Source organism: Bombina bombina, chromosome 2, assembly GCF_027579735.1.
Source record: "Bombina bombina isolate aBomBom1 chromosome 2, aBomBom1.pri, whole genome shotgun sequence".
NCBI classification, from domain to species: Eukaryota; Metazoa; Chordata; class Amphibia; order Anura; family Bombinatoridae; genus Bombina; species Bombina bombina.
The window spans coordinates 414,833,459-415,105,958 of NC_069500.1; the positions used below are offsets into that span (position 1 = coordinate 414,833,459).

At 39.3% G+C, this 272,500-nt stretch overlaps 6 protein-coding genes across 6 annotated transcripts in view; 4 read left to right on the plus strand and 2 right to left on the minus strand.

Moving 5' to 3' along the window:
• CDC45 (cell division cycle 45) overlaps positions 1-8,079 on the minus strand; it is a 170,498-nt gene extending 162,419 nt beyond the window's left edge. Inside the window, exons 1-3 of the mRNA XM_053701933.1 lie at positions 8,015-8,079; positions 4,808-4,867; positions 4,257-4,349 (exon numbers count right to left, since the gene is read on the minus strand). Of these exons, the coding sequence (XP_053557908.1) occupies positions 4,257-4,349; positions 4,808-4,867; positions 8,015-8,065 (204 nt within the window). The 5' untranslated portion in view covers positions 8,066-8,079. The remainder of the gene's footprint in view (positions 1-4,256; positions 4,350-4,807; positions 4,868-8,014) is intronic.
• A 184-nt stretch (positions 8,080-8,263) lies between these two features.
• Positions 8,264-29,416, plus strand: UFD1 (ubiquitin recognition factor in ER associated degradation 1). The gene is made up of 12 exons (XM_053700517.1): positions 8,264-8,459; positions 9,401-9,530; positions 9,708-9,740; positions 11,102-11,223; positions 19,793-19,923; positions 20,540-20,612; positions 21,124-21,192; positions 22,096-22,161; positions 25,914-25,961; positions 28,428-28,516; positions 29,075-29,156; positions 29,304-29,416. Exons 1-12 carry the CDS (start codon positions 8,457-8,459, stop codon positions 29,376-29,378), a joined length of 921 nt encoding a protein of 306 aa, XP_053556492.1. The 5' UTR covers positions 8,264-8,456; the 3' UTR covers positions 29,379-29,416.
• Positions 29,417-48,679: 19,263 nt separating this feature from the next.
• C2H22orf39 (chromosome 2 C22orf39 homolog) lies at positions 48,680-85,902 on the plus strand. Its single transcript, XM_053700518.1, has 3 exons — positions 48,680-48,743; positions 51,026-51,193; positions 85,063-85,902. Exons 1-3 carry the CDS (start codon positions 48,720-48,722, stop codon positions 85,189-85,191), a joined length of 321 nt encoding a protein of 106 aa, XP_053556493.1. The 5' UTR covers positions 48,680-48,719; the 3' UTR covers positions 85,192-85,902.
• Positions 85,903-102,934: 17,032 nt separating this feature from the next.
• Positions 102,935-133,783, minus strand: MRPL40 (mitochondrial ribosomal protein L40). Its single transcript, XM_053700519.1, has 4 exons — positions 133,627-133,783; positions 127,386-127,460; positions 126,937-127,092; positions 102,935-103,568 (listed from the first exon to the last, which is right to left on the minus strand). Exons 1-4 carry the CDS (start codon positions 133,683-133,685, stop codon positions 103,259-103,261), a joined length of 600 nt encoding a protein of 199 aa, XP_053556494.1. The 5' UTR covers positions 133,686-133,783; the 3' UTR covers positions 102,935-103,258.
• A 696-nt stretch (positions 133,784-134,479) lies between these two features.
• LOC128648947 (protein HIRA) lies at positions 134,480-223,559 on the plus strand. Its single transcript, XM_053701934.1, has 25 exons — positions 134,480-134,653; positions 135,215-135,277; positions 135,696-135,806; positions 135,986-136,076; positions 136,687-136,781; positions 136,884-136,979; positions 137,380-137,540; positions 139,570-139,737; positions 144,178-144,291; positions 144,803-144,873; positions 145,972-146,077; positions 146,285-146,503; positions 150,275-150,360; positions 150,477-150,671; positions 153,341-153,499; positions 154,467-154,665; positions 156,337-156,441; positions 157,364-157,512; positions 183,882-184,043; positions 184,762-184,820; positions 184,998-185,100; positions 200,485-200,607; positions 201,308-201,471; positions 208,465-208,553; positions 222,717-223,559. The coding sequence occupies exons 1-25, from the start codon at positions 134,617-134,619 to the stop codon at positions 222,831-222,833; spliced, it is 3,042 nt and encodes a 1,013-aa protein (XP_053557909.1). The 5' UTR covers positions 134,480-134,616; the 3' UTR covers positions 222,834-223,559.
• A 14,474-nt stretch (positions 223,560-238,033) lies between these two features.
• Positions 238,034-272,500, plus strand: part of PPIL2 (peptidylprolyl isomerase like 2) — a 294,121-nt gene continuing 259,654 nt past the window's right edge. Inside the window, exons 1-4 of the mRNA XM_053701935.1 lie at positions 238,034-238,180; positions 246,867-246,916; positions 247,414-247,459; positions 247,985-248,047. Of these exons, the coding sequence (XP_053557910.1) occupies positions 238,149-238,180; positions 246,867-246,916; positions 247,414-247,459; positions 247,985-248,047 (191 nt within the window). The 5' untranslated portion in view covers positions 238,034-238,148. The remainder of the gene's footprint in view (positions 238,181-246,866; positions 246,917-247,413; positions 247,460-247,984; positions 248,048-272,500) is intronic.

Sequence of the window (272,500 nt, forward strand, 5' to 3'; positions counted from 1 at the left end):
GTTATGGGTAAATGTGAGTTTTGGGTCTGAAGACATAATTGGCCAGTGTTGTCGAAGAATTTGGCCAATATTTTTTGTCACTGGAGTAAAAGTGGTGGACATAATGAGCTTGTCACTAGCGTCCCTTTTTGGTTTGGGTATAATTAATTCTGTCTGTGTTAGCCTTGAAACAGATTCCATAGCATCATAGATTATCGGGATCTTGTAGCCCCTGTTCTGGAACTTCTCACCCACTCCTTTCAATTGGGAGACCCCCGTTACAGGATTCGAATTGTTACGCATTGTTCTTATGCATTGTGATTTTACAATGCCCTTTAATAGGGCTGGGGGATGGCAACTATCTGCCCTTAATATAGAGTTGCGGTCGGTGGGTTTATGATACAATGTGGTTCCTAATTTGTTAGAATCCTTGAAAACTGTCAAGTCCAAGAAATGAATGGATGCAGTGTCAGCTGTCATCTTAAACTTGACATTGTCAGTTGTGTTATTAAACACATCAAACCATTTGTGGAGTTCCTCCAGGCCCCCTCGCCACACCAAGAAAATGTCATCTATGTATCTGTAATAACAGATGATAGATACGTTCGGCGTATTCCATAGGTACATGTTTTCAAATTGTGACATATAAATATTGGCGTACGAGGGGGCCATGGAGGAACCCATGGCTGTGCCGGCAGTTTGCAAATAAAAACTGTTTTCGAACCGAAAATAGTTTTTAAACAGACAGAATTCAATGAGTGACAGTAAGAATCCTACTGGGGGACCCTCATAAAGGGGGTTACCCGTGAGGTGCTCTTGTATAGCCTTAAGTCCGTCAAGATGTGGTATAATGGTATACAGACTGTTGACATCCAGAGTGACGAGTAAATCATCTGGCTGGATGTCAACAGTCCGTATTTTACGAATGAAATCATTCGTATCCATAACGTAAGACCGTGTTTCTTTCACCACTGGCTGTAGGAGTACGTCCACATATTGTGCTATAGGTTGGGTAAGTGATTCCCTGGCTGACACAATAGGACGGCCCGGTGGGTAGTCTAATGTTTTATGAATTTTGGGGATTGAATATAAGATGGGTATCTTAGGGTATATGGTAATGCAAAAGTCACGAATGTGCTCGGTTATGTACCCTTGTTCAAATCCCAATTCAATCAATTTGTCAAGTTGTATTTTGAATAGTGTAGTAGGGTCAGAAGTTAACAATTTGTATGTCTGGGTGTCTGATAATTGCTTCAGGATGTCCTCTCTATAATCACTGTAATCTAAAAGAACAATGGCCCCGCCCTTATCGGCGGGCCTTATGACTATAGAGGAGTCATTCTGGAGAGTTTTAATAGCCTTCAATTCATCTCCTGAGAGATTATGTTTCCATAATGTATCTTTTCTTTCTGTGTCCAAGTCCTGTCACACACACTGATAACAAAATGATCACGTGCTCCCCAAGTATGCAAAATTCTTGGAATATTTATTTGGGTGAAAGATTTTAGTTACATTCAAAACCTTTACAGTAGCTATAAAAAAAAAGTTTAAAGTCTCAGCTACAATACAAGAAATGCAATTTATATTTGAAAGCAGATGGTACTCAACGCATGCTAGAATGCACTGAAATTACTCTTAGTAACAACTGTTGGAGGGGATGTTGACATGAAGGTACTATGTTACACATATGGTGGTCTGCACTAACTTGAGTTGTTTCGGGACAGATGTGCTGAAAGCCATGTCCGACATATTGGGAGTAAAAATCCTGAAATCCTGTTGTCCCCTTTCCTCCCAAAATTTAAGGATACAACAAAACTCACACCTTTTACTAATTATGTTTAAAACGTATCCCAAAATACTGGAAACCGAGAATGACCCCACTAAAACTGATTGGGCTGCCCAAGTCTCAGAGCTGATCCAACTGGAGCACCACCACTACATACGGGTACACAAAATAGAGCCGTTTGAGACAATGGTGGAAACCTGGAGTGAACATGATGTATAAGATAGCGGCTGTTCCATGCAACGTACAGATAGTACAACACTGCTTGGCAAAAATAATGTCCGATTGGAATCCAAAACCAGAGGCATATCCTAACTTCTCTCTTGTGCACTCTCCGCTTTTAAAATTTATGACAAATAAATGGATAGAACAGTTTGAGATATATATATTGAAGCATGGAAATCAAATTTAGAAAGGAATTGGCCATACGGAATACCCCTTTTAAGATGCTCCGAATGGCCACTTCCCGCATGCAGCACACTGTTAGTCGCATTCTATTTCCTAAAGTTTTCAGTGACAATATCCTGTCCCTTTATTTTGATAGTTAAATCCAGAAATGCAAGGGATATCTCACTGGTTTCAAAAGTCAAAAATATATTTATTTTGTTTCTATTTAAGACAGAAACAAAATCTTCAAACTCATCCGATGTGTCATCCCATAGGATGAACACATTATCCACATATTGATATGTTCATCAGCTATATCACTGTAGTTCTCAAAGACCTCATCCATCTCCCAAGATCCCAAATGGAGAAAGGCATAGGTTGGGGAACACACGGCCCCCATCGCTGTACCTCTAAGCTGACGGTATATCTTACCATCAAACATGAACACGTTATTCTCTAAAATAAATCTCAACAAGGATACTAAAAACTCAGTATGTTCTTTGAACTCTGGACCTCTAGATTTTCAAGAAATTTTCAGCAACCTTCAAACCTACCATATGAGGGATAGACTAGTATAAACTCTCTACATCCAGTGATGCCAGAATAGTAGTTCTATTTACGCTAATGCCTTCCAATCACCTCAGGAGATCCGGTGTCTTTTACATAGGAGGGGAGCGTCACCAAAAATGGACGTAGATATTGATCCATGTATTCACCAATTTTTTCGGTGACACTCCCAATCCCAGACACTATCAGTCTCCCGGGGGGGGGGCATTTAATATTTTTATGCAATTTTGGCAAAACATAAAATAATGACATCACTGGATGCTCAGGGTACAGAAAGAGACATTCTTTAGATGTAATTAAACCGCTACTCTTTGCATTGTTCAGTAATTTGAACAGAGAGTTCTGTATTTTTACCAGTGGGTTTGAGTCTAGTTTTTCATATTGGAGCTTATCATTTAGTTGGTGTTTCACCTCATTCATATAAAGGCATTCATCCATTAGGACCAAGCTACTGCCTTTAGCCGCTGGGGGGGTGTGGGTGTGTGTGTATATATTTTTTTTTTTTTTGAAGCCCCCTCTCTGTTTTCAAATCTTCCGCTCCGCTGGGCACAGACACCTGTGGCCTGTTTCATGTTTTCCTACACGATTGTATATCAGCCTCTACTTTATTGTACACCTTTTGACCTATTAATAAAGCTTGTTTTTGGGGAAAAAAAACAACTTATTTTCTGGTTTTAAAAACTAAATGAAAAAGTATATATTGTATATAAAAAGGAATATGAAACCCATTTTTTTCATTTCATCATTCAGATAGAGCAGCAATTTTAAGCAACTTTTTTATTTACTCCTATTATCAATGTTTCTTTGTTCTCTTGGTATCTTTATTTGAAAAAGCAGGAATGTAAGGTCCAAAACTAGGCATGAAGCTTTTAACATGGCCATATATAAATATAGTAATTAATATTAAATGGGTTAGGTAGAAATACAGTTGTTCAATCCAGAAGGACTCAACAATTGTCTGGTGAATATAAAATACCCTTTATAGGGAATATATGTGTGCAGACCCTTAAAAAATCATAGTTCAAAAATAAGAGAAAAAGTAGACACCTAATAAGTAAATACTTACAAGACAGGGATTTCAGCACACCAAAAATCATGGCTATAATAATCATGATGACCAGCTGGGAAACGTTTGCCCTGAGGAAGCCCCAATGACGCCATAGTCATGTGGGGGATGAAACACGCGTCGGCAGTGACGTATCCTGTGCGAGTGGCACCGCACTTTACCTGAAATGTTTGGTTTACAGTGGACACAGCAACAAAGAGAAATATGAAGCGCTTAGTTGTTTGTGGGGTTTTATAAGCGCTCCCTCTTGAACTTGCAAAACCAAAAAAAAGCTTATCTGCAGAGGATTGTTTCTCCAAGCAGTGGCAAACTCTCATGGGAGATATTTTTGTGGTTTTTTTTTTTTTAAACTCTGAAAGATACGTACACATTAGATTTATTGCCTCTACATCAGAGCTATTTTATGGACAACAGTTTCATACTTGCAAACAAAGAACATATTTAAACTACAGAAATTATACACTCGTTTCTTACTTGATCTTTATGTTCAAGGAATAGCGTTTCAAGCTCCTGCCAGCCAGAGACTGGGACCAAAGTATACTGTACATGATCACACTGAAACAATGCCTAAGACGACAGATGAAAAGTGACAGTTTAATTCAAATTCTGCAAATATAAATAATAGTGCACCTATTTAGTAATGCAAAACAGTAAGGCATGAAGACATTTTACTGAAATCTATTAAAATATGGATTGCATGAAGGACTTCCTTAATGAAAGAACCCCAGAAATAAAAATGTAGGTGGTTGCACTTTCATATTATTGAATGTGTTTACAGTTATATAATTTACATTTAGCAAAGAAACATTTAGTTCTATTTACATAGCAGATGTTGCCTATCAACACACTGTGCAAAATAAATATATTTACACTAGTACTTTCTGCAAGAAAACATAAGAAATAAATGTATTTGTTTTTATTCTCTGGTATCAAACAGTATATTAATAAAAGTGTAAAATGTTTAGGCAGAACGGAAAAAAAAAAAAAAAAAAAAAAAGTATATTAATGTGATCAAATGTACTTACTTGAAGTATTTTACACGCACAAAGAGAATCCACATCAGCTGCAACAAGGAGAAGCACACGCTATAAAATAAAGTGTCATTTATTACCTTAAGATTCTGTGTTTTGCAAAAACATAAAATTAAAAAAAGGGACAGTTCGCTGTAAAATGGTTTTTCCCTGACTCTGTTCCCCATGACTTGTTGGTGCAGCGTATAAAATGTATGAGAAATTGCTCATTTAAGCTTATTTTTTGCAAAATAAATAGCTGGATCTGCTCTTGGAGACCACAACCTATTGAAATAGGCTAAGCTTGCAGACAGATCAGATGTCATTACCTTATCACTGAAATGCTTCCCTTTATTTTCTCTGTATGATACTTAGAAAGAACATTTGAAAATGAATATTTTAGAGCTTTATCTCTTCCACCGCCCCCTGTGAGTGCAATTTCTTCTGCTGTCTGTGTTTACATATTTTCTCAATAGCCTATACCCAGGTATAGAAGCTTTCAGTATATGTAGGGGATACTACAGGCTAAATCAGCTATTTCAAATGCAAATATAAAGGCTAAGGAACGAATTGTAAACAATTGAATGCACTCAAACAGGTAAAAAGGATAATTGGGAACAAATTAAAAGGAGAAAAGGTCTTTAGGATAAACTGTCCCTTTAAAAAGTCATGGTATTTTTGTTGTATACAATAAAAAAAAAACATTTTAAAATTATTTTTAGCTGGGTGTTCATGTACTGAAATTATTTTGTTTCATACTTTCAAAGAGAGTCACTGCCCACCCAGAAAAGTTAGAGTTTTGCTAATCAGGGAGTGATCCGGCCTTAAAGGGACAGTGTACTGTAAACTGTTTTCCCTTTACAACTGGTATAACAAATAATTGGAAACACAGAGTATAAAAATGTATGAGGTTGATTTTTGTATATGAAATCACAGCCGATTAAAAATGTGTTGAGCTTGCAGGGAAAACAGATCTCATTATTTTATCTCTTTCTGTACCCACACATAGTGTTTTTTAATATCTCTGTCTGTAAACCAAAGCCCAATTCTTAAAGAGAACAATTGAAAATTAACATTTTATTACTTAACTCCCCTAAACCCCACTGGGCGTGTAATTTCTACTGCTGGCTATACTTACAGTTTTCTATAGTCCGTACTTAAAGTGAAAGTAAAAGTAAAACTGCTTCGCTATCCTCAGTTACCTAGTTTTAGTTAACATTAATAGGACTTTCATTCATCTTTTTTAACAAAGTTATATGTAAATACATTTTTAGACGCAATTAAAATGTATTTTTTTCAACTTACAATTCAACCCGTTTTTGTGATGTAATTTTACTTCCTGATCACGTTTTTTTGATCCTACCATTTGACTTTCTGGCCAATCGGCGGCCGTGAAGAATGCAGCAAATATTTTTTTGGCATTATTATGTTGGACGCGTGTTCCCGATTCGCGCATACCTTTTTTTATTAACTGAGCCGAGATCGTCATCTGTTGAGACTGCGGCTCTGCAACACAGAAGCACATCGCATTACTAGCTCTGATTCGCAAATAGCATAGTACTGAATGAATACATTATTGTCATTCATTCAGTACTATGTTTCCAACTCTAATGAAGCATGCGCGTTAAAGGCTAGGTGATCAGATAATCGCATGCGCATTGAATGAACGATCAATGATTCGCGCATGCGCAATACGCTTGGTGCTTGTAAACGCGCATTTGTGCTACGTATAGAGCGTATGGGACCGCTCTATATGTAAAACACACACAAAGAGTTGAGGATGGGCGGAGCATGCATGATCACAGTATGAAATTTAGATGTTAAAAAAAAAAAAAAAAGTCAAATTAAAAAAAATTGAAATATAGCGATCAATATGTTAATAGCCACTGGCTCCTAGAATTTTACCCCTGGCTCCTAAGTTTTTGGGTTATTTTCCATATATCTATATACAAATACATCTGACTGGCTCCTAAAAATATGCCTGGCTCCTAAATATTCTTACTGGCTACTAATGTTTAAACAGATTTGTCAAGCACTGCAATACATTGATGTGTTGTAAAGCTGCAAAATTTACTTTCACTTTAAAGGGACATTGTACACTAGATTTTTCTTTGCATAAATGTTTTGTATAGATGATCAATTTTTATATAGCCCATCTGGTAGTGTTTTTTGTAAAAATGTATAGGTTTTGTTTATTTTTTAAAAACATTATGATGTTCAGACCAAGCCCCACTGTGACATGCACTTCCTGTCAGCTTCAAAATCAAAACAAACTGGTAAACCTATCTTTTTTGTGCAAACATTTTAAAAATGTGCTTTACTTGCACTAAAATGACCCTTTAATAAAAATGCTAAATAAACAGCTTTATACTTATTTCTGCACAATACATTTTTGCCAGGTATATCTGACATGACAATTGGAGCCACAAATAGGTCAGCCTCAACAAGATTGACTGTGGGAGACTGCTGCATCTCACAGTATGTAACAAATTGGTCAGGTCTGCAACCAGGCAGTAGAACTCCTTAATGGGGGGCAGGAGAGAAAATGGACACAATCTTAATCACTGGTTGCTAAATAGAGGAATACCTCTAATTCATGGGTTGGTAAAGAGAGGGTACAGTTATCCCATTGCATACCAAAGGGGAATAGAGAGCGCAAAGCTACCAGATGGTAGAGAGTTACAGCCTTCCGATGAAGAGTCCCGAGAATGGAGGGAATAAAACAAATGAAAGGACAGCCAGAAAGGAAAGGACACACAGCCTAATAATTATGCTCGGGTGCTTCCATAGGGAAACGTTGTTAGAGATGGTAAGCTAGCTCCGTAGGGACAATGGAATGGCAGAGAGACCAGCGGTCTCGATGAGGATGCGGTGCAACAGACATAAAGGGGGAAAGGTTGCCTCCACGACGTAAAAGAGAGATAATGGAGCAACGCTGCTTCAATTGCGTGCCAGAAAGATAAGGGGCACCCCTGCCTCTATTGGGTGTTAGAGATTATGGAGACCAGTTCCCTCATAGGAAGCCTCATTTAGGGAGCATAAACTTCCTGATGCGCTAGAGGGGAAACTACAACTTCTCCATGGGTTGCAAGAGGGAGAACCCACTATTGTGGGAGTACAAGAGAAGCGAGACACAACTTAATCTGGGGAAGCAAAAAGAACAGACACCACACTGAGTGTGTGACTGACACATAATATGATCTCATCAGAAAATCACCTCACCTGAGTTACGATAACATCGTAAAACTCTTTACGGAGGTCGCTCACGAACATTTCTCTGGCTGGCGGGTTACCTCAAAACTAAAACTGGCGCTAAGAACTCTGTCTGTGTGTACACCAATCACATAGAACGTTTTCCGTAACGTAAAAGACGTCCCCCTTACAATGACAGCTCTGATTAGCTGCAGTCATAGGTTAAAACTAAGAATCTAATAGCCAATGGGAAAACCGTGTCTTCCCCTTTTCCAGCCATATACGTAACCAGTCCTTCCCTACTCTCTCGCACTGTTTCTGGGAATTGTAGTTAAATGGTTCTCCATTCTGGGTTTGCGTGTATTATTGACTTCATAGTTTAAAACACTGACGCTTCCGGTAAGCTGCAGTGACTCAGGCTGTATGATAGCAACAAGAACCGTGATACTATAAACCTGAAACCGGTAACAACATGGTAAGCGGTCTTTTAAGGCCTGAAAAACGACTACTTTCCCACATTGCACCAGAAAAAGGGCAGTATCGTGTTAGCCAGTGTATTTAAAGAAAGTAAAAAACATTTTGTTATAAAATATCAAAAACGATGCACAGATGAAACCTTTAATAGTCTTTTCTTATAAAATGATCTTACTTTCCATAGAACTCCATAACTAATTTCAGACGATTTAAGGACAGTTAACCCTAGATCACGTTATATTTATGACATAGCATTTACTGTTGCCCCCTACACATTGTCACACTGTTCCATTGTGGGAAGGAACACTTGCGTTTTAGTTTTGCATGTTATTTTTAGCGTTATATTCTGAGAAATGTAGTTGTAGTAGATTTAATATGCCTTGGAAAACACCCTTTCATTTCATCAGTGTAATACTGTACTTGTATGGCTCTGCTACAAGAAGCTCTGGCAGACCAGTTAAAGGTACATTGAACAATTTTAGACTATCATTTACAGACTAAATATTCATAGGCAATCGTTATTAACTTTTTGCCTGTTTAATTTATCTCTGAAAATTAATATGTGTCTAATTACTGGAAGTGTACATGGCAGGCTTACCTCTGTCACATATGTGTGCATAATTGGCCTCAGCAGAGGAAATCAGATAAGAAATGTCAAAACAAAATACAGTTTGCTAACAAAATAACAGTGGCTAGTTGTCTATACTACAATAAAACTTTCCAATTTACTCCTCCAAGTAAGGCAAGTGCTGGGTGGAGTTTGGCTATTGAAAAACAACTGCAGCAAACAAGGTGTTATTTCATTAAATCTTTTCATACTTACCTAGTGTTTATTTATTTAAAGACTACAGAAAAAACATTGTAATTATAAGGTGTTTACTGTCTCTTTAATCTGTTGTGTTGAAGTAAGTCATTTCTCACACCATTTTCTTTCTCTTCCAGTTTTCCTTCAACATGTTTGACCACCCGATGCCTCGGGTCTTTCACAGATTTAATACACAATATCGCTGTTTCTCGGTGTCCATGTTGGCCGGACCAAACGACCGATCTGATGTTGAGAAAGGGGGGAAGAGTATGTAGAGATCTCAGAATACCAATGCATGCATAAGTTAGGGTCTGATATCATATATGTTCTTTTATAAGAAGGGTACCCATATCAATGCTAGTACAAATAATGTAAGTGCAATGGCACTATACAAAATGTTTAATTGAAACTGAATGTATAACAGTCATTTTGTTTTGTTTTCAGTCATCATGCCTCCATCTGCTCTGGATCAGCTGAGTAAGTATTTTCTTTCACAAACAAAATGGACATATTTAGGGCAAGATTTATCATGAAGGGAATGCCCCAGTTGTTTGCAGGCTTGCTCATTGTGCCTACATCTGATATTTATGAAGCAGTGGTTCAAACTTCTGCTTTATAAACCCACTTACCAACTTGGGGTAGGCGGATGAAAATCACCCTGTATTAATTAGACCTGGGTGATTAACAAGCCCTACTCTCATGCAATTGGTTGTGCAAGAGTAGGGGGACGGCATTACACGGGTAGTAAATATGGGGAACAAATGTGCCCGACAATCTGTGATCGAACGCGGGATAGGTTCATAACATTTGAATCCTGTCCATTCACAGATTGATAAATCTTGCCCTTAGAATGAGATTACACAAAAAAAGGCTCTTTCGTTTGCAATAAAATCACAGTAGCTAGTTGTTTAATAACTTACTAAAACAAAACTACTTATGCTCCAGGAATCTAAAGATATTTTCAATAAACTACATTGATTTGCTTTTTATGGAAGGATACGCTAAGTTAAAGGGCCATTTATAGTGAAAAAAATAACATGCTCTATTTAGTTACATCTTGTCATTTTAGTACTAGCGACCCTGCAACTCTGTGTTTAACCCCAGTAAAGGGGTTAAACACATAATTAAAGGAGGGGCAGTCTACTTGAAAATTGTTATTGTTGAAAAAGATAGATAATCCCTTTATTGTTGTTATATTAATACACTTTTTACCTCTGATTAATTTGTATCTAAGTCTCTGCAGACTGTCCACTTATTTTAGTTCTTTTGACAGACTTGCATTTTAGCAAATCTGTGCTGACTCATAAAAGCACAATTTATCTATATAACACACATGAACTAGCCCTGTCTAGCTGTGAAAAACTGTCAAATGCATTCAGATAAGGGGCAGCCTTCAACGACCTAGAAATTAGTCAATGAGTCAACTTAGGTTTAGCAAATTTGATGATAAAAGTACATTTTAAAAAGTTGTTTACATTTGCATGCCCCATCTGAATTGTGAAAGTCTAATTTGGACTTGACTGTCCCTTTAAAGTATGGCACGGTAAACACAGAAATCTGTTGGTCCTGAGGGCATACTGCTGGTAAGCCAATCAGTAGTAGTTGCATGACCCAACTGCCTCTTTAAAAATAGAAAAATCACACACACGCATTACTTTTTTTATTGATGTTGAAAGGTATTTGTTTAAAAAAAAAATGTAAACTATCGCTATATTTGTATAATCCATACTAAAAACCTCATCAATACCCAACTATTAAAATATTAAAATGTTGAAGAAAAGTTTTGATATGCTATGTGAAGTTTGTTCCCAACTCATGGCTTTCTTTTTTTTCTGTAGGTAGACTTAACATTACATACCCCATGCTCTTCAAGCTAACAAACAAAAATTCAGACAGGATGACACACTGTGGAGTTCTAGAGTTTGTAGCAGATGAAGGGATATGTTACCTGCCTCATTGGGTACGTGATAAGTTCCAATTCCTACTTTGTATTTTCTTGTGCTGAGGCAACAACTGCACACTTTTATCTTGCATATGGAAGAGCACTTCTGCCTTTTGCTGCAGTCCCGACTGTCAGCATTGACATCTGAGACTGCAGCCAGAGGCAGAAGGAATCTGCCTTCATATGGTAGGGAAGAACTAATTGTTCTTCGTTTGCCATATGAAGGCAAATCTCCGATGCAGACAGGGAAACTCTGTGTCCTACACTACAGCAAAGGTATTTTGAGAGGGGGCCCTACTGTGCGATCAGCTTGGACGGGGGAGGTGGAGAGGGTGACGGTGGAGAGGGTGACGGGGGAGGTGGAGAGGATAACGGGGGAGGTGGAGAGGGTGGGGGGGGCCCGCTACACTATAGTGTAAATGTTGTTTATTAATAAAATAAAAATGACAATTAGGAGGGGACAATTAGGAGACCATTAGAAGGGGGTGAATTAGAGACCTGGGAGGTTAAGAGGGGATCCTGCAGTGCAGAAAAAAAGCTCTAAAACTTAATACTGGCAGACTGTCTGCCAGTACCTAAGATGGGGGGACTGTTTGGGAGGGATCAGGGAGGTAGCAGACTGTCTGCCAGTACCTAAGATGGTGGTGAGGAATGTGAGGGGAGAGCTGCATGAGAGGGATCAGGTAGGGAGGTGTCAGATGGGAGGGTAATAATTTTAAGGTAAACGTACCATCAATAGATGTTATTAAACAGGGGGAATTAGAGGCCCCATATATCCCAAACTTAGAAAACTGTCTAATTCGGCTCTGAGAGGAATGTGTGTAGCAGGATTTTAAGACAATCTTCCCTATCAAAATACCAGCTTGGGGACATTTAAAACAAGCGACATTCAAGCTGAGACATATATATTGAGATCGAAAGAGATACACCTTAAGAACGTAATATATACGCTATTTTACACCTAGAGGATACTTTTGTTTCCACTGTGATCAACAGAGATACATTTTAAGACTGCAGAGATCCCTGGAGATTGCTGTTTTACTTTTTTGGACAGAGTCCATTTATATATATATATATATATATATATATATATATTAGTACATTTATTCCACCAGTGGTCCATATTTTTTATCTTTTTTCCATATGAATGGTTGAGTGTGATTGTATATGCCATGACTAGATTTGACTGCATGGAGATATTACTACCTAATCCTAATAAATTATTATTTTAGATTTCCATCTGGCTGATGTTGTTGCTTTCTAGCGCATTTTTTTTTCATTTGTCTTGTATTTTTTTTCTTTGGAGAGTTGTAGAGGCTTTCCTTTTTAAAGTTGCTTACACATCAGGGGGTTGACGGGTTATATACTGTGTTTTCCTTTGAGATTTCTATGAATGCTTAGTTCATAGTGAATTTGAAACGTTGTTGTTTTTTTTTTTGTTGTTTTTTATGATCTTCTCCATATTCTGTATCCTTTATATTGTGTATGCTATAGCAGATACCTTCCTGGAGAGTGAGTCTAGGATGTACTTGTTTCTTTATTTATCTGTTGATTTAAAGTGACAGTTTTGTCTTTATTAATAATAATAATAATAATATTTTGAATTTTTAAAATATTATATGGTGAATTCTACATGTCCTCTCAGTCTTTGATTTTAGTGACAGCTTGTTTTTTTTAATATTAAATGGGGAATTCATCATGTCCTCTCAGATTTTTCTTTTCCAATGAATTGTGTTTCTTTCTCACTAAATATTTTTAAATATGCAATTATATGTGTTGTTCCTCGCTGGCTCTCTTAAATTAGAGAGAGCGTTGCCTCTGAGCCATTGTCTCCTAGGATGATGCTGTTTAGGCAATGCCCAAGCCTCTATGGCATCACATGCAGTGCCTACAGATATTGCAGCTCAGGTATCCTCGGCGATATCTGTGGCTTTATCTGTTTTTCCTTACCTATAGGGAAAATGCAAGAGGACATTTAAAGTTCAGATAATATGGTTTCTGCTATGCAGTTGTTTCTCCTAAGTCTGGTGAGGAAGATTCGCAGGTAGTTTTTGAGAGTGAACTCAGATTTGGACAGTATAATTCCTTCATCTGATGCTGAAGTCATCTCCTTCAGATGTATGCTTGCACACCTTGTGTACTGTTTGAGGAGGTTTTAGCTATTTGGACGACATCGATATCCCTGTCGTTGTCAACCCTTGGAAGTTTTGTAAACTTGATCATTTCTATGATGCTCCTTCCTTTGCGGAAATGTTTCGAAATGTGCTATGGAAATTTTCACAGGTGTAGGAGAAGCTAGGAATCCCTTCCTTTTAATGGATTTTTCTGTTGTTAACCCCATTAATATGCACAGTGCCCTAAGTAGAAGGGAGCTTTTTTACTACGGCTCAGAAAATTATTATCCCTATGGAGGGTAGCTGATCCTTTACGGATCCATGGATAAGAAGCTGGAGGTTTGGTTGTTCATTTAGAGCAATGTCTTATATTATTAGATTTGCTGTACTAGGTGCCGGCATTGTGGCTGAATTCTCATCAGCTGAGAAGTGTACCTATGGTTTAGTGGTACAACCTAGGCTTTATAGTTCTGCAGTTGCAGGTTTAATACTTTGTTTCCTCCAAATCCACGCTTCAGACTTCTCATTTTTTTTTTTTTTTTTTTTTTAAATATGTTTTATTGAAAAACTCAAGCTTTGTGTACAACATGTAAAATTTTTACAAATATGTTTTCCAGTCTTTACTTTTTTTTTTTTTTCTCCCCCTTTCCCCCCTCCAACTTCTCAGTGTTGTCCTTGGCAGCTTGTGCCATTGTTGTAGATACTGCTAAGTTTCGCAGTTCCATTATAGAGTCTGAGTCCGTATAGGCCTTATAGCCTGGCAAACATAATCGATAATACTTGGTAAAGATACTAGCTTGTATTTAAACAAATATAAAGTTTCATATAAAAAGTAAAACAGTGTGTGACCTCTGCGTGGCACCATGAAAAGGAAAAGGGTCATAGGTTCACCTGTGGAAGGATTTTTACATGCAATTGCTTCTGCACAGTTTGTGGTCCCTTGTTTCTCGGGTCTGTCATTGTGTTTTACGCGTTTTTGTGTCTTATCCCTACTTAGCCAGTAGGGAGATGTGTTATGTAAGTAGTCACGTCTTTTGTCCTGAGGTGTTGTGTGTCTGCGTTGTCTAATATCAGTGGTCGGTGTCGCGCTGCTCCCATTGTTGCAACATTAGGTCATGTATGTCTGCTGTGCCATGCTGTATGTGGTGGTACCTCTCTAACTGCAGTAGTGTGTTTACTTGATTTTCCCATTCCTCTATGGATGGTATCGTCTTTGTTTTCCAATACTTTGGGATGAGCATTTTGGCACTATTCAACATGATTAGGAGTAAAGCCTTGCTCTGCTTAGTCTCTAGCCCAGAGGCAGAACTTTTTTTCACTTTCTGCGATGAGATTTTTTTAGTAAAAATTTTTCTGCAGGTCATTTTTACATAAAATTCAATTAAAGACAGTAAAGCACCAGTTCAATTGCAATGTGTTTTGTTAACTGGAGAATAAAGCATTTTTTTTACATTTTATAATATAGTGCAGTAGTTGAAAATTGCATTGCAAATAAACTGCAGACAAAAAAATATATTGTAAATAAACTTGTTTCCTTTTCTCTTGGTCGAGCATAGAAATGTAGTAATAAAAAAGGTGCATTGCTGATACGAATGTCTTACAGACTGGGGAAGGCTAAGGGGCAGGTTTGAAAAAATCTGAGAGCCAGACAACAATCAATAGACTGCTTACTTCAAACAACACTTTGCTCTGGATGCACTTACACAGTGCAGCCAGATTACAGCTCTGTTTGAAGAGTACAGTCTAATGTAGAGCAGCGCTGCAAAGTTAATGTGCATACAGTTCCTGCATGTGCCCTGTTGTTTCTGCAGACATGATGCATTTTCTGCAATGACATCTCAGATCACTGCATGTTCTGCCTTGGGGGTCTCTAGCTTAGGTAGTGATAGAAATAGGATCGTCTTTGGACTGTTTTGTAACGGTTTCCCTATTATGTGTGCAATCTGTAGGAAGACACCTACCCAGTACATGTCGAGTTTGGGGCAGGACCACCAGATGTGTGTTGGTGTGCCCTCTTCACCGCAGTCTCTCCAGCACCTCCCCGAAGCTGTCTTATATATGCAATGCAACCTACTAGGTGTAAGGTACCATCTTGATATAAATTTATAGCTTGCCTCTTGTACTCGTACAGAAACTGAGGCTTTCTTGGTAATTTGGAACGCGGTGTACCACTCTGTATTCTCTATCTCCATTTGTAATTCTTTTTCCCATGCCTTCGCATATGTGGGGAGTGTATTGGCATCCTCCAATATTAATAATTTATATGTCAATGAGATGGCATGAGACATGGGGGTAACTCGGGTGCACAGGGTTTCAAAGACCGTTTTCTGTCTTGTAAATGAGCCCCTAGAATGGTGTGTTGCAAGGAAGTGATTGATCTGTGAGTGTGCTAACCAATTCAGATGTGCCCCCAGTGCTGTCTCTTGAATGTCTGCTAGTGGTGCGAGTTTGCCTCCTTCCAAGAGGGAGGAGATCGTCATGTCACCAAAGGAAGACCCTGGTTCTATGTCCCTTGGTTTGTAGTTCCAAGGTATTTCAGGGTTCTGGTACAATGGGGTTAATGGTGCATGGATGGAAGAAATATTTGTGGAGGTGCGTTGGAGTTTATCCCAATGTGAGTAAAAATCTATTAGTAATGGGTATGTGGATGTGGCTTTGGATCTGTGTTTCTCTGGGGCCCACGCCTGAAGACCTGCATTTCTTGTGTTAAGGATGTCACAGTCCAGTTGAACCCACTTCTTGTTGGGGTCGTTATGGCACCAGTCTAATAGTCTCTGTAATATGGTGGCTTGTTTGTAAGTGGGAATGTTTGGAACTCCCAGACCTCCTCTGTCTCTTGGGAGGTATAGGGTTCTCTTTGCTATCCTTGGCCTAATGTTTCCCCAGATGTAATGTTCCAGTATACTTTGTAGTTTATGTAGGTAATTTGTTGGCAGTGGAATTGGGGTAGTCTGGAGTAGATATAATATCCTTGGGATTACGTTCATTTTGACAACGTTAATTCTCCATACCCACGAAATTGTCTTCTTTTTCCAATTAGAAAGATCTGACACCAGGTTGTGTTCTAGTGCCTTGTAGTTGGCTTGAAATAGTACCTGTGGGTCTGGTGATAAGTGTATGCCTAAGTATCTCATTGTTGTCTGTTGTGTGCAAAGTGGGCAGTCTTGAAGTATCTCAGATAAAGAGTCGGGGTCATATGTAATATTTAATAGTTCAGACTTAGTTGTGTTAAGATGAAAATTTGATACCCGTCCATAGTCAGACTTCTCATTTTAAGGATGAGACCTTGTTTGGACTTGGTTTAGCAGAATTATCCTCTGACTTTAAGGGTACAAAAGGATTTTCCTACCTCACGTCAAGAGAGTAAGACTAAAGGAAAGTTTCTTTTTCCTCTTTCTGCAGGGTCAGTCATGCCTTTTGGAGTCTAATCTAAGATTTCCTCCCAGGGGCAAATTTCTCTTCTAGTTTATCTGCAATCCAGGTATGATGAGAGGCATTCCTTAAACGGGGTTCAGGATCTTCGTCTCTGGGAGTGATTGTTCCAGTCCCTGTTTTGGGAATGGGATCTAGGTAATTACCTCATCTTCAAAGTAGTATCCTTTCTCCTCTGTTTTAAAAGGGCTTGTTCGTATCGAACATAGATCTGCAGGTTTTATTGTTCTCTTGATTTAGGATCTTCTCAAGTTTCTGAGTTTTCGTCATCCTAGACAGATTTTTAGGTCTTGGGGTATTACAAGGGTGTTTTTCTGGACAATATATGGTGCAGGTGTCATCCTTTGAGCAAACTCTCTTTCTAGAGATGTTGCCCAATCTACTTTCCCATGGATAAGAAATTAATCTGGAGAGAGTTCCCTTGTTCCATCTACAAGGGTGATTATTTGGGGAGCTTAATAGATTCTCTGTTTAGAAGATTTTTAACAGAGGTCAGATAATCAAGGATTTATTCCTTTTCCTTTCTCTGCAGTCTTCTGTCCGGTGAACAGCAAGGCTCTTGTGGTCCGGTATATAGCCATTTTGCAACCGGAAGGTTGGGAGTTTGGACCTAGCTGTAGTTGTTTTTACCTTTTCACTTTTCAGTGATTCTATGTATGGAGAGAATTGGTCTGAGGGTTAACCATGGACATCCTTCCCTTTACTGTGTTCTATAAAAGTTTCAGGAGTATCTGTCTCGGGGCACGTGCTTCTAGAGACATTCCTGGGTGATGTAACGAAGGACGCCTACCTGCTGAGCTGAAAAGCAGTCTTGGTTGTGTTTAAGGTGCAGGGATTATGGACTCTGAAGTGTCTGCTCTCCTCTTAAACATTTTGAAGTTGAGATCGATTTTCAATGCTCTGATGACTTGGCCTTGGTCGTCCTTAGCTTGGTTCCAATTTGACTATTCACCTCAATGGTTTATATCAACCACTAGGGAGGATCGTGGAGTTCCTTAGCCATGGAGGAGGTAACTTGGATTGTTCAGTGGGCGGAAGCTCACGATTGTTGTCTGTCTGTCATCCACATTCCAGTTAACAACTGGGAAGCGGATTTCCTGAGCAGACAGATTTTTCATTCTGAGGAGTGGGAACTCCATCCGACTTAATCCTTAAATGAGTGCCGATGTTGGATCTGATGGCGCCTCAACAAAATGCCAAGCTTCCAATGTACGATTCGAAGTCAAGAGATCCTCATGCCTCTCTGATAGATGCTCTGGCGGTTCCTTGGGATTTCAGGCTGGTATACCTGTTTTCTTCTGTTTGCTCTCCTTCCACGAGTCATTGCTCGTATCAAACAGGAGAAGAGCGTTGTGGCCTCGCAGGATCTGGTATGCAGACCAAGTGGAGATTCAGGGTCCCTTCTTTCATCCAAATTTCGTTTCTCTGAAGCTGACTGCTTGGAGATTGAACGCTTAGTTCTGTCTAAGCGTGGTTTTTCTGAGTCCGTCATTGAGACCATGATTCAGGCTTGCAAGCCTGTTACGAGGAAGATTTACCATAAGATATGGCGTAAATATCTTTGTTGGTGTGAATCCAAGGGCTACTCTTGGGGTAGGGTAAGGATTCTTAGAACTTTTTTCTTTTCTACAGGAAGGTCTGGAGAAATGTTTTGTCAGTTAGCTCTCTGAAGGGTCAGATTTCTGCATTATCCTTTTTGCTGCATAAGCGTCTGGCGGGTGTACCAGATATGCAATCTTTTTGTCAGGCCTTGGTCAGTATTGTGTTTAAATCTGTTGTTCCTCCTGGGAGCCTTATTTTTATTCTTAAAGTTTTGCAGCATGCTCCGTTTGAGTCATTGCATTCCATAGATATTAAGTTGTTATCTTGGAAGGTTTTGTATCTTATTGCTATCTCTTCTGCTCAGAGAGTATCGGAACTCTCAGCTTTGCAGTATGATTCGCCTTCTCTTATCTTTCATGCCAATGAGGCAGTTCTTCGTACTAAGTTTGGTTCCTTCCTAAAGTGGTTTTGGACAGAAATTTTAATCAGGAAATTGTTGTTCCTTCTCTTTGTCATAGTTCTTCTGTTCTGAAGAACGTTTGTTGCACAACTTAGAGGTTGTGCGTGCTTTAAAATTTTATTTTCAGGCGAATAAGGATTTTCGCCAGTCTTCTGCCCTGTTTGTTTGTTTCTCTGGGAAACATAAAGGTCAGAAAGCTTCTGCTACTTCTCTTTCTCTCTGGCTGAGAAGTATAATTGGTTTTGCTTACAAGACTGCTGGGCAGAAGTCTCCTGAGGGAATTACAGCTCATTCAACTAGGGCTGTCTCTTTTTCTTGGGTTTTCAAAATTGAAGCTTCTCTGGAATGGGTTTGCAAGGCTGCAACTTGGTCTTCTCTATATACCCTGTCAAAAAATTTCAAATTTGATACTTTTGCCTCGGCTGAGGTTCTTTTAGGAGAAAGATTCTTCAAGCGGTGGTGCCTTCTGTTTAGGTTACCTGTCTTGTCCTTCCCTAATCATTGTTGACCTCTAGCTTGGGTATTGGTTTCCAACCGTAATTGATGATTCCATAGACTCACTGTATCTTAGGAAAGAAAACAAAATTTATGCTTACCTGATGAATCTATTTATTTCCACGACCTGCCCTTTATTTTAAGACCGTTATTTTTAACTTTAACCTCAGGCACCTCTACCCTTGTGTTGTTGCCTTTTTCTCAATTTTCGGTCGAATGACTGGGGATTGTTGGAAGGGAAGTGACATTTAGCAGTAATTGATTCTGTGGACTCGCCATATCTGGAAATAAATACATTTATCAGGTAAGCATACATTTTGTTTTTAGACAGAACAGAGAAATATTTTCAGTATATTAACCCTGTAATGATTTAATCAACATCACTTTTGTATTTTTATTTTTAGAAAATGTCCTGTTTAAAACAAATCAGCACATTTTTTTTGGACAATAAATATGTTATCACTATAAATTAGTTGATAGGCAATTGAGAGTCTAAGCGTAGCCACTTCTACATGTTAATAACTTGTTACTACCACACCCACAGATGATGCAGAATTTGTTGCTGGAAGAGGGGGGTCTTGTGCAAGTGGAGAGCGTCAACCTACAAGTAGCTACATACTCCAAGTTCCAGCCACAGAGCCCTGACTTTCTTGATATCACTAACCCCAAAGCAGTGTATCCTTTCATATTATTTCACTGTGTGTTGGGTGGGAACTTAAACTCGTACTCCATATATGATGTCTGAGCAGTTAAAGGACCAGTCAACACAGTAGATTATGCATAATCAACTAATACAAGATAACGAGACAATGAAATAGCACTTAGTCTGAGCTTCAAATGAGTAGTAGATCTTTTTTTTCTGACAATTTTAAAAGTTGTCTTTTTCCACTCTCCCTGTACCATGTGACAGCCATCAGCCAATAACAAATGCATACACGTACCATGTGACAGCCATCAGCCATTCACAAATGCATACACACTTATTCTTGCACATGCTCAGTAGGAGCTGGTGACTCTCAAAAAGTTTAAATATAAAAAGTCTGTGCACATTTAGTTAATGGAAGTAGATTGGAAAGTTGTTTAAAATGGCATGCTCTATCTGAATAATGAAAGTTTAATTTTGATTGAGTGTCCCTTTAAGCAAAATGCTGCTCTCCTAGCTTTTGAAATACCCAATGAAACCAACCAGCTCGGCATCTGTTTTGTTTCAAGCCTAAGCTGAGAAATTAATGTAAACCATGCATACACTGATTTATCATTGCAGTTGTAAACACCTTAACATTGTTTTAAGATTAGAAAATGCCTTGAGGAACTTTGCATGTCTCACTACTGGAGATGTCATCGCTATAAACTACAATGATAAGGTATGTTCCATTTATTCAGTTTATTTGAGGAGTCTATATGCTGATTGTTAGTATAATACAAGATTTAAGAAAACAAAAACAAAGAAAATAAACATTTAATATTCTAATGTTTCTACTGTTGTGTAGAGAAAATATACTGTATAATGCATTGGAATCTGTACCTTTTAAATGTATTGCACTCTATATATGCAATGGCGAATGTTTGTTTAAATATAACAAATTGCTGCTCAAACTACCCTGGTTTACTATAGCACCAGGTTTGCTAAGCAGCTTTGTAATAGATTCTATGTTTAGGGGAGGGAAGAGCTGCCTAACATATTTTTTTCTTTTTTTAAATTGCACTGAACAGTTCAATATAAAATGTATATATGTGCCATATGCATGTTTTTAACTCTGGGTTTAAAAATGCTATTTTGCTCTGGAATATCCTTTTAAGTAACTACAACAATTGTGTGCTCACGTGATGAGCAATATTCTGCCTGCCTCTTAATTTAGACCTTCTTGCACACAGATCTACGAGTTGAGAGTGATGGAGACCAAGCCTGACAAAGCTGTATCAATCATAGAGTGTGACATGAATGTAAGTAATCAAAACAACTCATATCCATAAAGTCATTCTGTTATTAAAAGGGACTGAGTTTACACCAAAATTGTTATTGTTTAAAAAGATAGATAACGCCTTTACTACCCATTCCCCAGCTTTGCACAACCAACATTGTTATATTAATATACTTTATAGCATTTAAACCTCTAAATTTCTGCATGTTTCTAATCCACTACAGACAACCTCTTATCACATGCTTTTTATTAGCTTTTCAAAATAGGAGACTGCTAGTTCATATGGGCCATATACTGTAGATAATATTGTGCTCACGCCGGGGAGTTATTTAAGAGTTAGCACAACACAGCACTAATTGGCTAAAATGCAAGTCAATAGATAATGGTGTTCTGTGGATCTTTTTGCAGGGGCTAAAAAATAGCATCAAAGGGTTGTTTGTCTTAATGTTACATGCTAATTTCGAATTGGAGAATTAAATTTTTCGACTATAATGGCCATTTAATTCCATGGCAGTCTTCCTTTGTGCTAATTGTTTCAAGTATTGAATTTGTATTGTGGCAAAAATTGTTAGAAATAAATTACATAATACACCAGATGTTCCCATAAGCCTATCAACATTTTTATAATATTCAAAGAAGAGATTAGATGAGGAGAATAGGGTGGAAAAGGGAGCAAAACTGCACTGGAAAGGTAAATTAATTAGGAGTAAATTTAAAAATTGTGAATCCAGTGCTGGGTTAGAGAACTAGGTATTCACTAATATTACTGTGGTTCAGGGTTGTATTTATCTGCAGGCCAACTAGGCCCAAACCTTTTTTAACATCTAAAGTTGTATATGTATCTTCTGTTTTTATTATTAAATTCATTTCCCATTATCTAATTAATAGATATAATCTGTTTAATTTTATTATTTTTTTTCAACAGGTGGATTTTGATGCCCCTTTGGGATACAAAGAGCCAGAGAGACACTCACAACAGGAAGAGCCAACAGTAAGATTAAAGCATCAGTTACTTTTTACTGGAGCAAGAAGTGGTTAAAACTGCATGTACAGGACACAAATCCTATTAATTTTATTTATTAAAGAGACATAAAAACATATCTGAATATTTGAAAGCAACAGTTGCTCCTATGAGTAAACTATTTACCACCGCGCCCTTACCGTGCTAAAAGAAAATATATCAAATATGTAAAAGTGCAAGAAACTTGGTACATTTAATTCAACAACTATTTCATCCAGACAAAAATTACAAATTCATAATAGACACAATTAAATGATACATAAAGGATACATAAAACCGTCCGTTCTTAAATGAGCTATTCGTGAGGATCTGTAGGATGTAAAAGGCACGTTCCTGGTGAAGTAAGTCTAAACACTAATGTGCACACACATAAGGAACTACTCACTGGAGGCAATAATCAGTTCTTTTGTTGGGTTACCTGCTGTCTGAAGCTCCTCCTAGACAGTCTGTGTTTCAGTAAAGTTCACATATAATGGATGACGGTCTTGGTATTAAATCATACACACCGGTTACACCTAGCATAATACAGATTATCTCGGCCCCTTAGCACTTCTCTTACACTGAACAATAAAGTACATAAAATATAGTAAGCGATGAAAGTTCACAAGTAATGGTTACCGGTCTCTGTTAATGTACAATCATATACACCAATTCAACTAAGCATAATATAACACATACCCTAAGACATTTATTTTCACCATAAAATTAGAGATGAATATAGAGCAGAGCAACGCGTTTCAGTCCACATGTTGCCTTTTCTAAGATTACTTGTTGGAGTAACTGTTGCTTGCATGTTTGGTCTAGCTTAATAGCACTATAAAAGGGATTAGTGTATCTATACCACTGCTATAGAAATTTGTTGTTAGCGCCTTTTTTTTTTTTTTTTTTTTTTTTTTGAAGAGAGTTCAAGCATACAACAGGTAAAAAGTTACACACATATGATCTATCATTTGCTGGAGTTACAATAGGAATTTTGTTTGAAAGGTGTATACAGCAGATGAAAACTAACAAAATTAATTCCAAGATTTTTAACATCCTGGGCAGTGCTAAGTTAGATTATAAAACAGGTGTGTACAAGTAAGTACTCAGTATAGGTACAGCATATTATCATAGTACATTTTCACCAAGACTTCTTCAATATCTGTTACCTGAACTCTAATTTTTACTAATTTTACTAAACTAACCATTAAACTAAACTAAACACAACAATACCCAAGTAGACCTAAGAGTGAGTGTGCTAGCGCTATAGTGGGAAATGATCTTAGTTAGATGGCTCTTAAATAGGTAAAGACAATATGATTAAATGGGTATGTTGCTCGGCACGGTAAGAATGCAATATAATTTACAATTTAATCTAAAGCCGTCCTGAGCAAAAGTATTTGAGCTTATTGCACATGGTAACACACCAATAAAGAAGATTAATGTAGTAGTCCTAGTACTTTCCATGTGAGTGTGCGATATAGCAGGGAGTTGTTAGTTACAGTAGGGTCAATTGGCCTTTTGCCTCAAGTTGTAATAAAGTTTAACTAAGCACATATAAGGTTATTCCCCATAAATTGTCAGAAGCATACTACTGGAGAGGTAAAATAAAATTAATCTGGGTAGTCTCAGTCCTAAACGCTAACACACCAACAAAACATTAATTCAACCATATAGCAGGTTATAGTAATCCCTCCAGAAATATGGTTGATGTATCCAGAGATATATGTCAAGACAAATATATGAACTAACTCTTGGAAATAGAGGGATACCAAGCAACTGTCTTTGCTGAGACATACTTTCCAGGAGTATGGCTGATTAGGTCTCAATTTTATAACCCCAATGCAATAGGTAAACAAAATGAAACCACACACATAGAACTGCAGTAACAAGGTCTGACATGTTAATATTGTGTGTTAAAGTTATTTAGCCAACGTCTCAACTAGGAAGAGCAGATATCGTAGGGTTACACAATAAAATACCCAAACTTTTGCCAGAGTAGTTAAAGCAAACCCCCTACGGCATAGCAAACAGGGTTCCAATTTATTCAGCTCCCATAGCCAGACAGGTGGTACAATGCTTCCGCCATGCAGCCGCATAGCCAGCTTCCGAAGGTGTCATTAGCCAGCAAAAGTTGTGGGCGAGCTGTGACCCGGCCCTAGGTGTTCAGGTTAAAGTAAATAAATTACCCGATTCCCACACAAATCGCGATGAGGTAGCCACATCTCAGAAGAATGCAGCTTGTTTGCATGGGATGACAGCCGCAGGATCCCGCACACTTATACCATATAGTTTCCTGTTCGGGTATGCCTTATTCAGATCAGGAAGCTCATCCGTTTCAAATTTGGCGATTCCACGTGTAGGCAAGTCGCGGGCTCCGTAGATAGGGCAATTGCGTTGACTCGGTCTAAAGTCCAGGTCCTGAACGGAAGCAATAGCCGGGTGGATTATCTGCGATATCGGCATGCCCTCTTCTGATGGCGTAATCGATTCCATGACAAAATTCAGAGCCTCTGCATTAGAGGTACCTGCCCCAGTCTCCATCATAACTGTCACCTCTCTCCCCTGCAAAAGCTCTGAGGCCCCAGGATTGCCTTCCACTTGGCGATGCAATGTGGGGGTGTTTGTCAAATTTTGTGAGGCAGGCCTGGAAGCGGGTCTCCTTTGCTGGTAGTGTTGTTCTTTTGCCTGTATTATTGTGCATATATTAGAACAGGAACGCAGCAGTTGGTCCAGTTTAGGCAGGAACATAGCTTTCAGTTCAGCCAGAATGTGGGAGTCAATGGAGCAGCCTTTAGTGATAGGTGATGCCATTGTGCGCGATCAGGAGTGTACATTAGTATTTGCTAAGTTGCAGTAAGTTTTTACGTGTCAGCGGTATTCCCTCCACAGAGCCAAACGGCTTAATTTCTTGCTTCTCGGCGGCCAAGGGATGGTGTACCTTGATCCAAAAGAGTTCCCGGGCACAGATATTGCCAAGGGAGGAAAGGATGGCGAGATATATAGCCACTTTAACTCCAAGCTGAACGGAGCTTCAAGAATCAGTGGCCATCTTGGGTCACCACCCACCAGAAGTCTCGTCTTTAGCGCTTTTGCTACATCTTTACTATGTTATATTTGTATTTGTCAGTGTTACTATAATAACTCCTAATATGCATGTGGCTCACTTCCAATATGGTTGTAGGTTGCATGCGTTTGAGTGCTGGCGACACACCAGGATATATCGCAGAGAGAGGCTTAGATATTTATGGCTTGCAGTGTACCTTCTTATTACCGCTGAGAGGTGCCTGTGTAAAGGGACATAAACATCTAACCGCAGTGCATTTAAAATGTGACTAGAAGCATTCACTTTTATTTGTAAATATGGTTGTGAGTAAAGTTCTAACATAACTATTTCCTGTGCAACGTCTCCCATATGCAGCTAAGTCATGTGTACAAGCATCCACCACATGGGAATGTTCCATGTGGCATCATCAGCTATCCATCATGCTGAAGTATTGTAGCATTATATTGTTTTCCTTATATTACCATATATACATAACAAATCTAATAATATTATATTCTCAAACAGTATTTTGTGTAAAATAAACTACAGCAAACAGGTGTACTATAGATGTGAAATTAGGTGTTTTTAAGCAACTGTATGAACTAAAAAAAAATGGAACAAAATTACTAAAACTGTATACACATAAATCTATAAGGGCAGAACTTTATCATGAAATCTTCTTCACTTTTATTTGCAGGACATTGAACCAGATCACAGCGATTATGTACCAGATCTGGGATTCAGGGTGAGTCTGTAGACTAATATTTAATGCACATAGGAGGTTAGATCTAAGGAACCAAAAAGTGTTGCTCTAGGCTGGTGACAGACAACACATTTATGGTTATTTTACAATATAATATTTTTATTTTTTTTATTATTTCTAAATGGCAAAATCCTGCTTTCTGGTATATGACTATATCAGATATAATCAGTGCAATACAAAAAATTATAGAGGCAAAGTTATTTGGTCCTGGGTGTGTACTGCCTAGGTGGTGGTTACAGATGAAAGAGGCATACAATGAGTGATTTGCCTGTTGGATGGTGAGCAGATCATAGGACAGGATAGGCTTTAGTAGATTACTATATGTAGACATAACAGCTGATCTTAGTGCTAGAGTAGGTAGCAGATTTAAAGGTACAGTAAAAATAATATTTTGTGATTCAGATACAGCATACACTTTTTAAACAACTTTGCATTTTACTTGTGTTATCAAATATGCTTTGTTTTTTTTGGCATCCCTTGTTGAAAAGCATACCTATGTAGGGTCAGGAGCCGACATGCACTAGTAGGAGTTAGCTGCTGATTGGTGGCTGTACATTTGTATCTCTTGTCAGTGGATCACCTGATGTGTTTAGCTAGCACTCAGTAGTGCATGGTTGCTCCTTCAACACAAAATACCAAGAGAATGAAGCACATTTTGTTATATAAATACATTGGAAAGTTGTCTAAAATGGCATGCTCTGTCTGAATCATGAAAGAACAATTTTGGGTTTAATGTCCCTTTAAGGAATACTTACTTTATTTTCAATTTATTTTATTGAGGCAATTCAGACACCAGGAGATATCACATGAAAGGTAAATAGCAAAATCCATGAAATATTCAAAGAAAAAACATACCCCTACAATTACATCTTTTGTCCAGACTCCCAACACCGATATTTGCCTCTTAAATTAGCTTCTTAAATAAATTTAGCGTTCTTCAATGGTTTAATAATTTGTCTTTTTTAAATGTATCTCAAGAGATTGTATCAACAGTACTCACTTGTGGAAAAATTTCTTAATTTTATGATCTGAGTCAGACTGAAGCCCAACTGCTTCCAATAATAAATTAATTCAAAATTTTGATTTTAAAAGCCGAGCATTTTGGTTCTTTATTTAATCGCCAATTCTGTAAGATAAACTTCCCACGCCCCCCCCCCCCCCCCCCCCCAAAAAAAAAATTTTTTTGAATTACTGGGCAAAACCAAAAACAATGTAACAAGTCTGCTTTCAAAAGTTTACATTTAAAACATGAAGACTTATAAAGATTGTTGTCAATATAAGAAATAAATAAAGGGGTACAATATAACTGATATAAAAAAAAAACTGTTGTATTGTATGTTCTCCAAGCGGAATTCAATAATTCCTCCACTTTAAAACCATTAAAGTCAAAGTGCTTCCACTTAGGATAAATATATCTCAAGTTACTATCTCCTTGAGGTTTTATAAATACTTGAGATTAAGAAAGTACCTTGTCTAAATGAGTTGAGTATTAAACTATAATTCCTACCTTAACAATCACAATTCTTCAATTTAACAAATTGTTCCACATAATATCTGATTTGATGGTATGAAAAGAATACGTTTTAGGAATGTTATATTCACTTTTACATGTGTAAATTTTTTTTAAGAAAGAGCAATTTTCGCAATCTATTAATTGAAAATTGTTAGTAACACCCAGTGGTTTCCATATACTAAATCTTTTTGATTCATAACATTCAATGAGATCTGGGTTTCCTCTAATTGTCAAAAAAGGTGATACTAAAAAAAATAATGTTTAATAGGGAACAATATCTGTGCTATTTTTTGTAATGATTTTTCGGTCATATTGGGAATAGCTTTCAGAGAATATGGCGCAACCATTGGTTTTTTTGTGCTCTAATAAAGAGTAAGGAATACTCTCTAATAGACATGTGCATTCAGAGGTTTCAGATACCTCCATAATGTGGAAGAAGACGGCACTTAATGCTAATTAATATTTGTAGATTTACACAGATTTTAGTGTGTTGCTGTCTCATAAGTATAAATCCGGCCCATCTTTGGTTCAGCACCTTGGTAGCGCTTGCTGATTGTTGGCTAAATGTAGCCACCAATCAGCAAGTGATACCCAGGGATCTGAACCAAAAATGGGCCGGTTTGTAAGTTAACATTCATGCTTTTTCAAATAAAGATACCAAGAGAACAAAGAAAAAATTAGAATAGGATTAAATTAGAAAGTTGCTTAAAATTGCATGTTCTGTCTGAATCCTGAAAGAAAAAAAATTGGGTTCAGTAACCCTTGAACATATTTGTTTTTCAAACAACTTACTTGCAAAATGAGCTCTTAGATACATTCTGCCTCTTCTATAGGCAATTCTGACTCCCTGTTTATCTAGTGTTCAATGAATAGTAAACCAGCTCATGTTAGTCTATTACCAGCTCATGTTACGCTATTGTTTGTTTTTGTTTCAGGCGTTCACTGGTCAGGGTAATAGACTGGATGGGAAAAAGAAAGGGATTGACCCCAGTCCCTCCCCTATAAAACCAGAAGATATAAAGAGGTTTGTTGCTACACACATTTGAATGTATTACAGATCACTTGTTCTGTTGTTACGCAAGTACATCCTGTTATAAATGGTTCTTCCAGAATGTATAGGTCAGTATGGCTGGGGAAAAGCTTGATTAAAAAGTCAGCAAATATTCTGATTTTCTTCTGATCACTGGCAGAAAACTGACACGCAGAACACCTGGCACTCTCTAGCAAGCACACAGTAATATTTAAAAGCATAAATGATTGGTTTTTATTACTATGTGCTTGCTAGAGAGTGTTTTCTGTTTGTTGTGTTGCTAATTTTGTTTTGTAAATTTCCCCATGGGCTTTTCACCCAGGCTGATCGAGTGTTTACTGTCTGAGTTGCTAAAAACTGTACAGCTGTCTGTAAGTATACAGGGCTGTTGGTTTAACATTGCGTTAGGATGTATACCCAGTCCACTCTGAGACGGCAGTCCATTTGTGTGTATTGTACTGACAGATACTTGTATCTTCCATAATATAATTTTACCCACTAGCTAATTGTTTTTTGGGCCATTTAAAACTGTTTTATTGATTTGTCTTATAGAGGAATCCCTAACTATGAATTCAAGATTGGAACTATCACTTTCATCAGAAACTCTCGGCCCCAAGCAAAGAAAGTGGAAGAAGTGAGTGTTTTTTCCATATACCTTAAAACCTTTGTACCATACTTTATAGCAACACCTCATTCACAGTTAACAGTGATGACCATTCTATCTTTCCCTATTATGTCTCAACTGAGTCTCAATATTTAATTTGTCTCTCTTTCCCTGCAGGATGATGCTGTGAGCCGCTTTATTGCTTTCTCAGGAGAAGGACAGTCCTTACGTAAGAAAGGCAGGAAGCCTTAAAGGACTGTACAGTGTGGGGAATAAATTATGTTACAGCACTCTGTGTGTGTCTTCATCTGAGCTCTAGAGAACATCTCAACCTCCCTGGCATAATCAGGGTGTATTGTGTAGCTTAAAAGTGGTGTTCTTTATATGAAACCCAAACATTTTCTTTTGGGATTCAGACAGAGCATGTCATTTTGTAACAAGTTTCCAATTTACGTCTATTATCAAATTTGCTTTTGTTCCCATGGTATTCTTTGCTAAAGAGATACCTAGGTAGGTCTCTGGAGCACTAGCAGGAAATAGTGCTGCCATCTAGTGTTCTTGCAAATGGATAACATTCTTGCAAAACTGCTGCCATATAGTGCTCCTGACACATGCACACTGCTGAGCTTACGTCCTTGCTTTTCAACAAAAGATACCAAGAGAATGAAGAAAATTTGATAATAGAAATAAGTTCAAAAATTTATTTTTTTTTTTTTTTTTTTTTTTTTTTGAAAAATGTTTTTATTGAGGCAATAAAATACATCAAAGTACAAACATAGTAGATAGGGCAATATCTCAAACAAAATTGCATGACATCAGTTCCATCATTCAAGCATAAATACAGTAGACAAAAGTAGGAGTACGGTACTGACCCTAATGGAGCCTCATTTTATAACTTAATATTAGGACAAACATGTGTCAACAAAGAAAAATAGATCCACTTATGGGACCTGGAAATTAGTACTTGTCTGAAGACAGATCTTACAGGGGTAAAGATTCTCAATATTTAAACACTCTAGCGTCTTCAATATATTAAAGATCCGCTCATGGGATCTGGCGGCAAGGATCAATCTGAAGACATCTATAGCAGTTCAAAGAGTCCTCGTCATATGTTAGCTTGTTATTGCATATAGATTATAGGCAAACTTAATTGAAACAGATAAACATACTAATAAGGTACAGAACAACGTTATCTAAATTACTCTGCTAAATGATATCAGTGATGTACCAGAACTGATCACAGTTGTCACAATAAGGATATAATGACACTCTTACTGAGCATTAATAGAAACTTGAACGGTGATAAAACTGTAGTTCCAAAACTCTTTGATTAACCAACATACAATAAACAAAGGAGAATTTCTTATATTAGGGCCCGAAGATCCTTTTTCCATGTATGCAGGGGGAAACATAGGCTTAGGACTTCGGACTGGGTAGAGACTACTTCACTCTACCAAAAGAGAGTGCGGAGGAGAAAGTATTCGTCCCTACCGCACAAAAATGGTGGGGGGGGGGGCGGGAGATAGTCCAGCAACAGGTTACTCTAACTTTGGTGGATAGGATAGATAACTAGGTAATAACATCTTGCAAAGTAATATGTACTGGAGTAAACTTAGCGCATATATTACTCAAATCATTAACTCAGTTGGTACACTGATAATGTAAAATTTTCTTACACAAGATAGATAGGTTAGACATATAATGCAGCCACGTCCCATAATAATAAATATGCTGTGCGAGGGTTGTGAAGGGATAAAAGTGTAATAGTATCTAGAATGAGACACACAAATGATCCAAGCAAGGTTACATACAACTACTTTGAAGGTGTAGTACAACAGTCAATCTAACATGCCTCATCAACCCTTTAGTAGATATGGGATATTATCTGCCTAAGCCCAGTACATGCAGCTAACTAGGATACTATGCAAATATATACCTCTGGTGTCGTTAATCTCACTAGCAAGGTGTATAAACAGTGAAGAGTGTTAGTATACAGTTATGAGAAATACCCCAATGTGTTAATGATATAAATATGTGGCAAAAATACTGAAAAAAAACTTAACATTCATAACTATTAATATTAAGGGCCAATTTGACTGCTCTTAAATAGAATAGGGCTGTGCTGCACAGTAGTCAATCTATATGAGAACTGTTGTACCTCGTTGCATACAAGATATTAAAACTAAGGAGTGGTACTGAACCAGCTATATTACAGCAATTTACCAACACAGTCAATAATCTCAAAACAGCAGGTTCTAGTTGTGAAGGTATAGGCATGCAAACAGACCAACAATAATATGTAAAACAGAACAGTATTAGTCACAGCAATGCATAGCACATTAATAAATATCTGAAATTTACAGCATTAAACCGCTCTGAATATATAATTCCCAAGTTAGACAACCTGGAATATGATTGATGAACCAAACACTTAATTTAGGGATTAGTACTGGCAAGTTCTCATTTATACTGTTTATAGGAAAAACATCAAGAAAGTTTAGTCCCGAAATCCACATGGTCTCAGACAATGATCTTCATAAATGTGGATTCTTCGGCTACAGCTAAAATAAAATTATTCAGTAAGTCCAAAAGCTGGGCTTTAAGTGGCAGCACATTGAAAAGTCAAGGTGGTATTGTGAGTACTTAGTAACCTCTGCAGTAATAAGAATGTCACCCCACTCCAGCTTTTACGGTCATCCTATAGAGCCTAAATCCTTCACGCTGCAGGATCATCAAAAGAAGGTTGGTATCCACAGGCAGACCCCATGCGTTGTACCAATCTAGGTCCCAGGCTATGGAAGTTTCCAAGGCAGTGCCGCAATAGAAGGCCGACAGTGATCCACACATCTCAGCAGTACCGCATTCACGGAGACCGGTCACTCTCACATACACACTTGTCCCTACGGGAACAAACAGGGAACATCTCCATGTGCCTCCGTCTGCCTGACTCACCATCTTGCCTGCACCGGAGGGGAGCCCCCCAGTCTCACAGGTGTCTCTCACAGGGGTCAGCTCATTGCGATCCAGGAGGGGCAGTACTTCGCAACCCCCGGTAAGACCTCCTGCACTTCCATCTTGCCGTTGCACACTCACAGGGAGATCCGGCCCCACGCAAAAGTCGGCACTCATCTGCATAGCTCTAGACCCCTCTCTAACAGCCATCTCTCCCTCCTCACCTAAACTGTTGCTTGTTATACGCGCTGTTTCAATCTTTGTGAGCAGCGCGTCAAATCTTTTGAGGATCTGCTGCTCGTATTCAGCCAGTAGGGTCTGTAATATGGCGCCAATACCCTTTTCCATAGTGAAAGAGAAGTGTGCGGCCCACTATGTCTTCAAAAATAGCGATACTCCAAAAGGTTCACCTTATATATTCAGGCCAGGAGCGCTGTATGGGTCCCTTCAGATTCCTAGCAATAGTTCAGTATCCAAAAACTATTTCACAGAGGAAAAGTTTAATAAATTTGAGATAAATGCAGGAGCCTCCTAGATGCACGTCTTAATCCTTTGAATGCTGGCTCCGCCCCCCGATTTATTTATTTATTTATTTATTTTATTTTTAATTGCATGCTCTATCTGAATTATGAAAGGAAAAATTTGGGATTTTATGTCCGTTTAAAAAAGGACTGATGGTGTAGCCACCCAAAACTGGGAGACGGCTGTTCTGCTAGTATCATACCTGTCAGGCTCAATTTACCAAACATATTAAATGATGGTCATGTGATGATACAAACATTAACAGATGTGAACACATTAGGCAGACACACCGTTTTTCTTTGTGTTATTTGTTACAGTTTACTTACTGGCGCTAAAGCAAAACATGGGTGTTTTAGAAAAAAAAGACTCCTTTATGAAGTTAAAATAGATCCGTAAAAAGTAGTTCATACGTGATACTTTGCTTCTTTCTGATGCATTAATCAGTATCACTTATTTTCCCTTGTACTGTGTGTGTTTTTCTGAATAGAAAATTTTTGATAGAATCTATTGGAACATATATTAACCCCTTCAGTGCTTAGCCATTTCACATCCCTATTCTAGAGCTATTTTTCATTGCTTGGCACTTATTGCATTAACACGTACATTTCACTTTATTTTCTGTGAATTATACCTCCTTATTGCTCAGCAGACCAAACATTTTTACAAAAATAACTTTAGCGTGCAGAAATACCATGATATGGGAAATACCACCATATGACACACAAACAAATACATTGTTTGTGTCATTTTCTGTGGTGTGCATCAAGGATGGCCAACTTCCCAACACACGGCCCGCTGTTCAATATTTTAAAAGCCTTAAGGGCTGCATGTAAATTTATAAATATTAAACACGCAAATTAAATTTATACTTCTTAAAAATGTTTAGTGACACAGGAATTTTGGGTAAAGTTCCAGGGTACCTTTATCATCTGTTTTTCCCTTTAGAGGGCTCTTTTAAACGGCCATTGTAGTCGAAAAATTACTTATTGGATCAGTGGATCCCAGCTAATTCTGCTCGGTACCAGCAGTGCACTGGGGGGTCCAGAGCAGCAATTCTACTGTGTGCTTAACACCTTTGTGGGGGGTTAAACACACCGTAGCGCAAGGTTGATAGTCGGATAACGGATTAGATCATGTTATTTTTCAAATAATATGACACTTTTTAGTTTTGGCCACCCAAAGCACACATTTTTATTTCGGCCTTTTCCTGGGGCTGCGAAGACTACTGCAGAGGGCTGCATGATACCCTTAGGGCATCCCTGGCATACATGATAAATATCAGCACTGAAGTTTTTTTATTTATTTCCCAATATACTTCCAGCACACATTTTATAGTCCTATCAGCTTACCTTCCGAAAACTAGAAAATGTAGGATGTTTTATCTATATTGTTCCTAAAATGTTTTATTATATCTGCGAAACATTGGTCTATGAACATGAACAGCACAATGTTATGCTGCCAGGTAATCATTTATTACAATGACAATCACTTGCCTTTTATACTGACATAATAAGAGGGTAATTAAGACTTCTTAAAAAATCACCAGAACCCCCAAAATGAAGCCAAAGCTGTGAGGTATTTGTCATTGTTGTGTCCATCCAGCTGTCAAATGATTGTCAAAAGACCCCTCATTTGATATATCAGGATTGCTGCTTTCAAATAAGGGATCTCTAGTTTATGTATTGTGGGAGGCAACACAGGGGGTACCACAAACCCCCTAATGGGTTTCCAAATGACCTTTGGTTCTGTCAGGTGATCACTATTGCCATGGCAATGTGACCCCAACTTTGAGAGTGCAGCCTATACTTTTTTTTTTTAAAAGATGAGTCACTTTCCCGGTTTTGGTGCATATTTTATGATTCTAGGGTTCCTGTCAACATCCGGAGCACTGTAAGAATCACCTAATAGACAGGTGGTTGCTATTTCTACGAGACCCTTCATTTAAAAATAGGTAATCCTCTTTCATGTGAGGGGTATTTTGTGTGAGTGTGTTCTATGCTGTCATTTGAAGCCTCTGCCCCCCCCCCCCATAAAGTAAATACATTTAGTAGATGGGTTTGTTTGTTTTTTTGCAATAACCTTCTATTGACGGGGGTATGTGACCCAACATAGAAAGACAAATAGGGGATCAATAATAATTAGCACCCCCACCATTGGAAATAAACCTAAGTGGTGAAATCGCTGATTTAGTCTATGGTAGCCCTAACTATACTGAAAGTGTATATACTTAAAGAGACAGTCTACACCCTAGTACAAATTTTGCATACCTGTTGTGACATGAAATATAGTCTCCTGCAGCGTGTTCCTCCTACAGCTACTAGAATGGAGTCTCCAAATATTTTTAAAAAAATCATCCTTCTTGACCAACCGAAAATGTCCGAAAGACTCTTTCTACCGATTGCGTATCCAGGGGGTATGTGAAGTTTTATCCAATTTAAGACTGACTCGTGGATAACTTTTTTTTTTTTTTTTTTACTTGTGCACAATAACTAGCGCATGTGCGGTTATAACATTGTGGTGTTGCTTCCTTATCAATCCCCAATGTTCTGTTATTTGTTACGCTAGCAGTGATTTTGTATTCCTTTGTTGCTACCCAATACTTCCACAATCATATATGTTTAAATATTAGTTCCTTAAAGAGAAACTGAACCCAATTTTTTTCTTTCATGGTTCAGATAGAGCATGCAGTTTTAAGCAACTTTCTAATTTACTCCTATTATCAATTTTTATTCATTCTCTTGCTATATTTGAAAAGCAAGAATGTAAGTTTAGAAGCAGGCCCATTTTTGGTTCACAACCTGGGTTGTCCTTGCTGATTCGACAGCACCAATAAACAAGTGCTGTCCAGTGGTCTAAACCAAAAATTGGCTGGCTCCTTAGCTTAGATGCCTTCTTTTTCAAATAAAGATAGGAAGAGAACGAAGAAAAATTGATAATAGGAGTAAATTAGAAAGTTGCTTAAAATTGCATGCTCTATCTTAATCATGAAAGAAAAAAATTTGGGTTTAGTGTCCCTATAAGTGGTAAGTTTTTTTTGGTCATCCACTGCATATACTATTTTGTGCATCCATTTTTATTAAAATACTTCATAATGAATAACTTTTATTTCATATTTATTCTGTGTAATCTACCGAGTTGGACTCCCTTTTGCCTTCAGAACTGCCTTAAAGTGAAGTTAAAGTAATCCGGTATTGAAGAGAACCAAGCATTTCTCAATATTACCTTAATATAGTTGCTAAGTTATTTTTTAGTTTACTGCTATAGTTTTCTAAACAAATATATTTCAAATTCCCTACCGTTTTGCTGCCGACTCCTCCTACGCCCTACTTCCGCGTTCTGCATTGTCTGACGGTCCCACATCCTCTCTGTGCCTCTCAAAAGCGCGTTCCCAATTCAGAATAAACCGCGCATGCGCTACTCGCTGATGCGGCTTTCCACTGCGCATGCACCATGTCCGTATCGTTAATAAGAAGCTGATGACGTAGTGATGGATTCCTAACTAATGAAGAGGCATACATGACACGGGAGCGCGCACGGTTTTCAATACAAAGAGAATATCAATAGCGCATGCGCAAATTATTAAAGATGCAGATGACGTGGAGACAAACAGGAGCGAGCTGCACTTAGTCTTATGGCGCGGTCGGGCCGGGCTGTGACTATACAGCTGGCCCGATGCGCTGAGTAAATATAACAGACCCGCTCAGCAGAGAGCGGGTCTGTGAAACAGCGTTTTTTTAAAAAATGAATAGGGGAAATTATGTTTTATAAATGTTTGGCTAATATAATGTTATATAATTCTGCACTATGTGCAGAATTATATAACATTATTTTTAAGGTTTACTGTCCCTTTAAGTGCAGCTCGCTCCTGCTCTGTCTGGCGCGGTCGGGCTGGGCTGTGACTATACAGCTGGCCCGATGCGCTGTGTAAAAAAAACAGACCCGCTCAGCAGAGAGCTGGTCTAAAATTGGCATATTTTTAAAAAATTAAAATGGAAAAAAAGCTTTTATAACGATAGCACTAAAATAATGTTATATAATTCTGCACTATGTGCATTATTATATAACATTATTTTTTAGGTTTACTGACACTTTAATTTTACACCATTAATGTTATTCTTCATTGAGATTAAGGTAACTTTACCATCACTTTAATTCTTTGTGGCATAAATTCAACAAGGTGTTTGAAATATTTCTCAGAGCTTTTGGTCCATATTGACAAGGTAGCATCACGCAGTTGCTGCAGATTTGTCGGCTGCACATCCATGATGTGAATCTTCCGTTCCACCACATCTCAAAGGTGCTCTATTGGATTGAGATCTGGTGACTGTGGAGGCCATTGGAGTAAAGTGAACTCATTGTCATGTTCAAGAAACCAGTTTGAGATGAAGTGAGCTTCGTGACATGGTGCCTTATCCTGCTGGAAGTAGCCATCAGAAGATGGGTACACTGTAGTCATAAAGGGATGGACATGGTCAGCGACAATACTCAGGTAGGCTGTGGCATTTAAACAATGCTAAGGGGCCCAAAGTGTGCCAAGAAAATATCCCCCACACCATTACACCACCACCACCACCCTGAACCGTTGATACAAGGCAGGATGGATCCAGGCTTTCATGTTGTTTATGCAAAATTCTGAACCTAGAATGTCACAGCGGAAATAGACTCATCAGACCAGGCAATGTTTTTCTACTCTTCTATTGTCCAATTTTTGTGAGCCTGTGCAAATTGTATCCTCAGTTTCCTGTTCTTGGCTGACAGGAGTGGCACCCGGTGTAGTCTTCTGCTGCTGTAGCCCATCTGCTTCAAGGTTCGACGTGTTGTGCGTTCAGAAATGGTATTCTGTGCACCTTGGTTGTAACGAGTGGTTATTTGAGTTACTGTTGCCTTTCTATCATCTTCAATCAGTATGCCCATTCTCCTCTCTCTCTATATATATATAACTTCCTATTGATCATATGAATCATGGCATTTAAAAAGAATCATTTTGTGTACCCATAAAGTGTATCATTATAAGTTTCAATCTATATTGGTGGTTATATTTAATATATAAAATGTCCTTCTACCAAATTAAAAAGAATGTATAATAATAAAAGGCTGGGGCGTGTCTGAACAGCGACTGGGAACGGTCGCATCTTTTTTGAGTTCCATCGGAATCTCTCATAATCCGCCGATTTTGGGAGTTATCCTACAGCCAACGTCTCAATATAGAAGGCAATATAGACCCATATTGATGTGGTGTTCTTTATAAAACATATTATGCTGTATTTGTGAAGCTGTGGCGAGAACTCAGACATTACAGGCCTAGTGCGGCGGCACTTAATAGGCAACGCTACCCCCCTCGGAACTCCGGGGTACTCAGCTGCAGCTGGACACGTCTGTACACTTAGCTGAATCTTACGGTACCACACTACAAGTTAAAGAGACATAAACGGAAGGAAAGAACTTATAATTTATTTGCGGACACAGGGTACAACAACTCTGCGATATACAGCACCTAAAATGGCCACCATGGGAGAAATTAACTCTCAAGATATTTTTAATAATGAGCATTGGCGAAGATTTGAAGATCTGTGTCTGCGCCTCATTGAAAAAGCCCCACATGAAACGATCATGATACGGTACACCCACACGAGTGCACCCGGAGCATCGGTAATAACCACCCAAGAAAGATCACTTCGGCAGGACTTACGTAAAGACACAACTACTACCCCATCAGACAAACTGTTGCACAACATGGTGTCTGCAAAGGCTTCAAATGGCCCTCAAACAACAAGCTCCAGGGAAAGAGGCCCTACAGTTCCAGCAACACTTGAAGTGGATGGATTGCCGAGTGTGCATCAGCAGATGGAAGGGTGCGGTCTGCCGGAGGCGGCATGGCGGGTTGTCGGGGGGGGGGGGGGGCCGTGTGGCGCCATGGCTGATCGCTATACTCCAGACAAATTTGTAGTTCAACTTGATAATCCAACACCTCACGGACACTCACCGGAGATATCCAACTTCGCACACCGGCCTAAGAGTGATAAAATGCTACATGACTCGGTGAATGGGAGGTCATCAGATATCTCGCAAGTAACAGGCTCCGGGGAAAATGGCCCTACCATACCAGTGACATCGGCTATGCGGGGCATTCTGAGTGAGCCTCAGCGAATGGGAAAATATTTTCTGATAACCGTGGCCCAGTGGGCTTTTGAGGGGGATCCTTGGACTGCCAAAGTGAGACAATATGCTCCAGATGAGCCCACAGCCCAATTTGATAGTCGCGCTCCTTATAGCCACTCACCGGAGATATCTAGCTTCTCATACAGGTACCCTCAATTGTTAGTTTATACTAAAAGACTGAAATATGTAAGCACAATGGGACTCCTTTTCTTTGGAACTCTTCCATAAAAGATATGCTACGAGACTACCGGGTCTCCTATATGACTTTCCCTCTGCCGCAAAGCCGTGGGGATAATAAGACTCTGGTATCTCTTCTGTTTTTCATGAACGGAGGCTAAAAATAAAAGTAATAATTGTGTTATATAAGAGTGTTACACATAGACACAGTTGTCTTTACTTTTACCTTGCATTCATGGTCTTGTTGGTGAATGTTATTGTTCCAGTTTTAAACTGCATTAGACGGTGGCCTTTGCTTAATTGATGTTTAAAAGTTATATACCAAGAATCACACAATTCACTTAGGATTACCTGTACTCACCCGCAGGTCGGGTGGCATTAGACTCATCCTTACAACAATGTTAGGTGCTATACATATAATGTGTCCTGCCTCTCGCACACTATCCTATTAAATATGTACTATTATGCTTCAATGGGTATATTCCTTAACCCACACACATAGTGTTGATGCAGACCCCAGTTTACCTCTCCCTGACTTTGCAGCTTGCGGCTGGAGTTGCGTTAGGGAAGACATGCTTGATATTAAAAATGAGACAATGCCCCATGAAAAGATGATGTTATCTACATATACTTGCTGGGCCTAGCATTAACACAAAGATTAAGCTCCATAGTGGTCACAAACCCGGTAGCGTGTGATATATGAAACATCCCATCCATAGAGTGAGGGACAGACACATATTAACTTAGTCGCTTGTTTCACTTTATATATTTTAGCTAGCCTTGAACCCCATAACTCCACGCATCTGGGAGGTAGCGCCTACCAATTAGTTATATATAATGATCGCAATGAATAAATATCACAGTATATGTGTTTGCTTCTTGAATGTGTGGTAATATTTGGCTCACTGCAGACGTGTCCAGTTGTAGTTCATGCATCCTTACTTATCACCGTATTACATTATTAATTTTTATAAAGATGCAATTTGTTTTTGTTTTCATGTTATATACCTTCAACTTTACCCTTAACTACTTGTTGTTTTTATCTATGAGGTCCAAGAGTGGCCCACAATGTTAGATCCAGGGGAGAAAATATGAGGACATTGATCTCAGCGGTACATTTCAGAACCACAATATTACAGTAATATGAAGTCTGTACCTAAACTATATGCTTATAAACTTTTATTTTTGTTCTCAATAAAAACGTTTAAAAAAAATAATAATAATAATAAAAGGCTATAATTAGTGTATTATGTTATGTATTTCAATAAGAGTATTATAGTGGTTAGCAGCAATAATAAAACAGCTCTATTTTTCATGCTTTCAAGTTAACACTATTATTAAAGGACCAGTAAACACAGTAGATTTGCATAATCAACAAATGCAATATAACAAGACAATACAATAGCATTTACTCTGAATTTCATATGAGTAGTCGATTTTTTTTCTAACAAATTTTAAAGTTATGTATATTTCCACTCCCCCTGTACCATGTGATAGCAATCAGCCAATCACAAATGCATATACGTATAGTCTGTGAATTCTTGCACATGCTCAGTAGGAGCTGGTGACTCAAAAAGTATAAATACAAAAGAATGTGCACATTTTTTTTAATGGAAGTAAATTGGAAAGTTGTTTAAAATTACATGCTGTACCTGAATCATGAAAATCTAATTTTATCTGAGTGTCCCTTTAAACAATAAAATAATTAGAATTGTGAAAAGTAACTTGATTACCGCCTTCTGAGGTATCTAAAGCCTCCTAATGAACGTCTATTTTCCATTGTTCTCTCTAAGTATTGGTCTTTGGTTTACCGACATATATAAGAAAGCATGTCTGTGTACACAAAGTGATAAAATTACCTGCCAGCTCCACCCATTTTAATGGGTTGTGCTTTTAAAGCACAAATTCTGCTATATCATTATACACAAACCTGAAAATGCAATTTCTCATACATATTATACGCTGCAGCTGGCATAATAAGTCATTGGAAATACATTAAAAGGATACTAAACTCAATAATTTTTCTGGTACTCACAAAACCCTCATCTAAGGGTTTTAAATGTTTAATAGAGCATGCAATTTTAAGCAACTTTCTAATTTACTCCTATTAGCAATTTTTCTTTGTTCTCTTGCTATTTTTATTTAAATAGCAGGAATGTAAAGCTTAGACACCATCAATAAGCAAGAGCTTTTCAGGGTGCTGAACCTTAAATGGACAGTCTACAATAGAATTGTTATTGTTTTAAAAGATAGATAATCCCTTTATTACCCATTCCCCAGTTTTGCACAACCAACACAGTTATATTAATATACCTTTTTCCTCTGTGATTACCTTGTATCTAACAACCTTCTTCCAGCCCCCTGATCACATGACTGTGACTGTTTATTATCCACTAGTCCTAAAGCCTGTGTACACGGGCCAATTTTTTGAGTACCGCGGTTCCAACCCTTGCTCCCTCTCTCTTCCCCCTCTCTTTTGCGCTCTCTCCCCCTCTCTTTTGAGCTCTCTCCCCCCCTCTTTTGCTCGCTTTCTCTCTTCCCCCCTCTTCTGCTCTCTCCCTCCTCATTTGCTCTCTCTCTCGCCCTCTTTTGCTCTCTCTCTCGGCCTCTTTTGCTCTCTCGCTCCCCTTTTTTACTCTCTCCCCCCTCTTTTGCTCTCTCTCTCCCCCCTCTTTTGCTTGCTTTCTCTCTCTCTCCCCCCTTTTCTGCTCTCTCCCCCCTCATTTGCTCTCTCCCCCCTCATTTGCTCTCTCTCTCGCTCCCCTATTTTGCTCTCTCGCTCCCCTATTTCGCTCTCTCTCCCCCTCTTTTACTCTCTCCCCCTCTTTTGCTCTCTCTCTCCCCCTCTTTTGCTCTCTCTCCCCCACTCTCTTTTGCGCTCTCCCCCCTCTCTTTTGCGCTCTCTCCCCTCTCTTTTGAGCTCTCTCTTTCTCCCCTCTCTTTTGAGCTCTCTCCCCCCTCTATTTTGAGCTCTCTCTCTCCCCCTCTCTTTTGAGCTCTCTCCCTCTATTGTGCTCTCTCTCCCCCCTCTTTTGCTCTCTCTCTTCCCCCTCTTTTGCTCGCTTTCTATATTTCCCACCTCTCTTTTGGTCTCTCCCACCTCTCTCCCGTTGACCACGCCCCTTCGTGCACACTCCCGCAAGGTCACGCCCGAGAGACCACACACCCGCGAGGTCACGCCCCCACCAGGCAGATTCTGCAGTGCGCACTCCTCTGCTGATCAAGGCCAGGTATGTTTGTCCTCTGCAGTCTCTACTGCGCATGACTGCATCAGACAAACATACCTGGCCTTTTATTATATAGGATTGTCTTGCAGTTAGCATTGTGTTGGGCTAAATCTTAAATAACTCCCTGTGCCTGAACACAGTGGTAGTGTACTTTCTGTCTATGTGTTGAAAAGAGATTTAAAAAGCATGTGATTAGAGGCAGCCTTCAAAGGCTTAGAAATTAGCATATGAGTCTACCTATGTTTAGTTTAAACTAAGAATACCAAGAGAAAAAAGATAATTTATGTAAGAACTTACCTGATAAATTAATTTCTTTCATATTAGCAAGAGTCCATGAGCAAGTGACGTATGGGATATACATTCCTACCAGGAGGGGCAAAGTTTCCCAAACCTCAAAATGCCTATAAATACACCCCTCACCACACCCACAATTCAGTTTAACGAATAGCCAAGAAGTGGGGTGATAAGAAAGGTAGCGAAAGCATCAAAAATAAGGAATTGGAATAATTGTGCTTTATACAAAAAAAATCATAACCACCACAAAAAAAGGGTGGGCCTCATGGACTCTTGCTAATATGAAAAAAATGAATTTATCAGGTAAGTTCTTACATAAATTATGTTTTCTTTCATGTAATTAGCAAGAGTCCATGAGCTAGTGACGTATGGGATAGCAGATGCCCAAGATGTGGAACTTCCACGCAAGAGTCACTAGAGAGGGAGGGATAAAATAAAGACAGCCAATTCCGCTGAAAAAGATCCACAACCCAAATCAAAAAAATGAAATAATAAGCAGAAGAATCAAACTGAAACAGCTGTCTGAAGTACTTTTCTACCAAAAACTGCTTCAGAAGAGAAAACATCAAAATGGTAGAATTTAGTAAAAGTATGCAAAGAAGAACAAGTTGCTGCTTTGCAAATCTGATCAACAGAAGCTTCATTCCTAAAAGCCCAGGAAGTAGAAACTGACCTAGTAGAATGAGCCGTAATCCTTTGAGGCGGGGACTTACCCGACTCTACATAAGCATGATGAATCAAAGACTTTAACCAAGATGCCAAAGAAATGGCAGAAGCCTTCTGACCTTTCCTGGAACCAGAAAAGATAACAAATAGACTAGAAGTCTTTCTGAAACCTTTAGTAGCTTCAACATAATATTTCAAAGCTCTAACCACATCCAAAGAATGTAAAGATCTCTCCAGAGAATTCTTAGGATTAGGACACAATGAAGGGACAACAATTTCTCTACTAATTTTGTTAGAATTCACAACTTTAGGTAAAAATTTAAATGAAGTCCGCAACACCGCCTTATCCTGATGAAAAATCAGAAAAGGAGATTCACAAGAAAGAGCAGATAACTCAGAAACTCTTCTAGCAGAAGAGATTGCCAAAAGGAACAAAACTTTCCAAGAAAGTAATTTAATATCCAGAGAATGCATAGGATCAAACGGAGGAGCCTGTAAAGCCCTCAGAACCAAATTAAGACTCCAAGGAGGAGAGATTGACTTAATGACAGGCTTGATACGAACCAATCTTTCTGTGAAAAAGACCAGAAAGAGCAGAGATTTGTCCTTTCAAGGAACTTGCAGACAAACCCTTATCCAAACCATCCTGAAGAAACTGTAAAATTCTAGGAATTCTAAAAGAATGCCAAGAGAATTTATGAGAAGAACACCAAGAAATGTAAGTCTTCCAGACTCGGTAATAAATCTTCCTAGACACAGATTTACGAGCCTGTAACATAGTATTAATCACTGAGTCAGAGAAACATCTATGACTAAGAATCAAGCGTTCAATCTCCATACCTTCAAATTTAATGATTTGAGATCCTGATGGAAAAAGGGGCCTTGAGATAGAAGGTCTGGCCTTAACGGAAGTGTCCAAGGTTGGCAACTGGCCATCCGAACGAGATCCGCATACCAAAACCTGTGAGGCCATGCTGGAGCCACCAGCAGTACAAACGAACGCTCCATTAGGATTTTTGAAATCACTTTTGGAAGAACTAGAGGCGGAAAGATATAAGCAGGTTGATAATTCCAAGGAAGCGACAACGCGTCCACTGCTTCCGCCTGAGGATCCCTGGATCTGGACAGATACCTGGGAAGTTTCTTGTTTAGATGAGAGGCCATCAGATCTATTTCTGGAAGTCCCCAGATTTGAACAATCTGAAGAAATACCTCTGAGTGAAGAGACCATTCGCCCGGATGTAGCGTCTGGCGACTGAGATAATCTGCTTCCCAATTGTCTATACCTGGGATGTGAACCGCAGAGATTAGACAAGAGCTGGATTCCGTCCATGCAAGTATCCGAGATACTTCTTTCATAGCCTGAGGACTGTGAGTCCCTCCTTGATGATTGACATACGCCACGGTTGTGACATTGTCTGTCTGAAAACAAATAAACGATTCTCTCTTCAGAAGAGGCCAGAACTGAAGAGCTCTGAAAATTGCACGGAGTTCCAAAATGTTGATTGGTAATCTCGCCTCCTGAGATTCCCAAACCCCCTGCGTTGTCAGAGATCCCCATACAGCTCCCCAACCTGAAAGACTCGCATCTGTTGAGATCACAGTCCAGGTTGGACGAACAAAAGAAGCCACTTGAATTAAACAATGGTGATCCAACCACCAAGTCAGAGAAGATCGAACATTGGGATTTAAGGATATTAATTGTGATATCTTTGTATAATCCCTGCACCATAATAGAAAGCTGAAGAGGTCTCATGTGAAAACGAGCAAAAGGGATTGCGTCCGATGCAGCAGTCATGAGACCTAGAATTTCCATGCACAAAGCTACCGAAGGGAACGATTGAGACTGAAGGTTTCGACAAGCTGAAACCAATTTCAGACGTCTCTTTTCTGTTAGAGACAAAGTCATGGACACTGAATCTATTTGGAAACCCAAAAAGGTTACCTTTGTCTGAGGAATCAAGGAACTCTTTGGAAAATCGATCCTCCAACCATGTCTTTGAAGAAACAACACAAGTTGATTTGTATGAGATTCTGCAGAATGTAAAGTACCAAGATATCGTCCAAATAAGGAAATACCGCAATACCCTGTTCTCTGATTACAGAGAGAAGGGCACCGAGAACCTTTGAAAAGATCCTTGGAGCTGTTGCTAGGCCAAACGGAAGAGCAACAAACTGGTAATGCTTGTCTAGAAAAGAGAATCTCAGGAACTGATAGTGATCTGGATGAATTGGAATATGAAGATATGCATCCTGTAAGTCTATTGTAGACATATAATGCCCTTGCTGAACAAAAGGCAGAATAGTCCTTATAGTCACCATTTTGAATGTTGGTATCCTTACATAACGATTCAATATTTTTAGATCCAGAACTGGTCTGAAGGAATTCTCCTTCTTTGGTACAATGAATAGATTTGAGTAAAACCCCAGACCCTGTTCCAGAACTGGAACTGGCATAATTACCCCAGCTGACTCTAGGTCTGAAACACATTTCAGAAACGCCTGAGCCTTTACTGGGTTTACTGGGATGCGTGAGAGAAAAATCTTCTCACAGGCAGCCTTACCTTGAAACCTATTCTGTACCCTTGTGAAACAATGTTCTGAATCCAAAGACTGTGAATCAAATTGATCCAAACATCTTTGAAAAATCTTAACCTGCCCCCTACCAGCTGTGCTGGAATGAGGGCCGCACCTTCATGCGGATTTAGGAGCTGGTTTTGACTTTCGAAAAGGCTTTTATTTATTCCAGACTGGAGAAAGTTTCCAAACGGAAATTTTTCCTTTAGAGGAAGGGTCAGGCTTTTGTTCCTTATTCTGACGAAAGGAACGAAAACGATTAACAGCCCTATATTTACCTTTAGATTTTTTGTCCTGAGGCAAAAAGGCTCCCTTCCCCCCCGTAACAGTTGAAATTATTGAATCCAACTGTGAAACAAATAATTTATTACCTTGGAAAGAAAGAGAAAGCAATGTTGACTTAGAAGTCATATCTGCATTCCAAGATTTAAGCTATAAAGCTCTTCTAGCTAAAATAGCTAAAGACATATACCTGACATCAAAAATGGCATCACAAACAAAGTTATTAGCATGTTGAAGAAGTTTAACAATGCTATAAGCATTATGGTCTGACACTTGTTGCGCTAAAGCCTCCAACCAAAAAGTGGAAGCTGCAGCAACATCAGCCAAAGAAATAGCAGGCCTAAGAAGATTACCTGAACATAAATAAGCCTTCCTTAGAAAGGATTCAAGCTTCCTATCTAAAGGATCCTTAAACGAAGTACTATCTGCCGTAGGAATAGTAGTACGTTTAGCAAGAGTAGAGATAGCCCCATCAACTTTGGGGATTTTTTCCCAAAACTCTAATCTGTCAGATGGCAAAGGGTACAATTTCTTAAACCTTGGTGAAGGAGTAAATGAAGTACCCAGACTATTCCATTCCCTAGAAATTACTTCTGAAATAGCATCAGGAACTGGAAAAACTTCTGGAATAACTACACTGAATTTAAACGCTTATTAGTTTTAATATCAAGAGGACTAGACTCCTCCATATCTAATGCAATCAACACTTCTTTAAGTAAATATGAAGATTTATCAGTGTCAATATCTGAGGCAGAATCTTCTGAACCAGAGAGATCCTCATCAGAAATAGATAAGTCAGAATGATGGCGATCATTTAAAAATTCATCTGAAATATGAGAAGTTTTAAAAGACCTTTTATGTTTACTGGAAGGAGGAATAACAGAGAGAGACTTCCTAATAGAATTAGAAACAAATTCTCTTACATTAACAGGAACATCCTGAACATTAGATGTTGAAGGAAAAACAACAGGTAATGGATTATTACTAATGGAGACATTATCTGCGTTAGAAAGTTTATCATGACAACTAACACAAACTACAGCCGGAACAGTTACCAAAAGTTTACAACAAATGCACTTAGCTTTGGTAGAACCAACATCAGGCAGCGTCTTTCCAGAAGTAGATTCTGATCCAGGGTCAGGTTGTGACATCTTGCAATATGTAATAGAAAAAACAACATATAAAGCAAAATTATCAAATTCCTTAAATGACAGTTTCAGGAATGGGAAAAAATGCAAAACAAACAAGCCTCTAGCAACCAGAAGCAAAAAAAATGAGACTGAAATAATGTGAAAAAACTGGCGCCAAGTATGACGCCCACTTTTTTTGGCGCCAAGTATGACGCCCACATTTTTTGGCGCAAAAAAACGTCTGTAACACACACGTCAAAAATGACGCAACCATGTGAAAACTTCCGGCGTCAACTATGGCGCTGGAAATGACAAAATTTTGCGCCAAAAAAGGTTGTGCCAAAAATGACGCAATAAATTGAAGCATTTTCTGCCCCCGCAAGCCTAACAGCCCGCAAGGAAAAAAGTCAATTTGAAATTTTTAAGGTAAGAAAAAATATTTATTCATATGCATTTTCCCAAAAAATGAAACTGACAGTCTGAAAGAAGGAATACTGATTATCCTGAATCAAGGCAAATATAAGTTTAAAACATATATTTAGAACTTTACATATAAAGTGCCCAACCATAGCTTTGAGTGTCATAAATAGAAATAAGATTTACTTACCCCAAGACACTCATCTACATATAGTAGATAGCCAAACCAGTACTGAAACGAGAATCAGTAGAGGTAATGGTATATAAGAGTATATCGTCGATATGAAAAGGGAGGTAAGAGAAGAAATCTCTACGACCGATAACAGAGAACCTATGAAATAGATCCCCTAGAGGAAGACCATTGTATTCAAATAGGCAATACTCTCTTCACATCCCTCTGACATTCACTGCACACTGAGAGGAAAACCGGGCTTCAGCCTGCTGCGAAGCGCATATCAACGTAGAATCTAGCACAAACTTACTTCACCACCTCCATGGGAGGCAAAGTTTGTAAAACTGAATTGTGGGTGTGGTGAGGGGTGTATTTGTAGGCATTTTGAGGTTTGGGAAACTTTGCCCCTCCTGGTAGGAATGTATATCTCATACGTTACTAGCTCATGGACTCTTGCTAATTACATGAAAGAAAAGCAAATTTGATGATAAAAGTAAATTGGAAAGTTGATTAAAATTACAAGTCCTATCTGAATAATGAAAGTTTAATTTTGACTAGACTGTCCCTTTAAATGGGCAGGCTCCTAATCTTTAGATTCCTGCTTTTTAAATAAAGATAGCAAGAGAAAGAAGGAAAATGTAAATTTGCAGCTCTATCTGAATTATAAATAAAAAAAAATGTTTAGTATCCCTAAGGGGAAAACTATTATATTTTACAGTATATTGTCCTTTTAACGACACAAGCTAATGTACTGCAAATAAGTGAACCAGAATAAAAATCAGTTACACCATGAACCTTCGGTCTATGACAAGTCAAGGGAGAACCGCTAGAGGTCAGCACGGCACTAGAGAATCCGTTAGCGACTGAATATCGAGCAAGTTTGTAAACCTGATGGGCGGGTCTTTCTATAGAGAGCGGACCAATTAAATTACAACCCCAGAGTTGTTGTTAGTAGTGCGCTGTTTTGTGATAGGCTGTCTTAATTGGTGGGCGGGCTAATGCGGGTACCGGAAGCAGCATGGCTGACGAGGACACATGGAGGGTAAGTCAGAAAAATATTGTGTTTCTAAAGCAGCAACTCTGGTAACTGGACCTCAGTTTCTCCGTTGATACTTACGTTTGACTTGTCAAATCACAATTGTGACAATTATTTGGAGCGTGTTCAGTTGTTGGCTCTGAATGCTGATCAATATGCCTTGAAATACATTTAAAGTGTAGTAATCTGCAAGTCAACCTTTTACACATGAATTTATTATGCAAGGTTATGGATCAGTAAAATACCTATATATAATAAACCCCGATTTTAATTGTTGAAAAATGAAAATGCAGTTTAAAAATACAAACGTGATCTTCTACTGGGATATTTGTAAATAGAAATAGATTTACACAATGTCGCTTTGTGTAATGCAATTGAATATTTGAATGTGTACACAATTTAAATATTATTTAGTTCTTTGCATGTCTAGTTAGCGGGCAAATAAAGACTTTAATGTAGCTAGAGTTTTACAGATTAAAGTATCTTTTAGTAACAAAATGCTATAAGATTTGTAAAAAGTTACAATAGTTATATGATAGGGGACTGCTAGTACACCAAGGCTTTGTTTTGTTTAATGCTGGTCTTGGCAAATTCTCTGGGTCATGTTGCCATAGAAACATAAAATTGGACCTGCTGCTTAGATTTGCGGGCCCTAGTATTACTTTAGTAATTTGGCTTGGCACCTAGATTTTGACAAAGTTGGTCCATTTTAATACCAGAAAACCCTTTGGGAGTCTTCTGTTTGTACTCTTACAACCATCAGAACAAACAGGATAACACAGTAGATTTGGTTTGCATAGATATATTTTCGCTAATTTTACAATCTGTATGTAAGTTATTTGCACTAAGCACTAGGAGCAAGTCACATTTAACAAGCAAAGATCTTCAGCTTTTGGTGAAGCATCCACAATTCTCTGATGATGACATAGGAGGGTGACAGTTCCAATAAGAATACAGCTTTTGCCTGCACACCCGCTGCACAAGGCAAAAGACTCCACATACATTGTATAAAATATCTTTAAAATCTTATTGTGTAAGGTTTTTGATCAGTCCATCAGCCTGTACCACAGAGTGTTACCTGCGGCTACAATGAATATGATTAATATTCAAATACTTGGATCACTGATAGACAAATTAAAGGTACATGAAACAGTGTTTGTATGCTATATGAGATGTCTAAAGGATCATAATTCCAATGATAAAATGTCCTAATGCAATGACTCTGCAAAACTTTAGAGTGATTAGTAAACCTATAAGTATGAAAGTAATTAGCAATTATTTTAACTAAAAACAGTGTGTGCTGAATAGAAAAATTGCAACTGACTATTCAATGTCCAAATAATCATCTTTGTGGGGTAAAAAGAACATTATAGTATACATATTTTTTACCCTGTGCTATGATGTTTTAAATATGGAAAATAAAGATTGGATTTTTTTTATTCACACAAGAACTGACTGCCGCTTCATCTTTTGAACATTATAGTATATCTGAAATAAAATATATGCCGAAAATAGTAGATCAAACATTCTCTTGTTATTTAGACCATAATAAATGCCTAGGTTAAAATGCCTCTTCTCAAGTGGTCAATCTTTGTCGTAAAATATATAAGTAACAGAGAGGGATAACAAAAAAGATTAAAGGGATACTAAACCCAATTTTTTTCTTTCATGATTCAGATAGAGCATGCAACTTTCTAATTTACTCCTATTATCATTTTTTTCCTTGTTAACTTGCTATCTTTATTTGAAAAAGCAGGAATGTAAAGCTTATGAGCCAGCCCATTTTTGGTTCAGCAACTGGGTGGCGCTTGCTGATTGGTGGCTAAATGTAGCCACTAATCGGCAAGCACTATCCAGGGTGCTGAACAAAAATCGGGCCAGCTCCTTAGCTTAGATTCCTGCCTTGTGAAATTAAGATAAGAGAACAAAGAAATAATTGCTAATAGGAGTAAATTATAAAGTTGCTTTAAATTGCATGCTCTATTAAACATTTAAAACCCTTAGATGAGGGCTTTGTGAGTACAAGGGTTTTAGCAGCACTCATTGATAATAATCAGATTCTAATGTCAGGAGTTACCTAGTTTTATGGAAGCTTAGAAGGGAAATATCTTCACCTTTTGAAGTTTCGCCAGTGCACATTTTACAAAAATTGTATAGAGCTTGTTTAACCCCAAGAAATCACCATCATCATTGGCTTGATAAAATGCATTTTAGTTATGTGAATTTGATATTCTATACAGCACTTACAAACTGCTCTGTACTTTCAATATGAATGTATATTTCTATAGCCGCCACGGGTCTGTGATGATTACTGGTATGAATGGAAACACTGCAAGAGTCTGCAGAACCTTTTCCATAATTACTACACCCACGGCACAGCACCAGCATGTCAGCAGTGGAAAGCAGATTACACCGCCTGCCGGGAGTGGGAGAAAACCAGGAGCACTGAGGCCAAGGTATGAACAAAAATTGGTTGATTTGCTTCTTGTCTTATACATAAAAATTAATTCAAAACAGTTGGCATGGATTGTAAGTGACTAAAAACATTCTAAGGTTTGAAAAGTCACTAATTTACATTATTTAATTGTGCCCAATAGTGCAATGCATTATATACTTCTCTAAATTTCAGAAATTAGGAGAACCCATATATATTGTTGCAGGAGAAAAAAAATATACAAGAATGATCATTTATTTTTAAATTAAATAAATGTACTTTATTTTATTATTTTTTAAATGAAAGCTGTTACATATATATATATATATATATATATATATATATATATGTATGTGCGCGCGTGTGTGTGTATATGTATGTGTGTATATATATATATATATATATACACACACAGGGAGTGCAGAATTATTAGGCAAGTTGTATTTTTGAGGATTAATTTTATTATTGAACAACAACCATGTTCTCAATGAACCCAAAAAACTCATTAATATCAAAGCTGAATAGTTTTGGAAGTAGTTTTTAGTTTGTTTTTAGTTTTAGCTATTTTAGGGGGATATCTGTGTGTGCAGGTGACTATTACTGTGCATAATTATTAGGCAACTTAACAAAAAACAAATATATACCCATTTCAATTATTTATTTTTACCAGTGAAACCAATATAACATCTCAAAATTCACAAATATACATTTCTGACATTCAAAAACAAAACAAATCAGTGACCAATATAGCCACCTTTCTTTGCAAGGACACTCAAAAGCCTGACATCCATGGATTCTGTCAGTGTTTTGATCTGTTCACCATCAACATTGCGTGCAGCAGCAACCACAGCCTCCCAGACACTGTTCAGAGAGGTGTACTGTTTTCCCTCCTTGTAAATCTCACATTTGATGATGGACCACAGGTTCTCAATGGGGTTCAGATCAGGTGAACAAGGAGGCCATGTCATTAGATTTTCTTCTTTTATACCCTTTCTTGCCAGCCACGCTGTGGAGTACTTGGACGCGTGTGATGGAGCATTGTCCTGCATGAAAATCATGTTTTTCTTGAAGGATGCAGACTTCTTCCTGTACCACTGCTTGAAGAAGGTGTCTTCCAGAAACTGGCAGTAGGACTGGGAGTTGAGCTTGACTCCATTCTCAACCCGAAAAGGCCCCACAAGCTCATCTTTGATGATACCAGCCCAAACCAATACTCCACCTTGCTGGCGTCTGAGTCGAACTGGAGCTCTCTGCCCTTTACCAATCCAGCCACGGGCCCACCCATCTGGCCCATCAAGACTCACTCTCATTTCATCAGTCCATAAAACCTTGGAAAAATCAGTCTTGAGATATTTCTTGGCCCAGCCTTGACGTTTCAGCTTGTGTGTCTTGTTCAGTGGTGGTCGTCTTTCAGCCTTTCTTACCTTGGCCATGTCTCTGAGTATTGCACACCTTGTGCTTTTAGGCACTCCAGTGATGTTGCAGCTCTGAAATATGGCCAAACTGGTGGCATCTTGGCAGCTGCACGCTTGACTTTTCTCAGTTCATGGGCAGTTATTTTGCGCCTTGGTTTTTCCACACGCTTCTTGCGACCCTGTTGACTATTTTGAATGAAACGCTTGATTGTTCGATGATCACGCTTCAGAAGCTTTGCAAGTCCTTCTTTTGACCCATTTTGCCAAAGGAAAGGACGTTGCCTAATAATTATGCACACCTGATATAGGGTGTTGATGTCATTAGACCACACCCCTTCTCATTACAGAGATGCACATCACCTAATATGCTTAATTGGTAGTAGGCTTTCAAACCTATACAGCTTGGAGTAAGACAACATGCATAAAGAGGATGATGTGGTCAAAATACTCATTTGCCTAATAATTCTGCACTCCCTGTATGTGTGTGTGTGTATATATATATTTAAATGCTGCTCTTTGGTGTGTGATCAGTTATGTACATGCTGCTGCTGGTAGAAACACACAGTTATCTCTATTGGGGACTGGGACATGCTCCTTCAAGATTGTGTGAAAACATTAATTTACTCAATAACTGCAAAATATTTTGAAATATTTGAAGCAAGAAAGAAAAAACAAATTTGGTGCAAACTTACCACATAAGTTATAATGCCATTTATGAGTCAAAATAATGAATAATACACTGCTAAATAATTTGGCATCCACATAATTTGTTTGTGACCAGCCAACCGGACAAGGGTGTTTTTAAACTCAAATTTCCACAACATTCTTGATGTCTTTGATTAATTCCATGTTTACTCTTACAACCACTCTTGATGCTGCTGTAACCCTCTTAGTTGCATGATGCACAGTTTGTCGGCATATTTACTGAATGCTTGGGAATTCTTGATATAATACATTTTCTGAACTATTATACTTAAAGGGACACTGAACCCAAAAAATTTATTTTGGGATTTAGATAGAGCATGCAACTTTCTAATTTACTCCTATTATCAAATTTTCTTAATTCTCTTGGTATCTTTATTTGAAAAGCAAGAATGTAAGTTTAGATGCCGGCCCTGGGTTGTTCTTGCTGATTGGTGAATAAATTTACCCACCAATAAACAAGTGATGCCCAGGGTCTTGGCTTAGTTTCTGACCACTATCCCCGCCTCCTTGGTTTCGTCATTAGTTTCCGAGTCACATGGTAGGCGGATACCCAATTAGATGAGGGCTATGACGATTGTTTGATTCTTTGGGGGGGGGTGAGAATTAACACCCCTGATTGGCTCTTTAATTCCTTTTAAACAGTGAGGCTTTACCTAGTCGGGTTAGCCTTTGAGAAAGCCAGCATATGGCGAAATGCGCATCAGGCGCTTGTACTATAAGCTCTGCAGCCTCGTTTGATGTTTCCTGTACTTGATTTTTGAATAATGTTATATATCCTTGAGATAGGCTTATTATAATACACTTTTGCCCAGAGACTCTGCTACAGTATACATCGCTCCAGAATTGCACTAGCTTAGTTAATTTGTGTGAGGTTTGTCCTCTTTATACAGATAGGTTTTTTTGGGTGTATACGTAGCAGATATCTCTTTTGTTATTTGTATCTACCTGTGGTTTATTCTGTGCACAAACATCGACAAGGTTATTTCTCCTGTTAAGTGTAGTCAGTCCACGGGTCATCATTACTTCTGGGATATTAACTCCTCCCCAACAGGAAGTGCAAGAGGATCACCCAAGCAGAGCTGCTATATAGCTCCTCCCCTCTACGTCACACCCAGTCATTCTCTTGCACCCAACTAATAGATAGGATGTGTGAGAGGACTGTGGTGATTATACTTAGTTTTTATATCTTCAATCAAAAGTTTGTTATTTTAAAACAGCACCGGAGTGTGTTGTTCCTTCTCAGGTAGAATTTGAAGAAGAATCTACCTGAGTTTTTGGATGATTTTAGCCGGCGTAGCTAAGATTCATTTTGCTGTTCTCGGCCATTCTGAGGAGTGAGGTAAACTTCAGATCAGGGGACAGCGGGCAGGTTCACCTGCAAAGAGGTATGTTGCAGTATATTATTTTCTGAGGAATGGAATTGACTGAGAAAATACTGCCAATACCGATATAATGTAAGTTCAGCCTTAAATGCAGTAGTAGCAACTGGTATCAGGCTGTTATGTATATATGTTCACACTTCAGTATTCTGGGGAATGGCACTTCACTGGGATAATACTATATGCATATAACTTTTAGCCTAACTTGCAGTGGGAACGTCTAGCAACAGGCTGTTTAATGACATTTCATGTTATTTGATTTTAAACGTTTTTGCTGGCATGCTAAATCGTTTAATTATCTGAGGTACTGGGTGAAAAATTGTTTTGGGCACTGTTTTTCCACTTGGCTGTCGTTTATTTTAATTTAAGACAGTTTACTGAACTTCCCTCACTGCTGTGTGTGAGGGGGAGGGGCCTATTTTGGCGCTTTTGCTACGCATCAGAAATTCAGTCAAAAGTCTGTTTCTCTCCCTGCATGATCCGGATCGTCTCTACAGAGCTCAAGGGTCTTCAAAAATTGTTTTGAGGGAGGTAATCACTCACAGCAGACCTGTGAGATTGTGCTTTGACTGTGATAAAAAACCGTTTATATTTTGTACATTTTTTTCTGCTATTAAGGGTTAGTTATCCATTGCTAATGGGGGCAATCCTTTGCTAAATTTATGCCTTTACCGGGAAAAATTTGGTTTTTATAATTTCTCCGGTTCATTGTTATTCAACTGTCATAGTTTTTTTTCTGTGCTTCTTAAAGGCACAGTGCGTTTTTCATATTACTTGTAAATTGAGTGAAAAGTATTTCCAAGCTTGCTAGTTTAATTGCTAGTTTGTTAAACATGTCTGACTCAGAGGAATATCTCTGTGCTATATGTGCAAAAGCCAAGGTGGAGCCCAATAGAAATTTATGTACTAATTGCATTGATGCTACTTTAAATAAAAGTCATTCTGTACAAATTGAACATCATTCACCAAACAACGAGGGGGAAGTTATGCCGACTAACTTGCCTCACGTGTCAGTACCTGCATCTCCCGCTCGGGAGGTGCGTGATATTGTAACGCCGAGTACTTCAGGGCGGCCATTACATATCACACTACAGGACATGGCTAATGTTATGACTGAAGTTTTGTCTAAATTACCAGAACTTAGAGGTAAGCGAGATCACTCTGGGGTGAGAACAGAGTGCGCTGATAATATTAGGGCCATGTCAGATACTGCGTCACAATTTGCAGAACATGAGGACGGAGAGCTTCATTCTGCGGGTGACGGATCTGATCCAAATAAACTGGATTCAGACATTTCAAATTTTAAGTTTAAGCTGGAAAACCTCCGTGTATTACTAGGGGAGGTGTTAGCGGCTCTGAATGATTGTAACACAGTTGCAATCCCAGAGAAAATGTGTAGGTTGGATAAATATTTTGCGGTACCGACTAGTACTGACGTTTTTCCTATACCTAAGAGACTTACTGAAATTGTTACTAAGGAGTGGGATAGACCCGGTGTGCCTTTCTCACCCCCTCCTATATTCAGAAAAATGTTTCCAATAGACGCCACCACACGGGACTTATGGCAAACGGTCCCTAAGGTGGAGGGAGCAGTTTCTACTTTAGCTAAGCGTACCACTATCCCGGTGGAGGATAGCTGTGCCTTTTCAGATCCAATGGATAAAAAGTTAGAGGGTTACCTTAAGAAAATGTTTGTTCAACAAGGTTTTATATTGCAACCCCTTGCATGCATTGCGCCTGTCACGGCTGCGGCAGCATTTTGGTTTGAGTCTCTGGAAGAGACCCTTGACTCAGCTCCATTAGATGAGATTACACACAAGCTTAAAACCCTTAAGCTAGCTAATTCATTTATTTCTGATGCCGTAGTACATTTAACTAAACTTACGGCTAAGAATTCCGGATTCGCCATTCAGGCGCGCAGAGCGCTGTGGCTAAAATCCTGGTCAGCTGATGTAACTTCTAAATCTAAATTGCTTAACATACCTTTCAAGGGGCAGACATTATTCGGGCCCGGTTTGAAAGAAATTATCGCTGATATTACGGGAGGTAAAGGCCATGCCCTGCCTCAAGACAGAGCCAAACCAAGGGCTAGACAGTCTAATTTTCGTGCCTTTCGTAACTTCAAGGCAGGAGCAGCATCAACTTCCTCTGCTCCAAAACAGGAAGGAGCTGTTGCTCGCTACAGACAAGGCTGGAAACCTAACCAGTCCTGGAACAAGGGCAAGCAGGCCAGAAAACCTGCTGCTGCCCCTAAGACAGCATGAAGTGAGGGCCCCCGATCCGGAAACGGATCTAGTGGGGGGCAGACTCTCTCTCTTCGCCCAGGCTTGGGCAAGAGATGTCCAGGATCCCTGGGCGTTGGAGATCATATCTCAGGGATATCTTCTGGACTTCAAAGCTTCTCCTCCACAAGGGAGATTTCACCTTTCAAGGTTGTCAACAAACCAGATAGAGAAAGAGGCGTTTCTACGCTGTGTACAAGACCTTTTACTAATGGGAATGATCCACCCAGTTCCGCGGTCGGAACACGGACAAGGGTTTTACTCAAATCTGTTTGTGGTTCCCAAAAAAGAGGGAACCTTCAGACCAATATTGGATTTAAAGATCCTAAACAAATTCCTAAGAGTTCCATCGTTCAAAATGGAAACTATCCGGACAATCTTACCCATGATCCAAAAGGGTCAATACATGACCACAGTGGATTTAAAGGACGCTTACCTTCACATACCGATTCACAAAGATCATTACCGGTATCTAAGGTTTGCCTTCCTAGACAGGCATTACCAGTTTGTAGCTCTTCCATTCGGATTGGCTACGGCTCCAAGAATCTTCACAAAGGTTCTGGGCGCTCTTCTGGCGGTACTAAGACCGCGAGGAATTTCGGTGGCTCCGTACCTAGACGACATTCTGATACAAGCGTCAAGCTTTCAAACTGCCAAGTCTCATACAGAGTTAGTACTGGCTTTTCTAAGGTCGCATGGGTGGAAGGTGAACGAAGAGAAGAGTTCTCTCTTTCCACTCACAAGAGTTCCCTTCTTGGGGACTCTTATAGATTCTGTAGAAATGAAGATCTACCTGACAGAAGGCAGGTTAATAAAGCTTCAAGATGCTTGCCGTGTCCTTCATTCCATTCAACACCCGTCAGTGGCTCAATGCATGGAGGTGATCGGCTTAATGGTAGCGGCAATGGACATAGTTCCCTTTGCACGCCTACATCTCAGACCGCTGCAATTGTGCATGCCAAGTCAGTGGAATGGGGATTACTCAGATTTGTCCCCTACTCTGAATCTGGATCAAGAGACCAGAAATTCTCTTCTATGGTGGTTTTCTCGGCCACATCTGTCCAGGGGGATGCCATTCAGCAGACCAGATTGGACAATTGTAACAAGACGCCAGCCTACTAGGTTGGGGCGCTGTCTGGAATTCCCTGAAGGCTCAGGGATCATGGACTCAGGAGGAGAGTCTCCTTCCAATAAACATTCTGGAATTGAGAGCAGTTCTCAATGCCCTTCTGGCTTGGCCTCAGTTAACAACTCGGGGGTTCATCAGGTTTCAGTCGGACAACATCACGACTGTAGCTTACATCAACCATCAAGGAGGGACAAGAAGCTCCCTAGCGATGATGGAAGTATCAAAGATAATTCGCTGGGCAGAGTCTCACTCTTGCCACCTGTCAGCGATCCACATCCCTGGAGTGGAGAATTGGGAGGCGGATTTCCTAAGTCGTCAGACTTTTCATCCGGGGGAGTGGGAACTTCATCCGGAGGTCTTTGCCCAAATTCTTCGACTTTGGGGCAAACCAGAGATAGATCTCATGGCGTCTCGCCAGAACGCCAAGCTCCCTTGTTACGGGTCCAGGTCCAGGGACCCGGGAGCGGTCCTGGTAGATGCTTTGACAGCACCTTGGACCTTCGGGATGGCCTATGTGTTTCCACCCTTCCCGATGCTTCCTCGATTGATTGCCAGGATCAAACAGGAGAGAGCATCGGTGATTCTAATAGCGCCTGCGTGGCCACGCAGGACCTGGTATGCAGATCTAGTGGACATGTCATCCTGTCCACCTTGGTCTCTGCCTCTGAGACAGGACCTTCTAATTCAGGGTCCTTTCAAACATCAAAATCTAATTTCTCTGAAGCTGACTGCTTGGAAATTGAACGCTTGATTTTATCAAAGCGTGGATTTTCGGAATCAGTAATTGATACCCTAATACAGGCTAGGAAACCTGTTACCAGAAAGATTTACCATAAAATATGGCGTAAATACTTACATTGGTGCGAATCCAAGAGTTACTCATGGAGTAAGGTTAGGATTCCTAGGATATTGTCTTTTCTACAAGAGGGTTTAGAAAAGGGTTTATCTGCTAGTTCCTTAAAGGGACAGATCTCAGCTCTGTCCATTCTTTTACACAAACGTCTGTCAGAAGTTCCAGACGTTCAGGCTTTTTGCCAGGCTTTGGCCAAGATTAAGCCTGTGTTTAAAACTGTTGCTCCACCATGGAGCTTAAATTTAGTTCTTAACGTTTTACAGGGTGTTCCGTTTGAACCCCTTCATTCCATTGATATTAAATTGTTATCTTGGAAAGTTCTGTTTTTAATGGCTATTTCCTCGGCTCGTAGAGTCTCTGAGTTATCAGCCTTACATTGTGATTCTCCGTATCTGATTTTTCATTCAGATAAGGTAGTTCTGCGTACTAAACCTGGGTTCTTACCTAAGGTTGTCACTAACAAGAATATCAATCAAGAGATTGTTGTTCCATCATTGTGTCCTAACCCTTCTTCAAAGAAGGAACGACTTCTGCACAATCTAGATGTAGTCCGTGCCCTGAAATTTTATTTACAGGCAACTAAAGATTTTCGCCAAACTTCTTCCCTGTTTGTCGTTTATTCTGGACAGAGGAGAGGTCAAAAAGCTTCTGCTACCTCTCTCTCTTTTTGGCTTCGTAGCATAATACGTTTAGCCTATGAGACTGCTGGACAGCAGCCTCCTGAAAGAATTACAGCTCATTCTACTAGAGCTGTGGCTTCCACTTGGGCCTTTAAGAATGAGGCATCTGTTGAACAGATTTGCAAGACTGCAACTTGGTCTTCTCTTCATACTTTTTCCAAATTTTACAAATTTGACACTTTTGCTTCTTCGGAGGCTGTTTTTGGGAGAAAGGTTCTTCAGGCAGTGGTCCCTTCCGTATAAAGATCCTGCCTGTCCCTCCCGTCATCCGTGTACTTTAGCTTTGGTATTGGTATCCCAGAAGTAATGATGACCCGTGGACTGACTACACTTAACAGGAGAAAACATAATTTATGCTTACCTGATAAATTCCTTTCTCCTGTAGTGTAGTCAGTCCACGGCCCGCCCTGTTTTTTATGGCAGGTCTAAATTTTTAAATTATACTCCAGTCACCACTGCACCCTATAGTTTCTCCTTTCTCGTTTGGTTCTCGGTCGAATGACTGGGTGTGACGTAGAGGGGAGGAGCTATATAGCAGCTCTGCTTGGGTGATCCTCTTGCACTTCCTGTTGGGGAGGAGTTAATATCCCAGAAGTAATGATGACACGTGGACTGACTACACTACAGGAGAAAGGAATTTATCAGGTAAGCATAAATTATGTTTTTCCGGGGCTTGCCAGCTCTCCTGTATTTTATTACAGTTTTTTAATACACTACACTAGTAGTATTTCACTACTTTTTAATCCTTATTATTAAATGTTAAGTTTTATTTTCCTTCTGTGTGTGTATAAACCTCACTGTGATTATACTATCTAAATTGTATTTGTTTGAGTGCTCTGGTTTATCCATTTTTCTCTTGTCCTTTTCTAAGTTTATCTATACGGATAATGAGCACCCCCCATTTCTTAATGTGAAGGGTTACAATACCCATAAGGTATATAGTCAAGTATATTGAACTATATACTATAATTGTTACTTATTTGGGGTTTCTAATAGTGGAATAATTTATTCCCTTTCTCTGTCTTTCATACTCTTAGCTTAGATGCCTTCTTTTTCAAATAAAGATAGCAAGAGAACGAAGAAAAATTGATAATAGGAGTAAATTAGAAAGTTGCTTTAAATTGCATGCTGTATCTGAATCACGAAAGAAAAAATTTGGGTTCAGTGTCCCTTTAATTGAAATAATTTTTATTGAGCCCGTGTCTGGACCAGTTCACAAATACATTAACAAAAAGAAGAAAATGCATGCATCATACTTGAATGTACCATACATGACATGGCCAGTACCAGACCTAACTCTTAGTTTTCTTATACACAACATAAACATTTGAAATATAGATTAAAGGGATACTAACCCCACATTTTTCCTTTCATGATTCAGATAGAGCATGCAATTTTAAGCAACTTTCTAATTTACTCCTATTATCAATTTTTCTTTGTTCTCATGTAATCTTGATTTGAAAAAGCAGTAATAAAAGGTTAGGAGCCAGCCCATTTTTAGTTCAGCACCTTGGTAGAGCTTGCTGATTGGTTTGCTACATTTAGCCACAAATCAGCAAGTGCTACCCAGGCGCTGAACAAAAAATGGTCCGGCTCTAAAGCTTACAGTACTGCTTTTTCAAATCAAGATAGCATGAGTACAAAGAAAAATTGACAATAGGAGTAAATTAGAAAGTTGCTTAAAATCTCATGCTCTATCTGAATCATGAAAGAAAAAAAATATGTTTAGTATCCCTTTAAATAAAACATAATATAAAATAAATAATGTCACTGTGTTCTGAATCTCCTTAATAACAGATATTCCCTTGTCTACATTCTGCCCACAGTTGTAATCTAAATCACTTTTCATTTCCCCTCAAAACAAACCAACTCCAAACCAATCGCTATATAGGTCCACGAGAAGTCTGCCCCCTGAGCATCCAATAGAACCAAACTTTTTGAAATGTATTAGTTGTATTCTGCAAATATGCCGCTATTTATACATATTATAAGCCAACTCTATTCTATTTAGAATCTCAGACCACTCCGGCCCCATCCTTCCAATGTTTTGCAATACTAGTCCTCACTATAGTATAGAAAATTTTAAGGAAGGTATTTACCTGGAGATTGAATCTCTCATTTTCCTCATTTAAAAATGCCTAAGAGGGTGAGATCTCAATTTTGTTCTAATAATTCTCCCAAAAATATAGATACTCTAGACCAGACCTCTCTTACTTTCGGACAATCCGACCACATGTGGATGTATGTGCCTCTTTCTAGGCAACCTCTGTAACAGTTTTGAGAGCTACCCTTTATTGTGTTCACGGATTGAACAGGAGTTAAATACCATCGGAAAATCGATTTATTTGCATTTTTCCTAAGGTCCCGTGCTAAGCAGGCCTTTGTTGGAGTTAAAAAAAAAAATGGAGTGCCATTCTTCTATGGGTTTAGTTTCCCCCAGGTCCTGCTCCCATCTCAGCACAATAGCAGATTTGGATTTGATATTGTTCGCCTGGATTTACAAATCCAAATTCAATTCCAAATTTCCAATTCAAGAGTGATATGGCACGTTTAGGTCTATCATTGGACCTTCACAACCGTTCCAGCATAGATGCTGGCTTTGAGACATAAGACACAACCTGTTTACGAATAGCAGTTTATATTTGTAGGCAGAGAAACCAATGCAATGGAAGTGGATCTATTTTTTTTTTTTTTTGAATTTTTTATTGAGGGTTTTCCATGACAACAAAAAACTATGGCATATACATATTTCAAAACATAGCAATGATTGTCGCAATAACAATATAACAGGCAAAAAAAGAAAAAGAAAATATATATATAATGAATGCCAAAATATATCTGAAAACCTCATTTTGTGTTTTTATATGATAATGTGGGTAGCTATTATTCCAGGCCATAATGTTAAAAAGGCACTCTTAAAGAGCACAGTAGCTACCATATAGACCCATTTTATTCAGAACTAATTTGTCATATACTTGAATGCTTCTTATTGTTAAAGTCAGGGTCATAATATCTAAAGCTTTATAAAAAACAGGGGGGGAATTAGGGAATTGTCAGCGGGTAAGCACCGCTTATACAAATAATTTTTCTATATAACAATATTGTAGCATACTCAAATTATTTGATGGAAATAATAATAGCAACATAAATAGCTATGGTCAACTACAGTGGGGGGGCGGAAGACCATAGGTATGTTAATGAACAGGGTCACTTATTTATCGTTACATAACGTGTGGCGTGTAATACTGCGCTATACGGGAGTTAAATGTAATTTGTAATGGGTACCAAGAGAGGGTAGGTATAGCTCCAGTCTGGTTAGGATGAGACCCATGTTTCATTATTAGAGCATTTATGTGGTATCTCCCCTCAGGGATATTGTCACCACTGGACAGAGACGGTTAGGGGATAGTGGATATGACCCGCTCACAGATAAAGAGCGGGAAAGGATGAGGGGAGATACAGTCTGTAAAGAAATGACATGGGAGCTAGCGGCTCCATAAAGAAGAAGCCCGGGAATATTTAGAATAGATAAAAAGTAAAAATATTTTGGGAATAATAAACAGCATGTAGATATGAGCTATACTAAACGGTATTAAAGATAAAAGTTGGGTATAATTGTATATTAATCCTTTAACATCTGGGGTATATGATATATCTAATAAAAATGAGTATAATGAAATCAGACTAAACATTAGGTATATATATGGCTAACCCCTTTCTATCAAAGTAGTATAGGGTCTAGCAGGTATAGGTAAAATAAGGTTATGCCATAGGGGGGAAATTAGGAAGTATGGGGTATAAAAGACTTCTGGGTGAGCTCCTCTCCTGGGGAAATGCTAGCTATACGCGATGTGGGAAAAAGGAGTAGGGATATGACCCGCAGACAACATGTACCGGCGGGAAAGGGAAGAGAGGAGCTCAGCATGGGCAGACAATTTGTGCTACCAAAAAATTCTACATAGGGGGTATGCTATTATCCCACAGGGAACATGGGTGGATTATGTAGAGAGAGCTCCCCTTTTCATGGAGAGATGAAAACATCACTTAAAATACCTAGAACATAGAAAACAAACATAGGGCAAGCAAAAATAACAATACTCAGCCTCACAATTATAAGACAACTATGTGAACTTAAAATACTGTTAATTACATACTCCCGTTGCAGACATTGCCATTTAGTAGATATGGTATATAGTAGAATCATTTATCAGAAGAGGAATTAAAATATATGTAGTTCAGGGAGAATTGCAAACACAGGTGTACGTTCCAGTTTAATGGGTCAGTTGCCCAATGAAATGACTTCCAATTAACAGATTGCTATATGCAATATTTCCCATCTTGAATAAAATGTGTAATAGTGGGCTATTTTATATTCTCAAATACTAAGCTGAAACTATAAAGGTTGAGCATTTAAATTCACATCCTCCAACTAATATCGAGTACATATAGTATAAAAAAAAAAGAACACATATCCTCAATATACATTCTTTAACCATAGCATTTGTTCAGACCGTGAATACCTTAGAAATCAATAAACAATAAGAGGGCCTCAGTCACTAACGTAACATATAGAGCAATAGAAATACTATAAGGCCATAGGGTCTCTCTGTACAAATAAAAATACATTCTAATTATGGCATGCAATTGGCATAGATAAGAGTACAGTATTTTACAGTGACAAAGTGAGCTTAAGATATAATGATCATAGAACTTTGGTAAACCTAAACTTTAGTAGTAAGTCTTTCAGAGAGTAAAAAGACAAGTAAAGTTTCAGATCATAGACCAGCATTAATGATGAGACCTAGAATAGGAGAAGTTTGCTATTATCTAGGCAAGCTAACTAAACAGGCTATACTGCAGCAGGTATGCAGCACATAGTAGACATATTTATTGGCTGTACTACTGCACTCATTCGCTAATAGGTACATGAGCTTACTGGCAAGCTAGTGCCTTTTCTAAAGCATATAGCAATCTTTAAGACTATAACAGGCACATAGTCATCATCAAGAGGATAGGATAGTTTTCGGAGCTGACAATAGATGTCATTAGAAATAGTAGCTATTAGCATTCCCGGCCACTACTATGTCCAGTGTGAGAGTACATTAAGGATTTAACATAAGTCCCGGGCAAATCTCTGGACAAGAACACAGCTAATGACTGCGTGTCCTTTGTACATAAGTTTAGGTGCGATTAGCTTAAGGAGTCTGACCGTTGTATTTGGCAGGTCTGTATCCGGTCTCCCATAAGGAGCAATTGTTTAACCACGGGTCAGCTCACCTAAACTGTCCAGGACAGCTTACCCAATTCCAACTCTGACATCATTCTTTCCTTGTCCGGTAACGTATGGATGGCTTCCAGTGTGTACCGATAGAGACTGCTGCTTAGGCAGCGACTGCAAGCGGATCTCGGCTTTTAGTACCGTTGGTGAGTGAACCGAATCTCCTACCTCCCAGTCCAGCGCGTGTGTCAGGCATGCAGCCCCTCTAGTTTCAGTGGCAAACTCCGCAGCAGCCGAGGCCATCTCAGGTTTGTATGGACAGGTGATGACGCTCCAAACCGGAACAGCTTCGGTAGGTCCCAGCTCCACGAGACCGGACCCGATGTTCCAATAGGTGGCAAAGAGAGACTGTCCTCCATGTTTCAGATTGCGGGAAATCATATTCTCTCCTGCCTGGGTGTCCATCTCTATTGAAGGTACATTTTCCTCTGCCGTGCAGCAGGGCTGTGATCGGGTTGTAGCTTCCGGCTCTTCTAACTGCCCCTTCTCCTGATGTCCTAAGTTTTCTGTTAGTTTATTCCCATTAATCGTAGGGGGCTGACTTTGAGGATTAGCAGGGTTCTTTAAGGCCTCCAGGCCGTCAACATTAATTCCAGGCCCCATAACGCCATCTTGGTTATCATACGCAGTATCAACATCTTTACATAGTTGTGTTAGCAACAAGCTCAGCTCTGAATAGTGGCTCTCCAAAAGCCCACAGACATGGCTCTCAAACTCATGCAGCGCAGTTTCCATACTTCTGTAGTGAATATTATAGGGAAGAAGCCCCGAAGCGGACTTGTCAGCCATTGTAAGTCTACACTATTAGGGTTACTGCAGAAACATCGAAGTCAGCAGAAAGTACATTTTTCATTCCTTAAAGGATTATATATTATAGTGATCTCCAGTCTCTAGAGTCATTTTAGCAGATGAACTTTCTAAAATAATAGCATATTCCCCTCTGTTATATAGTTTAAGCCGAGGAGCTCCTAGTACACACGTCTGTTCTCTTTGCTGGCAAGCTCCGCCCCCGGAAGTGGATCTATTTTAATTTGCAATTGGTTGTAAGTTAAGGGTGTTGTATTTATCAATAAATCTGCTACTTGTTCTCCCACTTATCAATAAGTCTTTTAGGGTCTTTAGGAATCAGATATTTTACCGGAACAGACAAGGAACCTGGTGATAACAAACCACTGTTTTTAGCCACTTTGCTCCACAAATTCATGGACTCCATTGTAATTGGCAAACAACCAGATTTCCCTGTCTCACTGCGCCTTATCTCCCATATTATATCCTCTGGAGAATCAAATTCACTCAGTGCCGCTTCCAATTTAGGCCATACCACATCTCCCATCTCAGAGATTAAAAGGTTTTGAAAGTGTCAATAGGACATCATCTGCAAACAGTTATTTTATGTGAAATGTCACCTATTTCTTGACCAGTTATGTCTGGGGAGTTACGGATGGTTGCAGCTAGTGGTTCTATACATATTGCGAACAAAAGTGGGGACAATGGACAGCCCTGTCTGGTACCATTTTATATTGGAAATGTATTCGATTGGTGACCAATCGCTCTCACAATTGCTGTTGGGTTAGAATAAATATTTCTAATGGCTTTAACGAATGAGCCCTCAAACCCCATTTTCCCTAGTACTGAGTACATGTATATCTAGTCCACTCCATCAAAGGCCTTCTCCGCGTCTAATGATAGAAGCAGAGAAGGTATTCCTCGATCCCTCAAATGGTCTATCACAATCGCCATTTTCCTGACATCTGGGGACTCCCTATCTATAATAAACCCCACCTGGTCTGGGTGTATTATATAAGGTAAGATTGTTTTAAGTCTATTTGCTAGGAATTTTGTTACTATTTTTATGTCCTGGTTAATCAGGGATATTGGTCTGTAATTTGAGCAAAATTTGGGTTGTTTACCTGGTTTTGGTATAACTATTATCTTGGCTTGAAAGAAGGTCTTTGGGTATTGCCTTCCCTTCTAATATATGGTTTGCAAACTGTACCAAATGAGAGACCAAGGTTGATGTAAACTATTTATAGTATTCCCCAGACAGGCCGTCCGGACCCGGTGCTTTTCCAGGTTTAAGATCTTTAATAGCCTGTAGTACTTCTGTATGGGTAATTCTAGCGTTTAGCTTTTCTTTATCTTCTTTAGTAACCTGTCTTAACCTAGCTTCATCCAAAAAGGTATGTAAAAGTTTTGTAGTTTCTATGGAATGTGCTACTTTTTTCTCCATAATATCGGGCAAACGTGTCAACTATTTCTTGGGGGTGGGAAGTTAATTCCCCATCCACACGTTGAAGTAGCGGAATAGAGGCCAACTGGTAGCTCTCTCGAATTTTTTTGGCTAAATATTTGTCGGGCTTGTTTGCGTATAGCATATAATTAGTTTTCAATCTCTGAGCTAATTTGATCGATAGTTCATTTAAGATATTGTTTAAGTGTTGCCTTTTTTGTTGTAGTGTATGGAATGTAGAATTTGCCTGTATTTTCTTATGTTCTCTTTCCAGGGCAATGAACTCCGCTTGTAATTGGCTAGCTAGTGAATTTTGGCTTTTTTTATATTTACTTTTTTCCTTGATCAGTAGACCTCTCACTACGGTTTTGTGTGCCGTCCATACTGAAATTGGGTTCACCGTCTTACCTAAATTTATACTCCGGTATTCCCCAAGTGCTCTCAACACCCCCTGTCTCGCTAGTGGATCCCTAAGGTAGGATAGGTCAAAAGACCATGCTTGAGCTTTCTTAGAATCACTAATACCCTCCAGGCCAATTTGTGTAATGGAATGATCTGACCATGAGCAAGTCTCTATATTAGTCGAAATTAAAACTGGTCTCAAAATTTGACTAACAAAAACATAGTCTATTTTGGAGTAAGTATGATGTGCCACTGAAAAGAAAGTAGTATCTGTTGTGATACCATGTAGAGCTCGCCAAGCATCGAGTAAAGTATGAGGTGCAAGCTGCTCAAGTATATTATGTGCAACTTTCTTTGATCTCATTTGTTTCTTGGATAACTTATGTGTGGTTGTATAGCATAATGATTGAATATCTACATTAAAATCCACTGCTAATATCCGTGTTTGAGACCAATTGGTCAGTAAATGTGAAATATGCCGAAAAAATATATCTTGCTTTTAAATCGGAGCATATATGTTACGTAACAACACCTCCACACCTTATATTTGTCCATGTACTAACAAGTAACGTCCTTCCCTGTCTGCAATAGTTTTACTATGTGTAAAATGTAGAGACGAATGAATCTGTATAGATACCCCTCTTTTTTTGGTGTCTGTTGTTGCGTGATAGTGTTGCTGGTAATCTTTCGACCAATATTTCGGTATATGGGGTTTAATAAAATGTGTCTCTTGTAGATATATAATATTAACCTGAAGCTTTTTGTAGTGCGTCGTTTAATGTCTGAGTTTAAACCTCTCACATATGAGATTAATTTGATATTCGGAAAGACATAAATTAATTATGTTGGTAGTAAATATATTGTTTCCTAGCCCTCCCTGGCTCATCGCAACAATGGGGAACCAATGAGAACCGAACATGTTAATTTCAACACTTTTCATTTGCAAGCTGCTAACAACCTGAATACTGGTTAATAACCAGGAGCTGGCAATGTGGAACAAATCATTTACATCACAGTGACAAACTAAAAAAATAACAGAACGGTAAAAACTTGAACATTAATGACTGCATGTGTACAGTCAGATTTTTTTAACTTTACAATTAACCACTGATACATTACCATATTAACTCTATGGATGCAGTGCTTATCTATTATTCATCTTTATTCTAGGTGTAGGACTAACTAATCCCGAGGAGAGCTATTGTAATAATCCTCTACTTATCTCTCAACAGTATAGCGAACAGAATCGTATCTATGCAGTTACAAACAACATACACAAGGTATGGAACAGTCTATAATCAGATCTTTACTTTCTTTCGTGCTACCTTAGACCAGTCGAACTTTCGTGAAGTTATTTGAAGATCTCTGTAATCAGTCGACATGGTGGGAGATTCTTCCGGTGGAAGGTCAGGGACATCCAGATGCAGTATCTTACAGACCTCAGGAATGTCCTGTCTAGATTTGATAGTTATCGTCTTATTATCTTCATTTATATGCAGGGCAAATGGGAAGTCTCACCTGTAAGAGATGCCATTTTTCTGCAGAAGAGATGTGCAGGGTCTCAGAGCTTGTCTACACTGTAGTGTTTTAAAGCAAAGGTCCTGATAAAACTGTATTACAGTTCCTTGATACTTGAAGGTAGGGTTGTGTCTTGCTGCCGCTAATATATGCTCTCTATCAGGGTAGCAAAGCAACTTTATAATAACATCCGTAGGCGGGCGGTCGTCTCGAGGTTTTGCCCTCAAGGCTCTATGAGCCCTTTCAATATGAAAGCTTCTATCGCCATTTTCTCCTGTCTTCTATTTTGTCTTCAAGTTCCTGCATTTGTTGTTCATGAGACGAGATAGCTTGTGCAGAGTTTGATATATCTTCCACCAATACGTCCTGATTATTTTCAAGTGACTCCACTCTACTTCCTAAGTCTGATATGTCTTGCTTTTATCTCCGACAGGCTTGCAGTAACTGTGGCATGAAGACTGTCTATCCCATAGCTTTTCAAAATTTACTGCAATATCTTGCTTTGATACTAGGAGTTGCAAATCAGATTTTGTTGCTGGAGTTAAATCCTTTGTTGAGTTTTGTGACTCTGGAAGTACCTCAGATTCTCTCTCTCTGTGTCTGTTTCTGCATTTACTAAATGCTTGACACCTTTAGTAGATCCTAGATAAGATTCCATAGCGTTAGACTTATTGGACTTGTCTGGTCTAGTAAGCTTCTGAGATGACATGGTTGTACAATAAGCAGAGCAACTCTCAATATCCCTTATCCTTTCCGTCAGATAATACCGTCCTGGCAATTATGAAGTATATAAGAATTAAAGTATTTTGTATGTTGATAGGCAGAACAACAGTCCTGTGTGGAAACCCCTCCTGCAGCCACTTGGCAGATCTCACTATGCCAATGTCCTCTTTAACAGAGCTGATCCTGAATTATATAAATTTGGGGGAAAGCTGCCCCTGGTGGTGTCTTCACTTTGAAAAGCAGGGTAACCCATAGTATAGTCCTAAGTTTGCAGTGGGTCTTAAAGAAAAGGGCTGTTGTGAGGTGTTTTACTGTACATGTAGTTATAGTCAATAATCAAATCTCAGAACTTGCCTCTGACTCTTTATCCCAAAAAGAACATGTATATGGATAACACAAAAAGAATGGCCACATTTTGGTTGCTTTGAGCTAGTTGCGTGTGTAAAAATAGCTGCAGCCCACTTGCAGTGTATTATTATGATGTCTGCGCTATATTTTGCAGCCTATCTTCTCCTCTTACATATATGCAGAAGTACCGCCACACAGCCCTCTCTCTTATCTATTTATCGAATAATATTGAGCATAGTGCACCTCTGTCCTGCATTTGCATCTCCTTTATAGCAGCATCCACTATCCGTCTGTTATTTGGGATCTACTTACTCCCCTTCCATCTCCTCCAATTATCGTCACCGGAGCCCCCAGAACCACATGGCCGTGCGCCCACAAAAGACCGCTTCCCAGCTATTCCGTGGCTCTCTGGCAGTATTCTAAGCAGTAATCTTTAGGTCTGTGTTAGGGTAAGCTATTTGGTAGCGCCATGTGCAACTTCCAGCTGCTTTGTCCTGCCAGTCTTAGAATATAGTGTGTCCGTGAAGAACCTTCGCCAGTCACTCCAATCTTCCTTCAGCAGTCATTTGCGCTTGTAGTGGCTTATGGATGACCGGCATTGTAGTCCTGAACCACCTTAAAGCTTGTATACTGAACGGAGCTCCAAGATTACACGTCAATAGTGCGGAATTCGACTGGCTCCTAAGCATGCATCCCTGCTTTTCAACAAAAGATAACAAGGGAATGAACAAACATTCATAATATAATTATATTCGAAAGTTGTTTACAATTGCATGCTCTACCTGAAACATGAAAGAAAAACAAAATTTATGCTTACCTGATAAATTAATTTCTCTTGTGGTGTATCCATTCCACGGATTCATCCATTACTTGTGGGATATTCTCCTTCCCAACAGGAAGCTGCAAGAGGATAACCCACAGCAGAGCTGTCTATATAGCTCCTCCCCTAACTGCCACCTCCAGTCATTCGACCGAAGACAAGCAAGAGAAAGGAGAAACTATAGGGTGCAGTGGTGACTGTAGTTTAAAAATAAAAAACACCTGCCTTAAAATGACAGGGCGGGCCGTGGACTGGATACACCACAAGAGAAATAAATTTATCAGGTAAGCATAAATTTTTTCTCTTGTAAGGTGTATCCAGTCCACAGATTCATCCATTACTTGTGGGATACCAATACCAAAGCTATAGGACACGGATGAAGGGAGGGACAAGGCAGGCGCTTAAACGGAAGGCACCACTGCCTGTAAGACCTTTCTCCCAAAAATAGCCTCCGAAGAAGCAAAAGTATCAAATTTGTAGAATTTAGAAAAAGTATGAAGCGAAGACCAAGTCGCCGCTTTACAAATCTGTTCAACAGAAGCCTCATTTTTAAAAGTCCATGTGGAAGCCACCGCTCTAGTGGAATGAGCTGTAATTCTTTCAGGAGGCTGCTGGCCAGCAGTCTCATAAGCTAAGCGGATTATACTTCTTAACCAAAAGGAAAGAGCAGTTGCTGAAGCCTTTTGGCCTTTCCTCTGTCCAGAGTAGACAACAAACAATGCAGATGTTTGACGAAAATCTTTAGTAGCTTGTAAATAAAACTTTAAAGCACGAACCACGTCAACTTTGTGTAAAAGACGTTCCTTCTTTGAAGAAGGATTAGGACACAGTGACGGAACAACAATCTCCTGATTGATATTCTTATTAGATACCACCTTAGGAAGAAACCCAGGTTTGGTACGCAAAAGTACCTTATCTGCATGGAAGATCAGATAAGGGGAATCACACTGCAAGGCAGATAACTCTGAAACTCTTCGAGCCGAAGAGATAGCTACCAGAAACAGAACTTTCCAAGATAAAAGCTTGATATCTATGGAATGCAGAGGTTCAAACGGAACCCCTTGAAGAACTTTAAGAACTAAATTTAAACTCCATGGCGGAGCAACAGGTTTAAACACAGGCTTGATTCTAACTAAAGCATGACAAAACGCCTGAACGTCTGGAACATCCACCAGACGCTTGTGCAAAAGAATAGACAGAGCAGAAATCTGTCCCTTTAAGGAACTAGCTGATAATCCCTTCTCCAATCCTTCTTGGAGAAAAGATAATATTCTGGGAATCCTGACTTTACTCATGAGTAACCCTTGGATTCACACAATGAAGATATTTACACCATATCTTATGATAAATTTTCCTGGTGACAGGTTTTCGAGCCTGAATTAAGGTATCAATGACCGACTCGGAGAAACCACGTTTTGATAAAATAAAGCGTTCAAACTCCAAGCAGTCAGACGCAGAGAAATTAGATTTGGATAGTTGAAAGGACCCTGAAGTAGAAGGTCCTGCCTCAGCGGTAGAGTGCATGGTGGAAGGGATGACATGTCCACCAGATCTGCATACCAAGTCCTGCGTGGCCACGCAGGTGCTATCAAAATCACCGAAGCTCTCTCCTGCTTGATCTTGGCAATCAGACGAGGGAGCAGAGGAAAAGGGGGAAAAACATAAGCCAGGTTGAAAGACCAAGGCGCTGCTAGAGCATCTATCAGCGCTGCCTTGGGATCCCTGGACCTGGATCCGTAACAAGGAAGCTTGGCGTTCTGACGAGACGCCATGAAATCCAGTTCTGGTTTGCCCCAAAGTTGAATTAACTGTGCAAACACCTCCGGATGGAGTTCCCACTCCCCCCCGGATGAAAATCCGCCTCCCAGTTCTCTATTCCTGGGATATGGATAGCTGATAGATGGCAAGAGTGAACCTCTGCCCATAGAATTATTTTTGAAACCTCCAACATTGCTAGGGAACTCCTTGTTCCCCCTTGATGGTTGATGTAGGCTACAGTCGTGATATTGTCCGACTGAAATCTGATGAACCTGACCGCAGCTAGCTGAGGCCAAGCCTGAAGAGCATTGAATATCGCTCTTAGTTCCAGAATGTTTATCAGAAGGAGTGTCTCCTCCTGAGTCCACAAGCCCTGAGCTTTCAGGGAGTTCCAGACTGCACCCCAGCCCAGAAGGCTGGCATCTGTTGTTACTATTGTCCAATCTGGCCTGCGGAAGGTCATACCCTTGGACAGATGGACCCGAGATAGCCACCAGAGAAGAGAATACCTGGTCTCTTGATCCAGATTTAGTAGAGGGGACAAATCTGTGTAATCCCCATTCCACTGACTGAGCATGCAGAGTTGCAGCGGTCTGAGATGTAGGCGGGCATACGGCACTATGTCCATTGGCGCTACCATTAAGCAGATTACTTCTATACACTGAGCCACTGATGGGCGAGAAGTAGAATAAAGAACACTGCAGGAATTTAGAAGTTTTGACAACCTGGCCTCTGTCAGGTAAATCTTCATTTCTACAGAATCTATCATAGTTCCTAGGAAGGAAACTCTTGTTAGAGGGGATAGAGAACTCTTTTCTTCGTTCACTTTCCACCCATGCAACCTCAGGAATGCCAGAACAATGTCTGTATGGGACCTGGCGATTTGAAAATTTGACGCCTGTATTAGAATGTCGTCTAGGTAAGGGGCTACTGCTATACCCCGCGGCCTTAGGACCGCTAGGAGTGACCCCAGAACCTTCGTAAAGATTCTTGGTGCCGTAGCTAGCCCAAAGGGAAGAGCCACAAACTGGTAATGCCTGTCTAGGAAGGCGAACCTGAGAAACCGATGATGATCTCTGTGTATCGGAATGTGCAGATAAGCATCCTTTAAGTCCACAGTAGTCATATATTGACCCTCCTGGATCATAGGTAGGATGGTTCGAATAGTCTCCATTTTGAAGGATGGGACCCTGAGAAATTTGTTTAGGATCTTGAGATCTAAGATTGGTCTGAAGGTTCCCTCTTTCTTGGGAACCACAAACAGATTTGAATAGAAGCCTTGCCCCTGTTCCTCCTTTGGAACTGGGTGGATCACTCCCATAACTATGAGGTCTTGAACACAATGTAAGAATGCTTCTCTCTTTATCTGGTTTGCAGATAATTGTGAGAGGTGAAATCTTCCTTTTGGGGAAGAAGCTTTGAAGTCCAGAAGATATCCCTGGGACACGATTTCCAACGCCCAGGGATCCTGGACATCTCTTGGCCAAGCCTGGGCGAAGAGAGAAAGTCTGCCCCCTACTAGATCCGTTACCGGATCGGGGGCTGATCTTTCATGCTGTCTTAGAGGCAGCAGCAGGTTTTGTGGCCTGCTTTCCTTTGTTCCAAGCCTGGTTAGGTCTCCAGACCGGCTTGGACTGGGCAAAATTTCCCTCTTGTTTTGTATTAGAGGAAGTTGAAGCTGCGCCACTCTTGAAGTTTCGAAAGGCACGAAAATTAGGCTGTTTGGTCCTTAATTTGTTGGACCTATCCTGAGGAAGGGCGTGACCTTTTCCTCCAGTAATATCAGAAATGATCTCCTTCAGTCCAGGCCCGAATAGGGTCTGCCCCTTGAAGGGAATGTTGAGAAGCTTAGACTTTGAAGTAACGTCAGCTGACCAGGATTTAAGCCATAGCGCTCTACGCTCCTGAATAGCAAAACCTGAGTTCTTAGCCGTTAGTTTGGTTAAATGAACAACGGCGTCAGAAACAAATGAATTGGCTAGCTTAAGAGCTTTAAGGTTGTCAAGGATATCATCCAATGGGGTTTCTACCTGTAGAGCCTCTTCTAGAGACTCAAACCAGAAGGCCGCAGCAGCAGTGACAGGGGTAATGCATGCAAGGGGCTGGAGAATAAAACCTTGTTGAATAAAAATTTTCTTAAGGTAACCCGCTAATTTTTTGTCCATTGGATCTAGAAAAGCACAACTGTCCTCGACAGGGATAGTTGTACGCTTCGCTAGAGTAGAGACTGCTCCCTCCACCTTAGGGACCGTTTGCCACAAGTCCCGTGTAGCGGCATCTATAGGAAACATCTTTTTAAAAACAGGAGGGGGAGAGAACGGTACACCTGGTCTATCCCATTCCTTAGTAATAATTTCTGAAAACCTCTTAGGTATTGGAAAAAAACATCAGTGTAAACAGGCACTGCGTAGTATTTATCCAATTTACACAATTTCTCTGGGACTACAATGGCGTCAGTCATCCAGAGTTGCTAAAACCTCCCTGAGCAACATGCGGAGGTGTTCAAGCTTAAATTTAAATATAGACATATCAGAATCAGGTTGAAGTGTCTTCCCTGAGTCAGAAAAATCACCCACAGATAGAAGCTCTCATTCTTCGGCTTCTTCACATTGTGAGGGTATATCGGACATAGCTACTAAAGCGTCAGAGAGCTCTGTATTTGTTCTAGCCCCAGAGCTGTCTCGCTTTCCTTGTAACCCTGGCAGTTTGGACAATACTTCTGTAAGAGTATGATTCATAACTGCCGCCATGTCTTGTAAAGTATACGCAATGGGCGCGCTAGATGTACTTGGCGCCCCTTGAGCGGGAGTTATAGGCTCTGACACGTGGGGAGAGTTAGTCGGCATAACTTCCCCCTTGTCAATTTTCTCTGGTGATAAATCTTTTAAAGCCAGAATATGGTCTTTAGAACTTATAGTAAGATCAGTGCATTTGGTACACATTCTAAGAGGGGGTTCCACAATGGCTTTTAAACATAATGAACAAGGAGTTTCCTCTATGTCAGACATATTTAACAGACTAGTAATGAGACCAGCAAGCTTGGAAAACACTTTAATTAATGTGAAAAAGCAGATTATAAAAAACGGTACTGTGCCTTTAAGGGAAAAAAACAAACACAAAAACTGCAAAACAGTGAAACTCTATGAAATTTTTACAGTGTATATAATAGACTAAAATAGCATTGCACCCACTTGCAAATGGATGATTAACCCCTCAGGTTCAAAAACGAAGCAAAAAAATTTGAAAAAAACGTTAAAACAGTCACAAGCAAACTGCCACAGCTCTACTGTGGCTCCTACCTTCCCATAAAACGACTTTTGTAGGCACAAAAACCCTTTACAGAGGCCCAATATGTCAGGGGACTCCTTCAGGGAAGCTGGATGTCTCAGAATGTAAAAACAACTGCGCAATTAGAGCACGAAAATAGGCCCCTCCCACCATGCAGTCAAAGTCAGAGGGCCTTAAAAAAACTATTCCTAGGAGTAAAATAACAGCCGTGTGGAAAACTAGGCCCCAAACAAAGATTTATCACCTCGGTAAAAAACGTTCTTTATATAAATGCAAACGTTTTACATACTAAGCCATAATAGAAAGTAATATGAAAAATACTTTTTACTGCAAGCATGATGCCAGTCGTTTATTAAATCACTGCAATCAGGCTTACCTTAACTATATCAGGCACTGTCAGCATTTTCTAGTTCTTATCATCCTCTAGAAAATAATATACTGAACATACCTCAGGGCAGTTAATTCTGCAGGCTGTTCTCCCAGCTGAAGTTTCCTCATACTCTTCAGTTATGTGTGAGAACAGCAGTGGACCTTAGTTACAACCTGCTAAGATCATCAAAAAACAGTACAACGCCGGCACCGTTTAAAAATAACAAACTTTTGATTGAAGATAAACTACACTAATTCACCACATCTCTCTAGCTACTTCCCTTGTCGAGAGCTGCAAGAGAATGACTGAAGGTGGCAGTTAGGGGAGGAGCTATATAGACAGCTCTGTGGTGGGTGATCCTCTTGCAGCTTCCTGTTGGGAAGGAGAATATCCCACAAGTAATGGATGAATCCGTGGACTGGATACACCTTACAAGAGAAATGTTGGGTTTCATATGCCTTTTAAATCTAATAAAACCTGTTAAATGTAATCTGCATTTCTACTCCATCCTAACTGGAACCTTACAGGCAGATGAAAGTCAAAAGTTAAACTTGCATGAATCAAAGCAATTAGTTTAAGAGAATTGTATTTACTTCTATTATCTGATTTACTTTGTTCTCTTGGTGTCCTTTGATAAAACATAGGTAGGCTGAGTAGCAGGAATGCACTACTGGGAGGCTAACTGGTGATTGGTAGCTACACACATATGTTGCTTGTCATTGGCTCACCATATTCATTGTGCTAGCTCCCAGTACGGCATTGATGCTCTGGTGTGGACTTTATATGTATCCCCTTTTCAGGGGTTTAACTCATAGTTATATGCAAACAATGGTGCAATAATAAAATTCTTCTACACATTACTAAATTTCCTTTTTGCACTTTTAGGTCCCTGTTACAAATGTATTTTTCCGATACTGATGTCACAGCTTTTAACACCCTCACTAAAGCAATACATAGGTGCTTAGTGTAGGTAGCTGGTGAACATTATACTTTAATAGGTATATGATCATTTAAATATGTATTTTAAAGGGACATTAAACATCATCTAAATGCTACATATAATTATGCATTCATAGCAAATATTAGCCTGAGAATAATATGCAGGAAAAATAAATACGTTTTACTGTCCGAAAAGTAAAGTGCCACCCAGTGGATTCGACAAAACTATCTAATTTCTCTATTATGCTATGGAGCTCATTTACTTAAGTGTGAATAAACTCTCCAAATTTTAACAAATCTGCATAACAGATCAGTTGGGGAGGTTTATTTTACTGATAATCCCTTGGAATCTTTAACAAACCTAGGTATTTAAAATTATATATATATATATCGCAGTATATGAGATTTACAAATCAGTTGTGCACTGTATTATATTTTTTTATAGGATAGATTTTTAATTTACCAATGACCTATGCTGTGCAAATGTGTATGACTTGGAATATTTGATGTGAAACAACTATCACTGTACATGCTGCTGCTTAAAGTGATAGTAAACCCAAAAATGTTTTAAAACCTAACCTCCAGTTGTTCAACTGATCAAATAACACGTATTAGCCATTTTGTATCCTCTAAATGAAAATTGCAATAGAAAATATAAATTCTGCCAAACCCTTCTTTTGGTTAATTATGCAGTCAAATCACCGAGTTCTACCTAGGTACACTCACTTGTGGCAACGCATGCGCATATCAGTCTTCTCACTTCCAGTGTGAGCTGCCGCATCATCATCACCTCACCGGATGCCAACGAAGAGGGGAGTGACATGGGAGTGGCACTGAAGATGGAGCACGACTAACGAGCAATGTATAAATGTTCTTATAGCCCCCTAGACTGACATACATGTGTGTGTATATGTATGTATATATATATATATATATATATATATATGTGTGTGTTATTTTACCAGTAACTGCTGTAACAAGAGAGTTGCACACACGAAAACGCAGATTAATTGTAAGCAATAGCAGGGATGTTAATTGCTTACATATTGGCAGTGCTTATATGGCTTTTTAACCCCATAAAATAAGTTAAAGAATGACAGCCGATTTAAAACAAAGGATGTGTGAAACGGCAGCTATCTCATTACGTCAGTTAATAGATGCACATGTAAAGATGGAGTACGGCAATCAACTCTTCATTACTCATGCGATTGCCTTAAGTTTATACTGCACATGCAAATTTGGAAGAGACACTTATTAATGAATATTTAAATAACTGCCTTAGTGTTGCAGCACGATTAGCCGAAATAATTGAATGTGTAATCTGAACCCTGCCTTCAAATAGGGGCAGTCAATTATGCTATTTATTGCTGAAATTAAAACACAATTTTTTATTTATATTCAAGTTTTGTTTCAAGGAAACAATACGTGCATTTTAATGGGAATTACTTAAACTTTTTAATGGTGTAATTTTTATTTTTGCAAAATACAAAAGATTTCTAACCCTTTAAAGTGAAGGTCAATTTGGATGAATTAGTGCCTATTAAAAATAAGGGCACTTTAATTAATCAAAATTGACATTTCACTCCTTTTCTTCAAAAACTTACTGAAACCAGCTCCAGTGATTTCCAAGGCCGTGGGAAGCCTCTTCTTACGTCAGAAATGACGAATCCGGCTTCCTCCAATCACGGCTTTCCTCCCAGGGGGGTCATGGCCTGATGCAACGCTGTGATTGGAGGAAGCCGTATTCGTCATTTTGGACCCGCAAAGAGGACTTGCGGAGGAAGCGCTGGAGCGACTTTCATGATTAAAAGATACATTTTTGAAGAAAAGGAGTGAAATGTTAAGTGCCCTTGTTTTTAATTATTAAATTAATAAAAACCGGGCACTTATTCATCAAAATTCATTTTTGAAGAAAAGGAGTGAAATGTCACTTTTAATGAATTTAAGTGCCCTTGTTTTTAATTATTAAATTAATAAAAACCGGGCACTTATTCATCAAAATTCACCTTCACTTTAATTACATAGGATTGTGTTTTTCTCGTATATTTGCTTTGTAATTTTTTTATCCTCTTAAAATCCAAAGGGGTACTGTGTTAAATCTTGATATTTGTTGCAGTCTTGCCTCAAAAGCAGAGAAGAAATTAAAAGCCATTTATAGCTGATTCAGCAACTTGCTGCACTCAATGTTAAAAATTAGCTTAAAGTTCAGTTGCTGAATCAGCTATAAATGGCTTTCATTTATTCTCTGCTTTTGAGGCAGGACTGTCTGTCTGCAACAGATATCAAGACTTAACACAGTGTTCCTTGGATTTTAAGAGGATAAAAAAATGTACAAAGCAAATATATAATAGGAAAAGCACAACCCTATGTTCAATGCAAGTAAACTAATGTAAGCAGCTAGGTTATATTGGTTTAACCCAGATCAATTACCACACTTTACCAGTAGAAATTTAATTTCAAAGTCTGGATAGCTTGCATTTTTTTATATTTTAAAGGGACAGTAAATTCAAAATTAAACTTCAATGATTCAAATAGAGCACTGATTTTCAAACCTGTCCTCAGGTCTCCCAAACAGGTCAGATTTTAAGGATTACTTTGGATGAAAGCAGGTAAAATAACTATCGGCTAGATTACGAGTTGTGCGTTAGGATAAAAAAGCAGTGTTAAGAGGTCCTAACGCTGCTTTTTTTATGCCCGCTGGTATTATGAGTCTTGCAGGTTTAGGGTGACCGCACACTTCTTTGGCCTTACCGCAAAACGACTTACTTAAACTTTGTAAAATCTTTTTTCTATGGGACTTCCATAGCACTGATATTATGAGTCTGTCCTGGGAGGCCAAAAAGTGAGCGGTGCAGCCTAGCCTGTCAAGATCCCTAACGCATTTAAAAGTCAGTAGTTATGAGTTTTACACTACAATGCTGTAGCATAAAACTCATAACTAAAGTGCTAAAAAGTACACTAACAACCATAAACTACCTATTAACCCCTAAACCGAGGCCCTCCCGCATCGCAAATACTAAAATAAAAATTTTAACCCCTAATCTGCCGCTCCGGACACTGCTGCCACCTACATTATATTTAGGAACCCCTAATCTGCTGCCCCCAACATCGCCACCACCTACATTCTATTTATTAACCCCTAATCTGCCGCCCCCAATGTCGCTGCCACCTATCTACACTTATTAACCCCTAATCTGCCGCCCCCAACGTCGCTGCCACTATAATAAACATATTAACCCCTAAACTGCCGCACTCCGGCCTCGCAAACAGTTAAATATTAACCCCTAATCTGCTGTCCCTAACATCGCCGCCACCTACATTTATTAACCCCTAATCTGCCACCCCAACGTCGCCACCACTATATTAGTTATTAACCCCTAAACCTAAGTCTAAACCTAACACCCACTAACTTAAATATAATTTAAATGAATCTAAATAAATATTCCTATCATTAACTAAATTATTCCTATTTAAAACTAAATACTTACCTATAATATAAACCCTAAACTAGCTACAATATAAATAATAGTTACATTGTAGCTAGCTTAGGGTTTATTTTTATTTTACAGGCAAGTTTGTATTTATTTTAACTAGGTAGAATAGTTACTAAATAGTTATTAACTATTTAATAACTACCTAGCTAAAATAAAGACAAATTTACCTGTAAAATAAAACCTAACCTTACACTATAATTAAATACATTAACTAAATTAAATACAATTACCTAAATTAAATTAGCTAAAGTACAAAAAAAGCAAACACTAAATTACAGAAAATAATAAACAAATTACAAAATAAATAATAATAAACAAATTACCCCTAGCCTAAACTACCAATAGCCCTTAAAAGGGCCTTTTGCTGGGCATTGCCCCAAAGTAATCAGCTCTTTTACCTATAAAACAAAATACAAACAACCCCCCCCCAACAGTAAAACCCACCACCCACACAACCAACCCCCCAAATAAAATACTATCTAAAAAAACCTAAGCTCCTCATTGCCCTGAAAAGGGCATTTGGATGGGCATTGCCCTTAAAAGGGCAGTTAGCTCTTTTGCTGCCCAAACCCTAATCTAAAAAATAAAACCCACCCAATATACCCTTAAAAAAACCTAACACTAACCCCCTGAAGATAGACTTACCGGGAGACGTCTTCATCCAAGCCGGGCGAAGTGGTCCTCCAGACGGGCAGAAGTCTTCATCCAGACGGCATCTTCTATCTTCATCCATCCGGCGCGGAGCGGGTCCATCTTCAAGACATCCAACGCGGAGCATCCTCTTCATCCGACGACTAAAACAGAATGAAGGTACCTTTAAGTGACATCATCCAAGATGGCGTCCCTTAGATTCCGATTGGCTGATAGAATTCAGCCAATCGGAATTAAGGTAGAAAAGTTCCTTTTGGCTGATGCAATCAGCCAATAGGATTGAGCTTCCATTTGATTGGCTGTTCCAATCAGCCAATAGAATGCAAGCTCAATCCTATTGGCTGATTGGATCAGCCAATAGGATTGAACTTCAATCCTAATGGCTGATTGCATCAGCCAATAGGATTTTTTCTACCTTAATTCCGATTGGCTGATGGAATTCTAATCTAAGGGACGCCATCTTGGATGATGTCACTTAAAGGTACCTTCATTCTGTTTTAGTCGTCGGATGAAGAGTATGCTCCGCGTCAGATGTCTTGAAGATGGACCCACTCCGCGCCGTCTGGATGAAGACTTCTGCCTGGCTTGGATGAAGACTTCTGCCCGTCTGGAGGACCACTTCGCCTGGCTTGGATGAAGACGTCTCCTGGTAAGTCGATCTTCAGGGGGTTAGTGTTAGGGTTTTTTTAAGGGTGTATTGGGTGGGTTTTATTTTTTAGATTAGAGTTTGGGTGGCAAAAGAGCTAACTGCCCTTTTAAGGGCAATGCCCATCCAAATGCCCTTTTCAGGGCAATGGGGAGCTTACTTTTTTTTTAGATAGTATTTTATTTGGGGGGTTGTTTGTATTTTGTTTTACAGGTAAAAGAGCTGATTACTTTGGGGCAATGCAAAAGGCCCTTTTAAGGGCTATTGGTAGTTTAGTTTAGGCTAGGGTTTTTTTATTTTGGGGGGGCTTTTTTATTTTAATAGGGCTATTAGATTAGGTGTAATTAGTTTAAATTTCTGTAATTCGTTTATTTTCTGTAATTTAGTGGGGGGGTTGTACTATAGCTAATTTAATTTAGTTATTTATTTAATTATAGTGTAGTGTTAGGTGTTATTGTAACTTAGGTTAGGTTTTATTTTACAGGTACTTTTGTATTTATTTTAGCTAGGTAGTTATTAAATAGTTAATAACTATTTAATAACTATTCTACCTAGTTAAAATAAATACAAACTTGCCTGTAAAATAAAAATAAATCCTAAAATAGCTACAATGTAACTATTTATATTGTAGCTAGTTTAGGGTTTATTTTATAGGTAAGTATTTAGTTTTAAATAGGAATAATTTAGTTAATGATAGGAATATTTATTTAGATTTATTTAAATTTTATTTGTTAGTGGGTGTTAGGTTTATGGTTAGACTTAGGTTTAGGGGTTAATAACTTTAATATAGTGGCGGAGACGTTGGGGGTAGCATCTTAGGAGTTAATAAAGGTGGCGGCGATGTTAGGGGCTGCAGATTAGGGGTTAATAATATACTAATGTTTGCGAGGCGGGAGTGCGGCGGTTTAGGGGTTAATATGTTTATTATAGTGGGGGCGGCAGATTAGGGGTTAATACGTGTAGGTGGCGGCAGATTAGGGGTTAATAAATATAATGTAGGTGGCGGCGATGTTAGGGGCAGCAGATTAGGGGTTCATAAGTATAATGTAGGTGGAGGCGGTGTCCGGAGCAGCAGACTAGGGGTTAATAATATAATGCAGGTGTCTGCAATGTCGGGGGCGGCATATTAGGGGTTAATAAGTGTAAGATTAGAGGTGTTTAGACTCGGGGTTCATGTTAGGGTGTTAGATGTAAACATAAATTTTATTTCCTCATAGGAATCAATGGGGCTGCGTTAGGGAGTTTTATGCTGCTTTTTTTCAGCCGGCTCTCCCCGTTGATTCCTATGGGGAAATTGTGCACGAGCACGTTACATCAGCTCACCACTGACTTAAGCAGCACTAGTATTGGAGTGCGATAAGGAGCAAAATTTTGCTCAACGCTCACTTCTTGTCTTTTAACGACGGGTTTCTGAAAACTTGTAATACCAGCGCTGCAGGTAAGTGAGCGGTGAGGGAAAACTGCTCGTTGGCACCGCACAGCCTCTAACGCAAAACTCGTAATCTAGGTGAAAGTTTACTAATAAACTGATTATTTAACCTGTGCTCTAGTTCAATTATCCTCAAAATGTGGCCTGTTAGGGAGGCCTGAGGACAAGTTTGAAAACCAGTGAGCATGGAATTCAAACAACTTTCTAATTTGCTTGGTTCTATTGGTATCCTTTGTTGAAGAGAATACTTAGGTGGGCTCAGGAGCAGTAATGCACTGCTGGTAGTGAGCTGCTAATTGGAGGCTGCTATGTTTCTTGTTACAGCGCTCACCTGATGTGTTCAGTTGAGCTAGCTCCCAGTTGTGCATTTCCGCTACTTCAACAAAGGATATCAAGAGAATGAAGTACACTTGATAACAGAAGTAATTAGAAAGGCTTAATATTTTTTGGCTAAAATATAAGTATTGGCGCTGCGGGGGGGGGGGGGGGCGGGGGAGGCTAGGCTGCGGGCCCCAAAATTTCTAGTGGCAGCCCTGGTGCCACCATATATCAAATTTTCCCTTACCTAGTCTGCTGAGGACAATTGTGGACATCTTTAAATGATTCAACAGTATGTACAAACATTGACTGTACAAAATATAGAAGGGTTTAAGAGAGTATATTGCAACTTTGTTTTAATACACATAATTTAAACATTTTTTGGTTGTAGTATAAATTTGAATGTGGCTTTAACACAGCACATTTTGTGATTCTGTTTCCATTTGGTCAAGTAAGTAAATCTAATAACATTTCATGTGAGTGGTTCTCTAGCAACTTTGACTAATATTCTTGTTTACACTATTTCTGTTCTGGTCCCACTATTATTATTAGTGGATTACTAAGTGTAAGGGTAGGTTTCACATGTTTGTCATGCTCAACAGAAGTTTCCAATCCAAATGCTTTTATTCCATCATCATGGGGCTGGTGAGAGCAGTGGGGTGCTGCTTGACACTAAGGGGCTTCTTAAAGTGAAGGTAAACTGGTGAATGAAAGCACGTTTTTTAAAAATACTTTCATTCATCAAAGTTTACAAAGCAGCCGTTTTGATTAAAAACTTACCATTTTTTCACAGCCAGAGCAGCTTCCCCCTCCTGGAACGCCTCTCTTCACACATCAGCAATGACTAAACCGGCTTCCTCCAGCCACAGCATGGCCTCAGGCAATGACTACCCTGGGGGGAAGCTGTTATTGGAGGAAACCGGATTAGTCATTGCTGACGTGTGAAGAGAGGAGTTCCAGGAGGGGGAAGCTGCTCGTGCTGTGAAAAGAAAAAAAGGTAAAGTGCCCCTGTTTTTAATAGTATTTTTAAAAAAACGGCTTTCATTCACCAGTTTACCTTTTTTACATTTTTACCATTTATTTTAGTATATCTCACACTGTCATATAGTGTCACTAATTTACTATTACAGTTGCGATTTGGATCACACAGGTTTGTACATCATTTCATTTTTCATGCAAACTAGACACACTTCTTTCTTAACTACACCAAACTCATGATGAATCTCTCCTTTGCAGGACGCAATGCGACAGAGTGAAAAATCAAGACAAGTCGAAAAACAGAAATATTCTCCTGTATGGACTTTAAGGAAGAACCCTCCCCCAGATTGGTACCTGCCACTGGATTCTGGCAAACCTCGGCAATAGGGAAACATTGTATCTCTGAAAGTGAATGTTATATACTGGTTTCTCTTCAGAACGCACAAATCTTTTGCATTTTATCTAAAATGAATTCAGTTTACAACATACACAGACTTTTCATGTAGTGCTTAGAGTCAGATTAGAAAAAAAAGCCATCTAGCTTTATCATTTGTTTTGTATATCAAGATTACATTGTTATGGTGGTTTTAGTTCTGTGCAATAAATATGATGTGGAATTGACTTGGCAGATTAAGAGCATAGATGTACCATTTACTTGGGACATAAGTAATGCAGATAAATGAAATTTGATGCCATAACATCACATTTGTTTTCATGAGAAAACTAGAAAGTTTTGCTGAACAATCTAATTTGCAATAATCTGCTTGTGGTTTAGCTTAGATTGTCATAAAAAATAAATAGCCTATTCTGCTAGTGAGAAAACTGATGCATTTGTGGGTTGAATCCTCCCAAATATTATTTGTAATAGATACATACGTTTCAACTGACCTCTCAATACCTCTTCTGTTTAATGCAGACCATCAGTATTCAAGTCAGTTTGGTTCATGCATGCTCAAGAGTCAAGGGCCTTTAAATTGTATCTACTGGGGTATCCTAGGTACTGGAGTTGACACTTACTGGTTAGAATTTATGCAGATTCACTAGTTTACATGTTCTGGGTAGAAATTCAATAAAGCTGTGAGAGCTGTGTTAACTTTATTATCCGGTGTCTAACCTTGATTTGAGTTTCAACAGGTTTTCTACTCCATTTTATTAGATATTTTATAAATCGAAAGGAACATGACATCCCAAAACTTTCATTATACAGATAGAGCATACATTTTTTTATTTATTTACTTAAAAAAGGTTTCAATTTACTTCTATTATCTGAGTTATTTCTCATGATGCTCCTTATTGGAGAGCATACCTGAGTAGGTAGCATGCATGTGGCTAGTGCACTGTATGGCGGCAGTTTTGCAAGAATGCTTTTAACAATGTTACTTCTGCACACTACATGGTAGTCTTGTTAAAAGTTTTCCAAAAGAAAACACTAATAATAAAATTAAAGGTATAGTAAAGTCCAAATTAAACTTTCATGATTTAGATTTAAGAGTTAGCACTAATTGCCTGAAATGCAAGTCTGTCAAAAGATCTGAGATAAGGAGGCAGTCAGCAGAAGCTTAGATACAAGGGAATTACAGAGCTAAAAAGTATATTTCTATACCAGTGTTGTTTATGCAAAACTGGGGAATGGTAAATTAAAGTGATTATCTATCTTTTTAAACAATAACATTTTGGTGTTTACTATCCCTTTAAAAACGTTAAATGAACAATACAGAAATGTTATAAATGGAACCATATCCCTAGATAAGGCCAGTGAGATAGACCTCCTCCTGAGCGACACTGGTATCCTTACTGGCAGTCTCTACATCAATCATTAGTAATCCTATGGAAGGATTGGTAGTGGGTAATAGGCTAATTAATGGTCAGGCCCCTTGTACATCATTACAAACAAATGAGCTGATTAGCTCCTCCCCCCTTGCACCTTTTTTTTGGTACCAAATGGCACAAAAAAAAGAACATATTGATTTGGTCAAACACAATTATTTTTTCTTCATCCAGTCATGTAATCAGTTGTTTGTGTATAGGACGACTTGCCCAATTGGCATACGTTTGGACTAATTTGTATTCATCCGAAGCCAAATGACATCTCTACCCAACATTACCTGAACATATAAAGAAACTCACTGAAAATATATATTTCTCCAACATAGGTGTGTCCGGTCCACGGCGTCATCCTTACTTGTGGGATATTCTCTTCCCCAACAGGAAATGGCAAAGAGCCCAGCAAAGCTGGTCACATGATCCCTCCTAGGCTCCGCCTACCCCAGTCATTCTCTTTGCCGTTGTACAGGCAACATCTCCACGGAGATGGCTTAGAGTTTTTTAGTGTTTAACTGTAGTTTTTATTATTCAATCAAGAGTTTGTTATTTTAAAATAGTGCTGGTATGTACTATTTACTCAGAAACAGAAAAGAGATGAAGATTTCTGTTTGTATGAGGAAAATGATTTTAGCAACCGTTACTAAAATCCATGGCTGTTCCACACAGGACTGTTGAGAGGAATTAACTTCAGTTGGGGGAACAGTGAGCAGTCTCTTGCTGCTGGAGGTATGACACATTCTAACAAGACGATGTAATGCTGGAAGCTGTCATTTTCCCTATGGGATCCGGTAGGCCATGTTTATTAAGATAGCAAATAAGGGCTTCACAAGGGCTTATTAAGACTGTAGACTTTTTCTGGGCTAAATCGATTCATTATTAACACATATTTAGCCTTGAGGAATCATTTAATCTGGGTATTTTGATAAGATTATATCGGCAGGCACTATTTTAGACACCTTATTCTTTAGGGGCTTTCCCAAATCATAGGCAGAGCCTCATTTTCGCGCCGGTGTTGCGCACTTGTTTTTGAGAGGCATGACATGCAGTCGCATGTGTGAGGAGCTCTGATACATAGAAAAGACTTCCTGAAGGCGTCATTTGGTATCGTATTCCCCTTTGGGCTTGGTTGGGTCTCAGCAAAGCAGATACCAGGGACTGTAAAGGGGTTAAAGTTAAAAACGGCTCCGGTTCCGTTATTTTAAGGGTTAAAGCTTCCAAATTTGGTGTGCAATACTTTTAAGGCTTTAAGACACTGTGGTGAAATTTTGGTGAATTTTGAACAATTCCTTCATATTTTTTCGCAATTGCAGTAATAAAGTGTGTTCAGTTTAAAATTTAAAGTGACAGTAACGGTTTTATTTTAAAACGTTTTTTGTACTTTGTTATCAAGTTTATGCCTGTTTAACATGTCTGAACTACCAGATAGACTGTGTTCTGAATGTGGGGAAGCCAGAGTTCCTTCTCATTTAAATAAATGTGATTTATGTGACAATGACAATGATGCCCAAGATGATTCCTCAAGTGAGGGAAGTAAGCATGGTACTGCATCATTCCCTCCTTCGTCTACACGAGTCTTGCCCACTCAGGAGGCCCCTAGTACATCTAGCGCGCCAATACTCCTTACTATGCAACAATTAACGGCTGTAATGGATAATTCTGTCAAAAACATTTTAGCCAAAATGCACACTTATCAGCGTAAACGCGACTGCTCTGTTTTAGATACTGAAGAGCATGACGACGCTGATAATAATGGTTCTGAAGGGCCCCTAAACCAGTCTGAGGGGGCCAGGGAGGTTTTGTCTGAGGGAGAAATTACAGATTCAGGGAACATTTCTCAACAAGCTGAACCTGATGTGATTACGTTTAAATTTAAGTTGGAACATCTCCGCGCTCTGCTTAAGGAGGTATTATCCACTCTGGATGATTGTGACAATTTGGTCATCCCAGAGAAGCTATGTAAAATGGACAAGTTCCTAGAGGTCCCGGGGCTCCCAGAAGCTTTTCCTATACCCAAGCGGGTGGCGGACATTGTAAATAAAGAATGGGAAAGGCCCGGTATTCCTTTCGTCCCTCCCCCCATATTTAAAAAATTGTTTCCTATGGTCGACCCCAGAAAGGACTTATGGCAGACAGTCCCCAAGGTCGAGGGAGCGGTTTCCACTTTAAACAAACGCACCACTATTCCCATAGAAGATAGTTGTGCTTTCAAAGATCCTATGGATAAAAAATTAGAAGGTTTACTTAAAAAGATGTTTGTTCAGCAGGGTTACCTTCTACAACCAATTTCATGCATTGTCACTGTCGCTACAGCCGCATGTTTCTGGTTCGATGAGCTGGTAAAGGCGGTCGATAGTGATTCTCCTCCTTATGAGGAGATTATGGACAGAATCAATGCTCTCAAATTGGCTAATTCTTTCACCCTAGACGCCACTTTGCAATTGGCTAGGTTAGCGGCTAAGAATTCTGGGTTTGCTATTGTGGCGCGCAGAGCGCTTTGGTTGAAATCTTGGTCAGCTGATGCGTCTTCCAAGAACAAGCTACTTAACATTCCTTTCAAGGGGAAAACGCTGTTTGGCCCTGACTTGAAAGAGATTATCTCTGATATCACTGGGGGTAAGGGCCATGCCCTTCCTCAGGATCGGCCTTTCAAGGCCAAAAATAAACCTAATTTTCGTCCCTTTCGTAGAAACGGACCAGCCCAAAGTGCTACGTCCTCTAAGCAAGAGGGTAATACTTCTCAAGCCAAGCAAGCTTGGAGACCAATGCAAGGCTGGAACAAGGGAAAGCAGGCCAAGAAACCTGCCACTGCTACCAAGACAGCATGAAATGTTGGCCCCCGATCCGGGACCGGATCTGGTGGGGGGCAGACTCTCTCTCTTCGCTCAGGCTTGGGCAAGAGATGTTCTGGATCCTTGGACACTAGAAATAGTCTCCCAAGGTTATCTTCTGGAATTCAAGGGGCTTCCCCCAAGGGGGAGGTTCCACAGGTCTCAGTTGTCTTCAGACCACATAAAAAGACAGGCATTCTTACATTGTGTAGAAGACCTGTTAACAATGGGAGTGATTCATCCTGTTCCATTAGGAGAACAAGGGATGGGGTTCTACTCCAATCTGTTCATAGTTCCCAAAAAAGAGGGAACGTTCAGACCAATCTTAGATCTCAAGATCTTAAACAAGTTTCTCAAGGTTCCATCGTTCAAGATGGAAACCATTCGAACAATTCTTCCTTCCATACAGGAAGGTCAATTCATGACCACGGTGGATTTAAAGGATGCGTATCTACATATTCCTATCCACAAGGAACATCATCGGTTCCTAAGGTTCGCATTCCTGGACAAGCATTACCAGTTTGTGGCGCTTCCTTTCGGATTAGCCACTGCTCCAAGGATTTTCACAAAGGTACTAGGGTCCCTTCTAGCTGTGCTAAGACCAAGGGGCATTGCTGTAGTACCTTACTTGGACGACATTCTGATTCAAGCGTCGTCCCTTCCTCAAGCAAAGGCTCACACGGACATCGTCCTGGCCTTTCTCAGATCTCACGGATGGAAAGTGAACGTGGAAAAGGGTTCCCTTCTTGGGAACAATAATAGACTCCTTAGAAATGAGGATTTTTCTGACAGAGGCCAGAAAAACAAGACTTCTAGACTCTTGTCGGATACTTCATTCCGTTCCTCTTCCTTCCATAGCGCAGTGCATGGAAGTGATAGGTTTGATGGTAGCGGCAATGGACATAGTTCCTTTTGCGCGCATTCATCTAAGACCATTACAACTGTGCATGCTCAGTCAGTGGAATGGGGACTATACAGACTTGTCTCCGAGGATACAAGTAAATCAGAGGACCAGAGACTCACTCCGTTGGTGGCTGTCCCTGGACAACCTGTCACAAGGGATGACCTTCCGCAGACCAGAGTGGGTCATTGTCACGACCGACGCCAGTCTGATGGGCTGGGGCGCGGTCTGGGGATCCCTGAAAGCTCAGGGTCTTTGGTCTCGGGAAGAATCTCTTCTACCGATAAATATTCTGGAACTGAGAGCGATATTCAATGCTCTCAAGGCTTGGCCTCAGCTAGCGAGGGCCAAGTTCATACGGTTTCAATCAGACAACATGACAACTGTTGCGTACATCAACCATCAGGGGGGAACAAGGAGTTCCCTGGCGATGGAAGAAGTGACCAAAATCATTCAATGGGCGGAGTCTCACTCCTGCCACCTGTCTGCAATCCACATCCCAGGAGTGGAAAATTGGGAAGCGGATTTTCTGAGTCGTCAGACATTGCATCCGGGGGAGTGGGAACTCCATCCGGAAATCTTTGCCCAAATCACTCAACTGTGGGGCATTCCAGACATGGATCTGATGGCCTCTCGTCAGAACTTCAAAGTTCCTTGCTACGGGTCCAGATCCAGGGATCCCAAGGCGGCTCTAGTGGATGCACTAGTAGCACCTTGGACCTTCAAACTAGCTTATGTATTCCCGCCGTTTCCTCTCATCCCCAGGCTGGTAGCCAGGATCAATCAGGAGAGGGCGTCGGTGATCTTGATAGCTCCTGCGTGGCCACGCAGGACTTGGTATGCAGATCTGGTGAATATGTCATCGGCTCCACCATGGAAGCTACCTTTGAGACGAGACCTTCTTGTTCAAGGTCCGTTCGAACATCCGAATCTGGTCTCACTCCAGCTGACTGCTTGGAGATTGAACGCTTGATCTTATCGAAGCGAGGGTTCTCAGATTCTGTTATCGATACTCTTGTTCAGGCCAGAAAGCCTGTAACTAGAAAGATTTACCACAAAATTTGGAAAAAATATATCTGTTGGTGTGAATCTAAAGGATTCCCTTGGGACAAGGTTAAGATTCCTAAGATTCTATCCTTCCTTCAAGAAGGATTGGAAAAAGGATTATCTGCAAGTTCCCTGAAGGGACAGATTTCTGCCTTGTCTGTGTTACTTCACAAAAAGCTGGCAGCTGTGCCAGATGTTCAAGCCTTTGTTCAGGCTCTGGTTAGAATCAAGCCTGTTTACAAACCTTTGACTCCTCCTTGGAGTCTCAACTTAGTTCTTTCAGTTCTTCAGGGGGTTCCGTTTGAACCCTTACATTCCGTTGATATTAAGTTATTATCTTGGAAAGTTTTGTTTTTGGTTGCAATTTCTTCTGCTAGAAGAGTTTCAGAGTTATCTGCTCTGCAGTGTTCTCCTCCTTATCTGGTGTTCCATGCAGATAAGGTGGTTTTACGTACTAAACCTGGTTTTCTTCCAAAAGTTGTTTCTAACAAAAACATTAACCAGGAGATTATCGTACCTTCTCTGTGTCCGAAACCAGTTTCAAAGAAGGAACGTTTGTTGCACAATTTGGATGTTGTTCGCGCTCTAAAATTCTATTTAGACGCTACAAAGGATTTTAGACAAACATCTTCCTTGTTTGTCGTTTATTCCGGTAAAAGGGGAGGTCAAAAAGCAACTTCTACCTCTCTCTCTTTTTGGATTAAAAGCATCATCAGATTGGCTTACGAGACTGCCGGACGGCAGCCTCCCGAAAGAATCACAGCTCATTCCACTAGGGCTGTGGCTTCCACATGGGCCTTCAAGAACGAGGCTTCTGTTGATCAGATATGTAGGGCAGCGACTTGGTCTTCACTGCACACTTTTACCAAATTTTACAAGTTTGATACTTTTGCTTCTTCTGAGGCTATTTTTGGGAGAAAGGTTTTGCAAGCCGTGGTGCCTTCCATCTAGGTGACCTGATTTGCTCCCTCCCATCATCCGTGTCCTAAAGCTTTGGTATTGGTTCCCACAAGTAAGGATGACGCCGTGGACCGGACACACCTATGTTGGAGAAAACAGAATTTATGTTTACCTGATAAATTACTTTCTCCAACGGTGAGTCCGGTCCACGGCCCGCCCTGGTTTTTTAATCAGGTCTGATAATTTATTTTCTTTAACTACAGTCACCACGGTATCATATGGTTTCTCCTATGCAAATATTCCTCCTTAACGTCGGTCGAATGACTGGGGTAGGCGGAGCCTAGGAGGGATCATGTGACCAGCTTTGCTGGGCTCTTTGCCATTTCCTGTTGGGGAAGAGAATATCCCACAAGTAAGGATGACGCCGTGGACCGGACACACCGTTGGAGAAAGTAATTTATCAGGTAAACATAAATTCTGTTTTTTCTTCCTTCTTTTCAATGGACTAAGCACACGGCTCTAACTTATTTAGGTATCTAACTTCAAACCCGTGTTTAAAGAGACAGGAAACCTAATAGTTGAAACACTTGAAAGTGAGGCAGCATACCTATAAACTGTTGACTAGAAAATATCACATGAACATCTCTATGTAAAAAAGAAAGATGTATTTCCACAAAATTTCCTCAGCAACCACATCCCACATGTAAAGGGACTTTAACCCCTGGTCTTTCTTTGGCGGTTACTTCTTCAATAGCGTGCTATTTTAGCAAGCCTGCAGGAGCCGAGGGAGGGTCTAACCCGACAATCCCTTTATGACCAGCGACATAGAGGGTACTTTGTAGTGGTTAAGGGGTTAAATATCCAATAAGGAGGCTAGTAATGGGAGTGTTTTTGTAAAAATGTATTGTTTTGCTTATTTTAAAGAACATTGAGCTGATTTTCAAACTCCTAACCAAGTTCCCAAGTTTTAGATGTATACGGATGTCTACAGATTTCTGCTACCTCCTGTTTGTCTAATGAATCTTTTCATATGAAGGGGAGGTGAATAGTATTTTTGTAATAGATATGTATTAAAAAAATTGCAGCTAAAGTTGTTTAAATTGAGAGTGAATTTGCCTGTGTTATTTCCTTTTATGAGCTGTGTGATACTACTGTATTATTCATTCCACACCGTTCACTATTTTCCTATGCTCCGGAGCCAGATGTGGCAGCTAAAACGTACATTACCTGACAAGTTAATGTAAGCAGCTAAGGCAACTTGTCAGGGAGCAAATGAGAGTAACTTTAAAGGGACAGTGTACTCCAATTTTCATTTAACTGCATGTAATAGACACTACTATAAAGAAGAACATGCACAAATATGGATATAAAAATCCAGTATAAAACCTTTTAAAAACTTACTTTGCAACTCCCAGTTTAGCACTGTTGATGAGGTTAGGCTGGGACACTCACTGAAAGGAACTGGGAAAGCAGTAACAGGCAAACACTCCCCTGCATATGAAATGGGTCTGTAGACATTAGTATACATATAACAATTTGGGGCTTGGTTAGAAGTCTGAAAATCAGCACAATGTTATAAATAAAAAAAATAAGCAAAACGATACATTGTTACAAAAACACCCCAGATGGGCTATATAAACGGATCATCTACAAAACATTTATGCAAAGAAAAATCTAGTGTGCAATGTCCCTTTAAGCTGCCAGATAACTGTAGAGACTACTTTGTTACAGAGAAAACCATGTGCAGGAATAATAATCTACAACACAGCACGTCTATCAAGGGCATGGAGGCAGTTTCTTCTTCATATTTTGTGTCCCTATACATTATTTCCTTTGTTGTGTACAGTTTATTCTGCAGAGATAGTATTACAGCAGCTAGTGGAGTCTGGTGTAGGACAATATACTGTGCAGATCTAGCACTGCTACAGCGAGAGGTGTCTGGTCTAAGACAATATACTCTGCAGATCTAGTACTTTCACTGCAAGTGGTGTTTGGTCTAAGACAATATACTGTGCACAGCTAGCACTGCTACAGCGAGAGGTGTCTTGTATACTCAATATACTGTGCTAGTACTGTACCAACCAGTGATGTCTGGCTTTTGCCTTGAGGGCTCTATACATGTATTACTGTGGCTAGGGAGTGTAGGAAAACAGGGAAGGGTGTGAGGAAGAAAAAAAAATACAGTAGTATTGCATAGCTCATAATAGGAAATGAAAACAGGCAAACATTTTTAACTGCAAAATATGTGTGTGTGTGTGTGTGTATATATATATATATATATATATATAGCAAAACTACAATTTAAATAATTATTTTTTCAAATATTGTACTTTATTGTCTGACTGCAGTGTCCCTTCTGCTGGAAGAATAACTCTTTGCTGTCCTTTTCTCTGAATATTGATTTATCTCCTAGGAAATACTGAACGTCACAATGCTAAAGCTATTGCTCTTACTTCCAAGAAGTTTGAAAGTAAAATGGATTCCTCTGAGTCCATCTACCCTGTACTTATTACTTCTGGTAATTTGCTGCCCAGCTGAATTGTTGGAATGGAATCTGTCATTATCTAAATCCAAAAGGAGTCTGCAAAGGGAAAGCCTCTGCTAATTGTAACCCTGAAGCTATCAATCTAGATGTTGCTTAAAGGGATATAAAACCATAATTGTTTCTTTCAGGATTCAGATAGAGCATGCAATATTAATACAATTACATTGGAAAGTTGTTTATCGAACTCTTGCTATCCTTTGTTGAAAAGAATACCTAGGTAGGCTCAGGAGCAGCAAAGCACTACTGGTAGCTAGCTTCTGATTGGTGGCAGCACATATATGCCTTTTCTTATTGGCTTACCTGTGTTCATCTATCTCCCAGTAGTGCATTGTTGCTCATTCAACAAAAGATATCAAGAGCATGAAGGAAATTTGATAATAGAAGTAAATTGGAAAGTTGTTCAAAATTGTATGTTCTATCAGAATCGTGAAAGTTAATTTTTGGGTTTCATGTCCCTTTAAAGAGAAATTAAACACTAAATACATTTTATAACAGTATTGACATTATTCCCCACCTCCCTCTAGTCATGGGTGCTGTCATATTAAAATTCAGCTTCTACTGCATTCCTATGCTGATGTCTTTATGTGCATCCATAAGAGGGTGGAACAAGTGCGAATGCAGAGCTTTGTGTGTTGCACTTTCACAAGAAGAAATCTGGCTCTGAAAAGATACAAATGCCACTGGCAATATTCAGCATTCATTTTAAAACAAAAAACAGATGAATGCACATGTCTAATTTGACAACATTTTAAATGGATTCTATTATGAAGTTTTTTTTTTTAAAAAACCTCTTAACAACCAAGGACGTGCCTGACATGTCCTCTGGGGATTTCAAGCGGTGGATGCGATCGTGATCGCTTCCAGCCACTTTCAAGGTATTGCAGTGAGGCCTCGATATTGAGGCATCACTGCAATACCTTTTTTAACCATCCAATGGAGAGAGCGCCACTCTGACCCTCTCTGCATCGGCCAGCGATGGTGCCGATAGTTGGTTTAGGTGGGTGGCCGGCCCATCGCTGGTGCAGTTCCTTTTCAGGTCGATCCGGTTCCAGTATTGCCGGAATGGCGTCGGGAGCGCTGCTTAGTCTACAAAGTATAGTCAATCCTTCAATGCAATGGGAAGGATGCAGAGGGGGAGAAGACTTCTGGAAAAGGGATCGGAGGGGGGGGGATATTGAGGGGGGCCAGCTACACTACAGTAAAATGAAAATAAAAAAAACCTAATTTTATTTTAGCAAACTGGGTAATGGCAGACAGCTGCCAGTACCCAAGATGGCGGCAAATAGGTAGAGGGGGGAGGATCCTACACTGAAGAATATATATATATATATATATATATATATATATATATATATATATATATATATTTATATTAAAAAAAAAGAGGTGTCAGGTGGGAGACTGATCTCTACACTAAGCTAAAATTAATTTTAAACAAACAAAAAAGTAGACAAATATTGGGGCATCTGTAAATGTCCCAAAAAAGCAAGGGATAAAAAAAAAAACACACGAAAAGTTATTTTGAAAAAATCCAATTTCTTTATTTAACTGTCCCACTTCACATTCAGTGTTTAATCTGTTCCTCCGGGCCGCAGTAGTTAGAAGAACCTCATACAATTTAAAATACAAATTCAAAACAAAAGCAGTACATAAAGCTATCAAAAAAATCTCAATCCCTATGCATACGTATGCAGACTAAAGAAATACAAGACTATAGGATAACATATGTGAAAATCATACAATGTCTAAATACAAGACACTACTAAATTATCCTAAAATGTCAGACTTACAGCATACCATATTGAAAATGAACAAGAACAACTTAACAGTCCATTTTACCACTGTTTAGTGTATATATGAAAGCCATATACTGAAAATACACAGCATGTGTCGGTAGATAATAGACCGCAACAGGATCTGCTGCACACTAGGTCAAAAAAAACGATACACAACTTGTATAATTTTAAGACAGTACTTATCTTCCAAAGTATAGTTGCGATGGTGCTTTTCCTTGCTGATCCGTGATTCCTCGGCGTGTGACGTAATCCCCAATGGGGGTGGTCAACTCGTCACTGCAACTCCAATTGGTTCCTAGTACCTGAATCTGTATCCATTGGTCCAGGAGAAACCAAGTGAGAATAGACCAACCGCAACTCTGTATCTCCTTGTCAGGACACCCACGATGGGTATCAAGCTTTCTTGTTGACAAGTGAAAGTACTTGGGAAATAAAGCACCGCTTCTTGTAAGCTGTCCTCAGGCTCCAAAAGTCGATTCCAAAATCAGTTCACAGATACGACATCCATGCGCTATTGTTTCAGCGCAGATGCACAACTCCCAGGCTTGTTCTGTTTATTAGGATACTTCCAAAGACAGCAGTACAGGCTTGATTAAATGCTGGATTGAGACTTCAGCTTTAATGTATCACCACAGATACCTCAGACAGTGTTTAGCTTATCCAAGGTGTAATACACATAGTGCCAACGCACGTTTCACCCCCCTCCAGAGCATGTGTCCCAGGGGTTCATCAGGGCATACTGAATCCATACCGGACATCCTCTTTATAGGGCATACCTGATTACTCACAGGTGATTCTCATACACAGTCTCGCCCACATTTCGTTTAGAGAACTGTATCCTGTGAATAGCCAGGGGCCCTTAAAGGGATATTTTCATACAAATAAATTGCAACATTTATTTTAAATTCTACTTTCAAATTGTGCAAGGAATGAAAAATCTTCATTATTGAGCAAACATTTTAAACTTTCACCCTCATTCCTAGGTAACGTCTTGGCTCTATTTGCACACAGAAATTACTCCAAAAATAAATGGCAAACATCCTGTCAGAATTGTGTTGCTTTCTTATAGAAAGCTTATATATTCCAATTTATCATTTAGACCTACTGGTAATCTTGTCCCCAGCCTATATATCCATTTAGTCTCTTTCTGTAAAAGGACTTTATCGTTGTTACCACCTCGTCCATTCGTAATCCCTTTGTCAATGATTATGAATTTTAAAGAATCTATGTTGCTGTTGTGCATATCACAGAAATGTCTAGCAACATTTGTGTCTCTAGAGTCATGTTTGCCATTTATTTTTGGAGTAATTTCTGTGTGCAAATAGAGCTAAGACGTTACCTAGGAATGAGGGTGAAAGTTTAAAATGTTTGCTCAATAATGAAGATTTTTCATTCCTTGCACAATTTGAAAGTAGAATTTAAAATAAATGTTGCAATTTATTTGTATGAAAATATCCCTTTAAGGGCCCCTGGCTATTCACAGGATACAGTTCTCTAAACGAAATGTGGGCGAGACTGTGTATGAGAATCACCTGTGAGTAATCAGGTATGCCCTATAAAGAGGATGTCCGGTATGGATTCAGTATGCCCTGATGAACCCCTGGGACACATGCTCTGGAGGGGGGTGAAACGTGCGTTGGCACTATGTGTATTACACCTTGGATAAGCTAAACACTGTCTGAGGTATCTGTGGTGATACATTAAAGCTGAAGTCTCAATCCAGCATTTAATCAAGCCTATACTGCTGTCTTTGGAAGTATCCTAATAAACAGAACAAGCCTGGGAGTTGTGCATCTGCGCTGAAACAATAGCGCATGGATGTCGTATCTGTGAACTGATTTTGGAATCGACTTTTGGAGCCTGAGGACAGCTTACAAGAAGCGGTGCTTTATTTCCCAAGTACTTTCACTTGTCAACAAGAAAGCTTGATACCCATCGTGGGTGTCCTGACAAGGAGATACAGAGTTGCGGTTGGTCTATTCTCACTTGGTTTCTCCTGGACCAATGGATACAGATTCAGGTACTAGGAACCAATTGGAGTTGCAGTGACGAGTTGACCACCCCCATTGGGGATTACGTCACACGCCGAGGAATCACGGATCAGCAAGGAAAAGCACCATCGCAACTATACTTAGGAAGATAAGTACTGTCTTAAAATTATACAAGTTGTGTATCGGTTTTTTTGACCTAGTGTGCAGCAGATCCTGTTGCGGTCTATTATCTACCGACACATGCTGTGTATTTTCAGTATATGGCTTTCATATATACACTAAACAGTGGTAAAATGGACTGTTAAGTTGTTCTTGTTCATTTTCAATATGGTATGCTGTAAGTCTGACATTTTAGGATAATTTAGTAGTGTCTTGTATTTAGACATTGTATGATTTTCACATATGTTATCCTATAGTCTTGTATTTCTTTAGTCTGCATACGTATGCATAGGGATTGAGATTTTTTTGATAGCTTTATGTACGGCTTTTGTTTTGAATTTGTATTTTAAATTGTATGAGGTTCTTCTAACTACTGCGGCCCGGAGGAACAGATTAAACACTGAATGTGAAGTGGGACAGTTAAATAAAGAAATTGGATTTTTTCAAAATAACTTTTCGTGTGTTTTTTTTTTTATCCCTTGCTTTTTTGGGACATTTACAGATGCCCCAATATTTGTCTACCTTTTTGTTTGTTTAAATTTACTATTCAAGGGTAGCACCGAATATTAAATATACAGCAATATTTTCTACTCTCTCTACTTTTAATTTCTTTGTAAGCTAAAATTAACCCTACAATCTACCTAATTAACCCCTTCACTGCTGGGCATAATACAAGTTTGGTGCGCAGCGGCATTTAGCGGCCTTCTAATTACAAAAAAAAGTAATGCCAATGCCATATATGTCTGCCATTTCTTAACAAAGGAGATCCCAGAGAAGCATTTACAACCATTTGTGCCATAATTGCAAAAGCTGTTGGTAAATAATTTCAGTGAGAGACCTAAAGTTAGTGAAAAAGTTAATGATTTTTTTTATTTGATCGCATTTGGTGGTATGAAATATACCAAAATGGGCTTAGATCAATACTTTGGGTTGTCTACTAAAAAAATATATATACATGTGAAGGGTTATTCAGGGATTCCTGACAGATATCAACGTTACAATGTAACTATCACTAATTTGGAGAGAAAAAATGGTTTGGAAATAGCAAAGTGCTACTTGTACTTATTAGCCTATAACTTTCAAAAAAGCAAAGAATATTGGGTATTTCTAAACTCAGGACAACATTTTTAAACTAATTAGCATGGGTGTTTTTTGGTGGTTGTAAATGTGTAACAGATTTTGGTGGTCAAAGTTAGAAAAAGTGTGTTTTTTTCCATTTTGTTCATTATATTTTCTAAAAAAAAATTATAGTAAATTACATGACATGATGAAAATATTGGTATCTTTAGAAAGTCTATTTAAAGGCGGTATATAATATGTGTGGTTACAGTAAATGAGTAAGAAGAAAATTACAGCTAAACACAAACACAGCAGAAATGCAACAATAACCCTGGTTCTTATGGGTAAGAAAATTGAAAAATGGTCTGGTCACTAAGGAGTTAACCAAATAGGAAAAATAGTAAAGAAGTATAATCCCTGTCTGTGAAGAGATATAGAGAAATGTCTTTACTTGTGACTTCAGCAGCTGGTCTGTGTATTGAATGTTTATACCTCTACTGGGAGTTGTGAAAGCACAAAAAGTGTAAAAATGTATATGTTCTTAAAATCTAGTTCTCATTGATCTAAAATGAACTGTATCCAAATCCTTCTGACGTGGTGTACACAAACTCCTATTGTGTTCAATAGCATTTACCATATCCTCTGCCTCTGGACCGTATATCAATTTTCCAGCCTTTGGAACAAAATGCCATTGCAACTAAAGATCTGCTGGTATGAAGCTGTATAATTTGTCTAACAGGGAGAGTGGAACATAAATTCCACCAGGCTTTTCAGGGAGTGTGTCCCTCAACTGCTCTTGATTTACAAATACTTGTAAATTGTGTTAACCCTTTCCTGACGAGGATAAAGTGTCTACATCGGAACAACTGTTCTGATGTAGACAAATTGAAAACGCGAGATTTCAATTATTCGATCGGGTCTGGGGGGCGTCCCTATAACGCGAGCAACGCCCTCCAGACCGCGATCAAATCCAGGAAGCTCAGAAGGCTTCAGGATAGCCGTTAGCTATGACGTTGTATTCCATCATAACGGCGCTAAAGCCCAGCGCCGTTTGGACGAAATACGTCATAACGGCAGCAAAAGGTTAAACTAGATGTCAAATTAATTAAAAACATCTCTTTTGTATAGTGTTTTGAAGAGCAGTGCTAAATTGATTAGATATGATTAAATACACGTAAAGGAATCAATTCTCACTGAAATTTTTTTTATTTTTTTTTTTCCCTGTAGCCGTGTAGCAATGTTTAAAGCCCATTTTAACTCGACTACGGCAGAACAAAGGTATGTACAGAAATAAGCACGTGGATATGCACAGACCCCGACGGATTATAGGAAAGGCTGAAAACATTTGTGTATACAACGATTAGGCTAGAGACAGCAGCCATATATCTGAAGTTTATCAGAACATAGATAGATCCAATTAATATGTGGAAGTCTTTAGTGTTTGAAAATGGGGCATATCAATTCAAGGGCTGCGGCTCACACCTATTATAAAATAAACCCCACTTAGGAGTATAAGCATTCCTTACTGTCTCCTTGTAGCAATTCAGCTGAGCTTGACCGCAGTTCTGTAGGAGCGGCATGGTTAATCAGTTGCGGTCAGCTCGGTGATAAGAGAGTCTCTGTATGTCCCTCAGATGTCAGTTCTGTTTGAAGACATCTCACATCGGCCTTCCAACAGGGCAAACTACCGCCCGGCAGTACAACATATGTGGCGACATAGGCTTCACTCGTCCCCTCCGCCCACTCAGCTAAAAAGACAGTTTGTTGGCAGACCGGGTCTAGTTCAAGTATGGCCCATGACCCCCTTAGCAATGACTGCACCGGAGGCACTCAAAAGAGGTAAGCAGCGGCCCAGAAAGGAGCAGCTGGCACACACCGCCAGGATCCCAGCAAGAGAGCGGTGGGGACCTCAGTAGATCAGGCCACCATGCGACTTGGGAGGGAAGTCGATCCAGCACGGTCAGGTTTGGGAGCATGGCACTCTGCATCCACGTTGGCGATGGGGTCACGTCTTGCCGAGTATTCTTTAGGGTGTGGGACCCTGATGCCTTCGCCTCAGGGCTCGACCCCGCCGGCAATTGCGCCAGGTCTGCTGTCCCCCACTCCGGATCACACGGGCCTGCAGTGAGACCCTGTGGCGCAGCAGCAGTATGGGCCCTGTAAATTTGAGTGTGCGGATGCTCCGACCCCACTTGCAGTTGTAAAAGAGGAATGTCCATGTCCCTTGGCTGGCAACAGTCAGCAGGCTCCGTGGGTAAAGTAATATGGTGATTTGCTTCAGTGAAAAGCAGCATGCTGAGATCCTTTAGCAGCTGCTCATAGGATTGCGTGATTGCGGTCTCCATTGTGCGCTCCCATACAACCACCGCTTCCAAGGCATCCATGGTTGGAAGTAATTTGCTGTAGTAGTAAATAGTACTACTCGTAACCCCAGTCTCCTAGGGGGGGGAATATGCGGCAGCCCCGGCTCCACAAACTGGCAAACACTGTGTGAGCGCAGCAGCCGTGAGGCCTAACTGTAGAGCGTAGGCAAAGATTAATCCCGAAAGATCCTCCCAGGGTTGACAGATTCTTGAATCTAGTAGTAGTTAGCTAGGTTTTAGCTGTGAAGTAAACTCAGTTTTAGAGAAAAGCAATATAATTATCAAGTGAAACTCCAAAATAGAGCCAGGAGCTCCCTCAAGACACGTCTTGCCGCTACAGCTGTAGGCTCCGCCCCCCTCACTGAAAACATTTTAAGAATAGGTTTTTAAAAATGTATATTTTGTGTGATTTTCCTGTATTTGTGTTTTTCACTTATCCCAAGGCAATTATATACACTGTAGTTCACCTGAATATATACATGTTACACACGGATTGCTTAGATCACAGCACAAGTTCATTTATATCTGGCTATTGATTGTTTTAAACAAAGTAAACCAGTTGAACATAATTTTACAAGAGTTGTATCCATGAACTGTTCTGGATTTGCAAAACAAAATTGCTTTTAAAACACTTATTTTGCATGCAGATGTTTGTCCAAAGCATTGCTTTATTGACAATATATACTAAGTAAATAAATGTCTCTTCATCAGAATAAGTAAAAGTTTGAAATCAGATACCATTTATTTCAAATAAAAATCTGTGAGTGTGTAATAATGCGGTCTGTGTATTACTTTACTACCAGCAAAAAATAAAATACAAAACACATATTTGCTGTCTTTTGCACAGCACTGGTTCTCAGTTATGTTGCAATTAAAGGCATTAAACATAACTATTTTAAATAAAACATTACACATTAAATTGTTTACGTTTCTGAAGACATTATTGAAAACCTTATATAGCAGGATACTGCCCTTAATTCAGTGTAGCTTAATAAGGGAACTGCTGCCAGCAGTCATGAAATAACAGTCCATAGCACACTTTCATTGTGTGTACACTTTTGTAATGTCATTATACTTCCCCTCTGGAGCGTTATACTGGGTTATGGGGGGAGTATGACAAGGTCCTTGATTTTCCAGCGGGAGCAGTGCTGGATCACAGCGCACAGCAGCATTATAAAGCTCCTCAGACTCCAACCGTAACTCTTGAAGAGCCTTTTGTTGGGCATCAAGAAGAGATTCCAGTGCTTTCTGCTCGGCTTCATATTCATGCTGCTTGTTCAGAGCCCAGGCCTTCATCAGCAGAGCCCTCCTTTCCTGTTCTTCCTCAGAAAGCTGTGGGGGGATCCTAATTCTGGTAAATTACAATTTAAAAAATATATTAGCTGGCACACCGCTAAAGATACAATTTCTCCCTTCAACACCACTCATTTTTCTACATATGCATAGTACAGTATATATATATATATATATATCCACATTTAAAGGGATAGAAAGTTAAAACATTAAAACGTATATAGATTATTTTAAATCAAAGCATTTTTGCAATATGCATCCATTAGCAAAAATGCTTCTAGTAAAAGTTATTGTTTAAAAACGCACCAGTATTAAAACACCACACACCTCAGTAGCTTGTATGATACAAATTAAGTCTAGAAGCAATATACACCACTGCCCGCTCTGCGCAAGTAAGATGTTTGAATACTGATGCACTGACCCTCACAGGAAATGTGCGTATTCTGCATGAAAGCATTACTACTAATATACTAATGGAAGTATATTGCAAAAATAAAATTTATGCTTACCTGATAAATTATTTTCTTTCCTGGCAAGGAGAGTCCACGAATCTATTCTAATTACAAGTGGGAATTCAACTCCTGGCCACCAGGAGGAGGCAAAGAACACCCAGCAGAGCTGTTAAGTATCACTTCCCATAAACCCCCAGTCATTCAACAAAAGGAATATGGAAAGAGAAGAGGACAAATAGGGTATAGAGGTGCCTGAGGTTTAGAAAATGACAAAAGCCGTCTTAAAATTAAAATAAGGGCGGGTCGTGGACTCTCCATGCAAGGAAAGAAAATAATTTATCAGGTAAGCATACATTTTGTTTTCTTTCCAATGGCATGGAGAGTCCACAAATCCATTCTAATTACTAGTGGGAACCAATACCCAAGCTAGAGGACACAGAATGGAAGGGAGGGAGAACAAGACAGGCCACCTAAACAGAAGGCACCACCGCTTGAAGAACTTTCCTCCCAAAAGAAACCTCAGCTGAGGCAAAAACATTGAATTTGTAGAATTTGGAAAAAGTATGCAAAGAGGACCAAGTGGCCGCCTTACAGATTTGTTCCACAGAAGCCTCATTTTTAAAGGCCCAGGAAGAAGAGACAGTCCTAGTCTAATGAGCCGTAAACCTCTCAGGAGGCTGTTGTCCAGCTGTCTCATAAGCTAACCGAATAACACTTCTCAACCAAAAGGAAAGAGTAGAGGTAGAGGCCTTCTGACCCTTACGTTTCCCAGAGAACACAACAAAAAGGGAAGTAATTGTCAAAAACATAATTTATGTAAGAACTTAACCTGATAAATTCATTTCTTTCATATTAGCAAGAGTCCATGAGCTAGTGACGTATGGGATATACATTCCTACCAGGAGGGGCAAAGTTTCCCAAACCTCAAAATGCCTATAAATACACCCCTCACCACACCCACAAATCAGTTTAACGAATAGCCAAGAAGTGGGGTGATAAGAAAAAAGTGTGAAGCATAAATATAAGGAATTGGAATAATTGTGCTTTATACAAAAAAATCATAACCACCACAAAAAAGGGTGGGCCTCATGGACTCTTGCTAATATGAAAGAAATGAATTTATCAGGTAAGTTCTTACATAAATTATGTTTTCTTTCATGTAATTAGCAAGAGTCCATGAGCTAGTGACGTTTGGGATAATGACTACCTAAGATGTGGATCTTCCACGCAAGAGTCACTAGAGAGGGAGGGATAAAATAAAGACAGCCAATTCCACTGAAAAAAATCCACACCCAAAATAAAGTTTAAATCTTATAAAGAAAAAAACTGAAAATATAAGCAGAAGATTCAAACTGAAACAGCTGCCTGAAGTACTTTTCTACCAAAGACAGCTTCAGAAGAAGAAAACACATCAAAATGGTAGAATTTAGTAAAAGTATGCAAAGAAGACCAAGTTGCTGCTTTGCAAATCTGATCAACCGAAGCTTCATTCCTAAACGCCCAGGAAGTAGAAACTGACCTAGTAGAATGAGCTGTAATCCTTTGAGGCGGAGTTCTACCCGACTCGACATAAGCATGATGAATTAAAGATTTCAACCAAGATGCCAAAGAAATGGCAGAGGCCTTCTGACCTTTCCTAGAACCGGAAAAGATAACAAATAGACTAGAAGTCTTTCGGAAATTCTTAGTAGCTTCAACATAATATTTCAAAGCTCTAACTACATCCAAAGAATGCAATGATTTCTCCTTAGAATTCTTAGGATTAGGACATAATGAAGGAACCACAATTTCTCTACTAATGTTGTTGGAATTCACAACCTTAGGTAAAAATTGAGAAGAAGTTCGCAACACCGCCTTATCCTAGTGAAAAATCAGAAAAGGAGACTCAAAAGAAAGAGCAGATAATTCAGAAACTCTTCTGGCAGAAGAGATGGCCAAAAGGAACAAAACTTTCCAAGAAAGTAATTTAATGTCCAATGCATGCATAGGTTCAAACGGAGGAGCTTGAAGAGCCCCCAGAAACAAATTCAAACTCCAAGGAGGAGAAATTGACTTAATGACAGGTTTTATACGAACCAAAGCTTGTACAAAACAATGAATATCAGAAAAGATTAGCAATCTTTCTGTGAAAAAGAACAGAAAGAGCAGAGATTTGTCCTTTCAAGGAACTTGCAGACAAACCTTTATCCAAACCATCCTGAAGAAACTGTAATATTCTCGGTATTCTAAAAGAATGCCAGGAAAAATGATGAGAAAGACACCAAGAAATATAAGTCTTCCAGACTCTATAATATATCTCCCTAGATACAGATTTACGAGCCTGTAACATAGTATTAATCACAGAGTCAGAGAAACCTCTTTGACTAAGAATCAAGCGTTCAATCTCCATAGCTTTAAATTTAAGGATTTGAGATCCTGATGGAAAAAAGGACCTTGCGACAGAAGGTCTGGCCTTAACGGAAGAGTCCATGGTTGGCAAGAGGCCCTCCGGACAAGATCCGCATACCAAAACCTGTGAGGCCATGCTGGAGCTACCAGCAGAACAAAAGAGCATTCCTTCAGAATCTTGGAGATTACTCTTGGAAGAAGAACTAGAGGCGGAAAGATATAGGCAGGATGATACTTCCAAGGAAGTGACAATGCATCCACTGCTTCCGCTTGAGGATCCCTGGATCTGGACAGATACCTGGGAAGTTTCTTGTTTAGATGAGAGGCCATCAGATCTATTTCTGGAAGTCCCCACATTTGAACAATCTGAAGAAATACCTCTGGGTGAAGAGACCATTCGCCCGGATGTAACGTTTGGCGACTGAGATAATCCGCTTCCCAATTGTCTATACCTGGGATATGAACCGCAGAAACTAGACAGGAGCTGGATTCCGCCCATACCAGAATTCGAGATACTTCTTTCATAGCCAGAGGACTGTGAGTCCCTCCTTGATGATTGATGTATGCCACAGTTGTGACATTGTCTGTCTGAAAACAAATGAACGATTCTCTCTTTAGAAGAGGCCAAAACTGAAGAGCTCTGAAAATTGCACGGAGTTCCAAAATATTGATCGGTAATCTCACCTCCTGAGATTCCCAAACCCCTTGTGCTGTCAGAGACCCCCACACAGCTCCCCAACCTGTAAGACTTGCATCTGTTGAAATTACAGTCCAGGTCGGAAGAACAAAAGAAGCCCCCTGAACTAAACAATGGTGATCTGTCCACCACGTCAGAGAGTGTCGTACAATCGGTTTTAAAGATATTAATTGAGATATCTTTGTGTAATCCCTGCACCACTGGTTCAGCATACAGAGCTGAAGAGGTTGCATGTGAAAACGAGCAAAGGGGATCGCGTCCGATGCAGCAGTCATAAGACCTAGAATTTCCATGCATAAGGCTACCGAAGGGAATGATTGTGACTGAAGGTTTCGACAAGCTGATATCAATTTTAGACGTCTCTTGTCTGTCAGAGACAGAGTCATGGACACTGAATCTATCTGGAAACCTAAAAAGGTTACCTGTGTCTGAGGAATCAATTAACTTTTTGGTAAATTGATCCTCCAACCATGATATTGAAGAAACAACACAAGTCGTTTCGTATGAGATTCTGCTAAATGTGAAGACTGAGCAAGTACCAAGATATCGTCCAAATAAGGAAATACCACAATACCCTGTTCTCTGATTACAGACAGAAGGGCACCGAGAACCTTTGTAAAAATTCTTGGAGCTGTAGCTAGGCCAAACGGCAGAGCCACAAACTGGTAATGCTTGTCTAGGAAAGAGAATCTCAGAAACTGATAGTGATCTGGATGAATCGGAATATGCAGATATGCATCCTGTAAATTGTAGACATATAATGCCCTTGCTGAACAAAAGGCAGGATAGTCCTTATAGTTACCATTTTGAATGTTGGTATCCTTACATAACGATTCAATATTTTTAGATCCAGAACTGGTCTGAAGGAATTCTCCTTCTTTGGTACAATGAAGAGATTTGAATAAAACCCCAGTCCCTGTTCCAGAACTGGAACTGGCATAATTACTCCAGCCAACTCTAGATCTGAAACACATTTCAGAAATGCTTGAGCCTTCGCTGGGTTTACTGGGACACGGGAAAGAAAAAATCTCTTTGCAGGAGGCCCTATCTTGAAGCCGATTCTGTACCCTTCTGAAACAATGTTCTGAATCCAAAGATTGTGAACGGAATTGATCCAAATTTCTTTGAAAAAACGTAATCTGCCCCCTACCAGCTGAGCTGGAATGAGGGCCGCACCTTCATGTGGACTTAGGAGCTGGCTTTGATTTTCTAAAAGGCTTGGATTTATTCCAGACTGGAGATGGTTTCCAAACTGATACCGCTCCTGAGGATGAAGGATCAGGCTTTTGTTCCTTGTTGTGACGAAAGGAACGAAAACGATTATTAGACCTAAATTTTACCTTTAGATTTTTTATCCTGTGGTAAAAAAGTTCCTTTCCCTCCAGTAACAGTTGAGATAATAGAATCCAACTGAGAACCAAACAATTTATTACCCTGGAAAGAAAGGGAAAGCAGAGTAGACTTAGAAGACATATCAGCATTCCAAGTTTTAAGCCATAAAGCTCTTCTAGCTAAAATAGCTAGAGACATATACCTGACATCAACTCTAATGATATCAAAGATGGCATCACAAATAAAATTATTAGCATGTTGAAGAATAATAATGCTATGAGAATTATGATCTGTTACTTGTTGCGCTAAAGCTTCTAACCAAAGAGTTGAAGCTGCAGCAACATCCGCTAAAGATATAGCAGGTCTAAGAAGATTACCTGAACACAAGTAAGCTTTTCTTAGAAAGGATTCAATTTTCCTATCTAAAGGATCCTTAGCAAGAGTAGAGACAGCCCCATCAACCTTAGGGATTTTGTCCCAAAACTCTAATCTGTCAGATGGCACAGGATATAATTGCTTAAAACGTTTAGAAGGAGTAAATGAATTACCCAAATTATCCCATTCCCTGGAAATTACTTCAGAAATAGCACCAGGGACAGCAAAAACTTCTGGAATAACTACAGGAGATTTAAAAACCTTATCTAAACGTTTAGATTTAGTATCAAGAGGACCAGAATCCTCAATTTCTAATGCAATTAGGACTTCTTTAAGTAAAGAACGAATAAATTCCATTTTAAATAAATATGAAGATTTATCAGCATCAACCTCTGAGACAGAATCCTCTGAACCAGAAGAACCATTATCAGAATCAGAATGATGATGTTCATTTAAAAATTCATCTGAAAAATGAGAAGTTTTAAAAGACTTTTTACGTTTACTAGAAGGAGGAATAACAGACATAGCCTTCTTAATGGATTTAAAAACAAAATCTCTTATGTTATCAGGAACACTGAGTATTAGATGTTGACGGAACAGCAACAGGTAATGTAACAGTACTAAAGGAAATATTATCTGCATTTACAAGTTTGTCATGACAAACAGTACAAACAACAGCTGGAGGAACAGATACCATACACTTAGCTTTGGTAGCTCAAGCACCAGGCAGCGATTTTCCAGAAGTATCTTCTGACTCAGTTTCAACGTGGGACATCTTGCAATATGTAATAGAAAAAACAACATATAAAGCAAAATTGATCAAATTCCTTAAATGACAGTTTCAGGAATGGGAAAAAATGCCAGTGAACAAGCTTCTAGCAACCAGAAGCAATAAATAATGAGACTTAAATAATGTGGAGACAATAGTGACGCCCATATTTTTTTAGCGCCAAAAATGACGCCCACATTATTTGGCGCCTAAATGCTTTTGGCGCCAAAAATGACGCCACATCCGGAACGCCGACACTTTTGGCGCAAAAGAACGTCAAAAATGACTCAACTTCCGGCGACACGTATGACGCCGGAAACAGAAAAAAAAATTTGCGCCAAAAAAGTCCGCGACAAGAATGACGCAATAAAATGAAGCATTTTCAGCCCCCGCGAGCCTACCAGCCCACAGGGAAAAAAGTCAAATTTTAAGGTAAGAAAAAAAATAAAATAAATTGATTTAATCATATGCATTATCCCAAATATGAAACTGACTGTCTGAAATAAGGAATGTTGAACATCCTGAGTCAAGGCAAATAAATGTTTGAATACATATATTTAGAACTTTATAAAAAAGTGCCCAACCATAGCTTAGAGTGTCACAAAAATAAGACTTACTTATCCCAGGACACTCATCTACATGTTGTAGAAAGCCAAACCAGTACTGAAACGAGAATCAGTAGAGGTAATGGTATATATAAGAGTATATCGTCGATCTGAAAAGGGAGGTAAGAGATGAATCTCTACGACCGATAACAGAGAACCTATGAAATAGACCCCGTAGAAGGAGATCATGGAATTCAAATAGGCAATACTCTCCTCACATCCCTCTGACATTCACTGCACGCTGAGAGGAAAACCGGGCTCCAACCTGCTGCAGAGCGCATATCAACGTAGAATCTAGCACAAACTTACTTCACCAGTAAAACTGATTTGTGGGTGTGGTGAGGGGTGTATTTATAGGCATTTTGAGGTTTGGGAAACTTTGCCCCTCCTGGTAGGAATGTATATCCCATACGTCACTAGCTCATGGACTCTTGCTAATTACATGAAAGAAATCTCTAATAGCCTGCAGATAGAATTTCAGATCATGCACAACATACAGGTTATGAACACTAGATAAGACGTCTTGGTTCTTTAAATATGCAGCTCTGATGCTGCTAAAGTCTGCTGTGTAAACTGAGAAGAAACAGACTCTCCAGAAGCCAACAGACTGCCTTTCCAACTCGCTCTCACACAAATACAGGCTATGCTGCAACTAACCGCTCAGCAGGAAGGAAGCTGAGCAGTCACGTGATCGCATTTTAAATTGTAAGTGCTACACTGGAGTGGACCAAAAGCGTGGGAAACGAAGCGATAAGATAAAGGGAACCTAATTCCTCTAAATTAGTACCCCAAAACTTCAACTAAGGGAAACCTTAAAAAATCCTACTGTGCACAACATGCCAAAAAAATATTATATAGCCCCTTTACAAGTATAAAGGTAATAATCCAGCCATAAAAATAATGTATTTCTCTCTCAAATGACAGAACAGTTCCTTGTCTTTGCTGCCCATAATTTTATCCCCTAATTAAAGGGATATCCAGTCCCATGAATATCCACCTGAAGGGATAACCTCTTAAGTGCTGCATCCTTCTCACCTAGAATGCAAAAGCACTTACCTGTGGATCCGCTGCAGGGCAGGTATAGTAACACAGGTATTACAGACTCCGCCGACCTCTGACAGGGACCTGCAGAAAAAGAAAAGCAGAGTAACCAACCCTGGTTTTCTATATAGGGGTAGCATAGATGTTGGAAGGTAAGCAAGGACTACCTCACCGTCTTCCAACTGCTTAAAGCCACCATGACTCTTACTAAAGAGGATTACATGGACACAGCATAGCCCCAATCCTTGCTTGCAGGGAAAAGTACCCATTAAAGGGACACTCAATCAAAATTAAACTTTAATTATTCAGATAGAGCATGCCATTTTAAACAACTTTCCAATTTACTTCCATTAACAAAATGTGCACAGAATTTTTATATTTAAACTTTTTGAGTCACCAGCTCCTACTGAGCATGTGCAAGAATAAGTGTGTATGCATTTGTGAATGGCTGATAGCTGTCACATGGTACGTGTATGCATTTGTGATTGGCTGATGGCTGTCACATGGTACAGGGGGAGTGGAAAAAGACATAACTTTTAAAATTGTAGGAAGCAAAATCTATTACTCATTTGAAGTTCAGACTAAGTGCTATTGCACTGTCTTGTTATCTTGCATTTGTTGATTATGCAAATCTACTGTGTTGACTGGTCCTTCTTCAGACACCTCCTGATGTACAAGGCTGGGGTGTTCTTTGCCTCCTCCTGGTAGCCAGAAGTTGAATTCCCACTAGTAATTAGAATGGATTTGTGGACTCTCCATGCCATTGGAATGAAAATGCTTTTATTTCAAATTGAAATACACCCATGCACATTTCAGTTTTGACCTTTCTATCCATTTAAACAGTGTTACAGAAGATTTGCACACAAAATCATAATAATTTAAACTGTAATTTTGTAAATGCAACATTTGTATCGGTTTGCTGTCTCAGAAAAGTCCTGGGACAAAACACTTTTTCAGTGTAGTTGATCTTATGGGCAGTGGCAAATTAGGAACTGAAATCAATTAGATGGTGTATTGATCAAGTAAGCACTGTATAGCAAGCTGCATGGTTTGCATTCTAAATTCTGCAGGATGAACTCTAGCATCTTAGGGTGTGTGGAAAAACTACAATTACTTGTGCATAAAAAGGGACATAACAGGGGATGTAAGCTGCATGATAATGTACCTTCATACGTCAGAAGAATTTGCAGTGAATAATGCAGCTTTAACTTGGCAAATCAGTATACTGTTTTAGGTTATTTTCACTGATTTCCCTGTCTCCTTCCCTCAAATAAAAGGAACCTTGCTAACCAATCACAAACTATTACACAGGAACAGACCTATACATGAATGGTTGTTTGCATATGCACAGTTAAAAGGGATACTAAAACAAATTCATTCTTTCATAGATAGAGCATGCAATTTCAAGCAACTTTCTAATTTACTCCTATTATCAATTATTCTTCATTTTCTTGGTATCTAAATGTAAAAAAGCAGGAGTCAAAGCTTAGACTCCAGCCATTTTTGGTTCAACACCCTGGATAGCACTTGCTGATTGGTGGCTACATTTAGCCACCAATCAGCAAGAGCTACCCAGGTGCTGAACCTAAAATGGGCCGGCTCCTAAGCTTTCATTCCTGCTTTTCAAATAAAGATACCATGAGAACTGAGAAAAAATTGATAATAGGAGTAAATTAGAAAGTTGTTTAAAATTGCCTGCTCTATCTGAATCATGAAAGAAAAAAATATGGGTTTAGTGTCCCTTTAAAGAAAGGCTGGGGTAGCCCTGTCCTTGTCTCTTTACTTGAGGGTTTTGCATAGATTCTGCTTAGTTAATAATAATTTATATAAAAAAAAATATTTACATTTCTAATCACCATTTAATATATGAATATAAAATACATATGTACATATACACAATATTATACACACACCTAAGCTACCTAGTATGCCTAATGCAAAGAATGCTTTTCCAATCATGATTGTTGAGGTAAAACTGATAAACAACCTTACAAGTGCAAATGACTAGAGAGACAAGGTGAGGGTGAAGAACACACTGGTTCACAGAAAAGAAGATAATATTAACCCAAGCCTCCTTGAGAGAAAGTGGAGCAAGCACTATTTTTAAATGTATTTTACAGCAACAAAATAAATTATGATTGTATATTATGTTATATTTCCAATAAAGAAATGTTGCATTGTATGCTTTGAAACAGGAACTGTTTGTGTGTGCAAACTGACACATCCAAAAACGAAAATTGTATTTATTTTTTTTGACAAAAAAAAAAAAAAGACTTTAATATCCTTTAAATAAACCTACCTCCTACAGCTTTGTTTTTATGCTTGTTGACACTTGATTCTGTGCACCAACAGTTGTAGGAAATGTTACTATCATCCAATGAGCATGTATACTGCAATATAATTTGTGTACAAACATGTACATCCCTAAGTGTTTTACCCAGGATGTTCTTAAAGTGAAGGTCAATTTAGATGAATCAGTGCCCGGTTTTTAATAATCCTATTAAAAACAAGGGCACTTTAATTCATCAAAATTGACATTTCTCTTGTTTTCTTCAAATACTTAACTTTTAATCTTCACAGCCGCTTCAGCGATTCCCCCGGCAGTCAGAAGCCTCTTCATATGCCAGAAATTACAAATCCGGCTTCCTCCAATCACGGCTTCCCCCCGGGGAAATCATGGCCATGATTCATCGAAATTGACCTTCACTTTAATGGATACACCATTCTAGCTGATTTTACTGACTACCTGGCTAAAATGTAAGCCAATACTAAGCAAAAATGAGCAAATATTTAATTTTCAATGTTGTTTGCACAAATTGATATTAAAATTAATGTATGTACAATTATGAAATTATTTGTGCTTTTAATAGCTTAAGTAACATTCTAAATAACAGAAAATGCCCACACCTGGCTACTTCATGATGCCGCTCAATTTTCTTTATTTTATTCTTCTTCAATAGTACTTTTCACGTTTGATTTTCGGTCTTTCCATGAATAGTGTAGAAAACTGATTAACTTCCCATTAATATTTTTGACAAGTTAGGAACCCATTAAATTGATTATAAAAATAAAATTATGTTTTTTTCAGATGTATGAATAAATGGCATTACATTGTTTTATCTACACTATAATCTTTCAAAATCGAATAAAGTGCTTTGTATTTTGAAAAACTGATGTTCCGGTTCTAAATAAACTAACCTTTTTTTCCGGCGGGAGTTGTCCCTATCAGACAATAAGCAACAGCGAAGACTCTGTTCTTCCTGTAATTTTCACTTTAACTGTAAACAGCTTTTACTTAAGCTTTCTCATGCAATAAATATTTTAACATATTTAACACTTTATTTTATACTAGGTATCTTTTTTTTTTTTTTATAAATCAAAGTTTTTTATTTAAGGTATTTAGCAATACAAGCTATATGTCAGTACAACAGGCGCATCAACTCTATGACATAAAAAAGAAAAACCAATAAAAAAAAAAACAAAAAAAAAACAAAAACAAAGAAAAACAACACTCCTCTGTATACAATACACCTCAGAGAATTCTCCTAAATGTCAAGGCAACCTTTCAGAAAATAGATAAACATATATAATATATCATAACATATATGAGTGCTACAATAGTCATTACTAATACAAGAGTGATGGGCCAGTTTGATACCTTAAAGTTTTTGTATATTTTCAGAATTACTGATGTACCTCTTTATAAGAATGTACTGCCTATTAGAAAGATAATTTAAACTGGAATATTTAGAATACTGGCAAATAATATGGTAGGTACAATACTTTATAATCATGCAACAAACTGCCTAGATGGAAGGTAGCGGATTAATACCGCAAAAATAAATTCACCATATTGGGTGAATGAATAATATCCCATGCCATTAACATAATAAAATTGAACTAGAAGGTAGGTACTAGCATAATACATTTTAAGTGATTTAAAGAGATAGCCCCCTTCAGTAGCTCCCACTCTGTGCAAGGTAGGGTTCATGAAACTTGTAGCAACAGGGGATAAGATTAAATATAATACCATATAGCAGATTTTATCGTGGCTAAAGAATGACTGGCATCAAAATAAACGTAAATATTTGTAGGGAGGGGGAACACTCACTTATTTAAGTAAAAATTAATTACACAATTAGTGTGGGCTGTAAGAGCTCTTACATGGATCCCCTGAATATGTGGACTCATTATATAGAGAACTTTGAAGACATACCTTATTTGTATAGCATTTGTCAATCTCATCTGAATGGGTACATAAATACAAAACCCATGTTGGTCAGAATAATTGAAAATAATTGTTAGGGCCCTCAACTACACCTCAGACTAGAGAGTCGTCATTAACAAATTGAGAGCTATACAGCCAAGCAGCCAGCATGACCAAGATTATATAAAACACAATACTAAATAATGCAATCTCCTGTAACACTTTTCTAAGTAAAAGATATCTCCAACTGAGCCAGTTGCGGGGGGCTTAGTCACCCAGTCTCATAATTAGGAAGTTATCAATATCTTGTGGGGGTCTGTCAAGCATAATGAATCTATCTGTACCAGGACAAAGTTATCCGATCCCCCTTCTGATGTTGCTGATCTTATTACCCATGCAGTTTGAGCTCCAAATGGAGGACAAGATGAGCGAGTGTAAGCAGATGGGCTCTTCAGATTGCGACTGAGGCACCGGGGTTGAAAAGTGCAGGTAAGTATGAAGGTTCAGGATCACATCGATCCCTGATAGTAGATGGCCCACATGAAAATGCAAGTCTCCGGTCATCACCGGAACATCGGGTAACATTGCACAGTATATCGGATGGTCGGCCGCACCCATCCGCACTAGTTCCTGCTTTCCCTTGATTCCGCTCCCGATCCCGGAGATAATATAGGTAGGTAGTCCAATCTGTTGTGGTGCCATAAGCCAGCTTCCTGCAACTTTATGTTTGGAGCCCTCTGTAGGACTGGGTTAATGAAAGTATTCTCCACTATACTGAGAGAAGGTTGCGGTTGGCTATGCTGCAAGTCAAGCTCTATTGCAGTCGCCATTAACAAATTAGTGTCCTGCTTCTTTTGAGGGCGGGCTTTTACAAGATGTATTAGGTGGGCAAAATTAGCGTCTATTTTCTGATCTAGAGCAACCAAAAGGGCTTGTAGCTCATTAGGCGATGTCACATCCATATCTGCAAAGAGCTGTACTCCCTAGTATTGGTAACGGGATATGTCTGCTTTACCCATATAAAGCAGACATATATTCTGATGAAAAATAAAGGCTGCTGCTGTGCCCATCCAGACGCCCTAGGCGATGATTCTACATAAACGATCTCCATATATTGGATATCAAACAGTCCAGCTGTGCTTCAGGCTCCCAATTCTGCAAGAAGAAATTCCGGTCCTCTAGTTGGTGAACAAATAAACAGCATATTCTTTTTAAGAGGCCAGGAGCTCCTGCATTTTGCATCTGGATATGGCGGCTGCTAAGTGACGCCCCCTATACTAGGTATCTTTTAAGTTCTATCCCTAAAGCACAATTTCCATTATGCCTGCAATAAAAAAAAACCAACTAAATATTTGCTTACCTGATGAATTAATTTCTTTCATGGTGGTGAGAGTCCACAAGCCCTTACTCCTGGGATTCAACTGCTGGCCACTAGGAGGAGCCCAAAGCTCGTACTCCCTCCTACCTGTCCAGTATTCTAGTCTGATGTATAGCCAAGAAAGAAGTAGAAATGTAGGAAAGGACAAAGTAGGGGAAATGAGGTGCAAACTAGAACTGCTGCCAGAAAAAAATAATTAAATGGACATGAAAACCCCTAAAATGCTTTCAGGATTCAGATAGAGCACACACTTAACTCTTTCCTGACAGTACTTATTTGTCTACATCGGAACAAAAAAAAATGGAGATGGTCTAGGAATAGGAAGGCATCCTTACTGTGCTAATTATTAGGGAGAATGAATTAAGAGATGGGTGCTTTCCTCTCATTTTAAAAAGTAAAGCCCTCACTACAGCATATGATGTACCATTAGCAATATACTTCAGCACTTTAAATATTGCTTATGGTTTAGGAACAGTTTAAATGTTGCCATTTACGTGCAGTCAAGCATAATCCCTGTGAGCATTGATGTGACAGCTTATAGGGTGAGCTATACTTACTAAGATGTGGAACTCGAGCAGCACATTGCTGTGTTTCTCCTCATTACTGGGTCCCCATGCATTCTGTCAAAGCGACCCAACAACTATATACGCAAATGTTTTTGAAAATACAGGAGGTATTGTAACCCTGGCCCTGAAGTACGCTCTGCAAAAAAGCCAGCATTTAAATGGTGTATATATAACAACTGCAGTGCCGGGATTCCATGCAGCTAAAGATACCAAGAGGAGGGACAATTAGGGAAACCCATAAATCCTGCACAGTGCTGCACACAGAAACGGAGAATGCAGGCGTACCTGATGCTGCAGAGGAGCAAAATGCACCCTTTAATTACGGGGTTCCTACAGTGACAATAGTTGTGTGCGGCGCTACAGAGGTGTAATAGTTACACTCTTATTAGCCTGGTCCCTACGCTGCCTATAGTTGCATGCAGCGCTACAGAGGAGCAATATGTGCCCTTTGGTTGCCTGGTCCCCACAACGTCTATAGCTGCATAAAAACCTGGTACTGCATAGAAGCATCCTATACTATTTAAATTGCGGGTTTATACTTCCTGTCTGCTTACTCTGGTCTGAAGGCTGGGAAATATAGATTGCGCTTGTGGCAGAGAACTGGTGGCTAGGTTTCCTAATGTGTCCAAGCAAAACCGATCAGGTCAGGACTGAACATGGCAGTAGAGTGATGATCCAGAGCTGGCCAGATGTTCTGCTCTTTCTGCGATGAAATCACAGATCGCAGTGTGTTCTGCCTTGGGGCAGAACACCGGCCCCACTTGTACAGTTTGGGGGAGTCTTTTTTGGCCGATTTGCCCCTCTTTTGGCCGAAATGTGATTGGCCCATTTTTGGCCGAAATTTCAGTGCATTACTAATTGAAGGGAAAACCTCCTTGTGTAATAATAGTAAATAATAATAATGCACTGCATAAAAGTCTAGCCAAGCATAATAAATAAAAATATCTTACACTTTAGTAATAAGACATTTCAAAAATGGCTGTTGCATTTAGAAATAAAGGAGCAGTTGAGGAGTTTCAAAAAAAGAGGGGAAATAGCCCAGTTAAAAGGGACATTAAACACTTAGGCCTAGATTTAGAGTTGGGCGGTAGCCGTCAAAACCAGCGTTAGAGGCTCCTAACGCTGGTTTTTACCGCCCTCTGGTATTTGGAGCCAGTCATTAAAGGGTCTAACGCTCACTTTGGAGCCGCAACTTTTCCATACCGCAGATCCCCCTACGCCATTTGCGTATCCTATCTTTTCAATGGGATCTTTTTAACGCCGGTATTTAGAGTCGTGGCTGAAGTGAGCGTTAGAAATCTAACGACAAAACTCCAGCCGCAGAAAAAAGTCAGTAGTTAAGAGCTTTCTGGGCTAACGCCGGTTTATAAAGCTCTTAACTACTGTGCTCTAAAGTACACTAACACCCATAAACTACCTATGTACCCCTAAACCGAGGTCCCCCCACATCGCCGCCACTCGATTAAAATTTTTTAACCCCTAATCTGCCGACCACACGCCGCTGCCACCTACGTTATCCCTATGAACCCCTAATCTGCTGCCCCTAACACCGCCGACCCCTATATTATATTTATTAACCCCTAATCTGCCCCCCTCACCGTCGCCTCCACCTGCCTACACTTATTAACCCCTAATCTGCCGAGCGGACCGCACCGCTACTATAATAAAGTTATTAACCCCTAATCCGCCTCACTCCCGCCTCAATAACCCTATAATAAATAGTATTAACCCCTAATCTGCCCTCCCTAACATCGCCGACACCTAGCTTCAAGTATTAACCCCTAATCTGCCGACCGGAGCTCACCGCTATTCTAATAAATTTTTTAACCCCTAAAGCTAAGTCTAACCCTAACCCTAACACCCCCCTAAGTTAAATATAATTTAAATCTAACGAAATAAATTAACTATTATTAAATAAATTATTCCTATTTAAAGCTAAATACTTACCTGTAAAATAAACCCTAATATAGCTACAATATAAATTATAATTATATTGTAGCTATTTTAGGATTTATATTTATTTTACAGGTAACTTTGTAATTATTTTAACCAGGTACAATAGCTATTAAATAGTTAAGAACTATTTAATAGCTACCTAGTTAAAATAATTACAAAATTACCTGTAAAATAAATCCTAACCTAAGTTACAATTAAACACTACACTATCAATAAATAAATTAAATAAACTACCTACAATTATCTACAATTAAACCTAACACTACACTATCAATAAATAAATTAAATAAAATTCCTACAAATAAATACAATTAAATAAACTAACTAAAGTACAAAAAATAAAAAAGAACTAAGTTACAAAAAATAAAAAAAATATTTACAAACATTAGAAAAAAATTACAATTTTAAACTAATTACACCTACTCTAAGCCCCCTTATAAAATAACAAAGACCCCCAAAATAAAAAAATGCCCTACCCTATTCTAAATTACAAAAGTTCAAAGCTCTTTTACCTTACCAGCCCTTAAAAGAGCCCTTTGCGGGGCATGCCCCAAAGAATTCAGCTCTTTTGCCCCCTAATAAAATAACAAAGACCCCCAAAATAAAAAAATGCCCTACCCTATTCTAAATTACAAAAGTTCAAAGCTCTTTTACCTTACCAGCCCTTAAAAGGGCCCTTTGCGGGGCATGCCCCAAAGAATTCAGCTCTTTTGCCTGTAAAAAAAAAAACATACAATACCCCCCCCCACATTACAACCCACCACCCACATACCCCTAATCTAACCCAAACCCCCCTTAAATAAACCTAACACTAAGCCCCTGAAGATCTTCCTACCTTGTCTTCACCATTCCAGGTATCACCGATCGTTCCAGGCTCCGAAATCTTCATCCAAGCCCAAGCGGGGGCTGGCGATCCATAATCCGGCGGATGAAGAGGTCCAGAAGAGGCTCCAAAGTCTTCATCCTATCCGGGAAGAAGAGGCAATCCGGACTGGCAACCATCTTGATCCAAGCGGCATCTTCTATCTTCATCCGATGACGACCGGCTCCATCTTGAAGACCTCCACCGCGGACCCATCTTCTTCTTCCGACGACTTCCCGACGAATGACGGTTCCTTTAAGGGACATCATCCAAGATGGCGTCCCTCGAATTCTGATTGGCTGATAGGATTCTATCAGCCAATCGGAATTAAGGTAGGAAAATTCTGATTGGCTGATGGAATCAGCCAATCAGAATCAAGTTCAATCCGATTGGCTGATCCAATCAGATTGAGCTCGCATTCTATTGGCTGATCGGAACAGCCAATAGAATGCAAGCTCAATCTGATTGGCTGATTGGATCAGCCAATCGGATTGAACTTGATTCTGATTGGCTGATTCCATCAACCAATCAGAATTTTCCTACCTGAATTCGAGGGACGCCATCTTGGATGACGTCATTTAAAGGAACCGTCATTCGGCTAGTAGGCGTCGCTTGAAGAGGTTGGATCCGCGTCGGCTGGGAAGAAGATGGCTCCGCTCCGGAAGAAAGAAGATTGAAGATGCGGCTTGATAGAAGACTTCATCCCGATGATGGACTTCCGACTTCAGCCCGATAATGGATTTCTTCAGCCGCGGCTTGGATCCAGACTTCAGCCCGAGGATGGACGTCACTCTTCAGCCCCCCGCTTGGGCTTGGATCAAGACTTCGGACCCTCTTCTGGACAGATTGGGACCCGGTGAGGTGAAGACAAGGTAGGGAGATCTTCAGGGGCTTAGTGTTAGGTTTATTTAAGGGGGGTTTGGGTTAGATTAGGGGTATGTGGGTGGTGGGTTGTAATGTTGGGGGGGGGTATTGTACGTGTTTTTTTTACAGGCAAAAGAGCTGAATTCTTTGGGGCATGCCCCGCAAAGGGCCCTTTTCAGGGCTGGTAAGGTAAAAGAGCTTTGAACTTTTTTAATTTAGAATAGGGTAGGGCATTTTTTTATTTTGGGGGGCTTTGTTATTTTATTAGGGGGCTTAGAGTAGGTGTAATTAGTTTAAAATTGTTGTAATATTTTTCTAATGTTTGTAAATATTTTTTTATTTTTTGTAACTTAGTTCTTTTTTATTTTTTGTACTTTAATTAGTTTATTTCATTGTATTTATTTGTAGGTATTGTATTTAATTAATTTATTGATAGTGTAGTGTTAGGTTTAATTGTAACTTAGGTTAGGATTTATTTTACAGGTAATTTTGTAATTATTTTAACTATTTTAGCTATTAAATAGTTCTTAACTATTTAATAGCTATTGTACCTGGTTAAAATAAATACAAAGTTGGCTGTAAAATAAATATTAATCCTAAAATAGCTACAATATAATTATAATTTATATTGTAGCTATATTAGGGTTTATTTTACAGGTAAGTATTTAGCTTTAAATAGGAATAATTTATTTAATAAGAGTTAATTTATTTCGTTAGATAAAAATTATATTTAACTTAGGGGGGTGTTAGTGTTAGACTTAGCTTTAGGGGTTAATCCATTTATTACAGTAGCGGCGAGATTCGGTCGGCAGATTAGGGGTTAATAATTGAAGTTAGGTGTCGGCGATGTTAGGGAGGGCAGATTAGGGGTTAATACTATTTATTATAGGGTTATTGAGGCGGGAGTGAGGCGGATTAGGGGTTAATAAGTGTAGGCAGGTGGAGGCGACGTTGTGGGGGGCAGATTAGGGGTTAATAAATATAATATAGGGGTCAGCGGTGTTAGGGGCAGCAGATTAGGGGTACATAGGGATAATGTAGGTAGCGGCGGTTTATGGAGCGGCAGAATAGGGGTTAATAAGTGTAAGGTTAGGGGTGTTTAGACTCGGGGTACATTGTAGAGCGTTAGGTGCAGACGTAGGAAAACAATGGGGCTGCGTTAGGAGCTGAACGCTGCTTTTTTGCAGGTGTTAGGTTTTTTTTCAGCTCAAACTGCCCCATTGTTTTCTATGGGGATATCGTGCACAAAAAAACAAGAAAGGGTAGCGGAGCACCAATCCAATATGGTAAAATAAAAGTAATCTTTATTTAACTTCAGGATAAAACAGAAAAACGACAGGGTGCCATTATCTAAAAGGAGTCAGCTCCTACAGCTGCTGACATGTTTCGGCTGTTGCCGTTATCAAAGCTGCTTGTCTGTGCAGGTGTAATCCTGCCCTTTAAAAGAAATGAACACTGACTCCTATTGGATAATGGTTAATTACACATTTGAAAATTAACCTGTTCCTTACTTCAGGATATAATGACAATAATAGTGCCCTGTGACTAAGACAAATCTAATAAAAAAATATATACTACCTATGAGTGCATATATCTCTAAGTAAACGTAATAGAAAAAAATCTTAAATATTTGATTGTGTAAATGTCTAAAATGTACAATCAGCTCTATGAAAATTATCAAAATGTACTAACAACAAGCTGGGAGAGTGCAGGGAAACCGAAAGTTGAACATGTAGGTATGTGTAAAAATAATAATAAGCATCAATAGCTAGAAGAGATCCCACATACTCATGAGTTGAATGTGTCCCTGAAGATAAAATATGGAAACACTGTGTGTACATCTATTTGGCAGAGATAAAAACAAGAATGTGCAGCAGAGAACCAATTATTTCTCGTTCTTATCCCTTACTTATATTACAGAGCAGAACGTGGCTATACTTTCAAACAACTTAATGACAATGCAAAATTAACTGCAGTTTCAAACAGGAAAAAATTAATTAAATTTTCGAGTAAAGAGTTAATTTGAAATAGGAATACTAGAATACAGAGTCCCTCTGTGGTGGTCAAAATTTATGTGCTTAATTTATTTATATTTTTATAATTGTAAATGAGAAAATGTAAGGGGGGGGGGTTTACAGGTCCAATTTACTCCCAATGGTTGATTAAATCATACATGGAATTAAGGCCTGAGGGGTGTCTAGTTTGCAATTTAAATATCCAAAAGATCTCACGTTTGGACAAGATTTTGTCCCTGTCCCCCCCTCTTGGTGATTTAGTAATTTTTTCAATGCAAGTCCAGCGAAAAGTGTCAGAACTTTTACCATGTAAATTGGTAAAATGTTGGATCAAGGGGGTAGTGGCTGTGCCTGTCCTGATATTAGAGAGATGCTCTCTAATTCTTGACCTGACCTCTCTGGTCGTGAGGCCTACGTATTGTTTTGCACATGAAGTGCAAGTGGCCAGGTAGATAGTATAGGTGGACCTACAATTGAGACACATGTTTTTCGTAAATACCTGTCCTGTTACCGTGGAGCAAAAAGTGCTCCCTAACTCCACCTTTTCACAAGCCACACTCTAGATCCTTGTTAGTGGAAATTCTGGTGGGGGCCACCATATTCCCTATGGTTTTACTGCGCCGGTATGTGAAATGGCATGATTTCACGGATAGATTGGCTAAATCCTCATCCGCCTTCAGCATGTCAAAGTGTTTTTTAATAATTTCACAAACCTGCGGGTATTGTTCCGAATGATCGGTAACAAAGAAAAGATCATCCTTGGTGGCTCCCTTGTTGTTACATTTATTTTTACCTTTAGGTTTCAAAAGATTTTTCCTGTCTAGAGTTTTTACCTCTTCAAATGCTGAGGCTATCAGATCTTTCTTATACCCTCTGCATAGGAGTCTCTGAGAAAGTTGAGTGGCTTCCTTCTCAAAGAGTGCCGGTTCTGAACAGTTTCATTTTAAACGAATGAATTGACCCTTGATAATGCCTCTAAACACGGCTTTAGGGTGGCAACTGTTGGCATGTAACAGGGTGTTGCCTGAAATTGGCTTTCTGTACACCGTAGTGCACACCCTCTCCCCTGCAACATCTGAAAGAGTGACATCCAGGTAGTTAGTGGTTGTCCGATTGGATTCTGAGGTGAAACTCAGTCCCAAATCATTGATGTTCAGAAACTCCACAAAATCCAACAGTTCGCTGTCAGTGTCCCTCCAAATAAACAGGAGGTCATCAATGAACCTCCTGTAAAAGACTATATTCGAGCAGAGGGGGTTCCCACCTCCAAATATGTGGTCCTGCTCCCACCAACCCATGAAAAGGTTGGCGTAGGAGGGGGCAAACTTGGCCCCCATTGCAGTCCCACAAATCTGGAGGTAGAACACCCCCTCAAACTCGAAATAGTTATGTGAAAGCAAGAACTCAGTCACTTGTGTCACATACTCGCAGTAATCTGGATCCTCACCAAAGTACTTATTTAAATAGTACCTTACTGCTTGTAACCCTTTGTTGTGTGGTATAGATGAGTATAATGATTTCACGTCTACCGTGAGCCAAATATATTCCTCCTTCCACTCTAGGTCTTCCAGCAATTTTAGGACATGCATAGTGTCCCTTAGATAGCTCCAAAGTTCTAATACCATCGGTTGTAGAATTTTATCTAACCACTCCGAGGTATGTTCAAGGAGCGAACCTATACCGCTGACAATTGGTCTGCCAGTCACATTGTCCAAGGATTTGTGAACCTTGGGCAATAGATTAAAGACTGGAATGGTGGGGTTAGTTACTAGAAGATAAGTCTGAGGAGGGTTTGTTTGGGTACTGTAGCCTCATGCCAGGACCGGAAAAGTAAAAATTGTGAATTGCACCTAGTTGGCTTCCACTTACCCGGAGAATAAGAGGGCAGGCTTTAAGTTCCCACACCCCAGGACCGGACGACTACGGCAGTGAGTGAGGGGAGGCAGCAGACTCCACTCGGTGGAGCTCAGCATCGAGGAGCGGGTGAGTCCGGCAGCAATAAGTTGTTGCTTATGTTGAACTTTCAACTGTTTACCGACCAAGCACACTGTGGGTGTTATTAGAGAGAATACCTCCTGCTTTCGATATCGTGCACAAGCATGTTTTTGAAGCTGGCCGCGTCCGTAAGCACCGCTGGTATCTAGAGTTGCAGTGGCGTTAAATTATGCTCTACGCTCCCTTTTTGGAGCCTAACGCACTGAAAACCCAGCCATTCTGTGAACTCTAAATACCAGCGGTATTTAAAAGGTGCGGGAGAAAAAAAAGCATGCGTAGCTAACGCACACCTTTGGCCGCCAAACTCTAAATCTAGCCGTTAATAAATGCTAGATAAAATGATGTATTCAAAGAAAATATTAGTCTGAGAAAAACCATGTAGATATATATCTTTAAAGTTTCATTAGCTGTTTAAATATTGACAAAATAAGTGTAAAGTTTTAGTGTCTATAAAACACAGAATGGAATTACAGGAAAAGGGGGCAAAATCAATAATGAAAGCATATTGCAGATTTTATAATATATATATATATATATATACACACACACACACACACACAAACACACAATTTAACATTTAAAATTACCATCTCAAAGCGTTTAATGTCCCTTTAATAACGTGAACAGCCATGCTAAGTCAGTGCACAAGAAACATAATACACACAAAGAGACTCTCAAACAGTTACATCCCTTTTACTGTGTATATAACAAATGATATAAGGTTGCATTGAGATGTAACTCCCAGGTGAATTAGCCGATTAGTAACTAGCAGCTATCACTTCATAATAAAGTTTTCAGAATTACTAAACTAAGAATGAAAAGTCTAAGTAATAAAAGTGGAATTAGTCTGTTACAATCGTATGTGAGTGCAAGAAATATCCTCACTTACCTCAGATGCACCCACTCTACCATGCATACTGGCTGCAGAAAAGACTGCTTCCGCTAGAGAGCCCATCCAGTTCTGTGTACGTCACAGCAGTGGATCTATGTGCGGAGTATATCAATGACCCAACAGGAGGAGACTAAGGGGACCGGTCCCCGTGACACCTGCGGCAGGCTTGTGACCAACTCCTTCACTGGGAGTAATTGTGTCACTATCACCGCAATCTCCCCTCTGTCTCTCAGTAGCAGCTTTCTGAGGTGAAAATGGGCCTCAAATCGGTCTAACGACCTCTCTCAACAAAGAATCTGGAGCACCTCAATTTTTCAACTTCCTCCTGTGGAGGCAAAGAAAAGACAAGAATGCCAGAGAAGTGGGAGGAAGTAAATGCTCTTAGAGCTTTGGGAATCTTTGCCTCTTCCTAGTGGCCAGGAGTTGAATCCCAAAAGTAATGGCTCGTGGACTCTCAACACCTTATGACAGTAACTATTATCTACCCTTGCTCTCAAAGTAGCGCCTAGAAACACATAGGAAGCAAAAGGCAAATTATGTTGCCCAGCAGTGAAATACATTTTACAGAATATGTGTTTTCATAATGTTCTTGTTAGTGTCTGTATTACCAACATTCATGCTTCACTGCCAAAAAGTAGCAATACACAGTATTGTAATATTTATTCCTAGTATGGCAGCCAAGGGGTTAATATATTTCCATACAGAACTAAATTTGTGAGATTGGTCAGTCAGCAAAACTATGGGAAGCTCTCTCCTGTGTAAGACTTCTATTGCATTTTAATGAATAGAAATGAAAAATACAGTGAAGCACACTCATTTACCATAGATGCTTACAGAACTTACAAATGTGCGATGGTTACAAAACAAGGCAGCTTTGGAAAGTAAAAAAGAAAAAAAGTAAAATAAAGAAAGGAACCTTCTCATGGTTTCTTTTTATTTAGGGCAACTACATATATTTGTTCTTCTTTATTCAGACACATTTCTAGAATATATTAGGTTATATTCTGTAGTAAACGGCAATTTTTCTTATACCTGTTTTCATCAAGAAACTTGGCTGGGCTCACAAAATCCTCAATAGGGATGAGTTGAGGGGGAATTCTTTCCAATTTCTTCAGCTTCTTCTTCAGACGCTCCCTCACTGCTTGCTCCCTTTTTGGATCCACCTTCTTCTTTTTTCTAGGCTCTGCTCTGAAAAGGTAAGAAAAAAATAGTTCATCCATGTACAATACAAAATACCCAGAAGAATGCACAAAGTCACGTGTGCTAAACAAAGCATTGAGATAGAGACATGTCAACAACTTTGAATTTTATCAGAAAAAAAAATGCTTTGTGGTCTTATTTATATAAAACCAAACTGGACGTGTTTGTGTCACTTTTAGAACATAAAAAAATGGATAAAAACAAATGGAAAATATACTTATCTAGAATGCTACCAATCTAACTGCCGGTGTGTAACCAGGAAGAGGGTAAAAATATCTCACCTCATTGGTAGAGCCCCACGCAGGCCCAACATAGATGTTTGCCAGTGACTCTCTCGCCTCCATATCCATGGTGGGCTGGAAAAAACAAGCACATGCATGGTCTTAGAATCAAATATCTCATTATCACAATGGCAAACTTCACACATGATAAGATCTAAAGGGCCACAAAAGTTGAAAAATGACATGCTGTAATTCATAAGGGCATTTCATTTTAAGACTATTGACCCGCAAAGGGGTTAAACACACAGTAGAAGTACATCCAACGCCACTGATCTAATCAGCAGCCTTAGTCACACAACTCAGATGTGGAACTATCACTGCTGATTGGATCAGTGGTGGTTTCCATTTGCGGGGGTTTAAAATTAGAGCATGTAAATTTTGGACTATTTTGGCCCTTTAATGGTACATAAAAGTTGAAATAGAAAATGATCTCTGTTAGAGCATCTTATTATTGCACTATTGCTTGCAACTGTGTTTAACCTCTATAAAAATGGATCAAAAGATAGTTAGTTAAAAGACGAATACATTTCACTCATGTACCTCTAATTATGGGTGCTGACATTTTGGAACCAATGTTACATTGCATGTATCTGAAGTAGAGTTGTTTCACATGTGCAAACTGGTCAGCATTGTAATACAGTGAAAGCTAGATCTCAACATGGCGGCACCCAAGACTAGACGGAGAAGGAAAATAACCTAAAAACTATGTTTATAACATGTACTTGGTGTTTACTGTCTGTTTAAAGACAACTTCACTGCAATGCACTACTGGGAACACATCTGATGAGCCAATGACAAGATGCATATATGTGTAGCCACCAATCAAGATGAAGGTGGCAGCATTCCCATAGGCTATACTGCAAGCTGCTAATTTTGAGGAAGTCGCAGTGCTCTCTGAGTCTTTTAACCCCTTCACCCAAACAGACGTATATATACGCTGTGCAGTACTTTGGCTATCCTACCGCACAATAGTGATAATATATATATATATATATATATACACACACACAGGTGGCCCTCGTTTTACAATAGTTCAATTTGCACCATTTCAGAATAACCTTTTTTTTTTTTAAATTATGTGACTGCTATTGAAAAGCATTGAGAAGCAGTGCATTGATTAAAATAGCCAGTAGGTGGAGCTGTCCGCTTGTGTTGCAGCAAAGATATGCAACACAAGCAAGCTGAAATTAATCAGTGTAACCAGACCTGAGCTATCGAGCAGCTTTCAAAGGAACAAGATCTTCCTGCCTATAAATCCGTCCATACTGGAATGCATAGAATAGCTGCAGACCCGATATTATCTAAGATCCTAACAATGGAGAGCACTAAAGTAAAGTCTGTGTTGTGTGATTATTTTATTAGGTTTATAATGCTGTTTAGCATTTAAAGTCTTCATTTCAGAGCTTTAATAGTAATGTATTAGGTGTTACTTATGACAATTTTAAGAGGGGCCTGGAACCTAACTCCCTCACTTCCCATTGACTTACATTATAAACTGGGTTTCAATTTACAACGGTTTCTATTTACAACCATTCCTTCTGGAACCTAACCCCGGCGTAAACGGAGGGCTAGCTTATATATAATACACATATACATACACACGTCTGAGCTTCAGAAAGCTCCAGCAGAATGGCTGTTAAAGTGAAAGTAAATCCTAGCGTTCTACAAACACTAGGATTGACTATTGATTCAAATAAAGGGGACTTTCATTCATGAAGCATAAGATACTTCATGTAGAAAGCTCCTTTGTTTCAACCGATCAGCGTTCTTAGCTCCTACAGCAGCCCACGGCTAAAAAGATTTTTTGCTAAAAGGTGACGTTTTTCACCTCTTAGCCAGCCCGTGCGGTTAATCCGGCTTGGTGCCCTTGGGAGCCTGATTTACCGCACGGCTATTGGCTAAGAGGTGAAAATGTCACCTCTTAGCAAAATATTTTTTTAGCCGTGGGCTGCTGTAGCAGCTAAGAACGGCGATCGGTTGAAACAAATAAAGGAGCTTTCTGCATGAAGTATATGCCAGTACCTATATAACTCTTTTTCTTTATATATATATATTTTTTATTATTATTTTATTTTTTGTGTAGTGTAGTGTTCATCCCACCACCCTCTTCATATGATCGCCGGTTAGGGACCCCCTTTTTTCTGTAGTGTAGCGCCTCTTTCCTCCCTCTCTCTTTATTTTTTATTTCCTGAGCTCTAGGCATCTGTCCTCATATGGAACCACAGTAGGGTCTGTGCTCCTGTTCCATGTGAGGACAGATGCCAGAACGTTACACACAGTGACACTGTCTGTGTCACTTTGTGTAACAATCATCTGCTGGTGCCGGCGGGAGGGAATCTGGGAGGTGGGAGGGCCCTACACTGCAGAAAATAAAAAATAAAGGGAGAGGGAGGAAAGAGGCGCTACGCTACAGAAAAAAGGGGGTCCCTAACCGGCTATCATATGAAGAGGGTGGTGGGATGTACACTACCCTACACAAAAAAAAAAAAAAAAAAAAATAATATATATATATATATATATAAAGAAAAAGGGTTATATAGGTACTGGCAGCTGTGCAGCTGTCTGCCAGTACCTATATAACCCTTTTTTTTTTTTTATAATAATATTTTTATAAGATGCTGGCCAATAGTTAGAGGGGGAGGGATTAGGTAGATTGGAGGGTACCCTGCAAGAAAAAAAAAAAGCCTTACTTTTTTATATTGTGTTTTGTAACATTGTATAACAAAGCTACAAATAATGTTGCAAAACTGCTGCTATAAAGTACTAAAGACAGGTGCACACTCTTGAGCTCTTATGAGCCTACCTAGTTTTATTCTTCAATAAAAGATACCAAAAGAAGCAAATTTGATAAAAGTAAAATTGGAAAGTTGTTTTAAGTTGCATGCTCTATCTGAATCATGAAAGTTTAAAGTATGACTTAACTGTCCCTTTAAAGGACCATTAAATACAATATAATTATTGAGTGTTTTACCGCTGTAAATGGTAGAAGTACTGCAGGTCCTAGAGCAGCATAATAAAAAGACACTGCAATAGCACTCTAAATTTTAAATAAGCAGTACATTTTTTTTTCTCACCCCCATTTGCCGGGCCTCCTGTATCATGTGACAGTTATTAGTCAATCACAGACTAGTTTAATCATATAAAAAGACTGTACAAAATGTGATAATGTGGTAGTGATAGTGTAGCCAAAGCGCCTACCTAACGGCGGCTGGGTCTGATAGAGAAACCAAGTGAACAACTTAAGTGTATTTATTCCAGATAAAAAAAAAAAAAAAAAAAGATAAATAAAAAAAGTCTTGATAAAGGCCTTTGAGAAGCCGAAACACATCGACCACTGGTAAGCACATTTCCAATATTTTTTATTTAAAACGTTCCACACCATTGTTTGTTTCTTTCTTTTACAGAAGGATCAAGATATATATTCATTCAGGGAGTTTTTGATATCTAATCATCCTTCAGTGGAGCACACTACTTCACTTTAAATTTGATACACCTATTGGGAGCCGACTAGCAACTGACATCCCTTTTTAAAACTAAAATTTCTTTTTATCACTGACCTATTGGTCAACTTTCCACGTAGTCTGTTTTGGATCACATTGGAGTTTGCATCCAATTTTGGACACCGTTACATTTTTTCACATTGGATTCTTTTTTCCACATTGTTTCACTGGACTTTGCTACATATATTTATTTTTATTTTTCATTGTTCCGGATTTTACCACTTTGATTCAGCATTGTGATAATTATCACGGCCACTTCATCCACTTGGCGACAAGGTCTCTGTGAAAGCCGCAATCAAGCACATAGGTGCAAGACATTAAACACATAGTTGCAAGACATACATAGGAGATCTATTTTCCCTATTAAGTTTGATATTAACCTGTCTTTATATCATCCTATTGGAGAGTTTTTCACCTCTGATTAGAAACATTTTTAAAGCAATTAAGAGAGCTCATATTTATATTGTATATTCTACACTTATGTATCTTTGTTAAGTGCATGGATCCATGTATTTATGTTTTTATTTAACCGCTTATCAACTGTGTATAGTTTTGTTAAACCCACTGCATATGGGTATCACAAGAAATGTATGATACACTTTTTATCTATAAAAAATACTGTATATCAGCTTATATAGTTTTGTTAAACCAATTGTATATATTGTGACTCATAAGAATACATGAGACTATTTTTATCTGGAATAAATACACTTACGTTTTACTACTAAGTTGTTCACTTGGTTACTCTAGAATCAAAGTAGTGGAAACAGCACACCAGATTTTCTTTCAGTGGGGCACGGAGCAACAGACTTGCCAAGTCTCACCAAAGTCCATAAATTTCAAAGAACTCCAGCCACCAATTTCTTTATAAGACCTTTATTCTTTTGTCTTGGGTCCCATTGATAATACGTTTCAAGCCAGCATTAGGCTCTTAGTCATGTACTTGGTTACTCTATCAGACCCAGCCGCTGTTAGGTAGGCGCTTGGCTACACTATCACTACCACATTATTACCATTTGACAGCTAGGTGTCATGTCATGTCATTCATGCGCTAGGTGTATACTTTTCCAAAATTTGATAATGGAAGTAAATTGGAAAGTCTCATAAAACTGCAGGCTCTGTAAACAAAAAGCAAGTATGGGAATTACTGAATCAGCTTTATTTTTAACTCTTAAATATAATTTATCTGCCTAAGTTAAAAGGGACAGTATACTGTAAACTTGGTTTCCCCTTAATGTGATTGCAATTACTTGTTATACCAGCTGCAGAGTGTAAAATATATGGGAAATTGGTTGTCTGGATATATTTGTATATATGAAATAGCTGTTTCTGCTAATTGAAAACACAACCTAATCAAATAGGCTGTGCTTCCAGGGAGTGCAGACCTCATTAAAGTATATCTTTATATTTACACAAAATCCTCTTTATTGTATCTCTCTATACACAGTGAGACCAAAACATAGGTCACAATGATATAAAGTTATCTGTTCTTCTGTTGAGATAATCTAATATTGCCAGTACAGCAGGGTCCCTCAATTAATATTAGAATGGCAAATGTTTGCTGGGGAACTGTTAATCTAGCTATACAGAGCTCTGTATGTGGAGAGACACATACAATTGTAATAGAATGCTAAAAAAGCCTCAAGTGTGTGTGTGTGTGTGTGTGTGTGTTTCCAATTATCAGGCCCCTTACAAAGAGAAGTGGAAAAATAATGAATTATCCTTTGGGATAATGAATTGAATTTTCCTTTGGGATGTATGCTAAGCAGTCAGCCCATTTCTGGATCACTATATGGCAGCAGTTTTGCAATCCATTTGCAAGTGCACTAGATGGCAGCACTATTTCCTGCCATAAAGTGCTCCAAATGCCTACCTACTGGTATCAGAATATCATGTGAATTAAGCAAATTTGATAATAGAAGTATAATTGGAAACTTTTTTTTTTTAAATGGTATGCTCTGTCTGAATCACAAAATATTTTTGGGGGTTTCATATCCCTTTAATACACAGGTAAAATAATTGGGAACACTTTAAAGGTTAGAAACAAATCACAGTACACTATCTCTTTAATGTGTGCATATTTTGCACCTCCTTGTTTAACAATGACAATTACATTATGCAAAGTGTCTGCTTTCATCTGCTGAATCCAAAGTGATAACCCTTAAAGGGACATGGAACCCAACATTTTTCTTTCATGGTTCAGAAAGTGCATGGGATTGTAAACAACTTTCCAATTTACTTCTATTATCAAATTTGCTTCATTCTCTTGCTATCCATTGCTGAAGGAGCAGCAACACACTACTGGGAACTAGCTGAACACATCTAGTGGACCAATGACAAGAGGCATTTATGTGCAGCCAACGATCATCAGCTAGCTCCCAGTCCTGAGCCTACCTATGTATACTTTTAAACTAAGAATACCATGAGAATGACGCAAATTAGATGATAGAAGTTCATTGAAAAGTTGTTAAAAAATCACATGCTCTGTTTGAATCATGAAAGAAAATGTTTGTGTTTCATGTCCCTTTAATCATTTGTAACCTGCCATACAACATCAACATGTCACGACTAGATTAAACTATAACGTCCGCTTGGATTTGGTAAGGGAAATGCCTTCACTGATAGCCCAATACGATATTTACAACTCGTGGGACCATTGATTTGAGAGAGTTGAAACAGTAACACACTAAATAGCAAAATGTTTCACTCATTTCTCACCACTTGCCAAATAGACCACTCACCAACTCCTGCTCCCTTGTCTGCACAGCTGCAATACAGTGCCACACGCAGAAGGATACATGCCCGCACTCTGTGGTCCTGTAACCTCAGTTCACACTTCACACTGCTGATGTACCTGTGCAACCACACCAGCGACTCGTGCGGAAACCAATCCCACAAACAAAAAGTTCCTTTTTCAAATGATCTAATCTATCTGGACAAGTAATGACGTGCATATACTGTACATATAGTGGTTGTTTCATTAGACTGGAAACGTTTATTTGTTGTGTGCAGATTTTAACCGAAAAAAACATGTAAATAAGAGTATTGTGATCAATAAAAATGTATCAATAATTACCGCAATACTCTTTTTTTCTATCATCACTGGGCTAACAGGTCTACTTCAATAAACATGATTTGTGTTGCGTGGGAAAAGGAAGTCATGTGTGTGTACTGCATATAATAAGAAACAAATCTAAGGTAAAGGAACGAATTTACCAAGTTTGGAGAGTTTCTACACGTGGTAATCAGCCCTATGGTTTCATAGAGATTGGAAGGATTTGCACCCTCTGGGCAGCTCTTTGCATGGCACTTACTGTAACCTGATGCACATACTGTGATTTGGGAAGATTTATCCCTTTTAGAGTTCTCTCAGTCCTTAGTGTAATTAGGCCAGTAATATCCTGCACATACATATTACTTTCTGTGGCCATTTCAGTGACCTATCAGAATGACTGGGCTTATGGGTGTTTTACTGCCTTATTCTTTCAGACCATTGTTCTATGATCAGGCTTGAACTGTGTATGCAGAGCGCGCCTAGAGTACCTGTTTCCGGCCGTGCAGTTTTAGCCGTGTACCCCATAGTTTTCCGGTTGTGCTACGGGTGCCGGAGCGGGATGGAGCGGCGCTGAAAGGCGGCTCCGAGGCGGGGAGAAGCCGGCACACTGAGGGGGAAGGCCCCGGGGCTCCATGGGCGGCTGGAGCTGACACCTTCCCCTGGGCACAGCGGGACAATGAAGCTCCTGAAACCCACCTGGGTTAACCATAATGGTGAGAAAGATGCTTGCAATAGAGGGACCCCTAGGGGCCACAGGTCATGTAATCAGTCACCCGGGGGTTTGGTGGTGGACAATACATGGCTATCTCTAAAAATATTATTGGTCCCCAATACAGATGTTCTTCTGCAGCTGGGTCACTTGATTGACATGGAGAGAAGCAAAAGTGCCATTGCTTGCGCCGTATGGATGGCCCAAATGATGGCGATATTAGATCAATATGTGGTGTCATATATTGAGCTCTTATGCTGCACCCGCAGTGGCTGTCTGTGTCATAACTCATGAGCATAATAAATATTCTCAATCTACTGGAACTCAATATATCTTCATATTACCTCAATTTTATTTTTTGTTTGTTTAGTATATTTTAGACAAATTTGTTTGCTAATTTAGTTTTGTGTTTTCATGTGTACACATAGTCCCTCATTTTATATCTGTACTGTAAAATGCATTTTATGTATTTTATAATTCTCTCATCTGCAGGTTTGTAGTCTATTTTATCTGGTTTGTCATGTTTTCTGATTCTACTGCTTTTGTTTCCCATTTTTAATTCCAGGAAAGCCAATCTTTTCTGTGGACATCCATCCTGATGGAACAAAGTTTGCGACAGGAGGCCAAGGTGTGTCTTCATATAGAGAACAAATAATGTTTACAAGATCTGTTTAATAATAATTTTGTCAATATTCATCCTTTTTTAGTTGCATCAGATGGTTGTTGTTTATGACTACCAAATTCCAAATTTATACAGAAATAAAATTCTATGGTTTGTTTGTACTGTTTATTTACAAGGCTTAAAAAAAAAAAGAAAAACAATTTTTTTTTGTGTCTTACCACTTGAATAATGTCATTAAAAGAAAACAGCATTTATTGTTCTTTTAGCCCTTGGCTTTCCTTTATTGTAATTTTTCAGTTTAAGAACAAATAAACAGTATATGGCATTATTATTATTATTATTATTATTATTATTATTATTATTATTTAAGCCCAAAGCAAATGGTAGTATTAATTATGGGAACTTTGCATTTCTCTGCTCCTAGGAGAAGATTCTGGAAAAGTTGTTATTTGGAATATGCCACCTATAGTTAAAGAAGAAGAGGAGAAGAATGAAAATGTTCCCAAGATGCTGTGTCAGATGGATAACCACTTAGGTACCAGACAACAGGACAAGTAGATGCCCTGGGGATTTACACCTCTTTGAGGAGGAGGGAACCTAAGATGGCGTCATACTTCCCTTGGGAGGAAGAATATAAATAAATAGAGAAAGAAACAGTACTATCAGTGCTGGCACACTGGAATGAGAATAATTTTGAGATGCATTCTGTTTCAGCCTGTGTGAACTGCGTGAGATGGTCCAACAATGGAGCTTATTTGGCATCAGGAGGGGATGACAAACTCATCATGGTGTGGAAACGATCGGGGTGAGATAAGTAGTCTGCACATTGTACATGGATTTAAATAACATCTCTGGAAGAGACTAAAGTATAATTTTATAGCATGTGCGTGTAACCTGATATTTTTTTTTTCTGTGAGCTACATATCATTGTACAGACATATTAACGTACCCACAACACATGGAAATTAGATTGTACATATATAACTGAGTTATGAAACACTTCTGATATGAGATTGAATTTAGGTGTGATCTACATATCTAACGATTTTGCAGTAACTGTTAGAACAAAATGTATTATTTTAATTTATATGGCATGAAACATTTAAGAGGGTTAGCCAGGTGTGCAAGTATGACCACAGTCTAAGCAGAAGTATACCTTCAGAAGGCATAGTGTCAAATAAGGTTACAACTAGAAATTCAGATTGATATCCCTAACACAAATTATGAAAAATGTAAACATAAAGTTATTTGTGGCAGAAACGTCCCTTGGCCCCTTCACAAGAAAAATAACGGATGGATTTTTTGATTTAGATCCTGGGTATTACAGTAAGCAGGAATGTTTGGCAAATGGGTAAGGATAATAGCTGCATAAAACTCTGAAGTCCTTATGAATCTATTTTTCCTTCATTTTAAAGATACATTGGGCCAAGCACTGTTTTTGGCTCCAGCAGTAAGTTAGCTAACGTGGAGCAGTGGCGCTGTGTTTGCATCCTAAGGAGTCATTCTGGAGGTGAGGGATTTTATGATTAAAAGAAAAGAGCAGTTGAGATACCTAAGTTTGCACAGATTTTGTAGATACATTCTCAGTTGTCTGTTTATCCTATGTCTTCAGATGTAATGGATGTGGCGTGGTCACCTCATGATGCTTGGTTGGCATCCTGCAGTGTGGATAACACAGTTGTGATATGGAATGCACTTAAGTTTCCAGGTAAGAAGAGAGAGTGTACCTAGTCTCTATTTATATTGGATAATGTACATCTATGAGCTGATCTTGAAAATAAGTCGCCCTTTCATCAAATATTTGGTTCTAGCTTTAAGTGGTAGAACATGTGTAGGCTTTGTAGACATTTTAGCATCATGATGTACAAGTCTATCAAGTGTTTAGTTGCATTTTAAATTTGTGTGTAGGATACAACATACCAGTTTTAAAGGGCAAGAAAAGTTTTCAGTTTAATTGGAATTTGTTCCTCGTCTGAATGTCCTTAATTAATATTTGGTTCTGCTATAAATCAACATTATGCAGCAAATTTAAAATGTATTTTAGAAACATAAGTAAAGTGCTTAGGTTAAATATTACACTGGTGTATAATGTTTTTGTCGTTACACAGAGATCATTGCTACATTGAAGGGCCACTCTGGCTTGGTTAAAGGACTAACTTGGGACCCTGTGGGAAAGTACATTGCCTCTCAGGCTGATGACCGCAGTCTTAAGGTCTGGAGAACCATGGATTGGCAGTTAGAAACCAGTATCACCAAGCCTTTTGATGAGGTACCTGTCTATCTTCTTCTTAATAAAATAATGTGCACACCAATACTTAATGTAAGATATAAGCGATGAGTAGTGTTACGCTTAAGGCTGTCAGATACAGTGTCTTGCTTCTTGTGGGAGGCAAATACAGATATAAACATTAGCATTAGTTACATCACTACAGCAAGATAAGCTAAAGTATATTGTAGCTGCCTCTGAAAGCGGCAAGTAGACCATCTCCTTAAAATTGATATACTCCTGCATTTTTTTAATTGCATACAGTCTATGGCTATATATATTGAAGCATGTATAGTGTGTTTTGCCTTCATCACAGCTAATTACATGCAATACAATAGGACTCTGACTTTTACTTGTCATCTCCTAAATTTATGCATGAAAAGAAGAAAAGAAAAAGTGAAAAAAATCACAATGCACTAATCATTCCCCTCCTGGACCCAACGTCTCACTCATAATGTTCCCTAATCTCGCTCAACATCTATTATTCATGGGTATCTTCCTGGATAGCTAACTGACCAAGATCCAATATTTTTTTTTTCCATCTGATAAAAAAATCTAAACTGAGCTTCAGAAAGTGGATTTATGTCTAATAGTTCTATTGTCATTCACGTATGCATTTTACTAACCAGTTCCGCAATGCTAGGTGCATTCCTGTAGTTTTTCTTAATTAAAAATATTGTTTTGTATGATCACTTCCACTATTTATTTTTCATGAAAGCATTGTTGCAAACTAGAATAATGAAACTTAATGTGAGTACTGCAACATAGTAGATTTTTACTGTAACTGGCAAAGAATTATTAATGAATGTGATGGTTAAGAAGTAGTTAAACACAATTTAGTATTTTTTTTTTTTGAGCAATTGTTATATTCTACTAAATAACAAATAAAGCACTCTTAACCCTTTCGTGTCAGGGCTAAAGTGCCTACATCGGAACAACTGTTCCGATGTAGACAAATTGAAGCCACGTGATCGTGCACACGATTGCGAGATTTCAATAATTGGATCACGTCTGGGGGGCGTCCCTACAACCCTAGGAACGCCCTCCAGACCGTGATCAAATCCTGAAAGCACAGAAGGCTTCAGGACAGCCGTTAGCTATGACTTTCTATTCCGTCATAACGGCTTTAAAGCCCAGTGTAATTATGACAGAATAGAACGGCATAACGGCTTTAAAAGGTTAAGAGACTTGTATTTGATGCAAATCTTTGTTTATATGTCATTCTTTTTTTTTTTTTTCCACTTGGATCAAGTTTTTTTAATTTTATTTTTCTAATATTATTATTGTTTTTTTTTCTTAACAATTTTATTGAAAGTTTCACAATATACAAATGTACGGAAGAGAAAAGTTGCTATTTTTGTAATATTCTAATAAACACACTGTATTTTTAAAGGATTTTACTGTATGCCATTTAAAGGGATATTAAACAGTGCACATTTGGTAAAAACAAATATGTTAAATCAAAGTAAATATAAAAAGAAAAATATTGTGTAAAAAAACAGCAAATAACTTACTTGTTTTTGTTGCAAAATTAGCACTTAGAAATTCTCAGTGTAGCCCCTGCCCCCCCAGTGTTTTAAAAGCAAATGGTTTTTAAAACCTAAGTTTTTATTCTGTCAGTTCTGGGCATGAGCAAATCTGACTCACTGTTATCTAATCCATTCACTAGCCTAGAGGCATTATTACATCGGGCTAAGATAAAACTTCCTGCAAAGGCATCCTCCTCTTCCATGTAGGGCTGTGACAGGAAGCACAAATGTAGTGTAAAAAAAGAAATAAAAGGTAATCCATTTTTTAAATAGAAGAATAACGCATATTGCAATGATTTATATTAAGTATAAGCAAATGCTTAGTGCTTTTTTTTAATACATCAATGAAACAGACCGTTTAACATCCCTTTAAGGAAGGAGAGTGTGACTATGTAAAAAAGGTTCAGAGTAATAAATGTGTATACAATGTTTAGTTATGCTATGGATAAACATATCAGAGAAATCTGGAACATTAATAATCCTATCATGTTCTCTGTATGTAGTGTGGAGGCACTACACATGTGTTACGTCTCAGCTGGTCACCAGATGGGCATTACCTTGTATCGGCTCATGCTATGAACAACTCAGGCCCCACTGCACAAATCATTGAACGGGATGGCTGGAAAACCAATATGGACTTTGTGGGACACAGGAAAGCAGTCACTGTAGTGGTAAGACAAAATGTAACAGAAATACATTTCTTCTGCAGAACAGAAACAAAAAACGTTATACTTCATAAAATAATGTAGTAGTATTTTTTTATTTTATTATATACTTAGTTGCAATGTTTACAATCTCAGCATAGTTTATGTAATCAAGCATTTTATACATACTAGTTAATTCTTGATAAGCACTTTGCAAAAGTGCCAAAGATACCTCACTATTATAATGAAGTTTAAAGTGAAGGTCAATTTTGATGATTTTTTGCCCAGTTTTTAATAAACCTATTAAAAACAAGGGCACTTTAATTCATCAAAATTGACATTTCACTGTTTTCTTCAAAAACCTACCTTTTAATCCTGGCAGCTGCTCCAGCACTTCCTCCGCCCGCCGCAAGACGTCTTCGCGGGTCCAAAATGACGAATCCTGCTTCCTCCAATCACAGCGTTGTATCAGGCCAAGATTCCCCCCGGGGGAAGCTGTGATTGGAGAAAGCCTGATTCGTCATTTCTGAGGTCTGCAGAGGCTTTTGACGGCCGGGGGAAATCGCTGGAGCGGCATTCAGAATTAAAAGGTAAGTTTTTAAGAAAACAGTGAAATGTCAATTTTGATGAATTAAAGTGCCCTTGTTTTTAATAGGTTTATTAAAAACCGGGCACTAATTCATCAAAATGGACCTTCACTTTAAGACAGGTCTATATGAACATAGCGCAATGCTAACGACAACAATGTGGGGACCAGCTACTTAAAGTAGAATTGGATAATCCACAATAATGCACAATCACAATTTTGAATTTCAAATTTTCAGTAGAATTTTTTTTTTCTTCTTTTTTTTCCCCCTAAAACATTTAAAAAATTGCTTATATTTCCCAGCCCACTGAATCATGTGACATGCATCAGCCAATTAGATTCATAAAGGTATACATTATGAACTCTTGCACCTGCTTGGTAGCAGCTGGCGCCTCAGAAAGTGTGCATATAGACTGAATACAATTTAATAATGAAAGTAAATTGGGAAGTTTTCTTTTTAATAATGCATGCTCTATCTGAATCATGAAGGTTTAATTTTGACTTTAGCGTCCTTTTTATAAACTTCTAGACAAATGCCACCTGTTTATAAGGGCCACTTCCCTTCACATGTCACAGTACTTCCTCTGTTCCATCCTCAGCATTGGCTTGTTCTCTTCTCACTCTGTGTATCCAAGCAATCTAATGTAAAGAGTATAGTCACATGGGACACCTTCTGATCATTGCTCTCATAACCAAACTGAAAGTATTCAATGTAGCTTGTATTAAATTATAGCCACACTTTGAGCCTGGAGGATTTTTTTTATATGCACACAATCCAGAAAAGGGTAAAAAAAAAAAAAACTGTAAAAAAAATACTGGTAGAAAACCATTTTCTCCAATTTGCTTGGGACTGGAAAAGGTTAGTATTTTGGAATATTTGCATCTTTAAAATTGTACAGTTTGGTGAGGGGATGAAACCAAGCGTAAACAACAATATCTTATGTCATTTAGATAATATTTACATGTCATAGTACAGCTTATAGATGCATCCTAAAGGTACTTTTAGAAAAAAGAAAAAAAAACATGTACAAGCCGAGAAGATTGTGACTTACAGGCGCGGAAGAATAGTAATTATTTATTTTTATTTTTTTTTAAATATTTATTATTTGGATTTTGGAATTGTGCATTTGTACCTGTAATACAAGTGTCTCATACTTTTACAAGGTAAAAACAAAATGGTGCCTCATTGTGTAGACTGTATGATTTGTGAAACAGATAAAAAAAAAAAATCCTAAATTGGTCACTCACAAGTAAGATGGCACTATATTGATGCCTAGTGCAAATAGGCAGGCTGGATGTAGCAGCCACCAACTGGCTGATGCTCTTGCAACAACCTCCAGGGGAATTGCTCATTGGACATGAGAGTCTCCAATATCCAGCCACAGGCAATCAGGAAAAATCCGGCAGCCACTTTCCACAAACAGTACACTGCAATGTTACACGTGTATGATTCCAATGCGTGGTGGACTACAAGCTGTTGGCTATGAGTCTGTGGCACTCCAAGAATTTCCCAGACAGTCAACAGAACCTCTTCATCAGCAGATGCCCAAAACCTTTAGGAAGCAGATTCACTTAGCCCTCTTTCCCCTGCAGCAACCCCTCATACAAGCACAAAGCTTAACTCACCACCTGCACATTCTGATTAGTACTAATCTAGTGACTTTGACTATTCTTTTGGATCAGATACAGGGATTTTTCATTTATTTAAAGTATTGTGTGTAGTATAGCGTCCCCTGTTCACTTTTTATACAAAGTGACTATGAATACCTGTGTTTAACACTTTGGTTAAAAAAACTCTTAAAGGGACAGTCTAGTCAAAATTTAACTTTCATGATTCAGATAGAGTTGCAATTTTAAACAACTTTCCAATTTACTTCCATTAACAAAATGTGCAGTCCTTTTTATATTTAAACTTTTTGAGTCACCAGCTCCTACTGAGCACGTGCAAGACTTCACACAGAATATATGAATTTGTGATTGGCTAATGGCTGTCACATGATACAGGAGAAGTAGAAATAGAGATAACTTTGACATTTCTCAGAAAAAAATCTACTCAGAAGTTCAGACTAAGTGCTATTGCATTGTGTTTTTAGCATTCATTTGTTGATTATGCAAATCTACTGTATTTACTGGTCCTTTAACTTTCTTTACAAAGTGATAGTCTGAGATTGGATTGTAAATTGAGTTAAATCATTTAAAAAATACCTTTATTCAGGAAATGTTATAGTAAATAGAGAGTAGAAAGAATATCTTTATAGAACTGCACAACGTCTACCATAAAGGAATTTGAAGAAAGGGAAAAAAAAAGACCATGAGTTTTGTTGTATTTATTTTATTCTCAATCTAATTTTTTTTGTGTACCTCACTAAAATAGAATGCAGGATAAGTGTTTATGACATCGTTATTTATCTTTAGATAACTCTTATGATGATGCAAACTTGCTAGTAGACGACTATCTTGCAAAAGCATTTAACTTTCTAGAAAGTTCCTTGCAGACATTTTAGTGGTGTTCTATTGTTATGTGTCAATCCTGGGCCTTGCACCCCCGAAAGGAAATAAAGCCCATAGCTTACAAAGGCTTGGTGAAACGTAAGGTTTTTTTAAAGTAAAAGTGCATACAGTACTTACCATAGACCAGTGTTTTTCAACCAGTGTACCATGGCACACTAGTGTGCCGTGAGAGATCCTCAGGTGTGCCGCGGCAGACTGACAACAGTGCGGGGGTGTCCCTCTTTCAAATTTTGATATATTGGGAGGTATGTGACAGGCTCATCAGGCATCATTTACAACCATGACATTGACATTCATTCACAGACAAACATTATGATTGTTTGTGAATGAATGTCAATATGTCATGTATAGTTTGTAGGAGGCATGGCATGGCAGCACAGTACAGTGTGTGTGTGTGTGTATTTGTGTATATATATATCTCCAAAACACCAAATGGAAAACCGGGTGCAACTTTGTAATCAAATAGTAACCCAAAAAGAAGTGCACTCTCAGGTCTTTCACAGCAAAGTTACTTTATTCGTGTAACGTTTTCGGAGGTCTTGCCTCCTGATGGTAGTGTGCCACAGGATTTTTTAATGTAAAAAAGTGTGTCACGGCAAAAAAAAGGTTGCAAATCACTGTCATAGACAATAGTTTGTTTCTCATGATTCTCTGATTATTTCCAGTGTCCTCTGAATGGTGCTCCGATGCATTACTCCGATATCCACTCCAGCCTGACTTTAGACTCGCTCACAGCCATTAGGAAGTAATACAAATGTAATCCACAGAAACACTCATTTTTAAGGGCAGTGGAAGTGCCAGAGGCAGAATTACAATTTTTTTTCAGAAGTGTAACAGGAGTATTCTGTTCAAAGCGAATATGCTCTGTTACTTTAAAACACGTTAATGGTGTCAAAAGATTACCACTTTACCTTTCAGCGCAACCAGGAAGAAGCAGGTTTATCCCCACAAATAAAACAGTGATTCTCAACATTGGTTAAATTGTTATTGTTCGTAATTTAATTTAGAGTCCTTAAAGAGACATGAAACATTTTTTTCTTTTATGATTCAGAGAGAGCATGACATTGTAAACAACTTTTCAATTTATGTCTACTATCTAATCTTTGTTGAAAAGCATACCAAGGTAGGCTCAGGAGCTGCTGATTGGTGGCTTTACATATATGCCTCATGTTATTGACTCACCCACTTGTATTGCTGTTTCTTGAACAAAGGATACCAAGAGAATGAAGCAAATTAGATAATAGAAGCAAATTAGAAAGGTTTTTTTTAAAACTGTATTTTCTATCTGAATTATTTCATGTCCCTTTAAAGTAATTTATAAATTTAGAATAAAATAAAATGTTGCTTTCTTTTTTCCCCCCTTGGTTTAGAAATTTAATCCAAAACTTTTTAAAAAGAAGCAGAAGAATGGAAGTTCAAGCAAGCCGAGCTGCCCCTACTGTTGCTGTGCTGTAGGTAGCAAGGATCGCTCGCTGTCTGTATGGGTAAGGCAGCCATTTTATTCAAAGGGGCATGAAAGGCAATTTTTTTTTTCTTTCTGTTTTTTTTTTTTTTTGTGTGTTTTGTTTTTGGGGAGGTTTGTCCCTACCCTGTATGTCACAATATAAATTATGCACAAGCATATACTCCCAGCTTGTTTTAGTATAGATGCTAAATTACTTTAGTTTAAAAAAAAAAATTTCACGTAGTAAATATTTTTACCATTTTGAATTGCATGAGAAATGTTTTTCCTCTAATGTTTAAGTGACAGATTGTGAAATTCAAATTAAATGTCTCATCATTGTCTGATTATTCTTATCTGGAAAAAAATAGTGTTAATTTATCTGCACCTCAAAATATTTGATAATCTTCTTTTTTTTTTTTGCAAAGTGATTGTGTGTGCTGCTTTTTCATGGTGGAATTATTTTGCGTGTTATTTTTGCATATTGTTACAATATTGATATCCTATCCCTATGTATAGTGTTTTTCTAAGCATTTGTCAATATTTGTTCCCAGCTTACCTGTCTTAAGAGGCCGCTGGTCGTTATCCATGAGCTCTTTGACAAATCAATCATGGACATCTCATGGTATGAGACTTATTGCTTCTTTTGATATATTTCTGCCCCTGTTTATTCAAATCATACTTTTCTGTTACTTATGGCATGTGACTAAAGTATATGCTGAAAGTAGATAACTTTACTTAATTTGTATGCATTTTTTAAAAATGGCTATATACTGGCTGCACACCTAGAATGGAGAGAGAATATATAAATATATGAATATACTAGGCACAAGGTTTTAACGGCATAAGAAAGATTGCGGACCTTCCCATAAACAAGTTAGCATTCCTTTCACAAAGCTTAGCATGTTGGAACATACACAGAGAATGCTATATTTGTCTTGAGAATCATTTGATTTAAAAAAAATAAATAAGATGGTTAACCGGACACTAAACTATAAACTAAGACACCAATAGCAAGGGAATGCTGGTCCCTTAGAGAGATGGTCGAAGGTGTGACATTGATTGGGTCAGAATTTGAGGATTGATATCCGGTATGAACACCTGTGCGAACTTAAAAAAAAAAAAAAAAAAAATGATTTAAAGGCAAAGTCTACTTTGTTTTTTTTATTGTTTAAAAGTATAGATAACACTAATTGTAACACACATTGTAATATTAATATACTTTATATAGTTTGCGTGTTTCTAATCCCCAGCAGACCGCCCCTTATCTCAGTGCTTTTTAAATCTTGCACAGTAGATATATATTGCTAGTTCATGTGTGTCATATAGATAACATTGTGCTCACTCCTGTGAAGAATAATGCTTATGCAAGAACCAGCACTGATTTGGCTAAAATGCAAGATTTAAAAAGCGCTGAGATAATGGGTGGGCCTGCTGGGGCTTAGATACAGGTAATAATAGAAAAAGTATAATATAACAGTGTTGGCTATGCAAAACTCGGGAATGGGTAATAAAAGGATTATCCATCTTTTTAAACATTTAACAATTTTCAATTAAACTGTCCCTTTAATATTCTTTTCCACTACATTAATACTAGTTTGCTTTTTTGCCATATTACTCTACGTAGTTAAGCTCTCAAGCTCTATTCTCTGAGAGAAACTTCTTGATATTACTCCTTATTATCCTGTACATGTTAATGTTGTGTTCTCTGGTTGGCTCACAGGACTCTGAATGGGCTTGGCATTTTGGTTTGTTCCATGGATGGATCAGTGGCATATCTGGATTTCTCCCAGGATGAGCTTGGGGACCCACTGAGTGAGGAAGAGAAGGTGACTGAATCGTTACAAGATTATCCTCATTCATCTGTTTCATTTCTTGGTTTGCTTTTTTGCCCAGGTTTTGAAAATGGTTGGAGAGCTGTCCTTCAAGGATGTGTGCAAGCACAATACACACCAGAGCATACGTAATGCTATTTACTTCAGTATAAAAATGGGAAGCCATGACTTTATGGAAATACTTATTTTGTTTACTTGCAGAGTAACATTCACCAACGTACATATGGAAAAAGCTTGGCTATCAGCAAAGAACCTCAGTTGTCCAATACCATCATAGAGAATCCAGAAATGCTGAAATTACAACAAAAGCAACAGACACAGCAGGAGACAGAACAAGGGCCATCTGCAAACAGCTTTGAGGCCTCCACTCCAAAAGTGACCAGCATGGTGAATGGGGAGAGCCTGGAGGACATTCGGAAGGTAAAGAGCTGTATTATATCTCAACAGAAAAATATATATATTCATTCTAATTGCAGGTTCATCTCTTTATTTCTCAGTTTTCAAGTGTTATGTAGGCTCACTTTATATCAAGGGTGGCCAAACTCTAGTGAGCAAAGGTCCACCTGATATTGAGGATTGTCGGTGTGTGTGTGTTTATCTACTATTTGCAGTGTACTCTGAATTGTGTTTGTTTTTTGTTTGTTTTTTAAACTCAGTCATATGTACTTAAAACACAATGTTCTCTTTTTTTCTTGAGGCCATATTGCTACTGTTTGTGGGAAAACATTAATATCTATTTTATCCTGCATTAGAGATCTACTAGTAGACCATCATTTTTTGGACATATGGCATAGCTGCCTTATACGAATGATTCAAATAGAATCATGCAAGACTATTAAAAAATCAGGAATATAAATAAAGTAGAAGTGGTAGATCTATCATCCTTGTTTGATTTTTTTATTTTAAAACTATAATGCCATTAGGTTGCATCTCACCAGTAATCGCATATAAAAAGTATATTGCAGCATGGGATTTAATATACTTCTTTTATCTATAAAGTCAGCATAGGTTTACAGTAAGGTTAGTTGTATGAATAATAGGCAGTTTTCATCTGGCTGAGAGGCACTTCACTTGCACTCTGCTGTCACAGTGTCCGAGGTGCTCATAGACTGAGTTTAAGAAAAAAAAAGATAGTAAATTTAAGTAATTTGATGACCCAGGATGTGAGTGGGAAGTACATGTGGTAACAAAGGCTTATGATGGGGCAGACTGATACATTATGACTAATATTTGCAAATGGTATAAAAATCCCTATACAGAAAATGATTGGTAATACAATTATACCTATGCCTTTTATAGCTTCAAAATGTTTTATTTTTCATTGCATAATAACCCCGAGGACAAATTAGCAAGATTATGGCCCTAGAAGTAATTTCATGAGTACATTTACTCATCCCTTAAGGCTAGAAACAATTTTACTAATATGTGCACCTGCATTACAAAAATGCCTGAGTAGAATATCCATTTTCACTGTGATTGGTCATCACTACAGTCATTAGCAAATGTTACTTTTTCAAGTAAACAATATTTATTAACATTTGTTTGAAATATCAAATAGATAAAAAATAAATGTTCACACTTTTCTCAGGCTTTACTTATATACTGTTATAACAATGTGCTGGAAAACACAAAAAATTATGTAAAACATGAGGAAAAAAAGAGAACAATTCACACATATATGTAATTGCCAAAGAGTGACCAAGACCGCACTAGAGTTCAAGAAAATACCTTATTTATTTGTCCGCTCAGACATTCCATACTACAAAAAAGTGGTTACATAAATAAGAAATCAAAAATAAACAAAAAACATATAAGAGAGGGTGTCCATTAGAATTCCTTCTGTGGCCCCTAAGTCCATATGCTAAAGAACTAGGAGCACTTGGTGCAACCACACGCTCCAAATACATATCTTATGGCATTTATATAGTATACATATTGGAGGCATTATTTAATCCAAATGCAATATATCTGGAAAAAGCATTTATAAATAGGGTTTCAAGGACGTATACCTGGGAAGAACAAACAATACCTCTTCAAGGCTGAACTCTAGTGCGGTCTTGGTTACTCTTAGGCAATTACATAAATGTGTTAGTTGTTCTTCTATTTTTTTTTCTCATGTTTTACATTTGTTTGAAATATATACTTTAAAAAAATATATTTCTTCACATTAAAATTACACACACACACATATATATATATATATATATATATATATATATATATATATATATATATATATATATATATATATATTTAAATATTTAATTTCAATTATGGTGGAGATAAAAATCTGAGATTAAAATCCTCCATGTCTCAAAAGTTAATCAATACAAATTTTTGCATAGAAAATTAGCACATGTTGGCAAGTTCCCCCGCTTGCGGTTCCCCAGTAAAACTCCAATGCACAAGAGGATTCTGGCTAACATATGCAAAATCTCAATTTTTTTGCTTCAAATACTGTTTTAACACACCAATCCCTTAACAGGACTATTGCAACAACACAGAAACTACTCATGTATGTGGAGTTTTACTGGAGAACCGCAAGCGGGGAACTTAACTAGATGTGCTAATTTTCTATGCAAAAATTTGTACAGTATCGAAAATATATATATATATATATATATATATATATATATATATTTATTATTTTGTATCCCACAGACTAGCACTGCACAAGCATGCCCTTATTTTAATTTAGAAGCTAACAGAACTACAGCTTGACCACATCCTAGAAAAGCTCATCATGCATGTGAAAAGAACTATTTAAACACAAAAACAAAATCTCATCCATAAAAAAGGTTATGTTAAAGCTGTCAAATGACCAGGAATTGAATGTCTGTTTGCCTGAGTTCATATTGTTCACTGGCTGTTGGACAACTTACGGTGCTATGGGCAAATATTGAATAATCCCAAGGACATTTAAAAATATCTTTTGCATTTTCAGTTCTTGCTTTTAGATGCAGCAAATTAAAATAGGATTAGTGTGCCTTTACTGCTGAAAGTTAAAGGGACAGTCAAGTAAAAAAAAACTTTCATGATTCAGATAGGGCATGTCATTTTAAACAACTTTCCAATTTACTTTTATTACCAATTTTGCTTTGTTCTTTTGGTATTCTTAGTTGAAAGCTAAATCTATGAGGTATATATGCTAATTTCTTAGGCCTTGAAGGCCACCTCTAATCTGAATGCATTTTGACAGTTTTTCACCACTAGAGGGCGTTAGTTCATGTGTTTCATATAGATAACATTGAGCTCAGGCACGTGAAGCTCCTAAGAGCAAGCACTGATTGGTTCAAAATGCAAGTCTGTCAAAAGTACTGAAATAAGGGGGCAGTTTGCAGAGCCATAGATACAAGATAATCACAGAGGTAAAAAGTGTATTATTATAACTGTGTTGATTATACAAAATTGTGGAATGGGTAATAAAGGGATTATCTACCTTTTTAAACAACAAAAAATCTGGTGTTTACTGTCCCTTTAAAAAAATGCCATTGCACAGATACACTATATGGCCAAAATTATGTGGAAACCTTACAATCACACCTATATGATAATCAGACCATTATCACTTATCCACCAAACTTTACAGTAGGCATTATGCATTCCAGTAGGTAGTGTTCTCTTGGCATCAGCCACACCCAGATTCTTCCATTAGACTGCTAGAAGTGAAGCGTGTTTCATCACTCCAGAGAACAATTTCCACTGTTCGGAGTCCAGTGGTTACAACACTCCAGCTGATGTTTGCCATTACACATGTTGATGTGAGGCTTGTGTACAGCTGCTCCGCCGTGGAAACCCATTCCATTAAGCTCCGATTGCACAGTTCTTGTTAGTGATGCAATTGATGATAGGTGATTTTTACATGCTACACATTTCATAACTCGGCGGCGCCGCCGCGCCAAGTTTTGCATGGTTTAGCACTTTGAGGCTGGGCTGTTGTTGCTCTTATACGCTCTCACTTCACGGTAATAGCACTTACAGTTGGATTGCCAGTCTTTGTCTATAGAGATTTCATGGCTGTGTCCTGGATTTTATGAACCTGTAAGCAATGAGTGTGGCTGAAACACCTTCACTCAATATTAGTAAAGGTGTCCTTATAATTTTGGCTATATAGTGTAACTATTTTTATCCAATGGGAACATATTTTTGCTAGTGAGATTACTGCATGACAGTGTTCTTTTTGTTCATTAGAATCTTTTAAAGAAACAAGTAGAGACACGTACAGCTGATGGTCGGCGCAGGATCACACCACTCTGCATCGCTCAGCTGGACACTGGGTATGTTTAACTTGTTACGGTAAACTAAATTACAATTTCATATGGATGATGGCCTTGATACTAATGTTCTGTAACTCAATTTCTTCTACTTTTTTATTTATTTTTTTAAATTGCAGGGACTTCTCTACTGCTTTCTTTAATAGTATTCCAATTTCGGGATCACTTGCTGGCTCTATGCTTTCGTCTCAGAGCAATCAGCAGCTCATATCCCTCGATTCCAACACAACCAGCTCCTCAGGTATCCCTAAAACAAGCCAAGAACCTGCAGGAAACAGCTTAAAACCAGCAGAGGATCCAGTCAACAAAGAAAGGTAATATAATAATATGAAGTATAATATAACAAACATTCTACATTTTGTGTTTGTCTTTCAAAAAAAATGTAAAAAGTGTATGAGTGTATGTATGTATGTGTGTGTGTATGTGTGTATATATATATATATATATATATTTGTAATTTTTATTTGTTTTTTGCATTTTATGTTTATCCCCTTAACGACCGAGGACGTGCAGGGTACGTCCTCAAAAAAAAAAGGCAGTTAACGCCTGAGAACGTACCCTGCACGTCCTCGGTGTGGAAAGCAGCTGGAAGTGATCCTGCTCACTTCCAGCTGCTTTCCGGTTATTGCAGTGATGCCTCGATATGGAGGCATCCTGCAATAACCGTTTTAAGCCATCCGTGCAGAGAGAGCCACTCTGTGGCCCTCTCTGCACCGGAGATCGGTGGCTTACTGCGTTGGTGGGTGGGAGCCGGACCGGGAGGCGGGTGGCGGCCATCGATGGCCCTTCGTGATGTGGAGGGGGGCGGGATCGTGGGTGGGGAGGCCAGGGGGCCCGCAATGACGCGTGCACGGGAGGGCGGGGGCGGGCGTGTGCACGGGGAGGGAGCGGGTGGGAACCGCTACACTACAGAAAATAATTGTAGGAAAATGAGAAAAAAATCGCAATAAATAAATAAATCAAATAAAAAAAACCCATCAGTTAGGTGGTGGGTGTTGGGCTGTGGGGAGGGGGAAGCTACACTACAGAAAAACCGGGTAAAAAATAAAATAAAACATATTTTTTTGCAAACTGGGTACTGGCAGACAGCTGCCAGTACCCAAGATGGCCCCCAATAAGGCAGAGGGGAGGGTTAGAGAGCGGTTTTGGGGGGGATCAGGGAGGTTGGGGGCTAAGGGGGGGATCCTACACAGTAGCATATGTAAATATGCTAAAAAAAATAATTAAAAAAAAAAAAAACTTATTTTAGTACTGGCAGACTTTCTGCCAGTACTTAAGATGGCGGGGACAATTGTGGGGTGGGGGAGGGAAGGGAGCTGTTTGGGAGGAATCAGGGGGTGGGATGTGTCGGGTGGGAGGCTGATCACTACACTAAAGCTAAAATTAACCCTGCAAGCTCCCTACAAACTCCCTAATTAACCCCTTCACTGCTAGCCATAATACACGTGTGAGGCGCAGAAAGCAACGCTAAAGTCATATATGTCTGCTATTTCTGAACAAAGGGGATCCCAGAGAAGCATTTACAACCATTTGTACCATAATTGCACAAACTGTTTGTAAATGTTTTCAGTGAGAAACCTAAAATTGTGAAAAATGTAACTTTTTTTTTTTTTATTTGATCGCATTTGGCGGTAAAATGGTGGCATGAAATATACCAAAATGGGCCTAGATCAATACTTTGGGTTGTGTACTACACTATACTAAAGCTAAAATTAACCATACAAGCTCCCTAATTAACCCCTGCACTGCTGGGCATAATACACGTGGGGTGCGCAGCGGCATTTAGTGGCCTTCTAATTACCAAAAAGCAATGCCAAAGCCATATATGGCTGCATTTACAACCATTTGTGCCATAATTGCACAAGCTGTTTGTAAATCATTTCAGTGAGAAACCTAAAATTGTGAAAAATTTAACGTTTTTTTTTATTTGATCGCATTTGGCGGTGAAATGGTGGCATAAAATATACCAAAATTAGCCTAGATCAATACTTGGGGTTGTCTACTACACTAAAGCTAAAATTAACCCTACAAGCTCCCTAAAAGCTCCCTAATTAACCCCTTAACTGCTGGGCATAATACACGTGTGGTGCGCAGTGGCATTTAGCGACCTTCTAATTACCAAAAAGCAACGCCAAAGCTATATATGTCTGCTATTTCTGAACAAAGGGGATCCCAGAGAAGAATTTACAACCATTTATGCCATAATTGCACAAGCTGTTTGTAAATAATTTCAGTGAGAAACCGAAATTTTGTGAAAAAAATTGTGAAAAAGTGAACGATTTTTTGTATTTGATCGCATTTGGCGGGGGAATGGTGGAATGAAATATACCAAAATTGGCCTAGATCAATACTTTGGGATGTCTACTAAAAAAAAATATATACATGTCAAGGGATATTCAGTGATTCCTGAAAGATATTAGTGTTCTAATGTAACTAGCGCTAATTTTGAAAAAAAAAATGGTTTGGAAATAGCAAAGTGCTACTTGTATTTATGGCCCTATAACTTGCAAAAAAAGCAAAGAAGATGTAAACATTGGGTATTTCTAAACTCAGGACAAAATTTAGAAACTATTTAGCATGGGTGTTTTTTGGTGGTTGTAGATATGCAACAGATTTTTGGGGTCAAATTTAGAAAAAGTGTGGTTTTTTTTTTTCCATTTTTCCTCATATTTTATAAAAAATTTTTATAGTAAATTATAAGATATGATGAAAATAATGGTATCTTTAGAAAGTCCATTTAATGGCGAGAAAAACGGTATATAATATGTGTGGGTACAGTAAATGAGCAAGAGGAAAATTACAGCTAAACACAAACACCGCAAAAATGTAAAAATAGCCTTGGTCCCAAACAGACAGAAAATGGAAAAGTGCTGTGGTCATTAAGGGGTTATTCAATGGTCATGTGTAAGATACATTTTAAACAAATGAAGGAGATGTGATTTATATAAAAAAAATGAATACCCTGTTCCTGTTAATTTTTCAGTGGGAATCCTCCTACCACCAGTCCTGTGGCTTCCACCAGCCACTCTGCTCCATCTAAGATAGAGCCCATGAAAGCACTTGACTCCAGATTCACTGAGCGATCTAAAGCTACCTCAGGGACAACAGGAGTCGCTCACCTTAACCAGACAGCTGTAGACAGGTAAGCTGACTTTGCTTTGACATACTCTGTAATACAACTTTATTATTAAAACATATTTGAAATGTGCTTTTATTTTGTTTATTTTATTCCCCAAGAGAATCTGCAGTGCATCCCATGCAATTTAGAGCCGTGAATCTCCTACATGCTGCACAGTGCTTGCTTGATATGTGCAGGAGCTCATTTATAGCCTTCCCTACCTGACTTCAGCAATGGGGATAACATTAGAAAACAATATAGGCTTTTCAAGGAGTGTGCTCCAGGATGACAGAGCTGTGCAAATGACAGTTGTAAATGCTTCTAGCTGTTAGCATACAATAATAAAAGGGACAGTCTACGCCAAAATTGTTACTGTTTAAAAATTACCCATTTCCTAGTTTTGCACAGCGAACCTGGTTATATTAATATACTTTTTACCTCTGTGATTACCTTGTATCCAAGCCTCTGCAGACAGCCCCCTTATCTCAGGGCTATTTATTATCTCTTTACTTGAATATTAGCCAATTAGTGCTGTGTCCTGCACAACTCCACGGGAGTAAGCACAATGTTATATGTATGGTCCACGTGAATTAGCAGTGTCTTGCTGTGAAAAGCAAATAAAAAAACATGTGATAAGAGACTGACTAGTAGCTTAGAAATAGGCAAAAATTTAGAGGTTTAAATGTTATAAATTATATTAATATAACAATGTTGGTTGTGCAAAGCTGGGGAATAGGTACTAAAGGCGTTATCTATCTTTTTAAACAATAACCATTTTGGTGTAGACTGTCCCTTTTTAATTTGTTATTCATATACAGAAATAGTCCAGAGGCTTGTAGTCACTTTGGAAGGACAGTCTCTGCTTTAGCTACTCTAGTTAGCAATCTCCCCCCCCACACCCTTTAGTAGCCAACTCACTCTACCTGTCCACAGTATTGAGTATGTCAAGCACCTACCTGTTAAGGAGAAATCTGCTTGCTTCCCCATACAGGTTGAAAGACCAGAATGCTGTAAAGGAGGCAAAGCCACGTGAGCCAGAAAGCAGCAGTGACAGTGAGGAAAAGATTCCTGCAGCCAAACCACACTCAAAGAGGAAAGGGGACGCTGACAATGAGCTTGGGGAGAAGAGGAAGAAAGGGCGGCCGCGGAAAGACTCTTCTCGGCTCATGTCTGTCTCTCTTACTGTGCAGGTTACTGCTGTCCTGGTTTTACATTTGTCATTGCTATTGTGCTTGCAGTTTATTGTTCCTGTCTTTGTTATTTAACATTTATTCTTTGTAATCTTATGTTCCTAAATGAAGATTTACATTACGTTTCTCACTGCTGTTGTACAGTGAATTTAAAGGATGATTGCAAACAAGTATATAATAGACAATACAACAGCACTTCAATTTGCTGGTTCCCTGTATCAGCAAATCACAGATTCATATAAGCATACGCTGTAAATTCTTGGACATGCTCCTTATTAGCTGGCACCTCAGTGTGCATATGAAAAGACTGTCCACACTTTAAGAATTTAATTAAATTGGAAACAATGCTCTATCTTAGGGGTCTTCAAACTTTTTTTCCCAAGACCCAGTGCAATGATACCACATACCTTTGCAACCCTATTTTTTTTATGCTTGGTTTTAAAATTTCTAACGAAATATGCAAGAAGATAGCTGCAATTTTTGGCAAAGTGACTAAAACGTGTGTGTATTTTATTCCCAATTGTAGTCAAACTTGAAAGTGTTGTAAAAGGTAATAACACACACACGTTCTCATACAACACACACACACACACACAACACGTGCACATATTCACACTCATACAACACACACTCTCATACAACACACGCTCTCATACAACACACACACACAACACGTACACATATTCACACTCATACAACACACACTCTCATACAACACCCAACCACAAACGCTCATACAACACACACATAAACACACTCATACAACACATACACTTTCATGCAGCACACACCACACAAACCACACACACTATCCTACAACACTCGCACAAGTCACGACCCAGTAAACATGGTTTTGCGAGCCAGTAATGGGTCCCGACCCGTGGTTTGAAGAACCCTGCTCTATCAATCCTGAAAGTTACATTTTTATTTTAGTGTCCCTTTAATGCAGCTTATTGTTGCTGTCATCAAGACCTTATAATCAAATTATTCTCTGTAATCTCTCCATGGTTCCAATTGAAGATCTATTTTAAATATTAAAGATAATACAGTATTTTAGGCTATACATCCTATTTCCAAACCACAGACAAATACACTTATTATCTTTTATGTTTTTCTTTCTTTAAAGGGACATGAAACCCAAATTGTCTGGGACAATACATGGAAGGAAAAAGGGCAGCCATCTAGTGCTCTTGTAAATTTATAAGATTGTTACAAAACTGCTGCAATATAGTACTCCTTACTCCTCCCTACAACAAAGTACCAAGAAAACAAAGAAAATTTGATAATAAAACTAGATTGGAAAGTTGTTTAAAATTATATGCTCTATCTGAATCATGAAAGAAAAACAATGGGTTTTGTTTCCCTTTAAGTTTAGGATCCCCCTTAAAACTACTTTTTGAAGATACTATAATAAATATTGTTTTTGAGTATGAACCAAGCCAAAAAATGTACTTAAGAGATCAAGGTTATCCTCCATTTAACTTGAAAATCCCTACTACGGATGTAATACTGTCAAATTTTAACATAATCTGTTCATTTCTACATTTTTTGGTTAATTCTACCAAGCTGCTTTCCATGAACTCATCCAACAGAGTTGGGCTGTACAATGTTCCCTCTAAACCAAAGCTGCTATTTGCAGTTTGAAACATATTCTCTCTTTTGTGCACTCAGTCTCAAGTGGCATCGGCGTCAGAGAAAGAATTAACGTGTGTGACTACTCCAGCAGTAACCCTGAAACTGCCAACCCCAGCCTGCCAGAAATCCTTCACACTTCAAGTGAGTGCATGACACAAAGAAACTAGACACTTGTGCTTGTCTTGACAAGAATCTTTTCTCGTTGTGAAAATGTAATATATATTTTTTTTCAGTAAGGAATCAAGTTCCCAGCAAAAAAATCCACAGGGCTTGATAAAATTTAACTTTTATTTCACAAATTTAAAAACAGATGCACATATAAAAAAGTCTTAGTGGGCTAACAGAATGGGCAAAATCCTATGTGTTTCGTGCCTACGCTTATGACACTGTCAGTGTTTGTTTGTTTTTTAGTACATAGAAACTACAACTTTTATCTTGTGACCTCTATGCAATATAATATGTAGTTCTGATTAAGTTATTCTATTGATAGCGTTATGTCTATATAGTGTCAATAGCAGAAAAGGGAACTACTATAATCATGTTTCAGAGGGTACTCTCTGCTACCAGTAGTATTTCTTTTTACTAGCACAGTAAAACAGCCTGAATGCACACATTCCCACTACACATGTTCTTACATGGACTAATTTCCCAGTTAAGTAACTGTTATATCATTAGAGGTGTACTGCTGTATAACAAGTTACCTCCCATAGTTGCTGAAATGCCATTCTGATTTATACACTTACTATACTGTAAAAAAGTACTTCTACATGCTATTAATGAAACTACCCTCTGACTTATATTAATTACTATTTGTGTGTTTTCTTCATATGGATGTATATACCTTCAAAATTCTATTCTTACATGTAACTGTTTTCTGCCAGCTCTCTAGCATTCATTCATTTATAAAATGTATCACTGAAATGGAAAATAATTTATTATAGCGCTCATTTAATCATGTTGCAGTGATTTGTTCTCTTTAATGAATTAGTTACTAAAACCTATCCCTGTGTATTTATAAATAACCATCCATTATTACAAATGCCTCTCTTCCATTTCTTAACAGATAAGCTCAGATCCCTCTATGTATGTAGAAGTGGAGAATGAAGTCACATCTGTTGGAGGGTCCAAGCTCAGCCGGCTTAAGTGTCACCGGGAAGGAAAGGAGTGGGAGACTGTCCTCACCAGCCGAATCCTGGCTGCAGCTGGTAGCAAGTGAGTAATCTTACATGCTATAGGCTGCAGTGAGCCTGCGCTTAAAACAGACCTGCTGTATTCAAATGAGGACACTCTAAATGTCTGTCTTCACTATGATTCCTGCTTACTTATTCCAGCATTGACCACATAGATTAATTATATAGAGGTTCTACAGAGGCTAGTAATGCAATACCTGTATGATTACATTTACAATTTGGTAATTTCAGTAAGACTTTCCATTTTTCAACTGAATTAAATAGATCTGTAGAATGGACTTCTCAAAACCAAAGTTTAGTTTTTCTAGTTCTACACAATATAATAGTTGCATGCTGTTATATACTATTTCTTTCTAATGACACTGTGAGTCCACGGATCATCTCAAATTACTATTGGGAATATCGCTGGCCAGCAGGAGGAGGCAAAGAGCACCACAGCAAAGCTGTTAAGTATCCCCTCCCTTCCCTCAAACCCCAGTCATTCTCTTTGCCTACGTTAAAATCAAGGAGGTGGTAAAGTTTAGGTGTCTGAAAGAAGATTTCTTCAATAAAGAGTTTATTATTTTAAAGCAGAGCAGGTTTGCCCTGATCTTTTTTGGGGTTTAGCCGTAGTCCACATCAGTCTCTTCAGTAGAGCAGTGGTGGCTTTTAAGCAATTGGGAACTTGTGGGGTATAATCCCCACTGCGCCTCTCAATCAGTTATTGCTGCCCTGACTTGAAAGCCTGAGTAAGATTATTCAGTTTTTCTTCTTTCAACAGGTCCATGTGAGGAAGGAAGCAAAACAGGTGAGCTGCCCTGCTGCCGGGCAGATTTACATTGAGGCAAGTGCCCATTTTAACTCTCTCAAATTAGAAGGGATATCCTGGCACTTTAACAGTTAACTCTGTTGGGACTTTAAGGCAATCATCCTATTATGGGTAATGGGTTATTGTGTGGCAGTTGGTGCAGGCACTGGGGACGAGGATTTCAGAGGCTGCAACTCTGGTGGAGAATATTTTATTGAGGCTCAGTCAATGTTTTGGTGTCCGGTGTATTCCGTACAGGGAAAAGTGTTTGGTGTGTTTTTTGGTGCACATTACATTAGGATGCTTTAATCTCCCGGAAAGGCAGTTAATGGCGGCCGGGAGGTTCACTTACACGCCCACGATGAGCGGGCTTTCTCTGAAGCGGCAAGGGGTTTTCTTTGCGCACTTTTTCCTCTTCCGGTGTGTACCGGATGGTAGAGGATCCGTTGTGGTTCTGTTCTTCAGGACGGTGTCAATGAACGTTTGAGAGCCGGCTAGTGCAGCTGTGGTGAGAGTCCGGATCGATAACTTCTATTGATTTCGGCAGCCAGCAGAACAGGTAGGCACCTCAGCAGGGCCTGCTGAGGTGTAGAGGTTGCCTGATTTTTCTGTAGAGCCGCTGCTCTGCTGTTAAAAAGTAAAGTGTTAGTTTAAAATTTAAAGGAACAGTAATGTTTTTTTCACAATAAAAATAAAGGTGGCATAAGAGTATTTTATTGCTTGGGGGTTTTCTTTTTGGATAAAGATGGGCCAAGAGGCCCTGCAAAATGTTACTTGTGGTTTGTGTTTTGATTCTAATGTGGAACCACCAATTCCTTTTTGTTCCTCATGTATTGAGATAACATTACATTACAGGGAGATACTTTTTGATACTGAGTCATCATTATCTAAGGCGGAGGTTGTTCAGGAGGCTCCTGTTCAAGACATGCCGCAGCTTTCTCCTCAAGTGTCCCAAACCTTATTGTCCACACATGCAGTGCCCTGCGTTTCCTCACACACTCCGGTTGGAGTTACTTTGCAAGACATTGCTACCCACATATCTTCTGCGGCAACTGATGCGCTGTCTGCCTTTCCCATTTTGCAGGGGAAGCGCAAGAGGAAAAGTAAAGAATCAGTGAGTAAGGTTTCTGATACAGTCGTGGCTATTCCGCATGTTCTCTCTCTCAGAAGTCTGAGGAGGAAGATACTTTTTAAGAAGATGTTTCCAATAGCGGACTCTATAAAGGAGTCTTGGCAAACGGTCCCCAAGGTAGAAGGGGCAATTTCCACCTTGGCTAAGAGAACCACTATTCCCATAGAAGATAGCTGTTCTTTTAAGGATCCTATGGATAAAAAGTTGGAAGGATTACTTAAAAAGATGTATGTACACCAGGGTTTACAATGGCAACCTGCGGTGTGTATTGCTACCATCACCAGCGCGGAAGCTTACTGGTTTGATGCGTTATCTGACTCTCTATTCAGACTGATACTCCTCTTGAAGAGATCCAAGACAGGATCAAGGCTCTTAAGTTGGCCAATTCCTTTATCACGGATGCTTCCTTCATGGTCTGCGGATGTGTCATCTAAGTCTAAGCTCTTGGCAATTCCTTTCAAGGGTAAGACCTTGTTTGGGCCGGGGTTGGCTGAAATAATTTTAGATATTACGGGCGGAAAGGGGCACTTCCTCCCTCAGGATAAGAGGAACAAACAGGACGGCAGAGTAATTTTCGTTCCTTTCTAAACTTTAAGGGAAATCCTTCCCCCCCCCCCCCTCTTTCAAGCAGGAACAGTCCAAGTCCTCCTGGAAGCCCAATCAGTCTTGGAACAAGGAGAAGCAATCAAAGAAGCCTGTTAGTGACTCAAAATAAGCATGAAGTGTCTGCCCCCGGTCCGGGAGCGGATCTTGTTGGGGGCAGACTTTCTCTCTTCGTTCAAGCCTGGGTTCGAGATGTTCTGTATCCCTGGGCAGTGGACATCGTGTCCCAGGGCTACAAACTGGAATTCAAGGCCTTTCCTCCCAGGGGCAGGTTCCTTCTCTCAAGGTTATCTGTAGACCAGATAAATAGAGAGGCATTCTTACATTGTGTACGCGATCTATCCAACCTGGGAGTGATAGTTCCTGTTCCAATGCAGGAACAGGGCCTTGGTTTCTATTCCAATCTGTTTGTGGTTCCCAAAAAGAGGAAACCTTCAGACCAATTCTAGACCTCAAGAGTCTAAACAAGTTTCTCACAGTACCCTCCTGCAAGATGGAGACGATTCGTTCCATTCTTCCCTTGATTCAAGAGGGTCAATTCATGACAACAGTATATTTAAAGAATGGGTACCTGCACATTCCCATTCACAGGGACCATCATAAGTTTCTAAGGTTTGCGTTTTTAGACAAACACTTCCAGTTTGTGGCCCTTCCATTCGGCCTTGCCACAGCTCCCAGGATTTTCTCAAAGGTTCTGGGGGCGCTGTTGGCTGTGTTTCGGCTGAGGGGTATTGCTGTGGCGCCTTATCTGGACGATATTCTGGTTCAGGCACCTTCTTTTCAACAAGCAATCTCCCACACAGAGATGTTATCTTTTCTGCATTCTCACAGATGGAAGGTGAATTTGGGGAAGAGTTCCTTAATTCCAGCTACACAGGTGGTGTTCTTGGGAACCATACTAGATTCTCAATCAATGAAAATTTTTCTGTCAGAGGTCAGAAAGACAAAGATTCTCAACTCTTGTCTTGCCCTTCAGTCCTCTCTTCGACCATCAGTGGCCCAATATATGGAGGTAATTGGTCTGAGGGTGTCTGCCATGGACATCATTCTGTTTGCTCAGTTCCATCTCAGTTATGCATGCTCAGTCAATGGAACGGGGATTATGCGGATCTGTCTCCGCGATTAGAACTGGATCAGGCGACAAGAGATTCTCTTCCATGGTGACTGTCTCAGGAACATCACTCCCAGGGTACCTGCTTCCGCAGGCCTACCTGGGTGATCGTGACCACGTATGCAAGCCTGCTGTGATGGGGAGCAGTCTGGGGCTCGTTAAAAGCTCAGGGTCTATGGACTCGGGAGGAGTCAGGTCTTCCCATAAACATTCTAGAGCTGAGGGCAATTTTCAATGTTCTTCTAGCCTGGCCTCAGCTTCAGCCCGGTTTATCAGGTTCCAGTCGGACAACATAACTTCTGTGGCTTACATCAATCATCAGGGAGGAACTCAGAGTTCCTTGGCCATGACAGAGGTAACCAAGATTATTCGATGGGCGGAGACCCACAACTGCTGCCTGTCTGCGATCCACATCCCAGTAGTGGACAATTGGGAAGCATATTTTCTGAGCAGACCGACCTTTCACCCGGGGGAGTGGGAACTTCATCCGGAAGTATTTTCCAGCTTGATCCTCAAATGGGGGCAGCCAGAGCTGGATCTCATGGAGTCTCGTCAGAATGCCAAGCTCCCGAGGTATGGGTCGAGGTTAAGGGATCCACAGGCTGTACTGATAGATGCTCTGGCGGGTCCTTTGAATTTCAGTCTAGCATACCTGTTTCCTCCATTCGCTCTTCTCCCTCGCGTCATTGCTCGAATCAAGCAGGAAAGGGCATCGGTGATTCTCATTGCAACAGCGTGGCCTCGCAGGATCTGGTATGCAGACCTAGTGGAGATGTCATCTCTTCCACCTTGGAGACTTCCACTGAGGAAAGACCTTCTACTTCACGGGACCTTCCTTCATCCAAATCTTGTTTCTCTGAAGCTGGCTGCTTGGAGATTGAATGCTTAATTTTATCTAAGTGTGGGTTTTCTGAGTTGGTCATTGAGACCATGATTCAGTCTCGTAAGCCTGTTACCAGAAAGATTTACTACAAGAGATGGCGTAAATATCTGTATTGATGTGAATCCAGAGGCTACTCTTGCAGTAGAGTTTGGATTCCTAGGATTTTGTCTTTTCTCCAGGAGGGTCTGGAGAAGGGATTATCTGCTAGTACTTTGAATGGTCAAATTTCTGCTTTATCTATATTGTTGCATAAACATCTGGCGGACGTGCCAGATGTACAATCCTTCTGTCAGGCCTTGGGTCCGAATCAGGCCGCCTGTGTTCAAATCCGTTACTCCTCCCTGGAGTCTTAACCTTGTTAAAATTCTTCAGCAGGCTCCGTTTTGAGCCTATGCATTCCTTAGACATTAAGATGTTATCTTGGAAAGTTTTGTTTCTTGTTGCAATTTCTTCTGCTCGAAGAGTTTCTGAACTCTCGGCGTTGCAGTGGGAATCCCCTTACCTTGTTTTTCATTCAGATAAGGTAGTTCTGCGCACTAAGTTAGGTTTCCTTACGAAAGTAGTTTCAGATAGGAATATTAACCAGGAAATCGTTGTTCTTTCCTTGTGTCCTAACCCTTCTTCTCATAAGGAGCGTTTACTGCACAATCTGGATGTGGTATGTGCATTGAAGTACTATTTGCAGGCGACTAAGGATTTTCGCCACTTCCTTGTTTGTACTTTTCTCTTTCTCTGTGGCTGAGGAGTATAATTAGTTTGGCCTGTGAAACTGCTGGACAACAGCCCCCTGAGAAAATCACGGCTCATTCCACGAGGGCTGTTTCCTCTTCCTGGGCATTCAAAAATGAAGCTTCTATGGAACAGATTTGCAAGGCTGCAACTTAGTCCTCGCTCCACACGTTTTCGAAATTCTATAAATGTAATACTTTTGCCTCGGCTGAGGCTTCCTTTGGGAGAAAGGGTTCTTCAATCAGTGGTGCCTGCCGTTTAGGTTCCCTGTCTTGTCCCTCTCTTATCATCTGTGTCCTCTAGCTTGGGTATTGATTCCCAATAGTAATTAGAGATGATCCGTGGACTCACCGTGTCATTAGAAAGAAAATGAAATTTATGCTTACCTAATTTATTTATTTCTTGAGATGGTGAGTCCACGGCCCGCACTTTTTTATTCAGATAGTTTTTTTTAATATGCAAACCTCAGGCACCTCTGCACCGTGTGTTTCTTCCTTTCTCTCCTTTTTGAAGGAAGGGAGGTGATACTTAACAGCTTTGCTGTGGTGCTCTTTGCCTCCTCCTGCTGGCCAGGAGTGATATTCCCAATATTATTTAGAGATGATCCGTGGACTCACCGTGTCAAGAAAGAAAGAAGGTAAGCATACATTTTGTTTTATACTTAGAGTGATCTAGCCAGTCAGAAGCCACATAACTTGTATTCTTGACTCATTCTCCCAGTCATTTTGCTCATTGGCCACTTTGCACTTTAAGGGCTAGATTATACGTGGTACCCTAAAATTAGCGCAGGTCACGATAAGCAATATCACGACTGAGCTTACTTTCGCGAGTATTACACATTGAAAGTAAACGTGGTAATTTGAGTGCTAACAAAATTAGCACAGGTCGGTTTTGTGCGACTGAAGACCTAGCGTAAAGCATAAGGGTTTTAAGAAAAAAAAGTGCACCAAACACAAGATAAGTACATTAAAATAAAGTGTTGTGCGAGTGTGTGTGTGTATATGTGTGTACATTTTTATAAGGGTCGGGCATAACCAACACTATTAAATTAATATACTTTTTGCCTCTTTTGATTTACCTTTTATTTAATCCTCTGCAAACTGCCCCCTATCTCAGTGCTATTTACAGACTTGCATTTTAGCCAAATAGTGACTCATGAATAACTCCATAGGAGCACAATGTTTTCTATATTGCACACATGAACCAACACTGTCTTGCTGTGAAAAGCTATAAAAATGCTCTGAGATAGGAGGCTGTCTGTAGGGACTTAGAGACAGACAGCAATGTAGAGGTTTAAAGGTTATAAAGTATATTAAAATATAATAAATGCAAAACTGGGGAATGGGTAGTAAAGGCATTAACTTCTTTTTAATTAAACATTTTGGAGTAGACTGTCCCTTTTTAAATTAATTGCTCTTCATATATGAGTCAGCTGTCCCTTTTAAGCTCAACTAAATTTCTGCTGAAGGTAGTTTGTATAGCTTTATAACTGTCATTTTGTTGTGTTGAAGCCTGGGCTCTTAGATCATTGTAAGAACTAGTGAAAAGTTGTTGGTATCCAAAAACTGGATGAGTGTAAAATATGACTTTGCGAAATTTTATATAGAATGATTTTTCGTGCAAGTATTTTATTTGTTTTAGCTATTTTATTCATTATTTCTGCATAGATTGCGAAGTGGCAACAGTAATATATTTATTTCCTATGGCATGGAGAATCCACAAAACATTCTAATTACTAGTGGGAATATTCACTCCTGGCCAGCAGGAGGAAGCAAAGAGCTGTTAAGTATCACTTCCCTTACCCATAACCCCCAGTCATTCGCTTTGCCTTGATCACGGGAGGATGGCGAAGATGGTTTCTGAAGATTTTATTCCTTTAATGGGTACTTTTCCCCGCAAGCAAGGATTGGGGCTATGTTGTGTCCATGTCAATCTCTTTAGTAAGAGTAATGGTGGTTATTAGCAGTTAGAAGACGGCAAGGTGGTCTTTGCTTAAACTTCTAACATTATTGCTACCCCTATTATAGAAAGCCAGAGTTGGTTACTCTGTTCTTTCTTTTCTATAGGTCCCTGGTAGATATGGTGAAGCTGCCACACCTCAGAAAACAGCTCCTGCCTGACAGAGCAGGATCAATAGGTAAGTGCTTTCCCTTCTAGGTTTGAAGGTACCGGCACTATAGGGGTTTAATCCTTGTGGAAATTATTTGAAACTGTTTTAGGGGCACTGCTTTTATGTGAAGAGTCATCATTTTTTATTGGGGGCTCAGAGATGGTAGAGTGTATGAAGTGTTTGACAGGTGTTTGTTTTACTTCTTACTTGTTGCAATCACTTTTCAGCTCAGCTTATTGGCCCAGTCACTTTTGCTGTGCTGCTGTTGGTTTTCGTGCCATTTTTGTTTGGTGCTATTGTTTAAAAAAAAAAGTTTTTTTTTTATTGCAGTCACGTGACCGCTCCTCGGCACTTCCATTTTTTAGCTTCTCTGTTCAGATCGGAGTTTCATGCGGAGAGTGTGGAGGCTGCATTTTCTTCTATCTACAGTGCCAAGTGAATTTGGGCTGTTCCGGTAACAGGGAGGTGTTTTTTTGCTTCATTGGTCTGTGTCCGGTTTTCTGTGCTAGTGGGATAGCAACTTCTGAAGGGTAAGACCTCAGCATAGCTGAGGGTTTTAGTGCTTATTTATGTTTTATTGCTTCATATAAATAAACTAATTTGGTATTTATTTTTATTTTTTTGTTAATTGTGAACTGATACCCAATTATGTACACTAATACTGAAGTTGACTGATTCATTTGAAAAATGCTTATTGTGTTTGGAGGCTAAAGATAATTCCTCCTGTACAGTTTTGCTCTTTATGTTTTAAATAAAACTTTAAAGTTTAAAAATAAGATGTCTCTCCCTGAGCCCTCCTGTCTCTCAGGATAGTGTTATCCTAGCTACGCCTCAGCTTTGCCCTCAAGCTTCCCAAGCTTCACATGCAGTGCCCGGCGGTTCCTCTCAACCTCCAGGGGTGTTTTTTTTTACCTGGGGATTTCGCTGCACAGATTACTTCTGCTGTTTCTGCAGCTTTATCAACTTTTCCAAAGGTTTCGGGTAAGAGGAAATCTAAACCTATTGATGTTAGTAAGAGTTACTCCGCTAAAGCTGCGTTAGTCAGTTTGTCTCAATTATCTGATGAGGATGATTCTTCAGTGGCTTCTGAGGGGGAATTGTCAGATTCTGATACTGTAGTGACAAATTCTGCAGATTCAGAGAAGTTTAATTTCAGATTTGTTAGAACACCTTTGAGTTCTTTTGAAGGAGGTTCTTGCTACTTTGGAAGAATCCGAATATGTTGTGGATAATCCAAAGAGGTCTAGTAAGCTTAATAGGGTATATGATGTACCCTCATCTGTGGAAGTATTTCCAATTCCAGACCGTATGGCAGCTATTATAACTCAGGAATGGGATAAACCAGGGATTCCTTTTTCCCTGTCCCCTGTTTTTAAAAGATGTTTCCTGTTGCTGACTCTATTCTTGACTCATGGTGCATGGTGCCCATGGTGGTAGAGGGAGCTATCTCTACTCTGGCTAAGAGAACTACTATTCTTATTGAATATAGTTGTTCTTTCAAGGATCCCATGGGTAAGTAGCTTGAGGCTTTTTTGAAGAAGATGTACATTCATCAGGGATTACAGTGGCAACCTGTTGCTAGTATTGCTACAGTTGCGGGGGCAGCATCTTATTGGTGCGATGATTTATCTAATCTTATCCTAGAAGAGACTACTATAGAGGAGATCCAAGACAGGATCAAGGCTCTCAAGCTAGCCAATACCTTTATTTGTGATGCCAACATGCAAGTTCTTAGGTTGGGTGCTAAGATTTCTGGTTTTACTGTTTTAGCTCGCAGAGCTCTCAGGTTAAAATCTTGGTCTGCAGATGTTACATCCAAGTCCAAGCTTTTATCTCTGCCTTATAAGGGTAAAATCTTGTTTTGGACCACGTCTGGCAGAAATTATTTCTGACATTACAGGTGGAAAGGGTTCTTTCCTACCCCAGGATAAAAAGAATAGACCTAAGGGTTGCCAGAATTCTAATTTCTTTTACAAGATATGACGAGTCCACGGATTTCATCCTTACTTATGGGATTACGCCTCCTAGTCAGCAGGAGGAGGCAAAGAGCACCACAGCAGAGCTCTGTATATATAGCTCCTCCCTTCCCTCCCACTCCAGTCATTCTCTTTGCCTGTGTTAGTGATAGGAAGAGGTAAAGTGAGGTGTTAGTTTAGATTCTTCAATCAAGAGTTTTTTTATTTTGCAAATGGTGCCAAAGTGTACTATTTTATTACTTACAGCTTCTGGAAGATCCAATTATGATTGGAAACTTGTGGGATTTTAGTCTCACTGCGCCTCCCTTATTGGTGCTGCCTGGATGTGGACTTTGCCTAAGACCCTTTATTATTCACAGGACCTCAGGAGGAAGAGTGGACCTCTTGACACTGTGGGTATTTTCATGCTGTTCCTCAGCATGGAGGTAAGTGCAGTCTTTTATTTCTGGGGCTTGAAAGCAGATACTCAGAACTGACTACTCTATTATTGCAGTTTATGGGCCTTGATAAGGGTATCCCTGTGCAAATATGTGGATGTCATGTGCTGCATAATAAGGATGACAACATACATATTATTATTTCCTCCAGACAGTCCGGCATTTCAATAACTTTAGCCAGGAGGTTTCTATAGTGCTCAGTTAGAGCGCTATAGCGGGCATAGCTTTGTTTATTTTTGTGAGGCTGATGCTGGGGAATAGACTGTTAGGTGTTTGTGACTTAAGTTTTTAGTACTTGACGTTACTAGGCCTTTATTTTTCCCGGGCTCTGTGCAATCTGTTCCGCCCACGAAGGGCGCAACTTGAGTTTGCGCGTTTACCGCGCAGTTACGCAGCTGTCGAGTCCCGGTGAACAAGTGCTTGGAAACAAGTGTGTGCGTACAGCACCTAAGTCCGCTTGTCGCAATATTTACAAGCGGTCTTAGGCACGTTAACAGGAGAACAGTGGTGGTCACACGGAGGCAGGTAGGAGCCGCAGCAGAGCTGTGGCGGGGTGAATGTGAGTAACGGTGTGATTCTAAAAAGGGGCCCCATGTGAGTGGTGCAAGGTTTACATTGACCGCACATGAAGGCTAAAATATTTCTAAGGAAGGTGCTCAGACTGATGAGATTCAGGGTATGCCGCAACTTTCTCCCCAAGCGTCACAGCCTTTAACGCCCGCTCAAGCGACGCCATGTTCTTCATCGGCATCTGCTTCTTTCACTTTGCAGGATATGGCTGCAGTTATGTCATCTACTCTCACAGAAGTGTTATCTAAGTTGCCAATATTACAGGGCAAACGCAGCAGGACAGAAACCCATATGGTTCCGGAGACTTCTGATGCTTTGATGGCTATCTCTGATGTACCTTCCCAGGGATCTGAATTGGGGGGTAGGGAGTACCTTTCTGAGGGGGAGCTGTCTGACTCAGCGAGTGCATTACCCCAGACAGATTTGGACGTCACGTCCTTCAGATTTAAACTTGAACATCTCCGCCTGTTACTGCCGGAGGTTTTGATGACTCTGGACTGTGACTCTATTGTGGTACTTCCAGAGAAATTATGTAAGATGGATAAATACTTAGAAATTCCTTCTTACTCTGATGTTTTTCCGGTTCCTAAAAGAATGACGGAAATTGTTACACGGGAATGGGAAAGACCGGGTATTCCGTTCTCACCTTCCCCTATTTTTAAGAAGATGTACTGTACCCTATAGCTGACGTTCGGGACTCTTGGAAAACGATCCCTAAGGTGGAGGGAGCTATTTCTACCCTGGCTAAACGTACGACTATACCTATTGAGGACAGTTGTGCATTCAAAGATCCTATGGATAAAAAGTTGGAGGGTCTTCTTAAGAAGCTTTTTGTTCACCAGGGATATTTATTACAATCGACGGCCTGCATTGTACCAGTCACAACTGTGGCCGCCTTTTGGTTTGACGCTTTAGAGGAGTCTCTTAAGACTGAGACTTCTTTAGAGGAGATAATGGACAGAATTAAGGCCCTCAAGCTGGCTAATTCTTTTGTCACAGATGCCGTGTTTCAGATCGCCAAATTGGCAGCTAAGAATGCCGGATTCTCCATTTTAGCTCGTAGAGCCTTATGGTTAAAATCTTTTTTTTTTTTTTTAACATGTTTATTTATTTTTCCATCAGCGTCAAGAGAACTATAACAGACTTCATTTGCTCACATTGTGCACCATGCAGGGTAGAAAGTTTTCCTAATCATGTATATACAGAAAAAAGCAAATATGTAACATTTATGTCTACACAATAACTCTAAATCCATGTCCATTACCTTGTGGGCATCACATACTACATAGAAATTGTGAACGGCCCAAAGGTGCCCAAGAGAAACAAACAAAGAGAAAAAAAAAAACCCTGTTACTGTGTTGCGCGTAGCTATACTTGCTGCATATTCTTCTCATTGGCCTGATCAAAGAAAGAAAAGAAAAAAAAGGGGGACAGAAAAGAGAAAGAAAGGAATAAAGAGAGAAAGAAAAAAAAAAAGGGGGGGGGAAATTCAATTCAACCTCCTCCAACCTCCTCCTCCTCCACCACCCTAAAAAAAGGGTATTTTATGATCCGATCTTTTTTCAAAGCCAGGATACTGGAAATACTTCTCTTAATATCAAACCTTCAAAATAGTTTGTTTTATGGAATGCCTTAGTAAGTATAAATTGTACAGGAAGCGGGTATGTCTGTATAATTTTTCCCCATTTATTAAAGAAACGTTGAGTTAATTTATTGTGTAAGCTTGAGGTATTATATTGTTCAAATATAATCTGTTGTGTCACTGCTTCTAGGAATATCTTGAAAGGTAGTGATCTCGTCTGTTTCCAATTCCTTAGGATTAGATTACGACCTATGAGTATAATAGTATTGATCAGATCGTAGTTCTGAGCTGTTACATTTAGGAAAAAGATATTTATAGATTCTAGGACTAGATATTCAGAGCAAAATTTGTTTAGCCAAAAATTGACCTTCTGCCAAAATTGTCTTATTTTTGGGCACAACCAGAGGCAGTGCATCAGATCCGCCCTGGGCATTGAACATTTATAACATATTCCCGTGTTTTCCACAGACCATACTGCCAGTCTTTTTGGTGAAATATAGGCATTGTTAAGTAGTTTTAAAAACGATTCATGCCAGGAGGAACGGAGGGGGGCTTCGATCAGCCATTTAATGCCCTTCTTAATGCGATCCCAGTTAAGTTCTGGAAAATATTTTGCCCAATAACCTATATATTGTTCGCTGTTTAATTGTCCTTGCTTTGCCAGTAAAATTTTGTATAACAATGATATTGAGTGTTTTCCTTGGTTATACATGTTAATATAATACAGGTTCAAGGATTAGCAGCACTCCAAAAAGCTGTAGCTACGTCATCCCCTATGCACCGATGTTAATATAATCTCCAATTTGTTCAAAACCTGCTGGCCAGTTCCCTAACTTGGCCTTCTTATTAGCAAAGTGACGTGCTTGTAGATATGCGAAAAAACTTTTTTTGGGGAGATCAAATTCTCTGGCAAGACTCTCGAAAGTCCTTAAATTAAACCTGTGGTCAAAAATTTGTATTAACTTATCAAATCCTTTATCCGCCCATTCTTTAAATACCTTATACTTGCATCCTGTTATAAACTCAGGATTCCCTCTAATCGGAAGGTATTAGGAGATATAGAAATTAATTTTCAGATATTTACATGACATTTGCCATGCTTTAACCACGTTGTACATACTAATAAACCTTTTAATGTTGTCTGGGAGTTCTATAAAAGTACAATGTAAAATTGCTTTACATGAAAATGGATATATTAAGCTCTCTTCCAAGCTTAAATTGGTTAGCACCTCAGCTGACAAAAGCCAATCCACCCCATTCCGTGCCAAAATGGCCATGTTATATAACTTAATATCTGGGAAAGCTAGCCCCCCATGGTCCCTTAGTTGTGCCAGTTTTTTAATAGCTATCATATGTCGTGACTTGCTCCAGAGAAATTTAGCACATGATTGGTTAAATATTTTAATATCTTTTGCCTTAATAAACAGCGGTAGGTTATTCATAATGTAAATTATCTGTGGTAATAAGATAGATTTGATCATTGGGATTTTAGCTGACAGAGAAATGGGAAGTAGTACCCATCTTTGTAGCTTGTTCTTAAGTCGAGAAAAGAAGGGCGTAAAATTAAGTCTATACCAACACTTGGGATCTTTATGTAATGTAATTCCCAAGTATTTTATACTCGTAACCTCCCTTAAATTATATTGTGTCATACTATCTATATTTTTGTATATCCATAGAATCTCTGATTTAAGCGTATTTACTTTATAACCAGAAATACTACTAAATAACTCTAGTGCCTTAAACGCAATTGGGATATTTCTATGTGTTTGTTGGAAATAAAGGAGTAAGTCATCGGCATATAATGCAAGCACAAACTTCTGAGATCCAATCTTTATTCCCTCTAATTCTTGTCTCAGATAAATTGCTAATGGTTCAATAGCCACGTTGAATAGAAGGGGTGATAGAGGGCACCCCTGACGCGTTCCCTTCTCTAATTTAAAAAACGAAGATTGGGTATTGTTAACCAGTATCGAGGAGATGGGGTAGTTATATATAGTTTTAATAAATTCGATCATATTACCTGAGAAGCCGAACTTTTCAAGGGAAGTATACAAATGTTCCCATATTATAGAGTCGAATGCCTTCTCCGCTTCGACCACAACCATAGCAAGATCATACTGCATGGATTTTTCCTTATGTACTTTATTCCAAAAATATTCTATTAACATATACGTTTTACGGATGTTTTTTGTTGGTGACCTATCGCACATAAAACCAGCCTGATCTTGATGTATAATTTTATGTAATATTTCCTTCAGACGCTTTGCAATTATTGCAGTTAATAATTTATAGTCTGTGTTCAACAGAGAAATAGGTCTGTATGACCCAGGGTCTGATAAAATCTTGTCTTTTTTTGGAATAAGGGTTATGGTCGACGCGGAGAAGAATCAAGACATTGTTTTCCCATCCATGAAATATTCATTGAATAAACAAGTTAATATGGGAGCTATATCTGTCTTCAACAATCTGTAAAACTCAGCTGGGATTTGATCAGGCCCGGGCGCTTTCCCAAGTTTAGAGTCTTCAATTGCTTTAATAACTTCGACTAACGATATGGGGGCATTTATTGACTTGACTTGCTCTAGGGTAATCTGTGGACACTTAATCCTATCCCAAAACATCTTATTCGCCTCTATATCTATGGCTTTAGCAGCATATATGTTCTTGTAGTAGTCTAGGAAGACCTTACTGATATCATTCGTTTGAGTGTAATTCTGACCTTCCCAGCTAATACTCCCTATTACATTCTTCTGATTCCTAGTTTTATCTAACCTAGCCAAGTATTTAACAGATCTCCCATATCGTCCGCCATATATGGCGTTCATTCTAGCTTCTTGTTGTATCATTTTGGAAGACACAAATAGGTCTCTTTCTTGACGTGCGCTGTGGTACTTGTCCCAGTATTTTTTTAATGGGCTGTTTATAAAGTTTTGATATGCCTTCGAAACTGTTTTTATCAATTGGTTTTCCCGAGCTCTGATCTTTTTTTTAATTATTAACCATATATAATTTGATCTCCCCCCTTAAGAAGGCCTTTGCTGTCTCCCAAAACACCTCATATTTATTCGCGTATTCTTGATTATTTATACAATATTCACGCCACTTGCTCTTTATCCACATTTGGAATGCTCTATCATTTATCATATATTTCGGAAAATAAAAATTATTTCCATTAATTCCCTGACGTCCTCTGGCTCCTACTGATAACGTTAATATAGCATGATCCGATAGAATGATTTCACCTATTTCTGCACTCACGTCATCTCTCAAAAGGGCGTCAGAAATTAAAAAAAAAAATCAATGCGGGAGAGAGATCTGTATACATGTGACTCACAAGTGAAGCTTTTACCATCAGGATGGCGGATACGCCAGATATCATGTAATTTTAGTTCTTTACAAATTTGGAAGAACATTCTAGAATTCTGTGCTGGTCTACCCCACTGCCTATGAGGGAAGCGATCCAATAGAGGTATTGGGGAGGTATTGGAGCCTTATGGTTAAAATCTTGGTCTGCGGATGTGTCCTCTAAATCCAAACTTTTGACTATTCCCTTTAAGGGAATGACCCTCTTCGGTTCTGATTTGAAAGAAATAATTTCTGACATTACGGGAGGTAAGGGTCATCTACTCCCTCAAGATAAAACTCCTAAGCAAAGGGGATGACAGAGTAATTTTCGTTCCTTTCGTAATTTCAAGGGAGTTCCCCCTTCCTCTGCCGTTAAGCAGGAAGGGAACTTTTCTCAAGCCAAGGCCATCTGGAGACCTAACCAGGCTTGGAACAAGGGTAAACAACCCAAGAAGCCCGCTGCTGCTCCCAAGACAGCATGAAGGGGCGGCCCCTGATCCGGGACTGGCTCTAGTAGGGGGCAGACTTTCTCTCTTCGTCCAGGCTTGGATAAGAGACGTTCAGGATCCCTGGACACTGGAAATCGTGTCTCAGGGATATCAGCTGGAGTTAAAAAATTCCTTCCCGAGGGGAAGGTTTCTTCTTTTCACGATTGTCTGTAGACCAGATAAAAAGAGAAGCGTTCTTACGTTGTGTAAAAGACCTCTCCACTATGGGAGTAATTTATCCCGTCCCCATACAGGGGCAGGGGTTTTACTCAAATCTTTTTGTGGTTCCAAAAAAAAGGGAACGTTCCGACCCATTTTAGATCTCAAGAGTCTAAACAAGTTTCTCAGAGTTCCATCTTTCAAGATGGAGACTATCCGAACAATCCTTCCATTGATCCAGGAGGGTCAATATATGATTACCGTGGACTTAAAGGATGCTTATCTTCATATTCCTATCCACAGAGATCATCACCAGTTCCTGAGGTTTGCCTTTCTGGACAAATATTTTTTTTTAGTTTGTGGCCCTTCCCTTCGGGTTGGCCACGGCACCCAGGATCTTCACGAAGATTCTTGGGTCTCTGCTAGCAGTTCTCAGACCGCGGGGCATTGCAGTGGCGCCTTATCTGGACGATATTCTGATTCAGACGTAGTCTTATCAGCTGACAAAGTCTCATACCGACATTGTTTTATCCTTTCTATGAACTCACGGGTGGAAGGTGAATCTAGAAAAGAGTTCACTAATTCCACAGACAAGGGTTCCTTTCCTTGGAACTCTAATAGACTCAGTATCCATGAAAATCTTTTTGACGGAAGTCAGAAAGTTAAAGATTCAGAATACATGCCGAACCCTTCAGTCCAATCCTCGGCCATCAGTGGCTCAGTGCCTGGAGGTAATTGGATTGATGGTGGCAGCAATGGACATCATTCCGTTTGCTCGTTTTCATCTCAGACTTCTACAACTGAGCATGCTCAGGCAGTGGAATGGAGATTATGCAAATTTGTCTCCTCAGATAGATCTGGATCAGGAGACAAGAGACTCTCTTCTTTGGTGGTTGTCGCTGGATCATCTGTCCCAAGGGACGTGCTTCCGCAGACCTTCATGGGTGATAGTGACAACGGACGCCAGTCTACTAGGATGGGGTGCAGTCTGGAATTTCCTGAAAGCTCAGGGTGTGTGGACTCGGTCGGAGTCTCTACTTCCCATCAATATTCTGGAGTTGAGAGCAATATTCAATGCGCTTCAAGCTTGGCCTCAGTTGGCCTCAGCCAAATTCATCCGATTTCAGTCCGACAGCATCACGACTGTAGCTTATATCAATCATCAGGGAGGAACAAGGAGTTCCTTAGCGATGACAGAAGTAATTAGAAGTCTACCTAAAGAAGGCTCAAGGCGTGGGGTAATCTTTAAAGCGCCATGGTTAAAGTAACTGTGTCCACAGTACTCTTGCAAAAGGTAAAACCGGACAAGACAGAGGCTTGTGGCAATTCGTTTAAGTGTGTGCTGTGTATACGACATGTAACAGAACCAGTCTCAATTTGAGCAAACCTCTATAGCGGAGTAAATCTTACCAAGATGTACATCCAGGTCTTGCTCTGTGTCCTTTCGACAGCTCCGATGCACGCTGTATGTCCTCAGCATTGCCCAGACTCTGATCCGCTACGAACCCGTGCCGCCTCACTTCCAGTATGCGTCTCAGTGGAAGAAAGTAGCTGATAGGTCCTCCTCGATCAGCCAGATCCCACACGCTGCTTATGCTCTGGAGTGCCGAGTCCCAAGCCCAGTAAGAAATCGTTTCCAAACCAAGCAAAATAGACCACGCAGGACTCGAGGCACTTTTATTTAAATCAAGGTTTAGCTTTATTGGAAAAACTAAGCTTACTGCTGGAGATTGAACGCTTGATTTTATCTAAGCGGGGGTTCTCTGATGCGGACATTGATGCCTTGATTCAGGAACGCAAGCCTGTTACTAGAAAGATTTACTATAAGATATGGCGTAAATATCTTTATTGGTGCAAATCCAAGGGCTACTCATGGAGTAGGGTCAGGATTCCCAGGATTTTATCTTTTCTCCAAGAAGGATTGGAGAAAGGGTTGTCAGCAAGTTCCTTAAAGGGACAGATTTCTGCTTTGTCTATTTTGTTACACAAGCGTCTGGCAGATGTTCCAGATGTTCAATCTTTTTGTCAGGCCCATACTAGAATTCGGCCTGTGTTTAGACCAATTGCTCCTCCTTGGAGTTTGAATTTTGTTCTTAATGTTCTTCAAGGGGTTCCGTTTGAACCCATGCATTCCATAGATATTAAGTTATTATCTTGGAAAGTTTTATTTTTGTTTGCTATTTCTTCTGCTCGCAGAGTTTCTGAGCTTTCGGCTTTACAATGTGATTCTCCTTATCTTATTTTCCATGCTGATAAGGTGGTGTTACGTACCAAACCTGGTTTTCTTCCTAAGGTTGTTTCTAAGAAGAATATTAATCAGGAAATTGTTGTTCCTTCCTTGTGTCCTAACCCTTCTTCTAAGAAGGAGCATTTGTTACATAATCTGGATGTAGTCCGTGCCTTGAAGTTCTACTTGTAGGCGACTAAGGATTTGCGTCAGACATCTTCATTATTTGTTGTTTTTGCTGGAAAACGTAGGGGTCTGAAAGCTACGGCTACCTCTTTCTTTTTGGCTGAAGAGTATCATCCGTGTTGCATATGAGCCTCCGGAACGAATTATGGCTCATTCTACTAGGGCTGTGGCTTCCTCATGGGCATTTAAAAATTATGCTTCTGTTGAGCAGATTTGCAAGGCTGCAACTTGGTCGTCTCTTCATACTTTTTCCAAATTTTCCAAATTTGATACTTTTGTATCTGTTTTTGGGAGAAAGGTTCTTCAAGTAGTGGTGCCTTCTGTTTAGGTTCCTGTCTTGTCCCTCCCTTTCATCCGTGTCCTATAGCTTTGGTATTGTATCCCATAAGTAAGGATGAAATCCGTGGACTCGTCATATCTTGTAAAAGGAAATTTATGCTTACCTGATACATTTCTTTCTTTTATGATATAACGAGTCCGCGGCCCACCCTGTCATTTTCTAAGACAGGTCTTTATTTTTATTAAACTTCAGTCACCTCTGCACCTTGGCTTTTCCTTTCTCTTCCTAACTTTGGTTGAATGACTAGAGTGGGAGGTAAGGAAGGAGCTATATATACAGCTCTGCTGTGGTGCTCTTTGCCTCCTCCTGCTGACCAGGAGGCTTAATCCCATAAGTAAGGATGAAATCCGTGGACTTGTCATATCGTTAAAGAAATAAATTTATCAGGTAAGCATAAATTTCCTTTTTCGTTCCTTTCGTAACTTTAAGGGACAGAAGTCTTCCTCTTCCAAGTCGGATCAATCCAAGTCTTCTTGGATGTCCAGCCTGCCTTAGAATAGGGGGAAGCAAGCTAAGAAGTTTTCTGTTGATTCTAAATCAACATGAAGGGGGCGCCCCCGATCCTGTAGTGGATAAAGTGGGGGGCAGGCTTTCTTTTTTACAGAAGGCTGAGATACGCGATGTTCCAGATCATTGGGCCATAGATATAGTATCCCACTGTAACAGAATAGGATTCAAATCTTGTCCTCCCAGGGGCAGGTTCCACCTGTCAATGTTATCTGAGAATCAGATAAAGAGAGAGGCCTTCTTAAACTGTGTAAAGGACCTATGATCCCTGGGAGTGATTGTTCCAGTTCCTCTAGAGGAACAGGGTCTAGGATTCTTTTTTTTTTTTTTTTAAATGTAATTTTTATTGTTGTTTTCTTAATAAAAGAATAAACATGATTAAACAAAGAAAAAGACAAAATAAAAATTTACATAGTAATGATACATCTCATAAATAGTCTGTCTCTTTGTCTGAAATATAGCACATTACTGCTTATATGCTTTATAAATGATCATAACAAAAACTCATTAGGATCTAAGCATAACATTCTCTAGATCAACTAAAGTGCATAACAATGTTGATTTACTAGAACAAAAGAAAAAAAAAGAAGAAAAGAAAAAAGGGGGAAAAGAAGGAGAAGAAAAAAAAAAAAGGGGACCTCTCATACTCTCTTCCGCTTCCCCCCCAATGCTCGCCCCCCCCTCAAAAGAAGTGTTGTCTCCAAAACTCTGGATACTTATCTGATAATAGTAGTTGTAGGAATTCTGGTGACCTGCGGAAGTAACCTAATAGCTGCAGCTGAACCTCTCTGGGCTGATCTAAAATTACTTTATCCCATTTTGCCATATACTTTTTTATTTTATTTTCTATAAAGATTAGTGGATCATTCTGGTCTAAAGCCACTTGATATGCTACGTCTTGTATTACAGCAGCTATACTAGGGGCATTTTTGTCCTTCCAAGCTCTTAAAATCCTCTGTCTAACTAGCAAGATTACGGTGTTAATCAAGGACTTATTCTGCAATTGCTCATGAACCAGAAAGAAAATATGTATAGGTTTAAGCAAAATTCTAACTGGCAAAAATCTATTAAGCCAAAATTCTATTTGTTTCCATAGTTGAGAAATTTTTGGACATGCATAAAAAACATGAAATAGATCGGCTGCAGGAAATTTACATCTAAAACAGGCCATATCTCCTTTCCATTTTCCCATTCTGCTGGGTGTCAGGTATGCTCTATTAAGAAGTTTTAAGTGAGACTCTCTTACTGCCATGTTATAGGGTCTAGGATTCTATTCAAATCTATTTGTAGTTCCCAAAAAGTAGGGCACTTTTCATCCCATTCTGGACCTAAAGTGTCTCAATCAATTCCTCAGGGTTCCATCCTTCAAGATGGAGACTATCCATTCTATTCTTCCTTTGGTCCACAAGGGTCAGTTCATGACAACCATAGATCTGAAGGGCACGTATCTTCATGTTCCTATTCACAGGGATCATTACCAGTATCTAAGGTTTGTCTTCCAGGACAAACATTTCCAGTTTGTTGCCCTTCCTTTTGGCCTTGATACAGCTCCCAGAATTTTAAAAAGGTTCTGGGGGCTCTTCTGGCAGTGGTGAGGTCCCAGGGTATTGCTGTGGTGCCTTATCTAGACGACATTCTAGTTTAAGCGCCATCTTTTCATCTAGCAAGATCTCACACCAAGATGATGTTGTCTATTCTACGTTCCCACGAGTGAAAAGTGAATCTGGGAAAGAGTTCCCTTGTTCCAGATACAAGGGTTTGTTTCTTAGGAACAATCATAGATTCCCTGTCCATGAAGATTTTTCTGACGGACGTCAGAAAATTCAAGCTTCATGTTTCTTGCCTGTCTCTCCAGTCTGCTATTCGTCCATATGTGGCTCAATGCATGGAGGTAATTGGACTGATGGTTGCCTCCTTGGACATCATTCCTTTTGCTCGGTTCTATCTGAGACCTCTGCAGCTATGCATACTCAGTCAATGGAACGGGGACCACTCAGATCTCTCGCAGGATATCAATTTGGATTCCCCAACAAGAGTCTCACTCTCATGGTTGGTTTCACAGGACCATCTGTCTCGGGGCAAAAGCTTCCTTAGGCCTTCCTGGGTGATTGTGACCATGGATGCCAGCCTGTTAGGCTGGGGAGCAGTTTGGGGTTTCTTAAAAACACAGGGTCTGTGGACTCCAGAGGAGTAGTCTCTTCCATTAAACATCTTGGAGTTAAGAGCAATTTTCTATGCTTTAATAGCTTGGCCTCAACTAGCTTTGGTCCGATTTATCAGATTTCAGTCAGACAACATCACCTCAGTAGCCTCCATCAATCACCAGGGAGGAACTCTGAGTTCCTTGGCAATGAAGGTGCCTCGCATTCTCCAGTGGGCGGAGTCTCACGATTGCCATCTCTCTGCCATCCACATACCAGGGGTGGACAACTGGGAGGCTGATTTTCTAAGCAGGCAGACTTTTCATCCCGGAGAGTGGGCTCTCCACCCAGAGGTTTTCACGATGATAACCTAGGTGGGTGGTTCCGGAGTTGGATCTGATGGCATCTCGTCAAAACGCCAAGCTTCTAAAGTACGGTTCAAGGTCAAGAGATCCTCAAGCCATTTTAGTAGATGCTCTAGCGGTTCCTTGGAGCTTCAATCTAGCATTCCTGTTTCCTCCGTTTGCGTTGCTTCCACAAGTAATTGCTCGCATCAAACAGGAGAGAACTTCTGTGATTTGTAATAGCTCCTGCATGGCCTTGCAGGATCTGGTTCGCGGATCTGATGACGATGTCAACTCTTCCGCCGTGGAGGTTACCTATCAGGAAGGACCTTCTACTTCAGGGTCCCTTTCTTCATCCAAATCTGCTTTCTCTGAAACTGACTGCTTGGAGATTGAACTTCTGTTTGGCTAGACTCATAAACTGGTTACTCACAGAATTTACCATAGGGTAAGGGTTCCTCAAATTTTGGCTTTTCTTCAGGAGGGCCTTTAGATGGGTTTGTCAGTCAGAACTTTGAAGGGTCAGATTTCTGCTCTGTCTATTCTTCTACATAAACGTCTGGCAGTTCTGCCAGATGTTTAGTCTTTTGTTCAGGCCTTGGTCAGAATGAGGCCTGTATTTAAATCTGTTGCTCCTCTTTTAGAGTCTTAACCTTGTTAAATTACTATCTTGGAACATGTGGGTCTCAAAATCTGAACCTCAGGTTTTAGTTTATATATAATCATAATGGATAGCGTTATTCAAACTTGTTATGTTAAGTAGAATGGATAAATTTAACAACATAAGATTATATGAAAATAGATATATATTAGGCAATCTTGCAAAACTTATAGGGGAAACTGAGCTAAATAAACTGCAAGATTTTGCTAGTGAAGAAGGTAGATGAAATGCAGTAAATATATCTTGTAAAGTAAGAAATTAGGATGCAGTATAAGCAAGATAAACCGCGTAATTAAATCTCCTTAGCATGGAGGTGTATTATATGTATGGGGGTAGGTGGTTACTTAGTTATGTTAAGATAAACAGCCCCAACTCAAAGAGAAAGGGGGAATACGGTACCTTCATTGAGGAGTAAGGGAAACTAATGCATGGTGCCTTAGAACAAACATGATCTAGCGTCCTGCCTGTGCGGAGAGGTTTATGAGCAATTGAATTACTAACAAGTACAGGAGTAAAAAGTGCTGATTATATGTTATGATTACGATATATCTAGCAGAGTAGGACCTAAGCTTCCCAATAAGGAAATTTAGTGTAATCTTCATAACTCGTTTAAGATACAGTAAGAGATGAGATAATGCCTGGTGTTAACAGCGCAGGACCAGCCTGCTCTATAAAACCTTATAGATACTTTAGAGTTTTGCAATAATACAATATTTTCTTCCAAACTGAGCATTTGTTAAATAGGAGTTGAAAGATGTAGAGCTCTCGTTTAAAATAGTCCTATACACATCTAACCCTCTTATAAATATATATATGTATATACACAGGCCTAAAATAGCCATATGAAGTAGTAGAATTATAAACAGATAATGCAATAGTTGAGTAGGGGCTAAAGAATGCCATATCTATTTTTAAGACTGACTGAACCAAGGTCCTAAGTGTAAGCATATCAAGTCTGTCGTACTAAGAGAATCTGCATTTTTATAACTCAGCTGTCTTAAATCCTATCTCCTGGGCATGGTCCCTATACCCAGTAAAAATTCAGACAGGCCGTGACAGCAGAGTGCTAGTTATTCTCACTTCGTATGTGTTAGTGTTATCCTTTTAGCAGTATAATACAGAGTGTCTTACTTCAAGGATATGCTCCCTAAACTATGAATCAGAGGAGGCTGACTGGGACTTTAAGGAAAACCATAGCAGCATTCTAATTTTATCTAAGTAAAGATACCTTAAATTGTGCCGTAATGCATTGAACTGGGCATCTCCAATCCTTTTATATCATAATTGTAGACTAATGCAAGGGTTCAACAACCTGTGGAACTGGGAATAGAAACTCCTTAGGGCGATGGCTCTCACTGTATTATCAGTATTAGGCAAATAATATAAAAGAGTTAAGCATCAAACACTTATTAAACCAATATGAAGCATAAAATTGGAAAGTAAGAAAACTTAAGTTTCTAGGGCTAAGTAATAAAGAGTTATGATACTAAAATCTCAACGTAGAACAAATTTAAACCCTTGAATAACATGTGTGCCAAACAGAGTTTAGCTGAAATCAGCCGATTCAAAGACCTACTTGACCAGGTGAGACAATGGAATGGTGAATTAGTATATCGTCCATATTAAGTGTCCAGAAGTACAACTAAGACCTGTCTCAAGTATTAGGCAGATTTGAGTCTCCATGGTTTTAACCAACTCCTTCTTTTTGGCATATCTGGGAGAGAGAGGACCGCACTAACAGCATAATAGATTTTCACATGCGCTCCTAAGGTGGTTAGTGTCCGCTTCTGGGAGATACAAAGTGTGCGCTCTGTTGTAGGGAGAAACTGAATGGTGTGTAAGTCTCATGGGAATAGTTACCGATCCACGAGGGCCCTCTTCTGTCACTGTTGCCTGAGATGATTGAACTTCTCCTCCATTATCACTTGAGGCAAACCATGTGATGAGTTCATCTCTGTAGGAAGATCGCCTTGAGTGTAGTGTTTTCCGGGGGCTGCCGGATCTTTAGCGGTTAGATTATTTTCCTTTGCTTGTCAACACCCAGCATCGTCAGTAGCTTCCTGCCCAAGATCAACTACCTCCACCAAACTTACATTTGTTCCATCGTGGGGTATTCGCTTACATATGGAGTCCCACTCTGATGTGAGGCAGTCCAATAGGTATAGCTATAGTGGGCGTTTAGTAGATGGGAAATAGCGGTTGCTAGTTCAACGCTGCAGGTAGTCATATTATCGCCGCAGTGATATTCTCTGCTATCATGTGTTGTCGGTCACATACACTGTGCAAAAGAAAAGGTTCTTGATTCACTAGGGAGCCTTTACATAAATGAGAAGATGGCCGCTTCTAGATCGTCCCAGCATTAGTCAGTCCATAAAAACATCGACTCTCTCCTCTGTAAAATTATCCGATGATCTATGTTTCCCTTTCTTCCCCTCAGGAGTCAGGTGTACCTAAAATGTAGATTTGAACTGGGCTGAACGGTCTAAAAAGTGAGATTATTTGCTATATCCGCAGAGCTGAAGTAAAGTGCGACCGCTCAGTACCCAGGCTTGCTCCGCCCCCCCCATTCCTCCACTCTTTACTGTTATCTGCATCATGAAAAAATTGCCAATCAGCAGCATCAGTGCTGATCCCACACTTTGCTTTACTGTGGTGTTGTGAGATTTAACCATAATCTTGCAAAATTGTATAGTAAACTGAGGAGGGAAATAAAGTGACCGTGCCAGGACTTTTACATCCCTTTACATTAGGATGTGGAATCTTAGGTAACAAATCTCCCATGTTTACATTTTTTTAAAGATATGCTGCATCATTGATACATCAGTGTCCCTTTAAATGCAAAAGCAGTATTGCAAATGGATTACGAGCACCACACTTAACCATTGAGTTATATTATGAGCAAAATTGAGAATACTACTACCAATTCCCATTGAAAGTATAGGGTACACTTTAGTATTGTGTGCATTTGAAAATGCTTAGAGTAAATCTATTAATCAAAAATTTTTAATATCTGATCATGACATTGGGTTGAGTGCAAAATGTTATTAATTGCACACAACTTGTAATCTAGGCCCTTATCTTTTAATTTGTATTTTTTATTTAGTAACTGATCTACAAAATTCTAAATGTTGGTGTTTTGGGAAGGTGAACAGATGATAAATGTGTAACCCATAAGATGTGTGTGTGAAACATTTAAGAAATGCTGTTTATGGAAAATGGGAAAAAAGGTGTTTTATTGCCATTGTTCTTTTTTTCTTACTTATGCCAAAAAAAACAAACAGCTGAAAGACATTCTGATTTCACCTTTCTCTAAATTTGAAAATTAAACCTGGAACTCCAGCTCAAAAACATGAAACATTATCTGGTTAAAGGGACAGTATACACCAAATTCCATATAGCTGTGTGTAATAGTCACTACTATAATGAAGAATATGCACAGATACTGATCTAAAAATCCAGAATAAAACGTTTTAAAAACTTACTTAGAAGCTTCCAGTTTGGTGGGGACACCCACTAAAAGGGGCTGGGAAAGCGGGAAGTGCAGACCATCCCCCTGCCTGCATATGCAAAGACAGATAACATAAACAGGAGCCAGCAGTAGTCTGTAAACACACGTATACATCTGACACTGGGGGGGGGGGGTTTGATTATGAGTCTGAAAATCATCACAATGTTCTAAAAAAATAAGCAAAACTATACTTTATCTTTTTTTTTATTTTAAAAAACACTACCAGATGGGCTATACAACTGGATCATCTACAAAACATTCATGCAAAGAAAACTCTAGTGTATAATGTCCCTTTAAATGAAGAGGTCCTGCATAAGGTGGTGCCATCATTTCTTTATTTGTGTTTGCATGTAGCCTGATGGGTTTGCATTTTCAATTAAAAAAGCAGAAACCATATTTTTACATTTTAGTTAAAACTTAAACTAGCAACAATGTCAAATTATTTTCACATTTTCTCCTCCAAGAGCATTCTGTATTATAAATAAAATCATAACTAAAATGTGACATTGAAATCACTATATTAGAAGTAACACTACTCATTTTTTTACTCTCTTCTTCACAGTGAAGTGGTATGTGTTGCGTGTGAGAAGCGAATGCTGTCCATGTTTTCCGGCAGCGGCAGGCGTGTCTTCCCACCCATTATTTTGCCCTCCCCAATATCCACGTTACAGTGCACGGGTTCCTATGTCATGGCTCTCACAGCCTCTGCTGCTCTGTCAGTCTGGTGAGTATACATACTCAGATACACACATACATCTCTTCTCAACAGTCTCTGTATTCTACAGTAGGGCTGGAATTGTAACAAACAATGTTAAGTATTGTTTAACAAAAAAATGCAAAACAAAACAAAGGGCTATCTTTAAAGCTAGAAATATGACATTTGAAGTCTCTTCTCAAACTATGAGTGTGATCAGCTTAAAGGGACAGTAAAGTCAAAATTATACTTGCATGGTTCAGACAACATGCAATTTTTAACAACTTTACAACTTCTACTATTAAATTTGCTTGCTTCTTTTGGTATTCTTGATTAGAAAGCATTCCTATGTAGGTGCAGCAGCAGCAATACATTACAGGAAGCTAGCTGGATATTGATGGCTGCACATATGTCTGTCATCGGTTCACCAAATGTGTTCAGGTAGCTCCCAGCTGTGCATTGCTATTCTTTCAACAAAAGATACCAAGAGACCTAAGCAAATTTGAAAATAGAAGTAAATTGGAAAGTTGCTTTAAAATTGCATGCTCTATCTACATCATGAAATAAAAATGTTGAGTTTCATGTCTCTTTAAATTTAATATATATATATTATTTTATTTTTATCTGTCATTGTATGATTCTGTATTATATAGATGTTTCTGCATTTTGGCAATATTATTAAAATGGAATTAAGTTCTGTGCTGCATAAACAGTATTTAGAATTGTTTTTCATTATTTCTTACTGCAGGGATGTCCAGAAACAGACTATTGTAATAAAGGACGAGTCTTTACAACCCATGCTATCAGGTACCCTATAAATATGCTGTGTGCAATGAAATGTAATTTGTCAGGTGATAAGTATTCAGTCTTTTAAATAAAAGTACTTACTGGGTATCAATTAGTCTGCCAATGATAGTAACGCACCTCTCTGTAACTGTTTTTCTTTTATAAGTGTTGGATGAATTTCTGTGTTCCCTTTCTCAGGTAATATGACGGTTTCCCAGACACTACTGACACAGAGGGGGATCCCAGTTCTCAGCCTATCCAATGGGAAAGCATACTGCTTCAATCCCTCTCTTGCTTCATGGTAAGAACCACATCTGGATAGATAGAAAAGTTCAGTTCATGAGATTATTAAAATGTCATCTAATCTAGATCTTATTGACTGTGAATTGTGTGCAGTATTTTATCAGAGGAGCTGTAAGATCTGACCACATCCACAAAAATAATTTTCTGCTCTATTGCATGTTATAAAATACTTCAGAGCTACATGGCAGCAGTTCCCCACATATCTTACTTTTTTAATAACTTTTATTACACTGAAAAAAACTAATAAAATACAAACCATTATGCAGACAATACTTGAAATAAAGTACATTTTAATATAGTTGCCAGGGTGGAAATGAATACAAATAAATCAAAAATATTAAATGATCTGGTCAGTTTCCACATTTTCATGAGTATTGTATGGGGCATTAACAATATGTGTAAAAATAAACAAACATTAAATCAGCAGTAATGGAAGATTATACACAATAAAATATACCTAAATAAATATATCTCCAGCAGCTGTGGGGAAAGAAAAAGACTGTAACAAACTGTGCACATTCCAAATATGTGACATAGTAAATACAGGTAACAGGTAGTCTGTGTTACTAGTGTTTATATCTGAATATTTAATATGTTTAGCAATTTGGTCAATCAATTGCTATGTCATTTTCTCCAACATTGGTGTGTCCGGTCCACGGCGTCATCCATTACTTGTGGGATATTCTCCTCCCCTACAGTGAATGGCAAGGAGAGCACACAGCAAGAGCTGTCCATATAGTCCCCCTCTGGCTCCGCCCCCCCAGTCATTCTCCTTGCCGCTCTGAACAAGTAGCATCTCCACGGGGATGGTGAGGAGTTTGTGGTGTTAGTTGTAGTTTTTTATTCTTCTATCAAGAGTTTGTTATTTTAAAATAGTGCTGGTATGTACTATTTACTCTGAAACAGAAAGAGATGAAGAGTTCTGTTTAAAAGAGGAGTATGATTTTAGCAGCAGTAACTAAAATCAATTGCTGTTCCCACACAGGACTGTTGAGCTGAGAGAACTTCAGTTGGGGGGAACAGTTTGCAGACTTTTCTGCTCAAGGTATGACTAGCCATTTTTCTAACAAGACTGTGTAATGCTGGAAGGCTGTCATTTTTCCCTCATGGGGATCGTTAAGCCATTTTCTTAGACTCAAACAGAATAAAGGGCTTAGTATGGGCTATAAACTGGTAGACACCTTTAGGGGCTAAATCGATTGCTTTATTTAAGTATTATATGCAGTTTGAAGTGAATTTCACACTTTTTTAATATTGGGGAACATTTTTAGCACCAGGCACTTGTTAAGACACCTTCCCAGTCAGGAAGGGCCTTTCTCTGTAGTATGCAGAGCCTCATTTTCGCGACATTATTGCGCAGTTACTTTTGAGTTCAGTACATGCAGCTGCATGTGTGAGGGTCTGGTATCCACTGAAAACGTTCCTAGAAGGCTTCAAATACCCCCCTGGGATTGGTGTAGTCGCAACAAAGGCTGTGGCTGGGACTGTAGGGGGGTTAAAATTGCAAACGGCTCCGGTTTCCACATTTTAAGGGTTAACAGCTTGAAAATTGGGGTGCAATACTTTGAATGCATTAAGACACTGTGGTGAAAATTTGGTAAAGATTGGATAATTCCTTCATAGTTTTTCACATATTCAGTAATAAAGTGTGCCCTGTTTAACATTTAAAGAGACAGTAACGGTTTTTGTGCTTTATTAACCAGTTTAAGCCTGTTTAACGTGTCTGTACCTTCAGATAGATCATGTTCTGTATGTATGGAAGCCAATGTGGTTCCCCCTTCAAATATATGTGATAATTGTGCCATAGTGTCCAAACAAAGTAAGGACAGTACTGTCACAAATAGTAAAGTTGCCTAAGATGATTCCTCAGATGAAGGAAGTAGACATAGTTCTACATCATCTCCTTCTGTGTCTATACCAGTTATGCCCGCGCAGGCGACCCCTAGTACTTCTAGCGTGCCAATGCTTGTTACTATGCAACAATTGACGGCAGTAATGGATAACTCCATAGCTAATATTTTATCCAAAATGCCAGCATTTCAGAGAAAGCGCGATTGCTCTGTTTTAAACACTGTAGAGCAGGAGGGCGCTGATGATAATTTTTCTGTCATACCCTCACACCAATCTGAAGTGGCAGTGAGGGAGGGTTTGTCAGATGGGGAAATTTCTGATACAGGAAGAATTTCTCAGCAGGCAGAACCTGATGTTGTGACATTTAAATTTAAATTAGAGCATCTCCGCGCATTACTTAAGGAGGTGCTATCTACTCTGGATGATTGTGACAATCTGGTCATCCCAGAAAAATTGTGCAAGATGGACAAGTTCCTTGAGGTCCCGGTGCACCCTGATGCTTTTCCGATACCTAGACGGGTGGTGGACATAGTGAATAAGGAGTGGGAGAAGCCAGGCATTCCTTTTGTCCCTCCTCCTTTTTTTTAAGAAATTGTTCCCTATGGTCGACCCCAGGAAGGACTTATGGCAAACAGTCCCTAAGGTCGAGGGGGCAGTTTCTACACTAGCCAAACGCACGACCATTCCTATTGAGGACAATTGTGCTTTCAAAGATCCTATGGATAAAAAATTGGAGGGTTTGCTTAAAAAGATTTTTGTACAGCAAGGTTACCTCCTTCAACCTATTTCGTGCATTATTCCTGTCACTACAGCGGCGTGGTTCTGGTTCGAGGAACTGGAAAAGTCGCTCAGTAGGGAGACTCCGTCTGAGGAAGTCATGGACAGAATTCACGCACTTCAGTTAGCTAATTCCTTTATTTTAGACGCCGCTTTGCAGTTAGCGAGGTTAGCGGCGAAAAATTCAAGGTTTGCAATTGTGGCGCGCAGATCGCTCTGGCTAAAGTCTTGGTCGGCGGATGTATCTTCCAAGACAAAATTGCTTAATATCCCTTTCAAAGGTAAGACCCTTTTTGGGCCAGTATTGAAAGAGATTATTTCAGACATCACTGGGGGAAAGGGCCATGCCCTCCCACAAGATAGACCTTTCAAGACTAAGAATAAGTCCAATTTTCGTTCCTTTCGCAATTTCAGGAACGGACCGGCTTCCAACTCTGCAGCCTCTAGACAAGAGGGTAACGCTTCCCAGACCAAACCAGCTTGGAAACCAATGCAAGGCTGGAACAAGGGTAAAGAGGCCAAGAAGCCTGCTGCTGCTACCAAAACAGCATGAAGGGGTAGCCCCCGATCCGGGACCGGATCTAGTAGGGGGCAGACTCTCTCTCTTTGCTCAGGCTTGGGCAAGAGATGTTCAGGATCCCTGGGCACTAGAAATAGTCTATCAGGGTTATCTTCTAGAATTCAAGGAAATACCCCCAAGGGGAAGGTTCCACATGTCTCACTTATCTTCAAACCAAATAAAGAGACAGACGTTCTTACATTGTGTAGAAGACCTGTTAAAGATGGGAGTGATACACCTAGTTCCAACTGTGGAACAAGGTCAGGGGTTTTACTCAAATCTGTTTGTAGTTCCCAAAAAAGAGGGAACTTTCAGACCAATTCTGGATTTAAAAATTCTAAACAAATTTCTCAGAGTTCCATCGTTCAAAATGGAAACCATTCGAACAATTTTACCTACAATCCAGGAGGGTCAATATATGACTACCGTGGATTTAAAGGATGCGTATCTACATATTCCTATCCACAAAGATCATCATCAGTTCCTAAGGTTCGCTTTTCTGGACAAGCATTATCAGTTCGTGGCTCTCCCATTCGGGCTAGCCACTGCTCCCAGAATTTTCACAAAGGTGCTCGGGTCCCTTCTAGCGGTTCTAAGACCAAGGGGTATTGCAGTGGCACCTTATCTGGACGACATTCTAATTCAAGCGTCGTCTCTTTCCAAAGCAAAGGCTCATACAGACATTGTTCTAGCCTTTCTCAGATCTCACGGGTGGAAGGTGAACGTAGAAAAGAGTTCCCTGTCTCCGTTGACAAGAGTTCCCTTTTTGGGAACAATAATAGATTCTTTAGAAATGAAGATCTTCCTGGCAGAAGTCAGAAATTCAAAGCTTCTAAACGCTTGTCAAGTTCTTCACTCTATTCTGCAGTCTTCCATAGCTCAGTGCATGGAAGTAGTAGGGTTGATGGTTGCAGCAATGGACATAGTCCCTTTTCCTCGAATTCATCTAAGACCATTACAACTGTGCATGCTCAAGCAGTGGAATGGGGACTATACAGACTTGTCTCCAATGATTCAAGTAGATCAGATGACCAGAGACTCACTCCGTTGGTGGTTGACCCAGGATCACCTGTCCCAGGGAATGAGTTTCCGCTGACCAGAGTCGGTCATTGTCACGACCGACGCCAGTCTATTAGGCTGGGGCGCGGTCTGGGATTCCCTGAAAGCTCAGGGTCTATGGTCTCGGGAAGAGTCTCTTCTCCCGATAAACATCCTGGAACTGAGAGCGATATTCAATGCTCTCCGGGCTTGGCCTCAACTAGCGAAGGCCGGATTTATATAGACAACATGACGACTGTAGCTTACATCAACCATCAGAGGGGAACAAGGAGTTCCTTGGCGATGAGAGAGGTGTCCAAAATCAGCAAATGGGCGGAGGATCACTCCTGCCACCTATCTGCAATCCACATCCCAGGAGTAGACAACTGGGAGGTGGATTATCTGAGTCGTCAGACTTTCCATCTGGAGGAGTGGGAACTTCACCCGGAGGTGTTTGCCCAGTTGACTCAATTATGGGGCATTCCAGACATGGATCTGATGGCGTCTCGTCAGAACTTCAAGGTTCCTTGCTACGGGTCCAGATCCAGGGATCCCAAGGCGACTCTAGTGGATGCATTAGTGGCGCCTTGGTCGTTCAACCTAGCTTATGCGTTTCCACCGTTCCCTCTCCTTCCCAGGCTTGTAGCCAGGATCAAACAGGATAAGGCCTCAGTGATTCTGATAGCTCCTGCGTGGCCGCGCAGGACTTGGTATGCAGACCTGGTGAATATGTCATCGGCTTCACCATGGAAGCTACCTTTGAGACAGGATCTTCTATTACAAGGTCCATTCGAACATCCAAATCTAGTTTCTCTGCAGCTGACTGCTTGGAAATTGAACGCTTGATTTTATCCAAGCGTGGGTTTTCAAATTCAGTGCTAGATACTCTGGTACAAGCCAGAAAACCTGTGACTAGAAAGATTTACCATAAAATATGGAAAAAATATATCTGTTGGTGTGAATCCAAGGGATTCTCCTGGAGTAAGATAAAATTCCTAAGATTCCTGCTTTACACAAACGACTGGCAGCTGTGCCAGAGATACAAGCTTTTGTACAGGCTTTGGTCAGAATCAAGCCTGTTTACAGACCCATGACTCCTCCTTGGAGTCTAAATTTAGTTCCTTCAGTTCTTCAAGGGGTTCCATTTGAACCTTTACATTCCATAGATACCAAATTACTTTTCTTGGAAAGTTCTGTTTTGGTTGTTATTTCTTCTGTTAGAAGAGTTTCTGAATTATCTGCTTTGCAGTGTGATCCACCCTATCTGGTGTTCCATTCAGATAAGGTTGTTTTGCGTACTAAGCCTGGTTTTCCTCCGAAAGTTGTTCAAACAAGAATGTTAACCAGCAAATACTTGTTCCTTCTCTGTGTCCGAATCCAGTTTCAAAGAAGGAACGTTTGTTACACAATTTAGATGTAGTTCGTGCTTTAAAGTCCTATTTAGAAGCCACAAAGGATTTTAGACAAACCTCATCTTTGTTTGTCGTTTACTCTAGTAAGAGGAGAGGGCAAAAAGCTACTGCTACCTCTCTTCTTTCGAGAAAAGTATTATCAGATTGACTTATGAGACTGCCGGACGGCAGCCTCCTGAACGAATCACAGCTCACTCTACTAGGGCTGTGGCTTCCCATGAGCCTTCAAGAACGAGGCTTCTGTTGATCAGATATATAAGGCAAAGACTTGGTCTTCTCTGCACACTTTTTCCAGATTCTACAAATTTGATACTTATGCTTCTTCGGAGGCTATTTTTGGGAGAAAGGTTTTGCAAGCCGTGGTGCCTTCTGTTTAGGTAACCTGATTTGCTCCCTCCCTTCATCCGTGTCCTAAAGCTTTGGTATTGGTTCCCACAAGTAATGGATGACGCCGTGGACCGGACACACCAATGTTGGAGAAAACAGAATTTATGCTTACCTGATAAATTACTTTCTCCAACGGTGTGTCCGGTCCACGGCCCGCCCTGGTTTTTTAATCAGGTTTGAAAAATTTTCTTTCTCTATACACTACAGTCACCACGGCACCCTATGGTTTCTCCTTTTTCTCCTAACCGTCGGTCGAATGACTGGGGGGGCGGAGCCAGAGGGGGACTATATGGACAGCTCTTGCTGTGTGCTCTCCTTGCCATTCCCTGTAGGGGAGGAGAATATCCCACAAGTAATGGATGACGCCGTGGACCGGACACACCGTTGGAGAAAGTAATTTATCAGGTAAGCATAAATTTTGTTTTTTCCAAAAAGGTTGAGTGGACTTGCAGGTGCCATTCATCAATTATTGGTACTTTGGAATGCTTCCAATACGAAGTTTAACCTGTTAAGCACAGTTTAAAATAATATGTAGAGTGCCATTCTGTGTCTTTTTTTTCCATCTTAATGGGAGGAGAGTCCACTGCTTCATTCATTACTTGTGAGAAATAAGAACCTGGCCACCAGGAGGAGGCAAAGACAACCCAGCCAAAGGCTTAAATACTTTCCCCACTCCCCTCATCCCCCAGTCATTCTTTTCCTTTCGTCACAGGAGGTTGGCAGAGAAGTGTTGGAAGATTCAGAGTAGTCTTATGGTGGGTAGTACTCTTCGCAATGGGACTGGAGTTTTAAGTATTCCTGTCAGCCTCTCAGTGAGAGCATGGGTGAAAGAGTCCGGAGATGCAGGGAGAGTCTTTCTGCGAAACCATCCCAAATCAGATTAACAGCTCCATAAGCAATCAGCGTTGACGAGTTTCGCTGCCTGCTTTCTGCTCTCAAGTCCATGTCAGGAGCGATGCTACTAACCTGTCACACTTGAAAGATCGTGTTCCTGTTCCAAGGCATAGATTCTGGTAAGATCGTTTCAATTTTTATACATGTATGATAACGCTAGAAGACAGGGTCACAGTGTGACTCCTTTTATCTGTATAGAATCAAGGGTTAATATCTCCTGAGGGGGATTATTGAACAGGGGGGAATAATCTTATATGTTTATTTGATTGTATGCTGCTTTTATGTGTGAGATGTTATGGGATTATAGGCTGTTTCACTTTGAGAGCCATGCAACTTACAAGCTTGGCGCACTTTTTCTCATAGCAGGGACGGTCCTGCATTGTGCACCATGTGATTCTTTCCCTCTTTCCTGACCGGGTGTCTATTAGAGAGGAGTCCTAACTCTCTGTACTGTCTGGGTCATGGGAGGTGGGGAGTGCCCCAGCTATTGGGATTTAAATGTGCAGTTTTCTTTCTATAGTTCTCCGGTTATTGCACTAGCGATGGAGGATTCTGTTACTTAGAGGGCACGCCCTCTATTCCTAAAGAGTAATTCCTGTTTATATTGTGAGGAGGCCTTAGTACCGCCCTCCAATTATGTTCTATATGCCTTGATAATGTGATAATAATATCAACCATGTTTGATACCACTGAGCCGTCCACCTCTGAGTTGTTGTCGTCTAGTGAGGTACCCTACATGCTGATCCTCCATCTGGAGGGGGCCATTTTTTCACCAGACGTTACTGCACAGCTCAGATGGCGGTGTCTGCGGCCTGTAATGCTTTACCTCGCCCTGCTGAGCACAAGCAAAAGGTTACATATTGCACTCCTTCCCAGAGTACATCAGATAATTTATTGGATTTAACTGATAGGGTTATCAGAGGATGAAGTTATTTCTGAGACTTCAGAGTATGAACATTCTGGGTCAGAGTCTGCTGCCTCTAAACCTGCGGCTGCTTAGGAATCGGACTTTAGTTTTAGGAATTTGCGCTTTCTTCTTTAAGGAAGTTTTTTTGGCGAATTCAGTGGTTCCAGAGGCCAAATTGCATGAGGAACCTTTGATTCCTAAATTGGATATAGTTTAAGGACAGGGTGGTACCTTATCCTTCCCTGCTCCTGTTAGATGGCGAACATTATTAAAGGGACAGTCAACCCAAAAATTACTGTTACTTATTTAGATTAGTTAATTAACAATCTTTACATCAAACTCTAGCCCAATTTTCATCTAAATAAACTTTGGCAGAAAATACACTTACTAGATCTCATCTGGCCATTTTGAAATTGCCACCTGACTCCTCCTTCTCTGACGTCTCCCAAAAGCTTGAACTGCAGCACTAGTACAGGATCCTCTCGTCCCTGCATGCTCCTTTCATTCAGTTCATTGAGAGTGTGTAGTTGTCTCTCTAAACATTGACTTTAGTGTAAGCCATGACATGGGATGTGATAAATGGAAGTGTCACTGTGCGGCAGTGAGTGCGCGAGTGGTAATCTGAGGGTTGCTTGAGATAACAACAGTAAATATAGACTCACTGGGGGCCAGTGTATGCCTGATAATACCTAATATAATGCTGCACACTTTTCAGTAGTGAACGGTCTCCAACCACCACTGCTGTGGTGAATCTGAAGAGAGCTGTGAGAATCGGAAGTTCTGGCTTGTGGGGCTCTTTTTAACAGTAGTGGTGGTTGGAGATCGTTCACTACTGAAAAGCACTGGTGTATGTGGGATGGCTTAGAACGGGTTTGTTATGTAGCTAGTAATCTTTTGTGAGGCAATGGAGAGGGGAATGGATGAATTCTATTTCAATCTGGCACCACCAGGGTTGAAGTTATACCCTGAAATACATGTCCCAAATGTTGTGAAGGCGTGTGATTCAAACGTAGCCACAGTCGCTAGGATGAGAAACATAGGAGCTCTATTAAATTTGGTCTTTGTTTCCAATTACACTATTACACATCAATACCTATATTTTGTACAATAATTCTCCAACAATCTTTTTTTTTATCTAAATAATACACCGGTGCTTTTCAGTAGTGAACGATCTCCAACCGGTGTAAGCACCGGTGTATTATTCAGATAAAAAAAGATTGTTGGAGAATTGTTGTGACCAGAGCTAGCAGGTAGGGGATTGGGTGACCAGAGAGGGAATGTGTATTATACTAACAAGAACACATAACCTTTCTGATAAGGATTGCTCTAGTAATAATTATACTTCCAAGAAGTGTATTGCTCACAAGCTGTTTGCACGTTAACAGTGTAATTATGGATATGTCTGGGTGCCGAGTGTACCTTGCTGAGAATGGAAGTGTCACTGTCCTGCAGTGAGTGCGCGAGTGGTATTCTGAGGGTTGCTTGAGATAACAACAGTAAATATAGACTCACTGGGGGCCAGTGTATGCCTGATAATACCTAATATAACGCTGCACACAGCAGCACACAATCTGAGTGTGTAGTTGCCTCTTTAAACATTGACTTTAGTGTAAGCCATGACATGGGATGTGATAAATAGAATCAATTGCTTATCTTCGACCCTGGTGGTGCTAGATTGAAATAGAATTCATCCATTCCCCTTTCCATTGCCTCACAAAAGATTACTAGCTACATAACAAACCCGTTCTAAGCCATCCCACATACACCGGTGCTTTTCAGTAGTGAACTATCTCCAACCACCACTGCTGTTAAAAAGAGCCCCACAAGCCAGATCTTCAGATTCTCCCAGCTCTCTTCAGATTCACCACAGTAGTGGTGGTTGAAGATCGTTCACTACTGAAAAGTGTGCAGTGTTATATTAGGTATTATCAGGCATACACTGGCCCCCAGTGAGTCTAAATTTACTGTTGTTATCTCAAGCAACCCTCAGATTACCACTCGCGCACTCACTGCCGCACAGTGACACTTCCATTTATCACATCCCATGTCATGGCTTACACTAAAGTCAATGTTTAGAGAGGCAACTACACACTCTCAATGAACTGAATAAAAGGAGCGCGCAGGGACGAGAGGATCCTGTACTAGTGTTGCAGTTCAAGCTTTTGGGAGACGTCAGAGAAGGAGGAGTCAGGTGGCCATTTCAAAACGGCCAGATGAGATCAAGTAAGTGTATTTTCTGCCAAAGTTTATTTAGATGAAAATTGGGCTAGAGTTTGATGTAAAGATTGTTTATTAACTAATCTAAATAAGTAACGGTAATTTTTGGGTTGACTGTACCTTTAAGACTGAATGGGACTGGATTGTTCCTCTCTTCTCCCTTTAACAAATCGTTCCCGGTCCTGGACTCTCAATGGAGTTGTGAGGTTCTGTCACTAAAAGGGATGGCACTATCTTCACCCTTGTTAAACGTATTTCTTTCCCGTTTGAGGATAGCTCTACGTTTTAAGAGCCCATGGATAAAGGATGAAAACTCTGTTAAGAAAGTTGTTTCAACATACGGGATATTTGTTTCAACCGGAGGCGGCCGTTGCCGTGGGTACTGGAGAAGCTACCTTCTTGTATGACTCCTTATAGGATTGATCGGGGTGGAGAGGTCCCCTCGATGTTACTCAGGAAAGATTTACAGCCTTGAGTGTTGCTAATTCTTTTATCTGTGATGCTATTAGGCAGATTATTCGCCTAAATGCTAAGACTTCAGCTTTTTCTGTTCAGGCCCGTCGGCTCTGGCTGAAGTCTTGGTCTGCGGATATGACTTCTAAGTCTAGACTTCTTTCCCTCCCCTTTAAGGGAATGATTTTGTTTGGTCCAGGCCTGGTCACGGGGCAAGGGTGCCCTTCTACCGCAAGAGAATATGAACGAGTGTAAGGGACAATTTTCGTTTTGATAAAGCCCATGTCAGCAGTCCTCCGCTAAGCCTGAGCAAACCAAAAAACTCTTGGAAGCCGGCTCAGTCCTGGAATAAATCCAAGCAGAGCAAGAAGCACTCCGAGTCTAAGTCGGCATGAACGGGCGGTCCCCAGTCCTCTTCTGGATCGTGTAGGGTGCAGACTATTGCTCTTTTCAGTCACTTAGTTCAGGAACGTGCAGGATCCATGGTTCCTGGAGGTCATAGCTCAGACAATAGGTCCATTCTTCCCCTCGTTCGAGAAGGGCAGTTCATGACCACTATAGATCTGAAGGATGCTCCCTTCACGTACCAATCCTCAAGGACCACTTCCAGTTCCTAAGGTTTGCGTTCCTGGACCAGCACTTCCAGTTTATTGATCTTCTGTTTGGTCTAGCTGGTATAGTGGTGAGCATAGCTGCCTTCCGAGTAGTTGACCCGGGTTTGATTCCCGGCTAACGCAGCATTCTCCAAGAAGTTTTTCGGAGAGTGGACCATTCGGAATCTTTCCTCTGTCTTCTTCGATCCCATGGATGGAAGATAAATCTAGAGAGAGTTCTCTTGTATCAAGTACCAGGGTAGAATTCTCGGGTACTATAATAGTCTCCATAGACATGAGAATATTTCTAACAGACCATAGATGCTGCAGGCTAGCTTCGATATGTCTTGCCCTCCAGATCTCCTTAAGGCCACCTGTGGCTCGGTGTATGGAGGTGATTGGTCTCAAGGTGTCCAGCATGGACATCATTTCCTTTGCCAGGTTTCACCTCAGACTGTTGCAACTGCGCATGCTGAAGCAGTGGAGCGGCAATCATTCGGATCTGTCTCAACAGATTTCTCTGGACAACCGATCAAGAGAATCGCTCTTTTGGTGTTTTTGTCCGGATCCCTTGTCCCAAGGGATGTCCGTCTCAAGACCATCCTGGGTGATTGTGACTACGGTTGCGTGTCTGTCAGGATGGGGAGCTGTTTGGGGTGCCAGGAAGGCACAGGGCCTATGGACTTGGGAGGAAAAGCTCCTTCCTGATCGCATTTGGGATCTTCGGGCAATATACAATGCTCTGAAGGCTTGGCCTCTGCTGGGTTTGTCCCAGTTTATCAGATTCCAATCAGACAATATATCCTCAGTGGCTTACATCAACCATCAGGGGGGAACGAGTAGCTCCCTAGCTATGAGGGAAGTATCTCGAATTCTGGAGTGGGCGGAGACCCACATTTGTTCGCTGTCTGCGATCCACATTCTGGGTGTGGACAACTGGGAAGCTGATTTCATCAGAAGACAATACTTTAATCTGGGGGATTGGTCTCTCCATCCCGAGTGTTTGCGTAAATTTGCAAGAGGAAGATCTTATGACGTCTCATTACCAAGTTACCCAGATATGGGTCGAGGTACAGGGATCCTCAGGCGGAGCTAACAGATGCATTAGCGGGTCCTTGGAGGTTCAATCTAATTTATCTTTTACGGCCGTTACCACTACTCCCTAGTGTAGTGGCTCGAATCAAGCAGGCATCAGTGATACTGATTGTTCCGTCTTGGCCGCGATGGATATGGTTCGCGGAACCTTGTCGCAGGGATCTGCTGACCAAGATCTCTTTGTTCATCTATGTCTAGATCTCTGAGGCTGACTGCGTGGGGATTGAACTCTTAGTCATAGCCAAGAGAGGGTGGTTTGAGAGTGTTATTTTTACTCTCATTCAAGCTTGTAGCTGGTTGCTTGTCGCATCTATCATAAGGTGTGGAGGACCTACCTATTCTGTTCTCCAGGATGAACTGGAGAAGACCTTTTCTGCAAGTCCCCTGAGGGGACAGATTTCGGCCCTGTCTGTGTTACTGCACGAGAGGTTTGCTGAGCTTCCTGATGTGCAGTCACTTGTTAAGGCTCTGCTAGGATCAGACCTGTGTTTAGATCTATTGCTCCTCCTTGGAGTTTAAATCTTGTTCTTTAGGTTTTGCACGGGTTCCGTTGGAGCCTATGCATGAAGTAGACATTAAATTATTGTCTTGGAAGGTTCAATCAAGAGATTGTGGTTCCTTTCAACGTAATTCTGGATGTGGTTTGTGCCTTGAAGTTCTATCTTCAGGCCATGTAGGAATTTAGACAAACTTCTTTCTCTGTTTGTTCTGTTTCCGGGAAGCATGGGGGTCAGAGGGCCTCTTCGACTTCCTTATCTTTTTGGCTGAGGAGTGTCCTCCGTTTCGTCTTGAGACAGCGGGACATAAGCCTCCTCTGAGGATTACGGCTCATTCAACTAGAGCTGTGGCCTCTTCTTGGGCCTTTAAAGTGAAGGTCCATTTTGATGAATTAGTACCCGGTTTTTAATAAACCTATTAAACAAGGGCACTTTAATTCATCAAAATTGACATTTCACTGTTTTCTTCAAAAACTTACCTTTTAATTCTGAATGCCGTTCCAGCGATTTCCCCCGGCCATCGGAAGCCTCTGCAGACGTCAGAAATGACAAATAAGGTTTCCTCCAATCACAGGTCCCCCCCCCCCCCCCCCGGAAATCTTGGCCTCATGCAACGCTGTGATTGGACGAAGCAGGATTCGCCATTTTGGACCCACGAAGACTGCTTGCGACAGGCGGAGGAAGTGCTGGAGCGGCTGCCAGGATTAAAAGGTAAGTTTTTGAAGAAAACAGTGAAATGTCAATTTTGATTAATTAAACTGCCCTTGTTTTTTATAGGTTTATTAAAAACTGGGCACTAATTCATCAAAATGGACCTTCACTTTAAGAGCGAGGCATCTATGGAGCAGATTTGTAAGGCGGCTACTTGGTCCTCTCTACATACTTTTGCAGCATTTTACAAATTCGATGTTTTTGCTTCAGCGGAAGCAGCTTTTGAGAGAGGTTCTGCAGGCTGTGGTGCCCTAAGTATAGGGTCTGCCTCCTTTTACCCTCCCGTTTTTTTCATTCAGTGTGCTCTAGAGCTTGGGTATTTGTTCCCACAAGTAATGAATAAAGCAATTGACTCTCCTCCCATTAATTAAGATGGAAAACATAAATTATGCTTACCTGATAATTTCATTTCCATCTGTGGGAGGAGAGTCCACTGCTCCTGCCCGTTTCTCTGGGGGGCGGACCTAAATTTTATATTATTCTTCTGGCACCATTTATACCCTGATATTCTCCAACTGTTCCTTGTTCCCTTGGCAGAATGACTGGGGGATGAGGGGAGTGGGGGAGGTATTTAAGCCTCTGGCTGGGGTGTCTTTGCCTCCTCCTGGTGGCCAGGTTCTTAATTCTCACAAGTAATGATTGAAGCAGTGGACTCTCCTTCCACAGATGGAAATTAACTTATAAGCATAATTTATGGGGGGGGGGGTTGTTTGTTTTTTAAAGAGCTTTATGTGGATTCAGGGCATGAAGTAAAGAATAAAAAAAAAGTACATTCTATTTTAGTCTAGAAATGCCAATTAGAACATATGTTACAGGGTATAGTTCCATCCATTGAATGTCTCTGATGTAATATTTTTCAAGATCTTAGGTATTATGAGCTCTTGTTTTCAAAACAATGTAATATTTCAATGTACTTTATAAACATTAATTTATTGGTATATGCAGTCAATATTCAAGACCTTTCAGTGAAAAGTTCGTATTTATGTATGAAATATATAATTGTTTCCGGATATTAAACAAGTTATTATTTGGGTAGAAGGTCCCTAGGGAGAAAGGAGTCTGGGTGCCATTCTGTGTCTTAATTCCCCACACATATTCCTAAGTGGTAGGTAATAGAGGTTAGAAATCCTGATTTAAAAAGACTGTTTCTTTTATCTAGCATTAGGTCAATTTGATTTTCAAAGTAGAAAATAACTTCATATAAAGGGACATAATTTAAAATTGAAATGTCCATGATTGCACATTGGTTTGAAATATGCCTTGTATTGGCAAAATATGCTTCTAGCAAAAGTTTCAGCAGCATACTCATATATGCTGTAATGGCCCTGCACCTTCATATACACACACCGTGCCTGCTTACAGATCCATTGTTGCCATGTATTGTGTCATTGATTACTATATCTGCGTCATACAAGCCACCTGGCTTTGTATTTGAATGCTGGTGCACAGGGCACACACGGTATATGTGTATGTTTAGAAAGTGCTAATTTACTAGACATATTTGTTGCAAATGTAAACCGGCAGAAATATTTATATTCAAAATATTTAAATGCAATAATTAACATTTCAAATTTAACTGTTATGTCCTTTTTAAAATACACTAACCCTCCAATTGTAATAGTGACTTGCATTTAACCTATACATTCAAATTCCCAGGTTGGTGGCAACAAGGTGAAAACTCAATTTCATCTCATTTTTGTTTTACCACTGACAGTGGCACAGAACTCTGATAAGAAACAACTGCATGTATTACTCTTTTGTTTAAATCTGTTCATGCTTTGAAAACTTAAGAAAAGTTGGGATGGTCTGCAATGGACTTTGTTAGGTTGGAATTTTGACTTAGATACTTTAGTGAGTCATATTAATACCTCTCTACTGTATTAAGGCTGTACATTGTAACCTGCTGTGTTGTTTACTCAATATTGTTGTTATGACCTTGTCCTCCTGACATTTAATATAAAAGTTTTATTGGTGCCTTTTTTTTGTTCCAGGAACCTGGTATCTGATAGGCAAGACTCCTTGGCACAGTGTGCAGACTTTAGGAACTGCTTGTCGTCACAAGATGCCATGATGTGCTCCGGACCACTAGCCATAATTCAGGGACGAGCGTCCAAGTAAGAGTTTTCCTGTTAAACCAAACTTCTTGCTTGCCAGCGTGGTGTCAGGCATAAGTGTAGTCTTAGTCTGAATCCTATACATGCAGATAAATCTTGGACTGTTAGTGAAGGTCTAAATTGCTACACTGGGTGTCAACATCTTGGAGCTCAACTATTCTCACACCTGGGAAAGAATAGTTACAAATTCACAGATAAGTGACATGATTGCATTTTTTCTTACAAGCCACATTATATACAATGGCTTGACTGCTCTGTATTATTCCTGAGGACCTTTTTTATATATTTGTTACATAACTTTTAAACTGTTTAAAAAAAAAATACTACAAAAAATGTAAAGCTTCTGTTTTCTATTATGCAAGCTAAACTGTAGGGTACAACTGATCCAAAAGTTGGCAACATCATTGTTCTGTGACTGCACAACATTTCTATCACAGGATGCAAGAATACATGTGCTCCAAGATGGCAACACCCGGCATGAAGAGGTTTATAAACTAGCATCTGCAATGAGTTGAAACAAGAAAATGGCTTTGAAGAGAGCTACAAGCACTCGGGCACAAACAGTCTTGATAATTTGTTCGCTTGATCTATATTTAACTACTTTTCTAAAAGAAATAAGCAGCTAAATAATTTAGGAAACATGTCCTCTAATTTTAAATTCATTTTTTTTTGTTTTGCGTTAATTAATTATTCTTTACAGTTCAGGCAGACAGGCCGCTCGCCTCTTTACAATGCCTCACCAAATGCAACAGGAAACCACCATGGCTCACTTAGAAAACCAGGTTGCAGCTGCCCTAATGCTACAATCTAGCCAGGAGTACAGACACTGGCTCCTCATCTATGCACGGTACCTTGTCAATGAAGGTGAGATCTGATCTGCAGTTTAAATGTGTCCTATTCTTTGATAACCTTTCTGAAGGCTTTGATATTCTGAAACTAGTTGAGTTGGACTAAATATGGCATGACTAAATAATTGTTTCCCTCAAGATCTAGTTTCAAAAAGTGGTTTTCTCCTGTTAAGTGTGGTCAGTCCACGGGTCATCATTACTTCTGGGATATTAACTCCTCCCCAACAGGAAGTGCAAGAGGATTCACCCAGCAGAGCTGCCATATAGCTCCTCCCCTCTACGTCACACCCAGTCATTCTCTTGCACCCAACTAATAGATAGGATGTGTGAGAGGACTGTGGTGATTATACTTAGTTTTATACCTTCAATCAAAAGTTTGTTATTTTATAACAGCACCGGAGTGTGTTGTTCCTTCTCTGGTAGAATTTGAAGAAGAATCTACCTGAGTTTTTTGTATGATTTTAGCCGGCGTAGTTAAGATCATATTGCTGTTCTCGGCCATCTGAGGAGTGAGGTAAACTTCAGATCAGGGGACAGCGGGCAGGTTAACCTGCAAAGAGGTATGTAGCAGCATATTATTTTCTGACAATGGAATTGACTGAAAAAATTCTGCCATACCGATATAATGTAAGTTCAGCCTTAAATGCAGTAGTAGCAACTGGTATCAGGCTGTCATGTATGTATATTTTACACTTCAGTATTCTGGGGAATGGCACTTCACTGGGATAATACTGTATGCATAAGACTTTAGCCTAATTTGCAGTGACTAGCAACAGGCTTTCTAATGACATTTCATTTATTTGATGTTAAACGTTTTTGCTGGCATGTTAAATCGTTTAATTTTCTGAGGTACTGGGTGAAAAAATGTTTTGGGCACTGTTTTTTCCACTTGGCAGTCGTTTTATTTAATTTAAGACAGTTTACTGATCTCCCTCACTGTTGTGTGTGAGGGGGAGGGGCCTATTTTGGCGCTTTTGCTACGCATCAAAAAATTCAGTCAGAAGTCTCTTGTCTTCCCTGCATGATCCGGTTCGTCTCTACAGAGCTCAGGGGTCTTCAAAACTTATTTTGAGGGAGGTAATCACTCACAGCAGAGCTGTGAGATTGTAACTGACTGTGATAAAAAACGTTTATTTCCGTACTTTTTTTCTGCTATTCAGGGTTAGTTATCCATTACTAATGGGGGCAATCCTTTGCTAAAATTGTGTTTTTACCGGAAAGAATTTGATGTTATAGTTTCTCAAGTTTATTATTTCTCAACTGTCATAACTTTTTTTCTGTGCTTCTTAAAGGCACAGTACGTTTTCATATTATTTGTAAATTGCTTTGAAAAGTATTTCCAAGTTGCTAGTTTATTTGCTAGTGTGTTAAACATGTCTGATTCAGAGGAATATCTCTGTGCTATATGTGCTAAAGCCAAAGTGGAGCCCAATAGAAATTTATGTACTAATTGCATTGATGCTACTTTAAATAAAAGTCAATCTGTACAAATTGAACATATTTCACCAAACAACGAGGGGAGAGTTATGCCGACTAACTCGCCTCACGTGTCAGTACCTGCATCTCCCGCTCGGGAGGTGCGTGATATTGTAGCGCCGAGTACATCAGGGCAGCCATTACAAATCACATTACAGGATATGGCTAATGTTATGACTGAAGTTTTGGCTAAATTACCAGAACTAAGAGGTAAGCGTGATCACTCTTGGGTGCGCTGTTGATAATAGGGCCATGTCTGATACTGCGTCACAGTATGCTGAACATGAGGACGGAGAGCTTCAATCTGCAGGTGACGGTTCTGATCCCAATAGAATGGATTCAGACATTTCTAATTTTAAGTTTAAACTCGAAAACCTCCGTGTACTGTTAGGGGAGGTTTTAGCAGCTCTGAATGATTGTAACACCGTTGCATCCCCAGAGAAATTATGTAGGCTGGATAGATACTATGCGGTACCGGCGAGTACTGACGTATTTCCTATACCTAAGAGGCTTACAGAGATAATTACTAAGGAGTGGGATAGGCCCGGTGTACCCTTTTCCCCCCCTCCTGTGTTTAGAAAAATGTTTCCAATAGACGCCACCACACGGGACTTATGGCAGACGGTCCCTAAGGTGGAGGGAGCGGTTTCTACTCTGGCTAAGCGTACCACTATCCCGGTGGAGGATAGCTGTGCCTTTTCAGATCCAATGGATAAAAAATTAGAGGGTTACCTTAAGAAAATGTTTGTTCAACAAGGTTTTATATTGCAACCCCTTGCATGTATTGCGTCTGTCATGGCCGCGGCCGCTTTTTGGTCCGAGTCACTGGAAGAGACTCTTGACTCAATAACTATAGATGAGATTTCAAACAAGCTTAAGACACTTAAGCTAGCTAATTCATTTATTTCGGATGCCGTAGTACATTTAACTAAACTTACGGCTAAGAATTCCGGATTCGCCATTCAGGCACGCAGAGCACTGTGGCTAAAATCCTGGTCAGCTGACGTTACTTCTAAATCTAAATTACTTAACATACCTTTCAAAGGGCAGACCTTATTCGGGCCCGGGTTGAAAGAAATTATCGCTGACATTACAGGAGGTAAAGGCCATGCCCTGCCTCAAGACAGAGCCAAACCTAAGGCTAGACAGTCTAATTTTCGTTCCTTTCGTAATTTCAAAGCAGGAGCAGCATCAACTTCCTCTGCACCAAAACAGGAAGGAGCTGTTGCTCGCTACAGACAAGGCTGGAGACCTAACCAGTCCTGGAACAAGGGCAAGCAGGCCAGGAAACCTGCTGCTGCCCCTATGACAGCATGAATTGAGGGCCCCCGATCCGGGAACGGATCTAGTGGGGGGCAGACTTTCTCTCTTCGCCCAGGCTTGGGCAAGAGATGTCCAGGATCCCTGGGCGTTAAAGATCATATCTCAGGGATATCTTCTGGACTTCAAATCCTCTCCCCCAAAAGGGAGATTTCATCTGTCAAGGTTGTCAACAAACCAAATAAAGAAAGAGGCGTTTCTACGCTGTGTACAAGATCTTTTACTAATGGGAGTGATCCATCCGGTTCCGCGGTCGTAACACGGACAAGGGTTTTACTCAAATCTGTTTGTGGTTCCCAAAAAAGAGGGAACTTTCAGGCCAATCTTGGATTTAAAGATCCTAAACAAATTCCTAAGAGTTCCATCGTTCAAAATGGAAACTATTCGGACAATTCTACCCATGATCCAAAAGGGTCAGTACATGACCACAGTGGATTTAAAGGATGCTTACCTTCACATACCGATTCACAAGGATCATTACCGGTATCTAAGGTTTGCCTTCCTAGACAGGCATTACCAGTTTGTAGCTCTTCCATTCGGATTAGCTACGGCTCCAAGAATCTTCACAAAGGTTCTGGGTGCTCTTCTGGCGGTACTAAGACCGCGAGGAATTTCGGTAGCTCCGTACCTAGACGACATTCTGATTCAAGCTTCAAGCTTTCAAACTGCCAAGTCTCATACAGAGTTAGTACTGGCATTTCTAAGGTCGCATGGATGGAAGGTGAACGAAAAGAAGAGTTCTCTCTTTCCACTCACAAGAGTTCCCTTCTTGGGGACTCTTATAGATTCTGTAGAAATGAAGATCTACCTAACAGAAGACAGGTTAACAAAGCTTCAAAATGCATGCCGTGTCCTTCATTCCATTCAACACCCGTCAGTGGCTCAATGCATGGAGGTAATCGGCTTGATGGTAGCGGCAATGGACATAGTACCCTTTGCACGCCTACATCTCAGACCGCTGCAATTGTGCATGCTAAGTCAGTGGAATGGGGATTACTCAGACTTGTCCCCTACTCTGAATCTGGATCAAGAGACCAGAAATTCTCTTCTATGGTGGCTTTCTCGGCCACATCTGTCCAGGGGGATGCCATTCAGCAGGCCAGATTGGACAATTGTAACAACAGACGCCAGCCTACTAGGTTGGGGCGCTGTCTGGAATTCTCTGAAGGCTCAGGGACAGTGGAATCAGGAGGAGAGTCTCCTGCCAATAAACATTCTGGAATTGAGAGCAGTTCTCAATGCCCTTCTGGCTTGGCCCCAGTTAACAACTCGGGGGTTCATCAGGTTTCAGTCGGACAACATCACGACTGTAGCTTACATCAACCATCAGGGAGGGACAAGAAGCTCCCTAGCAATGATGGAAGTATCAAAGATAATTCGCTGGGCAGAGTCTCACTCTTGCCACCTGTCAGCAATCCACATCCCGGGAGTGGAGAACTGGGAGGCGGATTTCCTAAGTCGTCAGACTTTTCATCCGGGGGAGTGGGAACTTCATCCGGAGGTCTTTGCCCAAATTCTTCGACGTTGGGGCAAACCAGAGATAGATCTCATGGCGTCTCGACAGAACGCCAAGCTTCCTTGTTACGGGTCCAGATCCAGGGATCCGGGAGCGGTTCTGATAGATGCTTTGACAGCACCTTGGACCTTCGGGATGGCTTATGTGTTTCCACCCTTCCCGATGCTTCCTCGATTGATTGCCAGAATCAAACAGGAGAGAGCATCAGTGATTCTAATAGCGCCTGCGTGGCCACGCAGGACTTGGTATGCAGATCTAGTGGACATGTCATCCTGTCCACCTTGGTCTCTGCCTCTGAGACAGGACCTTCTGATCCAGGGTCCCTTCAAACATCAAAATCTAATTTCTCTGAAGCTGACTGCTTGGAAATTGAACGCTTCATTTTATCAAAACTGGGTTTTTCTGAGTCAGTAATTGATACCTTAATACAGGCTAGGAAGCCTGTTACCAGAAAGATTTACCATAAAATATGGCGTAAATACTTATATTGGTGCGAATCCAAGAGTTACTCATGGAGTAAGGTTAGGATTCCTAGGATATTGTCTTTTCTACAAGAAGGTTTAGAAAAGGGTTTATCCGCTAGTTCCTTAAAGGGACAGATTTCAGCTCTGTCCATTCTTTTACACAAACGTCTGTCAGAGGTTCCGGACGTTCAAGCTTTTTGTCAGGCTTTAGCTAGGATCAAGCCTGTGTTTAAAACTGTTGCTCCACCATGGAGTTTGAATTTAGTTCTTAATGTTTTACAGGGTGTTCCGTTTGAACCCCTTCATTCCATTGATATCAAGCTGTTATCTTGGAAAGTTCTGTTTTTAATGGCTATTTCCTCGGCTCGAAGAGTCTCTGAGTTATCTGCCTTACATTGTGATTCTCCTTATCTGATTTTTCATTCAGACAAGGTAGTTCTGCGTACTAAACCTGGGTTCTTACCTAAGGTGGTCACTAACAGGAATATCAATCAAGAGATTGTTGTTCCATCTTTGTGTCCTAATCCTTCTTCGAAGAAGGAACGTCTTCTACACAATCTAGATGTAGTCCGTGCCCTGAAATTTTATCTACAGGCAACTAAGGATTTTCGACAAACGTCTTCCCTGTTTGTCGTTTATTCTGGTCAGAGGAGAGGTCAAAAAGCTTCGGCTACCTCTCTCTCTTTTTGGCTTCGTAGCATAATACGTTTAGCCTATGAGACTGCTGGACAGCAGCCTCCTGAAAGAATTACAGCTCATTCTACTAGAGCTGTGGCTTCCACTTGGGCCTTTAAGAATGAGGCTTCTGTTGAACAGATTTGCAAGGCTGCAATTTGGTCTTCTCTTCATACTTTTTCCAAATTTTACAAATTTTACACTTTTGCTTCTTCGGAGGCTGTTTTTGGGAGAAAGGTTCTTCAGGCAGTGGTTCCTTCCGTATAAAGAGCCTGCCTGTCCCTCCCGTCATCCGTGTACTTTAGCTTTGGTATTGGTATCCCAGAAGTAATGATGACCCGTGGACTGACCACACTTAACAGGAGAAAACAAAATTTATGCTTACCTGATAAATTCCTTTCTCCTGTAGTGTGGTCAGTCCACGGCCCGCCCTGTTTTTATGGCAGGTCTAAATTTTTAAATTATACTCCAGTCACCACTGCACCCTTTGGCTTCTCCTTTCTCGTTGGTTCTCGGTCGAATGACTGGGTGTGACGTAGAGGGGAGGAGCTATATGGCAGCTCTGCTGGGTGAATCCTCTTGCACTTCCTGTTGGGGAGGAGTTAATATCCCAGAAGTAATGATGACCCGTGGACTGACTACACTACAGGAGAAAGGAATTTATCAGGTAAGCATAAATTTTGTTTTCATTTAAAAATGAATGGAGAACATACTGCATGGGTCTTTAAAGGGATATAAAACCCTAATTTCTTTCTTTCATTATTCAGTTAAAAGCATGCAATTAAAAAAAACCTGTCCAAAAGTAAAAAGACTGTCTCACAGAAAATTAGCTAAAAAGTATCAACCCAAGCCTCTCTGGGAGAAAGTGGAATAAGTACACATTTCAGATGTATTTTACAAAAGTAAGCAAAATAAAGAATGCATATTGCAATAATGTTTCACTTTTAATAAAGAAACATTGTATGTGTTAGAATGTCAAATATAATGGTCCTTTTAAATGATCAAATTTAATTCATACTCTTGGTATCCATTTCAGCAATTAACTAATGGGAGCTAGCTGAACAGTGAGGCATATATGTGTTGCCACCAATCTGCAGGTTGCCCTCAGTTGGGGTTTTCTTGTCCTTGTAAGAAAGAAATCGCATCAGTTGTGTGAGAAAATGTTTAAAAGGAAGTTAAATTTGAATCACCTATAAAATGTTCATTTACGCATAGTAAAAAAATAATGCAGAGTAAATTCATAATTTGTTTTCTTTGATTTCACTCTAAATTTATCTCTGAAAATTATGACTTTTCAGTGGCCAGCAGAGAGGCTTGAGTGTATAGTGCAAACGTGAATACTGTAGTTTCTGACCCTGTAACAAGATCCGTACCAGAGCTCATTTATATTCAACCCTGACTGCCCACAGTAAAGGAAACAAACTGTGAAACAACCCTGCTAATGAGCAAAATGGAAGTTTTTAAAATGGTTATTTTTATTCAGCTAGTTTATAAGAGAAAATTAATGTAATGTGTCTTTAATTTGGTACATAAAGTGAAACTACCTTTTATCATTCAGGTTTTGAGCAGCGGCTGAGGGAGGTGTGTCAGGAGCTGCTGGGTCCAGTCCATCATTCAGCTGGCAGCCAATGGGAATCACGCATATTGGTAAGACATGTCCCTTTATTTTGTAGGTCATCAGTAGCTGGTTTGAAGCATTACAATTGTATGGAATTCCCTTTTTTTTCTCATTCGCGTAAGCTATGCACTACTGTTTTACTGCTTAAAAACTTTCAAAAAGTGTATAAAATATAATCTGTGTGGAAAAAAAGCAGGCTGTAAATATGACTGGATTATATATATATATATATATATATATATATATATATATAATCACAAAGGTAGGCACTCACTGGTGTTTTAACCAAAGTTTTTTACTGAAAATAAAACATACAGTAAACGCTTTCGCGCCTAAGCCTGTCCTCAGACATGTCTGAAGACGGGCTTAGGCCCAAAAACGTTTACTGTATGTTTTATTTTCAGTAAAAAACTGTTTGGTTAAAACGCCAGTGAGTGCCTACCTTTGTTGATTAATGTGTACTAACTTGGCTGGCACCCTGGGAGTTGGATCAGTGAGTGAGTGTGGGGTTCCCCTGAAGATTTGTATGTATATATATATAAAACCTTTTTAACGAAATTACTCTTTTGAAGCATTTTTTTTATTTATTTTTTATTAAGGGACTACTGTAAATCTTTCTTCTTCTTAAAGGGACAGTTTACTCAAAAAATGTCTCCCCTTTAATTTGTTCCCAATGATCCACTTTACCTGCTGGAGTGTATTTAATTGTTTTCAAGTATATCCATTACCCTTATATTGGTATTTGAAATAGTTTATTTAGCTTGTGGTATCCCCACCTATCCTGAAAGTTTTTGGCCTTAAGGCCAAGCTGTGTAAACACAGCCTGTAGAAGAAATTACACCCATACTGGGGTATAGAAGAGATAAGGCAATGAAATGTTAATTTTCCATTGTTCTCTCCAAGTATTGGTGATTGGTTTACGGACAGATATAAGATAAAGCTTTTAAATGTACATAATGTGATCTGATTATACCTACAAGCTCAACCCATTTTATTAGGTTGTGGCTTCAAAACACAAAATCAGCTCATTAATATACACAAATTAACCTTAAAAAGCAAATCTCATACATATTATACTCTGCAGCTGGTAAAAAAAGTAGTTGGAAACACATTAAGGGAAAAACAATTTTATAGTATACTGTCCCTTTAATGTGTTCGAGGCAGCGGCCTTTATGTAGTGAGAGAAAGAGAAGATAAGCTGAGCATGTAGGAAAATAAGATCCGCTTATTTGAATGGGACAGTAAACAAACCACAATACAAAACTAAATTAAATATTGTGTGAATGAATGAAGGGAAAAAAAAAAATAGTATGATGTAAAATCAAACAATATAAAATTATTAATCGGTGAATAATACACATAAATAGTGATACATTTTGATAATATATGCGAATAAATCCCAAGGAGTCCTTTAATGATGGAACAGTGTGTAACAAGCTGGCAGCTCTCTCAGCAAGGAAGGAGCAGAAGATATCATCAAGTCCTAAGAGACAAGAAACACAAGAGGCGCCCTTGGTGCAATAACTCGAGAGATTTAAGTGAAGCAATAGCGTATAATGTAAGTCGGGTACTCACAAACGAATATGCACATCCAGTGCAATAAATCACATGCCGATACTTTGGAGCACTCGGCTGACTCAAAGGATCCTCATTGGCCGCATTCTTTTGCTTAAACCGGAAGCTGTGACATCATTATGAGACGAGCCCCCATTGTGGCCCAGCTGCCTCGTTGCAGTATCAAGGCCCTAGGGCCAGCTTCTTATATAGAACATAAGTGGAACCTTGTAACCCTTGTTCTAAAAAGGGGGGAACAAAGGGGGAGGGACAGAGAAAAGGAGAGGAAAGAAAGGGGTAGGAAGGGAAAGATAATAAAAAATAAAAAACACTCCACTGGTTTTAGCGAAGTCCTATTCATTTGGTATAACATTTTCTTTCAAAGGGGGTAATCTCCAAACAATGTCTGCTACAAATTTAATCGTCTCTCCTTAATTCCTGATACCGCTCGTGGCTGGTCTAGTGACTCCCTTCACATTTTTTTCCCATTTTCCACATTACACTAACTTGTGAGCACTTCCTTACGCTCTAGGCCCTATTCACTATGCACTACCCCTCCTCACAGTTCCTCTCCCCCTTTTCCCCCTGTTTTTCTTTTTTTTTTTTTTTCCTCACGTCACAGGATGGAAATCTCCATTTAAAGCAGTGATGTGCAGTCACTAGAGGCAGGTGAGGCAGTGCTTCACCTCTCATATGGGCAAAAAAAAAAATAAAAAAAATTATTGGCTTTAAAAAAATAAAAAAATTGCTATTTTTTTTCCCCAGCATTTTTTTTTTTCACAGCTACATGTTGTGCAATGGAGAGGCACAAACAGGTCTGCCCACCATTACACAACATGCTGCGCCATCTACTGGATGAAAGTGGTTAAGATCATTGCATGGCCCATTATCTGCTTATTTGAGGCAGTCCCATTTGGGCTGACCCAATCCAGTCAAAGGCATTAGTAAGTGGAATTTAGGGTTGGGGCTGGATGTTAAATCATATAAAACAAAAATGGAAAAAAAAAAACCTTTCATTTATTTTGTTGCTGTCCTGTGAAGCTGACAGCTTTGCTAAAGTGAAAAAGAGAGTTCTGTTCTTCCCCTCTAAGTGCAGTGGAATGTTCCACTGTCACTTCCTGAATCCTTACAGATCAGGAAAGGGAGAGAGGCAGAGAGAGCAGTGTTTCACCCACATTCTATTTTAGTAAGTGCTGCAGCCATAGATTTTACTGAAATGGATTCTGTTAGTGAAAATGATAATTTAATGAATGTGGTTTAGTGTTTTTGTTGAATTGTGTTCAGATACAGCTCATTAACAGGGGGGGCAGTAAGTGAGCATAACCCAATACTTACAGGAAGTCAAAGGGTCAATTCAAATTTAAATCCATAATTTAAAACCCAGAGTTTGAAGTTAAGTGTGCAGTGTCCACATTATTTAAATTAAAGTTTTTGACATTGAATATTGCTAAGCCTCCCTTTTTCATGGTTATTTGATTTAATTAGGTACAAACACTGTATAGTTGTAAAAAACTGTATAGTTTTGCTTATTTTTAAATAACATTGCTCCTAACCAAGCCCAAAAGTTTTATGAGAATACTGTCAGCTACCTTCTCCAGCTTGCTCCTGTTTGTGTAAAGGGTCTTTTCATATGCAAAAGAAGGGGGAGGGGGGGGGGAGTGTCTTATTTCCCACTTGCAGTGGGCTTTCCAACTAGCTTTTCAACAGAGCCAAACTGACAGCTTCTAAGTAAGTTTTTAAACCGTTTTATACTGGATTTTTATCTATCTTTTAGAACAATAACAATTCTATGGTTGACTGTTCCCTTTAAATAGGTTGGTTTCCCTTCTTTTTGTTGCACACAATATTCTCACGGCATATGGATACATTTCTTCACAGTCACTCTCGGACTCCTTCGCCAGCCATGGCAGCTAAGCAAAGAGATAGAAGAACTAAAATTACTACTGATCCTCCGACAGATATGCACTTGGCTTCTGCAAATGTACTACCTATAAATGAGGTGACCAATATACAAGTCCTAGTAACAAATATTTCGGAGGCCCTAACCCCCAAATTCGATGCACTTAAAACTGAGATCAAACAGGATATCACCCTATTAATGCAAGAAATTAGACATTTTGCTAATAGAATAAATGAAGTGGAGCAAAGGGTGTCAGATCTCGAAGACCTCACTACAACACAAAGTTCAAGTTTAGAAGTTACTACTGCAAATATTTCTAAGATGCAGGCTAAAATTGAGCATCTTGAAAATCGCTCAAGGAGAAATAATATTCGAATTATAGGGGTACCCGAGGGGAAACAATCCGAAGATTTAAGTACATTCATTTCAGAGACACTAGTTCAGCTCCTTAAAATCCCCCCCACTTACCATCAGATAGCAGTTGAAAGGGCACACAGAATAGGGAAACATCAGGTAGATAATAAGGGAAACAGTAGACCCAGACCTGTAATAGCAAAGCTGCTCAATTTTCAGGATAAAGTTACTTTACTTCAACATTTCCATAAGAATCAGCCTATTATTTTAAAGGAAAATAAAATTCTCCTATTTCAAGATTACTCAGCTGAAACAGCATCTAGGAGAAGGAATCTGGCCCCAATCTGTACTAAATTCATACAACAGGGCTATCAGGTCTTAATTTATCCCTCAAAATTGAAAATTTATGTCAGAGGAGAATTTCACTTTTTTGATAACGCACAAGATGCAGAAAAACTTCTGTGGCAATTAAACCTTTCATAGTAATACTGAGTAAGCTTAATCTACTATTGCTTAATCTTTTTCTAATAATAGAATGCAGGGTTATATTATGGGTAGATTCTTTTTCTGTTCCCTTTTTTTTCTTTCTTCTCTCTCCCCCAGTTGAATGATAAATTTAATGGCTAATTTTAAAGTAGATTCCTGGAACGTGGGAGGCATTACCACTCCCATTAAAAGGAAATCAATTCTCACTCATTTAAGAAAAACTGATACAGATATAGCATTCCTCCAGGAAACGCACCTAACTCTGGAGGAAGCCATGAAGCTTAAAACATCTTGGGTAAAAGATGTTTATGCCTCACCAAGTTCCGGGAGAAAGAGAGGGGTGGCTATACTAATAGGGAAGAAGATTAACACAGAAGTCATTTATGTTAGAACAGATCCAGAGGGGAGATTTGTGATTTTAAAAATTAAAGTTGATAAGTTGGTTTTTACGCTTTGTAATATCTACGCACCTTATAGCCTTGATCCAGAATTCTGGATTCGGTTGCAGTCCAAAATTCTCTTTCTCTGAGGGCTATTTAATCCTTGGAGGAGATTTCAATATGGCCCCACATTTTCCTCTTGATAGATTAAGGCAGAATGTTAAACAAATAAAACATAAAAAGGACAACTTAGAAACTAAACTACTTGCTAAAATTATGCAGATTTTAGATATCAGGGACATCTGGAGGATCCAGAACCCTGACCTTAGGGACTTCACGTGCTTGTCTAAAGCCCATAAAACATTATCAAGAATCATTTTTTTTTTATTGATGAAAGACTATGCACACTTAAGGTAAAAGCAAGAATAATGCATATTTTTTGATCAGATCATGGACCGATTTCTCTAGACCTTCAGATGAATCATCCCAAACTCAAACCCTTGCGGTTTTATTTCCCTTCCTTTTTGGCATCTGATTCAAAATTTAAGAGTTGGCTTAGGAATAAATTTAATGATTATACCCAATATAATCACGAATACAGGGATTGCCCTGTATTATTTTGGGAAGCTGCAAAAGCAGTTCTAAGAGGTGAAATTATTGCATACAATGCCATGGTAATTAGGAAACTGAAACTGAGAGAGAGAAAATTAACTAAATCAGTAACAAATTCATATAATCGACTTCTCCTTAAAAAAAATACGGTTAACTGGGCCAAATACATCAGAGCTAAGAGCGATAAAGATACATTTGCACTCTATCAAGAAACTCAAAAAGATCTAAAATTTCAATCCAAATTATACAGGTACGGAAATAAGTCTGGGAAACTATTGGCCAAATTGGTAAAAAGTGATAAAAAGTCACCCCTAATTGAGAAATTACATTCAAAGAGGAAGTCTCTGTTTAAAAGTGAAGAAATATCTGCTGATCTGGTAAAATATTATCAAGAAATATATGCCCCCAGAAATTCAGACACAGCCCAGGCTGAGGGTTTTTGGAGCAAAATTCTCTGTCCTAAGATATCTGTGGAATCAGCAGAGATTCTGAATGCCCCGATCACAGAAGAGGAAATAAAGAAGGTTATTTCTAACTTGGCTGTGAATAAATATTCCGCTTCATACACAACTCTTATTCTTAAGAGTGGGAAAGATCCCATTCAGAGCCATACAGACCTATAGCCTTATTAAACTCCGACTATAAGATATTTATGTCAATTCTTGCCCAAAGACTGCAGGTAATACTCGCTAACATTATCCATAAAGATCAAGCCAGGTTTTTAAATTCACAAAACTCTTCAGCAAAAATTAGAGAGGTTTTGGTTGTATCAGAGTATTTCTATAGCATGGAAACACCGGTGGAGGGGAGAGGAGAGGCCATCCCTGACCTAGCTGTTATCTCAATTGATGCAGAGAAAGCGTTTGACTCCGTCCAACATGACCACATCTTCTCTTCTTTAGTTAAATTTGGTTTCAGAGGAGGCTTTCTCAATTTTATTAAAAATGTATATAATCAACTTCATACGAAAATGATAGTTAATAACATTCTGTCCCCAAAAATTACGCTGGGTAGAGGAACTCGTCAGGGATGCCCTCTTCTCTTCAATCTTTGTATTGAACCATTAGCAATTTTTTTTAATTTTATTAAATAGGTAAACAAGAGCTGAAAATTGCCCTCTATGCTGATGATATACTTATTTATTTGTCAAACACTAAAATTAATGTACCTAAACTCCTTCAGATTATTAATCAATTTGGGTAATTTTCTGGTTACAAAGTAAACGCTACAAAATCAGAACTTCTTTGTCTCAGAAAAAATTACAGCTCTCTTTCTAACATCCCTTTTCGAACGGTTAAGGATTCATTTAAATACCTAGGGATTCTAATCCCAAGCAAACCAGATGATTTATATAACCTTAAAGGGACAGTATACTGTAAAATAGTTTTTCCCTTAATGTGTTTACAATTGGGTTTTTTACCAACTGCAGAGTAAAAAATGAATGAAAATTAGCTTTTTAAGGTTTATTTGTGTATATTAAAGCTCTGAGTTTGTGTTTTGAAGCCACAACCTAATACAATGGGTTGAGCTTGTAGGTATAATCAGATCTCATTAATGTATCACATTGTGCACATATACCTGCTTCTTTATCTTATATCTGTCCTTAAAACAATCACCAGTACCTTGAGAGAACAATGGAAAATCAACATTTTATTACCTTATCTCTGCTATATCCAACTGGGAGTGTAATTTCTTCTGCTGGCTGTGTTTACAAAGCTTATCTATAGCTGGTACGCGCGGCCACAAACTTTCAGAATAGGTGGGGATACCACATGCTAAATCAACCATTTCAAATGCCAATATAAGGGTAAAGGAGCTACTTGTAAACAATTTAATACACTCCAGCAGGTAAAGTGGATCATTGGGAACAAATTAAAGGGGAGAAATTTTTTGAGTAAACTGTCCCTTTAATATACTTCCAGTTTTAACAAGTTTTAGAGAGAAACTTAGAAGTTGGGAAAATCTACCGCTCTCTATTTCTGGACGAATAGCTCTATTCAAGATGGTTCTCTTCCCCAAGTTACTTTATATTTTACAGAATACTGCACTAACACTGCTAGAGAGGGACATTCAAGTATTAAATAGTATGCTTAGAAGATTCATATGGCAGAATAAAAGACCTAGGATATCGCTGATCAAATTATCACTTGCAAAGGTTTATGGAGGCTTTGCCTTACCTGATATACGCCTGTACAATCTTGCCTTTTTAGCACAAATTGTGGCAGATTGGATCTTTTGCAATAATTATGTCCTGAATAATCCACTCGAGGAAAGCATTTGTGATCCATTTCTTCCACGTGCATTGATTCATTGCAAGCCAAAAGGATTGCCAACTAGTATCAAAAGACTTAAAATGTTTTAATCCATTAAGGGCTTGGTGGAAGATAGGAAAGCTTCTAACAATAAATTGCAAGGTCTCTCAATACTTACCCCTTATGGGGAATCCAAAATTTCAAGCTGGTTAGAATCAGTTTTTAAAAAATTGCATTCACTAGGACTGTACTAGGATTGTACATTTTATTGATCAAGAGAAAAAATGTATTAAAACGTTTGAGGAACTTAAGAATGATTTTAATCTCACTAACATAGAGTTTTTTGCATATCTGCAGGTAAGGCATTTAGCCTCAGATCTAATGAAGGAAGCGAAGTGGTACTGGGCTCTGGGCTGTCTAGAAAGTTGGTTTACTCTGGTCAAGAAAGGGCATATGTCTATCACTCCCTGTTATCATCTTTTGGGAGCTGGTAAAGGAAATTATATTCTTGAGAAAACCGCCCACGACTGGAATCTAATGCTATCACAGGATATTATTGATTCTAAATTTATACAAATATCCATTCATAAAGTATCACAGGCTACTCTTTCAGCTACTTGGAGAGAAGCACATCTTAAACTTTTACATAAATTTTATTTTACTCCTGAAAAAGGACATAAGCTCCAAAATCCAAATTTTTATAAATGTCCTAAATGCTCCCTTATTGCTGCAGACCTTCTGCATATGCTCTGGAACTGTCCACTGATCAGAAAATTTTGGCGTAAACTAAAATTTTGGGTGAACTCCTCACCCAAGATCCTCCCCTCTGGCACTATCACCGATTCGGGTTTTATTTTATTTTTCAGCCCAGTGAAAAACTAATAATTTTATCTCTCTTGGCGGCCAGGCATTTTATTTAAAAAAAAAAAATGGAAAACAAGAGAGATCCCAAGTGTTTCAGAGATCAAAAATTATCTTAAGAAGCAATGTATATTAGAACAGCGAAATACTAACATAGATAATGAATATATTAGACAATTTTTTAGTAAATGGGCAGTATTTATTTAAGTCACTTCCGATTACGGAAATTGATTATATAATATTTCCCTTTCAAAACTCAGAAATTGTACTTCTGGGGATATGGTAACTAGTAATAAGCTCTGTAGACATGGAAGAATGAAAGAATGAGGTTGAATTCCTTCTTCTCCTTCCCCCCCCCCCACATTTTTTTTTGTTTCTGGGTTTTGTGGGTTGATATTTTGTCCTTTGAGGTCGAAGCAATTATAAGTAGAGGGTAGTATAGGAAATAAAATGATTTAGCAGTATAAAACAGATAACCAAGGCCATTTCTGATAATTATTTAACTTGGCCAAGCTGTGATTTAGACCATGCTAATATTATTAATGTGTTATTGTTAATTTAGTCATTGTTGATTTATTCTGTATCAACAAGGCAGTCAAGTTTTGATTTAAACTATGTTTATGTTTAACATGGGCCTTGCATGGCGTAAACAATTTTTATTTATTATGCTGAACAATAAAATAACATTTAAAAAAGAAATTAGATGCTCTATCTGATTCATGAACAAAAAAAGGTTTCAGTATCCCTTTAAGTTTGTCACACTTTCAAGCACAAACATAGGCAGCTAATTTGAACTGATATAGATGGGTGCACTTATTAAAAATAGTCTATACTTAATCTCACATGAAATTAAAGGGACATGAAACCCACACTTTATACGGATATTGTCTTTTTAAATCACTTTCCAATTTATTTCTATTATCTAATTTTAGTTCTCTTTTTGTATCCTTTGTTAAACAGTATTTTTAGTTAGGTTCAGAAGCTTGCTGGTGGCTGCACATATATTTATCTTTCTTTTACAAGATATGACGAGTCCACGGATTTCATCCTTACTTGTGGGATATCACCTCCTGGTCAGCAGGAGGAGGCAAAGAGCTGCATAAATAGCTCCTCCCTTCCCTCCCAACCCAGTCATTCTCTTTGCCTGTGTTAGTGATAGGAAGAGGTAAAGTGAGGTGTTAGTTTAGATTCTTCAATCAAGAGTTTATTATTTTTAAAATGGTGCCAAAGTGTACTATTTTACTATAGGGTGTAGCCGTATTCCTTGTCAGCCTCTAGAGTAGAAAATGGTGCCAAAGTGTACTATTTTACTATAGGGTGTAGCCGTATTCCTTGTCAGCCTCTAGAGTAGAGCTACAGGTGGCTTTAAGGCAGTGGGAACTGGTGGGGTTTTACCCTCACTGTGCCTCCCATATTAGTGCTGCCCTTCTGGATTGATGATCTTAGCAGATAGTAACTAAGGCCCTTCTGTGTCCACAGATCTGCTAGAGGGAGAAGACCTCTTGTTCTTGTGAGACGTTTCATGCTGTTACTCAGCATGGAGGTAAGTGCAGTCTTCTTATTCTGGGACATAAAATTAACTCAGAGCAGACTGTAGGATTACCTATCTGATAAGTGGGGAATTAGATTTATAGACTTCCTTTATTATTTGGAGATAACTCTATCCCTATGTGATCGAGGGTGGTGTAGTTATTGGGCAGTTTTTCAGTAGTCTTGGACGACTCAGCTGCTTCCTTCAGTTCTGCCTTCAAGAGCTTAAATTATTATGGCAGCCAGGAGGGTTTTCCGTTTTTTAGTGAAATACGGATTTTATGGGGGTTGTGTAAAGTCTGTGCGGAGTATGGTGTCACCGGTCTCTCCGTATCGCAATAACCTACAGGTGGTGTCCAAACTAATTTATGACCCACAGGCAGTGCTCTGCGGTTCTTAGCTAAAGCCTTGATTTTCATTGCGAGGTCTGTTTGCAGCAGTATTTCTGTCGTTTTTGGCTTGTTTCTGCACGACAGAACTAAACCATTCTTTTAAAATTAAAAAGACAGTAACATATTTCCTGTATGTCTTCATTAAAGGAATTGCGGCTGTTTTCTGTTTTTTCTTCAAACATCCTTTATGACGTTGGATGGTACAAAGTTTCACAAGCCTATGTTTCTTTAAGAATTAAAGAGACAGTTAAGTTTTGTTCTGTGAGCATTGTGTTTCATGATTTCAGCTGTTTTTTCTTTGTTGGTTCATCCATTAGGTCTGAGGATGAGAAAAACACACTCTAGCCTAGAGTTACTTTTCAGTATTAAAAGAACAGCTATCCCCTCTTCGGCGATTGCTGTTGGGGAGTCTATTATCAAACGGCCTCTTATTTCTCAGGGCCTTTATTTCAATTTAATGGCCCGCATGCAGTACCCTGCCTGTCATTTCGCTCTCCACTCAGGGTTATGAGGCATTCTATGTTTTTACATTGGGTTTAGCATTGCTGGAGGAATTATTATCCTAAAGGTTTCTCCTTGTTGCTGAGAAATTCCGTTTTAGATGTATAGGAGTCATTTCGTAAATCACTACGTGGACTTAGCTACCCCTAGAGGATAGTCCTAATGGGCTCATTTTTCGTTAGGAGACACTCTCCAGAGTTTCCAATGACAACCATCTGTGTCCTCTGCTGCCGTCACTGGTGTGGCGGCATATTGGTTGATTAATTTATTTCCCTTCTCCCTGCCGGTAAACTCCATCTGGAGGTATTTGCCAACCTGATTCTCAGATGGGGCAGGCCGGAGTTGGATCATATGGCATCTCATCCGAATGCCAAGCTTCCGAGATACGGGTCCAGGTCCAAGGATCCCCAGACCGAGGTGATAGTTGCCTGGGCAGTGCCTTGGTCGTTCAGTCTAGCTTATGTGTTCTCTCCATTTGCTCTCCTTCCTTGGGTGATTGCTCGAGTCAAACAGGAGAGGGCTTCGGTGATCCTCTCGCTCCTGCGTGGCCTCGCAGGAATTGGTATGCCGATCTGGTGGACATGCCATCTCAGCCACCTTGGAAGCTTCCATTGAGGAAAGTCCTCATTCAGGGACCCTTCCATCATCCGAATCTAGTTTCTCTGCAGCTAACTGCTTGAGATTGAACGCTTGATTTTATCTAAGCAAGGGTTTTCTGATTCGGTCATTGATACCTTGATTCAGGCTTGTAAGCCTGTTCCTGGAAAGATTTACCATAAGATTTGGCGTAAATATCTTTATTGGTGCGAATCCAAGGGCCACTCATGGAGTAGGGTCAGGAATCCCAGAATTTTGTCTTTCTCCAAGATGGATTGGAGAAAGGGTTGTCAGCAATTTCCTTAAAGGGACAGTTTTCTGCTTTGTCTATTTTGTTGCACAAGCGTCTGGCAGATGTTCAGTCTTTTTGTCAGGCTCTGACTAGGATCAGGCCTGTGTTTAGACTAAGTACTCCTCTTTGGAGTTTGGCTTTAGTTTTTGATGTTCTTCAAGGGGTTCTGTTTGAACCTATGCATTCCATGGATATTAAATTATTATCTTGGAAAGTTTTTTATTTGGTTGCTGTTTCTTCTGTTCGCAGTTTTCAGCTTTACAATGTGATTCTCTTTATCTTATTTTCCATACAGATAAGTTAGTGTTGCGTATCAAGCCTGGTTTTCCTACTAAGGTTGTTTCAAATAACAATATTAATCAGGACATTGTTGTTCCTTTCTTGTGTCCTAATCCTTCTAGGGGCGACTGTTACATAATTTGGACATGGTCTGTGCCTTGACGTTTTACTTACAGGCAACTAAGGAGTTTCTTTAATCTTCTTCCCTGTTTGTTGTTGTTTTTTTTCTGGGAAGCGTTGGAGTCAGAAAGCTACGGCTACCTCTCTTTCTTTTTGGCTGAAGAGTATCATCTGTGTTGCATATGAGACTGCTGGACAGCAGCCTCCAGAACGAATTACGGCTCATTCCATTAGGGCTGTGGCCTCCTCTTAGGCATTTAAACGTAATGCTTCTGTTGAACGGATTTGCAAGGCTGCAACTTGGTCGTTTCTTCACACTTTTTCCAAATGTTACAAATTTGATGCTTTTGCTTCGTCCGAGGCTGTTTTTTTCGGAGAAAGGTTCTTCAAGCAGTGGTGCCTTCAGTTTAGTTTCCTGTCTTGTCCCTCCCTTTCATCCGTGTCCTATAGCTTTGGTATTGTATCCCACAAGTAAGGATGAAATCTGTGGACTCGTCATATCTTGTAAAAGAAAAGGAAATTTATGCTTACCTGATAAATTTATTTCTTTTACGATATGACGAGTCCACGGCCCACCCTGTCATTTTCTAAGACAGGTTTTTATTTTTGTTAAATTCAGTCACCACTGTTTCTTGGCTTTTCCTTTCTCTTCCTAACTTCGGTCGAATTACTGGGTTGGGAGGGAAGGGAGGAGCTATTTATGCAGCTCTGCTGTGGAGTTCTTTGCCTCCTCCTGCTGACCAGGAGGCGATAATCCCACAAGTAAGGATGAAATCCGTGGACTCGTCATATCGTAAAAAAAATAAATTTATCAGGTAAGCATAAATTTCCTTTTTCATTGGCTTTCAGCTAACTTCCAGTAGTGCTTTGCTGCTCTTTCACCAAAGAATAGCAAGAGAATTAAGCAAATTAGATAATAGAAGTAAATTGGAAAGTTGTTTAAAATTGTGTCATTAAAGAAATATTTTGGGTTTCATGTCCCTTTAAACTGGAAAGTGATAAACATATTTTAAAAAGCCTTCCTGATTTAGTATATATTTACTATAGTAACTGATACTCTGACACTAAATTGGGCAAAGGGCACTAATGAAGACTTTCAACTTGTCTATCTTGACTTTGGACTTGCCTGTTATGAATCAGGACTTGACTTGAATGCAAAGACTCGAGACTTACTACTCGAGACTTACTTGTGACTTGCAAAACATTGATTTGGTCCCATCTCTGATCTATAGTATTCCTAAATAATTGTCCTCCTCTGTTTTGCTAAGTCTTGTCCCATTTAAATAATAGGTAGCTTGCATATGTTTGCTTCTCCTTATAAATCACCTTGCAGGGCAATTACACCCTGCTCTAACCTAATCACCTTACACAATTTTGTATCCTCTGCAGAAATAGAGATGTTGCTGTTTAATCCTTCCTTCCAAGTCATTTTATAAAAATATTAAAAAGAACAGGGCCCATTACTGGTCCTTGGGGTATCACTAATTACTTTTGTCCAATCTGAATATGATCCATTTACTAGTTATCTCCTCTGTCTGTTTTGGAACCATTTTATCTCATTTATAATTTAGAGACCATATGCCCACCATTACTGAAGTGGTTCTATTTCCAGTGCGGTGCATTAATATATCAGCAAGTATAAATCTTTTTTTGTGCTTACTAGAAATTAAAGGGTTAAATTGCTGATTCCTAGATTTGAAAAAATGTGGTGAGCTCTTTCTTTGTTTAGTAAATAAAATTGTATTTTTATGAAAATGATAAAGGTTCCACTGACCTTCAAATGAGCACTATGGTACATTACTTGTTTATTGGCTCTGGCTTGGCTTCGGTCAGACACATGAATGTACATTTGGAGGGAGGAAGTAATTTTTTTTATGCTTAACAACTAACTCTTTAAAAGTTTACTAAGAACATTTATGAAGTTTATGTTATCTATTCTGAAGTTCCATATAAAATAAAGTTGGTGCGTATTCTAACTTTTTCTGTGAAGTTGTAGCAAACTTGAAAATCAATTAAATGTGCTCCTAGTTTTGACATTTTATCACTAGCAATAAACTCATTTTATAATTCTGTTTTGCTCAGGGTCTGCGGAAGAGAGAGCTGTTGAAGGAGCTTCTTCCCCTCATTGGACAGAATCTACGTTTTCAACGGATTTTCACAGAGTACCAGGAGCAGCTGGACAGTTTAAGGGACAAATAGCATTTCTTGGTTCACTTTTCATACTCCTCCTTCAGTTGTTATTTTTCTCCTTGGTGTGAAAACCTGCTGGTTAGGGGAGAACAATGAGGCAGCTTCAACTGTGAGAAGCAATGGTGCTAAAAGAAACTTGCATGGACATATGGGGTCAGAAAAGGAGCCACAGCGCTTCCTCCCAGTCACCCCAAACCTGTTTAGCATCCATTAGTATACCTTGGATTATTCTTTCTCCTTCGTGGTTACTGGAAAACCTGGAAGTTTGTGTTGAAATATTAAGAAAATGAATGAGAAGTTATTGGCCGTTTCTGAAAGAAAAAGCACAGTTCATTACTAATACGCTTGAAAAGCATTACCCTGTTATTACCTTGAATTTTGTCCCAATGTTGAACATGACATTGCACTATATTAATCCGTATTTAAGAGCGCCGTTAAGCAGCCAAACTTCACTTTTGAATATATGAATAAGGCAAGTCAGTGCTGCCCCACCAATTTATTTTTGTACTTGACTTTGCGAACTTGTAATACAGATTTTCCATTGCCCAACAATCAAAACCTACAAGTCCAATGAATGTAGGAAGCTCCTAATGAACCTGTTTAATATTCCTACAGCTGAATCTACCCTCATTCAGTTTTTAATTTTTAAGTGTTTGTAAAAAACAAAAAGAAAAAAAAAAGTTTTTTTTCCATTCCTTTTCTAACTACCGAATAAAAAGAACACTTCATTCTTAATCTGTACTCCATTGGTTTCATTTCTATTAGTCATTTTTTGATACAGTATGTAATCTTGGGCTTGGTTTTTCAGTTAAATATTGATACTTTTTGTGGTATATTTTTTTTAATAAAACAGCTATACAAATAAGTGTCCTATGGTCTTTGTAAAAAAAAATTGCATGCTAAAATAAATTAGGGCATACATTTTTTGCATTACTGAGCCTCGATAATGGTGTGTTAAATCCCAGCATTGGGGTAAAGTCTCGCTCAGGAGCAACAAGGATTGTAGTTCCCGAGTGGAACATCACTGGTGATTAGCAATTCATGCTGATACTGATTGGCTCATCAGACAGGTTCAGCTGGATTTTATCTGTGTGTTTAATCCTTTTCCAAGTGCTAAACACAGTTTTGTAGGGTCAGTAATGCAGAAATGACCTGTGCTAATGAATATGAGCATATCATTTTTGCATTAAAATGTTGTTTTCATTAGCTTTGGGGAGTGGTTATTGAACTCAGTTGAGCTGTATTAGTGAAAGTGTGTCTACTTATTTGTTATGTTTGTGTTTTTTCATTCATTTATGGTTAACTACTGCATGCTCATTTTACTTAACAAGCAATAGGAGGGTGTCAGTCCTATTTTAACACAGAACACTTATGGAATATAAGATTCAGCCCTAACAAGTAATCGTTTGGAAACTGTATAGCTTAAACTAAGTGCACATATGCTCTCACTAAAAGCAGAAAACAAATTCTTAAAGGGACAGTCTACACTAGAATTTTTATTGTGATAGATAATCCCTTTATGATCCATTCCCCATTTTTGCATAACTAACAGTTATATTAATACACTTTTTATCTCTGCAAATACCTTGTATCTAAGCCTCTGCAGACTGTCCCCTTATTTCAGTTCTTTTGACAGACTTGTATTTTAGCCAATCAGTGCTGACGCTATACCCAGCACCCGCCTTGCCTAGCACACGCGGCACCAAGCACACATTGTACCTGGCACACGCTGTACCTAGCACACATTTTACCTAGCACACATTGTACATAGCACACATGGAACCTAGCATCCATCGTACCTAGCTCACGCTATGCCTAGCACACACGATGCCTAGCACACACTATGCCTAGCACACATGATACCTAGTTCATGCTATTCCTAGCACACGCCGTACCCAGCACCTGCCTTGCCGAGCACACGCGGTACCTAGCACACGTTGTACTTAGCACATGCTGTACTTAGCTCACGTTATACCTAGTATACATTGCACCTAGCCCACATGATGCCTAACCCCACTGTTCCTGACTCACGCTATACCCAGCACACACCATACCCAGCACCCGTCTTGCCTAGCACACGTGGCACCTAGCACACATTGTACCTAGCACACGCTGTACCTGGCCCACGCTGTACCTAGCACACGCTGTACCTAGCACACATTGTACCTAGAACACATTGTACCTAGCACACATGATACCTAACACACATGATACCTAGCACCCACTGTACCTGGCTCACACTATACCTAGCACACACCGTACCCAGCACCCGCCTTGCCGAACACACGCGGTACCTAGCACACGTTGAACCTAGCACACATTGTACCTAGCACACATGATACCTAGCACATATGATTGCTGGAGAGACAAGGAATCACAAACTACATATGCATTGGTACGTACCATGTAGTGTACATCTGACATTGGAAAACTCTAATCCGTTAAGTTATACTTAGCATTAAATTTAGGAATAAAGTACAGACTTCATTCATATTACGCCGTGTAATGAGTCCACTATAGACTAGTCTACGTAGGATTTTTTAAAAAAATTATATGGAATATCCTAACACATTAGCCATCATTGGGGTAAGGCAAACGCTACAACAATTTTAAGAGCAAACATGGCAGCAGAATTTAGCGTTAGAGCAGGTCACAGCTGGGTGCAGTTCGTTCGTGATAATAAGCCTGCAATGAGAGGTCCTGGTGATAGTGCATGCTGGATATCCAAGCTGCGTAGGTTAGGGCCCGCTTACAGCTGCTGCTCCGGAGCTCCCACTGCGCCATTATTAAAGTCCACAGCTTGTTCACGCAGAGCTTGTATATTCCGTATGGGAATCAGTGTCAGAGTTGCACCATTGTGTGATAGGCAAACAGAGTATTATAACCCACATGAAATATATTGTAGATCTGCTAACAGTGTCTTTTTAACCCTTTCAGATCTTAAAAATTCACTTAGTGTGCCTGTTGGTCCTTTAATATAAGGTTGGTTGTCACAGATTGCTGTTTTGCTCCAATTGGGTGTTTTGAAATATGGCGTGGGATGAGGTGGCACACAAACTTCACTAGCTTGCTAGGGGTAATCCCTTAATCACAATGTCCACACACTATTCTTTTAATAATCAAAGCTTCGGGGCACAAGAGTGATAGCTTCTCCTTGTGGGTCTTTAATTGCTGGCTTGGGATGATTACGTATTTGCTGTCTAATATCCGTCTATCTGAGAGGTACCTAATGAAATGAGGTGCTGCGCACTTGTTAGGCAACATACATACAGGAGCCACCCTCGTCTTTAAATAGATCTCCAGTTGCTGTGTTGGTATTCACCGGGTTTTATAGTATATAAGCACCACCACTGGGTCTTTGAATAAACCTTGATTTGCGTAACTGGTATAGCTCAGTTTATCTACAAGCGTCTGTCTCAAATTTATGGGAAGCGTTATAGTGTTGCGCACTAGTCAGGCAAAATGGCGGCTCGTCTATAGAATAAAGGTTTTTACCTGCTGTGCGAGTACGTTGTTGCCCTCACTTTTGTTATGAAACCGGCAAACCAGGAGTATCTATAAGGCTTTAGAGCATTGAATGTACCTGGATGTCGCGATGCCCCTTACATCCGACACTAGCATGGAAACAGAGTGGGTTGTCAGTAAAGACACGTATTCTCTGTTAGTCTGCTGGGATTAGCAGACTCCTATCTCCAGTGCCACCAATGCTTCCTGCAGACCTCTGTGCGGTAACTCCGGAGCGGAGCCCCGACCCTCCGGAGTTCAAATATTAAGGTGTCGTCCATCTGCTATGCATGTGAGAATCTCTGCCCGCTATACAGTGAGGATCCCTGTCCATTTTTGTGCTATTATCGGAACCTGATGTATGTAGTATTGGCTATGCGACACATTCCCCAAAGAGTCTCCAATTAGGTCTCGATCAATTTAGAAGGCTAAATTCAAATTTTTTAAACTTTTACTGACCTTATAATAATTTTAGCCCAGGAGCCTCCTGAATATGCGTCTGGTCTGTTCAAGTGCTGACTCCGAGGGGGTTTTACTCAAATCTTTTTCGTGGTCCCCAAAAAAGAGGGCACGTTTCAACCTATTTTAGATCTAAAAAGTCTAAACAAGTTTCTCAGAGTCCCATCCTTCAAGATGGAGACTATTCGAACAATTCTACCATTGATCCAGGTGGATCAATATAAGACTACCGTGGACTTGAAGGATGCATACCTTCATATTCCTATCCACAAGGATCATCATCAGTTCCTAAGGTTTGCTTTTCTGGACAAACATTTTCAGTTTGTGGCTTTTCGGGTTGGCCACAGCACCCAGGATCTTCACAAAGGTTCTAGGGTCACTTCTGGCGGTTATCAGGCCGCTGGGCATTGCAGTGGCGCCTTATCTGGACGATATTCTGATCCAGGCGTCATCTTACCATCTGACAAAGTCTCATACAGACATGGTTTTGTCCTTTCTGAGGACTCACGGGTGGAGGGTGAATCTAGAAAAGAGTTAATTAATTCCACAGACAAGGGTTTCCTTCTTGGGAACTCTAATAGATTCCATATCTATGAAAATTTTCTTGACGGAGGTCATAAAGTTAAAGATTCTAAATACATGCCGAGCCCTTCAGTCCAATCCTCGGCCATCAGTGGCCCAGTGCATGGAGGTAATTGGATTGATGGTGGCGGCAATGAACATCATTCCGTTTGCTCGTTTTCATCTCAGACCACTACAGCTGAGCATGCTCAGGCAGTGGAATGGAGATTATGCAAATTTGTCTCCTCAGATAGATCTGGATCAGGAGACAAGTGACTCTCTTCTTTGGTGGTTGTCGCAGGATCATCTGTACCAAGGGACGTGCTTCCGCAGACCCTCATGGGTGAGAGTGACGACGGATGCCAGTCTACTAGGTTGGGGGCAGTCTGGAATTCCCTGAAGGCTCAGGGTGTGTGGACTCAGTCGGAGTCACTTCTTCCAATCAATATTTTGGAATTGAGAGCAATATTCAATGCACTTCAGGCGTGGCCTCAGTTGGCTTCGGCCAAATTCCTTCGCTTTCAGTTGGACAACATCACGACTGTGGCTTACATCTATCATCAGGGAGGAACAAGGAGTTCCTTAGCGATGACAGAAGTATCCAAGATAATTTGGTGGGCAGAGGCCCACTCTTGTTATCTGTCAGCAATCTACATCCCAGGAGTGGACAACTGGGAAGCAGACTTTTTAAGCAGAGAGACGTTTCATCCGGGGGAGTGGGAACTCCATCTGGAGATCTTTGCCACTCTGATCCTCAGATGGGGCAGACCGGAGTTGGATCTGATGGCATCTCGTCAGAAGGCCAAGCTTCCAAGATACGGATCCAGGTCAAGGGATCCTCAGGCCGAACTGATAGATGCCTTGGTCGTTCAACCTAGCTTATTTGTTTCCACCGTTTGCTCTCCTGCCCCAGGTGATTGCTCGGATCAAACAGGAGAGGGCTTCAGTAATTCTAATCGCACCTGTGTGGCCTCGCAGGACTTTGTATGCCGATCTAGTGGACATGTCTTCTCTGCCGCCGTGGAAGCTTCCATTGAGGCAGGACCTTCTCATTCAGGGACCCTTCCAACACCCGAATCTAGTTTCTCTGCAACTGACTGCTTGGAGATTGAACGCTTGCTTTTATCTAAGCGGGGGTTCTCTGATTCGGTCATTGATACATTGATTCAGGCACGTAAGCCTGTTACTAGAAAGATCTACCATAAGATATGGCGTACATATCTTTATTGGTGTGAATCCAAGGGCTACTCATGGAGTACAGTTTGGATTCCCAGGATTTTATCTTTTATCCAAGAGGGATTGGAGAAGGGGTTATCAGCTCCTTAAAGGGACAAATTTCTGCCTTGTCGATTTTACTCCACAAACGTTTGGCAGATGTTCCAGACGTTCAGTCCTTTTGTCAGGCTCTGACCAGAATCAAGCCTGTGTTTAGACCAATTGCTCCACCCTGGAGTTTGAATTTAGTTCTTAATGTTCTTCAAGGGGTTCCGTTTGAACCCATGCATTCCATAGATATTAAGTTGTTATCTTGGAAAGTTTTATTTTTGGTTGCTATTTCTTCTGCTCGTAGAGTTTCTGAGCTTTCAGCGTTACAATGTGATTCGCCTTATCTTATCTTCCATTCTGATAAGGTGGTTTTACATACTAAACCTGGTTTCCTTCCTAAGGTTGTTTCTAATAAGAATATTAATCAGGAAATTGTTGTTCCTTCATTATGTCCTAATCCTTCTTCTAAGAAGGAGCGTCTATTGCATAACTTGGACGTGATCCGTGCCCTGAAGTTTTACTTACAGGCGACTAAAGAATTCCGTCAATCATCTTCATTATTTGTTGTTTTTTTCTGGAAAGCGTAGGGGCCAGAAAGCTATGGCTACCTCTCTTTCTTCTTGGCTAAAGAGTATCATCCGTCTGGCGTATGAGACTGCTGGACAGCAGCCTCCTGAAAGAATTACGACTCATTCCACTAGGGTTGTGGCTTCCTCATGGGCATTTAAAAACGATGCTTCTGTTGAACAGATTTGCAATGCTGCAACTTGGTCATCTCTTCACACTTTTTCCACTACTTTATACTTTTTCTTCTTCTGAAGCTGTTTTTGGGAGAAAGGTTCTTCAAGCAGTGGTGCCTTCCGTTTAGGTTCCTGTCTTGTCCCTCCCTTTCATCCGTGTCCTGTAGCTTTGGTATTGTATCCCACAAGTAAGGATGAAATCCGTGGACTCGTCATATCTTGTAAAAGAAAAGGAAATTTATGCTTACCTGATAAATTTATTTCTTTTACGATATGATGAGTTCCCGGCCCACCCTGTCATTTCTAAGACAGGTATTTAGTTTTTGTTAAACTTCAGTCACCTCTGCACCTTTGGCTCCTCCTTTCTCTTCCTAACTTTGGTCGAATGGCTGGAGGGGGAGGGGAAGGGAGGAGCTATATATACAGCTCTGCTGTGGTGCTCTTTGCCACTTCCTGTTAGCAGGAGGTTAAATCCCATAAGTAAGTATGGACTCGTCATATCGTAAAAAGAAATAAATTTATCAGGTAAGCATAAATTTCCTTTTTTTCTTTCATGGTTCAGATAGAGCACACAAATTCAAACAAATTTTCAATTGAATTATTTTACCTAATTTGCTTCGTTCTCTTGGTATCCATTGTTGAAAAGCATATCTAGATATGCTCAGGCGCTAGCTACTGATTGATGGCTGCACATATATGCCTCTTGTGATTAGCTAACCAATTTGTTCAGCTAGTTCTCAGTAGTGCATTGCTGCTTCTTCAATAAAAAATTCCAAGAAAATGAAGCAAAATTGATAATAGAAGTAAATTGGAAAGTTGTTTACATATATTTGCTCTTTCTGAATCATGAAAGAAAATGTTTGGGTTTAATGTCCTTTTAAGACCAGCTGGGTAGTGAATAGGAAGACATTACGATCCAGTGTTAATTTTATTATTTAAAATTACATTCATTCTTGCAAGATCATAGTCCAAATGCACAGACTCCCGGACAATCCCACCAAATATGCAACATGTCCCCTCTATCCTAACCCCCCCCCCCCCAACACTTGTCCGAGGCTCCTAGAAAGAAAATATTTAATTTTATGTACCATCATGTCAGGATATTGAGATTAGTTTCCAAATCAGAGGCAGAGTGAGACGAATTTGCTTTGTTAGTACAAATCGTTGTCCATTTTTTAGGTGAGATTAAGTTTGGGAAATCCCAGGCCTTGCTTATTGGTGGGTACATTAAGCCACCAATAAGCAAGCATAACCCAGGTTCTGAACCAAAAATGGGACGGCTCCTAAGCTGTGCATTCCTGCTTTTTAAATAAAGATAGCAAGAGAACGAAGAAAAAATGATAATAGGCATAAATTAGAAAGTTGCTTAAAACTTCATGTTCTATCTGAATCATAAAAGAAAAAATTGGGTTTAGTATTCCTTTAAACAGCTAATCAAACTAAATAAATAAATCTATATTCTCAGACTAATCTTTTCTTTGAATGCTTCATTCTATGATTCTATCTAGCATTTATTTAGTGTTTAATGTCCCTTTAACAGGATTCTAAGGTCTCCAGCTACTATTAAGACCCCCTATTTGAGATCAGAGATCAAGGGGGTAACGTTACAGACAAATTTAGCAGAGTTTTTGTTAGGAGCATATACATTAACCAACGTTAATGGTTTCCCAAATAGCAGACCAAATACTCCCAAAAATCTGTCATCATCATCTTTTTCCACTCATACAGCAGAGAAGGGTACAAAATTAGGAATAAAAAAGTGTTAAGTATAATGTTTACAGAAATATTTAGAAATCATTGCAGTTTTAAAATGCGTCTCTTGCACTAATAGAATATCCTCACCCTTCCTATACAAATCTAGATAAGCCAGGGATCTCTTAAAGGGACACTGAGCCCAAATTTTTTTCTTTCGTGATTCAAATACAGCATGCCATTTTAAGCAACTTTCTAATTTACTCCTATTATCAAATTTTCTTCATTCTCTTGGTATCTTTATTTGAAATGCAAGAATGTAAGTTTAGATGCCGGCCCATTTTTGGTGAATAACCTGGGTTATTCTTGCTGATTGGTGGATAAATTCATCCACCAATAAAAAAGTGCTGTCTAGAGTCTAAACCAAAAAAGAAGCTTAGATACCTTCTTTTTCAAATAAAGATAGCAAGAGAACGGAGAAAAATTGATAATAGGAGTAAATTAGAAAGTTGCATAAAATTGCATGCTCTATCTGAATCACGAAAGAAAAAATTTGGGTTCAGTGTCCCTTTAAGACGAATATTGAACCCTTAAATAATTTTCAATCTTTGCGATTCGGAGATATCCTGGATTTAAATATATAGCAACCCTACTAAAGGAGTATATGCAACAACATAAACAAATAACAACTTGAGAAAAATTAAACATAATTTGAACAGTGAATATATCCACATGGGACTAACAAGTTTGAAGTTAACATCTAAAGGAGGCATGTGGGGAGATAACCTTGTCCAATGAACTATAAAAAAAAATAACCATTTGAAATGAAACAGTGACCTAATGAGTCAAAGATATAACAATACTTTAAAATATCTCAGCTAAATAAAAAAAAGAAAATGAAAATAGCCTATACCACGTGTTGTTTGAAATCATATACTAGTTATTTCTGAAAATATGTCCTTTGGTATAAGATCAAATTGGGCACCTATTGTAACTGAAGAAGTAAAAGATGCAAATGAACAGTACATGAACCTGTAGGAAAAAGATATTAGTAATGGATACACCAGACAGAAGGCTGTTGATACCACAGGGGAGACACCTTGACTTCTGCTCCTCTTCGTGTTTACTCTCTGGCAAGATGAGAGATGAGTAAGGGGAAGATGGTGTAACTTCTCCTTAAAGGGATACTAAACCCAATTTTTTTTTTACTTGATTCAGATAGAGCATGCAATTTTAAGCAACTTTCTAATTTACACCTACTATCAATTTTTATTTGTTCTCTTGCTATCTTTTTTTAAAAAGAAGGAATTTAAAGCTTAGGAGCCAGCCCATTTTAGGTTCAGCACCATGGATAGCAGTTGCTTGTTGGTGGATACAGTTAGCAAACCAATCAGCAATCATAAACCAGGTTCTCAACCAAAAATGGGCCGGCTCTTAAGCTTTACATTCCTGGTTTTTAAATAAAGATAGCAAGAGAACGAAGAAACAATAATAATAGGAGTAAAATTAGAAAGTGGCTTAAAATTGCATGTTCTATCCGAATCATTAAATACATTTTTTGGTTTAGTGTCCCTTTAACTATGGGTATCAAATTAGGAGCCTCCTTAAGGCTGGGATGGTCAATTAAAGTGCAGGTCGCTTTCCAAGTCTTCCATAAGACTAATGGATGAAATGGAAAACCCCATCTATATGGAATGTTGTGTTTGCAAATGGGACAGGTTAATGGATAAAGTTTTTTTCCTTCTCAGCAAAGTTCTCATAGAAAGGTCAGCATAAAATTGTAAGGGGTTGTTATTATAAGTGATGGGTTGTTTTTTTGCGTCTTCCTTCTTTAACAATATCCTCCTTGTCCTTAAACTTAGCAAAGCGGACAATCACCTATCTAGAGTTGCATCTTCTGTAGGTTTAAGTCCCAGAGCCCTATGTGACTTCTCAAGATCCAAATGAGGCATATTAGATTCACCCCTTGAAAAATGCAAACATATCCTGTAGGTATTGTTCCAGGTCTGATGGGGTAATGGCCCTGGAATTGTATAGATTTTTGCAGCAAGACCTGTTTTCCAGATCTTCCAGTTTGTCTTCTAACATAAAAATCTGCTCATCTTGTTTAGACAATGCTTAACTTCACATACAGTATTTCAGCGCCTTCCTCCAATTTTTCAGTAATATTCTTCTTTAGTTCAGATATTTCCTCTTTTATACATTGGTGGTCCTGTATAAGTAGTATTGAAAGATCTTGTTTGAAGGGTCATCACCAATTTGGGTATGGAAAATTATTTCAAGTGTAGGTCTGCATCTGAATCAGACGAGGGGGAGGAAGGCCACTGCAGAACAGACATAGAAAGTGCTAAATTTGCCGAAGTAGTGTCAGATACCTTAAACAAGTTAGTAAATGAAGGCGTAGAAGGCCGTGCTTTAGCCACTTTGTCCTGTTTAGAAACTTTTTTGGGGTGACATAATTTCCGGAGTACTATTTGGCAGCAGTTTTGCAAGAATGTTATCCATTTGCAAGAGCACTAAATGGCAGCACAATTTCCGGCAAAGTAGTGCTTCAGATTATTAAATGTGAAAAAAAACCAGTGCGCCAAATACCTGTGTATAAAAAGTAAAAATATCAACATATAGTGCAATGTAATAGTGAAATACCCCTATATGTGTATACAGGGGTAAATATTGCAAAATATATATACAGAGTGAAAAAAAGTCCCAATCAAACCAATCTAGTAGATGGTGGAAATGTGATATTGGACAGTTCGTCTAGTCCATAATCCAGATTCAAATGTCTGGAACAGATGGCAGGCTGCTTCTTCGAAATTCTTGTTGGTGTCCCAAGATGTTATGATCTGTAGATGTGAAAGATAAAAAAGAAGGCGCCACCATGGTGCACAATCAGATGATTCAAACACGCCAAATGTACAAGTAAGACCGTACTTACAAGCTGTATGACACTTGAGAAGTGTCACAAATGCCTTCTGGACTGTTGGGAGTCGTCCAGCTAACTCACACTGATGGATGTCAGAGCAGCTCTGAAGCGTGGGAGCGGCGACAGGCTCACAGCATGCAGTGACTAGCCACAAGCTCAGCGCCAAGCCGGATCGTTCACTGGTGTTAATGGATACACCAGTAAAAGTGGATACCCTCTTGGATACAATGTATCAAAATGAATCCAAATGTTGAATAAAATTGTGGATAGTATGGTTGAAAAAGATGATGGTTCGTGGCAAAAGTCTAGTAAAAACAAACAGACTTTATTTGAAGTATAGCAGCACAACGTTTCTCGGTCTTTCCTGACCGTTTCCTCAGGTGCAATATGATGCCTACCGAGGTATCTTTTCAACAAAGAAAATCATGGGAATTAAGCTAATTTGATAATAGAAATTGGAAACTTTTTAAAAATGTTATGCTGTCTGAACCACAAAAGAAACTTTTGGGTTTCATATCCCTTTAAACATTTACACCTACCAAAGTTATAGCTAGAAGGTCTTTTTTAACTATAAGTCTGACTATCCAGTTGCGAATCAAATATTTTGCTTTAAAAGTACTCAGCACCAGGGGGACTTCTGGGCAGCGGCCATGAGAGGTCGCAATATAAGTGCTGCTCCAGCTTTCCGGACTTATCTTCATAATATCACCAGTTCAAGCTGTCATCTAAGCCTGAGATATATACTGTATATATAATCTAAATCATAGGAAACTGTTCTATCTCATATCAAGATTTTCGGGATTGCTGCTAGCCCAATATTCTGGAACTTACTTACCTGTCAAACCCAAACCTGACTGAGCACCTACGGGTCTCAGTCGTTGCACAGTGCCATTTGTGCGCTGCTACTATTCTTACTATAAGCCAGAATTACCTGTGGAGATGACAGATTTTATTTTAAAGGAAATCAAGGCCCTGCTTGATTTTCACCAGATCTCATTTAGTGAAAACTTGCGGAGTGCATTACAACTCCCCACGTGGGATATCGATCCTAACCCTACAGAAGTGTCCCACGAAAGTGGCGGCACTCCAGAGCCCCAGAAACTGCTACTTACCTCAGAGAGTCCTGACGACGGCATGGGTGATACCTGCGAGGTCCAGAGCGAGACTGGAGGGCCTCTAGTAGTAACAAGTGGGAAGGAGCACCTATGACCCGCACCAAGATTTCCTGTGAGTTAGCACCTGAACTGGAGGTCGAAGTCTGTGGAGCATCAATCCAGCTGACCACTGCATCTGGATATATGACTACCTTCTACTAACAGCCTCTTACATTACTTACCAACCCACTGCTACATTGGAGCCCCATCGGAGCACATCGCTCAAACACAGTAGGAGATAACCAGCGGGTGGGCAGTAGCGCCCATGTTGTGCCTTCATCGGCAGAGACTTTGAGCATTATTCCTGCAGAGCTGCAGGATTTGTTTACATCATCAAGCAGTATAGAAGTTCTCGCAAAGAGCCTCCACACACTGCTGCTGTCAAAGCACTATGCTCCTGGGGCAGTGAGAAAAGTTCTGAGGGACATGAGCTCTGGAGTGGGCCAAGGTACACGCATCCCAAAAATCCCAGCTGCTAAACATCAGAAACTGTTTCTTAAGATCCTGCATATTTTATTCTCCTAATATGGAACTGATATGAGTGAGCTTGCTCTAGTAAAGGACTTTATCTTTCTTTAATAATGTTGAGTTGTTAATCCTTGTGAATGTTCTTTGTTACTCTCTGCCCCACACCAGAAGCTATATGGTCAGCTTAATCAATGGGGATAAAGGGTTAAGATAAAAATGTTTATAAGTTAAGTTACAGCAGAGTTTTGTGACCCCCTGAAAATCAGAAAATGTTATGCTGGTCAGTACCTGGTATCCCCCCACTTCTAAATATGTTTTAATACGGCAATTGAGTCTAGGGGAACTCTCATATTTTATCGCAAATGTCAGGCTCCTAGATGTCTGTATTACTTTTCCCATTTTAGAGATTTTTATTTAGAATGCTTGCAGTTATTTATGTGCTATGTTCCAGAAGTATTGCATTTAGTACTAGTCCAGGGGACCTAGGTGTATTTAATTAACTTGGCCTGTAAATGTGTATTGAGTGTACCTGTTATATTACTGTGGCCTCCTCCTCATCCCACCACGCTGTGCTGCTAGCGGCCATAGCACTCACACCTTTAACATAAGGAGGCCTATTTTATGCACTAATAAGACCTAAACTCTGCTTAAACACATCAATTATAAATAGTACACATATTTTCACTAGACAGAGAGCTATTCCCTTACCATTTTATGATAATGACTACTCCCCCATTTTCAGCAAGCTTAGCTGATATAAAACTGTGAAACCAGGTTATAAATTTGTCCACTAGCTTGTCGCCCAATATAGTTTAACTACATCTAGTATGCTCCTTTTTTAAATATTTATCTCAAACAGTGTACTACAGGACCTTGTGAGAACCATACATAGCACCTTTTGCCCCTGCAATCTGTGCATGTTCCTGCATCCCTTTTGATCTTAGTTGGGATCCCATTGCCATCTCACTTTGGGTACATCAGTGGCCCAAGTGTGCCTGCTTAAATATACCCTAATTTAGAGGTTCCAGATTTAATTTAAATTATAATTTTATCTCATTATACCCTACTCCATTCACTAAGATCCACCGCGTTATTGTCTCCCACATTATCTATCCCATTTTATATTGTACAAATTAGATTCTCCTTTTCAGAAATAAATTATACCTAACTGTACTAAGGCCCAAAAGTTGCCATTTCATAAACTAGTATCCCTCTATTTTGTTATTAGGCCCAAGAGTGGCCTACAGTGTTATAAGAGGATTCTATACTATATTTAAAAACAAAACATGAGGTTTCAATTATATATGTACTATCATAATTGATGAATTTGCCTTTTTCGTTTATGTTTGATATGTTTATGTAGATATTTAATTAGATATGCTTACCTAGCAGGTTGAATGCCCGTTACTATGTTAGCAATGGTCTGTAATTACTTACTCTTAGCATGCTGAGATATTGTGTCTACAAGGTACATGTATATAGATGTTTAACAGCATGCCTAGCTGCCATCTCTACCAGATGACCTATTACCTTATTATTTACCTTCTAGATGTGTGACCAACTCTTGCTTAACTATGCGCCTATTTGAGTTGACATTTTTGTTTGCATACCTGCAGGCATTGTGAATTGACATATATTTCTTTATGCGTTTATCTATACAAACCTCAATAAAAGATTAAAAGAAAAAGTACTCACCACCATATATATTCTTTGGTTTTATTAAAACAGCACCATATATATTCTTCTGTTTTATTAAAACAGAAGAATATATATGGTGCTGAGGACTCTGATGGTATGTGTATGAGGAGAAGGCAGTCATCCCTGTTCCTCGTGCACCCTTTACAAGCCAGTTTCTGTTAACTGAACATATTGAATTATACTTGCTTTAAAAGTACAATGTACACCATGTAATTACAAGATATGTATTTATCAAGCTCCACACACCACTTGTCTTATCTTGTATAGTGCCGCTTTTTTGTTGTTTTTGTTAAATATGCATAACTAAACATTTTATCTCAAAGTGTCTGCTAAGTTTTCTTAAATATATGGTTTCATATAACAACGTTAAACCCATATTCGCATTCGAGAAACAGCTTACATTCAGAACTATATGCATGAAACATACACTTTTTGTTTTATTATGCAAAACTACAATCTAACTTAAAAAAAAATCACACTTCAGTTACAAACTACTAAGGGCTGGTTTACATTACTGCTATAAACGTTATAGACTTGTAGCAACTACAAACATCTCTATTACAGTGTATAATGCTGTTACAAGTTCACAACCTTCGCAGCTGGTAGGTAGACCAGAACTGATCTTCAGAATACATTTCAGCACTAGACAGCGCCAGCAGCTGCACCCTAAAGATCACCATATTGGTACTCACGGAGATACAGATCATACAGTGGGAATGCTCTGCTATCAGAGAAAAAAAAAGTAAACATCCGCCTTGTAACGTCATCTTAGTGCGCTCTGAAATAACTGACCGGAAGCACATTCAGCTCTCAAAAATCATTTTCGGAGTAGGAGTTGTTGATCGCTGGCAGTGGCAACATGGGGAAGAGACAGCACCAGAAAGATAAAATGTTAGTGTGGCTTCTATTCGCTACAGAATGATGTATACTAGGCCGGAGGGTTTGTTTAAAATAGCTATATCACAGATGCTTGTATATTTAGATGTGTCAGATGTAGGATGCAGAGTTTTCCTCCAGTAGGTGGGAATATATATACAGTGTACACACAGAAAGAGCTGGTGGAAATCTCCTGGTAGTGGTTATGTAATTCTTTTTGGTATGCATTCTGTCAGTTTGTTGGTATCTAGTTTACTTCTTACACTAATGTGATCTAGCAATTTTTCCATAGAGAACGTATTATTATGTTTTGTTCTTGTAAACACTTCTTGATTTTGTGTGACAGCTGTGATTTGTCATATGCTCCCCAGAGAAGCTGAAAAGCAAAATCTGCAACCTGTGTTTTCAAAATGCTGCAAACCACCTAAACCAGCTACTTAGTTCCCAGCTTATGCAGGCTATAGAACTTGCTTCTTGGTCTCTATGGAGCGTGGGGCAAATCACAATTTTTACACAAAGCAAGAGGTGTTTAATGCAGGGCTCAACAAATCCTAAATGTAGGCCCTGGTGCTCATGGATGCCCCCAACACCCCCTGCCAAATACACCTAAAACTTAGCTTGGTGTGGCTGTTATTGTATGTATGTATGTATCTGTGTGTGTATATCTATCATCTATATCTATATATATATATATATATATATATATATATATATATATATATATATATATATATGTATATGTATATATATATATGTGTGTGTGTTTGTGAGCAGGCTCCTAGATTTTTAACACATTTGTTGAGCCTTGTTTAATGTCCTTTAAGTTGTGAGCAACACACCTTAAAAAAACAAAACAAGAACGATGATGTGGAATGTACTGCAATTTACTTGAAACACAAAACTAAGTATTTTTGCACTGTACAGAAACAGTAAATAGAAAAGTGAATGCACCGGTATAAGGTGTATCTAAAAGCCCAGGACAATAGCACCCTCACTTAAATAATCACAAGAATTAATTTACAAGATAAAAATTTGCAAGATAAAAAATGTATATCTTTATTGAATCATGAATAAAATACACAAAAAACACATGGTTTGACACATAGACACACAAGACAACACATGGGCCCCTCACGCAACCCAATGAGAAACTTAGCCGGCTGTAACAGTTTATAAATGGTGCACCATATTAGCAGCAACAGTTATTGCCGTTTAAAGTTCAGTTCAGTGTAGTCACTTGTGCTTGCTGTCATAGTAATGCAATAATAATAGTCAAGTCGCAATGGTATCCTGTAGATGCGTATGCAACAATGCAGGCAAGCAAGCATAGTGATGGTCATATAAGGTGCAAGCAGGCACATGCAGGCAAATTCACTCAACAGGTACAATTAACAGGTAACAATTAAATTCCGCTGTAACCCTGTGTGGGGTATTCACATGAGCAAATACAATCAGCAGTATAGGAAGGCCAATAATCGTCAGCAGGGGCTGCCACTTCCTCTGGTAGCTATAATAGCCAGTTCATACTACCTTTCCTTAACAGATGTTATAGATGGTTTGACCAATGAAAGTCAGGCTCACTACTCCTCCACACAGGAAAGATTCACAGCTGGAATGGTGGGGGCATCCCATGGATGTGGTGCTGCACACCAACTGGCTATTATAGCTACCGGAGGAGGTGGCAGCCCCTGCTAACGATTATTGGCCTTCCTATACTGCTGATTGTATTTGCTCATGTGAATACCCCACACAGGATTACAGCGGACTTTAATTGTTCTTACCTGTTGAGTGACTTTGCCTGCGTGTGCCTGCTTGCACCTTATATGACCATTTGCTTATTTGCCTATTACTCTGCTTGCCTATTTTGTTGCATACGCATCTACAGGATACCATTGCGACTTGACTATTATTATTGCATCACCGTGACTGCAAGCACAAGTGACTACACTGAACTGAACTTTAAACGGCAATAACGTTTGCTGCCAATATGGTGCACCATTTATAAACTGTTACAGCCGGCTAAGTTTCTCATTGGGTTGTGTGAGGGGCCCATGTGTTGTCTTGGATGTCTATGTGTCAAACCATGTGTTTTTTGTGTATTTTATTCATGATTCAATAAATATATACATTTATTTTATCTTGCAAATTAACCCTTGTGTTCTTGTGATTATTTAAGTGAGGATGCTATTGTCCTGGGCTTTTGGATACACCTTATACCGGTGCATTCACTTTTCTATTTACTGTTTCTGTATATAATCTTTCCAGGTTGCACCTCTCTTTTAGAATTTACATATTTGGTACTATTATTATTATTATTATTATAGTTGAGCTTATTGTTTGCTTTTTTCTTTGACATTTTTGCACTGTGCATGGTTTTGAAAATAATACTTCTGTTAAGTTATCTCTGCCATAGTTAAAATATTTAACAGGGATGTGTATGCACTATGTGACTATGTGCCACTGGAGAAATGCTGATTACATGTATTTTTCCTCAGGTGTATCCACAGCTGGTTGCATTAATCTTAAAGGGATATGAAAGTCAAAGTTAAACTTTCATAATTCAGAGACAGGATGCAATTTTAAAGTGATGGTAAATTCTAACATTTCAAGGACGCTAGGATTTGCCATCACTAAAAATAAAGGCGATCTTCATTCATAAGTTTAAAAAAACTGATGAATAGGTACCTTTATGTAGGTTTCAGCGCTAACCTAAGTGCCTCTGGCCTCAATAGGTACAACTCAGTTTATCAACGAGGTGACGTTTCCACCACTTAGCCAATAGCCATACTAGCCTACAGCATAATGCAAAAGGGCAAGCACGGATATTGGCTAAGACAGGGCTCAACAAAGACAGGAGCCTGGGAGCCACTGGCTCCTGGAATTTTACCCCTGGCTCCTAATATATTCTCCATAAATATATTTACAAATACCACTGCCTTGCTCCTAAATAGTCTTGCTGGCTCCTAAATTTTAAACTTATTCATCAATCCCTGGGCTAAGAGGTGGAAATGTCCCCTCATTGAAAAAACTGAGCTGTTCCACGGGCAGCTGGAGTTGCTTAGGTTAGCGTTGAAGCTACAGCAAAATAAAGTTACCTATTCATAAGTTGTTTTTTTTTTTTAAAGAACGATTAATAAAGGTTACCTTTATTTTTAGTTATGATAAATCATAGCTTGTTACCCTTTGTTGAAAAGCATACATACTGTACATATCCTCAGCAGCAATACGCTTTGGAAGCTAGCTGGAGATTGGTGGGCTACACATACAATATCTCACAAAAGTGAGTACACCCCTCACATTTTTGTAATTATTTTATTGTATCTTTTCATGTGACAACACTGAAGAAATTACACTTTGCTACAATGTAAAGTAGTGAATGTACAGCCTGTATAAAAGTGTAAATTTGCTGTCACCTTAAAATAACTCGACACACAGCCATTAATGTCTAAACCGTTGGCAACAAAAGTGAGTACACCCCTAAGTGGAAATGTCCAAACTGTCAATATTTTGTGTGGCCACCATTATTTTCCAGCACTGCTTTAACCCTCTTGGGCATGGAGTTCACCAGAGCTTCCCAGGTTGCCACTGGAGTCCTCTTCCACTCCTCCATGACGACATCAGGGAGCTGGTGGATGTTAGAGACCTTGTTCTCCCCCACCTTCCATTTGAGGATACCCCACAGATGCTCAATAGGGTTTAGGTCTGGAGACATGCTTGGCCAGTCCATCACCTTTACCCTCAGCTTCTTTAGCAAGGCAGTGGTCGTCTTGGAGGTGCGTTTGGGGTCGTTATTATGTTGGAAAACCCCCCTGCGGCCCAGTCTCCGAAGGAAGGGGATCATGCTGTGCTTTAGTATGTCAAAGTACATGCTGGCATTCATGGTTCCCTCAATGAACTGTAAGCTCCCTAGTGCCGGCAGCACTCATGCAGGCCCAGACCATGACACTCCCACCACCATGCTTGACTGTAGGCAAGACACACTTGTCTTTGTACTCCTCACCTGGTTACCGTCACACACTTGACAGTTGATACTATCTGAACCAAATAAGTAATCCATGTCCTTAGTCTGCTTGTCCTCAGCAAACTGTTTGCGGGCTTTCTTGTGCATCAACTTTAGAAGAGGCTTCCTTCTGGGATGACAGCCACGCAGACCAATTTGATGCAGTGTACGGTGTATGGTCTGAGCACTGACAGGCTGACCCGCCACCCCTTCAACCTCTGCAGCAATGCTGGCAGCACTCAAATGTCTATTTCCCAAAGACAACCTCTGGATATGACACTGAGCACGTGTACTCCACTTTTTTGGTCGACCATGGTGAGGCCTGTTCTGAGTGGAACCTGTACTGTGAAACTGCTGTATGATCTTGCCCACCGTGCTGCAACACAGTTTCAGGGTCTAGGCAATTTTCTTATAGCCTAGGCCATCTTTATGTAGAGCAACAATTCTTTTTTTCAGATCCTCAGAGAGTTTTTTGCCATGAGGTGCCATGTTGAACTTCCATTGACCAGTATGAGAGAGCTTGAGAGCGATAACACCAAATTTAACACACCTGCTCCCCATTCACACCTGAGACCTTGTAACACTAACGAGTCACATGACACCAGGGAGGGAAAATGGCTAATTGGGCCCAATTTGGACATTTCAACTTAGGGGTGTACTCACTTTTGCTGCCAACGGTTTAGACATTAATGGCTGTGTGTTGAGTTATTTTGAGGGGACAGCAAATTTACACTGGTAATACAGGCTGTACACTCACTACTTTACATTGTAGCAAAGTGTCATTTCATCAGTGTTGTCACATGAAAAGATATAATAAAATATTTACAAAAATGTGAGGGGTATACTCACTTTTGTGAGTATGTGCTAATTTCCTATGCAAATATTTACATTGATTTAATTTTGAGACATGGAGGATTTTAATTTCAGTTTTTTATCTCCCCCATAATTTTAATTAATTTATATATATATATATATATATATATATATATACATACATTTTTTTTTTTCATTAAAATTATGGGGGAGATAAAAAAACTGAAATTAAAATCCTCCATGTCTCAAAATTAAATCAATGTAAATATTTGCATAGGAAATTAGCACATCTAGGCAAGCGGGGATACTTGCCTAGATGTGCTAATTTCCTATGCAAATATTTACATTGAGATATTATATATATATATATATATATATATATATATATATATATATATATATATATATATATATATATATATATATATATATATATATATATATATATATATATATATATATATATAATATTACACATACACACACGCGCGCACACAGATTTTTGAGCCCCTTATATTTATAATGTATTTCCCCAATTCCTGTAGGTGGTACAGCACCTCTCCACTAGTCTACTAATGGAAACTAAAATTCAAAACATGCTGCAAGAGCAAAGGAAGAAACGGTTTGATTGTGCTTTCCTTACTGCTTGTGGTCGGAGCGCAATGAGCAGAGCAATGTGCTTGCCTAAAGGGATGATCTGAAACTCCAAATTTTTCTTTCATGATTCAGTTAGAGCAGTGACTTTGCAACCTTTTTTTTGCCATGGCACACTTTTTTACATTAAAAAAATCCTGTGGCACACCACCATCCCAAAATTTTACAAAATCACACATTGTAGCCTAATACAGGATATATATACAGTGTGTGTGTGTTGGTGTGTGTATATATATATATATATATATATATATATATATATATATATATATATATATATACACACACTGTACTGTGCTGCCATGCCATGCCTCCTACAAACTATACATGACATATTGACATTCATTCACAAACAATCATAATGATTGTCTGTGAATGAATGTCAATGTCATGGTTGTAAATGATGCCTGATGAGCCTGTCACATACCTCCCAATATTTCAAAATTTGAAAGAGGGACACCCCCGCACTGTTGTCAGTCTGCCGCGGCACACCTGAGGATCTCTCACGGCACACTGGTTGAAAAACACTGAGCTAGAGCATGCAATTTTAAGCACATTTTCAACCTCATTTCCTCAGCACCAGTATATATCCCTCATCTCTAAAACATGCACTGGTCACACCTATCCTCAAAAAAAAAAAACCTCTCAATCCAACCTCCCCATCAAACTATTGCCCTTTTTCCCTACTTCCCATTGCCTTTTTCACTTCTTGAAAAGATAGAATACACACATCTATCACATTTGCCTTTCATTAAACTCCCTCCTTGACCCACTGCAATCTGAATTTTGCCCCTAACACTCAGCAGAGACAGAAATCGTTAAGGTTGCCAACGACCTATTTACAGCAAAATCGAAAGGCCACTTCTCTCTGATAATCCTCCTCGATCTGTCTGCAGCCTTTGATACTGTTGACCATCCTCTTTTGCTCCAAACCTTCAAATCCTTCGGCATTTGAGACACAGCCTTCTCGTGATTCTCTTCCTACCTGTCTAACTGTACCTTTAGTGTAGCCTTCTCTGGTGCATCTTCTGCCGTTTTACCACTTTCTGTTGGGGGTACGCCAAGACTCTGTCCTTGGTCCCCTCCTCTTCTCAATCTATACATCATCATTAGGTTCCTTAATATAGTCCCTCATGTTTCAATATCACTTGTATGCTGATGACACCCAAATCTACCTCTCTGCACTAGACCTATCTCCTTCCTTGATAAGCCGTGTCACTAACTGTCTTTCTCATATCTCATCCTGGATGTCCTCTCACTACCATAAGCTAAATCTCTCCAAAACTGAGCTCCTTATTTTTCCCCCTTCTTCCAAAATCTCCACCACCCATTTTTCTATAACTGTCGATAATTCTTTCATTACCCCAATCCTGCATTCCCGATGTCTTAGGGTCACACTTCACTCAGATCTTTCTTTCACTCCTCACTCTTTTGCCAATTCCTGCCCCTTTCACCTTAAAAACATCTCTAAAATTCAACATTTCTTTACACAAGACACAACCAAGATTTTAATCCACTCTCCCATCCTTTCCTACCTTGACTACTGCAACTCCACCCTCTCTAGTCTCCCTGTCGTCTAGCTCCTTTACAATCCATAATGAATGCCTCTGCTAGGCTCGTCTTCCTCACATGTCGCTCTTTATCTGCTGCACCTCTCTGCCAATTCCTTCACTGGTTTTCTATAGCCTCCAGAATTAAACATAAAATTCTGACATACAAGGCCCTCAACTGCATCAACTGCACTGCTCCCCCCCCCCCATATCTCAGACCTTGTCTCCAGATACTTTCACTCCTGTCCCCTTCGCTTTGCTCACAACCTCCTCTTCTCTTATTACCTCCTCACATAACCATCTACAGGACTTCTCCAGACTGCCCCTATCTTGTGGAACTCTCTGCCTTGCTCAACAAGGCTCTCCCCTAGTTTTTAAAGTTTCAAGTGCTCCCTAAAAACTCTACTGTTCAGAGATGCTTACAATCGATACTAACGTTTCTAACCCCATTTCCTCTCCTTTGTTATGCCCTTAAAGGACCAGTAACTACAGTAGATTTGCAGAATCAGCAAATGCGCAATAAAAAGACAATGCAATAGCACTTAGTTTGATCTTCAATTGAGTTGTAGATTTTTTTTCTGACAAATTTTGGTTATGTCTTTTTCCACTCCTGTATCATGTGACAGCCATCAGCCAATCACAAATGCATATACCTATATTCTGTGAATTCTTGCACAGGCTCAGTAGGAGCTGGCGACTCAAAAAGTGTAAATATAAAAAGACTGCATATTTTGTTAATGGAAGTAAATTGGAAAGTTGTTTAAAATTGCATGCTCTAGGTCAGTGTTTCCTAACCGCAGTCCTCAAGTACCCCCAACAGGCCTGCTTTTCATGATAGCTGAACCAGTGCACAGGTGAAGTAATCAGCTGATCAGTAACCAACCTGCTCTCATCCATCAGATGCTTATTTCACCTGTGCTCTAGTTCAGCTATAATGAAAACCAGGACTGTTGGGGTACTTGAGGACCGTAGTTTGGAAGCTAAATCCTGAAAGTTTTTAACTTTGACTTGTGTCCCTTTAACCACCTTAGCATGTAAGCCTATGAGCCCAGCTGTTTGCAGATCACCTTCATAAGAGCTGAGTACAACAGTGCAACTTTCGGCAGGGCCCTCTACTGACTTGATCCCTATAAATGTTACCTTGCAATGCATATCATGACTATGTTTATAGTGCTACTGAATCTGTAATATAATAATATGAGGGAGCATCTTTTGAAGAGAGATGTTGGTGCAGGAGGAAAAATAATAGTATGGTAAGCAGTAACTATGCTATTGCAGTGTGTTTAGCAGTTTATTATCTCTTTATGTAGTTGTCTTGAAAATCTATTGTGTTTTTTAAATGCAATAACATGATTTTGGTAGGTTCTTTAACACAATGCTTAGGAAGAAACAGTAGGCATCTTATTTGCCAAGCTGTGTGGTTACAGTACTGGACTACTAACAATTTTTAAGTAATATAAAAACAACCTAGTAGTTTGTTCATATAAATATATAACTATATTTATGAGTTTTTAAAGACTTTGTGTCTGATCATCTTATTCTTTGATAAATAAATTGTACATATTTATATACAACCCATTGTCTGTTATATTTTACACATTTATCTGCATCATGAGTCTTTTGTTACACATACATATGATTTGTTTGGTATTGAGCTGGCTGTACCATTTATGTTTTTTGCCAGGTACATCACTTGTACAGAATACACCCATTTCTACGGTGGAAAGAAAGCAGGTACAAACTATATGCAACTTTGATACAAATCAAATTGTTCTTGCTTAGATTATATTGTTTAAATCATAACATCTAGCACATATCCCTATTACTGTGTTACATTTTGTCAGACATTTTTGTTTATCTTGCGAACATTATAAACTAGCCTACCATCTATAGTTGTAATATTAGAAAACAAAACTCTATTTCTAAACCATTGGTTTTCAAACCTTTCTTCAGGCCTCCCCAAAAGGCCAGGTTTTCAGGATAACCTTGGATGAGAGCAGGTAAAAATAATGTTTACTAATCAGCTGATTGTTTCACCTGTTCTCTAGTTCATATATCTTCAAAATGTGACCTGTTAGGGAGGTCTGAGGACAGGTTCGAAAACCAGTGTTCTAAAAGAATCGGTTCCAAAAGCTAGATAATAGATCTGCAAAAAACAAATATATGCTGAAGTTTAAAAAAATATTTTAGCAGAACAAGTAACAGGTTTACTTTTTTTTTTCTTTTTACAGAGATCCCAAAAACAAATTTCAGACGTCTGTCGTTTGATCACTGTAGGTGTGTATCTTTCTTTGCATGGTCGTGTTTATTTCTTAAAGGTTTGAAAGTGCATATCTTTTTATGTGATAGTTATTTAAAAGATGAAAGTATAATTAAAGGGTCAATATACTTAGGCAAGCAGCCGATACAAGTTTTTTTTGTATTCAGAGCACCCTTTCAAATTGGCTGAGATTTCTCTCCCCTCCAACTGGTAGGCTAATTTCTTCTGTTGTCTCTGGTTTACATAGCATTTCTATAGTCGGTACTACAGTAATTACATTTTTAGTCTAGGTGGCTGTTTCTTCATGCAAAAGCAGCTATTTTAAATAACAAATTTTATATAAAAGATACTACTTGTAAATGATTGAATGCACTCCAGAAGGTAAAATTGATTATTGTGAGCACATTAAAGGGGAGAATATTTTATAGTACATTGTCTCCCTAAGTACTTTCAACTTATATTATACTACTTAGCTACCTTTAAAATAGTAGTAATAATAAAACATTGCACTGAGAATTCTTATCTAATTGATTTTTCTTCAGCTTATCTTTACAACCATTTGAATATCCTGTTTGCACCACAGATGGAATAGTGTTTGATCTTCTGTAAGTATAATTATATTTTTTCAGTTATTATGTTAAAAAACAAAGGCTTCTAATATATTAGACCTATTTATAAGGAGATATATATATTGTGTGTATGTGTGTCCTAGGAGTTGCACTTGATTCCAATCTGTCCTTCATTCCCCACATCCAATTGCTCTCTTCCTCCTGTCGCAACCATCTACGCAATATCTCCAAAATCCGTCCATTTCTGAGTGCTGAAACTACTAAATAGCTAATCCACTCCCTGGTAATCTCCCGACTTGACTACTGTAATAACCTACTAACTGGCCTCCCTCTCTCCCGCCTCTCCCCTCTTCAATCCATCCTAAATGCCTCTGCTAGGCTAATCCACCTCTCCCGACGCTCTGTATCTGCTGCACCTCTCTGCGTGTCCCTTCACTGGCTACTCATCCACTGCAGAATTAAATTCAAAATTCTCATCCTGACCTACAAAGCCCTTACCAACGTAGCCCCCCCCTACCTGTCCTCACTCATCAAGAAATATACTCCAGCCCGCCCCCTAAGATCCAACAATGACCTGCTCCTTGCATCTTCTACCATCACCTCCTCCCATGCCAGGCTACAGGACTTCTCTCGTGCAGCACCAACCATCTGGAATGCACTTCCCAGAGCTGTTAGACTTTCCCCTAACCTTTCCTCCTTTAAATGCTCCCTAAAGACCTTTCTGTTCATGGAAGCCTATCTCTAAATCAGTAAAAAAATGAATTCTACCTGCCTAACTGCTGCCCCATCTAACTCCACACTAACATCATTCTCACCTTTGCAGTCCCCACCTCCTGTTTCTCACCCTCCTACCATCTAGATTGTAAGTTCCCACGGGAACAGGGCCCTCAATTCCCCCTGTATTTGTTTTGTTAAACTTTGGTGTCTTCTATATTGTATTGTACTGTACTTTTATCTTTGTACCCATGGACAGCGCTGCGGAATCTGTTGGCGCTTTATAAATAAAGAATAATAATTATATATATATATATATATATATATATATATATATATATATATATAGTGTGTGTGTATGTATGTATGTATGTATGTGTACATACATACATACATACATACATACATACATACATACATACATACATATACACACACACACACGTATGCAAAAGTTTAGGCACCCCTGACAATTTCCATGATTTTCATTTATAAATAATTGAGTGTTTGGATCAGCAATTTAATTTTGATCTATCAAATAACTGAAGGACACAGTAATATTGCAGTAGTGAAATTAGATATATTTGATTAACAGAAACTGTGCAATATGCATCAAAACAAAATTAGACAGGTGCATACATTTGGGCACCCTTGTCATTTTGTTGATTTGAATACCTGTAACTACCTAGCACTGATTAATTGGAACACACAATTGGTTTGGTAAGCCCATTAAGCCTTGAACTTTATAGACAGGTACATCCAATCATGAGAAAAGGTATTTAAGGTGGCCCATTGCAAGTTGTTGTTCTCTTTGACTCTCCTCTGAAGAGTGGAAATATGGGGGCTTCAAAACAACTCTCAAATGACCTAAAAACAAAGATTGTTCAACATTATGGTTTAGGGGAAGGCTACAAAACGCTATCGCAGAGATTTAAGATGTCAGTGTCCACTGTGAGGCACATAGTGAGGAAATAGAAGACCACAGGCACAGTTCTTGTTAAGGCCAGAAGTAAAATATCGGAGAGGCAAAGGATGGTGACAATGGTCAAAAACAGCCCACAGACCACCTCCAAAGACCTACAACATCATCTTGCTGCAGATGGTGTCACTGTGCATCGTTCAACATTTCAGCGTATGGGAGAGTGATTTGGAAGAAGCCTTTCTTTCATGTAATTGGCAAGAGTCCATGAGCTAGTGACGTATGGGATATGCAATCCTACCAGGAGGGGCAAAGTTTCCCAAACCTCAAAATGCCTATAAATACACCCCTCACCACACCCACAATTCAGTTTTACAAACTTTGCCTCCTATGGAGGTGGTGAAGTAAGTTTGTGCTTGATTTTCTACGTTGATATGCGCTTCTCAGCATTTTGAAGCCCGATTCCTCTGAGTACAGTGAATGTCAGAGGCATGCGAAGGGAGTATCACCTATTGAATTCTATGGTTTTCCTCGCGGGAAATCTTTTTCATAGGTTCTCTGTTATGGGTCGTAGAGATTCATCTCCTACCTCCCTTTTCAGATCGACGATATACTCTCATATTCCATTACCTCTACTGATAACTGTTTCAGTACTGGTTTGTCTATCTGCTATATGTGGATGGGTGTCTTTCGGTAAGTATGTTTTCATTACTTAAGACACTCTCAGCTATGGTTTGGTACTTTATATATTAATATAAAGTTCTAAATATATGTATTGTACTTATATTTGCTATGAGTCAGGCTTATGTATATTTCCTTTTTGCAGACTATCAGTTTCATATTTGTGAAAAAACATATTTAGGAAAATATTCTTCTTACCTGGGGTATAGTCTTTTTTCAAATTGACTGCTTATTCATTAAATTTTCGCAGGCAAAATTAGGCTTGCGAGGCGCAAAATTCTGATGTTTATTGCGTCATTCTTGGCGTGAAGGTACGTCCGGTGATGCAAATTCGTAATTTCCGGCATCTTAGTTGACGCCGAGTTTCCTTGCGCAAGGTTGCGTCTGCAATGACGGAGTGTGTCACTTCTGGATGTTGTTAGCGCCAAAAAAAATCATTTTGCGTTGTGCGCCAAATAATTTCATTATTTAAAAACCCATTCCTATGTGCCTCTTGCCTTTTTTCTATGTCAGAGAGCTATGCTGTTTGCATTTTTTTCCCATTCCTGAAACTGCCGTATAAGGAAATTGATAATTTTGCTTTTTATGTTGTTTTTTTCTCTTACATTTGCAAGATGTCTCAATCTGATCCTGTCTCAGAAACCACTGTTGAAACCCTGCTGCCTGATAACAGTTCTACCAAAGCTAAGTGTATCTGTTTTTTGTGGAGATTATATCTCCAGCTGTGGTATGTAATAGTTGTCATAAGCTGTTACATGCAGAGAATGTATCCATCAGTAATATTACAATGCCTGTTGTTCCTTCAACATCTAATGTACATGATGTCCCTGTGAATATAAAAGATTTTATTGCTGATGCGATTCAGAAGGCTTTGTCTGCCATCCCGCCTTCTAATAAACGTAAAAGATCTTTTTAAAACTTCTCAAAAAGTTGATGAAATTTCAAATGACCGACAGCATACTGAATTATCCTCCTCTGATGAGGATCTAGCTGATTCAGAAGATCCTACCTCTGATATTGACACTGAAAAATCTACTTATTTATTTAACATGGAGTATATTCGTTCCTTGTTAAGAGGTGTAGATTATGTTGGATATTGAGGAAACTAGTCCTCTTGATACTAAAACTAGTAAACCTTTAAATTCTGTTTATAAACCTCCTGTGGTTACTCCAGAGGGTTTTCCAGTTCCTGATGCTATTTCTGATATGATTTCTAAGGAATGGAATTGGCCTGGTACTTCTTTTATCCCTTCTTCAAGGTTTAAAAAATTGTATCCTTTGCCAGCAGTTAGTTTGGAGTTTTGGGAAAAGATCCCCAGAGTTGATGGGGCTATTTCTACTCTTACCAAACGTACTTCTATTCCTATGGTAGATAGTACTTCCTTTAAGGACCCTTTAGATAGGAAACTTGAATGTTATCTAAGGAAAGCTTATTTATATTCTGGCTATCTTCTCAGGCCTGCCATTTCTATGGCTGATATTGCAGCTGCATCAACTTTTTTGGTTTGGAAAGTTTAGCGCAACAGGAAACAGATCCTGAATTGTCTAGCATTGTTCGCTTGCTTCAACATGCTAATCATTTTGTCTGTGATGCCATTTTTGATATAATCAAAATTGATGTTAAATCTTTAGCTATTTTAGATAGAAGAGCTTTGTGGCTCAAATATTGGAATGCTGACATGGTATCTAAGTCTAGATTACTATTTCTTTCTTTCCAAGATAATAATTTATTTCGTTCTCAGTTGGATTCGATTATTTCAACTGTCACTGGTGGGAAGGTAGTTTTTTTGCCTCAGGATAAAAGACCTAAGGGTAGATCTAAAGCTTCTAACCGTTTTCGTTCCTTTCGACAAAATAAGGAACAGAAGCCCAATCCTTCCCCCAAAGAATCTGGTTCCAATTGGAAACCTTCTTCAAGTTGGAGTAAATCCAAGCCGTTTAAGAAACCAAAGCCAGCCCCCAAGTCTGCATGAAGGTGCGGCCCTCATTCCAGCTCAGCTGGTAGGGGGCAGATTAAGATTCTTCCAAAGCATTTGGGCAGATTCTGTCCAAAATCAATGGATTCAGAGTATTGTCTCTCAAGGCCAGGGTACCGAATAGGATTCAGAGGAAGACCTCCTGTGAGAAGATTTTTTCTCTCACACATCCCAGCAAATCCAGTAAAGGCTCAGGCTTTTCTGAAGTGTGTTTCAGACCTGGAGCTTTCAGGGGTAATCATACCAGTTCCGTTTCAGGAACAGGGTCTGGAGTTTTATTCAAAGCTATTTATTGTCCCAAAGAAAGAAAATTCAGGCCAGTTCTGGATCTGAAAATTTTGAATCGTTTTGTAAGAGTGCCAACTTTCAAAATGGTGACTATAAGGATTATTCTGCCTTTTGTTCAGCAAGGGCATGATATGTTCGTGATAGACTTACAGGATGCATATCTTCATATTCCGATTCATCCAGACCACTATCAGTTTCTGAGATTCTCTTTTCTAGACAAGCATTACCAATTTGTCACTCTTCCATTTGGCCTAGCGATAGCTCCAAGAATCTTTTCAAAGGTTCTCGGTGCCCTACTCTCTGTAATCAGAGAACGGGTTATTGCGGTGTTTCCTTATTTGGACGATATCTTGGTACTAGCTCAGTCTTTACATTCTGCAGAATCTCACACGTATCAACTAGTGTTGTTTCTTCAAAGACATGGTTGGAGGATCAATTTACCAAAAAGTTCCTTGATTCCTCAGACAAGGGTCACCTTTTTAGGTTTCCAGATATATTCAGTGTCCATGACTCTGTCTCTAACAGACAAGAGACGATTAAAATTGGTTTCAGCTTGTCGGAACCTTCAGACACAATCATTCCCTTCAGTAGCTATGTGCATGGAAGGTCTTCTGACTGCCGCATCAGACGCAATCCCCTTTGCTCGTTTTCATATGAGACCTCTCCAGCTTTGTATGCTGAATCAATGGTGCAGGGATTATACAAAGATATCACAATTAATATCCTTAAATCCCAATGTTCGACTCTCTCTGACTTGGTGGCTAGATCGCCATCGTATAGTTCAAGGGGCTTCTTTTGTTCGTCCAACCTGGACTGTGATCACAACAGGTTTCTTTCAGGTCTTTCGGGTTGGGGAGCTGTCTGGGGATCTCTGACAGCACAAGGGGTTTGGAAATCTCAAGAGGCGAGGTTACCAATCAATATTTTAGAACTCTGTGCTATTTTCAGGGCTCTTCAGGTTTGGCCTCTGTTGAAGAGAGAACCGTTCATTTGTTTTCAGACAGACAATATCACAACTGTGGCATATGTCAATCATCAAGGTGTGACTCACAGTCCCCAAGCTATGATAGAAGTATCTCGGATACTTGCTTGGGTGGAATCCAGCTCCTGTCTAATTTCTGCGGTTCACATCCCAGGTGTAGACAATTGGGAAGCGGATTATCTCAGCCGTCAGATTTTACATCCGGGGGAGTGGTTGTGTCATGATCCTGTCTAGACTGTACCTTTAAATCAGGATCTCCTCCCTTGTCTGTAACCCTATTTAAATATAAGTATATAAAGAGCAGCGCCAGGTATTTCTTCTCAAAGCTCCCTCACAGGTAATTTTCCCTATAATTACCGTAAATTAATACACAATAACAAAAACAAAAATCAATAGTAGTTTGGGAGCGCTAGAAGCTAAATGAGAAAGTCTGGAGACTGATAAACAATTTATCAAAAATATATTTATTAAAACAATATAAAACATGTATATAACTTTTAGAATATATTGTGGGACGTCTCCCTTTGTAGTTTAAGAACAAGTAAAATTTACTGCATAAAAAGAGCACTTTGGTATATTTTTCTAAAAGATTCCACCTAGGTTTTTCATTTTCACCTTAACTCATTTATCTTTGATTTCCACCTTAATTCTGATACTGAGTGACCGCAAGAGATTTCTCAGATATTATATCGGTTTCCACTTTTATATTGTTGCTTTGTATCAGATGGAAACAATTTACATATCATAGTCCAATATATTGTTATTTAAGTTGTTAACTTTTTGTAGCAATGTCTTTTGGTATATAATATATATACAAAGTAGTTTGTACTCAGTAAAGATTGATATTTTTTGGTAGGGCTTACCGGCTCTTCTGACACGTCTGTGTCTGATGGTATCTCGGTCTCTCTTACCGTTTTTTTCTTTTGTGTCTCTCCTCCCTGTATGATGTAGGTATCTCCGATGTCGAGAATGAAAACCTAGACCACGCTCCTGCGTGTATGGGTTTCCTTCTCTACCGGTTTGAAGCAAATTCGGCCTCTATGTTCAGGATCTCGTTTTCCCCAGGCAGCTTCTTGATACAGGTGTTTGTCGTGCACGTCTCAGCGTGTAGATGTAATCTTGGACTTGAAATACAAACGGCCGTTTGTTTTTTGAACTTTCTTTTCCTCTACTTCCTTCGATAGGGGATAGGTAAAGTTGTTAGTCCAATAATTAGAAAGCAGGTAACAGCAGGTAACGTCTACGCGTTTCGCCAGCAGGCTTTGTCAAGACGGATAGTGTTTGTTCTGAGCCCGGCAGTTTAAAAAGCCCTCTTGTCTTTTTGATTGGTCAGTTGTTCCTTCATTTTGATAGGTGTGATTTTTAAGGTGGATTTCTTTAGTATAAATAAGGTGGAATCTTTCCGGATCTTTATCACTTATTTCTGATAATTCTTATGCGTCTTCGGATAGGTGTAATTTTTAAGGTGGATTTCTTTAGTATAAATAAGGTGGAATCTTTCCTAATCTTTATCGCTTACTTATAATAATTCTTATACATCATTGAATATCTAATAATTATAGTTTTTATGTTATAATATATATATAATATATTTAGACTTAATTATAGTGACATTCTCTATGATGGATTCTTATCACTTTTAGCTTTTTTACTTGAATAAGAATTTATAACTAAAATCAATTTTTGCAATGAAATTCAGAGGACAGATTAATTCAAAATACAATATTGGAGAGATTTTGAAACTTATAATTTCTTAGTCTTAATGTGAGGTTTATCCTTAGGCAGAACTAATTGCCTTTTTGCTATTAGAATTATATGATATATAATTTTCTGATGTATGGTAAATGATTGGTATTTTTCTGAACTTTTATTTCTGAACTTAAATTTCCCCTTTATTTATTGTGTATATTTGTTTCTTTAGCTGTTTGTTTATCTAATTATACACTATTCTAGATGAGGATAAGGTTTTTCTTATCAATTGTGTTATGTATATTTTCATTGACTTTTAAGACAGAAGGAAAGGGGACAAGTCTAATTCTGAGTTGAATCCTGCTGGATAAAGGGTTTGCATATTTTAAATTAGCTCTGCTTCTGTTCTTAGGAGTTTTTCTTCAAAATTGCCTCCTCTCCATTCTGGTTTTAGCTTTTTTATGCCCCAGAAGGTGAAGTCTTTTAGATTATTTTTATGTATTTCTCTGAAGTGAGTATATAAATGTGTGTCTAGATTCCCTCTGTCTATACATGATAGATGTTCGCGTATGCGTTCCCTTAGAGTCCTGGTGGTCTCTCCTATGTATTGTAGTTTGCATGTGCATTGTATAATGTAGATCACACCCTTATCCTGACATCTTATGGTTTCTTTTATATGATGAACTAAACCATTTGTATTTGACTTAATTTTCTTACATTTGTTACTAAATTTACAAGATCTGCAGCCGAAACAAGGGTAGAAACCAGCTAGTTTATTTCCTAATAGATCTTTTTCTAGTGTGGAATTTGTTTTAATTTGTTTAAACTCACTGGGAGCTAGTATTTTTTTAAAATTTTTTGCTTTTTTAAAAATGATTTTCGGATTCTCTGTCATTTTTTCACCTATAAGGGGATCTGTTTGAACTAGGTGCCAGTGTTTTTTAATTATTTTTTGTAAAATATGATGATCACAATTATAATCAGTGATTAGTGCAACATTAAATTTGTCTTCTTTATTGTCCAAATTATTAGAGTTTTTGTTTTTATATGTAAGTAGAGTGTTTCTATCTTTTTGATCTACCTGTTCTTTTGCCTTTTTTATTGTTTCTATATTATACCCTCTATCTATGAATTTCTTTTCGAGTATCTCGGTTTGTTCTAAGTAATCTGAGGTTTTTGTACAATTTCGTTTTATTCGGAGGTATTGTCCTTTGGGGATATTTTCCTTCCATTTATTTAAATGACAGCTTTTAAAGTGTATTAGGTTATTTGCGTCTACTTTTTTGAAGTGTGTTTTTGTTGTTATTTCTTTTTCAACAATTTCAATATCCAGGTCTAGGAATGTAATTTTTTCTTTACTTATGTTATGTGTGAAGTTTATTCCTATATCATTATTATTCATGTCTGTGATGAATTTATCTAGCTCTATGGATGACCCTTTCCATACAAAGATGATGTCATCAATGTACCTCTTATAGAGCACGAGATTTGCACCGAGCTCATGGTTGGGAATAAATTCTTCTTCCCATTTTCCCAAAAATAAATTTGCATAGCTCGGTGCAAATCTCGTGCCCATGGCGGTTCCTTTTGTTTGCAGATAGAATCTCTTGTTAAAGGAAAAATAATTCTAATTCAAAATAAAATCAATACCTTGAAGTATAAAGTCTCTTTGTTTTTGATTTAATGTATTATCCCTAACCATATACATTTCCGCTGCTTTTGTGCCAAGTTGATGTTGTATGCTCGTGTATAAAGAGGAAACATCGCACGTGCCAATCAAATAGTTATCTTTCCATTCTAAGTTATTGAGATTTTGTAATATATCAGTAGTATCTTTAAGGTAGGAGGGTAGAATTTTTACATATTTTTGCAGGAAGTTGTCAATGTATTGTGATAAGTTTGCAGTTATAGACCCTATTCCAGATATTATAGGCCTACCAGGTGGATTAGTGAGATTTTTGTGCAGTTTTGGCAGGTAATAGAACACAGGTATTTTTGGGTATTTAGGACATAGAAAATCAAATTCCTTTTTATGAATTATATTTTGACTTTGAGCTTCTTTTAGTATGTTTGTTAGTTTGTTTAAGAATTTTTTTGTTGGATCCATTTTAATTTCTTTGTAAGTGTCTATGTCTCCTAGGAGTCTGTTAGCCTCATTAATATAACTTATTGTATCTAAAAGGACAATACCTCCTCCCTTATCTGCAGCCTTAATTGTCAGTTCCTTATCTTTTTGTAGGTTTTTTATTATTGTATTTTCTTTTCTAGACAGATTTCTTAGTTTATATTTATTGTGTTTTAATTTAGCAATGTCATTTTGTACTAGTTTTTCAAAGAGCTTGAGGTTTCTTCCTTTTTCATTAGTTGGATAGAATTTTGATTTCAATTTTAAATTTGTGTGTTTTATTTCTGGGGTTGCTGTATCTGTATTCGTGATTGTTCTATTAGAGGTTATTTGTCATTCTATTGGATTTTTTGCAAAGAATCTTTTTAGTGTTAACTTTCGTACAAATTGGCTTACGTGAATATGTGTATTGAATTTATTCATTTTGGCCGTAGGGGCAAAACTTAAACCAAGTTGTAGCACTTTTTCTTGCTCTTTTGTTAGTATTTTGCTACTTAGATTAAAAATCCCTATTGGCGGGTTTATTTTGTTTTCTTGACATTTTTTTGTTGTTGTTGTTCTCCCTCCTCTTGTTCCTCTCTGTTTCTTTTTCTTAAAGGTGGTGCTTTTAGTGCCAGTTGATTTTGTGGTGTTTCTGGTTTTTTTGGGGGTATCCCTAAAAAATGTTCCTCATTTATTGGGGTGATTTGATCTAATTTTAATTTTTCAAATTTATTATGTGTTTCTAATTTCCAATTGTGATCAGTGTTTTCTCTTTGTGTTTTCTCAAATGTGTAATTTCTAGAACTTCCCTTGTGGTTTTCCTTGTGAAATTTTTCTCTTGAGTGATTATCATTTCTATAAGAATAGTTATAATCATTTCTATAATTATTGTGAAATTTTTCACCTTTTGGTGTGTATTCCCTTCTATATGTGTCTCTTTCTTTGGGTCTATAGTAATCTTCGTAGTGTGTATAATCTCTAGTTTGTGTGTTAAACCTCCTATCGTAATTGTGATAATCTCTATACTCTCTTTGTTGGTAATTCCTGCGGGGGCGATTCCAATAGTTATAATTTTCTCTGTCATAGTTTTGTCTCTCATTAGACCCATTCTCATATCTATAGCCTTTGTAGTTTGTATTTCTTTTTTCGTCATAATTTCTTTGTTTATAATTTGAATTCTGTTTCTTATATGTTTGTTGTTTAGTAGCATTACTAGCTATATCGTATGTGTCATTATCTGTGGAAACATAGATCCGGAAAGATTCCACCTTATTTATACTAAAGAAATCCACCTTAAAAATCACACCTATCAAAATGAAGGAACAACTGACCAATCAAAAAGACTAGAGGGCTTTTTAAACTGCCGGGCTCAGAACAAACACTATCCGTCTTGACAAAGCCTGCTGGCGAAACGCGTAGACGTTACCTGCTGTTACCTGCTTTCTAATTATTGGACTAACAACTTTACCTATCCCCTATCGAAGGAAGTAGAGGAAAAGAAAGTTCAAAAAACAAACGGCCGTTTGTATTTCAAGTCCAAGATTACATCTACACGCTGAGACGTGCACGACAAACACCTGTATCAAGAAGCTGCCTGGGGAAAACGAGATCCTGAACATAGAGGCCGAATTTGCTTCAAACCGGTAGAGAAGGAAACCCATACACGCAGAAGCGTGGTCTAGGTTTTCATTCTCGACATCGGAGATACCTACATCATACAGGGAGGAGAGACACAAAAGAAAAAACCGGTAAGAGAGACCGAGATACCATCAGACACAGACGTGTCAGAAGAGCCGGTAAGCCCTACCAAAAAATATCAATCTTTACTGAGTACAAACTACTTTGTATATATATTATATACCAAAAGACATTGCTACAAAAAGTTAACAACTTAAATAACAATATATTGGACTATGATATGTAAATTGTTTCCATCTGATACAAAGCAACAATATAAAAGTGGAAACCGATATAATATCTGAGAAATCTCTTGCGGTCACTCAGTATCAGAATTAAGGTGGAAATCAAAGATAAATGAGTTAAGGTGAAAATGAAAAACCTAGGTGGAATCTTTTAGAAAAATATACCAAAGTGCTCTTTTTATGCAGTAAATTTTACTTGTTCTTAAACTACAAAGGGAGACGTCCCACAATATATTCTAAAAGTTATATACATGTTTTATATTGTTTTAATAAATATATTTTTGATAAATTGTTTATCAGTCTCCAGACTTTCTCATTTAGCTTCTAGCGCTCCCAAACTACTATTGATTTTTGTTTTTGTTATTGTGTAACCCTATTTAAGACACTCCTTCACCTCACTGCATTGCTTGATTATTGCAGTCTGAGGGAAGTTTGTTTCATCTCTCTTTGGTCTCAACAAGCTAAGTCTCTCCGTTTTCTACGAACCTCTCAAGTATAAACTCTTGTATTTTGGTTTCATTTTCAGTAGTCATTGTCATCAGATATCTACTTATCATCTGGATTTTATTCACTTTCTAACCTCTGAAGGCTCTTTTACCTTACAGCTAGCCGCAATCTCGGATCAACCCAGCATCAAGGCGGGACTTCGCCTCAAGCGTGTTTGTTCTGTGACGTCACACGCCGCTGCACAAGCTGTGCTGTCGGCGCGCCCCTCTCCCCACACACGCTGATCATTCAGCTCAGAGTCACACGCATATTCAATTGCTCATATCGGCTAAAACCAAAAACCTAAGGATTTAAGGTATGTACATATCACTATACTTAAAGCATGCCAATATTGAGATCTCCAACGTTATCCGCAAATGCTATCCTCTCCACCTCGTAACAAAAGAAACTGTTAAATAACTCATACCGGTCATTACAAATGTGTATACAAAATCTCAGATTTGTCAGCTAAGCATACTTTACACTTCAGGCTCAACTTAACATATATATTTGTGACTGTTCATTCCTTTTCTTACAATGAGACAGTACTGAGACTTCCATTGAATATTATCTATTTAATTCAGTCATTCTATTGTTTAATTCTTATAACATGTTTGAGTCTCTCTGACTGTCAGATATTCAGATCAGAGTATAATCTAATTTCACTTATCCTACAAAAATATTGTTTTCATACAGGTTCCCTTTTACCTAGTAATGATATAAGGGAGAAAATGAAAACAAACACTCAGAATTATGGTGAAAATAAGCTTTATTATAATATTAATAAAAGTAATCATCACAGGTTGCTCCATCCAGATGTGTTTTCTCAGATTGTTCAGATGTGGGTTTTTCCAGAAATAGATCCGATGGCTTCCCATCTAAACAAGAAACTTCCCAGGTACCTGTCCAGGTCCAGGGATCCTCAGACGGAGGCGGTGGAAGCGTTAGCAGTTCCTTGGTGTTACCAACCTACTTATATCTTTCCGCCTCTAGTTCTTCTTCCAAGAGTGATCTCAAAGATCATCATGGAACAATCGTTTGTGTTGCTGGTAGCTACAGCATGGCCTCATAGGTTTTGGTATGCGGATCTTGTTCGTATGTCCAGTTGCCAACCTTGGCCACTTCCTTTAAGACCAGACCTTCTGTCTCAAGGTCTGTTTTTCCATCAGGATCTCAAATCATTATATTTGAAGGTATGGAAATTGAACGCCTAGTGCTTAGTCATAGAGGTTTCTCTGACTCAGTGATTAATACTATGTTACAGGCTCGTAAATCTGTTTCTAGAAAGATTTATTATTGAGTTTGGAGAACTTATATTTCATGGTGTTATGCTCATAAATTCTCCTGGCATTCTTTTCGAATGCCTAGAATTTTACAGTTTCTTCAGGGTGGTTAGGATAAAGGTTTGTCTTCAAGTTCCTTGAAGTGACAAATCTCCTCTTTCTGTTTTATTTCACAGAAAGATTGCTAAGCTTCCTGATATTCACTGTTTTGTACAGGCTTTGGTCCGTATCAAGCCTGTCATTAAATCAATCTCTCCTCCTTGGAGTCTTATTTTGGTTTTGAAGGCTTTACAGGCTCCTCCGTTTGAGCCTATGCATTCTTTAGACATCAAACTACTTTCTCGGAAAGTGTTGTTCCTTTTGGCCATCTCTTCTGCTAGAAGAGTTTCCGAATTATCTGCTCTTTCTTGTGAATCTCCTTTTCTGATTTTCCATCAGGATAAGGCAGTTTTGCGGACTTCATTTAAATTTCTTCCTAAGGTTGTGAATTCTAACAACATTAATAGAGAAATTGTTGTTCCTTCTTTGTGTCCTAATCCTAAGAATTCTTTGGAGAGATCCTTACTTTCTTTGGATGTTGTAAGAGCTTTGAAATATTATGTTGAAGCTACTAAAGATTTCAGGAAGTCTTCTAGTCTATTTGTTGTATTTTCCGGTTCTAGGAAAGGTCAGAAAGCTTCTGCCATTTCCTTGGCATCTTGGTTAAAGCTTTTGATTCATAAGGCTTATTTGGAGGCGGGTCAGGCCCCGCCTCAGAGAATCACAGCTAATTCTACTAGATCATTCTCCACTTCGTGGGCTTTTAAGAATGAAGTTTCAGTTGATCAGATTTGCAAAGCAGCGACTTGGTCTTCTTTGCATATATTTACTAAATTCTACCATTTTGATGTATTTGCTTCTTCGGAAGCAGTTTTTGGTAGAAAAGTTTTTCAGGCAGCTGTTTCAGTTTGATTCCTCAGCTTATCTTTAAGTTTTTTCTTTTCATTTATGAAAATAAACTTATATTTTCGGTTGTGGATTAATTTTTTCAGCGGAAAATGGCTGTTATTATTTTTATCCCTCCCTTTCTAGTGACTCTTCTCTGGAGTTCCACATCTTGGGTATTACTATCCCATATGTCACTAGCTCATGGACTCTTGCAAATTACATGAAAGAAAACATAATTTATGTAAGAACTTGCCTGATAAATTAATTTCTTTCATATTGGCAAGAGTCAATATTTGTATAAAGCACATTTATTTCCAAATTCCTTTTTTTGATGCTTTTTGCTCCTTACTTTATCACCCCACTACTTGGCTATTCGTTAAACTGAATTGTGGGTGTGGTGAGGGGTGTATTTATAGGCATTTTTGAGGTTTGGGAAACTTTGCCCCTCCTGGTAGGCTTGTATATCCCATACGTCACTCGCTCATGGACTCTTGCTAACATGAAAGAAATTAATTTATTAGGTAAGTTCTTACATAAATTGTGTTTTTCTGTACACACGCCACAAACAGAGTCTCTTGAGGTATGCAAATGCACATTTGAACAAGCCAGCTTCACTTTGGAAGAAGGTGTTGTGGACTGATGAAACAAAGATTGGGTTATTTGGTCATAGCAAGGGGCGTTATGCATGGTGGCAAAAGAACACAGTGTTCCAAGACAAACACTTGCTACCCACAGTAAAATTTGTGGATGTTCCATCATGCTGTGGGGCTTTGTGGCCAGTGCCGGTGCTGGGAATCTTGTTGAAGTTGAGGTTTGCATGGATTCCACTCAATATCAGCAGATACTTGAGAATAATATTGAGGAATCAGTCACAAAGTTGAAGTTACGCCGAGGCTGGATATTTCAACAAGACGACCCAAAACACTGCTCAAAATCTATCTGGCATTTATGCAGAGGAACAAGTACAGTGTTCTGGAATGGCCATCCCAGACCTGAATATCATTGAAAATCTGTGGGGTGATTTGAAGCGGGCTGTCCATGCTCGGCAACCATCAAACCTAACTGAACTGGAGATGTTTTGCAAGGAAGAATGGTCCAAAATACCTTCATCCAGATTCCAGACACTCATTACAGGCTATAGGAAGCGGCTAGAGGCTGTTATTTCTGCTAAAGGAGGCTCTATTAAATATTGATGCAATATTTCTATTGGGGTGCCCAAATTTATGCACCTGTCTAATTTCGTTTTGATGCATATTGCACATTTTCTGTTAATCCAATAAACCTCATTTTACTACTGAAATATTACTGTGTCCTTCAGTTATTTGATAGATCAAAATGAAATTGCTGATCCAAACACCCAATTATTTATAAATAAAAATCATGGAAATTGTCAGGGGTGCCTAAACTTTCGCATACGACTGTGTGTGTGTATATGTGTGTGTGTGTATATGTGTGTATGTATATGTGTGTATGTATATGTATATATATATATATATATATATATATATATATATATATATATATATATATATATATATATATATATATATATATAATGTGTAGAGAAAATAACTCATTGTGTAAACCATTTACAAATCTAGACAAGTCAGAAGACTTACTTTTCCCACAGAAACTCTCCGATTACACTGTTTCCAATGCAGCAAGGGATTCTGGGTAAGACATGCAAATGAGGTTCACAATGACTCAACTATTTACTTATAGCCTGCTTTTTAAGGCAGACTTTCCGTTACGCCATAGCATCGCCACATTACACAGAACAACAATTAAAATTATGGGGAAACGAAAAGTGAGTTTAAAATCCTCCACTAAATATATATAAATATATATATATATATATATATATATATATATATATATATATATATATATATATATATATATATATATATATATATTTACACACATAAAAAAGTCCAGCACTCGCTCACAAGTTCACAGCTAAGAATAAAAGCAAAACTGGAAGAGTTAGTTACCGCATTTGGCCAAATGGGACAAGCTCAGGCACCACGTCAAGGTCTCTTCCTAGTGCCTGAGTCCCTAATACAGCCACACAACTGCAGCCACACACACAAATGCAGGCTAATAAACAAACTGGGAACAAGTCAGGGTTCACAAACTTATGTAATCACTCCGGGCGTAAGCAAAGTTAAGAAGTGGAACAGGGGGGGCGGAGCCAGCAGAGCACACGAATGGCCGCATATTTTTCAGAGCTCTGGTTCTTATTGATTTAAAATTACTTTAAGGCACATATAATCCGCAAAATGAACCTTTCTTTAATAGGGGGTTACACTCCTAACTCCTAATCAACATCTGGCGCTTATTGATCTCCTCTGCCGACGCGCTGATTATAAGCTGAGACTGAAGATCTCATATGCAGCGGTTGTGACGGCAGCCATCTTACCGCCCTTGTGGACTTTTGCTCAATATGGATACTAATAGCCAGCTGTTGCTCGAAATTGCCAAGCTACTAACTTCCTACCAACTCCGGTTCCATACAGATCTAGATGAAGCCCTCGGCTCTGTGGAGGACCGCAGGTTTGCGGCAGAGGCTTCCCTATGCCCAGCAGCAGAGGTTACCATCAGGGGAGAGGATTTGAGGCCTCAACGATCACCACTTACCTCTATTGGAGAGCTTTCTGAGGAGGCGTTATACCGCGATGCCGCTGTGACTGGGGACAGACCTGAACTGCCGAGTGCTATTTTTGAGAGTGTCGCACTGTTTCCATGTCGGAAGAGGACCCACTATGACTGTCACATGGCCCCAGTAACAAAATCAATTACACCGGCATCTATCCCTCCCGGACGAAAGCTGTACTATCTGACCCACTCACCATTGCGGTACAGAAGCCTGACAAATCTGTTTGAACAGGGTTTCCTTGGCACTTACTCACAATCTCCCGGGCCCACCCAGACCTCACGGCAGGACTCGCAAGAAGTTGAATGGCTACAGGGACACTTGCCAGCCTTAACGCAGGCCAGCCTTAGAATAGTTATTGGCTCAAGTCTCCACTGCTTTCTCTCTCACCTAGTCTATAAAATTTGTTTAGAGCAGAGCTTTCCAAACTTTTCATGTTGGCGACACACTTTTTAGACCTACATCATTTTGTGACACAGTAATTCACTTGTACTGGCAAACAGGAGGTTAAACTAACTTGTTTTAAGAGATACAGACACATACATAAATTATATAATAACAAAATGTATTTACAAGTAACAGTAAGTATGTGCAAGAATTAAAAAAAAGTTTAATAACACCAATAGCTACTTACTATTTTAATGGGATGTATAAGGTTGATGGGATGAGCACAGTTTCTGAATATTTGGTGGAATATTGGATAAAGACACTCGCATTTCATCATCAAGCTTTTGTAAGCTTCCCCTTCCTATCCATATATCAAGAGCAGGAGCAGCAATGCACTACTGGGAGCTTGCTGCAAAAAAAACCCCACTGACTTCAGCTCAGCGTTTAAGCTGCCGCCCTCAGAGCTCGGTGAGTCCGACTGACTACTGCCCACCCTGCAAACACACTGCTGGTCCCACTCACTGACTACACATGCAGTCACAAGCCGATTAAGGAGACTACACGTGCAGTCAGGAGTCAATGTGCCAATGGGAATAGTTTCAGTTCCCACTGAGCAGCACCAATAGGTTAAGATGATCTGTGACCCCCTAGATATCAATCACATGTCAACCATATGATATGCGTAGCAAGCAGGTGGAAAGTCAGAAACCAAAAAAATTTGTGCTGAAGCAGGGACACACCTACACACTGCTGCCGACACACTAGTGTGTCCCGACACAGTTTGGAAAGCACTGGTTTAGAGAGACCACGCGGGATAGCGGACACTTCACACTAATGGATTGCAGCCAGTTTCATAGCAAGTGACATTTGAAGTTATGCTTCAACGGAGCGGCCATAGCCTAAATTTTTAATGTCTACAAGGACTTCCATCGCAGTGTAGTATGATGCTCTTCTATTTACAGTTATTTTATTACCATGTTTAATTACTTATAGTTAGACTGTTCAAACTATATGCAAAACGTTGTCTTGTTTGTTTAAATAGAGATGAGAGGAGAATTTACACTAAATATACTGATGATGTCCTATGATATTTGTATGTAAGGCATGTGCCCAATTAGAGTTCCTCAAATGTATTATGCACTCGTGTGTCACACTACATTAGTTTTGTTTTCACAACTTTCCTCTATATATGTAAGTTGTTTTTTTTTGTTTGGTTTTTTTTTTGTTTTTTGTTTGTTTTTTGTTTGTTTTTCAAATGCTTTATTAAGAATTTTCCAAGATATACATAGATAAAACAGAAGGAAAACGTTCAAATTAACATCTTTTGTTACAAGAAAAGTAAAAATAAAGCTTTGTTACAATTATACGGTTATGTTTACAATGGTTATATTCGTGCTGATAGAGCTCGAGATCAGTTATTATAAGTGGATTAGGTCTGGAGTACCAATCTGCCGATGCCTGAGAGTAGGAGATGGCTAGAAGTGGAATGCTATATATGTAAGTTTGCCTATATTAACACGTTATGTGGAAATGTATAACTATCTGTTTACTTGTATGTATGCGTGATTTTTTATGTAGCATCACGTTCTGTTGAATGGCTGACTAGATATATATCATAAGCCACTTACTTTATTAGAATTCCCGTATCAGATCGCAGGCTAACAGCTTTGATATATATTTGCATTGTCTGACAAGTTAATACTAACTGTGGCCACTAGAGGGGAGTAGAGAATTGGATATGAGATGTGCGTGATCTGCTCTAGCTTTTGCACTTACTAATTTGTTATTAGACATATCTCCTATATTTCTGTAATTATTTTATGGGAACTCTGCCTGGTGTCTTATCTAGTTGGAAGGAAGAGTAACATATTACTGGTTTAGGCTCTGAAACATGTCACCTACCATTTATCAACCACAGGTAAGAATTTTGTTTCCACTGTGGTGTATAGGGCCCATGCCCCTATGATGGACTTCCAAATTTATGTAATATGCACAATTGGATCTACACTCTGGATATTAACTGGGTAGGATATGTACATTTTCTGCTAGCTAGGGGTGTGTTTAGTCCTTGCATATGTTTGTTTATTTTAACAGTCTTTTAGGATGCGCTCTCCCTCTCTTCTGTTTTAATTTATGGCATAACTCTAGGCTTTGCGCTGGAGCCCTGTGGTTTGCCTGTTGGGATCTTACCATCATGTCTTTGTGTGGTTGTATAGTTAGTGTGACAGGGCCATCCCTATCTTTCTGTATGGATTAAGGAAACTGTACACTTTACTTTCTCTACTTTATATATAATAAGGTATTTTGTTCTCTATAGATATACTCAACACTTAGGTGAGATACTCATTACTTTCATATACTTATGTTACTGCCTTTTTCATGGTCAATGCGGGAGGGTTGCCAGCGGCCGAGGCAATGCTCTGCGCTCTGTGTATGTTATAACAGTATATATATTTCTCTTACTTGGTGTATCCAGTCCACGGATTCATCCTTACTTGTGGGATATTATCATTCCCTACAGGAAGTGGCAAAGAGAGCACACAGCAGAGCTGTCCATATAGCTCCCCCTCAGGCTCCGCCCCCCCCCAGTCATTCTCTTTGCCGCTCTAACAAGTAGCATCTCCACGGGAGGGTAAAGTGAATGTGGTGTTAGATTTGTAGTTTTTATTTCTTCAATCAAAAGTTTGTTATTTTAAAATAGTGCCGGTTTGTACTATTTACTCTGTGGCAGAAAGTGATGAAGATTTCTGCTGAGAGGAAAATGATTTTAGCATGTTGTAACTAAAATCCACTGCTGTACCCACACAGGACTGTTGAGCATCAGAAAACTTCAGTTGGGGGGGGAACAGTTTGCAGGCTTAACTGCTTTGAGGTATGTTTCAGTCATTTTTTCTAGTCAAGACTTAGTAATGCTAGAAGACTGACAAGAATCCCCATGTGGGAAAGGTAAGCCATATTCTGAGACTTAGTATAGAAGGAAGGCTTATTTGAAAGGGCTCAAACACTGGTGGACACTGTTAAGGGGCAATCGATTATTTTTTAACAAAAATCTGATATTTATACAAGTTTATATTACATTTGAAACACTTTTTTGGGGTTTATTCCGCATGGCATCTATTTAGACACCTATTTTGGCTTGGGAAGGCCCCACATCCCCAGAGTGAAGAGGGAGAGGGCCTGAAATTCGCGCCTCAGTTGCGCAGTTGATTTTACAGACGGCTTCATGCAGCTCCATGTGAAGAGTCCAGAGATTACTTGAGGACTTCAGAGAGGCTTATTTTCGATTACAACTAATCCCCAAGGAAGGTAGGGCCACAGCAGAGGCTGTGGCATGGTGCTTAGCTTTAATTTGCTCCGGTTTGGGCAGTAAGGGGTTAATTGACTTGAAATTTGCTGTGCAATCATTTCAAAGCATTAGGATCATATGGTGAAAATTTCATAAAGATTGGATGATTTTTGGAGATTTAGTAAAAAAGTGTGCGCTTTTTATTATTTAAAGGCACAGTACCGTTTTTTCAAAAATTGTATTTTACTGTATTTGAGTGCTGTCTAAGTCTGTTTAACATGTCTGAGCCTACTTATAGAGACCTTGTTCTATGTGTTTAAAAGCCATGGCGGTACCCCCTTTACATTTGTGTTTAAAGTGTGCTAAGGTATCTAAACATTTTAAAGACCATGCAGTGACACTTAAAAATGTAGCCCAAGATAATTCTTTAATGGAAGGTAACGAGGATAGTCCTCCTTCCTCTCCCCATGTGTCGACACCAGTTACGCCCGCGCAAGCGATGCCTAGTACCTCTAGCGCATTGGCCTCTATTACCTTGCAACAATTAGCAGCAGTCATGGATAATTCCCTTGCGGCATTTCTATCCAAACTGCCAGTTTTTCCTAAAAAGCGTGATAGCTCAGTTTTTAAGAACAGAGGATGAGCAATCAGAAGCTTTGGATGATTTATCAGTTGTACCCTCACAACACTCTGAAGTGGCAGTGAGGGATGTGCTGTCCGAGGGAGAAATTTCTGACGCAGGAAAGGTTTCTCAGCGAGCAGAATCAGATTCCTTAGCGTTTAAATTTAAGCTGGAACACCTGCGCGTACTGCTTAAGGAGGTTTTAGCTGCGCTGGATGATTGCGACCCCATGGTGGTCCCAGAAAAATTGTGTAAAATGGACAAGTTTCTAGAAGTCCCTGTATACACTGATGCGTTTCCGATCCCGAAGAGGGTGGCGGGTATTGTGACTAGGGAGTGGGAGAGACCAGGTGTACCTTTTGTTCCCCCCCCCCCCCTATCTTTAAGAAAATGTTCCCCATAAATGACCCCAGGCGGGACGCGTGGCAGACGGTCCCTAAGGTAGAGGGAGCAGTTTCAACACTAGCCAAGCGCACAACCATACCAATAGAAGACAGTTGTGTTTTCAAAGATCCTATGGATAAAAAATTAGAAGGTTTACTAAAGAAAATATTTGTTCAACAAGGTTTCCTTCTTCAACCGATTGCCTGCATTATTCCTGTAACTACTGCAGCGGCTTTCTGGTTTGAGGCACTGGGGGAGTCGCTCCAGAGAGAGACTTCATATGACAAAGTCATGGATAGAATTCATGCTCTAAAGCTGGCTAATTCCTTTATCACAGATGCCGCTTTCCAATTAGCTGTTAGCGGCGAAAAATTCTGGTTTTGCCATGATGGCGCGGAGAGCGCTTTGGCTCAGATCGTGGTCGGCTGACGTGTCGTCCAAAACAAAACTATTAAATATTCCTTTCAAGGGAAAGACCCTATTCGGCCCAGAATTGAAAGAAATTATTTCGGATATCACTGGGGGAAAGGGCCATGCTCTTCCACAAGATAGACCGTTTAAGGCCAAAAACAAGGCAAATTTTTGCTCCTTTCGCAACTTCAGGAGCGGACCTGCTTCAACCTCTGCAACCGCAAAGCAGGAGGGTAACGCTTCCCAGCCCAAAGCAACCTGGAAGCCTTTGCAGGGCTGGAACAAGGGTAAGCAGGCCAAGAAGCCTGCGGCTGCTACCAAGACAGCATGAAGGGGTAGCCCCCGATCGGGGACCGGATCTGGTAGGGGGCAGACTTTCTCTCTTTGCTCAGGCTTGGGCAAGAGATGTTCCAGATCCCTGGGCATTAGAAATTGTTGCTCAGGGGTATCTTCTAGAATTCAAGGACTCTCCTCCAAGGGGAAGGTTCCACATTTCTCGTTTGTCTTCAGACCAAACAAAGAAACAGACGTTCTTACGCTGTGTAGAAGATCTTCTAAAAATGGGAGTGATACACCCAGTTCCAATTGCAGAACAAGGACTGGGATTTTACTCAAACCTGTTTGTAGTTCCCAAAAAGGAAGGAACTTTCAGGCCAATCCTGGATCTAAAAATTCTAAACAAATTCCTCAGAGTCCCATCTTTCAAAATGGAAACCATTCGGACAATCTTACCGATGATCCAGGAAGGTCAATATATGACTACCGTGGATCTAAAGGATGCGTACCTACATATTCCTATCCACAAAGATCATCATCAGTTCCTAAGGTTCGCCTTTCTGGACATGCATTACCAGTTAGTGGCCCTTCCTTTCGGGTTGGCCACCGCTCCCAGAATTTTCACAAAGGAGCTAGGGTCCCTTCTAGCGGTACTAAGACAGCGGGGCATTGCAGTAGCACCTTACCTAGACAACATCTTAATACAGGCGTCGTCTTTTCACAGAGCCAAGGATCATACAGACATTGTTCTGGCCTTTCTAAGGTCTCACGAGTGGAAGGTGAACGTAGAAAAGAGTTCTCTGTCCCCGCTCACAAGGGTTCCCTTCCTGGGAACACTAATAGACTCGGTAGAAATTAAAATATTTCTGACAGAGGTCAGGAAGTCAAAGCTTTTAACTACTTGCCGAGTTCTTCATTCTTTTCCTCTGCCTTCTGTGGCTCAGTGCATGGAGGTAATCGGATTAATGGTTGCGGCAATGGACGTTGTCCCTTTTGCCCGAATTCATCTCAGACCACTACAACTGTGCATGCTCAAACAGTGGAATGGAGATTATGCAGATTTGTCTCCTCAAATACAAATGGACCAGAAAACCAGAGACTCTCTTCTCTGGTGGTTGTCTTAGGATCACCTTTCTCAGGGAATGTGCTTCCGCAGACCGGAGTGGATCATTGTCATGACCGATGCCAGTCTGTTAGGCTGGGGTACGGTCTGGGACTCCCTGAAAGCTCAGGGCCTATGGTCTCGGGAAGAATCTCTTCTCCCGATAAACATTTTGGAACTGAGAGCGATATTCAATACGCTCCAGGCATGGCCTCAACTAGCGGAGGCCAAATTCATCAAATGGGCGGAGGATCACTCCTGCCACCTATCTGCTATTCACATTCCAGGAGTAGACTACTGGGAGGCGGATTTTCTGAGTCGTCAGACTTTTCACCCGGGGGAGTGGGAACTCCACCCGGAGGTTTTTGCTCAGCTGACCCAGCTATGGGGCATTCCGGAATTGGATCTGATGGCGTCCTGTCAGAACACCAAACTTCCCCTTTACGGATCCAGGTCCAGGGATCCCAAGGCGGCATTGATAGATGCTCTAGTAGCGCCTTGGTCCTTCAGTCTAGCTTATGTCTTTCCACCGTTTCCTCTTCTCCCTCGGCTAGTAGCCAGAATCGAACAGGAGAAGGCTTCGGTAATTCTGATAGCGCCTGCGTGGCCACGCAGGACTTGGTATGCAGACCTAGTGAACATGTCATCGGTTCCACCATGGAAACTGCCATTGAGGCAGGATCTTCTAATACAGGGTCCATTCAAGCATCCAAAAAGTGTGGGTTCTCTGAATCAGTTATTGATACTTTAATCCAGGCCAGAAAGCCTGTCACCAGGAAAATTTACCATAAGATATGGCGGAAATATCTTTGTTGGTGTGAATCCAAGGGTTACTCGTGGAGTAAAGTTAGGATTCCCAGGATTTTGTCTTTTCTCCAAGAAGGATTGGAGAAAGGATTTTCAGCTAGTTCCTTAAAGGGACAGATATCTGCTCTGTCTTTCCTGTTACACAAGCGGCTGGCAGCAGTACCAGACGTTCAGGCATTTGCACAGGCTTTAGTTAGAATCAAGCCTGTCTATAAACCTGTGGCTCCTCCATGGAGTCTTAATTTAGTTCTTTCAGTTCTTCAAGGGGTTCCGTTTGAACCTTTACATTCCATAGATATTAAGTTATTATCTTGGAAGGTTTTGTTTTTGGTAGCTATCTCTTCTGCTCGGAGAGTTTCAGAATTGTCTGCTTTGCAGTGTGATTCACCCTATCTGGTGTTCCATGCAGATAAGGTAGTTTTGCGTACTAAACCTGGTTTTCTTCCGAAAGTTGTTTCTAATAAGAATATTAACCAGGAAATTATTGTTCCTTCTCTGTGTCCTAATCCAGTTTCGAAGAAGGAACGACTATTACACATTCTTGATGTGGTTCGGGCTTTAAAATTCTATTTAAAAGCAACTAA

Bases quoted from the DNA above. Each gene is read 5' to 3' on its own strand.
- MRPL40 (XM_053700519.1), bottom strand. From the start codon at position 133,685: ATGTATCCTTCTGCGTGTGGCACTGTATTGCAGCTGTGCAGACAAGGG. The intron at 127,461-133,626 runs GTGAGTGGTCTA...TGTTTTTTCCAG, and splicing joins AGACAAGGGAGCAGGAGTTG to CCCACCATGGATATGGAGGC. The intron at 127,093-127,385 runs GTGAGATATTTT...TTACCTTTTCAG, and splicing joins CGTGGGGCTCTACCAATGAG to AGCAGAGCCTAGAAAAAAGA.
- LOC128648947 (XM_053701934.1), top strand. From the start codon at position 134,617: ATGAAGCTCCTGAAACCCACCTGGGTTAACCATAATG. The intron at 157,513-183,881 runs GTGAGTAATCTT...TCTTCTTCACAG, and splicing joins CTGGCTGCAGCTGGTAGCAA to TGAAGTGGTATGTGTTGCGT. The intron at 208,554-222,716 runs GTAAGACATGTC...TGTTTTGCTCAG, and splicing joins AATGGGAATCACGCATATTG to GGTCTGCGGAAGAGAGAGCT.
- UFD1 (XM_053700517.1), top strand. The intron at 21,193-22,095 runs GTAAGTAATCAA...TTTTTTCAACAG, and splicing joins TCATAGAGTGTGACATGAAT to GTGGATTTTGATGCCCCTTT. The intron at 28,517-29,074 runs GTTTGTTGCTAC...TTTGTCTTATAG, and splicing joins AAACCAGAAGATATAAAGAG to AGGAATCCCTAACTATGAAT.
- C2H22orf39 (XM_053700518.1), top strand. From the start codon at position 48,720: ATGGCTGACGAGGACACATGGAGG. The intron at 48,744-51,025 runs GTAAGTCAGAAA...ATATTTCTATAG, and splicing joins CTGACGAGGACACATGGAGG to CCGCCACGGGTCTGTGATGA. The intron at 51,194-85,062 runs GTATGAACAAAA...TCTCCTTTGCAG, and splicing joins CCAGGAGCACTGAGGCCAAG to GACGCAATGCGACAGAGTGA.